Raw genomic sequence first — 265211 nt, forward strand, 5'->3', positions numbered from 1 at the left:
TGACCCCACACACACACACACACACACACACACACACATACCTACACATAGATAATTCTTGCACATGTTAAGTGCTGGTGAAGCACTGCCTTAGCTTTCTCTGAGCACAGCATCAAAACAAACAAAACAAATCGCAGTAACCTGGAAGAACAAGCCAAGTCCTCTTGTATTTCCTGTGCCACCCACATGCCTCTGCATCACCTCCTTAGCCTCCTCAAGCTGCTCCTGAAATTCAGGCAGCTATGGGAAGGGACATAATCTGGACTCCAGCAGGTCCCGAGCTTCCATATCTGCAAAATTACTAGTGTGTGTGTGCGTGTGCATCTGTGTCTGTGTCTGTGGACATACACTTAATCTGCTGCTCTACTGCCCGACCCCCCCCCTTTTTTTTTTTACCAGTACACAGCTCATTTCTGGTTTATGGTGGGGCTGCAGATTGAATCTGGCACTTTGAAGCCTCAGGCATGAAAGTCTTTTTGTATAACCATTATGCTATCTCCCCCACCTACTTTTTTTATATTTGATTCAGAACAGTGAAGCCCTAACAATGACAGAAGAAAACGCTTTTTATTCCACTTGAACTTACTCCTATCCACCTCTCTCTGTCTTCATAAGACCAACAATATTCTTTTCAAGTGGGGTCTAGTTTTCAACATAGGAAACAGTTACTTGCTCAAAGTCTCAGAAGCACCCCCACTTGAGGCCAGAGGCCAGGATGAATCAGAAGTCACACCTGGGGATTTTCAACATGACCGAGTCTAGAGAGAGCAAGACACGTCTAGATTCCAGGTTTAGACTACAAGAACACATGCTTTGTATGTGGCCATTATCTGCCCACACTGCTATTGGGAAAATGTTTGCTTTTTCCTCTCCAGAGTTGCAGACTTGCCCAGACTAACACATTCTGGCCACCTTACCTAGTGCCAACTCTGGTATGTTTCAGACCAAGCCTCCAGAAGAATGGATTTGTTTTCCATTTCAGTATTTTGGATGATGGGGTTGTGTTTTCTGGGTATGAGTTTTTTTAAGTGTTCCCATCCTCTGTTTGTTTGATTTGGTGTAGATGTACTAAAAGGGAATTTAGTAAAAAGGATCAGCTTCCTAGGCCCGCATTCAAATCCTAGGTGCAGGCTTTTTTTTTTTTTCCTGACTCCTCCATCTGCAGCCCAGACAAAACCAGATTTATTTATTTTTCAAACATTTTTTATGTTTATTTTGACAGCAAGAGAGAAAGGAAGAACCAGGAGAGACCAGAACACTGCTTAGCTCTGGCATAAGGTAATGCCAGGGATTGAACCTGTGTTCTTAGGTGTTTCAGGCATGCAAAATGATGCTCTAATAGACCAAGCTGTCTCCCTAGCCCCATTTTTCTTTTTTTAAAGTCTTTTTGTTATTTTTATTTATTTATTAGATAGAGATAGCCAGAAATCAAGAGGAAGGGGAAGATAGAGAGGGAGAGAGACAGAGACACCTGCAGCCCTGTTTCACCACTTGTGAAGCTTTCCTCCTGCAGGTGGGGACTGGGGCCTTGAACCAGGGTCCTTACACATTGTAATATGTACACACCACCACCCACCCCCCTCCATTTTTTAATTACATATGAGAGGGAGAATTTCACATGAGACAGAGTGGAAGAGAATGAGAGGGACAAGTCTGAGCACCAATCTGGTACTTATGGTGCCAGGGATATAACCAGGAACCTCAGGCAGGCAGGTCTGTGGCTCTACCAGTTGAACTCTTTTTCCAGCCACCAGACCAAATTTAAATGGACAAGAGGTGGAAACACTGGTGAAAGAGGAGAAACATATGTGGTGTGGGAGATGTTGGATAAGGTGCTTGGGTTTTCTTTTTGTTTAAATAATTAGCTTATCATTTTGATAGGACAGAGAGAAATTGAGAAGGAAGAGGAACTAGAGAGAGAAAGAGAGAGACTCCTGCAGACCTGCCTCACCACTTGTGAAACTTCTTCACTACATGTGGGGACTGGGAGCCTGAACTTGAGTCCTTGTACATAAGGTGTGGGACTGTCAAGCATGAGCTCTTGAGTTCAAACCCTAGCATCGTGTGTACCAGCGTGATATCTTGGTTTTCTCTCTACCATTCTTCCTGTCATAAACCCATCAATCAATCATTAACTTAAAAAACTTATTAACTTAAAGAAAATAAGAGAAACATCACTAGTGATAAGAGGCTGTATTCTGAAAGCAAAAATGATTTACTTCGAAGGGGCTGGAGTACCTCTAGCTAATAAAATGAGCCAGAACAAAAACCTAGTTATAGAGGCATAGAAAGGACCTAAAGGGGAGTCGGGCGGTAGCGCAGTGGGTTAAGCGCACGTGGCATTAAGCGCAAGGACCAGCGTAAGGATCCCGGTTTGAGCCTCCCGCTCCCCACCTGCAGGGGAGTCATTTCACAAGCAATGAAGCAGGTCTGCAGGTGTCTATCTTTCTCTCCCCCTCTCTGTCTTCCCCCCATCTCCATTTCTCTCTGTCCTATCCAACAATGACGACATCAATAACAACAACAACAACTACAACAACAATAAAAAAACAAGGGCAACAAAAGGGAAAATAAATAAATATAATTTTTTTTTTTTTTTAAAAAGAGAGGACTTAAAGAATTAGTCTCCCTGGGGGTTGCTGAGGTGGAGCATACCAGAGCTGGGTGCACCACTCCCAGGGAAAGAGCCAATGTAGAGTGAAGAATAAATGGATTTTGGCTGGAGGCTTGGTTGAGACTCTTTCACATCAAGCAGCCCCTAAGATGAGTGGCTACTGCTAAAGGAGGTGGGAGAGTCTCTGAACATGGCCCCTGCCTTTCTCTAGTCTTCTAGTCTAGTAGGCTCAGGGAGAAGTTGGGGAAGAGATCCAGAAAAGACCCAGTTCGGTGGCTGTAGAAGGTGGCTTGGGTCCTACTCTAGAGCCTTCCAGAACCTAAGTAGGAAATTGCGAAACAGGGCTGCATTTTGAAAGAGAAAGTATGTGAAATATGGTTCCTCCCTCGCCTTCTCACTCTCCCAGAGCTTGGTGCGGGAGGTGGGTGAAATGGATTCCTGGCTGGATTCAGCCTGGTGTGGGAAAGAGAGAAGAGCCAAGCCCCCAAGGGCCACTCAGGTCAGGCCACAGCAGCTGCCAACCTTTGCTTATTGATTATTGTTATTGGGATGCATTTTTTTTCCATCTGCTGAGCATCAGCTTGGCCCATGAAAAAGGCCAGTTCCTGCCTTTGGTGGAATTTTGTCTCCTGAAATGACTGGCTTCTAAGGGCTCCCTCAGCAACCCAATATGTACCACAAGCTGCTGATTAAATACTTGGAATGTCTTCAGGTCGATCCGAGCCTGCCCATAAAATGGGAGGCATTTTTGGCAGTTGCAAAACCCCTGGCACCCAGTCTTGGCACTGACCTGGCTGTCTTCTTCAAGGAGCTGGGGTGGGCCTGCCGCCAGCATGCTTCCCTGGGAAACATCGAAGTGAGTTAAAGTCAACAATGAGTTCATCTCAAGGGGGAATAAGCCGGCAGCCTTCAGGGAAGAGGAACAGGAGGAGGGGGAACAGGGACTTCAGGGGGCAGTGGAGGGGGAGTGTTGAGAGATGCTGAAACAGCTAGACCAGATCTAAGCCTGTCAGGCAGACTGGTAACTCTAGGAACAAAGACAAGTCATTTCCCAAGCAGTCCCTGAGACTCTCCCTTGGTAAAAGTGGTGATAGTGAGGGTGTCACACTCCCAGGGACCATAGGAAGTGTCCTCACCAGGTTCTGGAACTGTAAGAAGGCTGGACAGCTGGGTTGGTGGATCAGTAAACTCAGGTACTCCTGGCCCTAGAACTGCATTATGAGCATGAGAGAATGACCTCTCAACAACTGAACACCACAACCTCCTCTGGAGGATTAAGAGCAGAGGAACTCAGGTGTCAAAGTGAAGAACAGATTCATGATTGCGGAACCCAGCCGAGTGTCTCTGTCTGCCTGCCTGCCTTTCTGTCTGTCTTTTGCAAGGGCCTCACTCATGTGTAATTCTACCACTAAGGTCAGCCTTTTTCATTCAGATAAAAAGTGGTATACAGGAAGTGACACCCCAAGCACCAGAGGTCCCCCCAAGGCTTGAGTCTGGGTCATAAACACAGCAAAGCAGGCACCCTACCTGTTCAGCTATTTCTCTGGCCCTGAAACCAGCAATTAATTACTTAATTATTTAATTTATTTCATTTGAATAGGAGGGAGAGTTACAGAGAGGAAGGTACAGAGAGAAAAAGCAGAGCACTGCTTGACTCTGGGTTGAACCTGGGACCTCAGAGCATCAGGCATGAAAGTCTTTTGTAATAACGACAAGGGCAACAAAATAGCCTCCAGGAGCAGTGGATTCACAGTGCAGGCATTGAACCCCAGTGGTAATCCTAGAGGCAAAAAATAAAAATAAAGTATTTTTCATAAGCTTTATGCTATCTCCCCAGACCTTATATGTCTATTTTTAAGTATTTATTTATTTACTTATGATAGAAAGAAAAAGACAGAGAGAACCAGAACATCAGTCCAGGACATGTACTGCCAGGGATAGAACTTGTGATGTTGTGATTGAAAGTCTAAGGCTTTATCCATTTCGTCACCTCCTAGACCACTGAGTCCAGCATTTATTTTATTTTATTTTTGTATTATTTATTTTTTCTTTTTGTTTTTTCTTTTCTTACCAGAGCCCATCTCAGCTCTGGCTTATGATGGGATGGGGATTGAACCTGGGACTTTGGAATCTCAGGTATGAGAGTCTCTTTGCATAATCACTGTGCTATCTACCCCTACCCTGAGCCCAGCATTTTAATCTGAATTTTCCTCTACCACTAGATGGATCTCTGAGGACTCCATAGGTGGATAATGACTGATCTAAACCAGTGTCTCCCTTCTGTACTCTCCACTGCCTGGAGTATGAGGAAGCCACATCTTAAAGGAGTTCTAGCAGGTCTCTGTGGTGCAATCGGTTAGGCATTCGGCTGTTATCCGAAAGGAGTTCTACACTCCCTTTAGTCCACACACTAGGAGGGAGGTCAGTACTGGGGAGCTAGAGGCAGAGCAAGCCCACGGTGAGCCACTCTATGAAACCCTCCTGAAACTGAACCCACATCTTTGGGGGCATATAGTAGAATTCCAGCCCACCTGGCCACCTGAAAGTTTAGGTTCAGAGTGGAGGGAAGAGAGCAGTGCCTCCTCACCATGGACAGAAAAGTCAGGACAGCTCAGCAGCTGCCTGTGTCCAGCGAGATACACACAATCCATCTGGCTCAAACTTCAGCTATGCCCCAGGGCCTGGGAGACTGGCAACAACTGCCTTGAATATATACTTGGCCTTTTTCCCAAGGGCAAGACCATTGCTGATAGACTGTGCTTAATTTCTCCCATGCCCTCGCATTCATTCTTACAAGGTATTTTGTCGTACAAGGTATTTGTCTACCATGCATATTTACAATTCTTTTTCCACCACCAAACCAACAAAATGTCTACAAACATTGCATCTCAATTTCTTACAAACACAGACTCATCACATTCCCATGGTTTACCCTTCTCCTATTACCACTTTTCCCCCCATAACAAACCTGTTTTGCCCATCTGGTCCTCCTGATTCCTTTCCACGTTGACTGACTTTGGCAGCTCTCTTCTCCCCAGAAACTCTTTTTTTCTTTCTCTCTCTCGTTCTTTCTTTTTTTCTGACTACATTGAAAAAAATTTTATTCACCTATCCATTGGATAGAGACAATCAGAAATCAGTTGGGGAGGGGGACATAGAGAGGGGGAGAGACAGAAAGACACCTGCAGCACTGCTTCATCCCTCAGTAAGCTTCCCCCACCCCGCTTCAGAGGGGCTTTAACTTGGGTCCTTGCGCACTGTAATGTGTACATTCAACTAGGCACACAGCCACCCAGCTCTGCCCAAAACTTTTTAAAAATATTTTTTATTTATTTATTGGATAAAGGCAGAAGGGGGGAGATACAAAGGGAGAGAGAGTGTTCTGGGAGGTGGCGCAGTGGGTAAAGCATCAGGCTCTCAAACATGAGGTCCTGAGTTCAATCCCTGGCAGTCCATGTACCAGAGTGATGTCTGGCTCTATCTCTCTCCTCCTATGTTTCTCATTAATAAATAAATAAAATCTTTTTTAGAAAGAAAGAAAGAAAGAAAGAAAGAAAGAAAGAAAGAAAGAAAGAAAGGAAGTGCAGATGGTAGTGCACTTGGTAGAGCAGATGTTGTAATACACAAGGATCCAGGTTTGAGCCCCTGGTTCCCACCTGCAGGGGGCAAGCTTCACAAGTGGTGAAGCTGGTCTATAGGCATATCTCTCTCTCTCGATCTCTCTCTCCATCTCCCCTCCCCCTCTCAATATCTCTCTGTCTCTATACAATAAATAAATTTAAAAGGGGGAGGGGAGAGAGAGGCACCTGTAGTGCTTCTTCACTGTAGTGCTTCTGTAGGTGGGGACCGGAGACTTGAGCCCAGGTCCTTGCACATGGTAACTACCAAGAGAGCCATTGCTCAGTCCCCTTCCCCGACCCTAGAGCTGTTATGGTCCTTTCCCACCACCATCCTTTGTCTTCCTGTTTGATGTGTTGTCACAGGTCCTTCACAGCCATGGCTTGCCCAGTCCATATTTCCTCTGGCTACCTGACTGATTGCATTGGTCTTTTGTTTTTATATGCTGGATATATGTTGAATGAATGCAAAAAATAAATCAACGAAAGGGCCTATTTGAATAGGTTTGCTCTTATGTGATCCCTGGAGATCAGTTACTAATAGTGCCTATTTCTTTGACCAGTATTGGAACACATTAGGGCACCAAACCAAAGCAACCTGTCCTTGATTTCATTGTCATTTGGCCACAACTGGTTGTGAAACCTTAGGTTCCCAGAGTCATCTCCTGCCATTCCCACCCATCTAGTCTTCTCTTCAGAGATACTCAGTGGTGCCCACTAGAATGAATTTTTCCATATGGTTCCCTTCCTTAAAGTATGCTTCCTCTGGGACCAGGTAGTAATACACCTGGTTGAGCACACTCGTTACAATGCACAAGGATGTGGGTTCAAGCCCTTGGTTTCCACCTGCATCGGGGAAGCTCCACAAGTGGTGAAATAATGCTGCAGGTGTTTCTACTTCCCATCTCCCCCTTCCCTCTCATTTTCTTTCTCTCTCTATTGAAAATAAATACTTCTATTGAAAATAAATATTTCTCTACTGAAATAAAATTAAAATTTTTTTAATTAATTAATTATTTATTTATTTATTAATGACAAGGGTAGGAGGAGAGAGAGGGAGGAAGACTCAGACATCACTCTGGTACATGTGCTGCTGGGGATTGAACTCAGGACTTCATGCTTGAGAAGCAAACACTTTATCCACTGCACCACTCCCAGACCACAATAATAAATGATTTTTTAATATCCCCCTGTTTTCATCTGTGGATCTAATCATATATCATATGTAAATTGAATGATCATGGAAAGGAGCTCCCCTCACCAATCATGGTCCCTGATTACAGCTGGTGGTTGTGTTTCTACGAACAGTCTATACACCTTTCACATATCTATGTCAGGCCTCACTTCAGCTGAATGCAGGGACCGTGGGGCTTCTTTCTTCCTTCCTTTCTTTCTTTCTTTCTTTCTTTCTTTCTTTCTTTCTTTCTTTCCATCTTTCTTTCTTTCTTTTCCTTTTCTTTTCTTTCTTTCTTTTTTTTTTGCCTCCAGGGTTATTGCTGGGGCTCAATGCCTACACTACGAATCCACTGCTCCTGGAGGCCATTTTTCCCATTTTATTGCCCTTGTTATTGTTATTATTATTATGGTTGTCATTGCTGTTGTTGTTGTTGGATAGGACAGAGAGAAATGGAGAGAGGAGGGGAAGACAGAGAGGGGGAGAGAAAGATAGACACCTGCAGACCTGCTTCATCACTTGTGAAGCCACCTTTCTGCAGGTGGGGAGCCAGGGGCTTGAACCAGGATTCTTATTCCAGTCTTTGCGCTTTGCGCCATGTGCATTTAACCCACTGCACTACCACCCAACCCCGATGGGATTTCTTATGACAACCCTGTCTGTCCTTTTGTCCTTTCCCAAGTCACATGAAACCTTTGTTGCAGTTAGAAATGTACTCTTTTTTTTTTTTTTTTTTTGCCTCCAGGGTTATTGCTGGGACTCAGTGCCTGCACTATGAATCCACAGCTCCTGGCGGCCTTTTTTTCCCATTGTTGTTGCTGTTGCTGTTATTGTTGTTGTTGAACAGGACACAGAGAAATCGAGAGAGAAGGGGAAGACAGAGAGAGAGAGAGAAAGATAGATACTTGCAGACCTGCTGAGAAATCAAGAGAGAAGGGAAGACAGAGAGGGAGAGAGACAAATAGATACTTTGCAGACCTACTTCACTGCTTGTGAAGCAACCTCCTCTGCAGATGGGGTGACAGGGGCTCGAACCAGGATCCTTGAACTTCACACTATGTGTGCTACGACCTGGTCCCCTGGAGACATACTTCTAATAACAGCAAACATTTAAGTAACACAACTTATTTGTATTGCCTTGCTTAAGTCTCAATACAGCTCTCTAAATGGATTATTATAATTATTATCATTTTACAGATGAGGAAGCTCAGACACAAGGAGATAAAGTGATGTAACTAAAAACAAATGGGGCCAAGTGGTGGCTCACCTGGTTAAGTGCACACCTTACAATGTGCAAGGACTTGGGCTTAAGCCGCTGGTCCCCACCTGTAGAGGGGAAGCTTCACAAGCAGTGGAGCTTGCTCTCTCCCCCACCCTCTAATTTCTGTCTCTATCTAAAATAAATAATCTTAAAGAGAACAGATGATTAATAAATAGGGGAGCCAGGATTTGAACCCAAGCAGTTTGATTGTGCTGCCACCTAGGCATGTGATGTCTCAGGTTTGTCTGTCCTGTTCTTGCCTTCATATCATGCCACCCAGCCTACCCAGGTCTCACTTATTCATCATTCATCATAAAGAAGAGGGGGGAGGGGAGCAAGAGCAGAGAGATAGCTCACCACGTAAGTTACCTGCCTAGCCATGCACACAGCCCAGGTTGGAGCCCCAGCACCACATGCAAAGTTACATGATCCTAGGGGAGAATCTTCGGAGTTGCACTTGTACTGTCTCTCACTCTTTCTCTGAGAAGGACAGCCTGCAACGGTAAGACTGGGCATGTGCAAAGCTCCAGAAATGCAAAAAAAAAAAAAAAAAAAAGGGAGGGGGATAGTGGGGAGGAATCAAGGAATGAATAGCATGGGCTCATAAAAAAAATGTCACAGCTAATCTTTGACAAAGGGGCTCAGACTATTAAATGGGCAAAGCAGAGTCTCTTCCACAAATGGTGTTGGAAACAATGGGTTGAAACATGCAGAAGAATGAAACTGAACCACTGTATTTCACCATATACAAAAGTAAATTCCAAGTGGATCAAGAACTTGGATGTTAGACCACAAACTATCAGATACTTAGAAGGAAATATTGGCAGAACTCTTTTCCGCATAAATTGTAAAGACATCTTCAACGAAATGGATCCAATTACAAAGAAGACTAAGGCAAGTATAAACCTATGGGACTACATCAAATTAAAAAGCTTCTGCACAGCAAAAGAAACCACTACCCAAACCAAGAGACCCCTCACAGAATGGGAGAAGATCTTTACATGCCGTACATCAGATAAGAGTTTAATAACCAACATATATAAAGAGCTTGCCAAACTCAACAACAAGACAACAAATAACCCCATCCAAAAATGGGGGGAGGACATGGACAGAATATTCACCACAGAAGAGATCCAAAAGGCCGAGAAACACATGAAAAAATGCTCCAAGTCTCTGATTGTCAGAGAAATGCAAATAAAGACAACAACGAGATACCACTTCACTCCTGTGAGAATGTCATGCATCAGAAAAGGTAACAGCAGCAAATGCTGGAGAGTGTGTGGGGTCAAAGGAACCCTCCTGCACTGCTGGTGGGAATGTCAATTGGTCCAACCTCTGTGGAGAACAGTCTGGAGAACTCTCAGAAGGCTAGAAATGGACCTACCCTATGATCCTGCAATTCCTCTCCTGGGGATATATCCTAAGGAACCCAACATATCCATCCAAAAAGATCTGTGTACACATATGTTCTTGGCAGCACAATTTGTAATAGCCAAAACCTGGAAGCAACCCAGGTGTCCAACAACAGATGAGTGGCTAAGCAAGTTGTGGTATATATACACAATGGAATACTACTCAGCTGTAAAAAATGGTGACTTCACCGTTTTCAGCCGATCTTGGATGGACCTTGAAAAAATCATGTTGAGTGAAATAAGTCAGAAACAGAAGGATGAATATGGGATGATCTCACTCTCAGGCCGAAGTTGAAAAACAAGATCAGAAAAGAAAACATAAGTAGAACCTGAACTGGAATTGGTGTATCACACCAAAGTAAAAGACTCTGGGGCGGGTGGGTGGGGAGAATACAGGTCCAAGAAAGATTCAGAGGACCTAGTGGGGGTTGTATTGCTTTATGGGAAACTGGGGAATGTTATGCATGTACAAACAATTGTACTTATTATTGAATGTAAAACATTAATTCCCCAATAAAAAAAAAAGAGAAAATAAAATTTAAAAAAAATGTCACAGGGCCTTTAGGGGCAGCCACCAGGCTCCCATTAATGTCCTTTGCTCATGAAGCTGCTCAAGACAAGCAAGTGCCAGTGTCAGGGCTGCTGCCTCCGGATGGTCCAGAAGCTGCCATTCTGGATGCAGCTCCTGAAAACCTCAGCTCACCAGAACCACACAGGGCAGGAGAATCTCCACCTGGGTGGCAAGTGGAGTCTCAAGGTCACCCAATCCGATCTCACAAAGACTCTGGACAAAGGAATTTTTTAATTTCCACTTGAAGTCCCCTACATTTTAGTTCTCAGACACCACCACCCCACCCCACCTCTTTCTGCTAGGAGACCTAGAGACCAGTACTTCTCCTCCTAGACCTCTTTCTCCTCTGTCCCCACCTCAGGAATAACTAAACCTCTGCAGAGAGCCCCCCTGCTGGCACACGAAGGCCTCAGGTGTGCAGTGCAAAACAGTGCACTTGGGCAGTTCACTGCTTTGCAACCCAGGTTGGAACCTGGACCCCACTGCATGAAGGAGGAAGAGTAGTTATGTAAGTCAAGGCTTTCATTACTTTTAAGTTTTTTTGTTTGTTTGTTTTTGCCATACCAATAATAAAGACTTTTCGTCTTTTATTTTTTCCTTTTTTTAAAAAAAATATATTTTTACTGTTGGATAGAGACAGAGATAAATTAAGAGGGGAAGGAGAGATATAGAGAGGGAAAGAGACAGAGAGACACCTGCAGCCTTGTTTCACTACTTGTGAAGCTTTCACCCTGCAGGTGAGGACCAGGGGCTTGAACTCCAGTCCTTGTGCACTGTAATGTGTTTACTTAACCAGTTGCACCACTGCCTGGCCCCAGGCTTTCACTACTTTTTCCTCTGCTGCTTAAGGAAGTATTTCTAGGAAGTGGCTTCAGTGGATAAAGCACTGGATCGCATGCATGAGGTCCTGAGTTTGGTCCCCCCAGCAGCAGCATGTGCCAGAGTAATGCTCTGGCTTTCTCTCCTCTCCTCTCTCAGAAATGAATAAAGTATTTTAAAGAAAAATAAAAAGATGTTTGCTCATCCTAACTTTCTTCTGCAACTCAGCCTGAGTCTCAACTTTAGAAGCAAAATGTTGTTCCCAGTCTAGACTAGACCAGACAAGGTAGCAGGAGGCCAAGGAAAAACTCAGTGTCTTGCTGGGCAGAAGCAGCCTCCAGGGCAAGACTGACCTTCTGACACCCAGAGGTCCCCTAGGACACATTGGTCTCAGGAGTTGATTGTTCAGGTTCTTTAATGTGACATTATTCTTCTGGAAGCAATCCAAAAGACTTGGTTAACATTGTGTGTGTGTGCGTGTGCGTGTGCGAGTGTGCGTGTGCGTGTGCGAGTGTGCGTGTGCGAGTGTGCGTGTGCGAGTGCGTGTGCGTGTGTGTGTGTGTGTGTGTGTGTGTGTGTGTGTGTGTGTTTTCCTAAGAAAGGGGGGGAGATGGGCAGGAGATGAGGGAGTAAAGAATTACACAAAGATTTAGTCTAACAGCTTAAAAATCAGAAGGCTCATTGGACAGATAGATATCAAGTGTAATAGGAAACACACTGATTGTGGAGAGATGACTTAATATGGGCCCTCCAGCCTCCCTGGAGCTTAAACAATTATCCACGATTTGGAATTATACTTTAAATTCCCACATCAGTGTGTGTTCTGGATCCAGTTTTCAGGATGTAGCCAGCACTCGTGAGTTATCTAAACCAGGCTGAAAATCAGAGGTCATTAATAGCATCTCAGAAAAATGCTTCTCAGATTCTCTTAGCAAGACTAAGGACCACAGGGACTCGGCCAGAGAAAGGAGCACAGTGCTGCTAGTTATTTTTCCAAAGCTTAATCTAACGATCTTTTTGAAGAGCTCCTTACCCATCTATGAGATGGAGGCCAAGACCAATACAGATGATGTTTTCCCCACTTAGAAGCGTTGACCAGAAACATCATCCATGAAGAATAGTTTCTTGGGGACTCCTAGAGTTGAATCTCTCAGCCAGCCTTCAGAGCCGCCCAGCCTACCACCAGCTTGCTGTATCCTTTTTCAAACACTTCCCAGGCCTTGAAGACTCAAGACTAAGGGCAATTTGGCCCATGAAGCTCTAATTTAATATACCTTATTTTTCTTATAGTCACTTATAAACTGTTATGGTCATATGACCATGGACTCTCTTCTTTTGTTTTCTACAAGTCAAACAAAAAAAACAAACCCCTGAAAACATTTTCCGAGTGCTTCTCTGTTCTTCCAGGGTCCAGGAGCCTGGGGAGAGGATGGGGGGGGGAGCAGGGGCTAATAACTGTTTCACACTGAGATGCAGACACTGCAGGAGCCCAAGTCTTGGCCCCAGCAGGCAGGGGTCAATTCATCATGGACTTGCCAGAGGAGAGACACAGGAGACTGAATAGAGAAGCCGCTGCTTTCAGTACGACTGGGAAGGATAAGCTCACAAGCTGGCACTAATTAAGAGCTAATGGCCTTACAAAGGAGCATTGCCAAAGGATAACCACCCTCAGGCTGCCTCACAAATATCGAGGCATTTGGGGTAAGGCCAAAAGATATATTTTGAGAGTGCGTTAGACACTACTGCTGTCTTCTTCCCAGTTGGCTCTGCTGAGAAAAGCAAAAGGAGTTCAAACAGGTGGGAAAAGAGCTTGCTTGGTCTTATGAGTCAGCGACGCAGCTGGTAAGAGAGTCTTGGGTGATTTTTAGGTAAAACTTTGATTTTTTTCAATAAATAGTTTGGTAATTTCATTTATTAGTTTATTTGCTAGGACAGAGAGAAACTGAGAAGTGAAGGGGAGATACACACCCAGAAATACAGAGACATCTGTAGCACTGCTTCACTGCTAGTGAAGCTTCCCCCCTACTGGTGGGGACTGGGATGGGGGGATGGGTGGGCAAGCTTTGGTTTCCAAACCTCAAACTTCTTTTTTGTTTGTTTGGTTTTTTTTTATTTCTTTAAACCAGAACACTGGCTTATGGTGGCACTGGGGATTGAATTTGGGACTTCTGGTACCTCAGGCAGGAAAGCTGTTGTGTAGATTACTATGCTATCTTACTAGCCCCAGACCTCAAGTTTTTGTGTCTACAAGAATCACCAACCAATAAGAGAACCTAGATAGCAACCTGGGAGGTGGCATAATGGGTAAAGTCTCAGACTTGCAGCCAGGAGGTCATAACTAAATTCCATCCCTGGTCTCTCTCTCTCTCTCTCTCTCTCTCATAAATAAACTTCCTAAAAAAGAGTAAGAGGACCCGATTAAAATGTAGATTCTCTTGGGGTGGGGGAGATAACATAATGATTATGCAAAGAGACTCTCATCCCTGAGGCTCTGAAGTCTCAGGGTCAATTCCCCACATCACCATATGCCAGAGGTAAGCACTGCTCTGGTTTAAAAAATAAATAAATAAACATAAAAAATTAAAAATTGTAGATTCTCTGGGCCTCCTCTTTCAAAGAATCTGATTTTCTAGTAATCTACATTAAAAAAAATATTCTGGTGAAAGTAGATAGTATAATGGTATGCAGAGTCTCTCATGCCTGAAGCTCTAACGTCCCAGATTCAATTCCCAGCATCACATAATCCAGTACTGATCAATGTTCTGGTAAAAAAAAAAAAGTTGGGAGTTGGGCGGTAGCGTAGTGGGTTAAGCGCAGGTGGTGCAAAGCGCAAGGACCGTCAAGGATCCCAGTTCGAACCCCTGGCTCCCCACCTGCAGGGAAGTCGCTTCACAGGCAGTGAAGTAGGTCTGCAGGTGTCTTTCTTTCCCCCTCTCTGACTTCCCCTCCTCTCTCCATTTCTCTCTGTCCTATCCAACAACAATGACATTAATAACAACAATTCTTCTTCTTCTAGCGTTTGCCCTTCTTCCATAGCCAGTCAACAGCGTCAGGTTGAGCCTGATGTAAAGTTTCAAGACCTCCTTTGAATCTGGAGAGGTGGCAGTCGTTGACTATGTGGGTCATAGTCTGTCTGTAGCCGCAGGGGCAGTTCGGGTCGTCTCTGGCTCCCCAGCGATGGAACATAGCGGCGCACCGGCCATGGCCTGTTCGATAGCGATTGAGGAGGGCCCAATCATAACGTGCTAGGTCAAAGCCGGGTTGACACTTGCAGGGGTCTGTGATGAGGTGTTTGTTCTTTACCTCAGCTGACTGCCAGCTCTGTTTCCAAGAGTCTGGAACAGAGACGTTCAGTGTAGGCGTAGGGGACCAGATTGGGTGACAAGATGTCAAGCGTTGGACAGGGTGGGCGAAGATATCCGCGTATATTGGCAGGTCCGGTCGAGCGTAGACGTGGGAAATGAACTTAGATGATGCCGCATCCAGACGAATATCTGGCGGGGCGATGTTGCTAAGAACTGGCAGCCATGGAACCAGGGTGGAACGGATGGTTCCAGAAATGATCCTCATGGAGGAATATAATTTGGAATCGACCAAGTGGACATGGGGGCTACGGAACCATACTGGGGCACAGTATTCTGCAGTGGAATAGCATAATGCCAGAGATGATGATCGTAGTGTGGAAGTGCTCGCGCCCCATGAGGAGCTGGCCAGTCTTGCAATGATGTTATTCCTCGCGCCCACCTTTGCTGCAGTTTTTATAACAACAATAATAAACTACAACAGTAAAACAACAAGGGCATAAAAAAGGAATAAATAAATGTTTTTAAAAATAATTTATTTATTAATGAGAGAACCAGAACATCATTCTGACACATTAATGTCAGGGATTAAACTCAGGATCTCATACTTGAGTTTGATGCTTTATAACCATAGCCGCCTCCAGGCCTAGGAATCTGCTTGTTTGTTTAGTTTGTTTACCAGAGCACTGCTCAGCTCTGGCTTATAGTGGTGCCAAGAATTGAACCTGTAGCCTCAGAGTCTTGATCATTACAATATTGTGCTTTTTTTTTGGGTCATCACTGGGGCTTCACTATTCCACAATGACTTTTTCAGATGGCAAAACAGAGAGACAGAAAGAGACCATAGCACCTAAGCTTCCCCCAGTGCAGTGGAGGCTGGGCTCAAACCAACGACAGAGCTAATGCACTATCCAAATAAGCCTTTGCTGTATAATAGTTATTATGCTGCCTCCCCCACCTGAGTCTACATTTTTTAACCCCTCTCCCCCAAATAAACTTGATGCTAATGATCCTCAAAGGACAGTTTGAAAATGTTCTTTTAGGATCTGGTGCTGCTGCTACTTGCCTTTTACATCCTGATGAAAATGCTTCTTTGTTAAATAAATATATATATATAGTATTTTAAAAATATTTTATTTATTTATTGCCTCCAGGATTATCACTGGGGTTCAGTGCCTGCACTATAAATCCACTGCTCCTGGGGGCCATTTTTTCCATTTTTATTGGATAGGACAGAGAAAAATTGAGAGAGGAGGGGAAGCTAGAGAAGAGAAGAGAAAGACCCCTGCAGACCTGCTTCACTGCTTGTCAAGCAACCCCTCCCCCCCCCCCACAGATGGGGAACCAGAGGCTTGAACCAGGATCCTTGCACAAGTCCTTGCACTTTGCAGTATATGCACTTAACCCAATGCACTACTACCTGGTCCCCTGATTGATTCAGTTTAATAAGAGAAAAAGAGGAGAAAGGACACACGCACACACCCCAGAGCACTGTTCAGCTCTGGTTTATGGTGGTGCTGGGGATTAAACATAGGAGCTCAGAGCCTCAAGCATGAAAGTCTTTTACCAAACCATTATAGTACCTTCCCAGTCCTTTTAAAAAATATTTTATTTATTTATTGGATAGAGACCGAAAAGAATGGAGAAGAAAGAAGGAGAGGGAGAAGGAAAGGGTAGGTGGGAGAGAGAGAGACTGTAGCACTACTTCACCACTCATGAAGCTTCCCTCCTGTAGGTAGGATCAGGGGCTTAAGCCTGGGTCCTTACTATAACGTAGAAGGCCCCCAAAACATTCCTCTAGGAGGTCAAGTTTCTCTGCTTCCTGTGAAAACACCCATCTGTTCTTTCCCATCAGAAGCCAGAGCAAGGCAGTTTGAGAACAGCGATATTGCCAGTCACTTCCTGTTCAGGTCTTCCTAATCACACTACCTTATAACTAAGAACAAGATTCCAGGGAATGAGGAGCTAATGATGGCTCTGGAGGAAAAAGAGAAACCACCCCATCTGCATGTGTGTGTCATGTCTGCAATACTTGCCTAGACCATAAGTTAGTGTACATACTGTAATCTTCCAGGATAAATTCATATGCCTGTGTTAGAGTTGAAGCATTATAAACCTGAAGATGTGTCATTTCTCCTCGGTCACCACAACATCAGGAAAGAGAATAAAAAACAGTCGCTGTATTATCATCAGCAAAAGCAGGGAAGCCAACCAAACCAGTAAGTTTAACCTGACCAACCTTGAGGAGGTTTCTTATCAGCTGGTAGAACTAAGATGGGTTGTTGGGATCAGCAAATTATGTTGTAAAGGAATTGATGGTTCAGATTATAAAAATAGATGGAACATTCATATGATAAATGCAAGCTGAATATGAGAACAGGAGAGAAACAACCCACCATATCATCTGGGAAAATAAAACTCCTTGGCAAGACTTCACAACAGCCTGATTCAAAATTTCATAATGAAATTATGACTCTGATCAAAGCCTGAATGAGCTCATGGACTGATTTTTGCCATTCGTGTTTATTCTGGTTTGAACCAAACTGAAGCATCAGAAACATATTATCCTCATCTTCTCTCTGGGAGTGGGCTATTGCACCCTCATTTGGGGGAAACAAAGGGACAATGGAAGGCAGAAGGGGACATCTTTGGGTCCCCACTAGGCATGAAGCTGCTTCTGAACAGCTCCCAGAGGATCCCTTTGACAATGGTCCCAGGATCAGTTCTTTTCTAGCAAAGTCCTGTTTAATCATATGATACTTGCCTTTGGGGCAATGAAAGTGTGTCTCAAAGTGGAGAAGGTATTTCCCCTCTTGTCTAGGACTTGGCCTGCTTTTGTTCTAGAAAAAAAAAATGTATGTATGTGTTTGGGGAGGGGGGTGTTTGTTTCAGACTCAGAGAAATAAAGACTCTTATCATCTCTCCCACAATTAGACCACCTCATATTATATCAAGTCATTTGTTTTTATAGAATGAACATAGACCACAGGCCAGAATCTACCTTTATCTTGCCTCTTCTCTGAAAACACAGTAATGGGCGCTTCCTGACAACTTGAAATTAAAAACAAACAGGAATCTAGAGACTTTATTTTTGACTAGCAGAAATAAACTTTGGAGCTTACTACTGTCATTCTGCCTGGGGTAAGAAGTATTCCCATCTGCTAAACTGACTAAATACTCATGTCAATCCTCACCCATCCACCCCAAAAAAAGTTCACTTCTTGACACTTTAATCTGCAATCTGGAAATGAGGCCATTAGAAAGCAATTAGGTTTAGATGAGGTCATGAGGAGGTGGGGCCTCTGTGATGTGATTAGTGCCTTTATAAAAAGAGGGGACAATCAGAAGAGACACACACCCCCACCCTCAGAATGTGAGACCTGTCTGCAAGCCAAGAAAAGAGTTTTTACAGTTTTACAGTAGTGCATTGGGTTAAATGCACATGGCGCAAAGCACAAGGGCTGGCTTAAACCACTGGCTCCCCACCTGCATGGGAGTCGATTCACAGGCAGTGAAGCAGGTCTGCAGGTGTATTTCTCTTCCCCTTACTGTCTTTCCCTCCTCTCTCCATTTCTGTCTGCTAACAATGACAACAACAACAATAACTACAACAATAAAAAAACAAGGGCAGCTGGGGCCCTATTTGGGGAGTCCTGAGATTCCCAAACAGACCTGATGGGCCTAGACCTCAAATAAATCCCTCTTTCCATTGTTACTAGTCATCTTTATAAGCAACAACAAAATAGACCCCTTTGTGGGTCCCCCTATAAAACCTTGTCATCAGCTTGGATCAACAACGGTAGAGAACGTTCCATCCTCCAAAGGGAAGATGGACAACATACTCTATGCTACACCTGAGGAAAACGGGTCGATACTAGGGCAGTTTGAAATGTTCGTACTCATGACCGCAGAATGTGAGCTCAGATCTACAGGGGTGCAAAGGTCACATAGGCTCCTAAGATGAATATGGGCCCCAGATCACATCAAATCGATGGGGTTTACAGTCAACAATATTTTTACCCCTTTCCCATATTTGGGAGCTACTCTCTTCCCAGATCCAGCTTTCTGGTCCTTTTTCCAGCCATGATATCATCTCACCAGACAATAACTTGGATCCACCTGCATATCAGATTTCAGGCTCAGAGGAAGAAAAAAAAAAAAAACTAATATAGCCACAGGCCCTTTGGAATATAACTAAAATATGCCTACTAGCTATCTACAAAGTGGAGGACCCCCCCCCCCCCAACTCTTCATCTGCACTATTCCAACCTTTAGGTTCATGTTTGGTCAACAGTTTGTTTGGCTTTGTATGTTAATTCTCTTTTCAGCCACTAGGTTCCAGATGCTACCATGATGCCAACCAGACTTCCCTGGACAGACAACCCCACCAATGTGTCCTGGAGCTCCGTTTCCCCAGAGCCCCACCCCACTAGGGAAAGAGAGAGGCAGGCTGGGAGTATGGATTCACTTGTTAACGCCCATGTTCAGCGGGGAAGCAATTACAGAAGCCAGACCTTCCACCTTCTGCAACCCACAGTGACCTTGGGATAACCAAGAGGCTTAAAGAATAGGAAAACTATTGGGAGAGGGCATGGGATATGGAATTCTGGTGGTGGGAATTGTGTGGAGTTGTACCCATGTTATCCTATGGTTTTGTCAATGTTTCCTTTTTATAAATAAGAAGGGCAACAAAAGGGAAATAAATAAACAAATATATGTTAAAATAAAAGAGTTTTTTACCAGGAACCCAGCCATGTGGGTACCCTGACCTTTCCAGTATCCAGAGCTATGATAAACAATTATCTGCTGTTTAAGTCACATAACATTTTATTTCAGCAGATCAAGCTAAGACACTACCTTTTCATTCAATAAATACTTATTAAATCTTTACCATGTTTGAAGAGTTGTTCTTAAATTTGTATATTGTAGAGCTGGGGAGATAACATAATGGCTATGCAAATAGACTCTCATGCCTGAGGCTCTAAGGTCACAAGTTCAACCCCCCTCCCCGCAACACATACACAGACACTCACAGACACACACACACACCACCACCACCACCACCAACAACAACACCATAAGCCTAAACCAGAGCAGAGCGTCCTCTGATACAAGGAGGAGAGGGGAGTCGGGCAGTAGCGCAGCGGGTTAAGCGCAGGTGGCGTAAAGCCGCAAAGACCAGCATAAGGGTACCAGTTCGAGCCCCCGGCTCCCCAACTGCAGGGGAGTCACTTCACAGGTGGTGAAGCAGGTCTGCAGGTGTCTGTCTTTCTCTCCCCTCTCTGACTTCCCCTCCTCTCTCTATTTCTCTCTGTCCTATCCAACAGCAACAACATCAATCATAACTACAACAATAAAACAACAAGGGCAACAAAAAGGAATAAATAATACATTTTTTAAAAGGGGGGAGAGGAGGAGAAGGAGCAGTAGCAGCAGCTTCGCAGTCTGAGAGGTGGTTCAGTAGATATTGTTGGACCCTCAAATATGAAGTCCTGAGTTTGATCTCTAGAAGCACACTTGCTAAAGTTGTGCTCTGATTCTCTTTCTCTCTTTCTCATAAATAAATAAATCTCTGAGTCGGGAGATAGCACAGCAGGTTAAGTGCACATGGCTCAAGGCACAAGGACCAGTATAAGATTCTGGTTTGAGCCCCCACTCTCCACCCACTTGCTTCACAGGTGGTGAAGCAGATCTGTAGGTGTCTTTCTCTTCCCCTCTCTGTCTTCCCCTCCTCTCTCCATTTCTCTCTGTCCTATCCAACAACAACGACACCACCAACAAGAGTAATAATAACTACAACAATAAAACAAGGGCAACAAAAGGAAATATTTAAAAATAAATAAATAAATCTTTTAAAAAGAAATTTATATTCTAACTTTGATCAGTCCATAAACTTGTTTTTTTAATTTATTTTCTTTATTTATTGGATAAAGACAGAAATTAAGAGGGTAGGGGAGATAGGGAGAGAGACAGAGAGACACCTGCAACACTCCTTCACCACTTGCAAAGCAGGTGGGGACTGGGGGCTCAAACTTGGGTCTTTGCGCACTAAGTGTGCTCAACCAGGTGCGCCACCACATCACCCCCCAGTCCATAAACTTGATAAGATCACTTCAGCTAGTGACAAATACTCTAACAGAATAGCCATGAAAGAATGGAATATATTAAAAATTCCTCCTGGGAGGAAGGATCACTAAAATACAGGATGTCTAGTTGTATGGAAATTTCAGGTAAACAATGAAAAAGAATGTTTAATATAAGTATATCCTATTGAGAGATATATGACACAGGAACTGAGAAAGTAGCTCAGTGGTAGTACACAGAATGCACCACAGTGATGCTGTAGTTCTCTCTTTCTCTAGATAATAAAAAACTTTAAAAGGTGGCCCAGACCCGGGTTTGAGTCCCCGGTTCCCCGCCTGCTGGGGAGTCACTTCACAGGTGGTGAAGCAGGTTTGCAGGTGTCTATCTTTCTCTCCCCTTCTCTGTCTCCCCCTCCTCTCTCCATTTCTCTCTGTCCTATCCAACAACAACGACATCAACAACAATAATAACTACAACAGCAACAAAACAGCAAGGGCAACAAAAGGGACTAAATAATTTTATTTTATTTTTTTTTTAAAAAGTGGTCCAAGAGATGGCATGGTGGATAAAACATTGGACTCTCAAGCATGAGGTCCTAAATTCAGTCCCCAGCAGCACATGTGCCAGAATAATGTCTGGTTCTTTCTTTCTTCCTGTCTTCTCATTAATAAATAAATAAAATCTTTTAAAAAATAAAAATAGGGAGTCGGGCGGTAGCGCAGCGGGTTAAGCGCATGTGGCGCGAAGCACATGGATGGTTTAAGGATCCCAGTTTGAGCCCCCAGCTCCCTACCTGCAGGGGAGTCGCTTCACAAGCAGTGAAGCAGGTCTGCAGTTGTCTATCTTTCTCTCTCCCTCTCTGTCTTCCCCTCCTCTCTCCATTTCTCTCTGTCCTATCCAACAGCGATGACAACAAGACTAACTACAACAATAAAACAACAAGGGCAACTAAAGGGAATAAATTAAGAAATTAAAAATTAAAAAATAAATAAATAAAAACAAAAACTTTAAAAGGGGGAGGCGGACTGGATACCTGAGAGCTTGAGCTCTCAGTCACCACAGGGGAGAATCATGCAAATGGGAAGCATCCCGCATATTGTGTGTGTGTGTGTGTGTGTGTGTGTGTGTGTGTGTGTGTGTGTGTTGTGTGTACCAGTAGTGGTAGACTTACACAGGTTGTGAAGCCCTGGTGGGGAAAAGTAGACAGAGCAGTGAGATAGTTCACCAAATAGCGCACATGACAACTAGCCATCCACGAAGTTCACACATTCAGCTACCAGCACCAACTGGGAGTGCCATGGCTCTAAGGAGATATTCCAGTACTGTAGTGATTCTCCTTGTCTGTGTCTATGTCTGCTTCTCTCTCTTATTGAAAAATAGCCCAGGATCAGTGAAATCACACATACGTGAGGTTCTGACTCAGGGAAAAAATGAATTAAAAAAAATCTTTTGAGGGCCAGGCAGTGCTGCATCCAGCGAAGTGTACATGCTACCATAATCAAGGACCTAGGTTTGAGCTCCTACTCCCCACCGGTAGTAATGGTGAAGCAGGTCTGTAGGTGTCTATCTTTCTCTTTTCCTATTGCCCCCTCCCCTCTAAATTTCTCTGACCTACCTAATAAAATAGAAAGAAGAGGCAATATGGCCATGGGGATCGGTGGATTCATAATGCCTTCACCAAGTCTTTGGTGGCAATAAAAAATAATGAGATATGCTTATACTATAAATTATTGTATATCTAAAATTCAAATTTAACTAGGGGGCATCCCATATATCCATTTGCTAAGCCTTGTTGCTTTATCAGTATGTGATATTTGAGTTAGCTGAATGACCAGAACGAACTAGTTCTTTCTTTTTTTTTTTTATTTCTTTATTGGGGGATTAATTTGACATTTTGACAGTAAATACAATAGTTTGTACATGCATAACCGAACTAGTTATTTCTAACATAAGTATAATGTAAGCATGTCACATGAAATATTTTTTAATTCATTTAGGCTTGGGGAGAAAATCAGCTAGAGTGACCACCCAGTGTAAATGTCAGAAAATCCAGAGGGACAAATAAGGCCAGATAAAATCATGAAGATTTCTGCAAGGATGACTAGGAATTTGAGATGCTTTGCTCTCTTCTTTAACTCTACAAGTGATAATAAGCTGTAGGAATATTTTTTTTCTTTATTGGGGAATTAATGTTTTACATTCAACAGTAAATACAATAGTTTGTACATGCATAACATTCCACAGATTCCCATTTAACAATACAACCCCCACTATGTCATTCATCATCCTTCATGGACCTGTATTCTCCTCACCCACCCACCCACCCCAGAGTCTTTTACTTTGGTCTAATACTCCAATTCCATTTCAGGTTCGACTTGTGTTTTCTTTTCTAATCTTGTTTTTCAACTTCGGCCTGAGAGTGAGATCATCCCATATTCAAAAATTTTATGTGGTCTGGGAGGTGGCACAGCAGATAAAGCATTGGACTCTCAAGCATGAGGTCCTGAGTTCAATCCCCAGCAGCACATGTACCAGAGTGATGTCTGGTTCTTTCTATCTCTCATCCTATCTTTCTCATTAATAAATAAATGTTTTTAAAAAATTTATATTTACTTATTTTCTCTTTTGTTGCCCTTGTTGTTTTTTTATTGTTGTTGTAGTTATTACTGTTGTTATTATTGATGTCGTTGTTGGATAGGACAGAGAGAAATGGAGAGAGGAGGGGAAGACAGAGACGGGGAAAGACACCTGCAGACCTGCTTCACTGCCTGTTAAGTGACTACCCCTGAAGATGGGGAGCCGGGGCTTGAACCGGGATCCTTATGGCGGTCCTTGCGTTTCAGGCCACTTGCGCTTAACTTGCTGTGCTACTGCCCGACTCCCGAAATAAATATTTTTTAAATACCACATTTCGGCACATAGGAGCTGACACTAGGGGCTTATTTTATCATTTGATTTTTATGTATTTAATTTTTATTTTTTTATTTTTATTTTTATTTTGCCTCCAGGGTTATTGCTGGGGCTCAGTGCCTGCATGATGAATCCACTGCTCCTGGAGGCTTTTTTTTTTTAATTTATAAAAAGGAAACACTAAAAAAAAAAAAAAGAAACACTGAAAAGAACTATAGGATATAAGGGGTACTGCTCCACACAATTCTCACCACCAGAAATCCATATCTCATCCCCTCCCCTGATAGCAGAAAGTGCAGAAAGTGGAAAGTCAGGCTTCTGCAATTGCTTCCCTGCTGAACATAGGCGTTGACAGGTCGATCCATACTCCCAGCCTGTCTCTCTCTTTCTTTAGTGGGGCGGGGCTCTGGGGAATCAGAGCTCCAGGACACATTGGTGGGGTTGTCTGTCTAGGGAAGTCCGGTTGGCATCATGTTAGCCTCTGGAACCTGGTGGCTGAAAAAAAGTTAACATATAAAGCCAAACAAATTGTTGAGTAATCATGAACCTAAAGGCTGAAATAGTTCAGATGAAAAGTTGGGGGGGGTCTCTGTTTTGTAAATGGTTAGTAGTTCTATTTTAGTTATATTCCAAAGGGTCCATAACTATACTAGTTTTTTTTTTTCTGAGCCTAACATCTGATATGCAGATGGATCCAAGTTATTGTCTAGGAGGCTTCCCCCCGCTTTTGTGCCCTTGATGTTTTATTGTATTTGTTATTATTATTGTTATTGATGTCGTTGTTGTTGGATAGGACAGAGAGAAATGGAGAGAGGAGGGGAAAACAGAGAGGGGGAGAAAAAGACAGACATCTGCAAACCTGCAGACACCAATTGTGAAGCGAGCCCCCTCTGCAGTTGGGGAGCCGGGGCTGGGACCGGGTTTCAGACGTCGGTCCTTGCGTTTTGTACCATGTGCGCTTAACCTGCTGCTCTATCGCCCGACTCCCTATCATTTAATTTTTTAATAAACTATTTTTAAATTTATTTTTAATAACACAGAGAAAGATACACACAGAGAGCTACCAGAGCACACTGCTCAGCTCTGGCTTATGGTGGTGATGAGGACTGAATCTGGAACTTTGGAGCCTCAGGCATGAAAGATTTTTGCATAACAATTATGTTGTCTCCCCAGCTCACTTTTTTTTTTTTTTCAAAGATTTGTTAAAAAGAGGAGAAGGAACAAAGCATCATGGGAAAAGAGCCAAAGCATCACTCTACACATGGGAGTGCTGAGTTCAAGTTCCAGCACTCCCATGTGCCAGTGATGCTTTGGCTCTTTATTTATTTATTACTGGATAGAGACAGAGAAATTGAGGACAGGGGAGGTAGAGAGGGAAAGAGACATAAAGACACCTTCAGCCCTGCTTCACCACAAAGGAAGATTTTTCCACTGCAGGTGGGGACCAGCGGCTTGAACCCAGGTCCTTGCACACTGTAATGTGTGCACTTAACCAGGTGCGCCACCGCCTGGCCCCATAGAATTATTATTATTTTTTAAGAGGACAAGAGAGAGGAAAGACACCACAGTATCCATGGAGCTCCTCTGGTGGGGTACATTGTGCTCCCATATGGTCCCTTGACTTGAACCCAGGACCTCAAGATATGGTTATAATAAGAAGAATAAGAATAAAACAAAAATAAATAAAAATAAAAATTCCCTAAGGTGAGCTACTTCCTGCCCCTGCATTTAATTGTAAGGAAAAGGGTGACAATAGATGATTGATGTGTGGGGGTAGATAACATAATAGTTATATAAAGAGACTCTCATCCTGAGGCTCCAAGGTCCCAGGTTCAATCCCCCCCACCGCCACCCCAACAAGCCAGAGCTGAGCAGTGCTCTGGTGAAAAAATAAATAAATAAAAATAATAGATGACTGAATGTGTCCTAGAGGACACATTCCGAAAGTAATTCGATTTAAGCTTGTGCCACCGGCTTGGGAAGAGTTGAACCAAAGCGCGAACCCTGGGCTAGACGCTCCGGGTAACCAGGTGGTTGCTATGCAGGAGCGGCTAGGAGGTTGCTACGGCGCGAGAGGTGGGCGGGGACTCGAGACACGGAAACCTCTGAGTGGACCGCTGGGCGCGGAGCCAGGAGGGCGGCGGCAGTGGCGCGCGCGCCTTCCGTCGCAGGAAGTCCGACTGAGAAGTAAGGGGCGCGAGCGGAAGTGACGTAATCTTCCTTGCGCACGCGGTTTAGCGTGGTACTGGCGGGTCGCTTAGGTCGCATTTGGGAAGTTCCGAGCTCCTTTACTGGATACAGACGGGACCTAGCCCTCCGGTCTCCGACCCGTCGGCAAGATGGTGAAGCCCAAGTATAAAGGACGGAGCACCATCAACCCCTCCAGTGCCAGCACAAACCCCGGTACGGGCGGCGGGGCTCAGGGAGGGTGGAGCTTGCAGTGAACTCGGGGCGAGGGCGTCCGGGAGATGGAGGGAGGGGGGACACCGAGCGGCCTTACCTGGCGTTGACCTCGAGCCAAGTCACTCTGAGGATGAGGAGGGGGAAGATAGCTTCTTCATCCGGAAGCACTGAGGCGGGCTGACATTGTGCACTGACTGTCAGGCTAGTTGCCAGACACAGAGTCTCAACTCGGCAAAGTGAGCACCTTATGCCTGGGGTGTCACCGGTTGTGAAACTTGAGTTAGGAGAAGTTCTTCTATTCCTTTGTGTGTTAGGTGTTGAAGCCCCTTCCCTAACATGTTTCAGTCTTGTGTGACTACAGCTGTCCAGCTCAGGGAATTGCCAGGATAATACGACACACCGACCCAGTTGGCCTTTTGCACTTGCCTACCACTTAAAGGAGGAAAAGGGCTGTCGATTTAGCCGTTGGGATCATCCCTTTTAGTAAACCGGCTTTTTAACCTACTGATGGACAAATACCATCAGATTGGCACAAATGCTTTTGGTTTAATCTAAAGCTAAACAAGATAATCCTTTGGGAGTGTCCCTGTCGGGTTTACTTAATAAAACGTTTTTTTAAATGTGGCTTAATTCCCCCCCCCTTTTACGTTTAATTCACGTGGAATGTTTTTCCTGGGTTATTGATAAATGATTCAATTGTAAACTGGAAACTTTGGGCATTAAACCTGAAAAGTCCATAGAGATCGTGTTATAGGTGAAGAGACTGAGCTATAATAGGGGAGGTGACTTGTCCCAGCTGGCAGACTTAGTACTATGACTGCCATTCCTAGCATTTCAACCTGTTTCCTAATGTATCACTTCAAAAAGTGGGCGGGTGAGGGGGCTGGCGGTAGCGCAGCGGGTTAAGTGCACATGGCGCAAAGCGCAAGGAACCGCTCAAGGATCCTGGTTCGAGCCCCCAGTTCCCCACCTGCAGGGGAGTCGCTTCACAGGCGGTGAAGCAGGTCTGCAGGTGTCTTTCTCTCCCCCTCTCTGTCTTCCCCTCCTCTCTCCATTTCTTTCTGTCCTAGCCGACAGCAGTAACAACAACAACATCGATAAACAAGGGCAACAAAAGGGGAAAAAATAGCCTCCAGGAGCAGTGAATTCGCGCAGAGCCCCAGCAATGACCCTGGAGACAAAAAAAAAAGTAGGCAGGTTATTTGAAGGAGTGCCAAAACAAGAAGATGGGAAACTATTACTCTACTTAATTGTCCTCTATGTTAAATATAAAGCAAAAATTTCTACTGATACCAGTTTTACTATTAATTAAACTAAAAGCCAGCATTCAGAACATAAGAAATGGAACACTTATGTGTCAAATTGAAGTTTCTATGATGCTTTGCATGTAGCGGGCAATGAGTATTTGTTTTAAGGCTTGATTAATTGGGGATGGGGGTGGGAGATAATGAGAACCCTAGCATCACTCCGGCATATGTGATGCTAGGGAATTGCACTTGGGGCTTCTTGCGGGAAAGTCCAACACCTTATCCACTATGCCACTTCTCAGGCCTCCACAGTGAGTGTTTGTTAAATTGAGTCCCAGAGGTAGGTGTCTTAATGGAGAGCACAGATGGTTGAATTTTTTTCTTTAAACCTGGCACTGCCACTTATTAGGTATGTGACCTTGGATTGTAAATGTGAACACAGGGCCAGGCAGTGGCACTCTTGGTTAAGCGCACACATAAAAGTGCACAAGGACCCAGGTTCAAGCCTCTGGTGCCCACCTGCACGGGGAATGCTTCACGAGTAGTGTCTTATCTCTGTCCCCTCTTAACTTCCTCTCTCTCTTGTTAATATTTTTAATGAGAAAGATAGGAGGAGAGAAAGACCCAGATATCACTGTTACATGTGCTGTCGGAGATTGAACTCAGGACCCCATGCTTGAGATTCCAGTGCTTTATCCTTTGCGCCACCTCCCAGACCACATTTCTCTTTGTCTCTATCCAATAATAAATAAATAAGTTATGGGACTGGGTGGTGGCACACATGTTATAGTGCACAAGGACCTGAGTTCAAGCTCCTGGCCCCCACCTGTATGGGAAAAGCTTCATGAGTGGTGAAGCAGTGCTGCAGGTGTTTCTGTGTCTCTTTCCCATCCTCTCAATTTCTGGCTTTCTCTATCCAGTAAGCAAATAAAGTTAATAAAAATTAATTAATTAGTTAATTAAATAAAGATATGTGAACACTATTGATATCCTCAGTTTCTTAGCCTGTGAAATACAAGTAATATATATCCTTTATAGGATTATTGTATGGATTACTTGTAAAATGAAAGGCACTGTGTTATAATTGCTCTAACTGTTGTTATCATCAAGCACAGGCCTATAGAGGGTCAAAGATAGGCTCAGCTTTGTCATGTCTAGTAGGTTCCAGTGATGATTTGTTGGAGCAGAAGATGAAAGTAGAAATTATACAGTGATTCAGCTGCTTGCTTACTTTGAATGAACTAGTTGATGTGTTTGAAGCAGTGACCATCCGCAGTAGACTTGGTGCTTATCAGATAATGTGCTGCCTACCTCTGTATTAGATCGAGTACAGGGAGCTGGAGGCCAAAATATGAGGGACAGAGCCACAATTCGTCGCCTGAATATGTACAGGCAAAAGGAACGCAGGTGAGCATTATTTTCCTCTCCCCTTTCTCTTAGCTCCTTGACATGTATCTAAGTCTAGTGAAACCTCTTTTTTTTTTTTAAAGGGTAATTAGTGGGGCCTGGGTGGTGGCACACCCAGTTGAGCGTATAAGGGATGCTAAGGGATCTAGGTTCTAGCCCCCACTTCCCACCTGCAGTGGAGAAGTTTCACAAGTGGTAAAGCAAGTACTACAGGTGTCTCTGTCTTTCTCCTTCTCTGTCCCCCCTCCCCCTCTCAATTTCTCTGTCCTGTCAAATAAAGAAAATAAAGGAAGGAAGAAAGAAAAGATGGCCACCAGGAGTGGTGGATTCAGAGTGTTTGGCACTGAGCCCTAACCGTAACCCTGGTGGTAAATAAATAAATGTTTTTTATTATTAGTCATTAATGGGAGGGGGAACAGACAGAGGGAACCAGAGCATCCCTCTGGCACTTAATAATGCCAGAAATTAGATTTGGGACCCCATGTTTTTGAGTCCAGTGTTTTATCTGTTGTACTACATCCCAGACTGCTAATTAAGCCTTTAGTATCCCCACCCATTCCTCCCAAGATAGGAATAGTGTATCTTCAAATAGCATATTACCTAAGAAATTGTGAGCTCTTGGTTAAAGACATGAGTAGTGGGTTGTGACATAGTGACTGTGTCATGTAACGCTATAATTACAGTGTTTGTTTGTCATGGTTTCCACCTTTGGCATTAGATCTCAAGTTAACTATCCAACAGATAGAAATTTGATTTTCTAAAAAAAGAAATTTAATTTTCTGGGAGTCGGGCAGTAGCGCAGCGAGTTAAGCGCACGGACCGCATAAGAATCCTGGTTCGAGCCCCTGGCTCCCAACCTGCAGGGGAGTCGCTTCACAGGCGGGTGAAGCAGGTCTGCAGGTGTCTCTCTTTCTCTCCCCCTCTCTGTCTTCTCGTCCTCTCTCCATTTCTCTCTGTCCTATCGAACAATGACGACATCAATAACAACAACAATAACTATAACCACAATAAAACAACAAGGGCAACAAAAGGGAATAAATAAGTATTAAAACATTTTAAAAAAAAGAAATTTGATTTTATTTAAGAAAGCATACCAGACTAGTCATGAAAGTCTGAACATTATTCTTCAAAATGCCAAGTTTTAGATCATCACACTGTACCACCTGGAAGTTCATCATAACTCTTGGATTCTGCTGAGGCATCCTCTACCACAGAGACTTGCTGAGGGTGGCGTTTTGCTAGCTGGTCTCGATTTGTTTGGTGACTGTATTCTTCATGTCTTCTAAAAGATGTGTCTAAACCACAAACATCGATGAACTTAATCTGTCTTACTCACCTACTTTGCAGTTTGTTTTAGACTTTTGAATTCCAGCATAAATCATCCTCTGCTTAAAATTCATTTAAACCAGCCTTCAAATTATTACCCCCCAAAAAAAAAGCCATTATGTGATTTTTAAAAAAAAAGCAAACAAACAGTAAACAGGTTTTTAGACATCAGCATTATTTGTTATTCATCTAACAGAAATCATTATGTGCTCTGTTGCAAGAAGTTAAATGGCTTTTGGGCAATCTGTTTCACATGTGGAAGTGCTTTTTATTTACTGAAATCTGTATTTCATGATCATTTAAAACCAAGGGGGGAAAAAACGATCCTTTTGATGGAAAGGGTATTCTTCTGTAAACCAATCTGTGCCTTTCATCTGTTGTTAACCCAAATCTGTTATTTCCTCAATTTAGGAACAGTCGTGGTAAAGTGATTAAACCTCTGCAATATCAATCAACAGTGGCTTCTGGCACTGTGGCCAGAGTGGAACCAAATATTAAATGGTTTGGTAAGTATTGTCCTCTTCTATGTTTGCTCTATAAAATCTGCGATAGAGAAAGGACTAGAATGTTCGGGTGTCCAGAAAGACAGCTTTGAATGAGTGGAATGGCCAAGGATTATATGAGAAAAGAATGAGATAAAAGGTGCCTATAGTGCTAAGAAAACTAGTGAGGGTAAAGTGTGTAAATAGCTTATTGGGTGGACAGACACACTTGTATTGACTGTAAACCCTCCTTAAACAGATAAAACCTCCTTACTGACAAATATTTACAGATCTTAGGACTCATATCTCTTTAAGTTCTGTTTGCCTGAGATATTAAGACTTGTGTCTTTAGCTTGAAGCATAAATGCCATTGCTTGCAGCCCCATCTAGAACACTTTCTCTTCATGGGGTTGTATATGAACTGAATGACAACGAAAGGTTCGTGTTAGTTCTTCCCAGAAGTAAATAGAGAACCTTTAGAATCACGGGTGAGTAAGACTTCTTCCTTTGGAAATGCTGCCTTCATTTCCGGGTGGAATCTGGACTTTCAGGCTTTCCATAAGCCACTGCTTGGTGAGAGCTCTTCAGGTGGCCAGACCATTGTTTACCTGGTGTTTAATTCCTATACTTGAGGGAAGAAGGCAGCTACCTTTGACTGCATCATATCTTCTGACGGGATATCTTCTAGGAGATTTCAGTACAGACAGAAATGTCAAAGAAGAAAAAAGAAAAGAGAAAGAAAGAAAGAAATGTCAAAGAACACATTGCTTAACACAGTGATCAAATTCTGTGACTCAAGATCTAGACTATCCAGGTTTGAATCCTAGTTCTGTTGTTTTCATGATGGTGAACAAGCTTAAGTCTGCCTGTTCATCAATTTCCTTGTTTCTAAAATGAGGAAATAATAGCTCTCTCAGAGGACGGTTGTGGTAGTATATCTATGTAAAATGTATATCTATGTAAAATGCTTAGGAATGGTGCAGAGCAAATAGAGTACAGTACAGGAATTAACTTATCTTCACTATCACTGACACTGTCCTCAACTTGAGTTTTGTGTTTCTGCTACGACCTATTATTTGGTTAAGTATTTGTTTTGTTTGTTTTTTCCTACCAGAGCACTGCTCAGCTCTGGGTTATGGTATGCAGGGGATTGAACCTGGGACTTAAGAACTTCAGACATGAGAGTCTGTTTGTATAACCATTATACTATCTCCCCTACCCTGATTCAATATGTTCTTAAGGATCTCTTTCTTACAAGAAGTACTACATAGCTTCTAACTCCTAAGTTCTGTACTTCTGGATTCTCTCTATAACAGATCAGTTGTTAGAAATTATCTTTATCTTTGCCAGACTTGGCAGAAATAAAGTAGGATATATGTCACATCTCGGTTCCATTCAATGATGTTTCTTTTTCTTTCTTCCTTTCTTTTCTTTCTTTCTTTCTCTTTTTTTTTTTTTTTTTGTTCTGTCCAATTAGGAAATTGGACTTGGAAAACTATTGAAACCCTTTGTGTATCTGGGTTGGTGGGTTAGTATATAAATACAGGAAAAGCAGTTTTTTGTTTGTTCCACTTTTAAGTTTGGAAATGACTACATAGGATAAATGCATTAGGTGGGTAAGAGCAATTTAAATTCTTGCTTTTTCACTGTGTTGTTGGGAAAGTGGATGCAGAAGCCAAAAGGAGTTGTTTATTTAATGGCAATATTCTTTTGTAAAACAGGAAACACACGTGTGATTAAGCAGTCATCATTACAAAAATTTCAAGAGGAAATGGACACAGTTATGAAGGATCCTTATAAAGTTGTCATGAAGCAAAGCAAGTTGCCCATGTCTCTTCTCCATGATCGAATCCGGCCTCATGTAAGATTGAGGATAACCCTGGCTATGAAAATTCTTTGGCAAGCTCTACACATCCCTTTTGTTTTTCCATAGTGATAGTGGCTTTAGAACAGGATTGAGAAACTTTCTGAGACTTCTCCTTTCTCTCCCCCCCCCCCCCTTACCAGAGCACTGCTAAATTCCACATTAAAGTGGTGTTGGTAGAGATTGAACCTGGCAGTTTGGTGCCTCAGGCATGAAAGACTTTTTTTGCATAACTACTATGCACTTTCACAAAGCCTGTCTTTTCACCATTATTAGGAATCTCCTTTTCAGTATAAAATTGTATTCTGTCAGGGAGGTTTAGTAGCCAGGTGGATCAAAGTATAGGTTTGGAAGTGAGAGCTGAACTATAACCTTTACTGTACTCCTTCCCGTGGCCCTTGTTTGGATTGTTCATGAGCTTTCCCTTCCCTAGATATAAAGATAAACCCATCTCCTTGGGTGACTAGGTGCAGATGAAGTGTCTCTGAAGTACTTGGCATATAGCAGGCATGTAGCAATGCCACCTCATTAAAGCTAAATATTGGGTTGTCGGAAAATGCGTAACATTTTTGTATGCAAAAATGTGCCATGACTTCCAGCAACCCAGTAGATCACAGTTATTCAGTTATTACAGATTTCTTTTTTTTTAATATTTATTTATTCCCTTTTGTTGCCCTTGTTGTTTTATTGTTGTCATTATTGTTGTCATTATTGTTGTCATCGTTGTTGAATAGGACAGAGAGAAATGGAGAGAGGAGGGGGAAGACAGAGGGGGAAAGAGAAAGATAGATACCTGCAGACCTGCTTCACCGCCTGTGAATTGACTCCCCTGCAGGTGGGGAGTCAGGACTCTCGAACCAGGATTCTTATGCCGGTCCTTGTGCTTTGTGCCATCTGTGCTTAACCCACTGCACTACAGCCTGACTCCTTTTTTTTTTTTTTTTAATGTTTTATTGGGTGGGGAGATAGCATAGTGGTTATGCAAAAAATTCTGAGGTCCCATCTTCAATCCCCAGCACTACAATAAGCCAAGCTGAGCAGTGCCCTGGTCTTTCTGCTTCTCTCTATATGCTTCTCTCTCATTAAAATAAATAAAATACTTATAAATATTTTTAAAAATACATTATTTCAATGAAAGAGATAGAGAAACATCAGAGCACTGCTCATCTCAAGCTTATGGTGGTGCTGGGGATTAAACCATAAGAAGAAAAAAAGATTGGGAGCTGGGTGGTAGCGCAGCATGTTAAGCGCACATGGCACAAAGCGCAAGGACCAATGTAAGGTTCCCAGTTCGGGCCCCTGGCTCCCCACCTGCAGGGGAGTCGCTTCACAGGTGGTGAAGCAGGTCTGCAGGTGTCTGTCTTTCCCTTTCCCATCTCTGTCGATTTCTCTCTGTCCTATCCAATAGCAATAATATACAACAACAATAATAAAAACAAACAATGATAAACAACAAGGGCAACAAAAAGGGGGAAAATGACCTCCAGGGGCGGTGGATTTGTAGTGCAGGTACTGACCCCCAGTGATAACCCTGGAGGCAAATACATAAAGTGAAAAAATTACATTAAAAAAAAGATTTTTCTTTTAATTGATTTGTGTGTAAAAGAACTAGAGCATCACGCTGGTACATCAGTGCTAAGGATTCTTCATGCCTGCAAGTCCAATATTTTATCCCCTGCACCACCCAAAAGGTGCTTTTTTTTTTTTTCTTTAAATATTTGCTCATTATCAACATAAAAGGCAGTTAGAGTACCATTCTGGCACGTGTAATGCTGGACACCGAACTCTGAACCTCTTGTCTACAAGTCCCAACCTAACCACTGCACCACCTCTCGGGTTGCCACAGATACTATTTCTAACATTTTAGGTAGGCAAACCTGTGTTTAGTGGTAATTCTATTACACTTTGGAAAAATGTAGAATTCGTATCAGATTGTAAAAGGGAGACCTTTGGTGTCTTGTCCTTTAGTTTCTGTAAGGTCCTTGGAGATTTCATAGTTGAGGGAAAAGGGTGTTTGTTAGCTTAGTTGTTATTTGCCAAAGTTAGAAGTAGAGACTAAAGCTAACTTGAATGGAATGAGTTTCACATGGAACCAAAGAAGTGGCCAAATGTTTGCCTGCACATTTTTACTTGCATTAAATAATAATTCCCAGAAGTGTAGCCAGTACATAAGCTTCAGTTCCAGTATAAGGAGGGGAAGAAAGCATTGACATGCATCCATGGATTAAACAGTTCAAAGAAAAGTGTTTACTTGCAGAACAAAATAAAAACCAAGGCCTAGTCATTGCCTCAGGTTTTGTCAATTACGCTTTGTTTTATGACAGACTAGAAGAATGGCACCTATTAGTGGAATGACTGTTTTCTTTCAGGGAAACACATGAGTGTAATTCATGAACCACAGACAAGTTGCTCATTTCCCTTGTTCTCTTTGTCTGTTCTCCCTAAAGCCATCTTTTAACAAACTATTGAATCCTGTTTATGAGAAGAACAGAGAGGTTCTATTATAAATGTATTACTTTGCTGCCCATTTTATTGAATAGTTGTTTAGTGCTCCTAAAACCAATGCTTAAATATGATATATAGAATGAAGGGCCTTCAGCTTTTGCAGTCAACTTGTATTTTGATGCAGATAAGTACTGAGTAATCAATGAGTTTTCTGCTTTGGCCTTGAAAAACATTTCTTTCTTATTTTTCAAACTAGAGCACTGCTCAGCTCTGGTTTATGGTAGTGCTGGGGCTTGAACCTGGGACCTTTGGTACCTCAGGCATTAAAGTCTTTTTTTTTTTTTTTTTTGCATAGCCATCATGCTTTCTCCCCAGCCCTACCTATTTTTATTATGTCATATCTACTATTTGCTATAAAATCTAGTTGTAGGATTGCTTTACAGTGGGATCAAATCATATATTCTTTTCACTTTTATACATTCAGTCGTATATGCTCTGGCATATGTTGATGCTAGGCATTGAAACTGGGACCTCTGGGGCTTCAGGCAGGAGAGTCTAGTGTGCTACCACTAGGTTACTTACCTATCTTGCATATTGTTATTATTGTGTAATGTATTGTATTGGTCTTATAGGTTTGGGGGCTGGGTAGTGGCACTTCTGGCTGAGCGTGCATATTACAGTGCACAAGGACCTGGGTTCAAGCCCTAGATCCCTGACTGCAGGAGCAAAACTTCAGTGGTGAAGCAGTGTTACAGGTCTCTCTCTCTCTCTTTATCTCCCCCTCTCTCCCTCCTTTCTCCCCCATCTGTATTTTCATCCAAAATAAATAAAATATTAACCAAAAAGTTTGATTGTAGGCTTGTATACAGGAGACTGTGTATACTGCACATTACAGACTAAGAATTTCAAGGATAATTTAGATCATAATTTTCTGATTGACTATTTACTAGAGCATTACACAGCTATGATTTATGGTGGTGCTGGGGATTGACCCCAGGTTTTTTTGAGATGGAAGTCTATTGACATAATTTATGTTATCTCTCTAGCCCTTCCCAATGACTTTAGAACCTCCTTTCCATGCAAAACATGATCCTTCTGTTTGTTGGAGGCTAGTAGGTAAGACTAAAAGATGAGTTAGAGACTCTTGAGAAAACAACAGCTTCAAGGATCTTTAGAATTTGGAGTGGGAAAGTTGTTTCAGTTCAAAACTGGATTTGTTCCATCACTATGTTTAGTACCCGGTGCTTTCAGAGGACCTCATCCTGAGGGGGTATAGGGTGGTTTGTTTGCTTTCCTTCTCTTTTCTTTTGGATATTCACTGTCGGCTGTTAACATTCTATTACGTGATAGATCCTAACTCACACTATGACTTTTATCCTGCTTCAAAAATTCCTATGCCCCTTTATAGGCACATCAAGTTCTAGTTAGTATCAAGTTCCTTTTATCACATCTAAACTATGATTTTGGACTTTCGCTAGATGTTTTTCATCTGAAGCCTTTCCATGTGCATTTAATAAAAATGTTACCTAAATTAGGGAAAATGTTATCTGAAACTAAAATGCATCTTACAAAACAAGCAATTCCTTTTAGCCATGAAAGAAACTAACTTCCAAGAAAAAGTTGGCATTTACAGTTGGTTTAAAAAAAAACACAAATTTGAGTATGATCATCCTTGACAAAATCTGTGAATTTGGTGAATTTTATGCACTTATTTGAAAGCTTTTAAAAAATGGTCAGAAAAGATAAGTTAATTTTCATCACTGTAGCCTTAATTGCATTTGACTAAAGTTTATGATAAATGAAGTAAAGCAGAGTGTTTGGCAAGTCTTATTCAACTATTCATATTTACTTTGACTCTTTGTATTACTTTTGTGTTTTTCCAAGGAAACTTACAGAACACCAGAATGGGGAACAAGTGGTCTTACTGTTTACATAAGTTTTTCTGATTTGAACCCAGAATACTTCCACATTTTGTAGATTTTGGTATGGGTTGAACTTTGGCAAAAATAAAAAGAGAAACCTTTCCCAGGTAGATTTTTAATTCTTTGCTTTTACTAATCTTACCTGTAATTCTCCATTCTCCCTAGAATGCAAAGGTTCACATTCTTGATACTGAAAGTTTTGAAACTACATTTGGCCCTAAGTCACAGAGGAAGCGACCAAACTTATTTGCAAGTGATATGCAGTCGCTTATAGAAAATGCGGAAGTATCCACTGAGAGCTATGACCAGAGCAAGGACCGTGATTTGGTAACTGAAGACACTGGTGTGAGGTACAGTTGTGTAGTTCATGCATGTCTCCATTCAAAAATTTGAAACATTTTTTTTTTTATACTTAATGGAGCATTTCCTCTTGCCAAGGAACAGTTGTGAAATTGAGGCCAAACTGAAAAACGCGTTAAGGTGACTTTTCCTACTGCAGGTCTCTAATCCTCCAATACAAATAAGGATTTTCTTCATTACAATAGCTGTATATTCTGTTGCAAAGTAAGTAAAAAAGAGAAAAAAAATACAGTTAAAATTTGAAGTTCCAGGAGATGGCTTAGAGCACACTGTATCGTATTCAAGCACCTGGACTAGAGTCCCTAGCCACCACATGGAGCACCACACAGAGGATGAGGGTGGGGAAGTCACTGGGAGCAGTGGCATCATGCAGGCACTAAGCCTCAGTGAAGCCCTGGTGGCAAGAGGGAAAAAAGGGAAATGGAAGAAGAAGAAAACAAAAGCCTATAACCACACTATATTAAGCATGACTAATATTTTGCTTAATACCAAGATTTGTTTAACCAGAAGTCTCTGGACCACTGGGGGTTTCATAGAGGACCTTTAAGATTTCTGTAACTATGAAGATACTGTAGTTTTTCGTTTTTTGTTTTTTTTTTAAATTTGGTAAGACAGAAATATAGAGGAACAGGGAGAGACAGACATATGCAACACTGCTTCACCACTCATAAAACATCCCCCCTGTTGGTGGGGGCTGGGGATTTGAACCCAGGTCTGTGTGCATGGTGATGTTTGCACTCAACTAGGTGTGCCACTGCCTGGCCTCTTTTTTTTAGCCAGAGCACTGCTCAGCTCTTGATTATGGTGGTATGGGGTATTGAACCTGGGACTTCAAAGCCTCAGGCATGAGAATCTCTTTACATAATTATTATGCTATCTCCCCAACCCTGTTATGTATTGTTTAGTTGTTGGAAATGAAACCTCCATAACTTTGATCATTTCCTCACAAGAAATTAAAAGAAAAAAGTTAATTTACTAGTCTCTGGTATATATATATATATATATATATATATATATATATATATATATATATATATATATATATATATATACACATACATACACACACACACTTGGTTTTTTAAAGTATTCCCTTTTGTTGCCCTTGTTTTATTGTTATAGTTATTATTGTTATTGTTATAGATGTCATTGTTGTATAGGACAGAGAGAAATGTAGAGAGGGGGAAAGAAAGATAGACACCTGCAGACCTGCTTCACCACCTGTGAAGCGAACCCCCTGCAGGTGGGGAGCAAGGGGCTCAAACTGGGATCTTTACGCCAGTCCTTGCGCTTTGCGCCATGTGCATTTAACTTGCTGCGATACTGCCTGACTCCCACACTTGGTTTTTATTTACAAATCAGATGTCTTAAGACTATTGTGACTTTTAATTTTTATATACTTTCCTAAATTATTAAGAATGTATTTCAAGTGACCTGGGCATTGTAACAGTGCATGAAGGATTACACATGCCAGTGATGCTCCCTCTCATTAACTAATGAGTAAATAAGTTGTTTTTAATCTATTTCTGTGTCAGTGCTCAACCAGCAACAATTTAACATTAAATGTCAGAGCAGTATTCTGTTGTGTCCATTTTCATTGTTGAATATCCTAATTGTAGTTTTTCCCAATGGTAACCAGTGCTTGGGTAAAACATCAAACTAGATCTCTTTCATCTTTAATTATTCCCCAAAGATATTTTCTATGGGGGAAATTAGAGCATCAAAAGGTATTTATGCTTTTTGATAGATTGCTGCCAGTTCTTTCCAGAAAGGTTTTACTGATTTAGTTTCCCACAAATTAAACAAAGAAGCATTGTCCAGTGGTTTCAAGGATGCCATCTAAGTGCTATTGTCAGCCCTTGAGTCTCCTAGAGATTGTGTCAAGTCTTTTGAGGCCAAGCAAAAAAGAGATATTTTTCTTTTCTTTATAGAATTATCTTAATTTTATTTATTTATGTATTCCCTTTTGTTGCCCTTGTCTTTTATTGTTGTAGTTATTATTGTTGTCCTTGTTGGATAGGACAGAGAGAAATGGAGAGAGGAGGGGAAGATAGAGTGGGGGAGAGAAAGACAGACACCTGCAGACTTGCTTCTGAAGCAACTGCCCTGTAGGTGGGGAGTCGGTGGCTCGAACCAGGATCCTTACACCAGTCCTTGTGCTTTGCACCTGTGCACTTAACCCGCTGTGCTACCACCCAGCTCCCTTATTTTTTTTTATTGTTGTTGTTGTTGTTGGCTTTGTAGTCTGCCGGGGAATTTTTCTTCCTCTTCCCAACTGAGTAGGTAATGGTGTGTGTGTGGGTGGGTGGTTGGTGGTGGTGGTGGTGGTAGTGGTGCAAAACCAGTTTTCAGTGACATTGATTACATATATTTGAGGCTTGTAGATTCTCAACCATATCATAACTGTCTTTAAGGCCATCCATATTGTAACATGTATCTGTGCTTTATTCTTTATTTTTAAAAAGCTTTTTTCTTTCTATTTTTAAAATGAAGTTTTCTGCCTCCCACATAATGCCAGAGAGCACACACCTCATGAAACAAGAGCTCTAATGGCTATCACCTTCCCAGCCCCTACTTTTTTTCCGTTGCTGTGATTATCACTATATTATGTATACACACCACTTTTTGAAACTATTGATACATCTGTAATAGACGTTTGGATATTACAGTCACTTTTGGGGTATTTTTCCCCTTTTTTTATTTTTCAATTAAAAAAAAATATTTATAAAAAGGAAACAATAACAAAAACCATAGGATAAGAGGGGTACAACTCCACACAGTTCCCACCACCAGAACTCCGTATCCCATCCTCTCCCCTGATAGCTTTCCTATTCTTTATCCCTCTGGGAGTAAGGACCCAGAGTCAACTTTGTGTGTGTGTGTGTGTGTGTGTGTGTGTGTGTGTTTGACAAGATTGTGGGATAAGAGGTGCACAATTGTTGGATAAGAGGGATACAGTTCATACAGTTCCCACCACCAGAGTTGCATATCCCCTCCCCTCCACTGGGAGGTTCTCTATTCTTTATCCCTCTGAGAGTATGGACCAAAGATCTTTATGGGGAGCAGAAGGTAGGAGGTCTGGCTTCTATAGTTGCTTCTCTGCTGGACATGGGTGTTGATAGGCCCATCCGTACCCCCTGCCTGTCTCTATCTTTCCCTAGTGAGATAGAGCTCTGGGGAGGTTTCTTTTTTACCCATTTCTTACTAGTTTTAATCTCCTTTTCCTCTACTGTCCGGTTGGTTCCCCTCCCCCCTAACATCCCTAATCTTTTCAGTGCCTCAGTTACTCATTTTGGGTACTTTCTTTATTTAGAAATGAAGCCCAGGAAGAGATATATAAAAAGGGGCAGTCTAAAAGAATATGGGGTGAGCTCTACAAGGTAAGACTTGAAATTCTGCATGTTTTTCATGGCTTTATGTCCTCATGTGGGAAAACTGATCTCAGTACTTTGAGGTTATTTTAGACTAAGTATTAGCTGTGCTGCCCATTCTGTCCTCTTTTCCCCACCAAAAAAACCAACATTTCTATAACCACAGATAAATTTTTTTTTTACACATATTGAAATGGATTTAGGATCCTGTGTTGCAACCAGATTTAAGGTGTTAAAAATTCTTAGTACAGAAACTCCCATTTGGGGGGGCTTTCCTCATTCTGGGGAAGAGCTGGCAGTTGACTAAGGGTAGAAGATTGAGGATCAAGTATTATTTAGCTTAACTGCATTTTAAAAGTTGCTTTGTGTGGTCTGGGAGCTGGTGCAGTGGTTAAGGAACTAGACTCTCAAGCACGAGGTCCGGAGTTCAATCCCCAGCAGCACATGTACCAGAGTGATGTCTGACTCTTTCTCTCTCTCCTCCTGTCTTTCTCATTAATAAAATAAATAATTTTTTTTTTTAAGTTGCTTTGTAAAGGGCAGGGTTGTGACGAACTTGATTGAGTGCACACATATAGATGGACCTAGTGAGCCTCTGGTCCCCATCCTTCAAGCAAGGTTGCATAATTAAACAGTAGCATAATAGGAAACCAGTACCATAAAAGCAAACTAAACTTTTTAGTTTTCATCAACTGCACTAAGCTTGTAAAAGTAGAAACTTCTAGAAGTAAATAGTTCGAATCAGTAATGCTTGCTATCATGAAATAAGATAAGTTACATCTAAGCTAGTTTCCCTGTTTGAATCTCTACACATTGCAGATACCTACAGAATGAAGACTACAGCTTGGATTCTGATCACTGGCACTGAAATTAGCTAGTCTACTCTCCGCAGAAGACTTGTTAGAAGTTTTATCCGTTGTTATATTACTTTCCCCAAAGTCTCTATTTCATTTTGTGCTTGTACTGTACAAAGCCATTTTCTCTTTGATTATTGCAGGTGATAGATTCGTCAGATGTTGTAGTTCAAGTTCTTGATGCTAGAGACCCAATGGGTACTCGTTCCCCTCATATTGAGACTTACTTAAAAAAAGAAAAACCCTGGAAACACCTCATTTTTGTTCTTAACAAATGTGACCTTGTTCCAACCTGGGCAACAGTAAGTACAGCTGCAAATCCAAAATAGACCACTAAGATCACTCTGCATGTTGCAGGCTTTGACTTACCCACGAATAAATCAATTTCATGGCTTCTAGGACTTGGGATGTCCCTTGAAGTTTGCACTCTTGAAACTAATTATTGAATTATTCTCACTGATAGAAAAGCAATAATGTGTTTCAATGATGATGGGCAAAGTTACCTTTTATCCTCTAATGGTTGAGAGGGGACAGATGCATTACACTTAGATGAATGAATGATGTGTTCCCCTTCAGAAGGCAACTGTTGAACCACTGGCCTGTTTCATATTATGTTACATTAATTGCATTTAGTAGCAATAAAGTCATTTTTAGAATATTGCTTTGTGCTTATAATACAAAAGACAAAGCATTAACTGTCACACTTGAGAAAAAAAGAATTTCAAAGAGTCAGCTAACGTTTTCCTTGCACAATTGTCTTTTTGAAGCATAGTCCTGTGATTCAAACTCTTGATTCCTCCTCTTATTGTAAGTAAATATGTTATAATTTACCAGTGTCTTTTCTGCCTTTAGAAACGATGGGTTGCTGTCCTTTCCCAGGATTATCCGACACTTGCTTTCCATGCAAGCCTCACTAACCCTTTTGGCAAAGGAGCATTTATTCAGCTTCTGCGGCAGTTTGGAAAGGTATTGAAATCTGATCTGCTTCTCCTAGATGTGTAGCCTTGGATTTCTTTTTAAGAATTCCTCTGAGAAGTTACCAATCTTGAGAAAGATTGCTCACTGGGTGGGAAACTCTTGTTTTGTGTTGCACATGCACAGGTAGCCAGCTTCACACGCAAGCACACACAGCACACATGCGCATGCGTGCGTGCACTAGCTTTACCACATCTTGGTATTGAGAAATGTGTATTCTAGAGATGTAAAACCTCTTGAAGCATTAGGAATTAATGAATTCTCGAAACATTTTGATTTCTTCCTTTATTTCCTCTTTGACCCAGTAGTTGTTAAGGAGTGTACTGTTGAGCTTCCATATTTTGGGACTATTACTAATCTTTTGTTGATTGTTAAGTGTTAGTGTAATTCCACGGTGGTCTGAGAAGATGCTTGGGATGATTTCAATGCTCTTGAATTTGCTGATGCTGTCTTTTTTTTTTCTTTCCCTCCAGGGTTATTGCTGGGCTCGGTGCCTGCACCATGAATCCACCGCTCCTGGAGGCCATTTTTACCCCTTTTTGTTGCCCTAGTTGTTGCAGCCTCGTTGCGGTTATTATTGCCATTGTTGACGTTGCTTTTGTTGTTGGATAGGACAGAGAGAAATCGAGAGAGGAGGGGAAGACAGAGAGAGAGGGGGAGAGAAAGATAGACACCTGCGTACCTGCTTCACCACCCGTGAAGCGACTCCACTGAAGGTGGGGAGCCGGGGGCTTGAACCGGGATCCTTACGTCGGTTCCTGCACTTTGCGACACGTGCGCTTAACCCACTGCGCCACTGCCCGACCCCCGCTGATGCTGTCTTTGTGGCCTAACATATGGTCTATCCTTGATAATGACCCATGTGGACTTGAGTAAAATGTGTATTCCAGTTTCTTGGGGTGAATGACTGAAAATGTCCAATAGTTCTAGTTTATCTATCTTATTTAGCTCCCTCATGTCTTTATTGGTTTTCTGCCTGGATAATCTGTCAAGTTGAGAGAGTGGGGTGATGAAGTCCCCTACTATGACTGTGTTGCTGTTAGTATATTGCTGTAGCTCTTTCAGTAGATGTTTGATGTATTTAGATGGCTTCTCATTGGGTGCATAGATGTTAATAATTGTTAAGTCCTCTTGATTGACTGATCCTTTGAGCATTAAGTAATGTCCATCCCTATCTTTTTAAATTTTATTTACTTTAAAGTCTATTGTGTCAGATACAAGAATAGCTGTTCCTGCCCTTTTTTGTGAGCCATTGGTTTGTATGATAGTTTTCCATCCTTTCTCTTTGAGTCTGTGTTTGTCTTGTTGAGTTAGGTGGATTTCCTGTAGACAGCATATTGTTGGGTTGTGTTTTCTGATCCATCTTTCAGGCCATTGACATTTATTGATATCAAAGATTGAAGATATTTAGAGTGTTCTGATAGATGGCATATTTATGGTGGTCTGACTCTTTATAGGAGACCTTTCAGAACTTCTTTCAGGGCAGGCTTGGTAATAGTTGATTCTTTCAACTGTTGCTTGTCTGAGAAGGTTTTCATGCCTCCATCTCGTCTAAATGACAGTCTAGCAGGATACAGTAGTCTTGGTTGAAAGCCTTTCTCATTGAGTACTTGATAGATATCTTGCCATTCTCTTTTGGCCTGTAGTGTTTGTGTGGAGAAGTCTGCTGCTAATCTTACGGGTTTTCCTCTGTAGGTGACTCTTTTTTTTTTCTCTTGCAGCCTTCAGGATCCTTTCTTTATCCTTATTCCTTTGCATTCTAAATATGATGTGTCTTGGTGTCTTTAGGTCTGGGTTAATTCTGTTTGGGACCCTCTGGTTTCTTGAATCTTTATGTCTTTGATATTGTCTAGACTAGAGAAATTCTCAGCTATTATGTCCTGAAGAATGCTTTCTTCCTCTCCCTCTCTTTCTTCCTCTGGCAAGCCAATAATGTATATATTATTTCTTTTGAAGTCATCCCATAGGTCTCTGTTGTTATTTTAAGTATCTCTTAATCTCTTACTTCTTTTTTAGTTGTCTCTAATTTGTCCTCGATCTTGCTAATTCTGTCTTCAGCCTCATTTATTCTATTCTCTCTCCCCTCTACTGTTTTCTGAAGTTCCTCGATTTTGTTACCCTGTTCTTATACTGTTTTAGCTTGTTCAGCTAGTTGTGTTCTTGGATCAGCTATTTCAGCTAAGAGAACTGAAAGCTTATTAGAGAGCTGAAAGCTGAAATAGCTGAGCTAAGAACACAACTAGCTGAACAAGCTAAAACAGTATAAGAACAGGGTAACAAAATCGAGGAACTTCAGAATAACCTTGAGATAATTAGTGTTTTCTTCCAGAGTCTCATTTGTTGTTTCTGCATTTCTGATGACAATTCTTTCAAACTCTTTACTCACTCCTGTGATTATTTCCTTAACTAGTGTTTGGATGTTGATCTCATTATTTTGTGCTTTAGCCTTTGGGGGGCTTTTAGCTGGACTCTTGTCCTGGTTCATTTCTCAAATATTTCTTATTGTTGGTTTAACCATTCTATATAGTATGTTATGAGGTCCCTCTCTCAGTACTTTTCAAATTACTGATCACTCTTGCCTGGATTGACTTGTGTCTAAGTAAGGTAATTAAAGGGCTCACAGTTGTGGAAATTAACAGTTGTTTCAATATTATTTTAATCCCTGTGTTGGAGCACAGTGGATTTTAAAACCTCTTTTATTCTTTTTCTTCCCTGTAGGCTATGGGAGCCTGAGGGCTTTTAAACTATAGGCTTTTTAGCTTAATCCCTCACTCCTGACCAATAGATAAAGCAGGGTGGGGGAGAGATAATATAGTGGTTATGCAAAGAGACTCACACCCCAAGGATCCAAAGCTCCAGGCTCAATTCAGCTGCTCTGCGAAGCTGGGCAGCACTTCTGGGCCCTGTGAGTTTCTAAACAAGTCCCATTTATAGTCTGTAGGTTCTGAGGCTGCTGTTATGTCCTGAAGAATGCTTTCTTCCTCTCTCTCTCTCTCTCTCTCTTTCTTTTCTTTCTTTCTCTCTTTTCTATGTTCTCATCAGGAGAACAACATGGAAAGGCTCCCACTATATAGCCCCAGTGCTAGGCCCCCAAGGTGTCGATCTTCTCCTGAGTTTCCTGGTTAGTTCTCTGTCCCCTGGTGTCCCCTGGTGTCAGCACAGGGCCTCCCCCCCTGCTGCTCTAGCCTCTGACTCACAGTTGCATTTGGTAAGTCTTAGGGGAGTCCTCTCCTCCCTTCAGTCTTTTTGTTGGTAAAACAGACTGGAGGTGGTGCCTCAACTGGTAAACTGCTGGACTGTTACCAGCCACTTAATCTCTCCCTAGGCTCCTCTGTCCACAAATGACATGTATTTGCACTCACCGGTGGTTTGGTGGATTCCTGAAGTGGTTCTAGTCTTGCCTTGTTGCAGTCCCAGATGGTCTCCTTTGGTATTCCTAGTTGACCAGCGAGAGGAGAGAAACACAGCTGCTGCTGCTCCGTAGCCCCGCCTCTGGAAGAAAGCCAGGAATTAATGAATTCTAAGATGGTTTCTAGCCTAACTTTTTTTTTTTTTTTAATATTATTTACTTACTGGATAGACAGAAATCAAGGGAGGAGGAGGAGATAGAGACACCTGCAGCCCTGCTTCAACACTCGTGAAGCTTTATTCTTGCAGGTGGGGTCTGGAGGCTTGAACCTGGGACATTACATATTGAAACATGTGCTCTACTGGGTGCACTCTCACCCGACCCCCTCTAGCCTAACCTTTTACACATACACGCACACACACACACACACCTCCCCACTTTGGACTTCCAAGGCCAGCCATGCTTCCTCTGCCCTCTGGGCCTATGCAGTTTCTGTTCCCACTGCCCAGAAGGCACCATGCCAAGCTAGCTTCAGATCCCTGGTCAGATGTCAGTCCCTCGGGGAAGGCCTAAAACATGTGCTTAAAGCTTCGTATCTATACCTACAGCTTTGTGTTGTGTGCTTAATTAACTCTACCTGGTTTCTAACAAAAGACATATGTCTTCTCTCCCAACCACCCCCACTTCTCAGAAGCAAGCACTGGAACACTGGCTCTTCTATTATTTTTCTCCCCTGTTTTTAATGCTAGCTAGTGAATCAGTTTCTCAACTCTCCCAGCTTTAGATACTAAGTCCTTACTGTGAACTTGAGAACTAGGGTTCTTTTCTTTTATTTCTTTTTATTATTTATTTATTTATTGGATAGAGATAGTCAGAAATTGAGAGGGCAGGGGAGAGGAAGAGAGACACCTGCAGCTCAGCTTCACCACTCGTGAAGCTTTCCCTGTGCAGGTGGGGGCCAAGGCCTTGAACCTGGGTCCTTGTGCCTTGTAACATGCGCCCAACCAAGTGTGCCACCACCTGGCCCCAGGACTAGGTTTCTTAGCACCATCCTCCTCTACATATCTTCCTCTGTCCTCCTATAGTTACATATAACAGTGAAATATTAGTCCTCCTGCTAGACACAGTGAGTGCTAGGATAGAATTCCTTCCTAATAAGAGTTCTCTGGATTTCTCCAGTGTTAACTAACTCCTTTTTGTTTGTACATATAAGTAACGTATTACTGACTCTTGGGTAGCGTGGGAACTTTCAGAATGTTCAGATACACCAGGTAGTCTGTACGGTGGTGTACAGACCACTTCCTCGTGGCACTGGCTGCCCCCAGAATAACTGAGCACTCCTGAGCTGACCTTTCATCATCATGTGGAGAGTACTGTACTGTTTGCTGTGTTGGATGCCTTGTTTATAAGACTTCTCTTCTTATTCTTAGGTTTACTTTTTTTTGGGGGGCAGGGGTCATACTTTTCCAAAGAACTTATCCTTTCTTGAAGGACTAGGGAGTAGGGAGACTGCAAGATCTGTAGGCGTGTCTATCTTTCTCTCCCCCTCTGTCTTCCCCTCCTCTCTTGATTTCTCTCTGACCTATCCAACAACAACAGCAGCAATGGCAACAATAACGACAAGAACAAGGGCAACAAAAATGGGAAAAATGGGCTCCAGGAGCAGTGGATTCATAGTGCAGGCACCGAGCCCCAGCAATAACCCTAGAGACTAAATAAATAAAGTAAAATAAAACATTAAAAAAAGAGCTTCCTAAGAAAAGGTGCTTAGAAGGAACATTTTTTGACATCTTGTATTCTGGTCCTCCCCCCCCCCCTTTTATTTGGTAAGACAGAAATTGAGAGGGATGGGGAAGGTAGAGAGGCAAACACCGCTCGTGAAACTTCCCCCGTTGAGGTGGGGACCAAGGGTTTGAGCCTCAGTTCTTAACACATGGTAATATGTGTGCTTTACCAGGTGCAGCCTGCAGTCCCCTGGATTGCCTTTTTCTGCCCTCACAATGTTTCTTCTCAGAGTGTTGATATTACCTGAGTGTCTTCTGACTCCTGATATTGCAGTTGAAAACTTGAGGCTATTCTGTCTGACTCCTGATTCTTTGGGATATAGTTGTTTTAAATTCTTATTCTAGGGGCCGGGTGGTGGCGCACCTGGTTGAGCGCACAGGCTACAGTGCGCAAGGACCCAGGTTCGATCCCCTGGTTCCCACCTGCAGGGGGAAAGCTTCACAAGTGGTGAAGCAGGGCTGCAGGTGTCTCTCTGTCTCCCTCCCTCCCTGTTATGCCCTTCCCTCTCGGTTTCTACCTGTCTCTATCCAATAAATAAAGGTAATTAAAAAAAAAAAAATTCTTATTCTAAACTTTAACAGTAAAGTACTGTGTTTTTTGTTTATTTGCTTGTTTTGTTTTCTTTTGTTTATTGTTGAGGAGGGAGAGAGAAAACCAAAGCCCCACTCTGTTGTATGCCGGGATGGAACCAATTCCTCATGCGTGAGAGTCCAAAGCTTTATTCTCTGCATCACCTCCCAGGCTGAGTGATAAGTGCTGTAAGATCAGTTTTTTATTGTTCAGTGAGCTAACATTTGATGTAACTTACATTCTAATAAAGTCTTGTTATATTATTTCTTGGAACGTTCTCCCTCTCTACATCATCTGTTTTTGTTCAAGAATTTGGCTTCACCTCTTGGCTTAATTCTTGAAATACCTTTTTCTTTATTTTAGTACATATATGACATTTTGCTCTATTTTTCTGGGCAGATTTCTTCATTTGACTTCAGCTGTTCTGGTACACAATTTGTTTTGCTTTGCATTTTAGATGTTGGGGGGGGTTGTTCTTGAAGGCTCTTCTTAAAAAAAAAATTATTGTTTACTTTATATGAGACAAAAAGTCTCACATGAGAGAGAACCTAGAGCACCACTCAGGTACAAGGGGCCTGAAATTTTTCTCCTCCCCTTACATTGACACCATTTCCTCCTAGTTTCTTTGCTTTTTTCTTTTCTTTTTTTTTATATTTATTTATTTGCCCTTGTTGTTTTATTGTTGTAGGTATTATTGTTGTTATTGATGTCGTTATAGTTGGATAGGACAGAGAGAAATGGAGAGAGGAGGCGAAGACAGGGGGAAAGAAAGACAAACACCTGCAGACCTGCTTCACTGCTTGTGAAGCAACTCCCCTGCAGGTGGGGAGCTGGGGGCTCAAACCAGTCCTTGTACTTTGCGCCACGTGCGCTTAACCCGCTGTGCTACTGCCTGACTCCCCATGCTTTTTTATTTTCTAATTAAGTCACACTTTAAATATCTTGGCTCCCTATTCATATTAAATGGGCCACTAAAAAAATAAGAGTTTTGCAAAGGTAGACTTAGTTGAATGATAACAAGCTAAACTCTGCCTTCATGAAACTTTCACTCAGTGGTCTAACTTTTGAGGTTGATTTTTCTCTGTTTTGTAATTTATTGTTGACAATAAAAATGTAAAATGTATCTTTAAAAAAATTTTTTTATATTTATTTATTTTCCCTTTTGTTGCCCTTGTTGTTTTTGTAAAATATATCTTACAAAGAACAAGTGGCTGTTTCCTTGCCATCCCCAGCCAACTAAGCCAGGTCAGGTCACCTGGAGCTGGCCTCCTTCTAACTCAGTGCCAGAAGCCAGACAACTCCACACAGATCACCAGGACCTGTGCCAAGCTATCCCCTCCAATCTCCAGACTCAAGGGGGTCCTTATCTACTATGGATGGAGTTGGAGGGAACCTCTCTCCTAACTCTCATTCAGATCATTGCTGAATTAAAGTCTGTAAGCAGGGCTAGGGAGATAGTATAGCGATCTTATAAAAAGACTTTAGTGCCTAAGGCTCTGCCATCCAAGGTTGCTTTTTTTTTTTTTAATATTTTTTATTCTTTTTTAAAAAACTTTATTTATTATTGGATAGAGACAGAGAGAAATTGAGGGGAAGGGAAGATAGAGATGGAGAGAGACAGACATTTGCAGCCTTGCTTCACCACTCGTGAAGCTTTCCCCCTGCAGGTGGGGACCAGGGGCTTGAACCCAGGTCCTTGCACACTGTATTGTGTGCGTGCGCTTAACCAGGTGCACCACCGCCTAGCCCCCAAGGTTTTTAATCCCGAGCACTGCCATAAGCCAGAGCTGAACAGTGCTCTGGTAAAGTAAAGTTTATTGCGTAGTTCTTTTTTTATTGTCTCCAGGTTATTGCTGAGGCTCAGTGCCTGCACTGTGAATTCACTGTTCCTGGAGGCCATCTTTTTTCCATTATTGTTGTTGTTGGATAGGACAGAGAGAAATTGAGAGAGGAGAGGAAGATAGACACCTGCAGACCTGCTTCACCACTTGTGAAGCAACTCTCCTATACGTAGGGAGCTGGGGGCTTGAACCAGGGTCCTTCTGCTGGTCGTTGCGCTTCACACTATGTGCACTTAAACTAGTGAGCTACTGCCCAACCCCCATAAGTAAAGTTTACAAGTAAATGGCAGGTGGCTCATAGAATTGCCAGTGAGTACATGTTAAGTTTTTTCTTTTTCCTGAAGACTTTATCATTAGATGGTACTCTGTGCAATTTATGACTAACAGGTTCTTCCTCCTTTTTTTTAAAGACTTTTTTAAATATATATATGTGTGTGTGTGTGTGTATTCTTTTTATTTATTTAAAAAAGGAGACATTAACAAAACCATAGGATAAGAGGGGTACAACTTCACACACTTCCCACCACCAGAACTCCATATCCCATCCCCTCCTCTGTTAGCTTTCCTGTTCTTTATCCCTCTGGGAGTATGGACCCAAGGTCATTGTGTCTGGCTTCTGTAATTACTACCCTACTGAACATGGGCGTTGACAGGTCGATCCATACTCCCAGCCTGCCTCTCACTTTCCCTAGTAGGTTGGGACTCTGGGGAAGTGGAGCTTCAGTACACATTGGTGGGGTTGTCTGTCCAGGGAAGTCTGGTCGACATCATGCTAGAATCTGGAACCTGGGTGCTGAAAAGAGAGTTATTGTTGAACATTCATGGGCCTAAAGGCTGCAATAGTGCAGATGAAGTGTTGGAGAAGTCCTCCTTTTTTTACAAAATTTTTTTATATTTATTTATTTATTCCCTTTCATTGTCCTTGTTGTTTTATTGTTGTAGTTATTATTGATGTTGTTGTGGTTGGATAGGACAGAGAGAAATGGAGAGAGGAGAGGAAGACAGAGGGGGAGAGAAAGACAGACACCTGTAGACCTGCTTCACCACCTGTGAAGAGACTCCCCTGCAGGTGGTGAGCCGGGGATTCGAACCAGGGTCCTTGAACTTTGTGCCACCTGCGCTTAATCTGCTGCGCTACCGCCTGACTCCCTAAGGGGTCCTCTATTTTGTAGATAGCTAGTAGTCATATTTTAGTTATATTTCAAAGGGCCTGTAGCTATACTAGTTTTTTTTTTTTTTTTTTTTTTTCCTCTGAACCTGAAATCTGATATGCAGGTGAATCCTAATTATTTTCTGGGGAGATGATGTCATGGCTGGAAAAGGGACAGAAAGCTGGATCAGGGAAGAGAGTAGCTCCCTAACATGGGAAAGGAATATAAATATTGTTGACTGTAAACCCCATCAATTTGATGTGATCTGGGGCCCATATTCAGCTTAGGAGCCTATGACCTCTGCATCCCTGTAGATCTGAGCTCACATTTTGTGGTCTTGAGTAGGAAATTTCCAAGCTACCCCAGTATCAACCTATCTTGTAGCATAGAGTATGTTGTCCGTCCTCCCTTCAGAGGATGGAATATTCTCTACCGTTGTTGATCCAAGTTGAGGACAAGGTCCTATGTGGGGGTTCTTCCTCCTTCTTTCCTCAACCTACATACTGTAAAGTGAAGACATTCAAGGATAATATCACATGGTTGACTGGAGGGAATGACTCACCTCTGATTTATTAATAAACAATAAATTTATCCAGCCTGCTGGGACTATGTGGGTGGTAGGTTCTAAATCAGGTTGTTGGAACAGTTTTGTGCTGTGTTCTTTATATTAGCAAAACAAACAAAAAAAAACCATCCTGTTTGTGTACGGTGTATGCATAACAGCATATATGTGATGTATATTCTCTTTTGAACAGTTGCACACTGACAAGAAACAGATCAGTGTCGGATTTATTGGCTATCCAAACGTTGGCAAAAGCTCTGTGATAAACACATTGCGCTCTAAGAAGGTTTGCAACGTGGCCCCCATTGCAGGTGAAACAAAGGTGTGTCTGGCTCGAGGGGGTTTTATTTGTCTCTGTATATTTTATTTGCTTGGAGAGTGAATAGAGATGGAGAAATCAAGAGGGAAGAGAAAGGGGAAGAGATACAGAGAGATCTGTGTCTACAGCACTGCTTCACCACTTGCAAAGTTTTCTTCCTACAGGTGGGAACCAAAACTTGAACTGGGGTCTGTGCTCCCCACCTGCAGGGGAGACGCTTCACAGGCGGTGAAGCAGGTCTGCAGGTGTCTATCTTTCTCTCCCCCTCTGTCTTCCTTTCCTCTCTCCATTTCTCTCTGTCCTGTCCAACAACAATGGCATCAATAACAACAACAATAATAACTACAACAATAAAACAACAAGGGCAACAAAAAGGAATAAATAAATATTAAAAAAAAAAATTTTTTTTTAAAAAGAGATACCAAGAGAGACACACCAGAGCACAAGTTAGCTCCTGCTTATAGTGGTGCTAGGTATTGAACCTGGAACCTTTGGTGTCTTGGACATGAAAGGTATTTTATATAACCCATCCCATCCAATGATAACCACAATTTTAGTCTCCATGTGAAAGTTGGAATGTCCCAGAGTTGTATCTGCCCATTTTGATAAGCCTGATGTACACTGTATACCATGGTGTGACTCTAGATTCATTACTGCCATTCAAATTTAGACTCTCTGAATCTCTCTCAGTGTTTTCATTTAATAAAACTAACCCAAGAATGATGCCTAGGTTAAATGGGGTGGGTAGGGTGAGCAGAGAAATCCCTCAATGTTAAGGTAGTCTGACAATTGGCACATACCCCATAAGACAGTGTGTGTGGAGAGGTGGAGAGAGTGTAACTACTGAAAGGAAGAGAAACCATCTTGTTGGGCTAAGGTTTACTGGATATTATTAAACAGCACTAGATGGAGGTCCTGCCTTTGCGTTACTTTTCAACTCTTACCTCAACAATTATAGTTCAAAGTACCTCATGCATTGGGTAAGTGGGGAAGAGACTATGTAGCTTTAGTTACTCACAAGGTACATGTCTTTGACTCTCCCCATTTCATCTGTGGCGTGAACATCAGGCCTTAGTGAATTTAAACTCAGTATTTGATCTGAGGAAAATTGAGGCTCTTTTGTCATCAGGTCTGGCAGTACATTACCTTGATGCGTAGGATATTCCTCATCGACTGTCCAGGTGTGGTTTACCCATCTGAGGACTCCGAGACCGACATTGTGCTAAAAGGAGTGGTGAGTATTACATTTCTGGTTGTAGGCCCTTTGTTTGTCTTTGGAGAGAAATATTCTACAAGGAACACTGGATACCTTTGCTTTTTTACTTGTTCAGAAGGCAGTTTGGGGTCAGCCCGCCTGACCAAACTTTAAGAACATGATGCTAAACAGGGCAGTCTCTCCATTCCACTTAAGCCTGTTTGAGGAGTTAGCAGAATCATGGGCATATCTGGTTAATGTCATCCCACAAAAGAGTTTGTAGTTTACACATGGGATCCAAAGGAAAGCAGGGCCTGTTTATGTTTAGTGATAATTCATCTTCGTGGGTTGATGGGTTGAGTCATTTTGGAACTCAGTCATTTCCTCACTTTTTTCTGAATACAACTGAAAACTTTAAATGGTTCCACTTAACCTTAGCTAGTGCTTCTGGCTATACCTCCTGTGCTCTTTCTGCTGCTTTCTCAAAGTGTGTGTGTCTGTCTGTATGCATGTCTGTCTGTCTCCATCCTGGGATTGGCAGGCTTTTAACCATTTCTGCAAATAAAGTAGTGTGAAGCATTCCAAGTTTAAACAGTTTGTGGAAGCCACATAGTTAGTTTGTGGTGAACTGGGATTAAAGCTGAGTTCTGGGCTCTTGACTGTGGTTGGTTCTCTGGAGTGCTTCTTTCAGCCGACCATGTCTAGCCACCTTGGAGACAGGCTCCTGCCTGAACCTACTTGCTTTGCGGCATTAAATGTTTGTTTCAAGTGTTGTTACAAAGAACACTGGCCTCTTCACTGCTTTCATAAGATTTGAAGATAAGTAAGAGATTTCCTATGAATATCTAGGTTCAAGTTGAAAAGATTAAAAGTCCTGAAGACCACATTGGTGCTGTACTTGAACGAGCAAAGCCAGAATATATCAGCAAGACATACAAGATTGATGCTTGGGAGAATGCTGAGGACTTTCTTGAGAAGCTAGCTTTCCGGACTGGGAAATTACTAAAGGTGAGAGCCAGGGTTTGTGAGTTAGACTGGTACCTTTCACATGTATGTGCATGTGTGGTGTGGACACATGAGCAGTCTGAAGCTTGGCAAATAGACGATGGTGAACAAGTGGGGCAGCTGGGAGGCAGTTTTGTTCCTCGCATCTCATTTGGACACGTTCTGTGACATTTCAGGGTGGAGAGCCCGACTTGCAGACTGTGGGTAAGATGGTTCTCAATGACTGGCAGAGAGGTCGAATTCCGTTCTTTGTCAAGCCGCCCAATGCAGAGTCCCCCGATACCCCCCAGGTAAGAGCACAAGTTGATGCCCCTCTCAGGCTGTTTTTTAAATATTTTATGGAAAGTAGTTTACCTCTTGGGTAGGTATTTCAATTAGAGGGTTAATTCTAGAGTGCTGTTATCACCTCTAAGAGGGGAGTGGCTCTTAGATACCAGTCAACAGTTATGATAGAAGATCAGGCTATTTAGTCTTCGGAACTTTGGAAAAGGAGACACATAAAATTTAAGTGCTCTCCTGGCACCTATATTTTTTCTTAGGCTTAAGGAGCAGGGCATCCCCAGGCTTCATTTGCTTGATGTTTATTCTAGCCAGCCACCTGCCAGACACAGGGAATAAAGGAATGGCTAACAGTCTTACCCTCAAGGGGGTTCATAATTGCATGAAGAAAGGAAACTTAAATTTGGGGCTTCCGAGTTGGGTTGTAAAACTTCCACCTGTTGCATTTCTAAAAACGTAGCCACATACGTCTCTTGAAGAGGTAGCTTTAAGTTTTACGTCAGCCCTAATAACGTTTGGGTCTGCATAGCTCTGGCTTCCTCTTACCTGACATGCAGCCCTAGAGTTTTCATTTGTCAGCTAGATATTCCCAGATAAATGTCTTCGCTAGCAGTTCACAAGCAGCATGCTTGAAATGGATGGTAATCAACTTTCTCCCATCTCCCTGCCAAAACCACCAAATAGTCATCTTCCTTGTGTGTTGTCACTCATTTATGATTCATGAATTCAGCAAAAGTGTGTTGTGTGTCTGCTTGTGCCACACGCTTTGCTGTGCACTGTAGGTTCTGCAGTGAAAAGGTGAGTCCTTGCCCTCCTGCACTTCTTCTTCTTTTTGTTTTACATTTATTTATTTATTTTCCCTTTTGTTGCCCTTGTTTTTTATTGTTGTAGTTGTTGTTATTGATGTCATCATTGTTAGGACAGAGAAATGGAGAGAGGAGGGGAAGACAGAGAGGGGGAGAGAAAGATAGACACCTGCAGACCTGCTTCACCGCCTGTGAAGTGACTCCCCTGCAGGTGGGGAGCCCGGAGCTTGAACTGGGATCCTTACTCCGGTCCTTGCACTTTGCTTTGCACCACCTGCACTTAACCCGCTGCGCTACTACTGCCCGACTCCCTCCTACACTTCTCTGCCAATAAGGGAGTTGTGATTTCTTTCTTTCTTTCTGATTCCAAATTTGTTTTGCTTCTCCATAAAAACCCTACAATCCTCTGACACCAACTAGTATCCACTTCTCAAACTACCCTCTAAAGTTAGACCCCATGAATTACAGGCTCATTCGTATAAGACTGTGCCCTGAAACTTCAGATGCCATCTGCAGACAGTTTTCAGGCTGGGCAGGGGAGACAAAATGTAATGGTTCTGCCAAAGACTTTCATGCCTGAGGCTCTCATGTCCCAGGTTCAATTCCTCAGTACCACCATAAGTCAGAGCTGAGCAGTGCTCTGGAAAAACAAAAAACAAAACCAGTTTACAAAACTTAGAAAAGTGCTGTCTGTTTATGGTTGTTGGTTCCTTAGACAGGATGCAGCTTCCTTAGGAACCACCAGATTGAGGTGATGGATAGGTCTGGGTGAATGGGGTGGCATGTACTTTGCGTATCCTCACTGCCCCCTACCCCCAGTGCACTTACCCACACCCTACCCTGTAGGAGGTTTTATGGATAGTTCTTTGCATGGGCATGACTGAGTGAATCATTTGACCATTTTTGGTTGAACTCAGACTCTATCCCTTTGATGAAGTGCCTGGTCTTACTGCACGACCAAGCCCCCACTCTGAAGCTAGGCTCCACCATGAGGCATTAGTGTATATTCTGATGTGGTTGAAAGGGACTTGGTAAAATAACAAAAATTCCCTCTATCTTTTGCTTAGGAAATCCCAAGGGTTTTAGGAACTTTTTGCTAGATATTTGTTTTTTCTATTCTTTTATTTACTTTTTAGTGCCACCAGGATTATTGCTGGATCTCAGTACGCCACACAAGGAACCCATATTTTTCCTGTTTGTTTGTTTGTTTTGCTTTGTTTTTGTAAAGACAGAATTTGAAAGGGATGGGGAGATAAGGAAAGAGAGATAACCTACAGTACTGCTTCACTGCTCATGAAGCTTCCCCCACTTCCCCCAGTAGGTGGGGACCAGGAGCTTGAACTCGAGTCCTTATGTGTGGTAACATGTACACCCTCCTGTGGTGCCTCCACCTGGCCCCAGAGTGTTTCATTTTACTATAGGGACACAGGTAAATAAATAATGTTAGGATGTATTGATTGTTAGGAGGAAAACTAAAGAGGTTGGGGGGATTTGTGAGAGGCAAAGGAACACTTTTGTACGTATGACAGATTCTTGAGAAGTGGCATTTTAGCTGAGAGCTTAATGATAAAAAGAGGAATATTTTGGCAGGAAAGCATCCTAAGCAGAGGGAGCAATACAACCAGAGCAGTAGGTGGCAGTACGCTTGGTGTGTTCATTGTACTCGAAGGAAGTCACTATGGTTGCAGCATGATAGGTTAGGGGAGATGGTGTGGTGGGAACTCACTGGATGATTTTTGACTTGGCAGACACCAGGGAGCCAACAAAACAGCTCACCTGGGTAGTGCACCTGCTGTTGCCTTGTGTACAACCCAGGATCATGCCTGACCCTCACCACATGCAAGGCAGCTTTGGTTCTGTGCTTTCTTTCCCTCTCCCTCTGTCATCTGTATCTGAGAAAAATGGGCCCAGAATGGTGAGACCCTGGTGATAACAAGCAACTGCATTGCAGAATCTGGGGAAGTTCTTAAGACCTTGTATGGAAACAGTGGCACTGTCTTGGACCCCTTCATATCTAGCCTTTTAAGTTTAGATTATCTGTTTACCTGTGATTCTTTTTCCTATTTGTTTTGCCAGCAGATTGCTCAATTCCGGCTTGTGGTAATGCTGGGGATTGAGCCTGGGACCTCAGAGTCTTAAACATGAACGTCTTTTGCATAACCTCATGCCATCTCACTGACTTTACATAGTCTGTGATTCTTTTCTTTTTTGTATTTATTTGTTTTGCCAGAGCATAGCTCAGCTCTGGTTTATTATGGTGGTGCTGGGGGTTGAGCCTGAGACCTCAGTCTTGAACATAAAAGCCTTTTGCAAAACCTTATGCCATCTCCCTGACTATATTATCTGTGATTTTTGAATGTTCCTTTTCTTTTTTTGTGGTGGTAGAAATCCCCTTAAAAACTCCAAAGGTAGTGGGGCCGGATGGTAGCATAGCAGGTTAAGCGCACATGGCAAAAACTCAAAACAAAAGGTCAGGGGAGGAGGTGCCAGGTGATGGCACAACTAACTCGTTGAGGACACATGTTACAGTGTGCAAGAATCTGAGTTCAAGCCAGCCCCCGCCCCCTGCCTGGGGGGAAGCTTTACAAGTGGTGAAGCAGTGCTGTAGGTGTCTCTCTCCCTCTTCCCCTTCCCTCTCAATTTCTTGGTCTCTATCCAGAAATAAATTAAAATAAAATATTAAAAAATCATTATCATACCTTAATACCAAATTCTGATTTCAGTGCACATTGGCTTAGAACTGATTGATGGTATTTCTCAAACTTGGGTGTTTTTAGTGTTTCCCATTAGTCTTGTGCAGAAGACTACTTCATTTGAGAACAAATATAACTTCAGAAATTCAGTTTTATTTCTGACTTATTTCCCCTTACTTTTTTTTTTTAACCTAACTAGCTCCCATCCTCTTCATCTGTGGAAGTTGCCACAGAAATAGCCCAGAACAGCCCAGTAGAGGAAGTCACTAAAACTGCAAGTAAAGAGACAGAACCTGTCATTGAGAAGAAAGAAGAAAACAGTAGTAGTGACACCATCTCAGAAATGCAGCAGATCATTGCACGGGTTCGGCAGAACTTTGGTAAAATCAACGTCGTGCCTCAGTTTTCTGGAGATGACCTGGTTCCTGTGGAGATGTCGGATATCGATGAAGAGCTGGAGAGTTTATCTGCAGAGGAGGAGTTGGAGGAGTTCCCACATGATGACGAAGAAGAGTCTTTCCCAGAGTCCCAGGAAGAAACCACAGGAAATGACACCCAAGCAGTCATTAAAGCCCTGGATGAAAAGATTGCTAAATATCAGAAGTTCTTAAACAAAGCTAAAGCGAAAAAGTTCTCAGCAGTCAGGTAATATTCCCACAAATCGAAACTTATTCATTCTTTTCCTAGAAACTTGCCTTGAATATCAGAGCAGTATTTGGGGGAAGTGGACTGTTGTCTAGGTGGGCTTTTATTTGTTTGGGTTCTTTGTTTGCTTGTTTGGCTGTTTTTGTTTTGTTTTTCTTTAATAGGGAGAAATTGAGGGGTGGGAAGGTAGAGAGGAAAAGAGAGGGCCCAGGCAGTGGCACACCTGATAAGCACACATTGCAGTGTGCAAGGATCCAGGTTCAAGCCCCTGGTCCCCACCTGCAGGGGGTAAGCTTTACAAGTGGTGGAGCAGGGCTGCAGGTGTCTCTCCTTCTCTGTATCCCCCTTCCCTCTCAACTTATCTCTGTCTCTATCAAATAAGTAAACTTAAAATAAAATTTAAAAAAGAAAGGGAAAGACACACCTTCAGTACTGCTTCACTCATGAAGCTCCCTGCCTGCAGGTGGGAACCTGGGCCTTGACACTTGGTCCTCGCACATGGTAATATGTGTGCTATAATGAGCGCACCCTAACCTGGCTTCCATTGGCATTTTTAAAAAGTAATTTGGATGGCTGGGCGGTAGTTCAGAGGGTTAAGCGTACATGGCACAGAGCACAGGGACCAGCGTAAGGATCCTGGTTCAAGTGCTTGGCCCTCCACCTGCAGGGAAATCACTTCACGAGCAGTGAAGCAGGTCTGCAGGTGTCTTAGTTTTCTCCCCCCCCCCCCCCGCTGTCTTTCCCCTCCTCTTTCAATTTCTCCCTTTCCTATCCAACAAGAACAGCAATAACAATAATAACAACAAGGGCAACAAAAATGGAGAAAAAAGGGCCTCCAGGAGCAGTGGATTTGTAGTGCAGGCACCAAGCCCCAGTGATAACCCTAGAGGCAAAGAAAAAGTAATTTGTAAGGGGCTGGGCAGTGGCACGGACAGTAATGCTCATTTACCATGCACATGGGCATGGCTTCAAGCCCCTGGTCCCCACTTGCAGGGAGGATGCTTTAAGATTAGTGAAGCAGCACTGCAGGTCGAGGACTCTCTCTCTCTCTCTCTCTCTTTACCTTCAATTTCTTTGTCTTCCCTTGCCCCCCCCAAAAAAAAGGTTCACAAATTTTTTAACTTAAGCTACCTCAGTATGAGAAACAATTTTTGTTCAGCCTTTCAGAAATGCCCAAGTTGATGCCAAGCTATAGCAACTTGGGTGCTGTCACCAAAAGTAAAAACCATGCCAGGAGTATATAGTTTCTTTTTCCTGTGATGTTACTAGTCTCCAAATCAGCATGTGATTTGAAATATGTTGGACAACTTCATTACTTTGCTTTTCTGTTGTAGGATAGCCAAGGGACTGAGTGAAAAGGTTTTTGCAAAATCTGAAGAACCGAAAAGAACAACTAAAGAGGATGTCGAGGATATAGGTAAAGTCATTTATATATAATTTGCATCTTTAGAACTTTGAGAAATCAAAGTTTAATCATGAAAATGTTACGTGTTAGATAGCATAATGGTTTTGCAAAGAGATCCTCATGCCTGAGGCTCCAAAGTCCCAGGTTCAGTCCCCCACACCATAAGCCAGAGCTGAGCAATACTCTAGTTAAAAAAAAAAAAAAAGGTGAGGGAGTCGGGCGGTAGAGCACCGAGTTAAATGCACATGGCTTGAAGCACAAGGACCGGAGGAAGGATCCCAGTTTGAGCCCACGGCTCCCCACCTGCAGGGGGGTTGCTTCACAAGTGGTGAAGCAGGTCTACAAGTGTCTAACTTTCTCTCCCCCTCCTCTCTCAATTTCTGTCCTATCCAATAACAATAACAAAAACAAGGGCAACAAAAATGGGGAAAAATGGGCTCCAGGAGCAGTGGATTTAGAGTACAGGTACTAAGTCCCGGAAATAACCCTGGAGGCAGAAAAAAAAAGAAAATATGTTTGTTATCCACACACATATTTATGATACCTAGTAAATAATCCTGCTTCCATATATTATTTATCATACAAAGTAACTTTTCATTTTTCATATTTCTTGGGATTAAGTTGACACTTTAGGAAACATGCTCTTGATTTTTTTTTTAATTTTTTATATTTATTTATTTTCCCTTTTGTTGCCTTTGTTGTTTAACATTGTTGTGATTATTATTGTTGTTGTTGCTATTGATGTCATCATAGTTGGATAGGACAGAGAAATGGAGCGAGGAAGGGAAGACAGAGAGGGCGAGAGAAAGACACAGACACCTGCAGACCTGCTTCACCACTTGTGAAGCAACTCCCCTGCAGGTGGGAAGCTGGGGGCTCGAACCAGGATCCTTAAGGCAGTCCTTGTGTTTTGTGCCACATGCACTTAACCCGCTGCGCCACCACCCAACTCCCTTGATTTCTTCTTTTACAAGGGTTGGGTAGTTTCTTTTTTTTTTTAATTTTTTTTATATTTATTTATTTTCCTTATTGTTGCTCTTGTTGTTGTAGTTATTATTGTTGTTATTGATGTTGTCATTATTGGATAGGACAGAGAGAAATGGAGAGAGAAGGGGAAGAGAGGAGAAGCAATTACAGAAGCCAGACTTTCTACCTTCTGCAACCCTCAACTACCCTGGGTCCATGCGCCCAGAGGGCTAGAGAATGGGAAAGCTACCATGGGAGGGTGTGGGTTATGGGGATTGGGTGGTGGGAATTGTGTGGAGTTGTACCCCTCCTACCTTATGTTTTTGTTCATTAATCCTTTCTTAATAAACAATTTTTTAAAAATAAATAAATAAAAAAGAAAAAAAAGAAAGATAGACACCTGCAGACCTGCTTCACCGCCTGTGAAGCGACTCCCCTGCAGGTGGGGAGCCGGGGGCTTGAACCGGGATCGTAACAACAGTCCTTGCGCTTTACGCCACGTGCGCTTAACCCACTGCGCTACCGCCCAACTCCCATTTATTTCTTCTTTTAATCCATTGAAGAGATTTATTTTTATTTATTATTATTGTTGTTGGATAGGACAGAGAGAAATCAAGAGGGGGGAGAGAAAGTCAGACACCTTCAGACTTGATTCACCGCCTGTGAAGTGACCCCCCTGCAGGTGGGGAGCCAGGGGTTTTAACCGGGTTCCTTAAGCTGGTCCCTGAGCTTCGCGCCACATGCACTTAACTTGCTGCACTACCACCCAACCCCCCGAACTAACAGTTTCTAAATCAAAAATGTATTCCCTGGGCCAGCAGAATAGCTCAATTGGGAAATGTGCTGTTTAGGTTTTTTGTTTTTGTTTTAATTTTTTTTTTAATTTTTATTTATTTATTTACCCTTTTGTTGCCCTTGTTGTCTTTTTTTTTTATTGTTGTTATTGATGTGGTTGTTATTGGATAGGACAGAAAGAAATGGAGAGAGGAGGGGAAGACAGAGAGGGGGAGAGAAAGATAGACACCTGCAGACCTGCTTCACCGCCTGTGAAGCGACTCCCCTGCAGGTGGGGAGCCGGGGGCTGGAACCTGGATCCTTACGCCGGTCCTTGCGCTTTGCGACACCTGCACTTAACCCGCTGCGCTACTGCCCGACTCCCAGGTTTTTTTTATATATATTTATTTATCTTCCCTTTGTTGCCCTTATTGTTTTATTGTTGTAGTTATGTTCCTGATGCCATCATTGTTGGATAGGACAGAGGGAAATGGAGAGGAGGGGAAGTCAGAGAGGGGGAGAGAAAGACAGACATCTGCAGACTGGCTTCACCACTTGTGAAGAGATCTCCCCTACAGGTGGGGAGCCGGGGGCTCGAACCAGGGTCCTTACGCTGGTCCTTGTGCTTTGCACCACATGTGCTTAACCCACTGCGCTACTGCCTGACTCCCGTGTGCTGCTTTTTCATCTGCATAACCCAGGTTATGCAGCCCCACCTCACTGAAGGAAGCTTTGGTCTCTCTCTTTCATGCTGTCTGACTAAAGGGGTAAAAATGTGTTCCCTGGTCTATTTTTCACTTTGCTTGCTCCATACCATCCACACCAGCTTTCTTCTTTTCTCCAACACAGAAGTTTGTTTTCATCTTACAATTTATAGAAATTTATTAAAAAGTCTTCCTGGGAGTTGGGCGGTAGCGCAGCGGGTTAAGCGCAGGTGGCGCAAAGCACAAGGACCGGCATAAGGATCCCGGTTCGAACCCCACCTGCAGGGGAGTCGCTTCACAGGCGGTGAAGCAGGTCTGCAGGTGTCTGTCTTTCTCTCCTCCTCTCTGTCTTCCCCTCCTCTCTCCATTTCTCTCTGTCCTATCCAACAACGACAACAACAATAATAACTACAACAATAAAACAACAAGGGCAACAAAAGGAAATAAATAAATGTTTAAAAAAAAAAAGTCTTCCTTTTTTCCTGTATTGTTTCCAGTACCCACCAAAAAGGGAAGGAAGAGAAAGGCACAGAGGGAAGAGGAGGAAAATTCAAAGACGGCTTGCAAGACTCTTACATCTAAGGAAGTAAGTGCTTTTAGCCCTACTTACAGAAGAAGTGGCTGGAGAAATGTTGGGTTGTCAGAAAAGTCATGATGCATTTTTGCATAAAAAAACACAAAGTGTTTCATGACTTTTCTGACAGCCCAGTAGCTCAGCTAGTAGAGTGCAGAACTTGTATAGCTGAGACTTTGGCTCCATCCCCAATGTGCTCTCATGTGAATGGAATTCTGTCTCATACGAAACAAATATAGATCTTTAAAAAGTAGTAGAGAGGAGAAATTCAGTTCTTAAGACCCAGTCTTTTTTAAAAAAAAAAACAATGGCCTGAAGTTGAATCTAAGGAACCTTGATCCTATGCAACATCATTGGGGTCACTGAACTGGGTTCATATGTTGGCCCCATTGTATGAATGTTCTTGAGTTCCTGTGTCTAGGAATTCCTGACCGCTGCCTTCAAGTTCTATGAACTATCTTCAGAAGAGTCAGTTGGTTTCGCCACCACAGGGAAATGACACAATGTTAAGCAGAGAGATTTAGACAGACAGATCATTGCACTCCATGAAAGACAGCTTTGTAACTGGACTATTGAGATTTATAGTGAGCCCTCTTGGGGAGTGAAGGGTTTGTTGCTGGATGTGTTTGACTTTAGAACTGAGGACTTGTTGTGAGGCAGGGGTGGGTAGAAAGGATTCAGGCAGCATCTTGGGTGGTGGCTAGAGTATTGGACTCTCAAGCTTGAGGTCACAAGTTTAGTCCTTGGCATCAAATGTGCCAGAGTGATGCTCTGGTTTTCTTACTATTAATAAATTTTAAAAAAAGGATTTGAGCATTGGATGGAGGTTGAACTCAGTGACAACCTGTAGCTTGGAATCGTCACAAGATAGTGAAAAACAGTGAACGTTCGGTCACTGTGAGCTGCCAATTCCAGTATTTCTAGAAGCAGCATGGGAGATGAGAAACAGAGGAACCAGTTTTATGATTTTTGGTGTTGACTGTGTTTTGCTTTTTTTTTTTTTTAAACAGCGGAGGCGAGCAGCACGCCAACAACAATCCAGAAAAACTGGTGTACGTTACTATGAGACACATAATGTGAAAAATAGAAACAGGAACAAAAAGAAGACCAGTGACTCAGAGGGACAGAAACAGAAGAACAAAAAATTTAAACATAAGTAATGACATTTAAAAAATTGTTTATTAAATTATACAAAAATACCCAGTTAGAACTTGTGTTCATCTTCTTCACGCCCAGTTGGCATTTCTAAGGCCATAATAATAATTGTGCAAAAGATGGAAAGTCAAAACTTTTCACCAGTGCCTAGTGAAAATAGAGAGAAAGTCTCCACTGCAAAGATCTCAAGTGATGGAGTCCCTGGGCATTCTGCCTCTTGAGTTGACCCTACTATACTCTCCAGAGTGTCACTGTCATGTGTCTAGCAGACAGGAACGAGGTCTGTGAAATGGAAAGTGTTCCATTTCTGATACTGGTAATTAGTTATTTGGAACAGAACTGTCGAAAAATTTGAAGAATGGAGTGTACATGGCCTGGGTTTTTAAAAGATGAAGAAAAAGCTACATCCAACTTCTGGTGCCTGTTATCCTCACTGAGTCTGTCACGTGGTCCCAATTAAGACATAAGTGCTTAATGATTAAGGAGCCATGGAATTGAATTATTAATAGCACATCTCTAAACAGTTTTTGTTTTGTTTTATAAAAACTGCATGGGGAGTCGGGCTGTAGCGCAGCGGGTTAAGCACAGGTGGTGCAAAGCACAAGGACCGGCATAAGGATTCCGGTTCGAACCCCGGCTCCCCACCTGCAGGGGAGTTGCTTCACAGGCGGTGAAGCAGGTCTGCAGGTGTCTATCTTTCTCTCCTCCTCTCTGTCTTCCCCTCCTCTCTCCATTTCTCTCTGTCCTATCCAGCAACGACAACAACAATAATAACTATAACAATAAAACAAGGGCAACAAAAGGGAATAAATAAAATAAATATTTTAAAAAAAAAGACCTTTAAAAAAAAACCAACTGCATGGACAGATCATTTTAGTGGATCGCAGAATTCTTCAGGACACCTGGATGAGGGTGATGGCTACGGCTTCACATCTGAGATCAGAATATATAGGGAGGGCAAGCTAGACAGCAGAATACAGCAGCTCTTGAGGGACTGCAGTTCTTCCAGCAGGTCTTGAACCCTCACCAGGATGGGTATCAGGTCAAAACTCAACTTCTTCAGGGGGAAGAGTATGAGCTTAAGACATTCCAATCAATACTAATACTCTCTTCAGTGTAGTTTGTGAAATTTGAATGAAAGAAGTCACTTAGTTTACCACTTCAGTCCACCTGTTTGGTCTGGAATTAAAAGGTTTATGGTCCCTAATTCAACCTCTGGGACTGCAAAACTAGAAAGAATCCAGAGCTTCAAACTTTGGGTCTAACTTGGGAGAACTAGCATAATGCAGCTGCCTATAGGCCATGACCCAATCATTAATTCAAACTGCATGTGAGGTTTGGGCACACCTTCAATTGTTAATTAAATACAGCTAGTTAAGAGTGGTACGGGGTCAGGGTTGGAGTTTTCTGGAGAATTAGGTGAACAAAGCAAATTGTTGGTGGAGGAGGAGATGTAAGCAGTTCATAACAAATGTTTTGTATTCCTTTCCAGCAAACATTTACTTCTCAAAACCAACAATTTTATTCCCGGCCATTGCCACCTCACTAGGCAGTCTAAAAGGCTGAGGTCAGGAAAGCCCAAGTTAAGGTACAAAATATCGAGGACAGAAGGCAGGGGGAGCAGAAAAGTCTCTTCATTTAGCCAGAAATCAATCATAGTATGAAATGATGATGAAAAAACAGTTGCTTCTCCTGAGAGGAATACAGCACAAAGGAGTGAATTCTGAGCCTTAATATCTAAGTCAGCAGGTCCCCAGCTGGGCTAATAAGCCACAGAAGCGACTACTACCTACTGTTGCCCAGCTAGGAGCCTCGCTGCAGGTCTTTCATGACACTGAAGCAATGGAGTGACTTCTGACAGATAGGTGGTGAACAGGAGAGGGTTATGGCATGTTCACTCAAGAAACTAGCTTATTTTTATTCCAAAGGGATTAGGATGGGATAGTAATGATTGCTTGAGACCCATATGGAAATTATCACTTCTTTGGTGCAATAATGCCTTCCAGTTGGGCCTGAAAAACAAAAACAAACTCCATTAATATTTTGAAATTCGCAGCCTAACACAAATAGCTGAGAGGTGATTAAGTCTCTGGGAAGAATAGTCCAAATGCTGCCACTCCAAGTGCTTTTTTTTTTTTTCTTCCCCTCTCCCTCCCCCTTCAGAATTCCCAACTCCACATTTTCTAAATTAGCTGGTTTCTGGCTTGGCATACAGTCTTGCTACATTAGGAGAAACCAGAGCTGTCCTGGTTCCCATACAATAACGGCTCAGTATATAATACAAGGCATTGAAAAGGAAATTGAATAAAAGCTGTTGAAATCGTGGTTTTTTTCATGGCTCATATTTCAGGCCTGAATATGTCTGCTAAGTTAAACATTTGGCTCTCTGGTTCAAGATCCTGGGAGCTCTGTAGGGACAAGAGTTTTTGGGAAACAGCAAATTTTCAGCCACTGAGACAACTTGACACCCAATTAGAGGAAATTGCTACCAGTGAGTAGGGAGCTGTCCATCTTGAATGTAAACCTTGATGCACTTGGGACTCATTTACTCTGTTCTGGCATCCAGCCGAATAATTTACTATCATGTTATATGAACAAAATCTTTAAATAGGTCCACCCTGGGGTCTGCAAACACTGCTATATTGGTAGTGCAGCTGTGAGCCAATAAAAATAACACTTCTAAAGAATTCTTCACCCTTGGGGTTACAAGGTTGCTTGAAAAAGAAAGCTGCCAAGGTATTTCTGCCTGGCTCATGCTGCTAATACTATAGGAGGAGCTGAGGAACTTGGGCTTATGGCAGAGGAATCACATAGATAAGGGAAGCAGTTCAGAAACTGCTGAAGAGATTCACATCTGGCTGTTTCCACCTCTTCTCTGTTGACTTTTCAGAAACAGGAAAATAATGTTATCCACTAGTAGTTAATACAAATCCTTTATCTGGCCTTGATTTGTAGTGCTAACAAGCCTGCCAGTCACAAGAACGTGAACTTCCTACTTGGGGAGGGAGATATGTCCAAGAGTCCCTTTTGGCCAGAGTTATGGAGATAACACTAGCAACAATAAGCCATATGTCTATCCATAATCGTGGACTTTAACAAGCTTCAGAATCACCTGTAGACTGTGAAAATAGATTGCTGGACTCTCAAGCATGAGGTCTCGAGTTTGGTTCTTAGCATTGCATGTGCTGGGATAATATTCTCGTTCTCTCATTTAATAAATCTTAAAAATAAGGGTGAGGGAGTTGGGTGGTAGCGCAGCGGGTTAAGCGCATGAGGTGCAAAGCCATTTCTGTCCTATCCAACAACGACACAATAACAACAACAATAATAACTACAACAATAAAACAAGAGCAACAAAAGGGAGGGATCCTGGTTCGAGCTCCCGGCTCCCCACCTGCAGGGGAGTCGCTTCACAAGCGGTGAAGCAGGTCTGCAGGTGTCTATCTTTCCTCCGCCTCTGTCTTCCCCTCCTCTCTCCATTTCTCTCTGTCCTATCTAACAATGATGACATTAATAACAACAACAATAACTACAACAAGGGCAACAAAAGGGAAAAAATATAAAAAAGAATTTTAAATAAGGGCGAGAAGAGGGCCTGGCAGTAGAACACATGGCTCAAAGTCAAGGACTGGCATAAGGATCCTGGTTCGAGCCCCCCAGCTCCCCACCTTTGGGGGAGAGGTCACTTCACAAGCAGTGAAGCAGGTCTGCAGGTGTTTATCTTTCTCTCCTCTGTCTTCCCTTCCTCTCTCGATTTCTCTGTCCTATCCAACAACGAGGGCAAAAAAAAAAAAAAAAAGAAAAGAAAAAATGGCGCCAGGTGCAGTGGATTTGTGGTACAGGCACGTAGCCCCAAAGATAACCCTGGAGGATAAAGGTGAGAGGGGCCAGGCAATGGTGCACCTAGTTAAGCACATTAGCATTCAATGACCCAGGTTCAAGCCCCTGGTCCCCACCTGCAGGGGGAAAGCTTCACAGGTGGTGAAGTAAGGCTGCATGTGTCTCTGTCTCTAGCTCCTCCTCTCCTTAATTTCTGTCTCTATCCAATAAATAAAAATTTTAAAAGAATTTTAGAAAATAAGGGTGAGAGAGATAGCATTAATGCTTATGCAAAGAGACTTATGTCTGAAGCTTCAAAGTCCCAGATTCAATTCCCTGCACCACCATAAGCCAGAGCTGAGCAGTGCTCTGCTAAATAAAATTTATTTTAAAAATAATAAGGCTGGGAAGATAACATAATGGTTATACAAAAGGCTTTCATGCCTGAGGCTCTGTGATCCCAGGTTCAACTCCTGGGACCAGCATAAACAAGCTGAGCATTACTCTGGTCTAGTGCACACACTTGCTCTCATTAAAATAAATATTTGAATAAGATCAATTGTTGAATCCCAACCCCAAAATTCCTGATTCAACTGCTCTGGGATGGGTCCAACAGGCTATCATAAAAATTGCCAGGAGTCAGGAGGTAGTGCAGCGAGTTAAGTACACATGGCACAAAACCCAAGGACCAGCGCAAAGATCCCAGTTCAAGCCCCCGGCTTCCCACCTGCAGGGGAGTCACTTCACAAGCGGTGAAGCAGGTCTGCAGGTGTCTTATCTTTCTCTCCCCCGTCTTCCCCTCCTCTCCATTTCTCTCTGTCCTATCCAACAACAATGACATCAGTAACAACAATAATAACTACAACAATAAAACAATGGCAACAAAAGGGAATAAGTAAATAAATATTAAAAAGAACTGGCTAGGAAGGTTTAAATAATAATAATAATAATAATAATAATAATAATAATAATAAAATGGCAGCTGAGGAGAATGATGGTGGTCTATCGGCCGACTTCTGAGAAGCCATTGGACCAGATCCTGGAGTTTCAGAGGCCTGTCACCGGCCGGGCCCTCTACCCAGTCCTTTCCATATATCTTCCCTTCTCCCATGAGGGCAGCTAGATGAAAGTGTGCCACTCACACAAGTGGGCTTTGATGCAAGACACGTACAGCTGAGTTCCTCTGAACACACATCTGGAGAAGTCTGCTGATTTGAAAGCATTCTTCCTTCAAAGGGTCTTCCCTGCCTGCCCCCCAGTATGTTTCAAACCACTATCCTGAAATCCTGCTGAGAAATAAAGCCCACTCTGGAGGCTATAAATAACAGCTTCCATGGAAAGAAAAAAAAAGTTTCCTTTTTGTTCTCTCCACCTCTCCCTGAGGATAGGGAACTATTTTTCTTATTTCCTCCCAAGTAAGAAAAAAAAAAAAAAACTTCCACTGCAGATCTGGGCTGAGGTGTGGAGATTTCAGAAGCGGCAAGAGTCCCCTCCAGAGCCAGAGGAGTCTGGGTAATGAGCCTTCAACCTTTGCCATCCCTCAAACAACTTTCTTCACTCTCTGGCAGTGTAGGACCAAGAGAGAACACTCCCTCCAGGCAGAGCACACACTAGCCTCTCATGCCAGGACACATGGACACACTACGGGGAAACACCACAGACTAGAGTGGTGCTGCGATGTCTCTCCCTCCCTCCTCCCACCACATACACACACACTTCCCATCCTCTGCACTAGGAGATCAAGAATGAAAAAAATTAGGGGCCACGTGGTGACACACCTGGTTGAGCGCATATGTTACAATGCACAAGGACCCAGGTTTGAGCCCCCGGTCCCCACCTGCAGGAAGAAAGCTTCACGAGTGGTGAAGCAGTGCTGCAGGTGTCTCTCTGTCTCTCCCTCTCTATCCCCCCTTTCCCTCTTGATTTCTCACTGTTTCTATCCAATGAGTAAATAAAGATAATAAAAAATTAAAATATAAAGAGTATACAAAGAAAAAAAGGAATGAGAAAAATTGGGCCAAGGTGGTTATTCAGTGGTGGTACCACACATATACAGCCCTGGGTCCATTCCAGTTCATTCCAGACAAATACGTCAGTAGAAGGAACAGATACATCCTAAGAGTAGATTACCTTCAGCTGGGCCAAGGAGATTGTGCAGTAGTCATGCAAAAAACTCTGAGGTCCCAGGTTCAGTCCCCCCACACCACCATAAGCCAGAGCTGAGCAATGCTGGGGGGCACGGGGGGGGGGTACCTTAAGCTGCTGATTTGTCCGTTTCAGGAACTGAATCTCTTCATTGTGCTTCTTCTCCTCCACCTGTCTCCTCTCATTCTCCCGCTTCTCAGTGGCCTCACATTTTGCTTTCTGCTCATTCACTTGCCTCTCCAAATCTCTCTTTTCTGTTTCCAAGTCTCCGATCTGAGGACAGAACCCCCAGCTGTTGCCAAGTGGACAGGCTGGTGTGAGTTCCCGGGTGGAGGGAACTTTGGAAACAGCTGTCCAACCCACGATATTGCTGGGGACTGTGCTGCCACCCAGTGGGGAATCAGTGACTGACAGCATGCCCACAGAGGAGGCCAATGCCAAACACCAGTGCCACTGTGCGCTGAACCCAGGAGTCCTACACTGGATCTGGGATGGGAGAGTTTCCTAGGGGGCCAGAATTTAGTGCTGAAATGTCAGCTAAGAGGCTCTGAGATTGAAAGGTGTCACAGAGGGTCCATGGCTCGCAGCACTCCGCACTCACTTTCCTCTCCATGTCTGACTTTCCCTGCTCGGCCTGCAGTGCCTTCCTCATGCCAAAGGCCACGCTGCTCTCGTACAAGGTCTGGTAGGCGGCGATGGTCATGCGGATCTCGTCCCGGACTCGCAGCAGCAGCAGCCCCCTCTCCGCACAGTTGATGGTGACCTGACGGATCAGCTCGTCTTCGGATACACACAGAGCAAGGTCAGAGAATGCAGGTGGGAGGGGCCGCACCATGTCTACCTCGGGCACCCTTCCTTCTGGGGGGGCTACGGGCAGGAAGGGCATGAGGGGGGTGTCCTCCATTCTTGGGGACAATACTCAAAAAGGTCCTCCTGGAGGGTCTTCAGTGGCCCTAGGAGCCTTGCCATGCAGCCACTTCTCTGAACTTGGCACTTAGGCGTGCAGGCAGCTAACAACTCGGATTTGAGCATAGCAGAGGATACTGCAGCCCAGGGCCCTCTCGTTCTCAGTACTACTATGGCCTGGGAGGTGGCACAGTGGATGGAGCACTGGACTCTCAAGCTTGAGGTCCTGAGTTCAACCTCAGCATCACACATGCCAAAAGTGATGTTCTGCTTCACTCTCCTTTATCTCTATTTCTCCCTTATCCCTATCTCTTCTTTTTCTCTTCTTTTATTTTCTCTTCTTTCCAGAGCACTATTCATCTCTGATTTATGGTGGTATGGGGACTCTAACCTGGGACCATGGTGCCTCAGGCATTGAGTTTCTTTGCAATAAACATTATGCTATCTTCCCCCACCCAATCTCTCTTCTATTTCATAAATAAATACATCTTTTAAAAATGAGGGGAACGGGAGTCGGGCGGTAGTGCAACGGGTTAAGTGCAGGTGACGCAAAGCGCAAGGACCGGTGTAAGGATCCCGGTTCAAGGCTCCAGCTCCCCACCTGCAGGGGAGTCGCTTCACAGGCGGTGAAGCAGGTCTGCAGGTGTCTGTCTTTCTCTCCTCCTCTCTGTTTTCCCTTCCTCTCTCCATTTCTCTCTGTCCTAACAACGACAACATCAATAACTATAACAACAATAAAAGGAAGAAAAAAAGGGAAAATCAATAAATATAAAAAAAAAAATTTTAAAAGAGGAGGAAAAAACTGGGTGGAGATGGTGGCTATTTCAAAATAGCTATGGCCCTTTGGCTAGATTGGCTTGGGGCTGGAAATGGCAAGGCCTAGAGTTTGCCATCTCCTCCATACATGCTGACCTGGACATCAGACTGAAGGGAGGCTGCCAGACTCTTCAGACACCTTGGGATGTTGAGGTGGGCTGCACATCACAGTCCACATAGGCCAGCAAGATTGAACTGGGGGGGATTCAGCCGGAGGGTAGTACAGTGGATAAGGCATTGGACTCGTAAGCATATCATCCAATATCAACCCCCAGTATCCCATATGCCAGAGGGATGCACTGGTTAGTCAATCTTTTTTTTTTTTAAACTACATTTATTTTGGGAGTTGGGCGGTAGTGCAGCAGGTTAAGCGTGGGTGGCGCAAAGTGCAAGGACCAGCCTAAGGATCCCGGTTCGAGCCCCTGGCTTCCCACCTGCAGGGGAGTCGCTTCACAGGTGGTGAAGCAGGTCTGCAGGTGTCTGTCTTTCTCTCCTCCTCTCTGTCTTCCCCTCCTCTCTCCATTTCTCTCTATCCTATCCAACAACAACAACATCAATAATAACTACAACAATAAAACAACAAGGGCAACAAAAGGGAATAAATAAATATTTTTTTAAATTACCTTTATTTTATTTATTGAATAGAGACAGACAGACAAACAGAAGTCTAGAGGGAAGAGGGTGATAGGGAGAGAGAGAGAGACACCTGCAGCCCGGCTTAACCACTTGGAAAGCTTTCCCCCTGCCAGGTGGGGGCTGGGGGCTCAAGCTCAGGTCCTTGCACACTGTCACATGTGCACTCAACCGGGTGCATCACCACCCGGTCCCTAGCCAGTCTTTCAAAAAAGAAAAAAAACAGAAAGAATGAAAGGAAGGGTAAGAAAGAGATTGAAATTGGACTGGGGAACAGTTATCTGATACCCAGCACTTGAGGGAGATCTTACACTCCTTCGATCTGTTGGGTAACACAAAATAACCCCGAAAAAATTTTCTGGATCGAGGATCAAGTGTTGGATGGATATAAATACAAAACATTAACTTTCTTTTTTTTTTTTTTAAAGATACAGGCAGTAGGGGGAGAGAGAGAAAGAGTGAAAGAGATCATAGCACTGAATCATCCTTCAGTGTGGTGTAGGCCAGGTTCAAGCCTAGGTCTCACATCTGGCAGAGCAGCACACCATCCAAGTGAGCTATTCCACCAACCCATTTCTTTTTAAACAATTTTTTAATATTTATTTATTTTCCCTTTTGTTGCCCTTGTTTTTTTATTGTTATATTTATTCTTGTTGTTATTGATGCCATCGTTGTTAGATAGGACAGACAGAAATGGAAAGAGGAAGGGAAGACAGAGGGGGAGAGAAAGATAGACACCTGCAGACCTGCTTCACCGCCTGTGAAGCGACTCCCCTGCAGGTGGCGAGCCGGGGGCTCGAACCCGGGATCCTTCTGCAGATCCTTGGGCTTTGCGTCACGTGCACTTAACCTGCTGTGCTACCGCCCGACTCCCCCCATTTTTTTTTTCAAACTTATTATTTGTTTTTACCTGACCAACACTTGGCTCTGGCATATGACGGTGCTGGGGACTGAACCCAGGGCCCAAACCTGGGGCCCATGCATGAAAGTTATCTGCATAAGCACTATGCTATCCCCATAGCCCTGTAAGGTTTAGATTTCAAGTTATCTTCCTCCATCAGCTAAGAGGTGAGGACCCAGGTTGTTGGAAATATTGCAGTCATCAACTGGAGGACTGGCCAGAGCAAGGGGACATAAGTGGTAGTGCGTGGGTGGGTTAGGTAGGAGAGAACAAACAGTTGCAGGGACAGTCAGGGTCCAGGCTAAAGGGGAGGGAGCAGAGGGAGCAGTACAGGTATGGCGAACAGCCCACTCCCTGCCACTCACCAAAACACTGTGAATAGAGCTCCCTACGCACAGGGCAGATGCCGGTCTCCCTTGCCTGCCGCTGCTGCAGCTTCAGATCCAACTGCTCCTGCAGGTGCACCACATCCATCCTGGTGCTGGGGGTGCTGGACACCTGCTGGATCCATAGCTGCGTGTCTTCCACCCATTCCCTGTGGCACAGACACAGCCGTGTGGATCCTCAGGATGTGAATGGAGAGGGACCTTTCCACTCTCTCTGCCTGAGCAGGAGTGAGGGGAAGCACTGCTGCTGACCCACTGAACTCTCCCTCCCTCACGTTTCCTTGGAGAGTGCTAGTCCCAGTCTCCACAGAGTCCCCACCTTGGGTCAGGCAACCTCCACTCTTCCTTGCCCCTCATAGACTCAGCACCTATGTTCCAGTTGTTGTACTTGTAGTTGTTATTGATGTCATTGTTGTTGGATAGGACAGAGAGAAATGGAGAGAGGAGGGGAAGACAGAGGGAGGGAGAGAAAGATAGACACCTGCAGACCTGCTTCACCGCCTGTGAAGCGACTCCTCTGCAGGTGGGGAATCAGGGGCTGGAACCGGGATCCTTACGCCAGTGCTTGCACTTCACGCCACATGTGCTTAACCTGCTGTGTTACCGCCCAACTCCCTGTGTTCCAGTTTTTATACTCTTCTTTTTTTAGGGGACTGGGTGGTGGCGCACCTGGTTGAGCACACATGTCACAGTGCATAAAGACTCAGGTTCGAGCCCCCCGGTTCCCACCTGCAGGGGGAAAACTTCACGAGTGGTAAAGCAGGGCTGCAAGTGTCTGTCTCTTTCCCTCTCTATTACCCCCTTCCCTATCAATTTCTGGCTATTTCTATCCAATAAATAAAGATAATAAAAAAAATTTTAAAAAAAGGTCACTCTTCTTTTTTTTTTATAAATATTTATTTTATTTATTTATTCCCTTTTGTTGCCCTTGTTGTTTTATTGTTGTAGTTACTATTGTTGTTGTCGTTGTTGGATAGGACAGAGAGAAATGGAGAGAGGAGGGGAAGACAGAGAGGAGGAGAGAAAGACAGACACCTGCAGACCTGCTTCACCGCCTGTGAAGCGACTCCCCTGCAGGTGGGGAGCCGGGGGATCGAACCGGGATCCTTACGCCGGTCCTTGTGCTTTGCGCCCCCTGCGCTTAACCCACTGCGCTACAGCCCGACTCCCACTCTTCTTTTTTTTATTTGATAAGCCAGAAATTGAGAGGGGAGGGAAAAGTAGGGAGAGAGACACACACACCTGCAGCACTGCTTAACCACTCGTGAAACGTCCCCCTTGTAGTTAGGGACCAGGGGCTAGAACTTTGGTCCTTGTGCATGATAACACGTGTGTGCCACCACCCAGACCTCCATGTTTCAGATACTGTCATCCGAGCATGCGGAGGACAGATTTCTGGTCTTTGTTGCTTAAGAAAATAAAAGGTGGGAGTCGGGCTGTAGCGCAGCGGGTTAAGCGCAGGTGGCGCAAAGCACAAGGACCGGCATAAGGATCCCGGTTCGAGCCCCGGCTCCCCACCTTGCAGGGGAGTCACTTCACAGGCGGTGAAGCAGGTCTGCAGGTGTCTGTCTTTCTCTCCTCCTCTCTGTCTTCCCCTCCTCTCTCCATTTCTCTCTGTCCTATCCAACAACGACGACAACAACAACAATAATAACTACAACAATAAAACAACAAGGGCAACAAAAGGGAATAAATAAAATTAAAAAAATAAATAAATAAATAAATAAAAAAAAGAAAATAAAAGGCCCAGATAGTCGAAGGCATATCGACAGTATGTGATAAATACGGTTGCAGAAGAAAGAAGCAGGCTAAGGGGGTGATGACAGAGGGAGAAGTGCTAATCTATTTTATTTTTTATTTATTTTTTACCAGAGCACTGAGCATCTCTGGCTGTTTGGTGGTGCAGGGGATTGAACCTGGGACTTTGGAGCCTCGGGCATGAGAGTCTCTTTGCATAACCGTTACGCTATATACCCCCCCACAAAGTGCTACTTTATATGGATTCTTTTATTTATTTCTTTTTGCTGCCAGGGATTCACCTGGACTTTGAACCTGCCCAATTCTACTTTTCCTGACACACTTTGTTTATTCTTTTTTTCCAGATAGTGAAAGACAGAAAGAGAAGAAAAGAGTGGAAGGCAGGAGCAGATAGCATCATGGTTATGCAAACAGACTCTCATGCTTGAGGCTCTATAGTCCCAAATTCACTCCCCCCACACCACCATAAACCAGAGCTAAGGAGAGCTCTCATTAAAAAAATAATAGGGAGTCAGGCGGTGGCGCAGTGAGTTAAGCACACATGGCACAAAGCGCAAGGACCAGCATAAGGATCCCAGTTCGAGCCCCCGGCTCCCCACCTGCAGGGGAGTCACTTCATAGGCAGAGAAGCAGGTCTGCAGGTGTCTATCTTTCTCTCCCCCTCTGTCTTCCCCTCCTCTCTCCATTTCTCTCTGTCCTATCTAACAATGATGACATCAATAACAACAATAACTACAACAATAAAAGGGCAACAAAAGGGAAAATAAATTATTAAAATAATAATAACAATAATTTAAAAATAAATAAAAAAACAGAGAGGAGAGATACCATAGCACTGCATCACTGTTGGCAAAAGTTCCCTTTTGTATAATGGTCCCATGTAACGGCTGGGGGCTTGAGCCCAGGTCCTTACTCATGGTAAATATAAGCTCTGCTGGGTGTGGCACCACCCAGCCCTCTTGTATGGATATTTATTTATTTATTTATTTATTTATTGAATAGAGACAAAGAGAAATTGAGAGGAGAGACAGAGACTTGCAACTGCTTCACTACTCATAGTTTCCCCCTGCAGACAAGGACTGGAGGCTTGAAGCTGATTCCTTGCATACTAACATGAGTGATTTTTTTCAGGCACAAGAAACAGAGGGTCTTGTGGTATTACTACAATAACTTAGGAGGAGAAACACAGGAAATAAGATCATGGGTGTAGCCAGAGGTCTGATCACGTCAGATCTTCCAGGGCATTGTAAGGGCTTTAAAGGATTCAAGTCTAATGAAGACATTGCTAATGCATTTCAGGCATGAACCAGCAGGTGGCACACTCAGTCAACTGCACACATTACCATGTACAAGGACTAGGGTCTAAGCCCCTGGCCATCACATGGGAGAACTCGTGGTGGGGAAGCTTCACTAGTGGTAGAGTAGTGCTGCAGTGTCTCTCCTCTTCTTCTCTTTCTTTCTCTTTCTCTCTCCTCTCTCTCTCTGTCTTTGTGTCACTCACCCTCTATGTGGAGGAAAGGGGAAAAAAATGGCTGCCAAGAGCAGTTGAGTCGTGCAGGCACGTAGCCTCAGTGGCAACCCTGATGGCAAAATAAAATCAAATCTGACTTATGACTTTGGACTGTATGGAGAATAAATATTAGGGAGAAGTTGTAGAATAGAAGTTAGGTTTGAAGATAGGAGGCCAGTCGTCCAGAAGGTGGCATAGTAGATAAAGTACTGGACTCACAAGCAGGAGATCCTGAGTTCATTCCCTGGCAGCACATGTACCAGAGTGATGTCTGGTTCTTTCTCTCCTTTTTCATTAAAAAATAAAATCTGGGAGTTGGGCTGTAGCACAGCGGGTTAAGCGCAGGTGGCGCAAAGCACAAGGACTGGCATAAGGATCCTGGTTCGAGCCCCTGGCTCCCCACCTGCAGGGGAGTCGATTCACAAGCAGTGAGGCAGGTCTGCAGGTGTCTATCTTTCTCTCCCCCTCTCTGTCTTCCCCTCCTTCCTCTCTCCATTTCTCCCTGTCCTATCCAACAACGATGACAACAGTAATAACTAAAACAATAAAGCAACAAGGGCAACAAAAGGGAATAAATAAATAAATAAATAAAATCTTTAAAAAAAATAGGAGGCCATTGTAATATACAGGTGACAAACCATAATTTGAGTAATAAGACGGTAGAAGCAAAGTAGTTTTTTTTTTTTGTAAAAAAAAAAGGCAGGGATAGATAGCATAATGGTTATATAAGGAGATTCTCATGCCTCTAAGGTCCCTGGTTCAATCCCCCACATCACCATAAACCAGAGCTGAATAGTGCGCTGGTGAAAGAAAAAATGGTCAAGGGCTAGGGAGCAAAAGACATTCATGCTTGAGACTCCATAGTCCCAAGTTCAATTCACAGCACCACCATAAGCCAGAGCTGAGCAGTGTTCTGGTCTTCCTATGCTACTCCTGCTCCTCTCTCTCTCTCTCTCTAAATTCCTCATTAAAATAAAATAAATATGGGAGTCGGGCGGTAGCACAGTGGGTTAAGCGCATGTGGCTCGAAGCACAAGGACAGTCCTAAGGATCCTGGTTCGAGTACCTGGGCTCCCCAGCTGCTGGGGAGTCGCTTCACAGGCGGTGAAGCCGGTCTGCAGGTGTCTTTCTCTCCCCCCTCTGTCTTCCTCTCTTCTCTCCATTTCTCTCTGTCCTATCCAACAACGACAACATCAATAACAACAATAGTATCTACAACAACAATATAAAAACCAATAAAGGCAACAAAAGGGAAAACAAATAAATATAAAAAATTAAAATAAAATAAATATTTACAAAAAAGTGGTTAGATTTGGAATATAGTTTGCATGTAGAGCCAAAAGAACACATAGCATGAGAGCCCAAAAGGAATAAAATATGGCCTTGCGGTGAATCGGGCGCTAGCACAGCGGGTTAAGTGCACGTGGTGCAAAGCTCAAGGACCAGCGTATGGATCCCGGTTCGAGCCCCCAGCTCCCCACCTGCAGGGGAGTCACTTCTAAGATGGTGAAACAGGTCTGCAGGTGTCTGTCTTTCCCTCCCCCTCTCTGTCTTCCCCTCCTCTCTTCATTTCTCTCTGTCCTATCCCACAACAATGACATCAATAACAACAAGGGCAACAAAATGGAATAAATAAATAAATAAATAAAGCCTTGGGGCAAGACAGAAGTGGCTTTGAACTTCTCCCTTAGAACTGTCCATACCATCCTTTCCCTTCTTGGTCAAGATAAAGAAGTCTCTGGTCACTCATTTCCCCCTCAAGCCAAGTTCAGGACTCCTGCCCATAGGGATTCAATACATAGACACTATCAGGGAGCAGTAAATGAACCCCCATCACAAAAAGCAGGTCACAAGCAGGCTGGCAATTGCCTACTTGCCTTTGCCAGATAAACAACCATTCCTAATTGGTAGGTTTAATCAGCTCACTGCTATCGCCATTCCTGAGTAGTGGACTTAACCTAACCACTTACCCCTGACTGGATGGTTCCGTCTGTCCATGTACCACCTCACCACCAAATGGAAGCTCAGCTTGGCCCGCCTCTCTCTCCCCCCAGCTGTCTACACGCCCTTAATGCCCTGGCATGGGCTCTTCCAGCTGCACAAACACAAGCTCCGATTAAGCTTTGTCTGGGAATTGTTTAGCTTCCTGTCAATTTCCACTGCATGAGAACCTTAGAACAGCCCAAGCCCCTAGTAGAAAGGAGAAGCTAGGAGATGAAGAGTTTGGGAGAGGGAAAAGTCATTTAGTTTGAAGATGTCAAATTTGAGTCTGAGTCTGCTAGACATTTTCATGAAGAAAAGGAGGAAGGGGGCCCAGGTGGTAGTGCACCTGGTTAAGTATACAAGCACCAGGACCTGGGTTCAAGCCCTCGCTCTCCACTTGCAGGGGGTCAGCTTCATGAGTGGTGAAGTGGGTTTTCAGGTGTCTATCTTTCTCTCCCTCTATCTCCCCATCCTCTTTCAATTTCTCTCTGTCCCACCTAATAAAAATAAGAAAGAAAGAAAGAAAGAAAGAAAGAAAGAAAGAAAGAAAGAAAGAAAGAAAGAAAGAACGGCTGCTGGGAGCAATGGAATCAAAGTGAGAGAACAAGTCCCAGCAATAATCCTGGTGGCAATTAAGAAAAAAGAAAAGAGGGAGTCGGGTGGTAGTGCAGCGGGTTAAGCGCACATGGCATAAAGCACAAGGAACAGCACAAGGATCTCGGTTCGAGCCCCCGGCTCCCCACCTGCAGGGGAGTCGCTTCACAGGCGGTGAAGCAGGTCTGCAAGTGTCTTTCTCTCCTCCTCTCTGTCTTCCCCTCCTCTCTCCATTTCTCTCTGTCCTATCCAATAATGATGACATCAATAACTACAACTACTACAACAACAATAAAACAACAAAGGCAACAAAAGGGAAAATAAATAAATAAATGTAAAAAAAATTTCCAAAAAAAAAAAAAGTGCTAAAAGAAAAAAGGAAAGAGAGGACAGGTGGTGGTACACCTCGTTGAGTGCATGTTATAATGTGCAAGGGCCCGGGTTCAAGCCCCGGGCCCCTATCTGCAGGGGAAACCTTCATGAGTGGTGAAGCAGGGCTATAAGTGTCTCTCTGTCTCTCTTTCTCTATCTCCCCCTTCCCTCTAGAATTCTGGCTGTCTCTATCAAATAAATAAAGATTATTACAGGGGGTTGGACGGTGGTGCAGTGGGTTAAGCGCACATGGCGCAAAGCGCAAGGACCGGTGAAAGGATCCCGGTTTGAGCCCCTGGCTCCCCACCTGCAGGGGAGTCACTTTACAGGCGGTGAGGCAGGTCTGCAGGTATCTATCTTTCTCTCCCCCTCTCTGTCTTCCCCTCCTCTCTCCATTTCTCTCTGTCCTATCCAATAATGAACAACATCAACAATGGTATAATAATAATAACCACAACGAGGCTATAACAACAAGGGCAACAAAAGGGGGAAAAATGGCCTCTAGGAGTGGTGGATTCATGGTGCAGGCACCGAGCCCAGCAATAACCCTGGAGGAAAAAAAAAAAGATAATTACAAAGAAAGAAAGGAAGGAAGGAAGGAAAAAAGGAAGAAAGAAAATGAGGAAGTAGCAGAATATATGGTTCTAGAGTTTAGGAGAGAGAAGTAGGCTGACAAGACATGTGAGAGGGCTAAGGTGATAGCACCAGCGACAGCATTGAATTTTCATGGCTGAGGCTCTGAGATTTCAGGTTCAATTCCCAGCACCACGATATACCAGAGTCAAGCAATGTCCTGGTCCACTGTGTGTTTCATTAAAGTTAATAAATGATTTTTGTTTCTTACTAGAGAACTGTTCAGTTCTGGCTTATGGTGGTGCTGGGCAGAACTTGGGAACTTGGAGCCTTAGGCAAGAAAGTGTTTTGCATAACCATTATGTTGTCTCCCTAGTCCTAAATGATTTTTTTATTAAATTTATTTATTTTCCCTTTTTTTGCCCTTGTTGTTTTATTGTTGCTGTTGTCATTGTTAGATAGGGCATAAAGAAATGGAAAGAGAAGGGGAAGACAGAGGGGGGGAGAAAGACAGACACCTGCAGACCCGTTTCACCGCCTGTGAAACAACTCCCCTGCAGGTGGGGAGCTGGGGGCTCAAACCGGGATCTTTACACTGGTCCTTGTGCTTTGCGCCACCTGCGCTTAAATTGCTGCGCTACCTCCCGACTCCCGTCCTAAATGATTTTAACTCTGGTTATTTGTATTTTATTCTTTATTTTAACCAGAGGACTACTCTGGCTTATGGTAGTGCTGGGATTGAACCTGAGACCTTTGGTACCTCAGGCATGAATGGCTTTTTGCATAATCATTATGCTGTCTTCCCCCCATTTTTATTATCTTTATTTACTTATTGGATAGAGACAGCTAGAAATCGAGAGGGAAGGATGAGATGGAGAGGGAGAGAGACAGAGACACCTGCAGCCCTGCTTCACCACTCATGTAGTTTTCCCCTTGCAGGTGGGGACTGGAGGCTTGAACCAGGGTCCTTGAGCACTGCAACATGTGCACTCAACCAGGTGTGCGCCCAGTCCTCTAAATGATTAATGTCTTAAAAAGCTTTTATTTATTGCTTAATAAGAAAGATAGGAAGAGGGGGTAGGGCGGTAGCGCAGCGGGTTAAGCGCACGTGGCACAAGGTGCAGGGACCGGCTTCCCACCTGCAGGGGAGTCACTTCACAGGCGGTGAAGCAGGTCTGCAGGTGTCTGTCTTTCTCTCCCCCTCTGTCTTCCCCTCCTCTCTCCATTTCTCTCTGTCCTATCCAACAGTGAACGGCATCAACAATGATAATAATAACCACAACAAGGCTACAACAACAAGGGCAACAAAGAAAAGGGGGGAAATGGCCTCCAGGAGAAATGGATTCATGGTGCAGGCACTGAACCCCAGCAATAACCCTGGAGGCAAAAAAAAAAAAAAAAAAAAAAAAGGAGGAGAGAGAAAGAACCAGACATCACTCTGGTACATGTGCTGCTGGGGATCAAACTCAGGACCTCATGCTTGAGAGTCCAATGCTTTATCCACTACACCACCTTCCAGACCACTAAATGATTAATTTTTAATCAAAGTACTGCTCAGCTCTGGCTTTGGTGGTGGGGGTGGGGGGCTGAACCTGGGACTTAATATTCTCAAGCAGTAGTTAAATATTAAATCTTTAAAAATTATATATATTCATGGTCTGGGAGGTGGCACAGTGGATAGATATAGCCTTGGATTTGAAAGTGTGAGGTCTGGGGCCAGGCAGTGGTGTACCCAGCTGAACATAGACATCAAAGTATACAAGAACCTAAGCTCAAACCCCCAGTCTCACCTGCAGGGGGGAAGCTTCACAGTGGTAAAGCCAAGTGCTGCAGATATCTTTCTCTCTTTCTTAATCTCCCCCTACCTACTCTCTGTCTCTATCATATAAAGGGAGAAAATGGCTGCTAGTAGTGGTAGATTCGTTGTGCAGTCACTAAACCTCAGTGATAACACTGGTTATGGAGAGAGAGAGATACATACATTGAAAGAAATCCAGCCCCAAGTTTCATTTCCAAAATATAGTATGTGCCCAATTAATGCTAGGGTGTTCCTTGTGTTCTCTCTCTCTCTTTTCACTGATACATAAAAAAAGCATATTGGATGGCCAAGGCAGTAGCACAATAGAAGCCTGAGGTTCTGAGTTTGAGATCCCTGGCATTACATGTGTAAGAATGATGCTCTGTCCTGGCTCCCCACCTATAGGTGGGTCACTTCACAAGTGGTGAAGCAGCTCTGCAGGTGTCTATCTTTCTCTCCGCCTTCTGTCTTCCCCTCCTCTCTCAATTTCTCTCTGTCCTACCCAACAACAATAACAGCTGCAACAACAATAATAATGGAAAAAAAAAAAAAAGATGGCTGCCAGGAGCAGTGGATTCATAGTGTAGGCACTGAGTGAGCCCCAGTGATAACCCTGGAGGCAAAAAAAAAAATGCTCTGGTTCATTCTCTCTCTCATTAACAAGTACATAAAAATCTTTTTAAAAACCCAGTTTGAGGTGAGGGAGATAGCATAATGGTTATGCAAAAAAAAAAAAAAATCCAGGTTTCTAGTCCTTTTTCCAACTATGATACCATCTCCCCAGATAATACCTTGGGTCCACCTGCATGTTAGCTGTCAGGCTCAGGCAAAAACTAATAAAGTCATGGGCTCCTTAGAATTTACCTAAAATAGACCTACTAGCTTTTTCCAAATTGGAGACTCCAAATCTTCATCTGCAATATTCTTGCCTTTAGGTTCATGATTAGTCAACAATTTGTTCTGTTTTATATCTTAACTCTTTTTCAGCCACCAGGTTCCAGATGCTACCATGATGCCAACCTGACTTCCCTGGGCAGACAACCCCACCAATGTGTCCTGGAGCCCCGCCTCCCTAGAGCCCTGCCCCACTAGGGAGAGAGAGAGACAGGCTGGGAGTATGTATCAACCTGCCAACATCCATGTTCAGTGGGGAAGCAGGTAGAGAAGACAGACCTTCCACTTTCTTCTTTTTTTTAAAATTATTTATTTATTTTCCCTTTTGTTGCCCTTATTTTTATTGTTGTTGTAGTTATTGTTGCTGATATCATCAACAATAGGATAGAGAGAAATGGAGAGAGGAGGGGAAAACAGAGATGGGGAGAGAAAGATAGACATCTGCAGACCTGCTTTACCACCTGTGAAGCAATTCCCCTGCAGGTGGGGAGCTGGGGCCTCAAACCAGGATCCTTACACTGGTCTTTGCGCTTGGTGACACATGCGCTTAACCCGCTGCTCTACCTCCCAACTCCCCAGACCTTCCAGCTTCTACACCCCATAATGATCCTGGGTTCATACTCCTAGAGGAATAAAGAATAGGAAGTCTTTCAAGGGAGGGAATGGGATGTGGAAGACTCTCATGCCTGAGGCTCTGATGTCCTAGGTTTAATACCCACACCACCATACACCAAAGCTGAGCAGTGCTCTGGTAAGTAAATAAATAAATTGTTGAAAGAAAAAAAAAAGTAGGGAGTCGGGAGGTAGCACAGCGGATTAAGTGCAGGTGGCACAAAGCACAAGGACCTGTGTAAGGATCCCGGTTCGAGCCCCTGTCTCTCCACCTGTAGGGGGTTGCTTCATAGGTGGTGAAGCAGGTCTGCAGCTGTTTGTCTTTCTCTCTCCCTCTCTGTTTTCTCCTCTCTCAATTTCTCTCTGTCCTATCTAACAACAATGACATCAATAACAACAATAATAACTACAACAACAATGACAAACAACAAGACCAACAAAAGGGAAAATAAATAAATAAATATTAAAAAAATTTTTTAAAGGAACAACATGTGGTTAAAAAAGGTTTTGGGCTAGGTGATGCTCTGTTCTCGAACCCAACCACTGTATATTCAACACCTTCGTTCCCACAGCCCTCTTCCTGGTTCCCTGTCCGAAGGGAATGCTGCAGTTGACCGCCTTGCCTCCACAGGAACTTTCCCAGTCTCTGTCTCTGATCCTGCTAATTTTCACTCTCTAACCCATGTTAATCTTAAAGGCCTTCAAGCTCGATTCCCTGATGTTCCTGTACCACAGTTAAAACATATCCTTGCTACATGCTCTTCTTGTGCAAATCTCATAAAGACACCTGCTATCCAGACCCTTGGGGTTAACCCCCGAGGTTTAAAAGCTAATGCTATTTGGCAAATTGATGTCACCCACATACCAAACTTTGGCAAACAAAAATATGTGTTTGTCTCAATTGATACCTTTTCTAAATTTATGTGGGCTACAGCTCAGACAGGAGAAAGTGCTAAAAAGCTTGTAAGCCATATGCTCTCTTGTTTTGCCGTTATGGGGGTCCCATTACTTTTGAAAACAGACAATGCACCTATGTTTTCAAGCAAACAATTTAAAGATTTTTGTTCCCTCTGGAATATTACTCATACCACGGGCATTCCCTACAATCCACAGGGACAAGGCATTGTCGAAAGGGCCCATCAAACACTGAAGGCTCAACTAAATAAAGATAAAGGAGGAACATATCCCCCCAATATCCAGCTAGCAAAAGCCTTAACTACGTTAAATCTCTTTAATATTTACAATAACTCAGCCTTACCCCCCTATTATTCTTCACTGGCAAACACCATCTACCCTCCCATCTATTAAGGTGAAATGGAGAGACCCACTCGATAAAGTTTGGAAAGGGCCTGACCCATTATTGACCATGGGAAGGGGTTTCGCATGCATTTTCCCTCAAAATTTCTCTAAACCTGTCTGGGTTCCTGCCCGCCATGTCCGACAATACCCGCAGGATGGCGCTGTTATTCCTGAAGAACAAGAAATACTACAAGAGGACCAGATGCAGGATACATCCCAGGACCCGTAATACGACATGGCAGAACCTGCAAATCTGGCTCACAGAGACCTCTCTCCTACCCTTTCCCTGTATGTCTTATGTTATAACTGGCCAGTTGTTTTTGTGAATGAGTGTGTTAAATGACAAAATTTTTTTTCTTTTTTTTTGCATGACCCATCTGCTTGGAGTACTCTAAAAGGTTATTGGCCTTATATAAAAATGCTGGACGCAGCCAAAGTTTCTGGAGACGTCCAGAAACATTCCAAAAAATTTTTTTTCTTTCTCCCTCTTTTGAATTTTATATATAGTATTGGTATATATGTAAGTGTTTAGTCTTAAACTGTGTGACTAATGACAGATTTAAAATTGTTTTTAAATAATGTGTTTTTATAACAAAAGTTCTTTTTCCTCCAGTTTGTTATAACTAAATGTTTATGGGTATGTCTCAAGTTTGGTAACACTAACTTAACGGTCAGAAGTGTAACCCTACAGCTACACTTTTACCAGACAAGGTAAATATTAATTGTTAAGGTAACTTACTATTTAGGTAAAAGTCTAAATGTTCAACGTGACTATTCATTCCCAAAACTAAACTATATAAATTTTATATACAGGACACCTTTGAAGGGCCCCCAAAGGTGCCCTGTAAACTATCTTGTGGAAATTAATCCACAACAGATCTGGCATCAATCTGGCACTGTAAATGTTAAAATCATTGTCACGAATATGCGTTAACTCTCTAAGCAATTTGAGTCTGTTTAAAATACATATTTTAGCTAAAATTGGTCTCAAGATCCTGCGGTAGAGGCTGCTACAGGAGGTCACATTAGATGACCTTTTAATAAATCATAAAGAGATTCTAAACCAATTATAATCATCGAGGTATCAACTATAACAAACCTATAACTTGTTACCAGTTCAAATTAACCACGAGAAGCAGATTGTTTGTGTTTCTTTCACAGGAATCCCGGAAAAACCATCTGAACCCCTGCACACCCTGACGTCACTCACAAGATGGCACGACTACCGTGGCACACCCCCCGAAACCCTAGATGTCACTCAACGTGATCTGAAGAACCTGATACACGAATTCCAAGGACAGAACTTTCTTCATGCCTGGTTACCGTTCCTGCTTCTGACCTGCTTGTTACGTGTTGGCAGTTCCAGCTAGCTATCTACAAAAGAGCAACATTCCAGCGGCTGACCTCCCTCATGCAGCGTTGCATCCCCTGCCAATTCCTCCCCTAGCCATCTACTTCGGACTGAGACTTGTATCGGACTTTCTGACATACCCTATATACATTTTACACAATTTTGAAGCAGCTTATTTCCCTTCACGCTGCTGGTTTTTCATAGACTAATCCTGAGTAATTCATAGACTTTACAGACTGTTGCCTTGAGGACTATACAATGCCAAATAGCCCCTCTGTTTGGTGGGTCATGCCTCCTGCCGCCCCCTCATTATGTACCCTTGCCCTTTTCCCCACTCAAGCAGGGAATGTTCCTTTACACACCAATCCTTCCCTTCACACCCCACTGACTTTTACTTCTCCCCTTCGTGTCCCTTCCTATTTTGTTATGTCATTTAGGCTTATGTCCAAAAGGTTTCTGCCCCATGATAGTCTTTTATAGACTTTGTACATCTTATGCAATTACTAGATAGAAAGATAGAAAAGATGTAGAGATACTGTGAAGAGATGGTTGAGCAGGCTGCGCTTAAACCTATGAGATGAGTCTCTCCAGGTAAGTCTCTCTCTCTGAAGAGGGGTTGAGCACAGGAGGACATTTAAATCTCACAAGGTTGGCAGCCATTTAAGCCTTCCCTCCTTCACAGAAAGTCCTACATCTTCCCACCTGAGCATGGCATTCCTCTAAAACATTTAAGCATGCTCCATTTTTCTTTACTGTGTCCATTTAGATATAAAGGGATAGGAGGAGATGTTGCTGAGGACTTATTCTGATGCAGTCTCCGCCCCCAGGTTTTTCTATGCCCCGCTAAATCCTAGAGTGCCCCCTTTCAACCAATCCTGGCTCCGCCCCCAGGTTTTTCTATGCCCCGCTAAATCCTAGAGTGCCCCCTTTCAACCAATCCTGGCCCTACACGGCACCCCTGGTTGTCGCCCAATAAAAAGCCCCCTCACCCCTCCCCTCGCTCTCTCTGGGCTCTCGGCTCTCCCTCTCTGAGGTCTCGCTCCCTGCTCTCCCCCGTGGTCGGCCATTGCTGGCTGGCTCCACGTGGTCTGAACCAAACCTCCCCCCCCATCCTATAATAAACAGAACAACATGTGGTTAAAAAAGGTTTTGGGCTAGGTGATGGCACCTGGCCGAGTGCACATTACAATGCGCAAGCCCCTGAGTCCCACTTGCAGGGGGAAAGCTTTGCGAGTGATGAAGCAGGACTGCAGGTGTCTGTGTTCTCCCTCTCTACCTCCCCTTCCTCTTGACTTCTTTTTTTTATTATTATTATCTTTATTTATTAGAGACATCCAGAAATCAAGAGGAAAGGGGTTGATAGGGAGAGAGACAGAGAGACACCTGCAGCCCTGCTTCACCCCTCATGAAGCTTTCCCTCTGCAGGTGGGGACTAGGGGCTCGAACCCGGGTCCTTGCGCATTGTAATACATGCACTCAACCAGGTGTGCCACCACCCGGCCCCTCCTCTTGATTTCTATCCAACAAATAGATGAAGGTAATTTAAACAAAAATTTAATAAGGCTGCGTGGCAGTGAACACATGGTGCAAAGCACAGGGATCAGCTCAAGCATCCCGGTTTGAGCCCCACCTCCCCACCTGCAAGAGGGCTGCTTCACAGGTGGCAAAGCAGAGCTGCAGGTGTCTATCTTTCTCTTCCCCTGTCTTCCCCATCTCTCTCAGTTTCTCTCTGTCCTACCCAACAGTGACAGCAATGACAACAATGGTAAACAACAAGGGCAACAAAAGGGAAAAAATAGCTTCCAGGAACAGTGGATTCATAGTGCAAGCACTGAGCCCCAGAGATAACCCTGAAGGCAAAAATAAAATAAAATCAGAAACAGGTTTCAAAGCACCATTCCTAAAAAAAAAAAAAAACAACTATCTTGAAGCCATGGGCAAGTAAGTGTTATCTAAAGCCAAGATCTCTCAGGAAACAAGAGTAGGTAGAAAAAGAGGTTTCTCCACATCCTCCAAGGATCCAGCCACCTGCAAACTCAAGGTGCTCTAGGATGCAGTCTCAGCTCGGCTTCTCCCAACATTCTCAAGTCCTGTGGAGGAAAAGCCTGGGCCTCTCCCAGCCACTAATATATATGTTTTTTATTACCTAGGGGGCAGGATGGCATTCAAGATTTCTTCTGCCTGCTTTGTAGTATCTGGGACACCTGAAGTTGAAGGGATCTTGGTCTTTGGTGGCTGTGGAACTGGACCTCCAGAGGGTCCAGGCTGCTGGGGACTGACTTTCAGTGGCCGAGCCTGAGAAGAAGGAGATGGTTAGGGCAGCAGCTGACTTATTCAACTCTACACATCCTGGCCCTCCGGGTTTTTTAGGAGGTTTTTTAGATTGTGCCTTCCCAATCCCCAATTCAACTTCCCTGTCTTCTCAGCAGGAGTTGTGCCTCAGAACTGTAGGAGTTTTTAGCCACACTCAACCCAATGCTTGTACCTCCTTGAGCTGACGTTTCTAGCCTAGGAGTTCAGACCTCAGTTTTCACACCTCTAGTGAATGGAGTAACCACTACCAGATGTATTCTAGGGCTCGGCTTCCATGAAACAGTGTAAATCCCTGCCATCTCCCTGTGGCATCCTTCCCCATCCTAATTCTGTCCTCTGGGGGTCTCCCAACATCTGGTTTTCTTGTGGCACTCTCATACCCCCGCCCCCACTAGCCCGACCCCATTCCTTCTACTCTCAGTCTACTTACTGCAGCCTCTGGCCCTAGAGATTCTCAACCTCAATGACAGCATGGATGTGTCTTTCCGCTTAGGAGTTTCGGGGCTTCCTCCACCCCATGACTTACTTTGGGACTCCGTTTCTCCGTGTTCCGGCTCACCAACACCGGAGTGTCATACTTGAGCAGAGAGTCTGCAGGGGGGATCATGGCGACGGTAGGGGTAGTAGCCCAGCAGCCGGCCCTGAGGTCCCAGCCTTGTTTGCCGTCACCATGGAAACCTCCTCTTCCCGCCCCCGAGCCTGGGCGGGGCTCCGGAGTGGGGCGGGGCCAGCAGCGCGCGAGTTACTTTCGGCACCACTTTAGGATAAAAAAAAAAGTTTGTTAGTCCGGGCACTCCAGAAAGCAGGGGGAAGCCCGGGTTCGAGCCCTGGTATTGTGTCTTCCTTGCAATTTCAAGGATCACCGTTACTGAGTCCCAGTTTCATCACCTGTGAAATGGAAGCCACTGACTCCTCAGTGAGGGACTGGGGAAGACTCCCAAAAGGCAACAGGAGTTTTGAATTTCAATGCAGGATCACCACTTAACAGAAAAGTTCAGGAACAGAGGGAGTAAGGCTGTGCCCGTGGGTTACCATCTACGATGGTATTTCCTTTTCTTCTTTTGCTTCATTTTGCCAGATGTAAACGGACTAACAGCGTGCGCATAGTGTGGCATCCTGCAAATCAGATATTTTTTGCATTTGCCATGTAAAGTTTGTTGTGAATGGCGACAAAGCACCCATTCATCAGGAACTAAACAACTCTTCGCGTTCGGCTGCGGCAACAACCACCAGAGGAACTTCTTCTAGACTGTTACTTTTGCAGCTTCAAAGATGCCGCCACCTGCGCCCATAGACGACAACCCCGCCCACTCGGAGTCGCGGCTCGTGGGCAGCGTCTTAGCCGAAGGGGGTTCTGGGGAAGCCTCTAACCCGGAAGCGGAAGTCTAGGGGGTTGGACCCGTCATTTCCTTCAGCCAGAGGGACTCAACGGACCTGTCTTTGCTCGGCTCCGGGGGATCGCAGCATGAAGGAGGTCAAAAGCGAGCGGGGGCGGGAACGGGGGAGTCGGCGAAGGCACCGGGACGGGGACTTGGCGGCGGCAGCGGCGGCCACAGTGGTGGTGAAGCAAGAGCGCCTCAGCCCGGAAGCCGCGCCTCCGCTCCAGCGCCGGCCTGACTCCTCCGGGGGCAGCGTGTCCCCGCCGGGCCCCCGCGGTAGCCGAGCCCAAGGAGGGAGCCGGTAAGTGGGAGGCAGCCCGGGATGGACCGTGGGCCGGACTGACTGAGAAGGGAGGACGCTCCCTGCATCCCGGGCGCTGAGGCTTGGATTCAGCCCTCGGGCGGTGAACGTGCCGCGATCCCGCTGGTGTTAAAAGGAGGGTTTGCTCACACAAACCCCGGCGAGACAGCTGAGCCTCTAATGAACCGGATCCCCTCTGCCATTCCTTCCTTTAAAAAAATATATATATATGTATGTATATGTATTTGGATAGAGACAGAGAAGTTGAGAAGGGAGGGAGAGAGACACCTGCAGCCCTATTTCGCCACTCGTGAAGCTTCTCCCGCTGCAGGTGGGGACCAGGGGCTTGAACCTGAGTCCTTGCGCACTGTAATGAGTGCACCTAGTCAGGTGCACCACTGCCTGGCCCCCCACCCGTTCATTTCGTTAAGTGCCCAGCGCTTCGCCGAGATGGCCAGCTGGTTGCCCTGATCATTTACGTTGGAATGAATAATCCCCCCCCACACTTGCCGGCAAATGAAGTGCAGGCGTTCGTGGTCTCTGCAGTTACCCTAAAAGGATTCAATATCCAAGGCCCATACTATCAACCTCCTTCTTCTTCTAGCGTTTGCCCTTCTTCCGTAGCCAGTCAACAGCGTCAGGTTGAAAGCTGTCAGGAGCTGCTTGTTGCCGGCTTTGAAAGTGACTGGGATCCATGTGGATTCAGTCGGCTAGGAAGGATCGTCAGTTTCCCCAATGAATGGGTACTCACGGGATGCACCACGGGAAGGTCGATCCAATGCAACCCACTATCAACCTGATAATAAATAAATAAATAAATATCCCTGGGGAGATGTCCCTCTTCCTTCACTAGTTCGTTTTTTCATACATTCGGCATAGTGTTATTGAGTGCCTAAAAAGTGCTAAAGACTGCCTTAGGTACTGAAGCCACAAGAGTGATTAAGATAGTCTTGGCTCAGGAAGTTAACACGCTCTAGCCCCGAAACAAAATAACAAATAGAGAAAGGAAATAGTTTCAGTTAGTAACAAGTGATAGGCAATGCAGTGTAGTGATGGGAGAGGAGTGGGAGAAAAGCTTTCTGCAGAGGAGCCATTTGAGCTGAGACCGGAATGACAATAATAATGGGAGATCCAGGCAAGGAAATAACTCATTCAAAGAGCCTAGGGTGGAATTGACTGTGATTGTGGTGGGAAGGAAGTGGAAGGAGGACTTGCTGGAGGGTTGAATGTGAGTGTAGGGGCAAGCAGTGGAGAGAGGGAGGTTGCTTGTGGCAAGGGAAAAAGAATTTAAGGGTGACATCTGCATTTTTGGCTTGAGGAAGGTGGTGACAGTTAAATCAAGATGGCCAAAAATGACAACAGGAAAGTGTTTTTGTTTCTTTTGTTTTCTGCTCATCTCTGGTTTATATGGAGGTGCAGGGGATTGAGCCATGGGGGTGTGGAGTCTCAGGATTGAAAGTCTTTTTGCATGGTCATTATGCAGCTCCTCTGCCTTTAACTTTAATTTATTATTTTTATATGATAGGACAGAGAGAAATTGCAAGGGGAAGGAAAGATAGGGACACGTGTAGCACTACTACACTGTGCCTGAAGCTTCCCCACTACAGATGGGGACTGGGGGCTTGAACCTGGGTCCTTATAAGTGGTAATGTGTGTTCTCAGCTGGGAGCACCACCATTCAGCCCCTTATTTATTATTTTTTTTAAAGATTCTTTTAATTTTTATTTATTTTCCCTTTTGTTGCCCTTGTTGCTTGCTTATTTATTTTTTTTTACCAGAATATTGGTCAGCTCTTGGTTATGGTTGTGCCAGCAATTGAACCTACTCCGGAGCCTCAGGCATGAAAGCTTTGCATAGCCACCATCCTAATCACCCAAACTGGAGAAAGTTTTTGCGGGTTCAGAAATGAGCTGTTATGTCATGTAAGTGAGAAAGACCACTAGGCAGTTGTGTGTGTGACTTTAGGACTTGAGATGTCAGCTGTACGTGGAGCTCCTGCCTCCTTGTGATCATCAGAGACCTTCAGAAGTGTGTTTCTGTTAGTAAACCTTGAAGCTAATTTATATTTATATATATATATATGGGGGAACTGAGATACATTCTTTGTGTACCATGCTCTGAAAAGGTCCCCAACCAAAAAGAAAAACAAGTCATCAGGGAGAAGAAGCAAGTCTCCTCGAAATAAGAGAAGCCGGAGTCCTCACTACTCAACCATCAAAGTGAAGCAAGTAAGTGAATTGAGATGTTTTAATACTAGGTTCATATCTAGAGCCTCTTGTCATCATGGAGTATTCTAAATATGTGCACTTGGACCTGCAGTGGGGTTGCTCAAAACTGAGTGGTTGTTTTGATATTTGCTTATCTTGTTAAGCTTTATTTTGAGGTAATCTTTCATTTATGTACAGTTGTAAATAGTACTACAGATGTATACTCTTGGCCTTTTCTCCCAGTGCTAACTAACATTGTAGAGATTTGTAGTACAATAGCACAACCAGAACACTGATATCAGTATAGTCAAGGTGCAAAACTTCCAGTCACTACAAAGATCCCTCATGTTACCCTTTCATAGTCACGCCCACTTCCTTCCCTCACTTAACTTTGAAGAATGTCTCATCTGTTCTCCATGTCTATAATTTTGTCAGTCCACACATCTTTAGGGACTGATTCCTTCATTCAATAAAATTCTTTTTTTTATTTTTGATTTATTTAATTTTATATGATAGAGCAGAAAAATTGAGAGGGAGGGAGGGGAAGAGTCGGGGGCAGAGACACCTGCAGAAGAATTGCTTTACCACTTGTGAAACTTTCCTTCTGCAGGTGGGGACCTGGGACTTGAACCTGGGTCCTTTTGCATGGTAATACATGCATCGCCACCTGGTCCCTATTCAGTAAAATTCTCATAAAAGTAAAATGAAGGGGCCGGGTGGTGGCGCATCTGGCTGAGCGCACACATTACAGTGCTCAAGGACCCGGGTTTCAGCCCCCGTCCCCACCTGCAGGGGGAAAGCTCTGTGAGTGGTGAAGCAGTGCTGCAGGTGTCTCTCTGTCTCTCTCCCTCTCTATCACCCCCTTCCCTCTCAATTTCTGGCTGTCTCTATCCAATAAATAAATAAAGATAATAAAAAAATTGAAAAAGTAAAATGAATTTTTTAAGATGTATATATTTATTTTAGATAGACTTAAAAAAAATTTTTAAAGATTTTATTTATTTATTAATGAGACAGATAAGAGAGAGAGAAAGAACCAGACATCACTCTGGTATATGTGCTGCCAGGGAATGAACTCAGGATCTCATGCTTTTGAGAGTCTAGTGCCTTAGCCACTGTGCCACCTCCCGGACCACTATATATTTATTTTTTTAAAAAAGATTTTCTTTATTAATGAGAAAGATAGAAGGGGCTAGGGAAATAGCATAATGATTATGCAAAAAAGCCTTTTAAGCCTGAGACTCTGAAGTGCCAGGTCAATTCCCAGCACCACCATAAGCCAGAACTGAGCAGTGTTCTTATCTCTTTCTCTCTCTTGGTGTCTTTCCTTCTGTATCTGCTCTTTCTCACTAAAATAAATTAAAATTTTTTTTAAAAAAAGAAAAGAGAAAGAACCAGACATCACTCTGCTGCATGTGCTGCCCAGGATTGAATCTAGGACTTTATGCTTAAGAATCCAATGCTTTACCCACTCCGCCACCTCCTGGACCATGTGATTTATATCTTTCTTAGCGAGAAGCAGAGCATCACTCTAGCATATGCATTGCTAAGGATCAAACTCAGGACCTCATACTTGAGGTTTCAACATTTCATACACTGTACCACTCTGCAGATACAAATGAATCTTATAAAAAAATATATTTACAGTGCCCAGGAAGGTGACTCTCTTAAAACTAAAATCTCCATTTTAGGAGATTCATTCAGACTGGTGCCTCTGCAGCTTTCTGGCTACCTGAAAGTAAAGTCTTTGGTATGGTTTGAAGATTTATTTATGTATTAACTGATGGGGGAAAGAGAACCAGAATATCACTCTGGCTATGCAGTGCTTGAGACCTCATACTTTGAGACTCCAAGGCTTCCCACTGTCACACCCTACCAGGCTTTTTTTGTTTGTTTACATGTATATATGGAGGAGGTGGGGTAAAGAGAGCGTAAAAGAGACCACAGTGCTGAAGCTTCCTTCAGTATGATGGGAGCTAGGCTTGACCCTGGCGCTCTGTACATGGCAAAGCAACACACTGTCCAAGTGAGCTGTTTCACCATCTGATTTGATAAGTTGCTTTTTGGATATGGGAATCTTGACCATTATTTATGTGGAAAGCTTATTGCACATTCCCAGACCCCAAATAACCAGCCAGATAAGAACATTCTTCTTGGGAGCCGGGTGGTGACATACCTAGTTAAGCCCACATATTACCATGCACAAGCCTCCTGGTCCCTGCCAGCTTTACAAGGGGGACAGTTTACAAGTGGTGAAGCAGGTCAGCAAGTATCTCTCTCCCTCTCCTCAATTTCTCTCTATTCTATCTAATAAAAATAAAAAGGAAAAAATGGCCACCAGGAATGAATAGTGCTGGCACCTAGCCCCAGCCATAATCCTTGTGCCAAAAAAAGGGGAGGGGGGGTCGGGTGGTCACACAGTGGGATAAGCGCACATGGCGCAAAGCACAAGGACCAGCATGAGGATCCCAGTTCGTGAGGAATCCCACCTGCATGGGGGTCGCTTCACAGGCGGTGAAGCAGGTCTGCAGGTGTCTTTCTCTCCCCCTCTGTCTTCCTCTCCTCTCTCCATTTCTCTCTGTCTTATCTAACAACGGTGACATCAATAACAACACTAATAATAATCACAACAATGATAAAACAACAAGAGCAACAAAAAGGGAAAAAAATAGCCTCTAGGAGCAGTGGATTTGTGGTGCAAGCATTGAGCCCCAGCAATAACCCTGGAGGCAAATAAAATAAAAAATTCTTCTTTCTGATTGAGGGGGCTATATCAGAGTGGATTACTTTGTACTGCTAAATGGTTTTCAATGGTATAGATTTAGCTATTTGCCTATTTTTTTTTTTTTTTTAAACATTAATATGGGAGTCGGGTGGTAGCGCAGTGGGTTAAGCTCACATGGTGCCAAGCGCAAGGACAGGTGTAAAGACTTGGGCTTAAGCCCCAGAGGAAGCTTCACAAGCTGTGAAGTAGGTCTGCAGGTGTCTTTCCCTCTAGCTCCCACTCCTCACTCAATTTCTCTCTGTGCTATCAAATAAAATGGGGGGGGGAGAAAGGGGGAAAAAATGCCTACTGTCAGTAGTGGATTTGTAGTATTGGCACTGAGCTCTAGTGATAACTCTGGGGTGGCAATATGAAATAAATTATTACTATTATTATTTTAAAGAAGCATGCTGGGATTAGACCTAGTGAACTCATAGCATATTGTGGCGGCAGGCTTCGAAATGCCTTGGGGTAAGGGGTTTAGGTGTGTTTGTGATACTTTTCTTTGGAGGCTAGGATTTCTAGAAAACAGAGTCTTTCCATAAGCAAACAGGCCACCACTTTACCTCAGTGTATGGGGGAGAAGTCCTGGCAGTAAGGACAACATGGCATCTGTTTCAGTACTCATGATTTCATCTTTTTTTTTTTTTTTTTTGCCTCCAGGGTTATCACTGGTGCTCAGTGCCCGCACTACGAATCCACTGCTCCTGGAGGCCATTATCTCCTTTTTTCTAATAGGATAAGACAGAGAGACGATAAGACACCTGCAGACTTGCTTCACCCCCATGAAGTGATCCCCTACAAGTGGGGAGCTGGAGGCTCTAGCCGGGATCCTTGCATGCATCCTTTTGTGCTTCATACTATGTGCACTTAATCTGGTGTGCTACTGCCGAGGCCCCCATGATTTCATCTTTACCCCTTTCCAGAAAGGCAGCCTTGCTCACTGTTCATTAAATATTTTCTCTTCCTTTCTCTCTTTTATTCAGTTTTTTTTTTTTTTTTTTTGTCTCCAGGGTTATTGCTAAGGTTCCGTGCCTGCACTATGAATCTAATGCTCCTGAGGCTATTTTTTCCCTTTTGTTGCCGTTGTTGTTTATCGTTATTGTAGTTATTGTTATTGCTGCTATTGTTGGCTAGGACAGAGAGAAATCGAGAGAGATGGGGAAGACAAAGGGGGAGAGAAAGATAAACGCAAGGGAGTCAGGCGGTAGCGCAGCAGGTTAAGTGCAGGAGGTACAAAGCGCAAGGACCAGCATAAGGATCCCAGTTTGAGCCCCCAGCTCCCCACCTGCAGGGGAGTCACTTCACAGGCGGTGAAGCAGGCCTGCAGGTGTCTGGCTTTCTCTCCCCCTCTCTGTCTTCCCCTCCTCTCTCCATTTCTCTCTGTCCTATCCAACAATAATGACATCAGTAATAACAGTAATAACTATAACAAACAAGGGCAACAAAAGGGAATAAATAAATATTAAAAAAAAAGAAAGAAAGTCACCTGCAGAAATGCTTCACCACTTATGAAGCGACCACCCTGCAGGTGGGGACCCGGGGGCTTGACCTGGGGGCTTGAACCGGCGTCCTTCCGCTGGTCCTTGTGCTTCGTGCCATGCGCGCTTAACCCGCTGCGCTACTGCCTGGCTCCCTATTCAGATTTATTTATATGAGTGAGAAAACATGAACCAGAGCATTATTCTGGCATATGTAATACCAGGAATAGGATGCTGAACCTTGCACTTAAGAATCTAACACTTTATCCATTGTATATCCATTGTACCACCTCTTGGACCATACTTGGAGGTAGGGGTGGGATAGTAAGTTTTATTTCATGAGAGAAAAAGAATGAAACTAGAGTACCACTGGCATAATGCAGTGGTGGGAATTGAACCCTGGCACTCATACTTGAAAATCTTGCATTCTGGGAGTCAGGCGGTAGTGCAGCAGGTTAAGCGCAAGGACTGGCACGAGGATCCCGGTTCCAGCTCACGGCTTCCCACCTGCAGGGAAGTCCCTTCACAGGCGGTGAAGCAGGTCTGCAGGTGTCTGCCTTTCTCTCCTCCTCTCTGTCTTCCCTATTAAAAGAAAAAGAGGGAGTTGAGTGGTAACGCAGTGGGTTAAGCGCACGTGCCGCCAAGCACAAGGACCTGCGTAAGGATCCCGATTCGAGCCCCCGGCTTCCCACCTGCAGGGGAGTCACTTCACAGGCGGTGAAGCAGGCCTGCAGGTGTCTGTCTTTCTCTCCCCCTCTCTGTCTTCCCCTCCTCTCTCCATTTCTCTCTGTCCTATCCAACAACAACATCAGTAACCACAACAATGTTAAACAACAAGGGCAACAAAAGAGGGAAAATAAATATTAAAAAAGAAAGAAAGAAAGAAAAAGAAAATCTTGCATTCTACTGCCCTAACTACGTCTCCCACAGCTTTAGATATTTATTTGGTCTTATTTGAAATTTATTCTAGGACCAGGAGACAGCATAATGGTTATACAGAAGACTTTCATACCTAAGGCTCTAAGATGACAGGTTCACTCCTGAGACACAACCAAAACCAGAACTGAGTGGGTGTCTCAATAAAAAAATAAGTAAATTATTTTTTTAAGTAGAAATTCAAGGCCCTGGCATTGACGCGCCTGATTGAATACACATGTTAAAATGTGCATGTGAATGCGGGTTTAAGCCCCCAGTTGCTACCTACAGGGGTAAAGCTTTGCAAGTTGAGGAGCAAGGCTGTAGGTCTTTATCTCCTCCTTCTCTCTTAGTCCCCCCCCTTCACCAGAGTACTGCTCAGCTCTGCCTGGTGGAAGTGCAGGGGGTTGAACCCAGGACTTTGAAGCCTCGGGCATGAGAGTATCTTTGTCCTTATACACTGTAATGTGTGTGCTCAACCAGGTGCACCAACAGCCTGGCCCCATAAACAATTTTTTGATTGAAGCTGATCAAAGATTATGGACTTGTAAATTTTTATTAAGGGGGTTAATGCTTTACAATGCAGTCATTGGCATATATGTACAATTTCATTATGTGCCAGGCTCCCAAAGTTTTCTTCCTCTCCTCCCTTCCCCCCCCCATTTGTTAATATGAGAGAAAACTCTGGAACATGGAATGCCAGGGAACAAACTCATTCTTACAAGTCTGTACTTCATGTTTACAGGTCTGTTGCTCTAATTACTGTGCTGCTTCCAGGACTTACTTGTAAATGTGTGTGCATGTGACAACATCACCATTGTGGAATGCTTTTAATTTCCTCAATCTGTTTGGATTTCAGGAACGTGAGGATCATCCCCGGAGAGGAAGGGAAGACAGGCAGCACCGGGAACCATCAGCACAGGAACATAGGCGAACCAGAACCGGTGACCGAGATAGGCACCGAGGCCATTCTCACCAGAGGAGACCCTCCAATGAGAGGCCTGGAAGCGGGCAGACTCAGGGACGGGACAGAGACAGTCAGAACCTGCAAGCTCAGGAAGCTGAGCGGGAACTCTATAACGCCAGGCGAAGGGAGCATCGCCAAAAAAATGACGTTGGTGCTGGGGGTCATGAGTCTCAGGAGTTGGCTCCTAGGCCTGGGGGCAACAGTAAAGACAAAGAAGTGCCTGTTAAAGAAAAGCCAAGCTTTGAACTTTCTGGAGCACTTCTGGAGGACACCAACACCTTCCGGGGTGTAGTCATTAAATACAGCGAGCCTCCAGAAGCACGGATCCCCAAAAAACGGTGGCGTCTTTACCCTTTTAAAAACGATGAGGTGCTTCCAGTCATGTACATCCATCGACAAAGTGCTTACCTCCTGGGCCGACACCGCCGCATCGCAGACATTCCAATTGATCATCCTTCTTGTTCAAAGCAGCATGCAGTCTTTCAGTATCGGTAAGTACACATCTGCAGAAAGAAACGGGTGGGGGTGATGGCATAGTGGTTATGAAAACAGACTCTTGTACTCTAAGCTGTAAGGTCTCAGGTTCAATCCCCCACACCACAAGCCAGAGTTGAGCAGAGTTCTGGTTAAAAAACGGGGGGAGGGGACTGGTGGTGGCGCAGCAGGTTAAGCGCATATGGTGCAAAGCACAAGGACTGGCATAAGAATCCTGATTTGAGTGGTCCGGGAGGTGGTGTAGTGGATAAAGCACTGGATTCTCAACCATGAGGTCCTGAGTTCAATCCCTGGCAGCACATGTACCAGAGTGATGTCTGGTTCTTTCTCTCTCTGCCTATCTTTCTCATAAATAAATAAATTCTTAAGAAATAAAAAGAAAGTCTTTTAAAAAATTTATAAAAAAAGAATCCTCTGGGGTTGGGGGTGGACAACAGTACAGACCTTTGGTGGTAGGAATCGTGTTAATATATACTCCTATTAACTTAGTCTCACAAAGTACTATTAATATGAGAGGGGAGAAAATGGATCGAATGTCTAAAACTTTTTTAAATTTTTTTTTTTATTTATAAAAAGGAAACATTGACTAAACCATAGGATAAGAGGGTACAACTCCACACAATTCCCTCCACCAGAACTATATCCCACCCCCTCCTCCCCTGGTAGCTTTCTTATTTTTTAACCCCCGAGTCATATGGACCCAAGGTCATTGTGGGATGCAGAAGGTTGAAGGTCTGGCTTCTGTAACTGCTTCCCCGCTAAACATGGGCGTTGACAGGTCGATTCATACTTCCAACCTGCCTCTCTCTTTCCCTATTGGGGAAGACATCATCTCCCCAGACAATAACTTGGATCCACCTGCATATCAGATTTCAGGCTCAGGGGAAAAAGAAAGAAGAAGAAGAAGAAAAAAAAAGAATCCTGATTCGAGCCCCCGGCTCCCCACCTGCAGGGGAGTCGCTTCACAAGCAGTGAAACAGGTCTATAGGTGTCTGTCTTTCTCTCCCCCTCTCTGTCTTCCTGTCCTCTTAACGATTTCTGTCTGTCCTATACAATGGCAATAACAACAATAATAATAGCAACAACAAAAGTAACAAAAGGGAAAAATAGCCTCCAGGAGCAGTGGATAAGTAGTGTAGGCACCAAGCCCCAGCGATAGCAATAACCCTGGAGGCCAAAAAAAGAAAGAAAGGAAGGAAGAAAAGAAACAGACACTGAAGACCTGCTAGGATTATTAAGATTTGTGTCATGTGTATGCAAAAGAATCCATGCCCTTCATATCTAATTATTAGTCCGAACTTCCTTTGTGTTGATAAAATCACTTACATTTATATAAGAGCACTTGGTATCAGACATCCACATTTTGAATCCTGTCGCCACCACTTTCTAGATATTTGATATGGGGCAAGCCGCTCTCGGGGCTTGCACCTACTATTCCTCACAGGACGAGCATGAAAGTTAAATGGAAAAGTTACTGTAAATACCTGGCATATATGTTAGCTGATCCTGTGTCTTGAGAGTTTGCACAGAGTATCTGTTGTTGTTTGATTGTCATGACAATCCTATGAGGAAGGTAAGACAGCTATTAATGTCCCTATTTGGCAGACAAGAAGGAAGCCAAACATTGTGACAGTAAATGATTACAATAGAACTCTGACTCAAGTCTAGCTCTCTTGACACATTTTGTTTTGAAGATTGTATTTATTTAACTATAAATTGATTAACTGATTGGATAGAGACAGAGAAATCAAGAAGGGAGGGAGAGTTAGAGAGTAAGAAAGAGATACACTTGCAGCCCTGCTCAGGAACCTTCCTCCCTGCTCAGGAACCTTCCTCCCAGGGCAGGGTTAGATAGCATAATGGTTATGTAAAGAGATTATTTCATGCCAGAGGATCCAGGGTCACAGGTTCAATCCCCTGTGCCACTAGAAGCCGGAGCTGAGCAGTGAACTGGTTTAAAAAAAAAAAAAAAAGTTTCCTCCCTGCAAGTGTGGGGGGGGTGGTTTCAACCCAGGTCCTTGTGCATTGTAGCATATGCACTCAACCAGGTGTGCCACCATCCAGCACAGTTCATTTTAACAGGAGGGAGGGAGGGGCAGAGGGGACCAGAGAGCTTCACTCGGATACATAGAATACTAGGGTTCAAACTCATGCTTCCAAGCTCAGCGCTGTACTCACTGCACCACCTTCTGGTCCCTTCCTTTCACACTCCCCACCCCCACCCCCCACACACACATACACACCCACAAGCACACTGGTTTTTCACCATTCTAGGTCAGCTTTTTTTTCCCCCTCTCAGAGAGAGAGAAAAAAAGAGAAATGCACCACAGAGACAAAGCTTCCTTTAGTGTGATGGGAACTGGGCTCAAACATGAGATGTGCCCATGACAAAGCAGGTGCACTATCCAGATGAGCTGTCTTGCTAGCCCTCCCTTGATTGTTGAAATACAAATTCGCTTCTTCTTTTTTTGCCTGGGGCTGGGTGCCTGCACTATGAATCCACTGCTCCTAGAGGCTATTTTTCCCCCCTTTTGTTGCCCCTGTCTTTTTTTTTTTTAATTGTTGTTGTGGTTATTATAGTTGTTATTGATGTCCTTGTTGGATAGGACAGAGAGAAATGGTGAGAGGAGGGGAAGACAGAAGGGGAGAGAAAGATAGACACCTGCAGACCTGCTTCACCGCCTGTGAAGCTACTACCCCCCTGCAAGTGGGGAGCTGAGGGCTCTATCCGGGATCCTTATGCCAGTCCTTGTGCTTCGCACCATGTGCACTTAACCTGCTGCGCTGCCGCCCGACCCCCCAAATTTGCTTCTTTATTCCCATTGGGGCAGGTGCTAAAATGTTGAATTTTAAGTAAAAGAAACATGAATAAACAATATCAAAAAAAGAAAATTCCTGACCATGACAAGAGGCCTCAGATTTGCATTTTAAGCCATGAATTTCTCTTCTCCACCCTTCATCCCACCCCAGTTACCAGTGCTCACCTTTTCTACTACACATATTTAAACTGTTACCAATTTGCACATGCTATTGATTTCTTAAGAGTCTGAACTCCAGCTATATTCAAGTCTGCTTATTTACAGCATCTTGTTTCTGTTACCAAAGAACTGAAAGATCTGAGGTAAGATTTTGCTCACAGGTTTCTCTCTTACCTCTGCCAGGCTTGTGGAATATACTCGTGCCGATGGAACAGTTGGCCGCAGGGTGAGGCCGTACATCATTGACCTTGGCTCAGGCAATGGCACGTTTTTGAACAACAAACGCATTGAACCACAGAGATACTATGAACTGAAGGAAAAGGATGTCCTTAAATTTGGGTTCAGCAGCAGAGAATACGTTCTGCTTCACGAGTCCTCTGACACCTCCGAAGTAGACAGGAAGGATGATGAGGAGGAAGAGGAGGAAGAAGTATCTGACAGCTAGCTAGCTGCCAATCTACAAAACAGCCCAAGTTCTTGAGAGACCTTTTTCTAAGAAGGCATTGGGATTGACTCAAAGAGCACCATGGTACTGTCTGTAATGCCTCTTACTGCCTTAAGTCCCTCCTCTGTTGCTGATGAGCTTCTGTTACAGTGTGGAAAAGCTGGTTTCTGTTTCTTTGGACTTTTTTCTGTGGCACATCAACTCCATGCCTGTGGACATTTGTTTTTAAGAACAGTCTCAATACATTGTTTTAGTAGGAGCTTTGTGGTGTTAGTTGGTGCTGCCTAGAAAATTTTAAACCCTTGGCTAGAGGGCAACTGTGACTTGTTCTCTTTGTACAGTTATTTTATTTATATAGTTGGTAAGCTTTGTGGGCCTGGTTTTCCATTTGTTTTGGGAGCAGACCCCTGAACAGAGAATCTTATAGAGCTTTGGTTATCACCAAAACAACCTCCAATATATACCAAAGCTTTGACCTGGTTGAGCTCTTGAGTCATAGAAGTTGATTTTGCACTTCATTTGAGGGGAGGGGAGCGTGTGGGAATTTACAACATGACCTCATTTTTGACTGTTGGATTTAAACTGACACTTTGTGAAGCCTACTTAAGCATATGGAAGATCATGGCTATTTCCAATGGGTGCTGAGTTAATGTCACAAAAGTTCAAAATGGGTCATGGATCTGTTCCTGTGTGAGTGCTGATTCTCCATGGAACATGTACATAACAATTTTGATCATCTTAACTGTTCAACTTTACATTTTTATTCCCATGTTCTCTTTCTTTCTTTGAGAAACAGCCATTTCTGTGGCAGGATCCTTGCTTTACGTCAACATGTGTATGCTTATAAAGAAGGTTATGTAGTTTACATGTTTCATCTTTTTAAACAATGTTCAAGAGCAGTTGTATTTACCTTCTCATGGCTGGTAAGCATGGGGATTGCCCGCTTTTCTAATGTTCCGCCAGAGAAATGTGTAAGTAGAAAGGTCATAACTACTTACATATCTACACAATTATGGGCGAAAGAACTATGTGCTGTTTTCACATGAGAATGTTTTGTGATGCAAATGTAATACAACATTAAGGCAAAGGCCTCCCTGCATTTGAAGAGCAGGTTTTCATTTATATGGATTTTTTGGGATAAAAAAAATAAAATTTGTAAATACAGTCCCATTTCAAACACTAATGCTTTCCCAGCATAGAAGGCCTCCTGTTAACTGGCCTGTTTTAACTGGCCTCTAAAGGGATCCTTACTCTAATGTTTTTGAGATGAAATCAAAATGGTGACAGACCAAGAAATTGAACTGACACCCGCACTGGAATTTGGATCTTCAAAGCTCAGCAAGTGAGTGTTGGTCCTGTTGAAGTAGTAGTCTTTTGAATTCACAGTGAAGGACTTTTTCTTCTCATAATAGTCCAAGATGGGGCAGGTTATCCATAGTGATCCTCACACTGTTTTATCCCTGTCTGTTCTTCTATCCGCAAGTGGTGATGGGGGAAAAGGAGAGATGGTGTTAACTCAATCAGTGCTGCTGCTGATTGTCTCTTGAGTTGAACTGATGGCAGATACTTAGATTGCCTTCTTTTCTGTGTCCCCATTCAGCTTTCAATCTACATGTTTCAAAAACATGTCTACTCAGGGGTAAATGTTGCCTAGTGTAGGAAGGAATAAGCTGACTGATGTTTATTCAAAGGAAATGAAAAATCTCCTTTGAAGAGCAAAGACAGTAAAGTCCATCAGTGGCTGGAGAAGTGGGACCCAGTAGTAGAGCACAGGACTTATACATGAGGTCCCAAGTTCGATCCCTGGCACTGGATATGCCAAGGTGATACTCTGATCCTCCTCTCTTTATTTCAATTTTTTTATTCAAAACTACTTATGTGGGCCAGTGAGATAACTCAGCCTGTTAGAGCACTTACATGCCTGAGGCCACAGGTTCAGTCCCTGTACCACTTTACATGCCAGAGTTGAGCTGTGCTGGGCCTCTCATTTCTCCTCCTCTTGCTCCTCCTCCTTTCTTCCCCTTCTCCCACCCCTCCCCTCCTTCTTTCTCACACACTTATCTTTCTTTTTTTTTTTTTTTTTTAGAGCTCAGGCTTTTTTTTTTTTTTAATCAGTTATTTTTATAGGACAGAGAAATGGAGAGGAAGGGGAGAGAAGAAAGAGACCTGCAGCACTGTTTCACTGGTGATGCTCCTACCATCACCACCACTGGTAGGAACTGGGAGCTTAAACCTTGGTCCTTGTACATTGTAATTTGTGGGCTTAACCAACCATGCCATGCCCAGCCTCCTTTCCTGCCTCTCTTAAATCTCTTTCTCATCTTAAGTCTATAAAACACAAAAGTCAGATGAAAGATTATGAAGGGTAGTTACAGTAGTTAGCAGCCCCTATAATCTCTAGTAGATTCTGTTATATGCCACAAATCACATATTACATGTGAGTGTTCCTGAAAGGTTTTCTTTTTCCTTTTAAGAATTGTTCTCATCCAGATTTCCAGTTTTCCCTTTGTAGGTAATCTGGCACCTTATTCCAGGGACTACTGTTTTGCTGCTACTACTGCATCCTAGTACCTGTAGACTTAGTGGAGTAGCTTCCTGGATTAAGACATTCTTCATGTCCCACACCTAGAACAGTGTCCCTAACATCCCTTTTTAAAAATGTGGGTCAGGGACTCGGGCGGTAGTACAGCGGGTTAAGTGCAGATGGCGCGAAGCGTGAGGACGGGCAGTAAGGATCCCAGTTTGAACCCCCGGCACCCCACCTGTAGGGGAGTTGCTTCACAGGTGGTGAAGCAGGTCTGCAGGTGTCTATCTTTCTCTCCCCCTCTGTCTTCCCCTCCTCTCTCCATTTCTCTGTCCTATCCAACAACAACATCAATAACTACAACAATAAAAAGGACAACAAAAGGGAAAATAAATATATAAAAATAATAAAATAAAATAAAAACGTGGATCACTGAGCCAGGAGGTAGTATAGTGGATAAAAGTGTTGGACTTGGGGGCTAGGTGGTAGCGCAGTGGGTTAAGCGTACATGGCACAAAGTGCAAGGGTCCCCGTTCGAGCCCCTGGCTCCCCACCTGCAGGGGGGGTTGCTTCACATTTCTCTCTGTCCTATCTGGCAACAATGACATCAATAACAATAACCACAACAATGATAAAAACAAGGGCAACAAAAAGGAAAATAAATTTAAAAAATCTTTAAGTACATATTGAAAGTGTTGGACTTGTAGGAGTTATTGAAATGATGCTCTGTTTTGACCAGAGCACTGCTCAGCTCTAGCTTATGGGGGTGCTGGGGGTTGAACCTGGGACCTTTGGTACATCAGACATGAAAATCTTTTTGCATAACCACTACGCTATCTTTCCAGCCCCATAAATAAATAAATAATAAAGTGGGTGGGTCAGAGAAGATGCCCACCAAAGCCTAGTGTCACTAGTAGATTTTTTAAAATTTTATTTGTTTTCCCTTTTGTTGCCCTTGTCCTTTTTTTTTTATTATTGTTGCTGTAGTTGTTGTTGTTATTGATGTTATTGTTGTTGGATAGGACAGAGAGAAATGGAGAGAGGAGGGGAAGACAGAGAGGGAGAGAGAAAGACATCTGCAGACCTGCTTCACCGCCTGTGAAGCAACTCCCCTGCAGGTGGGGAGCCAGGGGCTCGAACCGGGATCCTTATGCTGGTCCTCGCACTTCGCGCCACGTGCGCTTAACCTGCTGTGCTACCACCCGACTCCCATTAGTAGATTTAATTTGAAGTTAATGATCCACCAGCATTCTTGAGTTAATTCATGGCCTAGAATTCATGTTCAACATATTTCCGTTCATCTTCATCATGGCTGTTTGCGACTTCTTCACATCGGCACTGATTTATCTGAAAATGAAGCTATCTACAAAACAGCTTTTGCTTCTGAGCCGTTCTCCCATCTCCTTTGTGTTAAGTCTACAATTCTGCTGGAATAGAATCTTCAGATTTTCCTCAGGTCTCTTCACAGTCATCTGGCTCCTTCATTTTAGTCTTGACAAAGTACAGATCTTTTTAAGTGCAGCTGGTGATGCAATTTTCAAATACTTTTGCTGTTGTTTCCTGGTGAGAGATGAAAGCAGAGTATTCAATTCAGATGACTGAAAGAAGAAAATTGACTACTGTATTGAGTAGTCAAAGTATTTTATCCAGGTATTAAAATAGCTTGGTTTCAAAAGATCTAGAAGTACATATTTCATTTGGTATGGTATACAGATGGTTATGTATTGCTTTTAACATTTTTCATTGTAGAATTTAGTTATGTCTGTGAGGAATGAAATGATACCATATTGATCAGAAAGCTTCAGCGTGGGGACTGACAAAACAGCACACTTGGGTAGTGCACTGCTTTGCCATGCATGTGGCCCGGGTTCAAGCCTGGCCCCCCGCCACACTGTAGGAAGCTTTAGTGCTGTGGTCTCTTTCCCTCTCTTTGCCTCTCTGTGTCTCTGTATATATTTAAAAAAAAAAAATTAAAGGAGAAAAAAGAAAGTCTCATACAGCAAACCAGCAATGCTTTCCTGTGAGAAAATGCCCTGAGCCTCTGATATTCCTGGGGATATAAGTCAATATCCAGTTAAAAGGCTAAATTAAAGCTGTGGATTTTAAAGCTTGCTTTGGTCTTGGGAGTGGGGGGTAAGATTTCCAGTATATTTATTAAATGGGAAGATCAACAAAAATTCACAAAGAAATAAGATGAAACGAGAAGGAATGTCAAATCAGCAGTCTTCTGGAGCAGCAAGCAGTTCCAGTAGGCAAGACGCTCACATGCATCACTTCAAGCTGAGGCCAGTGTGGCAGACGGCTGTGTGCTCAGGGCAAGGAGTTGGAGTTCTGAGGAAAGCCATGGTCTGGGGACGCAAACAAACCCTCCTTTCTTCTTTCTTAGCTTATGTAATGAAGGTTTTGTTTTTGTTTGCTTTTTATTGCAACCAGGGTTATTGCTGGAACTTGGTGCTGGCACTGCAAATCTACTGCTCCTGGTGGCCATTTTGCCCCATCCCCATCCATCTATTTTATTTGATAGAACAGAGACAAATTGAGAGGGGAGGGAAAAAGAAGGATGGGGAGACAGCATGATGGTGATGCAAATGACTTTCATGTCTGAGGCTCCTTGGTCCCAGGTTCAATCCCCAGGACCACCATAAGCCAGAGCTGAGCAGTGCTCTGCTATCTATCTTTCTCATTAAAAATACATTAAAAACCGTCGTAAGGATCCCAGTTCTAAAAACCGTCGTAAGGATCCCGGTTCGAGCCCCGACTCCCCACCTGCAGGGGAATCGCTTCATAGGTGGTGAAGCAGGTCTGCAGGTGTCTATCTTTCTCTCCCCCTGTCTTTCCCTCCTCTCTCCATTTCTCTCTATCCTATCCAACAACGATGACATCAATAATAATAACAGTAATAACTACAACAGTAAAACAACAAGGGCAACAAAAGGGAATAAATAAATATTTTTAAAAATTTTTTAGAAAGACTTAAAAAATTCATTTAAGAAAAGGAGTTGGGCGGTAGCTCAGTGGGTTAAGTGCAGGTGGCGCAAAGCAAAGCATAAAGGATGGGTGTGAGGATCCAGTTCGAGCCTCCAGCTCCCCACCTGCAGGCGAGTCACTTCACAAGCGGTGAAGCAGGTCTGCAGGTGTCTTTCTCTCCCCTCTCTATCCTCCCCTCCTCCCTCCGTTTCTTTCTGTCCTATCCAACAATGACATCAATAACAATAACTACAACAATATAAAATAACAAGAGCAGCAAAAGGGAATAAACAATAGCAAAAAAAATACATTTAAAAAAAGAGAGGAAGACACCTGCAGACGTGCTTCATAGCCTGTGAAGCCTAACCCCTGCAGGTGGGGGAGCGGAGGCTGGAACCCATGTCCTTGCCCATGGTAATCTGTGTGCTAAGCTAAGTGTCTGGCCCGCTGTTTTGGGTTTTTTTTTTTAATATTTATTTTCCCTTTTGTTGCCCTTGTGTTTTTTTTTTTTTTTTTTTAAAGATTTATCTATTAATAAGAGAGAGAGGACAAAAGAGTCATCACTCTGGTACATGTGCTGTTGGGGATCAAACTCAAGATCCCATGCTTGAAAGTCCAACACTTCATCGTCTGTGCCACCTGCTAGGCCAATAATAAAGGTTTTTAGCTCATGTATTAGAGGTCTTTATTGATGTGTGCAATAAAATTGTCTATTACTGTCACTGAGAAAGACACCACAGCACAGAAGCTCCCTTTAAACATTGTTAAATATATATGTGTGTGAGGGGAAAGAAAGGTGTTAAACCATAATATCATTCTGGCATATGTGATGCCAGGGATTGAACTAGGGACCTCATGTTTGAGAATTCAATGCTGGAACTCAGTGCCTGCATGATGAAATCACCCCTCCTGGCAGCTTCCCCCTGCCTACCTTTATGATTTTTGAAGCTTCCCCCTGCAGGTGGGAAGTGGGGGCTTGAACTCAGGTTCCTGGGCATAATGGTGTGTGCTCTCTACTGAATTTCCTACTCCCCAACCCCTGAGAGCCCAACACTTTATCCACTATGCCACACAAACAGGCAAAAAAAACCTTGAAGATAACATAGCAGCTTGGGAAGTGTTGCAGTGGATCAAGCATTGAACTCTCCTATATGAGGTCACAAGTTCAATTTCCAGCATCACATGCGCCAGTCTGGTTCTCTTTCTCTACTCTTATAAACAAATAAATCTTAAAAAAAAAAAAAGATAGTGAATTTATCCATATTTACTATAGGATTAGTCAGCAAGTTAGCTCCTGAGAGGGGCCTGTTTCTCCACACAACCCAGGTTTGAGCCAGGCCCCCATTACGCTCGGGAGCAGTTTCAGTTCTGTGGTCTCTCTCTGTCTACCAAGGCACTGCTTAGCTCTGGATTATGTGGTACTGGAGAATGAACCTGGGGACTGAAAGTCTTACATAGACTCCTTAGGCTTGCCTTTCTATCTAAAGTCTTTCCTTACATGTACTCTAAAGCTAATGTGAATAAGCCCAGTCAATTGACAGCTGCATATACTTCCCATGCTAGTAATGTTTATTTGTCCTGCCCCTCCCCACCCACCCCCCACTAGTTTATACCTGTGATTTAAAAAAGGAGAAGTGGGGCAAGGGAGATGGCATAATGGTTATGCAAAAAGACTTTTCATGTCTGAAAATCCAAAGTCTCAGGTTCAGTGCGCTGGAGTGTGGTGTGTGTGTGTGTGTGTGTGTGTGTGTGTCTCATTAAAACAAAATACATAGTTTAAAAAGGATGGCTAACCTAGAGGGAGAACCAACATATTTCTTGAAAGGCAGAAAGAGGGGTGGAGAGCAGGCAAGGATCCAGGTTCAAACCCCTCTTCCCCGCCCCCACCTGCAGGACGGGGAGCTTCACAAGTGGTAATGCAGTGCTGCAGTTCTCCCTCCCTCCCTCTCCTTTCCTCTCAATTTCTGTCTATATATATTTCCAAAATTATAAATTAAATAGAGGGCCAGGTACTGGCACACCTGGTTAAGTGCTCAATTAAAATATGCAAGGACCGGCACCTGGAAGCAGCTTCTCCACTCCTCCTTCTCCAGCCTCAGCCTGCTCGCCTGCACTCCAGCCTCCATCAGGGTGACCCAGAAGTCCTACAAGATGTACAGCTCTGGCCCCCGGGCCTTCAGCAGCCGCTCGGCGTACTTGAGTGGGCCCAGCTCCTGCATCAGCTCCTCTGCCTTCTTCCGGGCGGGCAGCAGCAGCAGCTTCCAAGCTGGCCTGGGCCCCACCATGAGCGTGACAGGGCCTACGGGGGAGCTGGGGGCATGGGGGCCATCACAGCTGTCATGGTCAACCAGAGCCTGCTGAACCCTTTGAAGCTGGAGGTGGACCCCAACATCCAGGCTGTGCGCACCCAGGAGAAGGAGCAGATCAAGACCCTCAACAACAAGTTTGCCTCCTTCATCAACAAGGTGCGAACCCTGGAACAGCAGAACAAGATTCTGGAGACCAAATGGAGCCTCCTACAGCAGCGGAAGACAGCTCGGAGCAACATGGACAACGTGTTCGAGAGTTATATCAACAACCTCCAGTGGCAGCTGGAGACACTGGGCCAGGAGAAGATGAAGCTGGAGGTGGAGCTCGGCAACATGCAGGGGCTGGTGGAGGACTTCAAGAACAAGTATGGGGAGTTGGGCGGTGGTGCACGGGTTAAGCGCACGTGGTGCAAATCGCCAGGACCTGCGTAAGGAGCCCAGTTCGAGCCCCCAGCTCCCCACCTGCAGCGGAGTCGCTTCACAAGCGGTGAAGCAGGTCTGCAGGTGTCTGTCTTTCTCTCCTCCTCTGTCTTCCCCTCTTCTCTCCATTTCTCTCTGTCCTATCCAACAATAATGACATTAATAACCACAACAATGTTAAACAACAAGGGCAACAAAAAGGAAAATAAATAAATAAAAAATTATATATAAAAAAAGAACAAGTATGAAGATGAGATTAACAGGCGCACAGAGATGGAGAATGAATTTGTCCTCATCAAGAAGGATGTGGATGAAGCATACATGAACAAGGTGGAGCTGGAGTCTCGCCTGAAAGGACTGACAGATGAGATCAACTTTTTCAGGCAGCTGTATGAAGTGGAGATCCAAGAGCTGCAGTCCCAGATCTCGGACACGTCCATGGACAACAACCGCTCCCTGGACCTGGACGGCATCATCGCTGATGTCAAGGCCCAGTACAAGGAGATGACAACCGCAACCGGGCTGAGGCCAAGTCCATGTGCCAGATCAAGTATGAGGAGCTGCAGACTTTGGCTGGGAAGCATGGGGATGACCTCCATCGCAGGAAGACGGAGATTTCTAACACGAACCGGAACATCAGCCAGCTCCAGGCAGAGATCGAGAACCTCAAAGGCCAGTGGGCTTCCCTGGAGGCCGCCATTGCTGATGCTGAGCAGCACGGGGAGCTGGCCATCAAGGACGCCAACTCCAAGCTGGCGGAACTGGAGGCCGCCCTGCAGCGGGCCAAGCAGCACATGGCGCGGCAGCTGCGCGAGTACCAGGAGCTCATGAACGTGAAGCTGGCCCTGGACATCGAGATCGCCACCTACAGGAAGCTGCTGAAGGGCGAGGAGAGCAGGTTGGAATCTGGGATGCAGAATATGAGCATCCACACCAAGACCACCAGCGGCTACTCCAGTGGGCTGAGCTCGGCCTACTGGGGCCTCCCCAGTCCCGGCCTCACCTACGGCCTGAATGCCAGTTTCGGCTCTGGCGGGGGCTCCGGTTCCTTCAACCGCACCAGCTACACCAAAGCTGTGGTCGTGAAGAAGATTGAGACCCGAGATGGGAAGCTTGTGTCTGACTCTTCCGACGTCCTGTCCAAGTGAATGGCCGCCGCTGTCCCTCTCAGCCTCCCTGTTCTGGCGGCCACCTGAGAGCCGGCAGTGGAGATAGAAGCTTTGCAGGGGCCTCAGCTGAGTCCCCACGGGGAGAGTGTCCTGCTGGGGCAGCTCCCCTTCCTGTGTCCACCACCCAAAGCCCATTCAGGTGCCTTGTCCACAATAAAGTCTCAGCTGGTTCTATCCAGTCAAAAAAATATATATGCAAGGACCTAGGTCCACACCTGCAGGAGGAAAGCTTCACAACTAGTGAAGCAGGACTGCAGATGACTCTCAGTCTCTGTTCCTGTCTCCCCCTCCTCTCTCAATTTCTGTATCTATCCAATAATAAATTAAAAAAAACGAAAGCTTGGCAGGTTAAGCACAGGTGGCGCAAAGGACCGGTATAACAATCCCAGTCCGAGCCCCCAGCTTCCCACCTGCAGGGGAGTCGCTTCACAAGCGGTGAAGCAGGTCTGCAGGTGTCTGTCTTTCTCTCCTCCTCTCTCCATTTCTCTCTGTCCTATCCAACAGCAACAACATTAATAACAATAACAACAATGATAAAACAACAAGGGCAACAAAAGGGAATAAATGAATATTTTTAAAAAAAAATTTTTTTTTGGCCTCCGATTGCTGGGGCTCAGTGACTGCACTATGAATCCACCACTCCTGGTGGCCATTTTTTTTCTTTTTATTTGATAGGACAGAGAGAAATTGGGAGAGGAGGGGGAGTTTGAGAGGCAGAGAGAAAGACACCTGCAGACCTGCTTCACTGTGAAGCAACCCCCCTGCAGGTGGGGAGTATGGGTTCAAATCCAAATCCTTGAGCTTTGTACTATGTGTGGTTAACCGGGTGCACTACTGCCTGGACCCCTAAAAATAAATTAATTACATATTAAAAAGAAAAAGGGGCGATCTTGGATGGACCTTGAAAAAATCATGTTGAGTGAAATAAGTCAGAAACAGAAGGATGAATATGGGATGATCTCACTCTCAGGCCGAAGTTGAAAAACAAGATTAGAAAAGAAAACACAAGTCGAACCTGAAATGGAATTGGAGTATTACACCAAAGTAAAAGACTCTGGGGTGGGTGGGCGGGTGGAGAGAATACAGGTCCATGAAAAATGATGAATGAAATAGTCGGGGTTGTATTGTTAAATGGGAATCTGGGGAATGTTATGCATGTACAAACTATTGTATTTACTGTTGAATGTAAAGCATTAATTCCCCAATAAAGAAATAAATTATTAAAAAAAAAAAAGAAAAGAAAAAGGGGGTCGGGCGGTGGCGCAGTGGGTTAAGCACATGTGGCACAAAGCACAAGGACCAGTGTAAGGATCCTGGTTCGAGCCCCCGGCTCTCCACCTGCAGGGGAGTCGCTTCACAGGCAGTGAAGCAGGTCTGCAGGTGTCTGTCTTTCTCTCCCCCTCTCTGTCTTCCCCTCCTCTCAGTTTCTCTCTGTCCTATCCAACAACGAACGACATCAACAATAACAATAATAACCACAAGAAGGCTACAACAACAAGGGCAACAAAAGGGGGGGAAATGGCCTCCGGGAGCAGTGGATTCATGGTGCAGGCACTGAGCCCCAGCAATAAACCTGGAGGCAAAAAAAAGAAAAAAAAGGAATATTAGTGGGCTGGGGAACTAGTACTGTGAGTATACAAAAGATTTTCATGCCTGAGGCTCAGAGATGCAAAGCTCAGTCCCCAGCATCACCATAAAACAGAGCTGACCAATGCTCCCGTAAAACAAACCATAGGGGTGGACAATACTGTGTGCCAGACATGACATGAAATGTGCCTTAGGTCCACTTTGAGTTAATAGTAAAGGAGGATGTTTGTGTCAGACTGAACAGTCCAGGGGGCAGCATGACTAGAGTGCAAAAGACCTTATAAAGTTAACTTGCTGGGTCCAGGTGGTGGCACACCTGGTTGAGGGCACATGTTCCAATGCCCAAGGACCCCAGTTTGAGGCCCCCAGCCCTCACCTGCAGGAGGAAAGCTTTGCAAGTGATGAAGTAGGGATGTAGGTGTCTCTCTCCATATATATATATATATATATATATATACTTTTTTTTTTTTTTTTTTTTTTACTACCAGTGTTATTGCTAGGGCTTGGTGCTTGCACTATTGAGGCCAGGGTTCAAGCCCCTGTCCTCACCTGCAAAGGAAACATTTTTATTTTCATGAGCAGTGAAGCAGTGCTGCAGATGTCTCTATCTCTTCCTCCCCATCTCAATTTCTGTTTCATAAAAGTAACAGAAGAAAAAAAAAAAAGCCACTGAGAGTGGTGGTTTCATTATATAGGCACCAGGCCCCAGCGATAGCCCTGGTGGCAGTAACTATTAATAATAATAATAATACTTTTAAATTAATAATAATAATAATACTTTTTAAAAAAATAATACTTGCCAAGTGATGGCAAACCTGGTTAAATGCACACACTAGAGCGTACACAAGTGGTGAAGTAGAGCTGCAGGTATTTCTCTGTCTCTCCCTCTCTCCCTCCCCCTCCCTACTCATTTCTCTGGGTCTCTATCCAATAATAAATAAAAATTTTTTTTAAATAATAATACTTTTTAAAAAGTGGTTTGGTGTGTGACCCGAGAGGTGGCACAGTGGATAAAGCACTGGACTCTCAAGCATGAGGTCTGGAGTTTGATCCCCGGCAGCACATGTACCAGAGTGATGTCTGGTTCTTTCTCTCCATCCTCCTATCTTTCTCATCAATCAATAAATAAACTATTTTTTTAAAAAGTGGTTTGGTAAAAAGATTAGTGGAGAGATTTAACAAAGGAAGGCATTTAATTAGGCTTCTCAATTCATGAGGGGTTCAAACCAATCGTAATTAGACGGGAGATGATGAGGTAGAAAAGCCTTATATATGGAGTATTACACCAAAGTAAAAGACTCTGGGGTGGGTGGGTGGGTGGGGAGAATACAGGTCCATGAAAAATGATGAATGAAATAGTGGGGGTTGTATTGCTAAATGGGAATCTGGGGAATGTTATGCATGTAAAAAAAAAAAAAAAGAAGTAGAAACGCAAAGCAGAAATTGACTGAGTTTGGAATATGGCACCAAAGTAAGAAAGCAGAAGTATACTAGAGTTTGCAGTGAGTATCTCCCTAATACTTCCTCTCCACTTTTCCAAGCTTTGGGTCCATGATTGCTCAACAATTTGTTTGGCTTTATATGTTAACTCTCTTTTCAGTCACCAGGTTCCAGGTGTCATCAGGATGCCGGCCAGACTTCCCTGGATTGAAGACACCACCAATGTGTCCTGGAGCTCAGCTTCCCCAGAGACCCATCCTACTAGGGAAAGAGAGAGGCAGACTGGGAGTATGGACCGACCAGTCAACGCCCATGTTCAGCGAGGAAGCAATTACAGAAGCCAGACCTTCTACCTTCTGCAACCCTCAATGACCCTGGGTCCATGCTCCCAGAGGGATAGAGAATGGGAAAGCTATCGGGGGAGGGGGTGGGATATGGAGATTGGGCAGTGGGAATTGTGTGGAGTTGTACCCCTCCTACCCTATGGTTTTGTTAATTAATCCTTTCTTAAATAAAAAAATAAAAAATAAATAAATAAATAAATAAAAAGAAAAGCCTTATCTAACCAAGTCAGCCAGAGGTACTTGCACATCATGTTGCCTTATAAAGAGACAGATTTTCAGTAGTTGGGTGCCTAAGAAATGTCACTGGGGTGGTCCGGGAGGTGGCGCAGTGGATAAAGCATTGGACTCTCAAGCATGAGGTCCCAGGTTCAATCCCTGGCATCACATGTACCAGAGTGATGTCTAGTTCTTTCCCTCTAACTTTCTCATTATTTAATAAAATCTTTTTAAAAAAATGTCACTGGGTTGGGGAAATAGCACAGGGGTTATGCAACAGACTTTCACGCTTGAGGCACCAAGGGGTCCCTAATCCAATCCCCAACATCACTATAACCCAGAGCTGAACAGTGCTCTGGTAAAAAAAAGAAAGGGGAGGCAGGTGATGGCATACCTGGTTGAGCACATGTTACAGTGCACAAGGACCTGGGTTCAAGCCCCCAGTCCCCACCTGCAGGAGGAAATCTTCACGAGTGGTGAAGCAGGGCTGCAGGTGTCGCTCTGTCTTTCTATCACCCCTCCTCTCAATTTTTGGCTGTCTCTATCCAATAAATAAAGGTAATAAAATAAATAAAAAAGAATATATGTCATGAACTTCCATAATAAAATTGGGCAATACTTAGGAGTGCTGTCTCTAAAAAAGTACAATTGTGAACCTTTTATATATATGCTAACACAGGAAGCAGGTTTTGATTCCATTTCGCATTTTTTTCAAATCATTTTTATTTTTTGCATAGCCTCAAACATGAAAGCCATTTTATTTAATATGTATGTATTTATTCCCTATTGTTGCCCTTGTTGTTTTATTGTTGTAGTTATTGATGTTGTTGTTGGATAAGACAAGCAGAAATGGGGAGAGGAGGGGAAGACAGAGAGGGGGGAGAAAGACAGATGCCTGCAGACCTGCTTCACCGCCTGTGAATCGACTCCCCTGCAGGTGGGACGCCGGGGACTCGAACTGGGATCCTTAAGCCGGTCTTTGTGCTTTGCGCCACATGCACTTAACCCACTGCGCTCCCGCCTGACTCCCCGAAAGTCATTTTCATAACCACTATAAGCTATCTCCCCAGCCCATTTTGCAGACTTCAAAAATTGAGGCACCTAGAGGTCACACAGTGACTGAGTTCAAACTGAGTTACTTTGGTTCCAGTGAAGCAGAACAAGAGCCTGCAGCTACAGAATGCCAGACTTCATTACACTGGCTTTTTTCTTCCCCCAAGCCATCAAATCTACCTGGTTCTCCCAACTCTTCCTCTTTGAATAAAGTCCATCATGCAGACAAGGCCAGCAGGAACAGGGTGTTGTGATAAGTTGATGAAGTGTCCCTTTGTTCTGTAAGCAACTGAAATCACCTCACCCCCTTGAACCAGGGCCGTAACAGCTGCCCCTATGCCCCAGGGACATATCTATAGTCAATCCAAGTTCAGTCATCAGGGCCCCAGTTCACCAAATGCCACATGCTTTTGTTGTTGTTGTTGTTGTTAGTGTCCCGGGGTTATTGCCACTCTGTCCTCAACTTTTTCAGATAGAGTGACACAGAGGGAGACGTACCACAGCACTGAAGCTTCCCCCAGTGTGGTGGGAGTCAGGCCCAAACTGGGGTTGCACTGAAGACAAAGCAGAGGGGCCAGGTGGTGGCACACCTGGTTAAGTGCACACATTACAGTGTACAAGGTCCCGAGTTCAAGCCCCGGGTCCCCACCTTCAGGGGGAAAACTTCACAAGTGGTGAAGCAGGGCTGCAGGCGTCTATCTCATCCTCCCCTCTCAATTTCTCTCTGTCTCTATCCAATAATAAATAAATAAATAAATTTTTTAAAAAGACAAAGCAGGCACCCTTCTAGATGAGCTGTCTTACTATCCCCAGATGCCATCACCCCCCTTTGAGAAGGAAAAGGGCAGGATCTGCTTGGTGGCACACCTGGTTGAGGTGCACAGGGGCCAGTGTGCAAGGACCCAGACTCAAGCCTCAGTCCCCACCTGCACAGGGAAGTCTCACTAGTGATGAAGCAGTGCTGTAGGTGTCTTTCTCCCTTCCTATCTTCCCTTCTCCTCTCAAGTTCTCACTCTTATCAAATATTTCTTTAAAATAATGTGCTTGCTGAATGCATGAAATTATATAATAACTTCAGGCGGGGGGGGGGGGTAGATACCATAATGGTTATGCAAAGAGACTCTCCTGCCTGAGGCTCCAAAGTCCGTTCAATCCCAGAGCTGAGTAGTGCTCTGTTTAAAAACAAAAAATAAACAACAACAACAACAACAACAAAAATTATATAATAAATTTCAAATGCTTTGTTAAAAATAAAATCTTTAAAAAGGGGGGCGGGCGGGTGGTGGTGCACCAGGTTGAGCACACACATTACAATGCACAAGGACTCAGGTTCGAGTCCCCAGTCCCCACCTACAGGGGAAGTTTCACAAATGGTGAAGCAGTGCTGCAGATGTCTCTCTTCCTCTTTATCCCCCCTTCCCTCTCAATGTCTGACTGTCTCTATCCAATGAATCAATAAAGATAATAAAAATTAAAAAAAGAGGAAAGGGGAAGATAAAGGGTGTACAGAAAGACACCTCCAGCACTGCTTCACTGCTTGTGGAGCTTTTCCCCTACAGGTGGGGACTAGGAGCTTGAACCTTTGCCCTTGAGCAAACTGATATGTGCATTCTATATGGTGTGCCAGCCCTTGGGCCTCTTCTTTTTGTTATGAATGCTAGGAGAGAGAGACAGACAGAGATCCCAAGATCAGAGCATCACTCGAGCACAGGCAACACTGGCGATCTCATGTGGTAGGACTAAACCTCATGTCTAAGAATCCTAGGCCTTGTTCATTGTGTCACCTCCCAAGCTGTCACTGAAATATTCCAACTTGGGAGTGATTTATAGCTTGCTTTACAAAATCAGATGTATGGCACCACTGTTGATAATGGATCAAACGGAGTTGAAGTTGGAAACAGGCAAAGACTGAAATATATAGCCCCAAGCAAGGGGACGGGGAGGCAGGTGGCAGACAAAAGCAAGTGGATGGATGTGCAGGTTCTGCCAGAGTCAAGTCTACAGGACTTTGTTTTGGAACAGACTGAGAATAGAGGAGCACTGGCAAATTGCTCTCTTGGATAGAAGACCTGCTTAGTCTTGCCCACAGTCCAGGTTTGAGCCTGACTCTCATATACTGGACAAAACTTCCACTGTAGTCTCTCTGTCTCTCTCTAGCAGAAAAAGTTGGTGAGGAGGATGTAGGAGGCGGCATAATGAGTATGCAAATAACTTCATGACTGATGCTTGAAAGGCCTAGGTTTAATCACCAGCATTACCATATGCCAGAACTAAGCCATGTTTTGGTTAAAAAAAAAAAAAAAAACAGAAAAGAAAACACAAGTAGAACCTGAAATGGAATTGGTGTATTGCACCCAAGTAAAAGACTCTGGGGTGGGTGGGTGGGGAGAATACAGGTCCATGAAGGATGATAAATGACATAGTGGGGGTTGTATTGTTAAATGGGAAACTGGGGAATGTTATGCATGTACAAACTATTGTATTTACTGTTGAATGTAAAACATTTAATTCCCCAATAAAGAAATAAATTAAAAAAAAAAAAAGTTGGTTAAGGAACCCAACACATCGATCCAAAAAGATCTGTGTACACATATGTTCTTGGCAGCACAATTTGTAATAGCCAAAACCTGGAAGCAACCCAGGTGTCCAACAACAGATGAGTGGCTGAGCAAGTTGTGGTATATATACACAATGGAATACTACTCAGCTGTAAAAAATGGTGACTTCACCGTTTTCAGCCGATCTTGGATGGACCTTGAAAAAATCATGTTGAGTGAAATAAGTCAGAAACAGAAGGATGAATACGGGATGATCTCACTCTCAGGCCGAAGTTGAAAAACAAGATTAGAAAAGAAAACACAAGTCGAACCTGAAATGGAATTGGAGTATTACACTAAAGTAAAAGACTCTGGGGTGGGTAGGTGGGTGGGGAGAATACAGGTCCATGAAAAATGATGAATGACATAGTGGGGGTTGTATTGTTAAATGGGAATCTGGGGAATGTTATGCATGTAAAAAAAAAAAAAAAGAAGTAGAAACGCAAAGCAGAAATTGACTGAGTTTGGAGTATGGCACCAAAGTAAGAAAGCAGAAGTACACTAGAGTTTGCAGTGAGTACCCTCCCTAACACTTCCTCTCCACTATTCCAAGCTTTGGGTCCATGATTGCTCAACAATTTGTTTGGCTTTGTATGTTAACTCTCTTTTCAGCCACCAGGTTCCAGGTGTTATCAGGATGCTGGCCAGGCTTCCCTGGATTGAAGACCCCACCAATGTGTCCTGGAGCTCAGCTTCCCCAGAGACACACCTTACTAGGGAAAGAGAGAGGCAGACTGGGAGTATGGACCGACCAGTCAACGCCCATGTTCAGCGGGGAAGCAATTACAGAAGCCAGACCTTCTACCTTCTGCAACCCACAATGACCCTGGGTCCATGCTCCCAGAGGGATAGAGAATGGGAAAGCTACTGGGGAGGGGGTGGGATATGGGGATTGGGTGGTGGGAATTGTGTGGAATTGTACCCCTCCTACCCTATGGTTTTGTTAATTAATCCTTTCTTAAATAAAAAAAGAAAAAAAAAGTTGGGTGGGTGGGGTGGGGAGTGATGGTGCCCCTAGAACACACATGTTACAATGAACAAGGACCCGGGCGGGTTCAAGTCTGCTGGTCCCTACCTACAGAAAGAAAGCTTCATGAGTGGTGATGCAGTGTTGCAGGTGTCTCTCCTCCATCTCCCTTTTCCTCTCGACTTCTGTCTCTAAGAGAAAGCTTCAGGAGTGGTGAAGCAGTGCTGCAGATGTCTGTCTGTCTCTCCACCACCCCCCTTTCTTTCTTTCTTTTTTTTTTTTTTTACCAGAGCACTAATCAGCTCTCGTTTACAGTGGTGCAGGGCACTGAACCTGGGACTTCGGAGCCTCAGGCACGCGTCTCTTTGCATAGCTATTATGCTATTACACCTGCCCTCTCTCGCTCTCCCTTCCCCTCCCCTCTCAATTCCTGGCTGTTTCCACCCAATAAAGATTTAAAAAAATTTAAAAAGAAAATTCGATGTTATTATTTAAAAATAAAGGCCTGCACCGGACCACGACAAAAAGAGAAGGCGAGTAAGGATGATACTGAGACTTGGGTGTCACTCAGGAATGGTGGGCATGTGTATGGACAGCTGAGTCCTTCACTGGGCTTAGTCACACAGGAGGGCGCTGAGGAGGAGTTAGGTGTCGGACAGGAATCAGCGGCGTTGGTGAAGCCCAGCCCGCCACTAGGGAGAGAAAAGCAAAGCACAGGTCGCCGGTGCGGCGCTCCGGCCACCGCGCGAGCTCACCGCCCAGAGCGCGACGCGACTCGGCGCGGCTCCGGAAGCCGCGCGCGCAGGCGCAGTGCGGTGGCGGGCGCCCCCTGGCGGGCGGCGCCGCGTAGAGCCCGCCCCCAGCTTGGCGCCGCCGCCGGCCTCAGCCCAACATGGCGATGCACAACAAGGCGGCACCGCCGCAGATCCCGGACACCCGGCGGGAGCTGGCGGAGCTCGTGAAGCGCAAGCAGGAGCTGGCGGTGAGGGGCTGGCTCGGGTGGGGACTCTGCGTCTGCCGCGCACTCCAGGCCCCAGTCCGGCCTGGTGCGGCCGTTACCCGGCGGGCGCGGGCGCGGGCTCGGCGCGGCGCCCCGGAGCCGGGCGGCCTGAGGCCGGGAGGAGCCTTCCCCCGCCCGCCACAGCGCGGCTTCCTCCGCGGCGCCGAGCCGCAGCCGCCGCGGGAGCCGGAGCCGGGAGTCGGGGCTGAGGGCGGGGCGCGGCGCCGCGAGCGGGCTTGAGGGCGGGAGTCTCGGAGGGAGGATGGCGCCGGGGGCGGGGGCTTAGGTGCGGGGACTCCCGCCCGGCGGCGGCGGCGGTGCCCGGGCTGCGCGAGGGCGGGCGCGCCCTGCTCTGGGGGTGGGCGTGTCGGGGCTGGGGGCCGGGGCGCGCGGCCGTGGGCTGTGCGGGGCTCCGGGCGGGGCTGGGCGAGCGCCTCGTCCTGCAGCCCGCCGGTCCTTTGCGGGGTGGCGGGGCCCGTGCCCTGGCGGGACTCGCAGGGGATCCTTTGGGTGGGGGTTTTGCTGGGCAGGTGCGATGTGTTCGGAAATAGCTGGGTGACAGACCAAGAGAGGGGACTGGGTCTAGGGGATGTGGAGGGGGATATGCGCCCAGGCTGCCAAGCCTCGAGATAGATGGCTAAGGCCTCCTCCTGCCTTCTGCCCCAGGCACCATTCCGGCCCATTTTACCCCTGATGCTGCCCTTCCCGGTTTCCATAGCAACTGGAGCCTGCAGGGATGGGGGGCAGGTTGGCTCTGAGAAGCTGCTCTTCCTTCTCTCTTCTTCCTCCTCCTCCTTCCCCCCCCCCAAATATTTTCTTTCCTTTTTTGCATTTTCTTTATTTATTGGATAGAGACAGCTATAAATCCAGAAGGAAGGGGGTGATAAGAGAGACACCTGCAACACCGCTTCAACACTCACGAGGCTTTCCCCCTACAGGTGGCGACTGGGGGCTCGAACCCTGGATTCTTGAGCACTGTAACATGTGCACTCAGCCAGGTGTGCCACCTGGCCCCACAGGGTACCTTCTATCCCTGCAGTGGAGACTGCTGATTCTGCCTCCCATGAGGTTCTGGACTACTAGGTTTCCAAGAACCCTCGGAAATACGTGTGAAACACAGCTCGTTTCTGAGGTGCTATAGGGTTGCATGGTATTCTCAGAGGGATCCAACAAGATCGCAGATGTCCAGACTGCCTTAGTCTGAAACAGCCTGCCCCACTCCATTATCATCCATCTCTTTGCCCCGGCTAGTTTAGCTTGAGCTTATAGGCTTAAGATCAACATTTCACCTTGGTCTTGATAGTTCACATTTAAAAGGCACTGTCCATTTCCTTGTTTTGCATCTCTCAGGAAACACTGGCCAACTTGGAGAGACAGATCTATGCTTTTGAAGGAAGCTATCTGGAAGACACTCAGATGTATGGCAATATTATTCGAGGCTGGGACCGGTATCTGACCAACCAAAAGTGAGTGACAGATGAGGACTATGTGTACATTCTTGATGTCAGCTTTGAAAGGAGACAGTCATGAGGTCATGGTGTGAAAAGAGTCTTGAGTTTGAATATGAATCTGGCTTGGCCACTCCCTCAACTGAGCAATTGTGGACAAAACCTACAGTAATACTGAGGAAGTCAGGACTGTGGCACAGAGTTGTATACGGCTGAAATGGATTGCTGTGCATTTCTTACACAACAACAACACTGCCAGTGTTTCCCACACTTAATCAGTTAGGAGTTCCACCCTAACAGTATTTGCTATGCCTGTGTTCTTATTTATTAATGTTATTCTGGGAAACTTTCTAGAGATTTTTGGAAACTTTTAAGTCTGTAGACAAATGGAAAATATAGTACATGGATACTTGGTACTTTTAACTTCATTTTTACCATCTGTTAACATGTCACATTTTTATGGTCTAGTACATATAAGCACATACTTATATACACGTAATTAAAAAAAAATTATTTCTTTATTGGGGAATTAATGTTTTACATTCAACAGTAAATACAATAGTTTGTACATGCATAACATTCCCTAGTTTCCCATTTAACAATACAACCCCCACTATGTCATTTATCATCCTTCATGGACCTGTATTCTCCCCACCCATCCACCCCAGAGTCTTTTACTTTGGTGCAATATGCCAATTCCATTTCAGGTTCTACTTGTGTTTTCTTTTCTGATCTTGTTTTTCAACTTCTGCCTGAAACACATACATTTTTTTAAAGTTTATATACATATATATATTTATTTTCCTTTTTGTTGCCCTTGTTTTTTTATTGTTGTTACTATTGATGTCGTCATTGTTAGATAGGACAGAGAGAAATGGAGGGAGGAGGGGAAGACAGAGAGGGGAGAGAGAAAGAGAGACACCTGCAGACCTGCTTCACCGCTTATGAAACGACTCCCCTGCAGATGGAGAGCCAGGGGCTCGAACCGGGATCCTTAAGCTGGTCCTTATATATGCACATACATTTTAAGACATTTTGAAATAATTGTGGATATATAGGAAGTTACTGACTAGTACAAAGAATTCATTTGTACCCTTCAAGTAATTTTCCCCAATAATATGTTCTTATTTTAGTTTAAAAAATGATTATTGTATTTGTTAGGTCAGAGAGAAATTGAAAGGGGAAGGGAAGGTAAAAAGGAAGAGAGAAGAGACATCTGGGGGTCAGGTGGTGGCGTACCTGGTTAAGTGCATGTACTACTATACACAAGGAATCAGATTCACGCTCCTGGTCCCCCGTCTGTGGGGAAAGCTTCACAATGGTGAAGCAGGGCTACAGGTATCTCTCTGTCTCCTTCCTCTCTCTCTCTGTCTCTCTTTTGAAAAATTATTTTTATTTATTTATACAGAGAAATTGAGAGGGGAGGGAGATAGAGAGGGGAGAGACGGACGGACACCTGCAACCCTGCTTCACCACTTGTAAAGCTTTCCCCCTTTAGGTGGGGACCAGGGGCTTGAACCTGGGACCTTGTGCACTGTAATGTGTGTGCTTAACCAGGTGTGCCACCACCTGGCCCTACTCCCTCCCTATTTCTCCTCTCCCTCTCAATTTCGCTCTGTTCTATCAAATAAAGTAATTGGGGCTGGGTGGTGACGCACCTGGTTGAGTGCACATATTACATTGTTCAAGGACCAGGGTTCAAGCTCCTGGGCCCCACCTGCAGGGGAAAAGCTTCATGAGTGGTGAAGCAGGGTTGCAGGTATCTCTCTGTCTCTCTCCCTTTCTCCTGCTTCTTAACTTCTCGCTGTCTCTATCCAATAAATAAATAATCTGGCACATACAATGTTAGGGATTGAACTTGAGAGTACAGTGCTTTATCTACGGCACCACCTCCTAGGTTGCAAAATAGGCTTTATATACTTTTAGTATAATGTTAAGACTAGGACATCGACATTGGTACAATGAATAGATGTAGTTCTAGCATTTTTATCATGTGTAGATTCCTTTAACCACGACTTCATTTGAGAGACAGAACTAGTCTATTATCACAAAGGTCTCCTCCTCCCTTCATAGTTAGAGCTTCCTTTTCACCCATTCTCACTTTTTTTTTTTTTTTGGTGGTGCAGGGGATTTTGGAGCCTCAGGCATGAGAGTCTCTTTGCATAACCATTATGCTGTCTATGTCCGCCCTATCAGTTGCCTCTTAAGAATAGAGTACTTTTTTGGGTGTCCAGCAGTAGCACAGCTGGTAAAGCGCATATGGCGCAAAGCGCAAGGACTGGCATAAGGATACTGGTTTGAGCTCTTGGCTCCCCACCTGTAGGGGGATTGCTTCACAAGTGGTGAAGCAGGTCTGTAGGTATCTGTCTTTCTCTTCTCCGCTTTCTTCCCCTCCTCTCTATTTCTCTCTGTCCTACCCAACAACAGTGACATCAATAACAATAATAATAACCACAACAACCTTAAGCAACAAGGGCAACAAAAGGGGGGAAAAAGCTTCTAGGAGCAGTGGATTTGTGCTGCAGGCACCAAGCCCCAGCAATAACCCTGGAGGTAAAAAAAAAAAAAAAAGAATAGAGCATTTTCTGAATCCATCCAGAACTCCCTGGGCAGACGACCTCCAATGTGCCCTGGGACCTACCCCACAAGGGAAAGATAGAAACAGGCTGGGGTGGTCCGGGAGGTGGCACAGTGATAAGGCTTTGGACTCTCAAGCATGAGGTCCTGAGTTCTAACCCCGGCAGCACATGTGCCAGAATGATGTCTGGTTCTTTCTCTCTCCTCCTATCTTTCTCATTAATAAATAAATAAAATCTTTAAAATAAAAGAAAAAAAGAAGAAGAAAAGAAACAGTCTGGGGATAAATATTGACCTGCCAGTGTCCATATCCAGAGGAGAAGCAATTACAGAAGCCAGAATTCCCACTGTGCACCCCCAAAAAATTTTGGTCTGTACTCCCAGAGGGGGAGAAATATTAGGGGAATATAACTAAGGGGCTCTGCACCCCAATTCCATCAAGATATCCTGAGAGAGAAGAGGTAAAGAAAGAGGACACTCAGTAATAAGTGTAGGTGTGACTTAGAAAGGAAGAGAATTTAGGACCATAGAAAAAAACGGGTTTACAAAAATACACACACACACACACACACACACACACACACACACACGGAATAATAGTCTACCCATACCTGTGACCTTGGGAGAATCACTGCAGTTTCCAGTGGGGAAATGGGGGGCAGAACTCTGGTGGTAGAAATGGTGTGGAACTATGCCCCTATTATCTTATTAAATTATTAATGTCATCAATATTAATATTAATTAATCAATACTAACATTATATTAAATCACTAATAAAAAATGAAAAATATTTTCAGAGCTTGGCAGTAGTCTGGTAAAAAGCACTATAAGGCCAGGTGGTGGTGCACCTGGCTGAAGGCACATTATGGTGTACAAGGATCTGGGTTCAAACTTCCTGTCTCCAGTTGCACAGTGAAAGCTTCAGGAGTGGTAAAGTGGTGCAGCAGATGTCTTTCTTTCTTTCTTTCTTTTTTTCTTTCTTTCTTTCTTTCTCTTTATCTCCCCTTTCCCACTCAATTTCTTTCTGGCTCTATCCAATAAATAAAAAATATATATATAATTAAAAAAAATTTATTCCCTTTTGTTGCCCTTGTTTTATTGTTGTAGTTATTGTTGTTGTTGTTGGACAGGACAGAGAGAAACAGAGAGGAGGGAAGACAGAGGGGGAGAGAAAGACAGACACCTGCAGACCTGCTTCACTGCCTGTGAAGCGACTCCCCTGCAGGTGGGGAGCCTGGGGCTCGAACCAGGATCCTTATGCCGGTCCTTGCGCTTTGCGCCACCTGCGCTTAACCCGCTGAGCTACAGCCCAACTCCCAGTAAAATATTTTTTAAAATTAAGAAAGAACGCAGCATTTCTTTTGGTGCTAACCAGTGAGATAGCTCACTGTGTGGTGCAACTTGCTTACCATATATGCAGTTCATGTAATAATTTGGCATCATATGGGAAGTGACATAGCGGGGTGGGGGGGGTTGGTTTTTCTCTGGCTGTCTCTACCTGCATATTTGAATGAAAAAGTTGGCCTGGGAGCGATGAAATCTTAGATGGACAAGGCACTGACCTGACCAAAAAAAAGGTGTGTGGGGGCGGGTAGGTGGTGGTGCACCAGGTTGAGCACACATGTTACAATTCGAAAGGACCCAGGTTCAAGCCCCCATCCCCACCTGTTGGGGGAAAGCTTTGTGAGTGGTGAAACAGGGCTGCAGGTGTCCCTCTGTCTCTCTCCTTCTCTGTTTTCCACCTTCCCTCTTGATTTTCGGCTGTTTCAATAAATAAATAAGAATAATAAAAATAAAAGGGCCAGTCCTGTCTAAGCACAGTTATGCAATAATAGTTTTACCTGATGTAGTCATTTGCTTGTTTGTTCGTTTATTTATTCATTCATTCTTTTTAAAATTTTTTAAAAATTTATTTTCCCTTTTGTTTCCCTTGTTTTTTCTCATTGTTGTTGTAGTTATTATTATTGTTGTTATTGATGTTGTCATTGTTGGATAGGACAGAAAAATGGAGAGAGGAGGGGGAGGATGATAGACACCTGCAGACCTGCTTCACCACTTGTGAAGCAACTACCTGCAGGTGGGGAGCTGGGGGCTCGAACTAGGATCCTTACACCAGTCCTTGCGCTTTGTGCCACATGCAGTTAACCTGCTGCGCTACAGCCGGACTCCCTCATTCATTCATTCATGATCAGAGAACTGATCCTCTCTGGATTATGGTGAGGTGCAGGATTGAACCTGGGATGTCTTTCTGCATAGACATGATGCTCTGCCCCCCCCACCTGATGCGGTCTTTATTCAGTATTCAAGTTGACCTAGTCTTCCCCCAAATGCTTGGTTACTTCATTTTTTTTTTAGATTTTATTTATTTATGAGAAAGATAGGAGAAGAGAGAAAGAACCAGATATCACTCCGGCACATGTGCTGTCGGGGACTGAACTTGGGACCCTACGCTTGAGAGTCCAATACTTTATCATTACACCATCTCCCTGGCCACGGTTATTTCATTTTGATGCAGTCAGTGTTTATGCATTACATTAGGCTATTAATGTTTTTCAGTGTCTTTAATTTAGGAGAGCTCCCTACTCTTTGGTGGAGAAGTTTATAATACTATCTTAGATGGTTCTTACTGTGATCTCATAAGCGACCTTTTAAAGGTTTTTGGCAAAAGATGCTGTTCAAGTGATTTGTTTACTTAATTAGGGATGCACAATGTGAGATTGCCCTGTTAGTGCTATTAAGGTTCACCATATGCATTCTCTCTTGGAGAAGCTTGGGCTTATGATGGGGCAGGGGACTGAACCTGGGACTTCGAAGCCTCAGACATGAAGGTCTTTCTTTTTTTTCTTCCTTTTTTTCTTTTTACCAGAGCACTGCTCGGCTTTGGTTTATGGTGGTGCAGGGGATTGAACCTGGGACATGTGGAGCCTCAGGCTTTGCATAACCATTATGCTGTCTACCCCTGCCCAGACATGAGAGACTCTTCTGCATAATCATTCCCCTGGCCCAAAGCTAATTTTTTCCCCTAAGTAATAGTTTTGGAGGTGTACCTTTGTAGACAATGTGATTATCTTTTTTTAAAAAATTTTATTATTTATTTATTGGATAGAAACAGCCAGAAATAAAAAGGGAGGGTGGTGATAGATAGGGAGAGAGACAGAGAGACACCTGCAGCCCTGCTTCACCACTTGTCCCAGATCTAGTATTAGGCGTTTCTGTAAAGCTTTTCCCCTGCAGGTGGGGACCGGGGGCTCGAACCTGGGTCCTTGGGCATTGTAATACATGCGCTCAACTAGGTGCGCCACCACCCGGCCCCATGACAATGTGATTATCTTACCTGTACACTCCTTAAATTTGCTTTAAGTAGTTTTGGTACCCATTGTTTGTTTTAGATAGGGAGAGAGGCAGAGAGAGAGGAAAGAGATGACAACACTCAAGCTTCCTTCATTGTAGTGGGGGGCAGGTTTGAACCTGAGCCACATACATGGCAAGGCAGCACACTATCCAAATGAGCTATTTTGACAGTCTCCCGCCCTCCCTCCCCCCTTTTTAAAGATTTATTTGTGGGGGGCCAAGTGGTGGTGCACCTGTTTGAGCACCTGTGTTACAATGCACAAGGACCCGGGTTTGAGCGCCTGGTCCCCACTTACAGAGGGAAAGCTTTGCAAGTGGTGAAGCAGTGTTACAGGTATCTCTGTCTCAACCTCCCTATCTTCCCCTTCCCTCTCAAATTCTGGCTGTCTCTATCCAATAAATAAAGATAAAAGAAAAATTTAAAAAGGTCTGTTTGTTGGGCTGGGTATATAGCATAAAGACTTTCATGCCTGAGGCACCAAAGGTCCCAGGTTCAGTCTCTGACACTACCATAAACCAGAGCTGAGCAGTTAAAAGAAGAAAAAAAAAAAGAAGACAAGGAAAAAAGAAAAAAGATTTGTTAATGAAAGAGAAGGGGGAGATAAAGGAGAGTCAAAGATAACTGCAGCACTGTTTCACCATTTATGAAGCTTCTGCAATGGGTGCTGGGGGTTGAACCTGTGTCCATGCACATTGTAGCATGTGTATTCAACCAGGTATGTCACTGCCTAGCCCCTCCTGTGTCTTTTTTTTAACCAGAGCAATGATCAGCACTGGATTATGGTAGTCTGGGGGATTGAATTTGGGGCTTTGGAGCCTCAGGCATGAAAGTCTTTGTATAACCATTATGCTCTCTCTCTCTCTCTTTCTCTCTAATTCTTTTATTTACTGGATAGTGGCAGAAAAATTGAGAGGGGAGGGGGAGATAGAGAGGGGAGAGACAGAGAGACACCTGCAACCCTGCTTCACCACTTGTGAAGCTTTCCCCCTGCAGGTGGGAATCAGGGGCTTGAACCTGGGTCCTTTTGCACTGTAATCTGTGCACTCAACTAGGTGCACCACTACCTGGCCCCACCATTATGCTCTCAACCCCTGCCCCTCTTTTGTCTTTCTGACTTGTCAGTATTCGTCTTTGTATTTGTCTTTTTGTTGTCCCAGATCTAGTATTAGCTGTTTCTGTAAGAAAACTCTGGTTCTTTCTTGAAACTGTTTTATTTTTATTTTCACTTTTTCAGATAGAGACAGAGCAGCAGAAAGGGAGACAGGGAATGAAGGAAGCTTCAGAGCAGTGGAGACCAGGCTCAGACCTGGCTTGTATTTGTGACAAAGCAGCACACCAAGTGAGCTATTTTGTCAGCTCTCTCTCTCTCTCTCTTTAAATATTATTTATTTATTTATTTATTTATTTATTTATTTATTTATTTATAGGCGAGAGACAGCCAGAAATAGAGAGGAAAGGGGGTGATAGAGACAGAGACACCTGCAACACTGCTTCACCACTTGCAAAGATTTCCCCCTGTGAATGGGGACTGGGGGTTTGAACCCAGGTCCTTGTGCATTATATCATGCATGCTCAACCAGGTGCACCACTACCCAGCCCCTCATCAACTCTCTTTCGATGTTTGAAGTTAATTTAACAGAGGCACTTCATGCCACTAGTCTTTGCTAACTGCTATTTTAATAATAAACATTAAAATACACACTTTAGTGAAAATGTTGGCAAGACTGGGAGATAGCTCGCCTGGTACAGTATATACCTTGCTTTGTGTTAGGCCCAGGATTTGAGCCCTGGCATCACATGGGAGCAGCAGGGGAACATGGATGACATGGATGAGCAGCTCCATGGATAATGAAGTGGTGCTGTGATGTCTCTCCTCTCCTAAAAACAAAACAAAAACAAATGGCCATGCATCTGCTCTGGTATCATTACTGTTTAAGGCGGGACTTGAGTTCATTCTCCAGTGCTGCATCAAAAGAACAGAATAGGGAGTCAGGCAGTAGCGCAGCGGGTTAAGCGCACATGGCGCAAAGTGCAAGGACCTGGGTAAGGATCCCAGTTCGAGCCCCTGGCTCCCCACCTGAAGGGGAGTCACTTCACAGGCAGTGAAGCAGGTCCTCAGGTGTGTCTGTCTTTCTCTCCCCCTGTCTTCCCTTCTCTCCATTTCTCTCTGTCTTATCCAACAACAACAACATCAGTAACAACTATAACTACAACAGTAAAACAATAAGGGCAACAAAAGGGAATAAATTAAAAAAAAAAAGAACAGAATAAGAAAAAGAAAGAAAAGAAAATATGGGACTGAGGAGACAGTATAATGGTGATGCTGATGACTTTCATGCCTGAGGCTTTGAGCCCCCCAGTTTCAGTCTCTAACACCACTGTAAACCAGAGCTGAACAGCACTCTGATAAGTAAATAAAATAATATTCATAACAACAACAATAAGAGAAAAAAGATGTTCTGAATCAGCTAAAATGATCTCAAATACCACTGTAGGGTACATGCCACAGCTTGAAGAACATTAATACACAGGCACAGAGATTCAGTATAAAAATTGTTTTGACCCGTGCAAGGATCCCGGTTCAGGCTTTTGGCTCCCCACTTGTTGGGGATGGGTTTTGCTTCGCAAGTGGTGAAGCAGCTATTCAGATGTCTATTTTTCTTTTTTTTTTTTTTTAATATTTGATTTTTTAAATTATTATTAATTTTTATTTAAGAAAGGATTAATTAACAAAACCATAGGGTAGGAGGGGTACAACTCCACACAATTCCCACCACCCAATCTCCATATCCCACCCCCTCCCCCGATAGCTTTCCCACTCTCTATCCCTCTGGGAGCATGGACCCAGGGTCATTGTGGGTTGCAGAAGGTAGAAGGTCTGGCTTCTGTAATTGCTTCCCCGCTGAACATGGGCGTTGACTGGTCGGTCCATACTCCCAGCCTGTCTCTCTCTCTCCCTAGTAGGGTGGGTCTCTGGGGAAGCTGAGTTCCAGGACACATTGGTGGGGTCTTCAATCCAGGGAAGTCTGGCCGACATCCTGATGACACCTGGAACCTGGTGACTGAAAAGAGAGTTAACATACAAAGCCAAACAAATTGTTGAGCAATCATGGACCCAAAGCTTGGAAAAGTGGAGAGGAAGTATTAGGGAGGTACTCACTGCAAACTCTAGTGTACTTCTGCTTTCTTACTTTGGTGCCATACTCCAAACTCAGTCAATTTCTGCTTTGCGTTTCTACTTCTTCTTTTTTTTTTTTTTTTACATGCATAACATTCCCCAGATTCCCATTTAACAATACAACCCCCACTATTTCATTCATCATTTTTCATGGATCTGTATTCTCCCCACCCACCCACCCACCCCAGAGTCTTTTACTTTGGTGTAATACTCCAATTCCATTTCAGGTTCGACTTGTGTTTTCTTTTCTAATCTTGTTTTTCAACTTCGGCCTGAGAGTGAGATCATCCCGTATTCATCTTTCTGTTTCTGACTTATTTCACTCAACATGATTTTTTCAAGGTCCATCCAAGATTGGCTGAAAACGGTGAAGTCACCATTTTTTACAGCTGAGTAGTATTCCATTGTGTATATATACCACAACTTGCTCAGCCACTCATCTGTTGTTGGACACCTGGGTTGCTTCCAGGTTTTGGCTATTACAAATTGTGCTGCCAAGAACATATGTGTACACAGATCTTTTTGGATGGATGTGTTGGGTTCCTTAGGATATATCCCCAGGAGGGGAATTGCAGGGTCATAGGGTAGGTCCATTTCTAGCCTTCGGAGAGTTCTCCAGACTGTTCTCCACAGAGGTTGGACCAATTGACATTCCCACCAGCAGTGCAGGAGAGTTCCTTTGACCCCACACCCTCTCCAGCATTTGCTGCTGTTACCTTTTCTGATGTGTGACATTCTCACAGGAGTGAAGTGATATCTCATTGTTGTCTTGATTTGCATTTCTCTGACAATCAGAGACTTGGAGCATTTTTTCATGTGTTTCTCGGCCTTTTGGATCTCTTCTGTGGTGAATATTCTGTCCAAGTCCTCCCCCCATTTTTGGATCGGGTTATTTGTTGTCTTGTTGAGTCTGGCAAGCTCTTTATATATGTTGGTTATTAAACTCTTATCTGATGTATGGCATGTAAAGATCTTCTCCCATTCTGTGAGGGGTCTCTTGATTTGGGTAGTGGTTTCTTTTGCTGTGAAGAAGCTTTTTAATTTGATGTAGTCCCATAGGTTTATACTTGCCTTAGTCTTCCTTGTAATTGGATTCGTTTCATTGAAAATGTCTTTAAAATTTATGCGGAAAAAAGTTCTGCCAATATTTTCCTCTAAGTATCTGATAGTTTCTGGTCTAACATCCAAGTCCTTGATCCACTTGGAATTTACTTTTGTATTTGGTGAAATACAGTGATTCAGTTTCATTTTTCTGCATGTTTCAACCCATTGTTTCCAACACCATTTGTTGAAGAGACTCTGCTTCCCCCATATAATAGTCTGGGCCCCTTTGTCAAAGATTAGATGTCCATACGTGTGGGGCCTCATTTCTGGGCTCTCAATTCTATTCCACTGGTCAGTGTGTCTGTTCATGTTCCAGTACCAAGCAGTTTTGATGACAATGGCCCTATAATACAGTTTGAGATCTGGCAGTGTGATGCCTCCGGTTCTGTTCTTTTTTCTCAAGATTGTTTTGGCAATTCTAGGTCTTTTCTGGTTCCAGATAAACATTTGTAGCATTTGTTCTATTTTCCTAAAAAATGTGCTTGGGATCTTGATGGGGATAGCATTAAATTTGTAGATGGCTCTGGGTAATATATTCATTTTGATGATGTTAATTCTTCCAACCCATGAACATGGAATATCTTTCCATTTCTTTGTGTCTTTTTCAATTTCTTTGAGTAGTGACTCATAATTTTCAGTATACAAGTCTTTCACTTCTTTGGTTAGGTTTATTCCTAGATATTTTATTGTTTTTGTTGCTATAGAAAAAGGAACTGATTTCTGGATTTCAATTTCTTCTAACTTAGTGTTTGCATAGAGGAATGCCACTGACTTTTGAATGTTAATTTTATAGCCTGACACCTTACTGTATTGCCTGATGATTTCCAAAAGCTTCTTGCTGGATTCCTTAGGTTTTTCCATGTATACTATCATGTCATCTGCAAATAAGGAGAGTTTGACTTCTCTTCCAATCTGTATGCCTTTAATTCCTTGCTCCTGCCTGATTGCTATGGCAAGAACTTCCAACACTATGTTGAATAGTAATGGTGATAGTGGGCAGCCCTGTCTAGTACCTGATCTGAGGGGAAATGCTTCCAGTTTTTCACCATTGAGTATGATGTTGGCTGTAGGTTTGCTATATATAGACTCCATTATCTTCAGGAATTTTCCATCTATTCCCATTTTTTGTAGTGTTTTGATCATAAAGGGGTGTTGTATTTTGTCAAAGGCTTTCTCTGCATCTACTGATATGACCATGTGTTTTTGGTCTTGCTTTTGTTGATGTGGTGGATCACATTGATTGATTTATGTATATTAAACCAACCTTGCATGCCTGGGATAAACCCCACTTGGTCATGATGAACAATTTTTTTGATATACTGCTGTATCCGGTTGGCTAGAATTTTGTTCAATATTTTCGCATCTATGTTCATCAGAGATATTGGTCTGTAGTTTTCTTTTTTGGTTGTGTCCCTGTCTGCTTTTGGTATCAGGGTGATGTTGGCTTCATAGAAGCTGACAGGGAGTATTCCAGTGTCTTCAATCTTTTGGAAGACTTTTAAAAGTAGAGGTATTAGTTCTTCTTTGAAAGTTTTGTAGAATTCATTTGTAAAACCATCTGGTCCAGGACTTTTATTTTTGGGAAGATTTTTGATAACTGTTTCAATTTCATTAGCTGTGATGGGCCTGTTCATGTTATCCACTTCCTCTTTACTTAGTTTTGGAAGTTGGTAGGTATCTAGGAAATCATTCATTTCTTCCAGGTTCTCTAGCTTGGTGGCATATAGTTGTTCATAGTAGCCTCGCATGATATGTTGAATTTCTGCAGTGTCTGTTGTGATTTCTCCTTTTTCATTTACTATCCGATTTATTTGGGTCTTCTCCCTTTTTTGTTTTGTGAGTCTGGCTAAAGGTTTGTCGATTTTGTTTACTCTTTCGAAGAACCAACATTTACTTTCATTGATCTTTTGTATGGTTTCCCTATTCTCAATGTTATTTATTTCTGCCCTAACTTTAGTAATTTCTGTCCTTCTGGTTGCTTTAGCATTCCTTTGTTGTTCTTCTTCTAGGTCTTTAAGATGTGCAGTCAGGCTGTTTATTTGTGCCTTTTCTTATTTCCTAATGTGTGCTTGTATAGCTATGAACTTCCCTCTTAGGACTGCTTTAGCTGTGTCCCAAATATTTTGATAGCTTGTGTCTTCATTTTCATTGAACTCTTGAAACATTTTGATTTCTTCCTTGATTTCCTCTTTGACCCAGAAGTTGTTAAGAAGTGTACTGTTGAGCTTCCACATTTTGGCACTGTTACTAATCTTTTGTTGATTGTTAAGTGTTAGTTTAATTCCACTGTGGTCTGAGAAGATGCTTGGGATGATTTCAATGCTCTTGAATAGGCTGATGCTGTCTTTGTGGCCTAACATATGGTCTATCCTTGAGAATGATCCATGTGGATTTGAGTAAAATGTGTATTCCAGTTACTTGGGATGAATGACTCTGAAAATGTCCAATAGTTCTAGTTTATCTATCTCTTCATTTAGCTCCCTTATGTCTTTACTGATTTTCTGCCTGGATGATCTGTCAAGTTGAGAGAGTGGGGTGTTGAAGTCCCCTACTATGATTGTGTTACTGTTAATATATTGCTGTAGCTCTTTCAATAGAAGTTTGATGTATTTAGATGGCTTCTCATTGGGTGCATAGATATTAATAATTGTTAAGTCCTCTTGATTGACTGATCCTCTGAGCATTAAGTATTGTCCATTCCTATCTTTTTTAATCTTATCTATTTTAAAGTCTATCATGTCAGATATGAGAATAGCTGTTCCTGCCCTTTTTTGTGGGCCATTGGCTTGAATGATAGTTTTCCATCCTTTCACTTTAAGTCTGTGTTTGTCTTGTTGCGTTAGGTGAGTTTCCTGTAGACAACATACTGTTGGGTTGTGTTTTCTGACCCATCTTCCTACTCTGTGTCTTTTAATAGGTGAATTCAGGCCATTGACATTTATTGATATCAAAGATTGAAGATATTTTAACGCCATTCTTGTAGAGTTTTAGAGTGTTTTGATATATGTCCTATTTGTGGTGGTCTGGTTGTTCATAGGAGACCTTTCAGAACTTCTTTCAGGGCAGGCTTGGTGATGGTTGCTTCCTTCAACTGTTGCTTGTCTGAGAAGGTTTTGATGCTTCCATCTAGTCTGAATGACAATCTAGCAGGATATAGTATTCTTGGCTGAAAGCCTTTCTCATTGAGCACTCGATAGATATCTTGCCATTCTCTTCTGGCCTGTAGTGTTTGTATGGAGAAGTCTGCTGCTAATCTTATGGGTTGTCCTTTGTAGGTGACTCTTTGTTTTTCTCTTGCAGCCTTGAGGATCCTTTCTTTATCCTTATTCCTTTCCAATCTAAGTATGACATGTCTTGGTGTCTTTAGGTCTGGGTTAATTCTTTTTGGGACCCTCTGGGCTTCTTGAATCTTTATGTCTTTGGTGTTGTCTAGACTAGAGAAATTTTCAGCTATTATGGCCTGGAGAATGCTTTCTTCCTCCCCTTCTCTTTCTTCCTCTGGTAAGCCAATAATGCGTATATTGTTTCTTTTGAAGTCATCCCATAGGACTCTGTTGTTGTTTTCAGCATCTCTTAATCTCTTTTTGAGATCTCTTACTTCTTTTTTAGTTGTCTCTAATTCATCCTCAATCTTGCTAATTCTGTCTTCAGCCTCATTGATTCTATTCTCTCTGCCCTCTACTGCTTTCTGGAGTTCATCTATTTTGTTGCCCTGCTCTGATACTGTTTTAGCTTGTTCAGCTAGTTGCCTTCTTAGCTCAGTGATTTCAGCTTTCAGCTCTCTAATAACCATGAGATTATTAGAATTTTCTTCCATATTCTCATTTGTTGTTCCTGCATTTCTGATTACAATTTTTTCAAATTCTTTACTCACTCCTGTTATTATTTCCTTAGCTAATGTTTGGATGTTGAACTCATTATTTTGTGCTTCACCCTCTGGAGGACTTTTAGCTGGACTCTTGTCCTGGTTCGAGTCTCCAATATTTTTTCTTGTTGTTTTAACCATTTTATATAAGTTAACAGTTTTTTCAATCCCTGAGTTGGAGTTCAGTGGTGTAAAAGCCTTTTTTTTTTCCCCCTGTAGACTATGGGAGCCTGAGGGCTTTTAAACTATCAATAGGCTTCTTAGCTTAATCACTGACTCCTGACCAAGAGATAAAGCAGGGTGTGGCAGAGATAATCCAGTGGTTATGCAAAGAGACTTTCACAGCCCCTCAGCTATGCCACCGAGGTATAGGTCTTCTGAGTTTCCCAGTTAGATCTCTGTACCCTGGTGTCCCTCCCTGTTGCTGCTCCAGATTCTGAGGGTAGTAGCAATGGAGACTCAGAGTTGCACTTGGTGAGTCTCTGGGGAGTCCTTTCCTCCCTTCAGCTGTCCCCTTGTTGGTGGAGCAGACTGGAGGTGGTGTCTCCACTGACAAACTGTCGAACTGTTAGCAGTCACTTAATCTCTCCCTAGGCCCCTCTCTCCTCTCTGTCACCAGCCACGCGTGTTTGTACTCACGGGTGGTTTACTGGGTTTCCGTGGTCATTCCAGTCCTGTCTTGTTTCGGTCCGGGTGGTCTCCTTTAGTATTCCTAGTTGATCGGGAGAGGAGAGGAGAGGAGAGAAAGCGATCTGCTGCTCGTAGCTCCGCCTCCGGAAGTCGAATCTGTCTATTTTTCTCTCCTCTCTGTTTTCCCCTCCTTTCTCAGTTTCTCTGTCCTATCCAGCAGCAACAACAACACCAGTAACAATAATGGAAAAAGGATGGCCATAGGAGCAGTGGATTTGTAGTGCAGGGCCAAGCCCCAGCGATAACCCTAGAGGCAAAAAAAAAAAAATTGTTTTGGTCAATCAAAGTAGTATGGAGTTATTTTTGAGGAAATAGCCCATCTGGTAGAGCATTGGACTTTTTTTTTTTATATATTTATTTATTGGATAGAGACAGCCATAAATCAAGAGAGAAGGAGTGTGGCGCAGTGGATAAAACATTGGATTCTCAAGCATGAGGTCCCCAGTTCAATCCCCAGCAGCACATGTACCAGAGTGACGTCTGATTCTTTCTCTCTCCTCCTATCTTTCTCATTAATAAATAAATAAATTCTTAAAGAGAGAGAGAGAGAGAGAAGGAGTGAGAGAGAGGGAAAGAGACAGACACCTACAACACTGCACCACCACCTGGCCCCGAGTTATTTCTATATATATGAAACTGGGTAAAGAAAGAGTTCCTTTTATTTGCCCTGGATGTCCTTAGCTTGAACTGTGGACATAGATAGATGCTTAGAATGAAGTTCTTTGTGTTTTAGAAACTCCAATAGCAAAAACGATCGAAGGAACCGGAAATTTAAGGAAGCTGAGCGGCTCTTCAGTAAATCCTCAGTTACTTCAGCAGCTGTAAGTGAAGTTGGAGGGAGGGGAGACTTTTTGTGACCCATCGTTAAGGAGACCCTCACTTAAATGTTGTGAATTTTCTCTTTCTCTCCTGTCCGTGAACGAATTTTCTTTTCTTTCGGTGTGTGAGTACTTTCTTGGGGTCTATATTCATTTTTCTAGTAACTGTTTTTGTTTGTTTGACTGATTGTTTTCCTTCTAGGCAGTAAGTGCATTGGCGGGAGTTCAGGACCAGCTCATTGAAAAAAGTAAGTTTTTTTCTTAAAAAGCTCTCTCATCATAAACTACCATAGTTCATATGTTTTAAGTCCTAGTCAGCTATGTATCTAAAAACTTTACATTTCTTATGTATTTGTTCTTTCTAGAAGCTAGGAATCTTTTGGATAACTTTAATCATGTCTGTTTTTAAGGAAAAACATACCATGTCCTTCCCCTCTTATGTCACATGAAGGTTGACTTAGCTGCGCAAAGAAAGAGATCATGGCTGAAGAGGTGTCTCAGCAGGTAGAGAACAGGACTTGTATGCGTGAGGTCTATCCCCAGCACTGAATATGCTATAATAGTGCTGTCTCTTTCTCTCTCTCTTACACACACACACACACACCCTTTATTCCTGGTAAGCCGGTAAGCCTTAGGGATTTTTTAAGTTATAGCCTTTTATTTTGAAAAATTTCAGACATTCCTTATAAATTGCCATGTATCTAGCTTGATTATTCTAGGAAATTCTGGTCCTATGAGCAAACTTTGCATGCGGCTTTTAAAATGGAGAGTATGGGGCTGGAGAGCTAGTTCACCGGGTAAAGTGCCTGTATTGCCATGTATGTAACCCAGGTTTGAGCCCTGGTATCACACAAGAAGTGCTATAGTAATGGGGACGCTTCAGTATTGTGATATCTTTCCCTTTCTTTCTCTCTCTCTGAATGAATGAAAAAAGGTGACCAGATTCTTGGTTCCACACCAAAAAAAAGGAGGGGGGGTCGGTAGTAAAAGAGTAGGTTGTATTTTTTTAAAATTTATTTAGTTATTTTCCGTTTTGTTGCCCTTGTTTTTTATTGTTGTTTTAGTTATTATTGTTGTTGTTATTGATGTCGTCGTTGTTGGATAGGACAGAGAGAAACGGAGAGAGGAGGGGAAGACAGAGGGGGAGAGAAAGACAGACACCTGCAGACCTGCTTCACCGCCTGTGAACCAGCTTCCCTGCATGTGGGGAGTCAGGGGCTCAAACCGGGATCTTTATGCCGGTCCTTGCGCTTTGTGCCACGTGCGCTTAACCTGCTGCGCTACCGCCCGACTCTGGAGAGTAGGTAGTATTTACACTGTGAGGAAATCATAACATTCTTGGTATTGAAGTCATACAGTTTAATTCTATTCTAATTTCTAGTGAGGGGATATAGTTCTGTACACTTAGCTGTCTTAGTCAAACTCTGTTTTTTTGTTTTGTTTTGTTTTGTTTTCCCAGTTCTGTTTTGAAGGTTCTTGTTGTGCCTTGGGTAACTTTGAAATGCAACCTGATTTGAATTGTGGTAGCATGCTTCCTCCTTCTTCTCTTTCTCCTCCTCCTCCTTTGTTTTTTTTTATGTGATAATGCACTTCTTTCAGATGGTATACTACCTCACTTTGAGATTCCATTCTTTTGTTAGCATTGGGAAAGTGTTGTTTAAGGAAAAGATACTTTGGTAGATTGAATTAGAACTATTAAGTAATTTCAATTATTTTTATAAACGCATCTCTAAAATTTTAGCTCTGACCCCTTTCCTGAACTTTAGTCAAGTGTTTCTAGAAAATTTTTTCTAAAAATGTCTATTGAGATATTGAAACTCACACATTTTGTCTAGAACAGAACTTTTCTATTTCCTTGAAAATGTGTCTGAGCCTGGGAGGTGGTTGAGTGGATAAAGTGTTGGGTTCTCAAGAATAAGTTTCTGTTTTTTTTTAAATATTTATTTATTTTCCCTTTTGTTGCTCTTGTTTTTTTATTGTTATTGTAGTTGTTATTGGTGTTGTCATTGTTAGATAGGACAGAGAGAAATGGAGAGAGGAGGGGAAGACAGCGGGGGAAAGAAAGATAGACACCTGCAGACCTGCTTCACCACCTTGAAGCAACCCCCCTGGAGGTTGGGAGCCTGGGGCTCGAACCAGGATCCTTGAGCTGGTCCTTGTGCTTTGCACCACATGCGCTTAACCTGCTGCACTACCGCTTGACCCCCCCAGAATGAGTTTCTGAGCTCATTCTCTGGCATTGCATCTGCCAGAGCAGTGCTCTGGTTCTTCTCTCATATTCGTGTGTGTGTGTGTGTGTGTGTGTGTGTGTTTGCAAGATCACAGGTACAATAAAACCAATTTTTGCTCTTCACACATTTAAATATATATTTTATTATTTTTATTATTTTCTATATATTTATTTTCCCTTTTGTTGTCCTCGTTTTATTGTAGTCATTGTTGCTCTTGATGGCATCGTTGTTGGATAGGACAGAGAGAAATAGAGTGAGGAGAGGAAGACAAAGGGGGAGAGAAAGATAGACACCTGCAGACCTGCTTCACCGCCTGTGAAGTGACTCCCCTGCAGGTGGGGAGCCGGGGGCTGGAACTGGGATCCTATGCCGCTGGTCCTTGTACTTGGTGCCACCTGCGCTTAGCCCACCGCGCTACCGCCCAACTCCCCATATATTTTGTTTTAATGAGACAGAGACCTAAGCACTAGTCAGCTCTGGCTAATAGTGGTGTGGGAGATTAAACCTCCAACTTTGGAGACTCAGGCAGGAAAGTCTTTTTGCGTAACCTTTATGCTATCTCCCTTACCTGTAACTAGTAGCCCCCGCTCCAGAGTTATTGCTGTGGCTCAGTACCTTCCTGTGACTCCACAGCTTCTGGCAGCCTGTCTTTTCTTTGTTTTGCCTTGTTTGTTTTTTCTTTTTTTTCTTTTTTAAAAATACTTATTTATTCCCTTTTGTTGCCATTGTTATTTTATTGTTGTCGTTTTTATTTTTTATTTTTGTTATTTGATAGGACAGAGAGCAGTTGAGAGGAGAGGGGTGAGATAGAGCGGGAGAGAGAAGCCTGCAGCCCTGTTTTACTGTTTGTGAATCTTTTCCCTTGCAGGGATTATGTGCTTGAATCTGGGTCCTTGCACATGGTAACATGTTTGTGCAACAGAGTGTGCTGTCCTATAAGTAAATCTTTATAAAAGGAAAAAAATGAACTTACCTGTTTGATATTTCCATTATAGTTATGTCTATTTTCCCTCATTAAAAACTGGGTGGGAGTTGGGCGGTGGTGCAGCAGGTTAAGCGCAGGTGGCGCAAAGCACAAGGACCAGCGTAAGGATCCCGGTTCAAGACCCTGGCTCCCCACCTGCAGGGGAATCGCTTCACAGGCGGTGAAGCAGGTTTGCAGGTGTCTTATTTTTCTCCCTCTCTGTCTTCACCTCCCCCTTTTCCCCCCGTTGGAGCCACTCCACGTGAGCCCCAGCAGTGGGGAGCTGGGGGCTCGAACCAGGATCCTTACGCTTGTCGTTGAGCTTCATGCCATGTGTGCTTGACCTGCTGCGTTACCACCTGGCCCCTGTTTTTTTTTTTTTTTATTTTTTATTATATAGAAAGAGAAATTGAGAGGGGAGAGGGAAATAGAGGCAAAGAGACAGACACCTGCAGCACTGCTTCACCACTTGTGAAGCTTTCCCCCTGCAGGGGGGGATCAGGGGAATGAACCAGATCCTTGTGTGTGCGCTTAACCTGTTGCACCCCCCCCCCCACACACACACACACATTTTCTGCTTTCTAGACTAACAAGATTGCTTAAAGCATATCCTGCTTAAAGGACCTCACTTCCGAGTTGAGGTGGAATGATGTCTGGTTTCTCAGGTTTTACAAGAGCCTTTAGTGGTGCTCTGTATCTGACTATACACACAGAACAGTGGCACTTACATACTTGTCGGAGGAAAGCTCTCAAACCCACTGCTTTCAGAAGCTTGACTGTGTACGTATTGTAATTTTTCAGAAGTTCTGGAGAGATAAGATAATGGTTATGCCAATGTACTTCATTCATGCTTGAGGCTTTTGGGTCCTAGCTTCAATCCTGAGCACCACATGTCAGAATTGAGCAGTGTTCTGCTTAGAAAACAGAACAAGGACGGTGGTGGATAGCATAATGGTTATGTAAACAGACTCTCATGCCTGAGGCTCTGAAGTCCCAGGTTCAGTCCCCTGAGCTGAGCAGTGTACTGGTTAAGAAAAAAAAAGAAAACCCCCAAACTCTGAAGCAAGCCATTTTGCCCCATAAGCTCTTCCTTCTAGACTGAGCCACACCTCTGAAATAACATCAGACAGGTTTGCTATTCCTTGGTTTTCCCTACACGGTTACATTTGATGATTTATACTTTGGCCCTACAAAAGCTGTCTTTTGGGACTGGAAATATCTCACCTGGTAGAACACATATCTTGCTGTGTGTATGAGATCTTGGGTCCGTGCTCTGGCACTGTATGAGAACCCTGGATGGCACCAGGGATACTAGAGTGGTGCTGTGGTATTTTTCTCTCTGTTCTTCCCCCCCCAAAAAAAAAAATCACCATATTATGGAAAGTTGTAGTACTGTTTATTGGAATGCTGGTGGCGCAGTCCATTAGCACTGATGCTTACATGGTAAATATTGTTTATTTTTTATTTTATTTTTTTTTATTTAAGAAAGTATTAATTAACAAAACCATAGGGTAGGAGGGGTACAATTCCACACAATTCCCACCACCCAATCTCCATATCCCACCCCCTCCCCTGATAGCTTTCCCATTCTCTATCCCTCTGGGAGTATGGACCCAGGGTCATTGTGGGTTGCAGAAGGTAGAAGGTCTGGCTTCTGTAATTGCTTCCCCGCTGAACATGGGCGTTGACTGGTCAGTCCATACTCCCAGTCTGCCTCTCTCTTTCCCTAGTAGGGTGGGTCTCTGGGGAAGCGGAGCTCCAGGACACATTGGTGGGGTCTTCAGTCTAGGGAAGCCTGGCCAGCATCCTGATGACATCTGGAACCTGGTGACTGAAAAGAGAGTTAACATACAAAGCCAAACAAATTGTTGAGCACTCATGGACCCAAAGCTTGGAATAGTGGAGAGGAAGTGTTAGGGAGGTACTCACTGCAAACTCTAGTGGACTTCTGCTTTCAGGTATATATTTTGCAGTAGTTTACGGATACGTGTGAACATATGCTCTCTCTCACAGAAACTGGTGTATATCTAGGTTTTGGGACTTTGTTAGAAAGTGAACCACCTGAGATGGAATTAGAGTACACTATGAAAGGAAAGGTCTCACCCAAGTAATGAAGCTGAAGGGTTGTCATTCCACACGTGAAGTCTCTGGACACAGTCTGAAGTGAAGCATGTTGAGGTGGCAATCGTTGTGTTGTTTAGGTTGTGATCGGCAGATGCAATATTATTTGATATGGATTGGGAGAGGCATACGGGAAAGTGGGCCCTATCCAGTGGTTCCAGGACTGGGGGAAGTAGAGGCTCTATAGTGGAGATGTGAGGTTCCTGCTGTCTTAGGGTTCAAAAAGACAATCGATAGTTAATGTTATCATCACATTATTTGATAATTGGGTTAACTTTGAAAAGTCCTTTTGTTAGGGTTTGCTGTACAGTACTCAGTATCTTGTATATAGCTGTGCTATTGGTTGCTTCTGATCTACGTGGTCTAGGCTTTTGAGAGAGTCTGCATATCAATTACACAGCCTATATATTGAAAAGATTCAGTTTGTGTTTTGAAAAACTTCGAGACATACAATTAATTTTCCCCCTCTCGTATTAATTAACTAGTGATTGATATGACTACATTTTACTAGGAGTGTACATAAACACCATTCCCACCACCAAAAGACTGTGACCCATCCCTCCCACCCACTCCCACCCCCCACTGGCCCAGGAAGCTGCATGTCTACCTCTCTCCACAGGGTTTTTACTTTGGTGCCCTACTTACAATTTGGTCAGGTCCTGCTTTTAGTTTCCCTTTCAGATCTTCTTAGTCAACTTCTGTTGATGAGTGGGATCATCCCATACTCATCTTTATCTTTCTGACTTAGCTCACTTAACATAATTCCTTCTATCTCTGTCCAAGATGGGTCAGAGAAGGTGGGTTCATTGTTCTTGATAGCTTCATAGTATTCCATTGTGTATATATACCACAGCTTTTTCAGCCACTCATCTGTTGTTGGACACCTGGGTTGCTTCCAGGTTTTAGCTATTATGAATTGTGCTGCTATGAACATAGGAGTACACACCTCTTTTTGGTTGGGTGTTATGGAGTCCTTGGGGTATAACCCCAGGAGAGGAATTACTGGATCATATGGAAGGTCCATGTCTAGCCTTCTGAGAGTTTTGCTGTACCAATTTACATTCCCACCAGCAATGTAAAAGGGTTCCTCTGTCCCCACAACCTCTCCAGCATTTGTTGCTGCTGTCCTTTTTGATGTATGCCATTCTTACAGGAGTGAGGTGGTATCTTAGTATTGTCTTAATTTGCATTTCTCTGACAATCAGTGACCTAGAGCAGTTTTTCATATGTTTGTTAGCCTTTTGGATCTCCTCTGTAGTGAATGCTTTGTTCATATCCTCTGCCCATTTTTGGATGGGGTCATTTGCTTTTTTGGTGCTAAGTTTGCTGAGCTCTCTGTATATTTTGGTGATTAGTCTCTTGTCTGATGTATGGCATGTGAAGATCTTCTCCCATTCTGTGAGGGTTCTCTTTGTTTGTTTAATAGTTTCTTTGGATGTGCAGAAGCTTTTCAATTTGATGTAGTCCCATTGGTTTGTTTCTGCTTTAGTCTTCCTTGCAATTGGGTTTGATTCATCAAAGATGTCCTTGAGGTGTAGGTGGGAAAGTGTTTTACCAGTGTTTTCCTCTAAGTATTTGATTGTTTCTGGTCTGACATCTAGGTCTTTGATCCATTTGGAGTTGATTTTTGTTTCTGGTGAGAATATTGTTTATTTTTATCATTTTAATTTTTATTTATAAAAAGGAAACATTGATAAAAACCATAGGATAAGAATGGTACAGCTCCACACAATTCCCACCACCAGAACTCCGTATCTCATCCCCTCCCCTGATAGCTTTCTTATTCTTTTTTTTTCTTTTCTTTTTTAAAATATTTATTTATTTCCTTTTGTTGCCCTTGTTGTTTTATTGTTGTTGTTACTGATGTCGTCATTGTTGGATAGGACAGAGAGAAATGGAGACAGGAGGGGAAGACAGAGGGGGAGAGAAAGACACCTACAGACCTGCTTCACCACCTGTGAAGCAACTCCCCAACAGGTGGAGAGCTGGGGCCTCGAACTGGGATCCTTATGCCGGTCCTGCGCTTTGTGCCATGTGCGCTTAACCCGCTGCGCTACTGAGCTTTCCTATTCTTTTTTTTAAAATTTTTAAAAAATTTATTTAAAAACGAAGACATTAACAAAACCATAGGGTAAGAGGGGTACAGCTTCACACAGTTCCCACCACCAGAACTCCATATCCCATCCCCTCCCCTGATAGCTTTCCTATTGTTTATCCCTCTGGGAGTATGGACCCAGGGTCATTGTGGGATGCAGAAGGTGGAAGGTCTGGCTTCTGTAATTGCTTCCCCCCTGAACATGGGCGTTGACAGGCCGGTCCATACTCCCAGCCTATCTCTCTCTTTCCCTAGTGGGGAAGGGCTCTGGGGAAGTGGAGCTCCAGGACACATTGGTGGGGTTGTCTGTCCAGGGAAGTCTGGCAGGCATCCTTCTGGCATCTGGAACCTAGTGGCTGAAAAGAGAGTTAACATTCAAAGCCAGACAAATTGTTGAACAATTATGGACCTAAAGGTTGGTATAGTGCAGATGAAGTGTTGGGGGGTTACTCACTGCAGACTATTGTGTACTTTTGCTTTCAGGTATATATTTTGCCCTAGTTTATGGATACGTAAATGTTCTATCTCACGGGACTGGAATATATCTAGGTTTTGGGGACTTTGTTAGGAAGTGAACTGCCTGGAATGGAATTAGAGAATACTATGAAAGGAAAGGTCTCACCCGAGTAATGAAGCTGAAGGTTTGTCATTCCACACCTGAAGTCTCTGGACACAGTCTAAGGTGAAGCATGCTGAGGTGGCACTCCTTGCATTGATTAGGTTGGGATTGGCGGATACAATATTTTTGGTATGACTTAAGAGAAGCATGCAGGAAAGTGGGCCCCACCCTAAGGTTCCAGGACTGGGGGAAATACAGGCTCTATAATGAAAATGTGAGGTTTTTCCTGCTGTCTTAGGGTTCAGGAAGATAATAGGTAGTTATTGTTATAATCACATTGTTTGGTAATTGGGTTAACTCTGAAAAGTCCCTTTGTTAGGATTTGCTGTATAATACCCAATATCACCATAATTTATGTCCTTTGACATTATTTGTATATAGCTGTGCCACTGATTGCTTCTGTTCTTCCTGGTCTAGGCTTGAGAGTCAACATATCAAAGACTCAGCCTATGTATTAAAAAGATTCAGTCTGTGCTTTAAAAAGTTTGAGATGTACAATCAATTTTTCCCCTCTCATATTAATTAGAGATTTATATGACTATAAATTAATAGGCATATACATAAATACCATTCCCACCACCACCACCCCCCCCCCCGCCCTGGGAAGCAGAATATCCACCCTCACTCTAGGGTTTTTAATTTGGTGCCCTACTCCAGATTTAGTCAAATCCTGCTTTTAGTTTCCCTTTCTGTTCTTCTTTCTCAATTTCTGTTGATGAGTGGGATCATCCCATACTCATCTTATCTTTTTGACTTAGCTGACTTAACATAATTCCTTCTAGCTCTGTCCAAGGTGGGTCAGAGAAGGTGGGTTCATTGTTCTTAATAGCTGCATAGTATTCCATTGTGTATATATACTACAGCTTTCTTAGCCACTCATCTATTGTTGGGCACCTGGGTTGCTTCCAGGTTTTAGCTATTACGAATTGTGCTGCTATGAACATAGGTGTACAAATATCTTTTTGGTTGGGTGTTATGAGCTTTCCTATTCTTTATCCCTCTGGGAGCATGGACCCAAGGTCATTGTGGGGTGCAGAAGGTGGAAGGGCTGGCTTCTGTAATTGCTTCCCTGCTGAACATGGGCGTTGGCAGGTTGAACCATACTCCCAGCCTGTCTCTCTTTCCTTAGTGGGATGGGGCTCTGGGGAAGCGGAGCTCCAGGACACATTGGTGGGGTCATCTACCCAGGGAAGTCCGGTTGGCATCATGTTAGCATCTGAAACCTGGTGGTGAAGTGCAAGGATCCTGGTTTGAGCCCCCAGCTCACCACCTGCAGAGGGGTTGCTTCACAAGCGGTGAAGTAGGTCTGCAGGTGTCTATCTTTCCCCCTCTGTCTTGGGGAACAAATTCTCTAGATTTCTCTTGGTCCTATCCAACAACAACAGCAGTGGCAACAATAACAACAAGGGCAACAAAATGGGGAAAAAGATGGCCTCCAGGAGCAGTGGATTTGTGGTGCAGGCACCAAGCCCCAGCAAAAAACCTGGAGGCAAAAAAAAAGAAGTAAAGAGAAGACAAACAAATAGGCAGATTTTGTCCAGATTACTTTCAAGAATCGACACAGTATACTGTTAGTTTTTTTAAAAATATTTATTTATGTATTTATTCCCTTTTGTTGCCCTTATTGTTGTAGTTATTGTTGTTGGATAGGACAGAGAGAAATGGAGAGGGGAGGGGAAGACAGAGGGGGAGAGAAAGATAGACACCTGCAGAACTGCTTCACCGCCTATGCAGCGACTCTCCTGCAGGTGGGGAGCCGGGGCCTGGAACTGGGATCCTTATGCTGGTCCTTGTGCTTTGCACCACATGCGCTTAACCCGCTGTGCTACTGCCCGACTCCCTACTGTTAGTTTTACTGGACTTCAGTGAAGCTTTCATTGAATCTGATCTTTCCTTATCATCATAAGTCAACACTGTATGAAGTATTTTAAACATCTACCTTTCCTCTTTTAAACTGTTTGTAGTGATCAGAAATTAATGCTTTGGCACTGTTTTAATAACTGTTCATTTCTTTTATTAAGTCAAGTGTCTTACTCATAGATTTATTAAATGTAATCAAAGACGTATGTTCTTTGCTCTAAAACTGCATTACCCACTTTCATGTCAGTGAGAAAGAAGTTTATATGTCTTTTCTCAGTGGCAGCAGCATATGCTTAACTTGCTGCTACACTTGGAGTTGTGGTAACTGCTCCTTTTATTACTACTTCTCTTCATCCTTCAGCCAAAAGAAAAAATTGTTATAGACTTTGTGATCTCACTTTGGATCTCTATAGTGCTTAGTCTAGTTTCTCCCCTAGCTCCAGTCCCTCTTGTAAACTGCTTCTAAACTAATAATCCTAAAATGACTTTATGTAGAGAACTTAGTAAATATTCATTGTTTGATATCACTCCTCTGTTCAGAATTTCCTAATGACTTTACTTTGGTATGCCCTGCTAGTAACTGTTCTACAGCAAATACTCTTTACTGTTTGTTTAGAATTTTATTTGCGTGTTTGTAGATCTCAAGGACATTGATAGTTTGAACACTTACAGTGTGGTGGACACTAAACACTTTAGTTGTATTATATCAGTTAATCTTTCAGCTGCTGTTTGATAGATTATAAATAGATAGACTGTGAAACTCCTCAAAAGAAGAGAATACTGTTTTAGCCACAATGTCCAGTCTGATACCTCATCTCTAGATTCAACACAGGACAGGAAGAGTTACTGTTTCACAGAAGAAGAATCAGACTCAGAAAAGTTAAGCAACAAAAGAAGTTCTCCACCATCCCTGGAGTCCCATTTGTCTTGTTTTTGTCGCTCTTGTGTGGACTAAACTAACACAGGGCCTTATGCATGCACGGCATGTGCTCTACTGCTGATCCACCTCCTTCGCCCATGTCTCATTCTTCTTCTTTTTTTTAATCTTTATTTATTGGATAGATACAGCCAGAAATTGAGAAGGAAGGGGCTGATAGACATCTGCAACACTGCTTCACCTCTTATAAAGCTTTCCCCCTGCAAGTGCAGACCGGGGGCTTGAACCCAGCTCCTTGAGAATTATAACATATGCACTCAAACAGGTGCGCCACCACCTGGCCCCTAAACATTCTTATAACCATATACTTTACTTAAAGAAAAAAAAGGATTTTTAATTTTAGTTTTTTATTATTATCATTTATGTATTGGATAGACAGCCAGAAATCAAGAGGGAAGGGAGTGATAGAGAGGGACAGAGACAGAGACAGAGACAGAGACAGAGACAGCGAGACACCTGCAGCCCTGCCTCACCACTGCAAAGCTTTCCCCCTGCAGGTGGTACCAGGGGCTCAAACCCAGGTCCTTGTGCATTGTAACATGTGCGCTCAACCAGTTGCACCATCACCTGCCCCCCCATGCCCCCCAAAAAGATTTATTTATTTATTTATTTATAATTTAGGAGAGGGAGAGAACTAGAGAATCACTCCGGCATGTGTAATGCTAGAGATTAAACTTAGGGCACCATGCTTAACCTACTGCACTGCCACATGGGCCACAATATATGCTTTAAAAAAAAAATCTACTTATTTTATAAATGAAACAAGGAAGAAGGAGAGGGAACCAGAGTATCACTCTGGCACATGTGAGACTGTCACCTGATGCTTGAAAGTCCAGTGCCCTGCTCATTGTGCTTGACTTGTGAAGTGACTCCCCTGCAGGTGGGGAGCTGGGGGCTTGAACCTGGATCCTTGTGCAGGTCCTTACGCTCCATACTATGTGCACTTAACCCAGTGCACCACAGCCTGGCTCCAGATTTTCCCTTTCCCTCCCCTCCTCTCCCCTTCCATCCTCTCACCTCCTCTCTTCCCTCTTCTCTCCTACTCTCCCCTCCCTTTTCCCCTCTTCTCTCCCATTCCCTCCCATCTCCTTTTTGCTCATCTCTTCCCTGCCCTCCCATCTCTTGCTCCTCTCTAAAAATTTAATAATATATTCCTTTATATATATCTACCATATTTTCTTTTTTTTTTTCCTACCATATTTTCTTTATCCATTCATCCATTGATGGGCATTGATGGGCATGCCAGTCCCGTGCGCTTAACCCGCTGCCCCACCACCCGACTCCACTGCGTTTTTTTTTTCTTAAGATTTATTAATGTATGTATTAGCATGTGAGAAAGAGAACCATAGTACTGCTCTGACATATGCAGTACTGAGGATCTAATTCAGGACCACACACTTGTAGTCCAGTGGCTCCTTTACCATATCCCTGTGCTAATTTGAAGCTCCTTCCCAGCAGTTTATAACATAAAGACATAAGAATAAACCTGCTCGCTGGTCCTGGAAGCAGACTGAATGTGTATCTTTAGGGCCTTTCACCATTTCAATAAAGTGAAGGGAAGGGTACACATTTATGAAAATAGGTTAATATACTTAAGAATCTACAAAGTATTGCTCTTTTTAGAAAAAAAAAAATTTAATCTAGTGGCACAGTAGACAAAGCATTATACTCTCAAACATGACTTCCAGAGTTTGACCCCCTGCATCATATGTGTCAGAATGGTACTCTGGGGAGCCGGGAGGTAGCGCAGTGGGTTAAGAGCACATGGCGCGAAGCGCAGGGTCCGGTGTAATGATCCCGGTTCGAGCTCCAGGCTCCCACCTGCAAGGGAGTCGCTTCACAGGCAGTGAAGCAGGTCTGCAGGTGTCTATCTTTCTCTCCCCCTCTCTGTCTTCCCCATCTCTCTCTATTTCTCTCTGACCTATCCAACAACAGTGACATCAATAACAACAACAATGGCAACAAAAGGGAATAAAAAAAAATGGTACTGGGGGTCAGGCGGCAGTGCAACGGGTTAATCACAGTTGGCACTAAGTGCAAGGACTGACGTAAAGATCCCGGTTCAGGGCCCCCCGGCTCCCCCACCTGCAGGGGAGTCACTTCACAGGCGGTGAAGCAGGTCTGCAGGTGTCTATCTTTCTCTCCCCCTCTGTGTCTTCCCCTCTTCTCTCCATTTCTCTCTGTCCTATCCAATGACAGCAACAACAATAATAACTACAACAATGATAAAACAACAATGGCAACAAAAGGGGAAAAAATGGTCTCCAGGAGCAGTGGATTTGTGGTGCAGGCACCAAGCCCCAGCAATAACCCTGGAGACAAAAAAAAAAAAAAAAATTGGTACTTTTGGTTCTTTTTCCCTATTTTCTCTTTCTCATAAATTATTTATTTATATATTTTTAAATTTTTTAAATATTTATTTTCCCTTTTGTTGCCCTTGTTTTTTTATTGTTGTTGTAGTTATTGTTGTTACTGATGTCATTGTTGTTAGATAGGACAGAGAGAAATGGAGAGAGGAGGGGAAGACAGGGAGAGAAAGACACCTGCAGACCTGCTTCACCACTAGTGAAGCGACTCCCCTGCATGTGGGGAGCTGGGGGCTCAAACTGGGATCCTTACGCTGGTCCTTGCACTTCTCACCACGTGCACTACCGCCGGACTCCCATTTATTTATTTACCAGAGCACTGCTCAGCTCTGGCTTATGGTGGTGCGGGGGATCGATCCTGGGACCTCAGAGTCTCAGTCATGAAAATCTTTGCATAACCATTATGCTATCTAACCCTGCCCTTCATAAATAATTTTTTAAAAAAATTAATGAGAGGAGGAGAGAACAACCAAAGCACTGCTCAGCTCTAGCGTATAGTGGTACCAGGCTTTGAACCTGAGCTTCAGATATGAAAGTCTGGTGCACTACTGCTGGCACATCTCCCCAGGCCCAAATGATTGTTTGTTTGTTTTTACCTACTTCCAGGGTTATTGCTGGGCCGGGTGCTGGCACTATGAATCCATTGCTCCTGACAGACATTTTTATTGGATAGAGACAGAGAAATTGAGAGGGGGCATAGAGAGGGAGAGAGACAGATACCTACAGCCCTACTTCACCAGTGAAACTTTTCCCCTGCAGGTGGAGACCAGGGACTTGAACCCGGGTCCTTAGGCACTATAATGTGTGCACTCGACCAAGTACGCCACTGCCTAACCTCTAAGTTGCTTATTTAATATACCTAAGGGAGCACTGACGAAATAGCTCAGTGGGTTAGTGTGCTGCTTTGTCATGTGTGTGCCCCAGGCTAAAGCCTAGCTCGATGAATTCCTCATTAAAGGAAAACCTACTTCTGTGGTCTCTTTCATCCTCTTTCTCTCTTTGTCTCTCTGTCTGTATTTAAAAAAAAACACATACATATCACTGAAGGTCAGCAAGATAGTTCACCTGGGGAAGTACTTACTTTAAAAAAAAAATTTATTTACCGTTGTTGCCCTTGTTGTAGTTATTATTGTTGTTGTTATTGATATCGTTGTTGTTGGATAGGACAGAGAGAAATGGAGAGAGGAGGGGAAGACAGAGAGGGGGAGAGAAAGACAGACACCTGTAGACCTGCTTCACCGCCTGTGAAGCGACTCCCCTGCAGATGGGGAGCCAGGGGCTGGAACCGGGATCCTTACGTTGGTCCTTACGCTTTGTGCCATGTGCGCTTAACCCGCTGCGCTACCGCCTGACTGTACTTACTTTTTCATGTGCACAACCCAGATTTGATCCTGGCTCCCATTGACCTGGGGAAAGCTTCCCTGCTCTGGTGTCTTTTCCTTTTTCCTTCTGTCTTTCTCTATCTGGTTTGTGTACATGGCAAGGCACACACCCTACCTGGTGAGCTCTCTCTTTGGTTCTTGGACTCTTTTATATATATATTTATTTCCTAGACTCGGGAGCCCCAGGTGTGAGAATCTTTTTTACACACCCATTATGCTATCTCCCTTACCTGATAGCCATTTCATGTATAATCATTAGTACTTTTTTTTTTTTTCTGCCAGAGGTATTGTTGGGGCTCAGTGTCTCCTAGTGGCCATTTAAAAAGATTTTTTAAAAAATACTTGTTTATTTTTGATACAGAACTGAGAGAGATGGGAGAAAGGAAATAGAAAGAGACACTTACAGCACTGCTCCACTACCCGTGAAGCTTCCTCCTGCAGGTGCAGAGTAATGTGTATGTTCTCCTAGGCCCTATATATTGTTATTATTATTATTATTATTTATTTGAATAGGACAAAGAAGAATTTAAAGGGAAAGAGGAGAGAGAGACAGAGACACATACAGCACTGTTTCATTGCTTGCTAAACTCTCCTACTTGAGCCTGGGTCCTTGCCCATGGTAATGAGTGTGCTTAACCAGGTGTGCCCTCACCCAGCCTCACCCCTGTCCAGCGTTTAATCTTTGAGCATTGAGATTATACTGGTTGTGTTTCTTATTTCTCAGCTGTCCCTAGGTCTGTTGTCTTTGTTTATAATTTTTCAAATGACATGTTCGCAGGGACTGTGGTAACTTTGATGTTTCGACAGATGTACTCTCTGTCCGTGTTATCACTTGTCAATTACAATGTGTAGTCTGTGAGGGTAGGGAATTCTTTTTGTGTATACTAGTGCTCAAAAATATTTCTTGACTAATGGACAGATTGCGTCAGAGGTACTGATGGATGCATCTGGGGATTTACATTTCTTCCTTCCAGGAGAGCCAGGAAGTGGGACAGAAAGTGATACTTCTCCAGACTTCCACAATCAGGAAAATGAGCCCAGCCAAGAGGACCCTGAGGATCTGGATGGATCTGTGCAAGGAGTGAAACCTCAGAAGGCTGCTTCTTCTACTTCCTCAGGGAGTCATCACAGCAGCCATAAAAAACGAAAGAATAAAAACCGACACAGGTTAGTTGCGGGGACTCCTCTCCCCTGACTCTCACCTCCACCCCTACCCCCACCTGCCCAGAACTTCCATGACTACTGCTGGGAAGGGACTTTACTAGAATAAAATTCTTCAAGATTGAGCTAGGCTTTAACCTGGGGCACACACAGTCTGTTTTGTTGCTGATGGGAAGAAACCCCTCTCATCCAAATAAAGCAGACTGACTTTCCTTTCTGGAAGGGAGAATTTGGCGAGCATTGTTTCTGATGAAGAAAAAATATTCATAAAAGCTTTGCTTACTACAGTGAATTTAGAATCCTTCTAGAAGAGGAAAAGGGAAAATCAAAATGAAAACTGTACATTCGTATTTGGAAGATGCTGCCAGTATATATTGGAAAACTGCAAAGTGGGATAAAACCTTTTACTCATAATCTTGATCCTTGCTTACTCATTTCCCTGTGAATAGAAAAAAAAAACTGATCTGATAATACTTTTTTAAAATATATTTTTTCATTGTGATTTCTGTTTTCATATCTGTCTTCAGTATCCTGACTAAAGATAACAGAAGAACTGTATAAAGTCTGTTGTAAGTTATGAGAATGTCTTCCTGGATAATGCTTGTCCAGTTTGTTCTTTTGCAGGGCCTGTTGGGGTAGGGGTGGAGAGAGAGGTCAGATGTCACCCAGAGAGGATTTTAGCTTTCATTCTGCTTGGGGTTTGTACGATGGTGCTAAGACCTGCTACCTTGGAGAATAGGAAATGAGCCAGCCACACTCAGAGTAGCGCTTGGTTCGTACAGTGAGGGTTCTTTTTATTTTTTTAATTTTTTTAATTTTTTAATTTTTTATTTATTTTTTATTTTTTTTTTATTTAAGAAAGGATTAATTAACAAAACCATAGGGTAGGAGGGGTACAACTCCACACAATTCCCACCGCCCAATCTCCATATCCCGCCCCCCTCCCCCGATAGCTTTCCCATTCTCTATCCCTCTGGGAGCATGGACCCAGGGTCATTGAGGGTTGCAGAAGGTAGAAGGTCTGGCTTCTATTATTGCTTCCTCGCTGAACATGGGCGTTGACTGGTCGGTCCATGCTCCCAGTCTGCCTCTCTCTTTCCCTAGTAGGATGGGTCTCTGGGGAAGCTGAGGGTTCTTGCTGAAACCTGGGAGGCATGAAAACTGAGGACCCACAGGCCGACTTTGTCCTGCTCCTCTTGGGAGCCTGCACGTTGGGGTGATGAGAGGCGCCTACCGGGAATGGCGGCTTTTCCTATCTCAGTTTGCTTACAGACTGGTGTGCTTTACAAACCTGTAGAACATTGTTTCACATACCATGGTATTAAAATTGTTAGTTTTGGACCGGCAAAAACAGCTCATCCAGGTAATATGGTGTCCGTTCCCAGCCCCCACAGTGTTGGATGAAGCTTTGGTGCTGTGATGCTTCCCCTCTGTCTTTGTCTCTTTCTATCTGAAAAAAGACAACCTAGGGAGGCGAAGCCCCCATGGTGACAAAAGACAAATAAGTGAGTTTGTTAGTTTTGGGTGAAAGTGGACAGGTAGCATAATGGTTATGCAAAAGATTTTTATGCCTGAGTTCCCAGGTTCAATCCCCAACACCTCCATAAGCCAGAGCTGAGCTGTGTTCCTTTAAAATAGCCAGTTGCACTTGGTTATGTGCACATGCTACAAAGCGCAAAGACCCAAGATCAAGCCCCCGGCCCCCACCTGAAGGGGGAGAGTTTCATGAATGGTAAAGTAGTACTGGAGATGTCTCTCTTGACCTTGTGACCTTCCCCTTCCCTCTTGATTTGTCTCTGTAAATAAAAATAAAGTATTAAAAATGAAATAATATAAAATTGCTAGTTTTGCAGGCCTGGTACACAAGGCTGACTGGTTTAAGCCTTCATATCAATCAAATTCCCCTTTGTATTTAAATTAAAAGATTTATTACATTTAATTTTGTAGTTCTTTTAAAAAAATATATTTACTAGAGGTGGGGAGAGGAACCAGAGCATTACTCTGGCTCTGATGCTGTGGATATGCTGAGGTTAGAACTCATGACCTCATGCGAGCCTAGGTTCCCCAAGCCCCTGATCCTTGACTTCTCTTGGCTGTGTCTTGTTGAGGGTAGGAGATAATTTATTTGCCTTACCAGGCACAAAACACCAAATGGGAGTACCATGAACAGAATTGGGTGAGGAGAACTCTGGGTGATGAAATGGTGTTGCAGCTGTCTCCTCTCTTTCTGTCTTTCCCTCTGTCTGAAATAAAAATGAAAAAACGGGGAGTCGGGCTGTAGCGCAGCGGGTTAAGTGCAGGTGGCGCAAAGCACAAGGACCGACATAAGGATCCCGGTTCGAACCCCGGCTCCCCACCTTCAGGGGAGTCGCTTCACACAGGCGGTGAAGCAGGTCTGCAGGTGTCTATCTTTCTCTCCTCCTCTCTGTCTTCCCCTCCTCTCTCCATTTCTCTCTGTCCTATCCAACAACGACAACAACAATAATAACTACAACAATAAAAAAAAAGAAAGGGCAACAAAAGGGAATAAATAAATAAAATAAATATTTAAAAAAAAATGAAAAAACAGGACTGGCAATGCCGCTAGTTAGTGGTATTGTAAATGTACAAAACTCTTGTTTTATTCTCCTGTTCCTTAAATAGTTACTAAGGACTGCTGCTTAAAATTTTCCTACAAGCCAAAAACCACTATGTCAGTGTCATAATCTTTTTTTTATTTTGGTAAAGTTATTTGATGCATAGACCTATTAGAAATATTTTAAATGAGGGTGGGGGTGGACAGCATAATGGCTATGCAAACAGACTCTCATGCCTGAGGCTCTGTCAAGTCCCAGGTTCAATCCCTCGCAATGTTATAAGCCAGAGCTGAACAGTGCTCTGATATGAAAAAAAAAAAAAAAAAAATATATATATATATATATATATATATATATATATATATTTTAAATGATTATCAAGGTGATTAAATTTGATACTCTGTTGCTTTTACTAAATTTCCTTCTATGCTATCTTAAAGCAAACAATTTTTGCCCCTATTTGAGAGTGTCAAGAGTAGGGGAGAAATTCCTTAAAAGTTTTTGGGATATTTTTCCATTACTGATAAAAGTTAAAACTATTTATTTTAAGCAATAACCTTGTTTTCCTTAATGACATCATCACTGATACAAAGGAGTTAGGCATTGATTGACTGTTCTTTTAAAATTTTATTTATTTTAATTTTTTTATTATTGGCTAGAGACAGAGAAATTGAGAAGGGTGGGGGAGACAGAGAGGGAGAGAGGCAGAGAGACATCTGCAGCCCCGTTTCACTACTTGCGAAGCTTTCCCTCTGTAGGTGGGGATGAGGGACTTGAACCTGGGTCCTTGCACACTGTAATGTGTGCACTTAACCAGGTGCACCACTGCCTGGCCCCTCAACTATTCTTACAGGTATTGTAGTACATTTCCATAGGAACTACATTTTCTCCTGTCCTTTCTTTTCTTTTCCAGCCAGCCTTAGGCATACACTCCTTCCAGAGAAATATTGAGATTTATAAAGATCTTTGATAGTAGTTATAGCTTTTTTAAAAAAATATTTTACAAATTTGTTATTGGATAGAGACAGAGAAATTGAGAGGGGAGAGGAGGCGAGATAGATACAGAGACACCCGCAACTCTGCTTCACCAGTTGTTTCACCACTTGTGAAGCTTTCCTCCTGCAGGTGGGGACCAGGAGCTTGAACCTGGGTCCTTGTGCACTGTAACACCTGTGCTTAATCAGGTGCGCCACCACAGCCCCCGTAGTTACAGCTTTCACAGGGGGCATTTTCTACATGGGAAGCAAAATCTTTTCAGCATTGCTGGTTTATGGTGGTCTGAGGGGTTGAACCTGGGACTTTGGAGCCGCAAGCATGAAAGTCTTTTTGCATCACCATTATGCTTTTTACTGTAGCCCCCTCCTTTTTAAAAAAATTTTTTTTTAAATTTATTTCCCTTTTGTTGCCCTTTTTTTGTTTTTTGTCTTTTAATTGTTGTTGTAGTTGTTGTTACTGATGTTGATGTTGTTGTTGTTAGATATACTTAAAAAGTAAAGTTCTCGGAGTTGGGTGGTAGTGCCGCAGGTTAAGCACAAGTGGCGTAAAGCACAAGGACTGGCATAAGGATCCCGGTTTGAGCCCCTGCCTCCCCACCTGTAGGGTAGTCGCTTCATGAGCGGTGAAGCAGGTCTTCAGGTGTCTTTCTCTCCCCCTGTTTTCTCCTCCTCTCTCCATTTCTCTCTGTCCTATCCAACAATGATAACATCAGTAACAACAATAACTACCAAAAAAAAAACCAAAAGAAAAACCAAGGGCAACAAAAGGGAAAATAAATAATTAAAAAAAAAAAAAGTTCGTGGGTTGGGTGGTAGTGTAGCAGGTTAAGTGCAGGTGGCATGAAGCCAAGGACCGGAGTAAGGATCCCAGTTCCAGCCCCCAGCTCCCCACCTGCAGGGGAGTCGTTTCACAGGCGGTGAAGCAGGTCTGCAGGTGTCTATCTTTCTCTCCCCCTCTCTGTCTTCCCATCCTCTCTCCATTTCTCTCTGTCCCAACAATGACGACATCAATAACAACAACAATAAAAACAAAACAAGGGCAACAAAAGGGAAAAATAAATATAATTTTTTTTAAAAGGCAACTAGAAGGATATGTGCTTGAAACAAAATTTGAATTTTGTTCAGAGTTGAACAAAATCAAATTTGTCCTCTTCAGGATTATGAAAATTTGTCAAATAATTTTAGCACTCATGAATAGTCACGGTGTTGTGAATTCTTACATTTTACATAGTATCTGAACAGTAAGTCCTAGTATCTTTAAAGAAAAAGAATTCAGTAATAACTTAGACTGCCTTTACAGATTTTTGTTTTAACTGTACTGTACTCTAGAATTTCACTTAGGTAGTTTATGGTGTTTTTATCAATCAAGTACAGTCTGGTTTATGAAGAATTCAAGTCAGCAGGAAGTTAAATTACTGTTAACTCCCTGTTTGTACACTAGTATATTCTTTCCCAAATGTCTTAAGTGAAGCTATTGTTCAAGGATATTGATGTTAAGCTTTCATCTAGCTTTCCTCTTGGAAACATTGCCTAGGAGAACATGTAACCATTTCATATTATTAGCACCTATCTGCAGCCTGCAAGGTGTTAGAAGTAGGTAAGGAGCTGTTGCCAGCTCTAGGTTAATGTTTGCTTTGGAGGTCTGCCTAGATGACAGTACTGAATAGCCTCCCTCCTCTCTACTGGTTCCATTCAGACCCCAGAGCTTGGGTGGCTTGTGGATTCATTTTCCTTTTGTTTAACAAGGACACTGAAGATGTCCCATAATTGTAACTCTGACGTAGTTAATTTCCATTACCAATTCAGAGGGTAGGACTATATGGCTCTTAATTCCTGAAATAATACTCTCACTGAAGTTTATTCAACCCTTGTCTTCTAGGATGAAAGTTGTAGAAAAAGAGTTCCATGGGTACTTATGGGGTTGTTAATACTGTCTTCTAAGCATCTTTCATTATGTGACTAAACCCTTTATCTCTTCTAATGCCCTAATTATTTTTTCCATTACAATGAAATATTTTTAAAGTTCTAACTATAAATCTGGTAGCTAATAGAAGACCCGAAGGTATCTAGTTTTCTAATGAAATAACCTTTCCTTTCACATTCTGTTTCTTCTGGTATGGAGTCTGTGAGGGAAGGGACTCTTGCCTTTGTAAAATCCTTGGCGCTTTGATGATTGAAACTTTATGGCTTCAGGATCTGAAAGTTGATTTCATGTCTGTGACTCTTGCTAGGATGGCTAATCAACTAATTTGTTCAATTAGTGTATTAATTTCTACTGCTTTCTTCCTTTCAAATGCTGCCCCTCAGCCCGTCTGGCATGTTTGATTATGACTTTGAGTAAGTTTGATTTGAATTAGTACTTGTGCTGTGTTGTTCAGTGTTTAGAGACCAATATGCCTTTTTGAGACCTTTCTAACCCATAGTTTATCTGTTTAATTGTAGGTATGTATATTAGGTTAGGCTGGGAAGTTTTTTTTAAAAACAGAAAAACGTGATGGAGGTAACATTTTATTTAATAACTTAAGCAAAATTAAGTAAACTTCACTTCTATGCATTTTACTTTCTTTAAAAATAGATAACCTTTAATTTAATTCATATTTAAATTTATTTTCTGGCTTTGCTTCATAAGGAGATTAATAATTTAAGATCTTGATATTTTGCTTTGGAAAGATTTAAAAATTGAAATTTGTTTTATGCCCAGAAATACAAACTCCTAGTCTCTTTCCTGTTCTTAAATCACTACGTGTTATGGTGATTTTCAGTGATTTAGTTACAGAGCTAACACATTAACATAGAGCATGCCCTCTTAACCCAATCTTTTTAACATATATTTTGGAATGACTTTTTAAAAGTAATAATGACTTTTGTACCTGCTATATATTTCTTTTAAGTCATCTTAAGTTTGCCTTGTGGCAAGAGTATCTGTTTATATTTTTAAATACTTGCTTAATAATATCTAGGAAAACAACTAAATATGGCATAGTCTAATGAAGAATGCGGATTTTACTTAACCAAATAGTCTTTGTTATAGCTTGTGCCCTATGCAGTAGCTGATTCTTGGGTCCTTTTTTCTGTATATTAAAACACAAATATCTTTTTTTATCTTTCTTATCACAGGATCGATCTGAAGTTAAACAAAAAACCAAGAGCTGTAAGTATCAACTGGAACATTTTAGAGTGACTGGTAATTTTGTAGATGATTTAAAAAATGTATTTGTCTTCAGATTTTGTGTGTTTCTAAATTGGAGTCATAACTAGTTTTTTTTAATTTTTAATATTTATCCGTTTTCCCTTTTGTTGCCCCTTTTTATTGTTGTTGTAGTTATTATTATTGTTGTTATTTATGTCGTTGTTAGATAAGACAGAGAGAAATGTAGAGAGGAGAGGAAGACAGAGGAGGAGAGAAAGACACCTGCAGACCTGCTTCACTGCCTGCAAAGTGACTCCCCTGCAGGTGGCGAGCATGGGGGCTTGAACTGGGATCCTTACACTGGTCCTTGCGCTTTGCGCCACGTGCGCTTAACCTGCTGTGCTACTACCTGACTCCCATAACTCTAGTTTTAAAGCTGGGGATGTCCATCTTTATTCACTTCTAGAGTGGGGGAAGTATTATAATGGCTATGCAAAAAAAACTTTCATGCCTGAGATTCCAGAGTCCCAGGCTTAATCCCCCACACCACTATAAACCGGTGCTCAGAGGCAGGAAGGAAGGGAGGAAGAAAGGAAAAAAAAGAGGAAAGGAACGAGAAGAGAGTAAGAAGGGCCAGGCAGTGGTGCACCCAGTTGAGCACACACATTCCCATATACAAGGACCAGGGTTCAAGCCCCTGGCCCGCCTGTAGAGGGGAAGCTTCACAAGCGGTGAAGCAAGTGCTGCAGGTGTCGCTCTCCCTCCGTATGAAAAGGCCGCCATGAGCAGAGATTCATTGTCCAGGCACTGAGCCCCGGCAGTAACCCTCACGACAGCGAAAGCAGGTGGGGAAGAAGTTTCACTTTAATTCAACTCTTTGGTCTTAATTACTTTTTTTACTTTAGAAAAAGAAAGGCAACACGTTTTTTTTTTTTAGAAGTTGTACATTTTTATTGAAGAGAAATTCCCTTTGACTAAATACTAGTTATTTTTTCCTTCCCCCCCTTTTTAAATATTTATTTATTCCCTTTTGTTGCCTTTGTTTTATTGTTGTAGTTATTGTTGTTGTTGGATAGGACAGAGAGAAATGGAGAGAGGAGGGGAGACAGAGGGGGAGAGAGAAAGACAGACACCTGCAGACCTGCTTCACTGCGTGTGAAGCGACCCCCCCCCCCCTTAAGTGAGGAGACGGGGGCTCGAACCGTAATTCTTATGCCGATCCTTGTACTTTGCTCTACCTGTGCTTAACCCACTGCGCTACTGCCCAACTCCCCTTTTCCCTTTTTAAAATGATTTTATTCACTTCTTAACATAAGATAGGGTGAAAGAGAAGAGAACTAGTGCATCATGCTGGCACATGGGATGCCAAGAATCCAACTTAGGACTTAATGCTGCCTAGGCTAGCACCTTATCCCCTGCACCACCTCCCAGATCTCAGTTTTTTTTAAAAAAAATATTAGTGATTTATTACTGATTTAAAAATAAGACAGGACTGATGTTTTGTTCCCTCAGGACTCAGAAAACATTTTCAGATGTGAAGCGTTGTACATTATATTTGAAGTAAAGTCCGTGGCTGTAGAAGAACTCCAAGCAGAGTTGTCTTGCCGTTCTTTTTCTTAGGTTTGAACCAATGGTCTGCTGAGACTAAGTTGGGACTTGTTTTTCTCTCTTTAGGATTATTAGAAGACTCCATAGTGCAGAAGCTTCCAGACTATAGAGCTCTGCTTCCCTCCTCTGACCTCACACCACAAAGATAAAACATCCCTCACCTGAATGCGTGGCCATCCACTTCTGCTTTCCCAGACCCAGTGCCTGTGACTGAGTAGTTTGTTTTGAAATGTGGTGACAAACAAGTTATTTCCATAGGACAACATCAGATCATTTACTTTGTGTCATTTTTAGTAACAGAACTGCAGGAAGACCAGGACATGGTTGTAATCCGGCAAGTTGCTAACTGTGCATTTCTCCCTTCTTGAAATGAATGTCTCTCTCCTCACTAATTGGCGGGCACCACCTCCATTTGTGATACCCATTGAGAAATGTTCTCTGGTTTTGTTTTAAGCTGAAAGTAGAGCACAGGTCACATTTCAGAGGGAGGCTGTAAATATTTGACATTTTCTTATTTTGTTTGTGTTTCATTATTTTTCTATTGTTGTTTTTACCACCTGTCTTCTTCTGAGATTTTTTTGTAATGCTGTTGTACAACTCAGACCTTCCTGCTGCATATCTGATAATCCATTTTGTGCAGTTGCCAATATTCTTAACTGAAAATAATCTGGTTTATCATAAATAAAATGGGGAATTTGACTTTTTTTGCAGGGGGAAGGTAAAACATGTTTATTTAATAATTACCTATCTTAAATCTTTCTGAGTTGGAAGCAGTTTCATGTTCAAGAAACAGGAAAAGCTGAAAAACAAATTTAAATCAGTACTTTAAAAATAGATATTTTTATTTTTTTGTATAAATAAAGTTTCATAGGCTTTGATGTTTCATGATTTAAAAACTGAGATTGTTTTTTCACTTATTTATTTGTATCATGCCTTGTGGAAATTTATTTTTTCGTATTTTCTTTACTGGTATTTGCTTGATTAAGAATTGCTCCGAAAATCACCAAGACATATGAAAAGGCTCAAAATTGCACCCAAAGCTGATGACGCGTATAGAGTTGCGTGGGCCAGCAGAGCCCCTCGCCGTATAGCAGGTTGACTGGCTAAGGAACTTGCTGAGCAGAGCGAACCAGCCTCTAGAGCAGAAGTGATCTATCCTGGCTCCATAATGGAATCACCTTGGAAGCTTAAAAAATGCTGATGCCTGGCCTCAAGCCTCAGAGATTGCTAGGAGTCTAGTCTAGTTACTGGGATTTGCTTTCAAAGACTTCTTGGGATTCTGAAAAGTAGTCAGAGTGGAGCCACTGGCATTAGAAGACTAGGTAGTTTGATTTAAATCCTGTGTTGTGAATCAGTCTAAGGGATAAGATTTGGGGCCTCACCTTTCCTTTGACTTCATTTAATCATTGCCCTTTACTTATATAAGCCGGTATCTTTATTAGTGAAATTATGTTCCACGTGTGATAATATTGGTAGAAATGAATATGGATAATGTCTGTTATCAAAACAAGTCTGCCTTGTCAGATGTGTGAAAGTTTTCACTCTTGTTCTGTAATAAACATCCCCCCCAGTTCCGTGCCTACTTAGATCTCCTTGGCTATGTCTTTGGCAGAAGAACGTCACTGTCAGGCTTTTTAATGGAATATTTTCTTAAGAGTAGAACTTGGGAGTCGGGCTGTAGCGCAGCGGGTTAAGCGCAGGTGGCGCAAAGCACAAGGACCGACATAAGGATCCCGGTTCGAACCCCGGCTCCCCACCTGCAGGGGAGTCGCTTCACAGGTGGTGAAGCAGGTCTGCAGGTGTCTGTCTTTCTCTCCTCTCTGTCTTCCCCTCCTCTCTCCATTTCTCTCTGTCCTATCCAACAACGACAACAATAATAACTACAACAATAAAACAACAAGGGCAACAAAAGGGAATAAATAAATAAAATAAATATTTAAAAAAAAAGAGTAGAACTTTAAAAAAAGTGATATGGTGGTCCAGGAGATGGTGCAGTGGAGAAGGTATTGGACTCTCAAGCATGAGGTCCTGAATTCAGTCCCCAGTAGCACATGTATCAGAATGATGTCTGGCTCTTTCTCTCTCTCCTCCTGGCTTTCTCATTAATAAATAAATAAAATCTTTTTTTTTTTTTAAAGTGAGGGGCTGGGTGGTGGTGCACCTGGTTGAGTGCACATGTTAAAATGCGCAAGGAACCTGGTTCAAGCCCCTGGTCCCCACCCGCAGGGGGAAAGCTTTGCAAGTGGTAAAGCAGGGTTGTAGGTGTCTCTCTGTCTCTCTCTCTCCTGATCTATCTCCCCCATTCCTCTCGATTTCTGACTATCTCTACCCAATAAATAAATAAATAAATATATTTTTAAAAGTGATTTGGGGTAGGGAGTATGGGAGACGGAGATGGCATAGAAGTAGGTGGTAGGGGCTGGGCGGTAGCACAGCAGGCTAAGCACACGTGGCGCAAAGCGCAAGGACTGGTGTAGGGGTCCTGGTTCGAGCCCCCGCCTCCCCATTTGCAGGGGGGTCACTTCACAGGCGGTGAAGCAGGTGTGCAGGCATCTATCTTTCTCTCCCCCTCTCTTGTCTTCCCCTCCTCTCACAACTTCTCTCTGTCCAACAACAAGAATGATAGACAACAAGGGCAACAAAAAGGGAAAAATGGCCTCTAGGAGCAGTGGATTCGTAGTGCAGGGGCTGAGCCCCACCAACCCCATCAATAAATAACCTTGGAGGCAAAAAAAAAAAAAAGGTAGTATGTCAGACTTTGATGGCTGAGGGCCCAGAAGTCACAGATTCAATCCCCAGCACTATAATGTGTGAGAACTCAGCAGTGCTCTGGTCTCGCAGGGTGGGGGTGGGTGGGTTGGGATATATATATGTATATATAAAAGCACAACAATCTTAAATCACCAAGGAGGCAGTTGAGTGTGCAAAATAATATGAGACTAATACGCAGGAGGTCCTAGGTTTGCTCTCCAACTCTTTGTATGGTGCTCTTATTTCTTTTTCTTTTAATATATATATATATATATATATATATATATATATATATATATATTTTTTTTTTTTCCATTGGTCTTTTGTTTCTAGGACTTAGCATCAGCACTATTCTACCACTCCTGTGGGCTCTCTTTTTATTTCCCAGATGGGGTGGGGAGACCACGGCACTGCCCTACATGATACCCCCACTTAGAGGCCAAGGGTTCGAATCTAAGTCCTTGAACATGGTAATCTAGGTGAGCTCTCTCTCTCCCCCCTTAAAAATCCTATAAAGTTGGGTGCCAGGTGGTAGCGTAGCGGGTTAAGTGCACATGGTGCAAAGCACAAGGACCAGCTCAAGGATCCTGGTTTGAGCCCCTGGCTTCCCAAATGCAGGGGAGTCGCTTCACAAGCGGTGAAGCAGGTCTGCAGGTGTCTTATCTTTATCTCCCCCTCTCTGTCTTTCCCTCCTCTCTCCATTTCTTTCTGTCCTATCCAACAACGACAGCAATAACAAGAATGATAAACAACAAGGGCAAACAAAAGGGGGAAAAAATCCTATAAAGTTAGGGGCCAGGGGGTGGCACACTTGGTTAAGCGCACACATTACAATGTGCAAGGACTCAGGTTCAAGCCTCTGGTCCCCACCTGCAAAGGGAAAACTTCATGAGTGGTGAAGCAGGGCTGCAGGTGACTCTGTCTCTTTCCCTCTCTATCCCTCCATCTCTCAATTTCTGTTTCTATCCAATTCTTCTTCTATCCAATAATAAATAAAATTAGCAAAAAAAATAATCCTCAAGGCAGTGGAAATTAAAAGCACGCTTCATCCTTCTTTACCAGTTTGTCTCTTCTGGGGCAGAGCAGAGTACCCGCTGTTTCCTTAACTGAGGAACGCCCAAAGCAACTCTTAAATTATTTCTCTCACAGTTTGACTTTGGTTAGAGATACAGTAGGCCTACACTAGACAGTATGAAAACACATCTGTATATATAACTGTATCCATCCATGATCTGTGTAATTACAGAAACAGTCTTTGTTTTCTCCATGAAGTGTAATGGACATGGGGAACTTGTAGTTTATCTGCAAGTCGACGAGGTAGACTTGGAGATACTCAAGTCCCAAAGATACTGTTTCCTTTCTCTTATTGGGATAGATTAGAAAAAGGCACCAAACGGAGTCAGGTGGTGGCGCACCTGGTTAAGTGCCCTCACTGCAGTGCGCATGGACTCAGGTTCAAGCCCCTGGTCCCCAGCTGCAGGGGCAAAGCTTCATAAATGGTAAAGTAGAGCTGCAGGTGTCTCTCTCCCGCTCCCTTCCCTCTCAGTCTCTTTCTGTCTCTACTCAATAATAAATAAAATAAAAAAATTTTAAAAAGACACGGAGACAGTATAATGGTTATGTAAAAGACTTTCATGACTGAGGCTCTGTGCCCCAGGTTCAATTCCCAGCAGCTGAAATGAGCAGTGCTCTGGTGTCTCTGTGTGTATATCTTTTTCTGTGTCTCTCAAAATAAATAAATATATTTAAAAGGGGCCAGTGGTGGTGCACCTGGTTGAACGCACATATTTCCATGTACAAGGGCCCAGGTAGAACCCCGCCCCCACACACATGCAGGGAAGACATCTTTTTTTAAAATTATTTTTATTGGGGGATTAATGATTTATAGTCAATAGCAAAATGCAATAGTTTGTACGTGTGTAACATTTATGAATTTTCCACATTTCCATTCAACCCAGGGGAGACATTTCACGAGGGGTAAAGCAGATCTGCAAGTGTTTATCTCTGTCTCCCTTCTCAATTTCCCTCTGTCCTACCTTAAAAAATTTAAAAAAGGGGGGGGGGGGTCGGCCGGTAGCACAGTAGGTTAAGTGCACGTGGCACAAAGCGCAAGGACCGATAAGGATCCCAGTTCAAGCCCCCGGCTCCCCACCTGCAGGGGAGTCGCTTCACAGGCGGTGAAGCAGGTCTTTCTCTCTCCCTCTCTGTCTTCCCCTCCTCTCTCCATTTCTCTCTGTCCTATCCAACAACAGATGACAGCAACAATAACAGTAATAACCACAAAAAGGCTACAACAACAAGGGCAACAAAAGGGGGAATAAATGACCTCCAGGAGCAGTGGATTCATGGTGCAGGCACTGAGCCCCAGCAATAACCCTGGAGGCAAAAATAAATAAATAAATAAGGATAAAAGAAAAGATGGCCCCCAGAAGTGGTGGATTTGTCACCAGCCCCAGCAATAAACCTGGTGGTGGTAGGGAATGCATATATGTGTGTGTGTGTGTGTATACATATATATATTCATATTCGAAAAAGGCATCGAGGTGTCAGCTTATGGTGGTTAAATTATTGATTAAAAGAACAAGTGAGCTAGTGTGGACACATTCATTTGGGTGGCAGTTGCCCTTGGCGTTGTTGTTAGAAATAAATTTTACCCAGTCACCCCACAAATGGACTTAGGAGACTTGAGAAAGGCAAGATGTGAGATAGTTTATTGGATTCTGCAGAATCAGCTGCCAGCCCAGCCTGGGTCCACCATTGTTGATGCAGGCTGGCAAAAGACCATGATGAAGTATTTATTCCCTAATGCAGGTTTGAAACTTCGCAGCCCTCCATGGATTGGATACACAGATTCACAGTCTTATCACGACTGGCTAAGGGGGAGAGGGTGGAGCATAGTGGGGGGATTATTTTTTTAAATTTACATATTTTTTTATTTATTCCCTTTTGTTGCCCTTGTTGTTTTTCATTGTTGTAGTTATTGTTGTTGTCATCGTTGTTGGATAGGACAGAGAGAAATGGAGAGAGGAGGGGAAGACAGAGAGGGGGAGAGAAAGAGAGACACCTTCAGACCTGCTTCACCGCCTGTGAAGCGACTCCCCTGCAGGTGGGGAGTTGGGGGCTCGAACCGGGATCCCCACGCCGGTCCTTGCACTTTTCATTTATTTTTGTTGCCTTTACTTATTTGATATAGACAGCCAGATATTGAGAGGGAAGGGAAAAAGAGAGAGGAAGAGAGATTGGCTGAGCGTGCAAGTTACAATGTGCAAGGCCCCAGATTTGAGCCCCTGGTTCCCACCTGCAGGAGGAAAGCTTTGCAAGTGATGAAACAGTGTTGCAGGTGTCTTTGTCTTCCTCATTTATCACCCCTTTTCCTCTCAATTTCTGCCTGTCTCAAAGATTTAAAAAACAAAAACTTAAAAAGAGGAAGAAAGACACCTATAGACCTGCTTCACTATTCATGAAGCTTTCCCCCTGCAGGAGGGGACTAGGGACTTGAGCCCAGTCCTTGTGCATTGTAACATGTGCTCTTAACCAGGTGCACCACCACCCACACCACAACTATGTGAGGAGGGTCATATGGGCCAAACCAGGCCCCTCACCTATAAAAGAAAGAATTCTGGGGCTGTGGGTGTTTGAGTACAAGAACCTAGGTTCAAGTCCCTGGCCCCCATCTAAAGAGGAGCAACTTCATGAGTGGTCAGCAGGGTAGTAAGTCTCTCTCTCTCTCTCCCACTCTCTCTCTCCTCAATGTTTCTTTGTTCTATCACATAAAAAGAAAAAGAAGGGGCGCACCTGGTCAAACACACACGTTACAATGCGCAAGGACCCAGGTTTAAGTTCCCGGTCCCCACCTGCATGGGGAAAGCTTCACAAGGGGTGAAGCAGGGCTGCAGGTGTCTCTCCCTCTCTATCCCCCCATTCCCTCTTGACTTCTGGCTGTCTCTATCCAATAAATAAAGATAATTAAAATTTTTTTTAAAAAGAAAGAAAAAGGAAGAGAGAAAGAGGAAAAAATGGTCATCAGAACAGTGGATTCTATAGGCACCAAGTCCTAGTGATAATCCTGATGGCAAAAAGTAGATAAATAGAGGAAAATTGTAAAATGAGTCCTTTTATTACTAAAAGACATTAAATTTTAGGGCTGGCAAATAGCTCATGTGGACAAGTGCTGTCTGTGCACTGAGTCAGTTTGCATAACCATTATGCCATCTACCCCTCTGACCCCAGATTAATTTTTCAATATAAATTCTTGCGTTCTTCTTATTTCCCTTTTCTTCTAATTCCTCCTCTGGAAACTTAAGTATTTTGCTACAGAGAACAGTTGACATTTTCTTTTTCTTTTTAGAAAATATATTTATTCCCTTTTGTTGCCCTTGTTTTACTATTGTAGTTATTGTTAGTGTTGTTGGCTAGGACAGAGAGAAATGGAGAGAGGAGGGGAAACAGAGAGGAGGAGAGAAAGATAGACACCTGCAGACCTGCTTCACCGCCTGTGAAGCGACTCCCACCCCTGCAGGTGGGAAACCGGGGGCTTGAACCAGGATCCTTTTGCCCCTCCCTGTGCTTTATGCCACCTGTGCTTAACCCTCTGCGCTACTGCCCAACTCCCTACAGTTTATTTTTTTAATCATTTGTCTTTCTTTTTTAAATAAATATTTATTATTGGATAGAGACAGAAACTGAGAGGGGAGGGGAAGATAGAACGGGGGAGAGGCAGAGGGACATCTGCAGCTTCACCACTCTGAAACTTTTTCCCCTGCAGGTGGGGACCAGGGACTTGAGCCTGAGTAGTTGGGCGTTGTATGGTGTGCGCTCAACCATGTGCGTCACCACCTGCCCCCCACATGTGACATTTTCTAGAGCTTTAAGCTGTGAAAGGCACAACTGTGATCTCAGATGTTGCTTTCCAGGATGGAAATGCAAATGCCTTTTAAAAAAAGTCCTTGTGGGGGTCGGGTGGTAGCACAGCAGGTTAAGCACACACACATGGCGCAAAGCACAAGGACCGGAGTAGGGATCCCGGTTCGAACCCCGAGCTCCCCACCTGCAGGGGGTCGCTTTACAAGCGGTGAAGCAGGTCTGCAGGTGTCTTTCTTCCCCCCTCTCTGTCTTCCCTTCCTCCATTTCTCTCTGAACTATCCAACAATAACGACAATAATAATAACCACAACGGTGATAAAACAACAAGAGCAACAAAAGGGAAAAAATGGCCTCCAGGAGCAGTGGATTCGTGGCACCAAGTCCCAGCAACAATCCTGGAGGCAAAAAAAGTCCTTGTTTCTCCAAGTTCACTTTCTGGTACCACCATAAGCCAAAGCTGAGCAGTGATCTGCTAAAAACAAACCAAAACATAAGAGGAAAGGAAGGAAGGAAGACAGACCTGTCACTGGGACCTCACTACTCTGAGCCAATTTTTTTTTTTAAAAAATTATATTTATTTTCCTTTTTGTTGCCTTATTTTTTATTGTTGTTGTAGTTATTATTGTTGTTGATGTCGTCATTGTTGTTGGACAGAGAGAAATGGGGAGAGGAAGAGAAGACAGAGGGGGAGAGAAAAACACCTGCAGACCTGCTTCAACCTCTGTGCAGCGACTCCCCTGCAGGTGGGAATCTGGGGGCTCGAACTGGGATCCTTAAGCCGGTCCTTATGCTTGGTGCCACGTATGCTTAACCTGCTGCACTACCACCAGACTCCCTCTAATTTTTTTTAGATACAAAGAGAGAGACAACAACCGGGAAAAGACACAGTAGATTAAGTGTTGGAATCTCAAGTCTGAGGTCCTGAGTTTGATCCCCAACATTGCATAAGCCAATGTTCTCTGGTTCTCCCTCCCTCCCTCTCTATTCTCGTCTATAAATAATTAAATACATAAATAAATCTTTAAAAGAGACAGTGGTAGAGAAGGAAAAACACCACAGCACTGAAGAGACAGCATAATGTTTATGCAAAATAAAACAAAACAAAAAACTCCCCAGTGTGGAGGGGATTGGATTCAAACCTGGATTACACAGATGGCCAAGCAGGCACCTTTTAAGCTATCTTTCTGGCCCCCAAATTTCTTGTTTTTACCTAAGCACTTATTTTCCATGTTATTTCATATTGAGTCTTGTGTCTGGATCCTGCTGAAAGTCCGCGTCCTTCAGGGCCTCCAGCTCCACAGACAGCAGTACCAGTACCAGGAGTCGCCAGCAGGTGGCAGGCAGAGCACCAGAATGCCTTTGGACTGCTTGGAGAGGAGCCAAAAATTAAGCCTCTGGCCTCTTTCCAGGGTTCTGTCTACCTACCAATGTTTCCAGTGTCAGTTTGGGGTGGGTACTTGATCCTTTCTCTCACCTAATTTCGCAGATATGTCTTAAATGGGAGAGCAGTTTCAGATCACCAGTGGCTGCCTTGAGATGGGCTTCAAGAGGCCACACCCTAGGGTGACAACCTGTGGTGTCCTCCTCCTCCAGGAACTAGCTGGAAGAATTTACATATCATGGCCTGGGATATCTTGAGTTTCCTTAATTGTAGGTCCTTACTTCCTGTCTCTTTCAGCCAAATCTCCCACACCCTTTCCATGAACTAGGAGGTCCCCAGAACAGGCTCTCTTACTCACCAGCCTCTACTCCACCCACTTGGCTACTGTCTGGGCTGGGGAAAAAAAAAAGGCCAGAATTTTGAGAAGCTAGGTCTGATATTTTTATTTTTAATTATTATTATTATTATTTTTTTGCCTCCAGGGTTATCACTGGGGCTTGGTGCTGGCACTACAAATTCACTGTTCCTGGCAACCACTTTTTCCCATTCTATTGGGCAGAGAGAACTTGAGAGAGAAGGGGGAGACAGAGAGGGAGACACCTGCTTGTGAAATGTACCCCTTATAGGTGGGGAGCCAGGGGCTCGAACCCAGATCTTTGTGCTTAGTACTGTGTGCACTCCACTACCTGGCCTCCTTCATTATCTGTTTTTACCAGAGCACTGCTTGGCTCTGACTTATGGTGGTTCAATGGATTGAACCTGGGACCTTGGTGCTGAGGGCCTGAGAGTCTCACTGCATATCCATTATGCTATCTCCCCTGCCACCCAGTTAGGTCTTAACTCTGCAGCAGAATGTATGGTTTATACAGGTGAGGCTTTGGGTCCTATCTCTACACCAATGAAAACAGCAGAGTTAGGGTCATTGAACTGCCTTCTGTGAGTGCAGAGGCCCCTGGGGACTGCTAGTCCCAGGGCTCAAACTTATGACACCACCCCTCTCCGGCCCACCTAGATTTGTGTCCATCTGAATTTCAGTTACTCTGCTGTTACTGCCTCTGAGTTGTTTTGTGTAGGGGACACAAACCTGGCTTTTTCAGGAGATGTGGGCGTGGAGAGGGGACAGAAGTTGCTGATGGGAAGAGAAAGTGGCAGCAGTGGTGGTGAATGGTGGCAGCCTCTTCCATCCAGTTTCACCCAGCGGGAGACTAGTGAAGTGTGGGATTATTAGCAGGACTGGCAGAGCTGCTCCTTACTCCCTCCCACCTAACCATCCACCTCCACTCCCCCCCCCCCAAGAAAAGAAAAAAACAAAACTCTGCTGCTATTTCATGTCCCCAGGTCTTTAGGGGACTGCTGGGTTTTCCTCAGGACAGGTAGGATGGTGAATTTCATCCCCACAATGAGTCAATTCCCTCTGCCTGGGAGGCTAGGTTTCTGTAGCTTCCTGTACCCCTACTGGGGTTAACCTGTGTGCAAGACATAACTTGCAGGGAAACTCAGGGTCAGGTCCCTGCTGGTGTGAGCTCCAAGGTAGGGTGGGGGCTTTGGGGGGTTTGGGGAAGGGCTGGCAGGAGGCCATCCTGTGAGCAAGCTCCTGGATCATTTCCCAACAAGGCAGGGATTTGCATACTCACTGGTTTTCCCTTCAGCTTCTCCACTCCTAGAACCTGGAAAACCAGAGGAGGGAAGAGGTGGCTGGGCCACCTCCTGGAGTTTACTCCCCTCCTGCCCCTCAGTTGGTCACATTGTAGGGCCCCTGCCACCCACCTGTTCACGAGAGCCCTGGTAAACCTCACGGCTGTGCTGAGAGGCAGAGGGAAGTGAGTTGCTCAGGGCCACACGTCTACTCAAGCCCAGACCTCCTTCCTCTCATACAGCCACCACGGGAATTGAAACAATCTCTTGTCACATTTTCAGAGAGGCAAGCAGCACTGTGTTCCTTTGACAGATGGGGAAACTGATGCCCTGTGGGTAGAGGTACTTTAGTGGGTGGGGAAGTGGTCAGTGGGAACTCTGCAGTTAAAACCTAAGTAATGAAAAAACCCAAGTGATGGGAAAGAAGTGACCTGGCTGTTGGTCTGGTAGTGAGTGGCTCTGTGCGCAAGTCAGATTGGGAAAGAGGCTGGGGGTGAGGGGGTGGGTTCAGGGCCTTGATGACCAGTCCAGCCAAGCCATGCCTGCTGGGAAAGCACAGGATGCAAGCTCAGGGCTGACAGGGCCCTGACCTGATTCAATCCTCCCCAGTGCCCAACCCCAGCTGGCACCTGCCATGTGGGCTCTGCTGCCCCCATGGGTATCTGTCAATGAGCCAGCAGGGCAGACAAGGGCTTCAGACATAAGCCACAGCCAGTCTGGATCTGCTGCCCACTGCCCATGACCTTCTGTGGTATTTCTCCTCCTCTGCCCACGTAGAAGTAGCAAGTGACGCATGTAGGCCTGCAGGTCTATGGAATGCTGACTGGTAGCACAAAAAAATCTCCTTTAAGATCCCTCCCCTGCCTCCTCCCCCACCCCACCCCATCCCCCAGGCTTCAAGCCCTTTGTGCTCCACTGCAATGTGTAGAGAGGGGGCTTAGTGAGAGGCGTTGCTGGGGCACCCACTGGGCAGGCAGATAGGCTGGGCATTCTAGCTGCCAAGCTGGAGGCCTTCCTGTGTGCAAGGTGCAGACCTAAGAGGGAGTGGAGGTGAGGTGAGGTGAGGGTACTTCTGCAGTCATCACCACACACCAGTGTCCAGGACCCTCCCTCTTCAGGCTGGGAAGCCAGGGTCCTCAGATCCAGGCTCCGCCCCAGTCTACCCTAGCTACCTGTGGGACCTTGGGCAAGTCTCTCAGCATTGCTAGTGACTGATAATGAACTGGATGATCTGGAATTTGAGCTTCCTGTCTCATAAAAACAAAGGCCCATAAATAGCCTTCCTATCCAGAGTACAGTTAGTTCTTCATTGGAAGAAAAACTATTACAAATAAGGTAGTGGCAATTTTTTGTTTGTATTTTTTTGTTATTACAGGGGCTTCACCACTCCAAGCAGATTTTCCCCAGAGAAACAGAAGTCGAGGGAGAGGGGAAGACAACAGCTCTGAGATCTCCTCCAGTGGAGCGGGGGGTGGGGGTGGGGTGGGGTGGGCAGACTTGAACTTGGTTACTCATGACAAAGCAGGTGCACTGCCCAGGTGAGCTGTCTTGCCAGCTCACGGCAGTGATATTCTTTGGGTGGACAAAAATCACTGGGGAGCCTTGAAGAGCAGGTTGTAGGGGCTTCAAGGCAACGTTTGCCGCCTGGACTCCTGCCCACAGCTCAGGCTTCTAGAGGCTGCTCAGGATAGAGAATGAGGTGGGACCTGACATGCAGGGACACTTGTCAGCGTGGCATTTTCTTCAACATGCTGCAGCTGCTGTGGGGTAAAGCCACTTCTAAAACAAGATTTCCATACTAGAAAAGCTTCACAAACAGTAAGTGCGACTTAGGGGAGACATTCAAAGAGATAAACATTAAAGAGTGTATTTTATCCTCATCCCCTTGCTGATGGTGTGTATTTAGGGATCACCTGACAGCTCAGCTTTTTACTCAAAAATATTAAAATTTCAATTCTTTTTTTTTTTTATATTTGTTTTCCCTTTTGTTGCCCTTGTTTTTGGTTGTTGTAGTTATTGTTGATGTCATCATTGTTAGGACAGAGAGAAATGGAGAGAAGAGGGGAAGACAGAGAGGGGGAGAGAAAGATAGACATCTGCAGACCTGCTTCACCGCTTGTGGAATGACTCCCCTGCAGGTGGGGAGCTGAGGGCTCGAACTGGGATCCTTATGCCGATCCTTGTGCTGTGTGCCGCCTCCACTTAACCTGCTGCACTACCGCCCAACTCTCCTCAATTTCTTTATATGCAACGAATGACTTGAAGTTTCCTGCGGTTTGGTCTATGTCTTCTCTCCATATTTTCAGCTACAGTTATGGTTTTATCCAGAACCACTTATATATAAATAACTCAAGCCCAGATCTTTATGCCGGTCCTTGCGCTTCGCACCATGTGCGCTGTTTCTGACCTTGCACCCGACTCCATTCCGCAGTGCTAGGTCTAGAGCTCAGTGACAGTCAGGAGGAGCACCCAAGGGATTCCCCCGCACCTTCTCCACCAAGTTCACCAGGAAGCCACCACCTCAGCCAGGTGGTTTCCCATCTTTGGCTCTGAACTACTCCACTGACCGCCCCCTCCCCCAACTCCCGGGAGCCCCCTCTCTGTGCCTCCCTTTCACACTGTGTCTCCTGCCACTCCCCCAGCCAGTCCCTGTGCCCATGGTTGCCTCCTCTCTTGGCCTGGCCCAAGACCTCTGCCCCACTCGGGTGGTGTGTATGGAGTATGGAACTCTCCCCCCATATAAACACGATGGGGACCTGGGGACAGGTTCATGGGGGATAAACACGGGCCTTCATCACCCACAGGTCGTTCGACCTCCACACATAACACAGACAGTCACCTCTTAGGAGTCACACTGCACTTTATTTATGTATTAAGGGGGGGGGGGTGAGGCTTTTCCACTGAAAAATAATTAACATTTACATCTGTACACACACACCTGGGGAAGAGATGACAGATTTGGAGGAAGAGAGGGTGGAGACCACCCCTGGAAGGGGTAGTGGGGTGGGCACAGTAGGAAGGGTGTGGGTTAATAAGAAGCATCTTGCTTACTAACATGAAGCCTCGTGCCCAGCAGGGAGCACCAAGACCTCATTGGCTTAGAGGAGGGCAGGCACATGGTGCCCAACTTGCCAGCCACAGCCGGCATCCCGGGGATGGGGCGGAGGTGGGGGGTCATGCACAGGGCCCCCAGCCCAGGCCTCTGCTCCCCCTTGCCTCCCTCCCCGTCCTCCGAGAGAAAGGAGGGTTTGGGCTTCAGCCACGGACTGACGGCCGTTACCGGCGGCGTCTCCTTAAACTACAGAGATACAATGTGCATCAACAGGGTGATCGCTTCTAACCCGCTCGGCAGGCAGCCAGGGACGCCGTGTGGGCCAGAACCAATCCTACAGTATCTTTGGTTTGTGGGTTCCCTTCCCTACTTTAATTCTCTCTCCATCTGGCCCTCCGGGTGAGCCTTGGGGCGAGGTTGCCCAGCTGGGAAGACCTGGCAGGCTGGAGGGGCTGCCGGCGTGGGCTACCGTGCCTGGCTTACTCCTTGGGGTGCTGGGACTTGTAGGAGATGATCTCGGCAGCCAGCTGCTCAGGGTCCAGGAGCTGTGGGAAGCGCCCCATCACTACCTCCACCAGATGTGGGGGGAAGACGCCGCACAGCTTGGTGTACACACTGGCCCGCTCCTTGGCCAGGCTGCCTGCCCCGCCCCATGGGCCCCTGTCAGGCCCTGGCCCAGGCCTCTGGGGCTCCTGCAGCACTGGAGTGGGTGGTGGCAGCGGGTACGGCTCTGACCAGTACTCTCGGGGCGCGAAGGCAGTTGGAGGGGGGGCATAATCTGCAGGAACACTGAAGTGGCCGGCACCTACGGCTCGTCCAAAGGCAGAGAAAGTTGGAGGAACTGTGCGCTCGGCCCTATAGGGAGCGTATCCTGTGAAGGTGCCCCGAGGTGGGCCTGGCTCCCCAGGGGCTCCCCCTCGAACGCCCCACAGTTCCGACATCTGACTCTCTAGGGAGCCGATACCAGAGTCCTGGGACATGCATGGGAGAGAATCCAGGGTCTGTGGGAACCAGTCTGTGGGCCCAAACGTGCCGCCAGTGCCCCCACTAGGTGGGAGGGACACTTGGGCCGCCACCCTCTTCCCATCGAGGCTGCACTGCTCACGCTCTGCTGGCAGAAAGCCAGGCTGAGGTGAAGGTGAAGGGCGCCGCCCACTCCTGTCCTTGCCCGGCGCCTGGGGGGGTGAGTGGTGGGCATTGGCTCGGAGCTCATCAGCCACGGAGCGCTGGGGGCGGCTAGGCCGCTCGGGGTGGTAGAAGCGGCACTTGATCCCGTAGGTGCATTTTCTTCCTGGAAAAGAATTAAAGGGCGCCCAGAGCCAGCGGTGAGCGTGGAAGCACCCCCCAACCCCCGGCAAGAAATATGGGGTCGGGGGAGTCGGGCTGTAGCGCAGCGGGTTAAGCGCAGGTGGCGCAAAGCACAAGGACCGGCATAAGGATCCCGGTTCGAACCCCGGCTCCCCACCTGCAGGGGAGTCGCTTCACAGGCGGTGAAGCAGGTCTGCAGGTGTCTATCTTTCTCTCCTCCTCTCTGTCTTCCCCTCCTCTCTCCATTTCTCTCTGTCCTATCCAACAACGACAACAACAATAATAACTACAACAATAAAACAACAAGGGCAACAAAAGGGAATAAAGAAAATAAATATTAAAAAAAAAAAAAAAGAAATATGGGGTCGGGTGGTCCCCCCAAGTTGAAGGTCTCAGGGTGCAGAGCTGACTTAGGTGAGAAGGAGGGGAGGAGGAGAGGGAGGGCCCTGGAAGGAGGAGCTGGCTCTCACCATAGGGACAAGGCTGTTTCTTGTGCTCAGCTGTGAGTGGCTTCTTCCGCAGAAAGTTATCCAGACTTGGCCCATGGCGGCCCAAGGGGTCATCAGGGGGCATGAACCTGCAAGAGAAGTGAGAGATATGAACAGGACTTGCTTCTCTACCAAGGAGGGGGTGGCCAGCGGACCTCGCTAGAAAGTGCAGGAGGCATCTCCTGGCTGTAGGCGGGGTGGCCCAAGGGAGGGGAAAATAGCACAGTTTAAAGGGCTTCAGCCAGGCCAGGGAGACAACATAATGGTTGTACAAAAAGATGTTCAAGCCTGAGGCTCCAAGGTCCCAGGTTCAGTCCCCAGCACCTCTGTAAGCCGGAACTGAGCAGTGCTCTGGTCCATCATTAAAGTTAATCAATAAAATATTTCATGGGAGTTGGGCGGTAGCGCAGTGGGTTAAGCGCATGTGGTGCAAAGCGCAAGGACCTGTGTAAGGGTCCCGGTTCGAGCCCTGGCTCCCCACCTGCAGGGGAGTCACTTCACAGGTGGTGAAGCAGGTCTGCAGGTGTCTCTCTTTCTCTCCCCCTCTTCCCCTCCTCTCTCCATTTTTCTCTGTCCTATCCAACAACAACATCAGTAATAAGTACAACAATAAAAACAACAAAAGCAACAAGAGGGAATAAATAAATATTAAAAAAATATTTCATAAAATGTATGACCTCAGCCCAGGGTACCTAGAGGGTGACTCTGGTGCCGGGAGCTCTGAGGCTGTAAGGAGGCAGGTGACCTGAATGTATTAAGTCTTTTTTTTTTTTTTTTTTTTTTTTTTTACCACAGCACTACTCAGCTCTGGCTTATGGTGGTACGGGGGACTGAGCCTGGGAACTTCAGTCTCAGGTATGAGAATGTGTTTGCATAACCATTATGCTATCTACCCCTGCCCTGAATATATAAATCTGTGGCTGCATCCACAGCCTCTGGCTAAGAGACTAAGTGCTGGGAGCCACAGGGCGGCTCTTGGAACCGCAGAGCACATTCTGCTTACCTCCGCTGCTTTGTCCCCTGCACCGAGTCCTACCCTGGCCTGCTCCCAGCTGAATCTGTATGTGGAGTCCCTCCCTGCAGCCCAGCCCCACCCCTGCTGAGGGCCCATCTCCCCGGGGTGCCGCCCCTTCCCCCCAGGAAGGGGCATACTTGTCATTGACAAAGGAGTACATGAGCAGCCTCTCCTCAATGAAGCGTTTCCACTCCTGCCGCTCGCCTTGCAGGTCGCGGTAGGTGTCATTGGAGACAACCACTCCATCTGACTCGAAGGCCAGCTTGACGATGAAGCGGTCGTCATAGCACACCACCCGCTTGCCGCCCACACGCCTCGACGGTGTGAACACCAGGATCTTCTTCTTCTCCAGTTCCCGCAGGATATGTTGGTCTGGGGGGTAGCGGGGGGGTGGGGGGGAGGTCAATGCTGGGCCCGCTGGGAGCACCTAGCTCTCTAGCTCTGCCAAGACCACTGCCCTCCTCTTAGCCCCAGCCTGGGCCTGGCCATTAGCTGCCAGGAAACCCAAGGACACTTGGACTGTGAGTGGGCCTGCAGCTCCCACTCAGCACAAGCTCCTGAGTACAGAAGCAGATCTTCTCCTTGACACCAGGTCTGTTTACCCCAGGAGTGGCTGTGGCGCTCCCCTAGCCTGTCCCCAAGGGTTTGGGAAAAAGACTCCCACTTAGATGAGACATGTCCTGGCTCTGTTCCTTGCAGAGCCAGGACAAAGCTACTGGAGCCATGACTTCTAGAGATGTAGGCTCAGACTGTACCCCCAAAAGTTAGATGCTATTGTTAAAGAACAGGCACAGCTGGTATTTACTGAGCATTTACTATGTGCCTGGCAGTCTCCTAAGTACTTTTGGTGAGGTAAGATATGTGACTCTCACAATAAGTCCTCGAGGTGATGAAAACCCCACTCTGTGCCAGACAAGGAACATGAGGCTCGGAATAAGGCAAACCAGAAGGGACCGAAAGATCCGGGCCTCAGAGCCCATGGGCTGAGCCACTATCCCAGGTGCCACCACTGGAGACGAACCGAGTGCTCCCACTGTTAGGATGAGAAAAGTCACTGGTAACGGGATACAGAGGTTGGGCTAGCTGACCTCCAGTGGCTAAGGCTCAAAAGAGTGGGATTGTTCAAGCCAGGAAAAGGAATGCCAGTCCCTGCTTGAGGCCTTTGCAGCCTTCGTCACATCCGGAGGGTCATTTCCCTGGGAAAACCAGTCTCTCCAGACACTGCTCACCTGCGATGGGCACGTCAGGCCTCGGCTGCTCCTTCCTCCAAGATGGTACAAATACCGTGATGTCTGTGTGACCCCGCTCCAGAAACCAGTTCACTGCCAGCAGGATGCCCCGGCAGGAGAAGACCTCTTTGTTCCCATGGCTGGGAGGGAAGAGGGGAATCGGGTTGGACAGAGAGACTGGACCACCTGCCAGCCCCCAGGCCTGAACAGGAGGGAGGGAAGTGGCACTCTGGCCCTTGCCAGGCCGGTGTTGGTGGAGTGGCTAGGCTCAGCCCCCACCTCTGGCTGGGGGCCCACTGGCCATGTCCCCACTGTTTCCCACAGTGCCTGGTAGCCAGTCCGGGGACTTTCCCTGAGGTTCCATCTCCTCATCAGTGAGGAAACGCCCTAGAATCTGGCAGCAGCTCCTAGGCCCGTGGGGGAGGGGGAGAGGTCAGACTGCTTGCAACACACCTGGGGGTGGGGGAAAGGCCAACCGGGACTTCTGGCTCCTGCCCCACCCAGAGGGTGGGAGTTGCTGGGACCACAGGGACCATCTCCCCCTTGCCTGTTTGGGCAGCACTGTGGGGGGGGGGGGGGCGCAGGGGAGGCAGTAGCTTGGGCTAGCAGCAGGTAGGGTTGCTCCTGAGTGAAGGAGGATTAAAGGTCCATTTGCCACAAAGCACTGGGGCTAGGGCCCGAGGAGGAGGGCAGGGAAGGCCCAGGACTCCAGTCTGCAATGCAAGGCAGCCGGGTGGGTGGGGTGTCTGTGCCAGAGCCTCTCAGTGTGAAAGTGAAAGGACACTGTTTTTCCTCTCAAGGTTGCCAATTCCCCAAAACATCAGGTCCGCCCCAGTCCTCAGCCCTTTTCAGAGCATGACCCCAGGCAGACAGACAACATTCTGGAAGATACCTGGGTCTATTAGCAGCAGAGATGGGCAATGGGACCTCATCCCACTCAAACTTGGCTAGATCCCCCAACCAAGTTCTGACACGCTGCTAGACTGCTCTGCTGCAGTCTCTCTTGCCTTTTTAAGATATAGAGAGACAGAGTGAAAGAGACCACAGCAATGAGGCTTCCTTCAAGGGCAGGGCTCGAACCCACAATGTCTACATGGCACAATCTGTCCTTTGGCTCAGATTTTCTTTTTTTTTTTCTTTCATTTTTTAAAAAGATTTTATTTTTTATAAATGAAAAAGATAGGAGGCTAGAGAAAGAACCAGACGTCACTCTGGTATATGTGCTGCTGGGGATTGAACGCAGGACCTCATGCTTGAGAGTCCAATGCTTTATACACTACGCCACCTCCCGGACCACTTTGGTTCAATTTTCCTATCGAAAAAAAATGGGGTTCACTAGCCTACAACCTCCTGAGAAGTCCCCATGTCAGTGAGGTGACTTCTATTTGCTGGATGTCAAAGACAGTCCTATATGCCCTGGGTGGAGGCTGTTCCTTTTCTCCTGGAAGGCAGGAAGGGGAGCTCTCAGGTAATGCCAGGTGTCACAAAAGGGCCCAGGCTGTGAGGCAGGCACCCCCCCAACATTCCCTGCTTTCCCAGTGAAAATTTCAGACTCACTTGGCAAATAAAATAAACGTTACGCAAAAGAGGCAAGTCCATGGCCGACCACATCCTGTGGGTGACTGGGGTGGGTGGGTTCACAGCTGGAGCCCCAATAGAAGATACAAAGGGGGAGTCGGGCGGTAGCGCAGCGGGTTAAGCGCAGGTAGCGCTAAGCACAAGGACCAGCGGAAGGATCCCGGTTCGAGCCCCTGGCTCCCCACCTGCAGGGGAGTCGCTTCGCAGGCGGTGAAGCAGGTCTGCAGGTGTCTGTCTTTCTCTCCCCCTCTCTGTCTTCCCCTCCTCTCTCCATTTCTCTCTGTTCTATCCAACAACAATGACATCAATAGTAACTACAACAATAAAAAAAAAAAAAAAAAAGAAGATACAAAGGGAGGTGGGGCAGTAGGGGGGTCTAGTGGCTTCCTTTTTTTTTTTTTTTAACCTCTAGTGGCTTCCTGGGGCTCCAGGGTCTGAAGGTCTCTGGTAAATTGGTAGGGCAGGCAAAGTCCAGCCTGAAGGGGCCTTTCCTCTGTCTGCCAACCATCAGTTATGCTACAGTTGAAGTTAACATTTACTGAGTGCCGTGAGCCAGACGCTGCTCTTGGTGCTAGTGCTAAGCTGAGTCATCAGATGGTGCCATCTACTTGTAGAGGCCTTATGAAAACTCTGGTCTGGTCACACAGCTGCCATGGTGAAACAGAGATGCAAAGCCAGGACTTACTTGCACACCTAACCCTTATGCTGTGGATGCCCAAACAGGTCTAGAGATTGGTGCCAGCCCTGAGGCAGGGACATTGCTTCATTTTTACAAAGTCTGTACCTAGAAAGAAACCAGAGCTCTCTGACCTGTGTGTGTCAGAACTTGAACCAATGTCTGGGGCCACTGAACTGCCTTCCTATCCCCAACATTCAGAACTGAAGGGGAGCATTAAACTCCCAAACTCAAATCTGATCGGAGTCATTGTGTATTAGGAGGAAGAGACAGGCAGAATGGGAGAAACCATCCATCTGGCAGGTTCCTGTTTTTCCTAGAAGACCCAGGAGAGGTATCACTGCCTCCAAGTAGTCACCCCTGACCTGCCAAGAGAGCCAGGTCTAGCTTCACTCATGTTATCTAGTGCTCCCCTATCCTGGGCCCTCTGACCTGGCTCCTGGAGACCAAGGGATGCCACTGTCTCTGGCTTGGCACCTGCCAGCTCCCTTCTGTACACTCCTGTGTGCTTGCACACGCCCTGCCCTCGGCCAGCACCAGGACCTAATAGCACCCCAGGCTCCCAGAGCCATGTGGAGGCTAGGGCACTCTGGTTAATGACACATTGCATGTATGACCATGGTGCCATTAGATGCCATAGTCCAGGCTGTTGTGTTTACACTCTGTGATGTTTGGGCAATGGTGGAACCACCTACTGAAGCATTTCTCAGAATGCATACCCCACCCCTCCATGCCTGCTGGTAAACACAGGATGGTATGTTCCCCCTGGCATCAAGAACCTTGGCTGGGGACAAGTCAGCTCTCAGCTACCTCAGCTCCCAGAATATCCCCCTAGGCAGGTAGTCAGAGCCTCACTCTGGCAAGAGAACCTCAAATAGAGCCTAGATAGTCCCAGACTGGGAGCACCTCCCTACAATTGCCTTAGTTTCTCTCACTGCAATGGAGGAAGTTCTGGGTGTGCAGAGAAGACAGGCATCTTCACACCCAGCCTGGCCAGCTAGGCAGTGGTGAGCGATGAGAGTATGTCACAGGAGACTCAGACTGTTGTCCCTGCCGAGCAAGGGCAGAGGGCAAGGCTGGTCGGGCTTCCCAGGTGAAAAGATCTACTTGGGTTGGGTCTGGTTAGTGGAGAAAAATTCCCTTAGAAGGAAACAGAGGTGAATTTCCCCACGATTTGCATATGCTGGGGGCTGGCCCGCCTGCCCTGGGTGGGGGGGAGGGGCGGCAGGCCAGGAACCTTGTAGCAGCACAGACAGGAAGTCTAAGGCTGGAATTCCCCTCCTGCTACAGCCCCAGTTCAGAAACCCCCCTGGCAGCTCACAGCACCCAGCTCCCTCGGTCAGCCTTCTCTCACCTGCTGCTCCTCCCTCCCAGGCCCCTCCTCCCCCAGGTACACAAACACACAGTACATGGCTGCCCCTGGGGTCTCCCTGCTCTGCTCATCTCAACCCCCAGATACAGATACATCCTAGCTTCTAATCCAGACACACAGTATTAGGGTTCAAAGGTGAACCGCAAACTCTAACAGCTTGTTAAGACCAGCTACCACTGGCAGACTTCCTCAAGCTGCCACCCAGCCTTGGGCCATTTCAGAGGTGGAAAGACTGGCCAAAAGGAGGCTGGAAGCTCATGAATGCGCTTGCTTAGCTGGATGGGAACCAGTTGACTTGGCCCAGCTGGGCTAGGGCTGTGAGGGGCCATGGTAGTCAGTGAAGGGGCTCTGCTAGACCCATGCCTAGGGTTCCCCCATCCACACCCTCAGCAACTTTTCCCTGTGATCCATCCTGACTCACCAGCTGGCTTGGACGGGATGGAAGAAAGCTGAGCCAGAGGGTGGGGTTCCTTGGGGTCAACCAGAACCTTGGCCCCACCCCACCCTCACTCTTGTGGGAGTCTGCGTTTGTGTGTGTGTGTGTGTGTGGGGGGGGGGTTATGGCTGCTGAGCCCTGACACTGACCTGTGGAGTCTACAAAGACCAGCCAGCGCAGCCCAAGTGACTCCAGCTGAATCAGAGAGGAGCCAAGTCACAGCTCACCTTAGTCAAAGTATCAGGTCACCTGTACTGCGCCCCCCCCCCCCCCCCATCTCAAAGTAAAGCCAGATCCTGGAGGTCACTCTTGGTCAGTTATACAGATCTCAGTAGTAGCTGGGCCTGTTTCCATGCCCCCCCCACCCCAGAGCCTTAATAATAAAGAACATGTACCCCCACTATTCACTGACTACTGACTTCCCTCCAGGTAGGTCCTGGGTACTCTCCTCACCACCACCTGTGGAGTGGGTGGGCTGGTCCAGTCTGACCTGGGGGCAGAGAAGGCTGAGAGGCTAAGTGACTGGCTCTGTTGTGAGCCACAGCCCACGGTCTGACCCCTCACACTGTCTCCACCTCATGTCCCAGGAGAGGAGCACACTTCATGCTAGCTGATGAACCCCTTAAGGAAGACTCTAGAGACAGGACCAAGGTCTAACCCCCCTTCCTTGCCACCTGCCAGTCATATGGCCCTGAGCAAGCCCTCACTCCCTGTTGTGAAACAGCAAGCCCACTTCAAACAAGGCATGACCATCATGGGAGCTTCCTGGCACACAGCCAGGTCTCAATACAAGACTTTCCCTTCCCCTAGAATGCTGTGTGAGAAGCAGTGTTCCCGGACACCGGTCACAAGTCCTTGGCTACAAAAGTGACACATACCTCATGGCCACGTTGCTCCCATCGATGACCACGGGTCTCAGGTCACTGCCTTCCTTGTCCTCCTCTGCGGGTGATGGCTCCAGGGTGGGAGCTTTAGGGGTGCCCCCACCCCGGGGGATCAGGGGGAGTTGCGGGCAGGGGTCCGGTGAGGCCTGGCGTTCCCGCTCAGCCGCTGAGCCATGTTTCACCAGTTCTCCCAGCACCGTGTTGGTGTCCGCCTGGACGCCCAGCTTCTGCAGGACGCTGTGGATCTCGGCGGAGGAGTAGCCCAGCTTCCGGAAGAAGTCCACCTTCATCTGCATCTCAGCAGCCAAAGCCTCCTCCGGGGTGGGCAGCTGGGTTGGTCTTGGGGTCCCTTGGTGGCTGTCTTCAAGGTCCCACAGGTTCATGGCTGGGCTGGCTTCCGAGGTGGGCTCTCTATGCCCGCCGCTCACAGCTGGCACCAGTGGAAGGCACCTGATAGGCTCCTGGCAGGCGAACACGAGGGTAAGGGCGGGGGCGTGGGCATGGCTGTCTCCCCCAAAGTGGTCCACCTGGCAGGCCTGGCCGACAACTGACAGGAGGCAGGCACACAGCTAAGCCACCGTGAGTTCCCCGCAGGGCCCACAGCTAAGGGCTTGTCACCCGCATTATAGGAAAGATGACACCGAGCCACAGACACTACGAAGAACTTGCTCAAGACCATCCAGCTGTTCGGCGGTGGCGCAAGGGTTTGAACTCGGGCGGACTCCACCGCCCACCCCGCCCCCGGGCCCACGCCAACCCCCGAGACCCAGCCGATCCGGGCTGCCGGGCACGTCTCCGCCCCCACGGCAGCGGGGCGGGGCGGGGCCCTCGGCTGGGAACCCGGGTCGCGCGCGAGCTCCCGGGGCTGGGGGCCGGGACTTCCCCGCCGAGGCCGCCGTCCGGGTGGGAGCCCTGGGCGGGCGCCGGGATGCAGACCCGGAGGCGCAGGGCCCGGGACGGGACTCGCGGATGCGGGAGGGGAAGTTTCCGGGGCGACCCAGCGACGAGAAAAGTTGCTGGAAACTCTGATCGGCCGGCGGGGCTGTGCGGGCCGCGCTCCCCGTTCGCGCCTGGCTTCCCGGCCCCCCGACCCCGGGCTCCCCAACTTGGGCGAAGTTGGAAGGAGGGGGATGGGGAGAGGGAGGGAGCGCCGGTCCCCCCTCCCCTCCCCGCGCTGAGGGGCCGCCCGCCCGCTCCCCGGCCCGGGCTCTGACCCCTGCTCACCCCGCCTCCAGCGGGCCGCGACCGGCGGCGTCTCCATGGGGCCGAGTCCCCCGGGCAAGGCCGGCGGCGCCTTTATATCCCGGGGGTGGGGGGTGGGGGGGGAAGGGCCCGTGAAGCGGAAGCGGGGAGGGGCCAAGCGGCCACCGCCCCTTCCTGCCTCGTGCCCGCCCCGGCCTCTGCCTCCGCCCCCTCTCCGCCGCGCCAGTCCGGGAGGGCCGCGACCCCTTCCTCCTGCTCCGCGGCTCCCAGGCCAGGGCTCCCCGGGGCCGCCGTGCGCACCTTGCGCGCGTGAGATCAGCACCGGCTCGGCCAGGTACGCGCACCGGCTCCGGCGGGCTGCTGCAGGTACAGCCTGGTACCCACGAGCTGAGAACGTTTGCCGAGTGCGCCCTGACCGAGCCCGGCACACAGAGGCCGCCCTCACCGTTGAAGGCAGGTCCCTAGTTAGAAGGATAGGTACAGACGCTTTTCAGATTGAGACAGGAACAGTCAACAGGTACACCGGGATGGCAGGGGCAGGTAGGTATCCAGAGGTGGAGTTCACATCCAGGGCCAGGTAGAGGTTTTGTTTTTTTTTAATATATATTTATTCCCCACCTGCAGGGGGAAAGCATGAGCGGTGAAGCAGGTCTACAGGTGTCTCTCTGTCTTGCCCCTTCTCTATCTCCCCTCCCCTCTCCATTTCTCTCTGTCTCTGTCCAATAATAAATAAAAAATATATTTAGAATATATATATATATGTATATATATTTTTAATTTGATAGGAGAGAAATTGAGAGGGAAGGGGGATAGAGAGGGAGACAGACACCTGTAGCATTGCTTTACCACTTGTGAAGCTTCTCCCTTGCAGTGGGGACCAGAGTCTTGAACTCAGATTCTTGCGTCTGGTAATGTGTGCTCAACCAGATGTGCCACCGCATGATCCTCCAGGTAGGGTGTTTTGAAATAAGGGCTTTGCTGTGATAGAAAGGCAAAGGCAACCAACAAAGACAGAGGCAGCAGGAACTTTTAGTAGCATCACACAGCTAGGAAACTTGGTACCTCTGCTGGGAGCCTTGTTACTTTTGGGTGTCCAAAGGGAATGCTTTTAGGTTTCCAGGTTATGATCTGGCATTAAACACAGCACTCTACAGCATTTACCCATGGGTCAAAGTGAGGAAGATGGAAGCTATCATGCCCATGTTACCCTTGAGAAATTCAGAAAAAGCTTATTTTCCCCAATTGGGAAGGCATGGAACTTGGATCAGAAGGCCCATTCTACTGCTCCAGATGCCACCTTTGCCACTTCAGAAACTACCAGTGATGTAGCGCAAGAGGGAAAACTCTTGGGGATAGTTCCGATATCTGCGTGTGTGTGTGTGTGTGTGTGTGTGTGTGTGTACAATGGGAACATAAAACCCACAAGATTAAGGTTAAAATTTCAACAGTGCCACAAGCTGACTTGGCAGATGGAAAAACAGGTCCAGAGAGCCCCACAAATTCAAAACTGTCTCCTGTGTGCCAACACTTAATTTTCTCTGCCTTATAGTTGGTGTGTATCTTTTAAGTATTAGTGTTATAGTAAATATAAATAGTGTTACACTGTTAGTGGTAGGAGCCACCATATAGAGAGCACATGATTGCATAAAGGATACCATTAATCCTAATTTTAAAAGACCCACATATCGCCTAAATTTTAAAAAAGCAGACCTGTGCTAGTAACTTTGGAGCCTTCAGCACACCTACAGTTCATTCCTATGCCCCTTATCCTGAAGAACTACTGGTCTGAATTTTGTTCTAGTTGTACTGATCATTCTATTGGTTTTCTCTCCATGCTACCACTTTTGTATGAAGTCACACAAAAATGCACTGTCTCAGTTTACATTAGAAATTATGCACATGGGGCCTGCTGGTGGCACAGCTGTTTGAGTGCACATGTTACAAGGACCCAAGTTCAAGTCCCTCGTCTCCACTTGCAGGGAGAAAGCTTTGCGAATGGTGAAGCAGTGCTGCAAGTGTCTCTCTGTCTCTGTCTCTCTCTATTTCCCCCTACCCTCTCAATTCCTGGCTATCTCTATCCAATAAATAAAGATAATAATAATAAAGAAATTGTGCCCATGGAATCATTCTATATGCCTACGTGACTTCCCTTTTCACATAATGTTGTTTTGTTGTTATTTTTCTTAAGATTTATTTGCTTAATGGGTTGGGGAGGTAACATTATGTAAATGAACTTTCATGCTTGAGCATTAAAGGACTTAGGTTCAACCCCCAGCACCACCATAAGCCAGTTTAGCAGTGCTATGGTTAAAAAATTTTTTATGGGGGGTCGGGCGGTAGCGCAGTGGGTTAAGCGCACATGGCATAAAGCGCAAGCACCGGATCCCAGTTCGAGCCCCCGGCTCTCCACCTGCAGGGGAGTCGCTTCACAGGTGGTGAAGTAGGTCTGCAGGTGTCTATCTTTCTCTCCTCTCTGTCTTCCCATCCTCTCTCCATTTCTCTCTGTCCTATCCAACAACAATGGCATCAATAATAACAACGATAAAAAAATAATAACAACGATGGTAATAATCACAACAATGGTAAAACAACCAGGGTAACAAAAGGGAAAAAATGGCCTCCAAGAGCAGTGGATTCGTGGTGCAGGCACTGAGCCCTGGCAATAACACTGGAGACCAAAAAAAAAATTATGAAAAAATAAATGTACTTATTAATGAGAGAGACAGGAGAGGAGAGAGCAAACCAGAGCAGTCACTCTGGCACATGTCTTGCCAAGGATTGAACTCAGGACCTCATGTTTGAGAGCCCAATGCTTTCTTCACTATACTGCCTCCCCGGCTACTGTTGTGCAAGTACTGAGCCCCAACAATAACCCTGGTGGCAATAAAAATAAATAATTAAATTCATTTCTATTGTTTGCGTACCCATACTTTACTTACTTTGCTATTGGCTTGTGGAATATATCACTAGTTATCCTTTCTCCTGTTGTTAGATGTTGCTTCTTGGATGTTCTCGTCTGTTACATAGTGGGCTTTGCATAGTCTTGCACATATAACACATGGTAAAGCTGAGGAAACAGATACTTGGAAGAGTGAAGTCACTTGCCTTGTGCCCCTCCTCTCAGCTGGTGGGGTTGGACTCCATGAGGCTTCTCCCCGCCCACCCCCCCCCCCAAGGTGACTTCACATTGACATCTGCTCATTCTGGGATGATGCAGCAGACTCCAGAGAAGAGAAAACATACATTTCTAGTTGGCTTCTGAAAGACGGAAAGACAGGAACCAGCAAAGCAACAAGGGACACTGAAGCAGGGACACTGAGTACTGTTACACAACAAGGGAACTCAGGGACAATCCTGCTGGAAACCACACTGCACGGGTCCTCTTGTTGAGCCTGACCCCTCCTTGATAAGTTCTGATTTTGTTGCCTGGTCATCCTTGAAGACCCCTAAAGTGTCCCTTCCTCTGTGCTCCCCAGCAACCCCTAGGGGCTGGTTAGCCAAGGAAATAGCCACCCCCCCCCTCCTGGGCCAACTCTCACCCAGTGCTAGTTCCCCACATGCCACTCTGGCTGAGGGGTGTGGCTGCTGTACCCCTTCTCATCACAACCACTTCCTTTAGTGGGGGAGAACAGCTCACCAACTCTTGGCGTTTATTCACTGCAGTCACTACCTTAAAGGTAGGAACAATATTAAGTAACAAGCCCAAGTTAATAATCATCATGATGTTAATTCGACCACAGTGATAATGCCTGGCATTTATGGAGTGCTCACTCAGCGGGCACTGTGCCAGCACTCTCTGCACACACTTCCTTGCCTTTGCATCTATTAATAATTCACTGTCAGTCCAGGGGGGCCCTCCCCTTTCTGGCTCCCGACTGCTGCCAGGCCAACTCCATTCCTCTTCTAGATGATGTCACCTCCTCTGGGAGACCTCCCTGGCACCTTCGGTTGTTGAGTTGCTTCCTCCTTCATGCTCCTACAGCGCCCTGTCTCTACTTGCCGGATGGGAGTTGCTTGCCTGGGACCTTTTCTGGGGTCAGGACTGGACTGGGACTCCGCCTGTGCTCCCAGGCCTGGTGCTGCCCATCTCTGCTGATGAGTCACAGCTCCCTGCCCTCCCAGAGTGAACCACAGTCTTGTGGTCTTCCGGCCCAAGAAAGTGCCTCTTTCCCCAGAAGCTGATTCTCCTCTGCAGAGCTCAGGGCTGCTTTGGGGAATGCCTGCTCCACTTACAACTGGGTTTTGCAAACCTTGACTCCAATCCTTGGGAGCCCTCTGGATCTAATGGTGCCCGGCCCACACATGCACCCCTCCCCAACCCCCCCCCCCCCCACCTCTGGCATACCCATCTGGCAAGTGAGCTGGCCAACTTCCTTCCTGGATCCTGCCTAATTTTCCTGTCACCTGCCTGGGTGAGGTTTGCAGAGCTCTAGGAGTGGCTACTCCCTGGGTGGGGACTGGTGGGAGAAAGGCTAGAGAGAGCAAGGTCCTGGGATTTACCTTGGCTTAGGGTTGCTCCATTCAGCCTCTGGGACTGGGGAGGAACTGGGTCAACCCTGTGACCCTTCTGGGCTTGGACTTGCCCCCAAATCTTTGCAGAGTGACTTCAGAGGTTAAACTCAACATGGTCTCTACGAAGTGGAGAAAGGGCCAGGCTTCTCTTATGTTTTGAGATTGCAGGAGAAAAAAAAAAAAAAACTTGTCAGGGAGTAGGGAAACAATATAGTGGTTTACACAACAGGCTCATGCTTGAGGCTCAGAGGTCCTAGGTTCAGTTCTTGGCATCACCATAAACCAGAGCTGAGCAGTGCTTTGGTCAAAATAATAAAAAAGATTTGTCAGAATAAGCACTACAAAATTTGAAGTCTGTGGTAAACACTAACTGAACAAATGAACTCCATCACGGTTTCAAATGCAGTGCAATATAGTTGGACTATTGACAAGATAATTAGAGGATTCGTTTTAACCATATAGCATTTCTTTGGAAGAATGCCCAATTCCAGGGCTGCAACAGGGAAAAAAGGAGCCTGGAGTATCTTGGGTTGTTGGTTGGGAATCATTCAACCCACCAAAGGACAGGGATGTGTCAGAGGGACCAGGAGCCAAAGACCCTCTATAGAATAACCGAAGGAGCAACAGTGAGAACAATAAAATAAATAGCAAACTATTAGATTGTATTAGACCCTACCGGTAGAAATAAATTACTGAATAACTGGGGGAGGGAATACAAAGATTTCCAAGTAATGTAGGGAGCGTCTCCCTCCCCCTTTGCTTCAGGTAGAGTTGAATTGTCCTCTCTTCTCCCCTCCCTTGAATGCACTCTGAACTTAGTGACTGGCTTAAAATTTTTTATTCATATTTTAATAGTGATTTACAAAGTTATGATGATAGAAGTATAATTCCACACCATTCTCACCACCAGAGTTCTGTATTCCCATCCCCCTCCAGCGGAAACTGTACTAGTTCTCCGAATTGACTTTCTATCTACATATCTATACCTATTTATCCATCTATGCATATTTGCCCTTTTATCCCCCGCTATGGTCCTGCCTTTACTAATGTCCTGAGTCACACCTACACCTATTACTACTTGTGACTGGCTTAAAAAAAAAAAAAGATGTATCTGTTTATGAGAAAGAGGGAAAGTAGCCCGGGAGGTAGTGCAGTGAATGAAGCATTGGATTCTCAAGCATGAGGTCCTGAGTTCAATCCCCGGCAGCACATGTATCAGAGTGATGTCTGGTTCTCTCTCTCTCTCTCTCTCTCTCTCTCCCCAGCTTCAAGAATAAGTAAATAAGATCTTAAAAAAAAAAAAAAGAAAGAAAGAGGGGAAGACAATCAGAGGCATCATTCTGACGTGTGTTTCCAGGGATAGAACTCAGGATCTCATATTTGAAGGTTCAACAGTTTGTCTGCTATGCTACCTCCCAGGTCAAATAGTGACTAGCTTCTAAGTCAGATCAGGGAAGGGAGAGTAGTGACATTACAGTGGAAACACCTGGTCAGCATCAGCTTGATCAAGTTATCAAGGTTAACATTCCCAGGAGTGAGTCAAGTGACTGCATGATAGTATGTGGTGAGGATACTTCAACTCCACCACAGTCTTCCCCAAAACCCAGAAGTCCAGAGAAAAGTATCAGACAAACGTAAATGTGTAGGGCATTCTACAAAATACCTAGCCAGGGCTCCTCACAACAGAAAATGGTCATGAAAGTCAGAAACCACCACAGACTGGGGACTCTAGGAAACACATCAACTGACGGCAGTCTGGTATTCTGTGTTGTGTGCTGAAATACAAAGCTCATTCCGGGGCTGGGAGGTGGCACACCTGGTTAAGTGCACATAGTACAATGCACAAGGATCCACAGTAGGAACCAGGTTTGAGCCCCTGCTCCCCACCTGCAGGAGGGATGCTTCACAAGGGGTGAATCAGGTCTGCAGGTATCTCTCTCTCTCTCTCTCTCTCTCCTTCCTACTCTCCCCCTCTCCCCTCAATTTCTGTCTGTCCTATCCAATAAAATGGAAAGAAAAAAAAATAGAAAACTCATTCCTGGAAAAGCTAGGGAAATGGCCCAGGAGGTGGTGCAGTGGTTAGGGCATTGGCTTTAAAAGCATGAGGCCCTGGCTTGATCCCCAGCATTTTATGTACCAGAATGATGCTTTGATTTCCTTGTTCTCTCCTTACCTCTCGTGTTAATAAATAAATCTTTAAAAAGAGAGAGAGATTAGCAGCCTGAGAGTGTGGCACAGAGGATAAAGCGTTGGACTCTCAAGCAATACTGAGTTTAATCCTTGGCATTGCATGTGCCAGAGTGATGCTCTGGCTCTCTCTCTCTCTCTCTCTCTCTCTCTTTCTCTCTCCTCTTTACCTCTCTCTTCTTCCCTTCATTTCTCTTTTTCATATATAAGTGAACATTTTTTAAAAATTAAGTTAAGACGTCTTGCAGTGGTGCATAGAGTGGAGCACACACATTACCATGCTTGATCTGGGTTCTTGCCCCTGGTCCCCACCTGAAGGGGAGAAGCTTCACAAGGGGTGGAACAATTCTGCAGTTGTCTCTCTCCCTATACAAAATTAAAAGCATTACTTTTTTTTTTTTTGCCTCCAGGATTATTGCTGGGGCTTGGTGCCTGCACTATGAATCCACTGCTCCTGGAGGCCATTTTCCCCCATTTTTGCTGCCCTTGCTGTCATTGTTCCCCCTGGCCTCTCTTTGCTGAACCTTGAACGCCACATTCTAGACAGTTGGAGCTGGAAAACCCCACAGAGAATGATTAGTCTGAAACCTTGGCTTCACAGATGGGGAGACAGAAAGGGAAAGAGATTTTTCTCTGGTCACATGACAAGTGAGTTCAGGCAGAGCTGAGAGTGGGACTAGCCAGGCTTTCCACACAGCAGACACCCCTACCCCCACTTGCCAGGAGTGCTGAACAGACCCACATGGGGGCTCAGAAAGTTCTGGTTGACTTGCTTGGAGACTTGATGAGGGCAGAATGGAGGGGAAGGTAGGGTCTCAGGTGTTTCTGTTGGAGAGAGTAGTTACAGTGGAAGTTTCCCTTTGTCTCCACAGTACCCTACTTTTTAAAAAAGTTATATTTATATATGTATGTATGTATTTTTTAAAATTAATTAATTTTTTACCAAAGCACTGCTCAGCTCTGAGTTATGGTGGTATGGGGGATTGAACCTGGGACCTAGGGTCTTCAGGCAAGAGAGTCTTTTGCATAGTCATTATGATATCTCCCTTGCTCATATTTATTTATTTCTAAAGAATTTATTTATTTACTCATGAGAGATAAAGGAGAGAGAGAAAGAAGCAGACATCACTCTGGTACATGTGCTGCCAGGGATTGAACTTGGGACTTCATGATTGAGAATCCAATGCATTATCCAGTGTACCATCTCCTAAACCACCATATTTATTTATTATCATTATTATTATCATTATTATTTTTGCCTTCAGGGTTATCTCTGGGGCTTGGTGCCTGCACTGTGAATCCACTGCTCCTGGAGGCCATTTCCCCCATTTTTGTTGTGTTTGCTGTCATAGTTGTTAGATAAGACAGAGAAATGCAGAGAGGAGGGAAGACAGAGAGGGGGAGAGAAAGCTAGACACCTGTAGACCTGCTTCACTGCTTGTGAAGCGACCCCCCTGCAGGTGAAGAGCTGGGGGCTGGAACCTGGATCCTTATGCCAGTTATTGAGCTTCAGGTCATGTGCGCTTAACCTGTTGCACTACTGCCCGGCCCCCACCACATTTATTTTTTTTTATTTTTTTTTTTTTTTTTTTTATTGTTTTATTTATTTATTTATTTAAGAAACGATTAATTAACAAAACCATAGGGTAGGAGGGGTACAACTCCACACAATTCCCACCGCCCAATCTCCATATTCCACCCCCTCCCCCAATAGCTTTCCCATTCTCTATCCCTCTGGGAGCATGGACCCAGGGTCATTGAGGGTTGCAGAAGGTAGAAGGTCTGGCTTCTGTAATTGCTTCCTCGCTGAACATGGGCGTTGACTGGTCGGTCCATACTCCCAGTCTGCCTCTCTCTTTCCCTAGTAGGATGGGTCTCTGGGGAAGCTGAGCTCCAGGACACATTGGTGGTGTCTTCAATCCAGGGAAGTCTGGCCGGCATCCTGATGATACCTGGAACCTGGTGACTGAAAAGAGAGTTAACATACAAAGCCAAACAAATTGTTGAGCAATCATGGACCCAAAGCTTGGAAAAGTGGAGAGGAAGTATTAGGGGAGGTACTCACTGCAAACTCTAGTATACTTCTGCTTTCTTACTTTGGTGCCATACTCCAAACTCAGTCAATTTCTGCTTTGTGTTTCTACTTCTTTTTTTTTTTTTTACATGCATAACATTCCCCAGATTCCCATTTAGCAATAAAACCCCCACTATTTCATTCATCATTTTTCATGGACCTGTATTCTCCCCACCCACCCACCCACCCACCCCAGAGTCTTTTACTTTGGTGTAATACTCCAATTCCATTTCAGGTTCGACTTGTGTTTTCTTTTCTAATCTTGTTTTTCAACTTCGGCCTGAGAGTGAGATCATCCCATATTCATCCTTCTGTTTCTGACTTATTTCACTCAACATGATTTTTTCAAGGTCCATCCAAGATCGGCTGAAAACGGTGAAGTCACCATTTTTTACAGCTGAGTAGTATTCCATTGTGTATATATACCACAACTTGCTCTGAATGACTCTGAAAATGTCCAATAGTTCTAGGTTATCTATCTCTTCATTTAGCTCCCTTATGTCTTTACTGATTTTCTTCCTGGATGATCTGTCAAGTTGAGATAGTGGGGTGTTGAAGTCCCCTACTATGATTGTGTTACTGTTAATATATTGCTGTAGCTCTTTCAGTAGAAGTTTGATGTATTTAGATGGCTTCTCATTGGGTGCATAGATATTAATAATTGTTAAGTCCTCTTGATTGACTGATCCTCTGAGCATTAAGTAGTGTCCATTCCTATCTTTTTTAATCTTATGTATTTTAAAGTCTATCATGTCAGATATGAGAATAGCTGTTCCTGCCCTTTTTTGTGGGCCATTGGCTTGAATGATAGTTTTCCATCCTTTCACTTTAAGTCTGTGTTTGTCTTGTTGCGTTAGGTGAGTTTCCTGTAGACAACATATTGTTGGGTTGTGTTTTCTGATCCATCTTCCTACTCTGTGTCTTTTAATAGGTGAATTCAGGCCATTCACATTTATTGATATCAAAGATTGAAGATATTTTAACGCCATTCTTGTAGAGTTTTAGAGTGTTTTGATATATGTTCTATTTGTGGTGGTCTGGTTGTTTATAGGAAACCTTTCAGAACTTCTTTCAAGGCAGGCTTGGTGATGGTTGCTTCCTTCAACTGTTGCTTGTCTGAGAAGGTTTTGATGCTTCCATCTAGTCTGAATGACAGTCTAGCAGGATATAGTATTCTTGGCTGAAAGCCTTTCTCATTGAGCACTCGATAGATATCTTGCCATTCTCTTCTGGCCTGTAGTGTTTGTATGGAGAAGTCTGCTGCTAATCTTATGGGTTTTCCTTTGTAGGTGACTCTTTGTTTTTCTCTTGCAGCCTTGAGGATCCTTTCTTTATCCTTATTCCTTTCCAATCTAAGTATGACATGTCTTGGTGTCTTTAGGTCTGGGTTAATTCTGTTTGGGACCCTCTGGGCTTCTTGAATCTTTATGTCTTTGGTGTTGTCTAGACTAGAGAAATTTTCAGCTATTATGGCCTGGAGAACGCTTTCTTCCTCCCCTTCTCTTTCTTCCTCTGGTAAGCCAATAATGCGTATATTGTTTCTTTTGAAGTCATCCCATAGGACTCTGTTGTTGTTTTCAGCATCTCTTAATCTCTTTTTGAGATCTCTTACTTCTTCTTTAGTTGTCTCTAATTCATCCTCAGTCTTGCTAATTCTGTCTTCAGCCTCATTGATTCTGTTCTCTCTGCCCTCTACTGCTTTCTGGAGTTCATCTATTTTGTTGCCCTGCTCTGATACTGTTTTAGCTTGTTCAGCTAGTTGCCTTCTTAGCTCAGCAATTTCAGCTTTCAGCTCTCTAATAACCATGAGATAATTAGAATTTTCTTCCATATTCTCATTTGTTGTTCCTGCAGTTCTGATTACAATTTTTTCAAATTCTTTACTCACTCCTGTTATTATTTCCTTAGCTAATGTTTGGATGTTGAACTCGTTGTTTTGTGCTTCGCCCTCTGGAGGACTTTTAGCTGGACTCTTGTCCTGGTTCGAGTCTCCATTATTTTTTCTTGTTGTTTTAACCATTTTATATAAGTTAAGAGGTTTTTCAATCCCTGAGTTGGAGTTCAGTGGTGTAAAAGCCTTTTTTTTTTCCCCTGTAGGCTATGGTAGTCTGAGGGCTTTTAAACTATCAATAGGCTTCTTGGCTTAATCAATGACTCCTGACCAAGAGATAAAGCAGGGTGTGGCAGAGATAATCCAGTGGTTATGCAAAGAGACTTTCACAGCCCTTCAGCTATGCCACCGAGGTATAGGTCTTCTCCTGAGTTTCCCGGTTAGATCTCTGTGCCCTGGTGTCCCTCCCTGTTGCTGCTCCAGATTCTGAGGGTAGTAGCAATGGAGACTCAGAGTTGTACTTGGTGAGTCTCTGGGGAGTCCTTTCCTCCCTTCAGCTGTCCCCTTGTTGGTGGAGCAGACTGGAGGTGGTGTCTCCACTGACAAACTGTGGAACTGTTAGCAGTCACTTAATCTCTCCTTAGGCCCCTCTCTCCTCTCTGTCACCTGCCATGCGTGTTTGTACTCACGGGTGATTTACTGGGTTTCTGTGGTCATTCTAGTCCTGTCTTGTTTCGGTCCGGGTGGTCTCCTTTGGTATTCCTAGTTGATCCGGGAGAGGAGAGGAGAGGAGAGAAAGCGATCTGCTGCTTGTAGCTCCGCCTCCGGAAGTCCTATTGTTGTTGTTGACATTTATTTTTTTTAAATGATTTTATTTATTTATTATTGAGAATGATAGAAGGAGAAAGAGAAAGAGGACCAGAGGATCACTCTGGTACATGTGCTGTTCAAGACTGGACTCAGGTCTTTTTGCTTGAAAGTTCAATGTTTCATGCACTATGCCACCTCCCAGACATTTATTTATTTATTTATTTATTTATTTATTTATAGAGACCAAAACTTCCTTCAGTGTGGCGGGGCTGGTGCTCAAATGTGGGTCGTGTGCATGGCAATGCAACACTGTCCACTTTGGCCCGATTTGCTTATTTATTTTTAATATTTATTTTCCCTTTTGTTGCCCTTGTTTTTATTTTATTTTATTATTGTTGTTGTAGTTATTATTGTTGTTGTTATTAGATAGGACAGAGAGAAGTGGAGAGAGGAGGGGAAGACAGAGAGGGGGAGAGAAAGATAGACACCTGCAGACCTGCTTCACCGCCTGTAAAGTGATTCCTCTGCAGGTGGGGAGCCGGGGGCTCAAACCGAAATCTTTATGCCGGTCCTCGCACTTTGCACCACATGCGCTTAACCCGCTGCGCTACCAGCCCTATGTATTTTTAAGCAAATATTTAATAATGAGAAAGAGAGGGAAAGGGAACCAGAACATCACTCTGGCACATGTGGTGCCAGGGATCTAACTTGGAACTTCTTGCTTGAGGGTCCAATGCCTTATCCACTACACCTCCCAGGCCACCTACCGTATCTGCCTTTAATGAGTGAATCCCCTTGGTTTTGTAGAGTCAAGAAAAGGTGGGGCCTGAGAGCAGGCAAAAGGTTGAGTCAGCCTGCCCTTACTCCTTACCTCAAAGTTATTGCAGAGAAGGAGCTGGAGAAAATTCTGCAAAGGCCAGAAGGTGTGCAGAGGGGCTGGATCCTCACTCTGAGGCTTGCATGTTCATTAATACTTTCTGGAGCATATAGTTTGGATATTCTTGAAGCTGCCAGAGTGAACACATTACAGTGTTCAAGCATCCAGGTTTAAGCCCCCAGTTCCCATCTGCAGGGGAAGCTTCATGAGCATTGAAACACTACTGAGGGTGTGTGTCTCTCTCCCTGTCTCCCTTGTCCCTTTGTATCCAAAATAAATAAAATCTTAAAAAAACAAACAAACGTGAACCTGGGACCTTTGAGACTCAGGTAAGAAAGTTTTACCTTGCCTCCCCATCCCTAGGCATGCTTTGCTCTGGACATTTCTGTTGTGTCCTCTTTGCCAAGTTCAGATGACAATTGTCCCTTTTCTGTATCTGAAAAGGGCAGTGAGAAGCCTGGGAATTTGGGACCTTGAGAATTACCTGCAGACTCTAGCCAAGTCTGTGAAGACCCAGGTGGGAGTAGAGAAGTGCAAGCTGGATACGGATGAACTTGCATCTAGGCCAAATCTAACCACAGAGTCAAGAGCCTGCTGCGGCTGGGCTGACGTCAGCTCACATGGCCAGTGTGGCTACCCACAGATGGAACTGTCATCACAGCCATCTCACAAGATCCTGGAGGTCACAAATGTGCAACTCACATGCTGGTCAGTGCTTGGAGGTGCTTTTGGCAATGCCACTGACTGATACACACCACAGAACACTTACTACTTGTCTCTCTCTCCAGCATCCTTTGCCAAACCCCTTTCTGAACAGTATCAACAATTTACCAGTCCTGTGATCTGCTCAGAACCATCCCCATCCCAGGGGATGGGGCCCAAATGACTTAAGAAAATCAGAATATTCCATCTTTCAGGCGCTAGGAATTGGTCAAATAAAGGCACATAAGTCAGGCCAACTAGAAGTTAATCAGTCTCAGTTTGGGGTCTTTTCTTTGAGTTAACGGTGAAGCAAGTGAAGTTTCTTGCCAATCACAAATGAGTGAAGGAAATACTGCCAGGAAACTTGCTGCCAGTCACCTAGTGACACATATTGAGGCAGAGCCAATAGATGAAAAGATCATAGGTCTTTGGTGACAGCTGCTAGATCAAACGTTGCCCGAAGCGGTTGTTAGTTCCAGCCTTTTGGCTGTTTAAGTCCATAAAATCTGCCACCCACAACCCAAAGATATCTTTCATAATAGTAACAGTAACTACTTAATACTTGCCTAGATACAGCTCAGGAGACAACTTTTGCATACTATAGAGTCTGTGGGGTTGGTTTGGAAATAATAAAACAGACTTTTAGTGGTGAAAGGTCAGAACAAACTGCTGATCTAATTCAAACTTTGCCGTCTGACATAGGGTAAAAATCTGATACAGAGGGAGTCAGGCGGTGGCACAGCTGGTTAAGTGCACGTGGTGCAAAGCGCAAGGACCAGCGGAAGGATCCCGGTTCGAGCCCCTGGCTCCCCACCTGCAGGGGAGTCGCTTCACAGGTGATGAAGCAGGTCTGCAGGTGTCTGTCTTTCTCTCCCCCTCTCTGTCTTCCCCTCCTCTCTCCATTTCTCTCTGTCCTATCCAACAACAATGACATCAATAACTACAACAATGTTAAACAACAAGGGCAACAGAAGGGAAAATAAATACAAAATAAAAATAAATAAATAAATAAAGTCTGATACAGAGCAGTCATAAGATTTGCCCAAGATGGGCCCCAGACCAAATCAAATTGATGGGGTTTACAGTCAACAATATTTATATCCCTTTCCCATATTAGGAAGTTATTCTCTTCTCTGATCCAGCTTTCTGTTCCTTTTCCAGCCATGACATCATCTCCCCAGACATTAACTTGGATTCACCTGCATATCAGATTTCAGGCTCAGGGGAAAAAAAAAACAACAACAACTAGTATAGCCACAGGCCCTTTGGAATATAACTAAAATAGGCCTACTAGCTATCTACAAAATGAAGTACCCCCCAACTCTTCATCTGCACTATTCCAGCCTTTAGGTTCATGATTATTCAACAATTTGTTTGGCTTTGTATGTTAACTGTCTTTTCAGCCACCAGGTTCCAGATGCTAAGATGATGCCAACCAGACTTCCCTGGACAGACAACCCCACCAATGTGTCCTGGAGCTCTGCTTCCCCAGAGCACTTCCCCACTAGGGAAAGAGAGAGGCAGGCTGGGAGTATGGATCGACCTGTCAACGCCCATGTTCAGCAGGGAAGCAATTACAGAAGTCAGACCTTCCACCATCTGCATCCCACAATGACCTGGGGACCATATTCCCACAGGGTTAAAGAACAGGAAAGCTATCAGGGGAGGGGATGTGATATGGAGTTCTGGTGGTGGGAACTGTGTGGAGTTGTACCCTTCTTGTTCTATGGTTTTGTCAATGCTTCCCTTTTATAAATTAAAAAAAAAAAAAGATTTGTCCAAGTTTTTGTAGCTGCTTTGTAGGCTCTCCTGATTCCATTCTCTCTCTCTCTCTTTCCCTTTCTTTCTTTCTTTCTGATTTATATATTTAACACATGAGCTCAACCAGATGTGCCACCACCTGACCCCTAGATTTATATATTTAATGAGAGGTAAGGTAGCTAAAGAAAGAAACAGAGGCTAGAACACAACACTTGCACATGTGTTGCGGAGATCAAAGGCTTCAAGTCTGTAAGTCTTGCGTTCTTCTTGCTGACTTGCGTTCTTCTTGCTGAGTCACCAGCGGCTCAGTCCACTAATTCTTCTCCTTCACCTTCTTTAAAAAGAAAATAAAAAAGCATCTTATTTATTAATATGAGAAAGAAAGAGAAACCAGATCACTCTAGCACCTTCCATGCTGGGGATTGAACTCAGGATCTTATACTTTTAAGTCTAGTTCTCCAGCCACTGCACCACCTCTTGGACCACCAGTTCACTATCTCTTAATCTTTAGTCAGTGGAATGCTTGGATTTCTGTGCAGTCCTTGTGAAATTATCCCTATGTGTTCTTCTCTCTTGTCTGTTATTCCAGCAGGTAGGGAAAGAGTGGTGATGATCCTCTTCATTTTGCCAAGAGGATGACAGCAACTCAGAGATTTGCCAAGAACACACAGAAAGGCTGTGGCAATCTTGAATGCCATTTGAGGTCCAGCCCCTGTACCCTTACTTGCTTGAGCTGCCAACATAGGAACAGAGATTAACATAGGAAGAGATTAACATAGGAATAGAGATTAGAGAACTGATGGGCTCCCTTCTCTGACCTTCCTTCTCAGCTATCAAGTGAACTGACTCTGGACCCTGGTGCATAGGTCCTTTGCCTAACCCTTAGGAAAACCAAGGTTCTGAGGCTCAGAGAAAACAATACCTAGGACATTTCCGCTGCCAGAACTTCCAAAAGAAAGGGCCACCTAGAGAGATAAGAGTCTATGCATAAGATTCTGGCCCTACAGTCCTTGTCGCCTAGCTCTGATAGCACTCCACACCTTCCCCAAAGACTTACTTCTACAGCTCCCTAGCATTCTCAGTACCGGAGGATTGACTTGCATAGGTGGTACACTGCAGTCTGCTGGGTTATGACCTGAATGGTGCCTTCTGGAGTTGTGCAGTTCGTAGCTTGCACAACTGCATATGGTGAGCCTATAGGTTGCTTTTCTCCATGTCTGACACTCAAATTGTTTTCACACTAGTGACTTTGCAACTTTTATTAAAGATAAATGATTTTGCAAGATAAAGCAAAATTTATCTTTAGATCAAACGATCCCAGATTAGTTAGTAAGTTTATAGTTAATAAGATTGGGGCGGGGTGTGATCCAGGAGGTGGTGCAGTGGATAAAGCACTGGATTCTCAAGCATGAGGTCCAAGTTCGATCCCCCAGCAGTACATGTGCCAGAGTTATATCTGGTTCTTTCTCTCTCTCTCTCCTTCCACCTTTCTCATTAATAAATAAATAAACTCTTAAAAAATTTTGTCAAGATAGTGGAGTCTATATATAGCAAACCTACAGCCAACATCATACTCAATGGTGAAAAACTGGAAGCATTTCCACTCATATCAGGTACTAGACAGGGCTGCCCACTATCACCATTACTATTCAACATAGTGTTGGAAATTCTTGCCATAGCAATCAGGCAGGAGCAAGGAATTAAAGGCATACAGATTGGAAGAGAAGTCAAACTCCCTATTTGCAGATGACATGATAGTATACATGGAAAATCCTAAGGAATCCAGCAAGAAGCTTTTGGAAATCATCAGGCAATACAATAAGGTGCCAGGCTACAAAATTAACATTCAAAAGTCAGTGGCATTCCTCTATGCAAACACTAAGTTAGAAGAAATTGAAATCCAGAAATCAGTTCCTTTTACTATAGTGACAAAAACAATAAAATATCTAGGAGTAAACCTAACTAAAGAAGTGAAAGACTTGTATACTGAAAATTATGAGTCACTACTCAAGGAAATTGAAAAAGACACAAAGAAGTGGAAAGATATTCCATGTTCATGGTTTGGAAGAATTAACGTCATTAAAATGAATATACTACCCAGAGCCATATACAAATTTAATGCTATCCCCATCAAGATCCCAACCACAGTTTTTAGGAGAATAGAACAAATGCTACAAATGTTTATCTGGAACCAGAAAAGACCTAGAATTGACAAAACAATCTTGAGAAGAAAGAACAGAACCAGAGGCATCACACTCCCAGATCTCAGATTGTATTATAGGGCCATTGTCATCAAAACTGCTTGGTACTGGAACATGAATAGACATACTGACCAGTGGAATAGAATTGAGAGCCCAGAAGTGAGCCCCCACACCTATGGACATTTAATCTTTGACAAAAGTGCCCAGACTATTAAATGGGAAAGCAGTCTCTTCAACAAATGGTGTTGGAAAAAATGGGTTGAAATATGCAGAAGAATGAAACTGAACCACTATATTTCACCAGATACAAAAGTAAATTTCAAGTGGATCAAGGACTTGGATGTTAGGCCACAAACTATCAGATACTTAGAGGAAAATATTGGCAGAACTCTTTTCCGCATAAATTTTAAAGACATCTTCAATGAAACGTATCCAGTTACAAAGAAGACTAAGAACATATGTGTACAAAGATCTTTTTTGGATGGATATGTTGGGTTCCTTAGGATACATCTCCAGGAGAGGAATTGCAGGATCATAGGGTAGGTCCATTTCTAGCCTTCGGAGAGTTCTCCAGACTGTTCTCCACAGAGGTTGGACCAATTTACATTCCCTCCAGCAGTGTAGGAGGGTTCCTTTGACCCCACAACCTCTCCAGAATTCTTGGCAGCACAATTTGTAATAGCCAAAACCTGGAAGCAACCCAGGTGTCCAACAACACATGAGTGGCTGAGCAAGTTGTGGTATATATACACAATGGAATACTACTCAACTGTAAAAAAATGGTGACTTCACCGTTTTCAGCCGATCTTGGATGGACCTTGAAAAAATCATGTTGAATGAAATAAGTCAGAAACAGAAGGATGAATATGGGATGATCTCACTCTCAGGCCAAAGTTGAAAAACAAGATCAGAAAAGAAAACAGAAGTAGAACCTGAAATGGAATTGGCGTATCGCACCAAAGTAAAAGACTCTGGGGTAGGTGGGTGGGGAAAATACAGGTCCAAGAAGGATTCAGAGGACCTAGTGGGGGTTGTATTGTTATATGGGAAACTGGGGAATGTTATTCATGTACAAACCATTGTATTTACTGTTGAATGTAAAACATTAATTCCTCAATAAAAAAAAAAAAAGAAAAAAAAAAGAAGACTAAGACAAGCATAAAACTATGGGACTACATCAAATGAAAAAGCTTCTGCTCAGCTAAAGAAACTACTACCCAAACCAAGAGACTCCTCACAGAACGGGAGAAGATCTTTACTGCCATACATCAGACAAGAGGCTAATAACCAGAATATATAAAGAACTTGCAAATCTCAACAACAAGACAACAAATAACCCCATCCAAAAATGGGAGGAGGACATGGACAGAATATTCACCACAGAAGAGATCCAAAAGGCTGAGAAACACATGAAAAAATGCTCCAAGTCTCTGACTGTCAGAGAAATGCAAATAAAGACAACAATGAGATACCACTTCACTCCTGTGAGAATGTTATACATCAGGAAAGGTAACAGCAGCAAATGCTGGAGAGGGTGTGGGGTCAAAGGAACCCTCCTACACTGCTGGTGGGAATGTCAATTGGTCCAACCTCTGTGGAGAACAGTCTGGAGAACTCTCCGAAGGCTAGAAATGGACCTACCCTATGATCCTGCAATTCCTCTCCTGGGGATATATCCTAAGGAACACAACACACCCATCCAAAAAGATCTGTGTACACATATGTTCTTGGCAGCACAATTTGTAATAACCAAAACCTGGAAGCAACCCAGGTGTCCAACAACAGATGAGTGGCTGAGCAAGCTGTGGTATATATACACAATAGAATACTACTCAGCTGTAAAAAATGATGACTTCACCATTTTCAACTGATCTTGGATGGACTTTGAAAAATTCATGTTAAGTGAAATAAGTCAGAAATAGAAGGATGAGTATGGGATGATCTCACTCTCAGGCAGAAGTTGAAAAACAAGATCAGAAAAGAAAACACAAGTAGAGCCTGAACTGGAATTGGCGTATTGCACCAAAGTAAAAGACTCTGGGATGGGGGGGCGGATACAGATCCAAGAAGGATGACAGAAGACCTAGTGGGGGTTGTATTGTTATATGGAAAACTGGGAAATGTTATTCATGTACAAACTATTGTATTTACTGTCGAATGTCAAACATTAATTCCCCAATAAAGAAACTAAAAAAAAAAAAAAGGATTTGGGGCCAGGTGGTGGGTGGTGCACCTGGTTAAGTGCACACATTACAGTGCACAAGGACCTGAGTTCAAGCCCCTGGACCCCACCTACAGGGGAGGAGCTTCACGAATGGTGAAACAGGGCTGCAGGTGTCTCTCTAGCTCCCTCCCTCTCTATCTCTTCTCTCCTTTCAATTTTTGTCTCTGTTTATAAGATTCATTATATTTATTATTCTTGTCTATGAGATTCATTATATTTATTTTTTAAAGTTACTATCATATTTATTGGGTAGGGACAGAGAGAAATCAAGAGGGAAGGGGAAAATAGAGAGAGAAGGAGAGATACCTCCAGTACTGCTTCACCACTTGTGAAGCTTTTCCCCTGCAGGAGGGGACTGGAGGCTTGCACCCAGGTCCTTGCACTCTGTGACAGGAACACTCAGCCAAGTGTGTCATCACTTGACCCACCCCTATTTAGTTTTATATTCATTGTTTTGCTTATTCTTTATCATTTTATTTTTTAGATGGAAACAAGCCAAGAAAGAGTGTCAACGAGACCATAGCATTGAAGCTTCCTTCATTGTAGTTGGGCCAGGCTCGAACCTGGGTTATCCACTTGGCAAAGCATCACACTACCCAGGTGAGCTATTCTTTAGATCCTAGATTCATTATTATAAATAAATTAGTAATAATTTACTTATTTTACCAGAGCACAGGTCAGCTCTGGTTTGTAGTGGTGTGGGGGACTGACTTGGGACTTTGGAGCCTCAGGCATGAGAATCTCTTTGCATAAGCATTATGCTATCTACCCTCAGCTAGATTCACTATTTTTTTAGAAATATTTAAAAAAATATTTATTTCCTTTTTGTTGTCCTTGTTGTTTTTATTGTTGTAGTTATTACTGTTGATGTTGTTGTTGGATAGGACAGAGAGAAATGGAGAGAGGAAGGGAAGACAGAGGGCGGAGAGAAAGATAAACACCTGCAGACCTGCTTCACCGCTTGTGAAATGACACTTCTACAGGTGGGGAGCTGGGGTCTCAAACCGGGATCCTTATGCCGGTCCTTGCGCTTTGTGCCACGAGCGCTTAATCTGATGCACTACCACCCGACTCCTTAGATTCACTATTTTTAAAGGCTACTTTTCACCTTTACCTATAATAAGTGATGCCAACTGTTTAATAGAATGTATATTAAGAGCATGTGGTGCGAAGTGCAACAACCGGTGTAAGGATCCCGGTTCGAGCCCCCAACTCCCCGCCTGCCGGGGGATCACTTCATAGGTGGTGAAGCAGGTCTGCAGGTGTCTTTCTCTCTCTCCCCCTCTCTGTCCTCCCCTCCTCTCTCCATTTCTCTCTGTCCTGTCTAACAATGATGACATCGATAACAACAACAATAACTGCAACAACAATAAAAAACAAGAGCAACAAAAGGGAAAATAAATACAAAAAAATTTTTAAAAATGTATATCAATTTTATGAAGATAAGCATAATTTATATAGACAAATGAATTAAAATATTTTGTTAGGCTTGTTTTGGAGACAGAATATATGCTAAAATTACCATTACAGATTAAAATTTAACTATGCACTCTGCATCAAGAAATTTTCTTTCAATATACAGCAGTTTAGAATTCATGCATCTTTTACTTCATTTTTTCTTTTTTGTGTGATTTACTTAGTCATTTTTAAAAAAGCAAATTTTGGGCTTTGTTTCTAAATGAAGAGATGAGAGAAGATAATACCTTCTCAAATAACCCATTTCAGGTATGAATAGCTGTTATTTCCAAGAGATGAAAAGCTAAAATGGCTGGCTGTGTTTTCTCTTTTTAGTGTTAGCTTTTGAAGTAGTAGAGACATCTTGATGTCTTACATTAGATTTTTTTTTTGAACAGGTGATACATAAACAATGTAAAAGGTTCAAAAGGTGCAGGTGTGTTTACAGTTGAGCCAAAAATCTTCCTTCCATGATTTTTAAAAGCAATTCTGCTTTTCAGGAACCACTAAACACAGGAGCTTCTAGTGGATTTTTCCAGAGACTCTATGCATCTACAAGTAAATATTTGCTTTTTTAAAAAACTTTAAAAAATATTTATTTATTTATTCCCTTTTGTTGCCCTTGTTGTTTTATTGTAGTTATTATTGTTGTTATTGATGTCAGCGTTCTTAGATAGGACAGAGAGAAACAGAGAAAGGAGGGGAAGAGAAAGATAGACACCTACAGACTTGCTTCACTGCCTGTGAAGCAACCCACTCTGCAGGTGGGGAACTGGGGGCTCGAATCGGGATCCTTACTGGTCCTTGCACTTGGGCCACGTGCGCTTAACCCACTGCGCTACCGCCTAACTCCCAATATTTGCTTTTTTATTACTGTCTTTATTATTTATTGGCTAGAGATAGCCAGAAATTGAGAGGGAGGAGGGTACAGAGAGGAAGAGTGACACTTCACGACTTGTGAAGCTTTCCCCCTGCAGGTGGGGCCTGGGAGGCTTGAACCTGGGTCCTTGTCCATTGTAACATGTGCGCTCAACCAGGTGCACCACCACCCGGCCCCAGTACTTGCATCTCTGTATTCTGCTTTGTTTATTTGTTATGCAAGTGAGGTCCTGTATACCACCAACTGCACTTTGCTTTTCTTACTTCATAGTAAACTGTTGTGATGTTTCCAGTTAGTATATGTGCTGCATATCATGAAAAATATTAAGTGAAACATATTCTTATAGAATGACATACCAAAATGTATTAGGCAGTTTTTTCTTCTTTTTTTCTGGTAGACATTTAGGTTGTTTCTCACCTTGAACTTTCATAAATAATACTGCAATGTGAAGAGGCCCTGGTCTACTTACCATTTTGCAACTGTGCAAATATGTGGTAGGATACATTAATTCTGCTGGTTCAAAGGATCTGTTTCTAGGGTCACCATAATAAAGGACGATATTCTAGGTGGTTAAGCAAGAGAATTTTATTATTTTACACTTCTGGAGGCTGGAAATCTGTGATCAGTGAGGACAAGGTGGATTCTGCTTTTGCTGCACTTTTTGGCATCCCCTTGGCTTGTAGATGCAGCAACCCATAGCTGCCTGCTCCACATGGTGTTTGCCTTGTGTGTGTCCATGTTTAAAGGTCCCCCCAAAGACATATTTTATTTATTACATATGAGAGTGAGCTGTACATCACACATACACACACACACACACACACACACACACACATACACACACACACACACACACACACAAAGTGGAGGGAGGAAGGGAGAGAGAGAGAAAGAGGAGAGAGAGAGATAGAGATAAATAGAGAGAGAAAGAGATATCACTACTTTGGTATGTGAGATGTTGGGGATTGAACCTGAAACCTTAGACATGCAAATCCAAAGTTCTACAAGTTGATCCATTTTCCAGCTGCCAATGTCCCCCTTTTATACGGAGACCAGAAATACTGGATCCTAATTCCAACCTCCAGTATAACCTTTTTTTTTTCATATAGAGACAGACAGAAGGAGAGAGGGAAAGACACCATAGAATAGGAACCTGCCCCCAGTGTGGTGTGAGCTGGGCTTGAAACTGGGTCTAGTGCAGGGCAAGGTAGGTACACTCCCAAGTGTGCCATCTTGCTGGTCTTAACCTCCTTTTATTTTTAATTAAAAAATTTTTTTCAACTCAAACAGTCTTTTAGGATTTAACTCCATCTAGTTTACCATGCTTTTGAGATCTTGTTTATTTTCTTATTTATTTATTTATTTACCAGAACACTGTTCATTTCTGGTTTGTGGTGGTGCAGGGGACTGAACCTGGGACTTTGGAGCCTCAGGTATAACAGTCTCTTTGCATAACCATTATGCTATCTACACATCTGCCTGAGATCTTGTTTCCTATTAGGTTTTTTTTTTTTTTTTTTTTTTTTTGCCAACAGGGTTATTGCTGGCTGGGGCTTGGTGCCAGCACTACAAATCTACCTTTTCTAGCAGCCATTTTTTTTTCTTATTTTTATTGGATAGGACAAAGAGAAATGAGAGGGGAGAGGGAGATAGAGAGGCAGACCTGCTTAGCCTGCTTGTGAAGTGTCCCCCCTGCAGGTGGTTGTGGGTCTTGAAACCAGGTCCTTGTGCTTAATACTAAGTACACTTAACCAGGTATGCCATCACCCGGCCCCTTAAGACATTTTTTTTTTTTTTAAAAATATAACTTATGAGAGGAAGAGCACTTCTCTAGTGCATGTGACCTTGGGGAACAAATCCAGAACCTTACACATGTAAGTCCTGTGTCAGCATCTGGTCATGAAGTTGCTGATCTTTGCTTAAGACATGAAACACAGTATTTCTTGGGAGTCGGGTGGTAGCGCTGGAGGTAAGTGCATGTGTCACAAAGCACAAGGACCGGCATAAGGATCCCGGTTCAAGCCCCTGGCTCCCCACCTGCAGAAAGGTGGCTTCACAAGTGGTGAAGCAGGTCTGCAGGTGTCTATCTCTCTCTCCCCCTCTCTGTCTTCCCCTCCTCTCTCCACTTCTCTCTGTCCTATCCAATAATGACGACATCAATAACTACAACAATAAAACAACAAGGGCAACAAAAGGGAATAAATAAATATAAAAAAACTTACACAAAAAAAGAAAAACAGTATTACTTATTCCGGCTTCTATATCACACTCTGCAGTGAAGGTAAGAATTTTCACTCACTCTTTCCCTCTGTTTAAGTAAATATATTTATTTATTAACTTGAGAGACAGAGAGAAAACCAGAGCATAACTCTGGCACATGCACTACTGTAGTTTAAACTTGGGAACTCAAGCTCCGAAGTCTAATACTCTACTCATTGTACCACTTCGTGGGCTTATTCATTCATTTTTGGTTATCACTGGGACTTCACTGCTCTAGGATGACTTTTTCAGATAGAAAGACAAAAGAAGAAAAAAGAGGGAAAGAAACCACAGCCCAGAAGCATCCTGTGGTGGGGTGGAAGCCAGGCAAACTTTATTTTAACAAAAATAATTTAACATTGTTTCATAGTCAAAACTCCCTGAGGGATTATCAGTGTGCAGCCAAGTGGTAAGAGGGAATTTCCTTTGACAAACTCGTAGACTCTCAAATGGCTCCCTTTAAAAATGAATAAGCAAGTATTTATGAAGTGATTAAAACAGACACTGCTCTCAGAAGGAGCCACCTTGCCCACACCTGGATTTCAGGCTTCTAGCCTCCAGAACTGTGAAATAATACGTTCCTGTTGCTTAATCACCCAGCTAATTGATTAAAATGGGAGCAGATGCCAGTACTGCATTTGGAGACATGAAAACCCCTCAAGCTCTTGGGGTTCATTGAAGGGGTGAGTTTCAATCCTGACGTCATCCCTTCCCAGTATGTTCCTTGGGGTAACAAGTTTACATTTTTCTTCATCTATAAAATAAGGATTGTACTAAGGGTAGGTCTTATAAGTCCTGAAGCATTTCAAAATTGGGGGTGGGCCTCTTAAAAAACATAAGCAAAGCAGAGAGAAATGGAGAGGGGAAGGGAAGACAGAGAGGGGGAGAGAAAGACAGACATCTGCAGAGCTGCCTCACCGCCTGTGAAGCGACTCCCCTGCAGGTGGGGAGCCAGGGGGCTTGAACCAGGATTCTTATGCCAGGCGCTTTGCGCCACGTGCGCATAACCTGCTGCGCTACCGCCCGACCCCCTGCATTATTATTTTTTAAGACAAATCAGCAGCAGCAGGTTCTTGGCTGGGGGAAAAAAATTCCATTTATTAAGATATAGGTCTTCCTCCCAAGGATGCTAATGTATTTCACAAGGAGAATTTGGGGACAGCTTTTTATTCTGTGGGAACTACATCTGGATTTGAATTTAACCCTCCTCAAAGGGAGATTTTCCATAATGGATGAAACTCAAAACACTCAGAGCCCAAGGACTGGTTAGTTTTCCAAAGGAGCCACTTGGCCCTGCTGTCCCAGCCAGTGGGCTCTGGAGGTCTCTGGACTCCAGCATTGCATCCTCCCTCCTTCACAGGGAGCTTTCCTATTGAAAGAATTTGAGGGATTTGGCACCTCAGTTCATTTAACCACACGTGTGCTTCTAGGTGGCTTCCTCCCCTTCATCTTTCTTTTTTAATTTTTTAACTTTTATTAGTGATTTAATATTGATTTACAAAATCACATGTCAACAGAGGTATAAATCCACTTCATTCCCACCACCAGGGTTCTGGATCTTAAGTTGCCCCACTGCAAGCCACACATGGGCAGCCATTATCTCTACAACTATCTGTCTACATTTATACATAATTGCCCCATTTTTCTTCCTTGATCCCTTCCTCTCTTCCCCTCTGAGCCACTCATGAACATTACTACCTCCATATGTCCCTCTCCTTTTCTTCCTCTCTCTGGGTGCTGATGCAGTTGGGAGTTCAAAGCCCTCTCATCCTCTTCCTCAGGTGGCTTCTCCTCCGCTGGGAGTATGGATCAAGGTTGTTTGGGGGGACATTCTCCTTCTCCTTTTCCTCCTTACGTTATAAAGCTGCCAAGGAGCTCTTAACCATGAAAGGCCGTTTGAGAGAGAAAGAAGGTAGTGAGGTCAGGGCCGGCTTGGCCTTGTAACGCAATGTGAGAAGCCTGGCCGCCTGGTGGGCCCTGGGACACACAGGACCGGATCCTGTGGACAGGGTTCGAATCCCTGCCAAGCCAGCTGGCCCGCCGCGACCTTGGGGCAAGTTGTGGAACTTCTGCCCCGCGACGGCCTTGCCTGGAGCTCGGAGCTGGAACGAAGCCCCTTGAAGCCCTGACATGAGAGGTGATGCGAGGCAATGACTAGGCAGAAAGCGGCGCCACTCCCTTTCCCGTGCCCGGGCTGGCTTGGGGTGTGTCGCCTCACACCAGGTGACCCTGGCTGGTCCGACAACTCTCCCAACTGCCCCGCACCCCGACTCGCCCGGAGACCGAGAGACCCCCGGCCCCTGAGCCCCTGCGCAGGGTCCTTGCGTAACACGGCCCTTGGGCTGACCTGTGGCGCCCCCTGCTGGTGACCGCAGGGAGACAGGGGGCTCGGGGGCACCGTTGTCACATCTCTTAAACAGAAGTCCTTTCTGGGGTCTAGTCCTGACCTCTCCTGGGACGCTCAGAAAGCAGGAGAGGCAGTTGAGGTGGCCTGGTCCCCCCTTTTACCTTAGAAAGCAGGGTCACACCAAATGTGAGCTGAGACCTACAGGGATGCAGAGGTTACATAGGCTCCTGTGCTGAATATGGGCCCCAGATCAAATCAATGGGGTTTACAATTAACAATATTTACATACTTTCCCCATATTTGGGAGTTACTCTCTTCCCTAATCCAGCTTTCTAGTCCTTTTTCCAACTATGACACTATCTCCCCAGGCAATAACTTGAGTCCAACTGCACGCTAGTTCTCAGACTCAAGCAAAAACAGTAAAATCATGGGCCCCTTGGAATATACCTAAAATAGACCTACTAGCGTTTTCCAAAATAGAGACCCCCCCAAATCTTCATCTGCAATATTCTTGCCATTAGGTTCATGATTAGTCAACAATTTGTTCTGCTTTTTCAGCTACCAGGTTCCAGATGCACCAAAGTAAAAGACTCTGGGGTGAGTGGGTGGGGCGAATACAGGTCCATGAAGGATGATAAATGACATAGTGGGGGTTGTATTGTTAAATGGGAAACGGGGGATTGTTATGCATGTACAAACTATTGTATTTACTGTTGAATGTAAAACATTAATTCCCCAATAAAGAAGTAAATAAAAAAAAATAGAAATACTGACATGACCATAGGATAAGAGGGATACAATTCCACAGTTTCCACCACCAGAATTCTGTATCCCATCCCCTCCCTTGAAAGATTTCCTTTTTTTTTCCTCCAGGGTTATCGCTGGGGCTTGGTGTCTGCACCACAAATCCACTACTCCTGGAGGCCATTTTTTCCCATTTTTTTTGCCCTGTTCTCATTATTGTTATTGTTGCCACTGATGTTGTTGTTGTTGGATAGGACAGAGAGAAACTGAGAGAGGAGGGAAGACAGAGAGGGAGAGACAAAGATAGACACCTGCAGATCTGCTTCACCGCTTGTGAGGCAACCCGCTGCAGGTGGGGAGCCAGTGGCTCCATCTGGCATCCTTACGCGGATCCTTGCACTTCGCACCATGTGCACTCGCTCAACCCCCCCAAGCTTTCCTATTCTTTATCCCTCTGGGAGTATGGACCCAGGATCATTATGGGATGTAGAAGATAGAAAGTCTGGCTTCTATAATTGCTTCCCCACTGAACATTTTATTTATAAAATGGAAATATTGAATATATATATATATTCATGACCAGGGTGTAATGAGGGGGGACCACTCCTCTCTGCACCATGCCCTTCCTCAGGCTCTGGTGCCCAAGAAGACCCCTCTCACTCTGCCTTAGGTCCTCACCCCTTACTCCCTGGCCAGCCCATACATCCATTTGATCTTTGCTTCTACCCAGTCACTTACCCCACTGGACTCTGATACACTCACTGGGATTTCCCCTTTTGTGGCTACCCCTCCACCCCACCCCATTTTCACTTCAACACTTCAGGCCAGGCTGCTGGGTTGTGATGCATCTCTCTCTCTCTCTCTTAAAAAAAATTTATATATATTTATTTATTTTCCCTTTTGTTGCCCTTGTTGGTTTTCATTGTTGTTGTAGTTATTATTATTATTATTATTGTTATTGCTATTGTTGTTGTTGGATATGACAGAGAAATGAAGAGAGGAGGGGACGACAGAGAGGGGGAGAGATAGACACCTGCAGACTTGCTTCAACGCCTGTGAAATGCCCCCCCCCCCCGCAGGTGGGGAACCGGGGGCTTGAACTGGGATCCTTAAGCTGGTCCTTACGCTTCACTGCACCATTGTCCAACTCCCTGTGATGCATCTCTTAAACCTGTGGCCAACTACCACCCCATCCCCCAACAGCCCACTCTGATCCTCCCTGGCTCCCTGCACACATACACACAGCTCTCTCACTTTGCCACACCTTTTCTTTTAGGACTGAATTGTTCAGGAAGGGAAGAAAGAGGGTGCAGAACAGTGCCTTGGGGGAAAAAATTACTAGTGGAAATTTTTGTGCAAGCCAAATCTTGGGGCAGAATATATAAAACAGTGATGCTGTGGTTGGAGAGGGGGAGAGAAATGGATCATATTGGGGAAATTGTGTGTGAGTGGGCCTCTGGAACCCCACTCTCTTGGTCCCACTCTCTTACTAAGTATGTGGGGCTCCTTAGCATACACTTTAAGAACCCCTGGAAAAGAGTCCCACCTAACTAAGATGAGTGAAGCTTTGTAGTCACTGACTACAAAATTTGAACTGCCCTGAGGTGGCTCTGGCAGGTGGTGCTGGGGGCTCAGGGATAGTCCCTGTTCCTGCCTAGTGTTGGGATTTGGGAGAGGTGGGAGAGGGCTCCAGGCAGGCACAGGGCCCTTAGGAAGTGGGCCAGTGTCTGCAGGCTGTGAATTGTAGGACCCTCAAGTGCACAGACATGGGTGGGTCACCCCTTCCCCTCTGTGCCTGGGGAGCAGGTGTCAGAACCTCCTGCAGGTGCAAGTCAGACTGAGTGGCACGGTCTCCAAGAACACTTGACATCGAGGTAAGTAAGATACCACTGTAGCCAGTCTCCCCACCCCCGCTCTGAGAAAGAGGAAGTCCAGGCCAGGGGTTGCATCAGTCTCCTCAGTGACAGAGGTGAGGCCCCATGGAACCCTGACAGACTCTAATCCCTGCTCTTCCTGGAACCCAGCCCTTTCCCCGGCCCTCTCCCTGCCCACTCGCCTGCATGGGTTCTTTATCATGCCAGTAGATTAATGAACTTTGCCAGCCTGAGTGACCCAGTGAACAGAGACTAGGGCTCAGTACAGACCCTTTCCCTACATCCGAGGGAGAGGCCTCCTCACTAGGGTGGGAGGATTTGGAGCAGAATCACTATATGTTTAGTCATCCAGATTAGGACAGTGTGTGTGTGTGTGTGTGTGTGTGTGTGTTAGTAAGAGGGAGAGAGAGAGAGAGAGGGAGGGAGTGTTATGCAGATCAGAGCATTGCTTCTCCATTTATTTGTTTTTGTCTTGTTTTTATGCAGTGCTGGAGATTGAACCCAGGTTCTCACTTACACAAGGCATGCAGTCACCTGCTGAGTCATCTCTGGCTATCTGAGGACACTTCTGTGGCTGGGGAGATAGCTCAGCTGGTTGAGCATTGGACTTCCAGGCCTGAGGTTCTTGGTTCAATCTCTAATACTACACGTATAAGGAGCAGTGCTCTGACTTCTCTCTCTCTCTCTCTTATGTGAAACTCCTTCATGTGTAACAAATAAAATAAATCTTTAAAAAAATATTTTATTTATTAATGAGAAAGGATGAAAGAGTGAAAGAACCAGACATCACTCTGGTACATGTGCTGCTGGGGACCGAACTCAGGACGTTATGCTTGAGGGTCCAATGCTTTATCCACTGTGCCACCTTCAGGACCACAATAAAATAAATATTTTTTTTCTCATTTTTTAAAATTATCTTTATTTATTGGATAGAAACAGTCAGAAATCGAGAGGGAAGGAGGAGATAGAGAGACACCTGCAGCCCTGCTTCACCACTCGCAAAGCTTTCCCCCTGCAGGTGGGGGCCAGGGACTAGTCCCTTTAGCACTGTAAAATGTCGCTCAACCAGGTGTGCCACCATCTGGCCCCCACAATAAAATAAATCTTAAAATTAAAATAAATAGGGGCCCAGGCGGTAGCACAGCAGGTTAAGCGCACGTGGTGTCAAGCTCAAGGACCGGCGTAAGGATCCTGGCTCGAACCCCTGGCTCTCCACCTGCAGGGGAGTTACTTCACGAGTGGTGAAGCAGGTCTGCAGGTGTCTATCTTTCTTTCCCCCATCTGTCTTCCCCTCCTCTCTCCCTTTATCTCTGTCTTATCCAACAATAATGACAGCAATAACAATAACAGTAACAACAGCAATGATAAACAACAAGGGCAACAAAAAGGGGAAAAATTGAGAGTCAGGCAGTAGCACAGCGGGTTAAGCGCATGTGGCGCAAAGCGCAAGACCCAGCATAAGGATCCCGGTTCCAGCCCCCTGCTCCCCACCTGCAGGGGAGTCACTTCACAGGCGGTGAAGCAGGTCTGCAGGTGTCTATCTTTCTCTCCCCCTCTCTGTCTTCCCCTCCTCTCTCCATTTCTCTCTGTCCTATCCAACAATGACGACATCAATAACAACAATAACTACAGTAGTAAAAAAAAAAGGGCAACAAAAGAGAATAAATAAATAATAAAAAAATAAAAGGAGGGAAAAATGGCCTTCAGGAGCAGTGGATTCATAGTGTAGGCACCGAGCCCCAGCAAAAAAAAAAAAAAAAAGAGAAGAAATTAAAATAAATATATTATTTTTATTTTAACTTATTAGATAGAGACAGAAAGAAGTTTAGATGAGAGAGGGAGATAGGGAAAGAGAGAGAGACCCCTGTAGCCCTGCTTCATCACTAGTGAAGCTTTCCTCCTGCAGGTAGGCACCAGGGACTTGATCCCTGGTCCTTGCATACTGTAATGTCTGTGCTTAACTAGGTGCGCTACTGCCTGGCTCCTCAAAATAAATCTTTAAAAAATTGATCAGGACACTTTTGAGAATGAAAGGAGCACCATTAATATTTATCCAAAGCAATAGCTATGAGGTTACTGTATCATGGTTACTCATCTGCCCACCCCCCCCTCCCTGCACTACTCAGACCTCCCAGACTTTATACAGATTGATAGCCATTCACTGGGCATTTGGCTGTGCCAAGAACTCCACAGAGCTTGTGACAATGTGGGAAAGATCCAATTATTGTTCCTATTTTATTGATGGAGAGACTGACTGAGGTTCAGAAACCCCTGCCTGAGAACACATAGGTGAACTGGTAGTTGTGGGGCTGAGATTTGAATCCATGAAGACTGAATTGTCTTGGAAGGCTTGTAATAACTCTTTAAAATTTATTATTATTGTTATTTTATAGAAAGAGCTGGGTGGGGGGTAGATAGCACAATGGTTATGCATTGACTCTCATGCCTGAGGCTCTGTCAAGTCCCAGGTTCAATCCCCCACACCACCATAAGCCAGAGCTGAGCAGTGCTCTGGTTAAAAAAAAAAAAAAAAAAAGCCTAAAACAAAGAGATAGACATAGAAGGAAAGACACCCTAGCATCAAAGCTTTCCCTAGTGTGGTGGGTGGCTCAAACTTAGGTCTCATGCATGACAAAACGGGTACAATATTGAGGTGAGTGACCCTCCAGGCCCTAAATAAAATCCTCATTCCCATTTTACAGATAAGAAAACTGAGGCCCCACGTCTTGCATTACCTAGTTGGCATAGAGTGGAGCCATGTGGCTTAACTATCATGTGGTTTGCTCCTAAGGAAGAGGATGCTCCTGGCCTGGTCCAGGGGTGGGTTTCCCTCTAGACAGAGCAGAGTTTTCAGGCAGGAGAGAGCTCCTGGCCCAGCCTTCTGGGGGTGTTAGCCACAAGAGTCCCCGATTCTCCTCTCTGCTCTGGTGGGAGGTGTGGGTGGGCAGAAGTGGAGCAGTGGCTCATTTCCATTCATTTCCTTTAAATGCTCCTCGCTCCTGTTTTAAAATCTAATTTTTCAGCTTCTTCTTTTTCTTCTTGTTCTTCTTTTTCTTTTAGTTTTCATTCAAGTTGCTTTAATGAAACGAAAATGTGTCTGTTTCCCTTTGCTGGAGCTGCCCAGGGAATTTCAATATAAAACAAACAAGCTGGCTTTTAAAATTAAAATTTTATGGGTGGCATTTCCTCATTTAATGGGAGGCACAAAAGGCTGGAGTAAAACCAATTAACACGGGGCTGGGACTCCATGTTCAGCAAAATTAAACAACAGGAGCACGGTGTGTGTTGGGCGCTGTGGGCGCTGGGGCTGGGGGAGGGAGGTAGGCAGCCCAGGAGGCTGCAGGGGGGCAGAGGAGGGCAGAAGAGGGCAGAGGAGGGTAGAGGAGGGCAGCGGCCACTTAGCACCTCTGTGAGCCCCAGATATGTGAGTGCTCAGCCCCCCTCCCCAGTGCATTGCCGGTGCCCGGTGCACCTGCTCTGCACAGTGCTCTGGCCGGTGACTGTGTGCGACCAGCAAACAGAGGAATGGCTGCTTGCATTCCTGAGATCCTGGGCCGCTGCACATGGAAGGGTGGCTATGAAAGTACTTAAGGTCTGACAAGTGTCAGAGGTCACGTGGTTGCTTTCTTCTTGGGACAGTGAGCGTCTGTCTCATTCACCAAGGTGGAGGGAGGCTGCATCTTGACTGTGCCCTGGGGTGTGTGTGTGTGTGTGTGTGTATGTGTGTGTGTGTGTGTGTGTGTGTGTGTGTTGGTGTATGGTGATAGATGTTCCACAAATACTCAGGACTAGTGAATGATTTCATTTGGGCAAACACTACTAATGGATGTGTACAGTGAATGAACGAACTCTTCAGCCAAGCACTTTGCTGCTTATTCAGCCGCAGACCTGGTAGAAATAGTGATAATGTACTCAAGAACCCTGGAAGCCTGGCTGCTGTGATGCTGGTGAAAACTCTGGTGCCGCTGTGTCTCTGTGCTTGTCTTTTTATCAGAATGAAAAAGTGACCTGGAAGCAGTGAAACTGCCCATCCATGAGGTTGGACTTTGCAAAAACACCACCACCACCACCACCACCACCACCACCACCAACCCAAGGAGCATTGGGGAAATAACTCACTAGTGTTCTGCTCGGCCATGCAAGACCAAGGTTTGAGCCTCATCCTATCACAGTGAAGAAAGTTTTGGCGCTGTGGTCTCTTTCATGTTCTATCTGTGCCTCTTTGCATTTCTGTCTCAAAAAGGAAAGACAGAAAAAGAGAGAAATGAAGGAAGGAAGGAAGAGAGAGAAAACGGCAAGAAAAAGAATTTGGGGGCTGGGTGGGCAGTGTCATACCCAGTGGGGCGCACACATTATAGTGTGTAAGGATCCCGGTTCAAGTCCCCAATCCCCACCTGCATGGAAGAAACTTCATGAGTGGTAGAACAGTGCAGCAAGCGTCTCTTCTTTTCTCCCTCTCTGTTTCTCTCGGCTTTCCTCTGTCTCTGACCCGCTATCAAAAAGAAAAATGAATAAACTAAAAAAAAAAAGATCTGAGGAGGGAGCATTCCCCCCCCCCCCAATAGCTTTATGATGCTCCCGTGAGGACAGCATTAGCAGTGTGGAGGAAAAGGCTGGGTGAGCGTGGCAGAGGCAGGTGAGGGCTGGCTGGAGCCGAGGGTGGTGTGAGACGGAGATGCAGCTGAGTCTGTTTAGAAGGCATGGTGCACCTGCAAGAGGGGGAATCTGGAGCAGGCAGCGGGAGTCAGACTGTGAAGCCAGAAAGAGGGCTTTGACTTCAACTCCCAGGCAGTGGGGATCCATCAGACATTCCAGAGCAGGCTAATATAAGTGGAAGCCTTTGCTGGGAGACTGATTCTGGAGGCTGGTGGGAGGGAAAGGGAGAGAACAGTTCAGGCAGGTATGGTGGCATGTGACCAGGCTGAGCTGAGGACCTTTGTCCATCTGTCCAGGCAGTCGAGAGGACCTGGGGCTGCTGGGAGAGGGGTAGGAGGGTTTGGGTGATTTGGGGGGTGTGAGGTTCTTTGAACCGGGAGATCTGAGGAGGAGCAGGCAGAGGAATTCAATGGGGTCCCACCAATGGAACCCCTAGTCTGAATATGACTGTGCTGTAGAAACAGGAAGGTGTCACACTGGCCATTACAATCTAGCTTCAGGGGAAGGACCTGGCCGACTTTTCCTGTTCCCTTGCTTCCCTCCTCCACTGGTTCTATCCCCAGTGGGAGTAACTTTCTCCCCACCCTGACTTCCCTGTGATTCCCAGAGCAGTGATGAGATGGGGGAGGCCCAGCGTTTCCTCTGCTCTGAGCCAGGAAATCTGCCACCAGGTCACTAGCAGCAGCGGCCATAGTCCTACCTGTGTAGGCTTCTGGGCCCACAGACATGTTCCTGGGCTGGGTGGGCGTGGGGGTGGTGAGGTTAGAGACTTCCTACTGCAGGTCTTTGTGCCCACCCACACCCTTCAGAGGGACTCTTGGGGGTGCTGTCTGAGGACTCAGCGGAGGGCCTCTTTGAGACCAATTTGAATAGCCTTCCTGAAGTTTTAAGTCTCTTTGAGGCTAATTTGAAGGCCCAGAGACTGGGCTGGCCTGAGGGCCAGTAGCATAAAGCCAATAAAAATGGCCTGAGGCCCAAGCTGACACTGACTCTTCTTTCCTTACAGCAGTCAGTAAATCTGGCCAACATGGAAGTAGGTTATATCCAAGGGGCTGGTGGAGCAGCCGGTGTCCTGCCTTTGGCAATAGTGGAGTTTACCCCAAACCACAAGTCAGTTTCCACACTCCATCCCAACGACCAACTGGCAGATTCTGACAACTCTGACAAAGGCAGCACCTTTCTTGAGGACTGTAGCACCTGCCTACCTCCTTGGGGAAAAAAGAGACATGATATGCCCTATCTGAAATAGGTTTTTAAGTATGACTAGGAGTTCAGCTGTCTAACATGATATTGACTGATGACAGAACTGTGAAAGAGAGGGGGCGGGGGGGGGGGGTAGCAGAATGATTATGCAAAGGAACTCTCTTGCCTGAGGCTTCAAAGCCACTAGCACCACCATAAACCAGAGCTGAGCAGTGCTATGGTTAAAAAACAAACAACAGAAAAACAAACAAACAAACAAAAAATGGCAGTGGGGGCACACCTGATAGAGAGCAGTGTACAAGGACCAGGTTCAAGACCCTGGCTACGACCTGCAGAGGGAAGTTTCATGAGAGGTGAAACAGTGCTACAGGTCTCTCTCTTTCTGATTTTTTTCTCTTTTTTCCAGAGAACTTCTCAGCTCTGGTTGACGGTGATGCTGGGGACTGAACCTGGGACCTCGGAGCCTTAGCCCTAACAGTTTCTTTGCATTAGCCACTGTGCTATCTCCCAGGCCCCAGATGAGTCTCTCTATCCCTCTCCACTTCCTCCTTCCCATTTCAATTTCTCTGTATTTATCATCTGTCTGTCTGTCTGTCTATCTATCACTCTATCTAGAGAACTACAAACCCAGCAGCTTTACCAGCAAGACAGGCATCCAAGTGCCACATGAAATGGTGGTTGAGAGGGGCGGGGGTAGATAACATAGTGGTTATGCAAAGAGACTCTCATGCCTGAGGCTCCAGGGTCCCATGTTCCATCCCCCGCACCACCATAAGCCAGAGCTGAGTAGTGCTCTGGCTAAAGAAAAAAAAGAAAATGTAGAATGAAATGGTGGTTGAGGAAGAGCCTTGCAAACTGCAGAGTGCTACAGGAGGCAAGGCATAGCTGTCACCTGCCATCTTGCTTGTTTGTTGTGGGAACCCACTGAGCTGAGATGTGTGGAACGGCATTGTACACGGGGAGAATGTTTATCAAAACCTTAGTGTATTTACAGTGTCGGTAGATCAAGTGTGAGAATGTGGAGATTGAGTAGACAATTAAAAGATCTGCTAATTTCTCTCTTGAATTCACATGTTAGGAAATGTTTATAAACTGAGAATTCTAATTGCCTTTCTTCCTCACACCTCTTTTCAGATGAATACACTTTAAGAGAGTTATATTAGCTATTAAAAAATATTGTCAATTTCCTGGCATGTCACTTGGGACTCCTTCCATTCTCTTCCAAGTATCAGAAGACCTACTACAAATTGGCTTAGCCAGGGAGAGGAATGTCCAGTCTGTGTGCCATGAGGATACAGAGATAGCATGAGCCTCAAGACAGGTCTATCCGGAGTGGAATACTTTTGATGTCTGGGTCAGCCTCTCCATTTCGTGTGTCATCGATGCCTCCTCCAAATTCTGGTAGAGAGGGGCTTCCCTTGGACCAACTACTGGACACCATCAAAGTTCTCCATACCCTTCTTCCCTCCCAGTCCTGTCTTGTTGCAGTCCTAGGTGGTCTCCCTCTTCCTTCTTTTCTTCCTTTCTTTCTTTCTTTCTTTCTTTCTTTCTTTCTTTCTTTCTTTCTTTCTTTCTTTCCTTCTTTCTTTCTTTCTTTCTTTCTTTCTTTCCTTCTTTTCACCAGAGTATTGCTCAGCCCTAGCTTATGGTGGTGAGATAGCTTGTTGCCTGGGAGTGTGCCTGCTTTGGTATGTATGTGACTCAGGCACTAGCCTGGCCTACACCACACTGGCACACAGGGGGAAGTTCCAGTGCTGTAGTCTCTCTCTCTCTCTCTCTCTCTCTCTCTCTCTCTCTCTCTCTCTCATCTTTTAACCAGAACACTGCTCAGCTCTGGTTCATGGCAGTGTAGGGGATTGAACCTAGGACTTTGAAGCCTCAGGCATGAAAGTCTCTTTGCATAGCCATTATGTTATATACCCTCCTCCCTAGCTATGGTGGTGCAAGGAATTGAATCTGGTATCTTGAAACCTCAAGTATAAGAATCTTTTTGCATAGCTATTATGCAGTCTCTCCCCAGTCACTGTTGATTGGACTAGCCTGTGGATGAGGAGTGTCAGCGCCCATCTGGAGTAGTTCTGAATTGCCTGCCCATCTCTTATTTTATTTTATTTATTCATGAAGAAGGAAGGGAGAGAGAGAGAGAGGGAGAGAACCACATATCACTCTGGTACATGTGCTGCAGGGGATTGAACTCAGGACCTCACACTTTAGAGTCCAGTGCTTTATCCACTGTGCCACCTCCTGGACCACTACTACCTACCTTTATCTCTAAAGCAATCACTGTGGTACAGGGGGTGACAGAGGTGCCCACCTTACCTAGTCACTCAGTGGGACCACTGGGCTTCGGGTATGAAGACCTGGAGTTGTGTTTAGTTCCTGCCTTCATTGCTGATTTCCTATCTAATCTCCCTCTGTCCCTGTATTTTCCATGGAGATGTGAGATTGGTCTTAATCCTACCACCCTCACACTCAACAAAGGACTATAATTTTGTTGTTGTTGCTTACTCAAGTTTTTTGCTCACCAATAATTTTTTTTCCCTATAGGTGCTCAGGAGCTCAACATATTTAATCATAGTGAAGAATACATATTATAGCCAATGTGATAAGACAGAAAACATGATTACAAAATGTAACAGTGGGAAAATTGTTATCTTTTGCCAAAACTGCAATTTAATCACTAGAAAATCCAATAGAATGAATTTGAAACAGTTAATTACGGTAAATGAAAGAACTTAGTATGATGTCAGACACAAAATAATAAAAATAAAGGGAAAGACTTTTTTTCCCCTTTCTTCCTCAATAACAGCAACGATCAGTTGTAGGAGGTTATTTAGAAAAGAAGGCTTTTACTCCACCTCCCTCTTTTTCTCATAACAATCAAACTCATTCAAGGATCACTGGCTTCTAGAGGTGTAGTCAAACATGACCTTGACTTACACCCCTCCCCCACCTATTAAAAGAACATCACCAGGATGGATGCTTTAGATAAGTACGGTAAGTACCGTCAGCTTTTCTAGAAAGAGAGCTGGGAGATAAAATCCAAGTGCGGGGAAAGCAAACTGAGATGGTAAATAATGCTAGCATTGTAATGACTGCATCTCAAAAAGAGTTTGCTATCAATGCGACCTGCTTTTATTGCCTGGAGTAGAGGGGAGAACAGGGATATTTCAGGTGAGATGTTGAATAGCAGGAGCTGGAGCCAGAGGATTAGAGCGAGGGACATAGAAAAGGGAGGAGAGTAGGAGAGGACAGGGGAAGGGAAGAGGTGAATGGGGGGGGGGAATGAGACAGTGAGGTGACAAGGGGTCCCCTAGGACTGTGAGTGAATCCCAGGAGTTCCCATCTAGGTCCCCAGATGCCAAAGGGTAATTCCCCAAATGTTAAAGACACCATTCTCATGTGATACACTGGAATCAGTCAGAGAAGGTCTTTGAAAGAAGCATGTTCAAAGGCGTACATAGGAAACACTTATGCGGGGAAGGCAGCGGCACATTTGATAAGAGTGTCCGCCTTATCCTATGTAGGGACTTGGGCTGAAGACCCTGGTTCCCACATGCAGGGGAGTAGCTTCACAAGTGGTGTAGCAGTACTACAAGTGTCTTTTTTAATCCTCTCTGTCTCTTTTTCCACCTGTCTCTATCAAAAAGAAGGAAAAATGGCCATTGGGGTTGGTGGAGTCATGCAGGCACTGTTGGGTTGAGGTATAACGAAAAAGAAACAGTTTTTTTTCCACCTTCAGGATTATCATTAAGGCTTGTTGCCTGCACTGAGTCCACCACTCAGTGGTGCAGTGGTAAAGCTTTGAACTTTCAAGCAACTTGGAGTTTGAGTCTCCACAGCACATGTGCCACAGTGATGTCTGTTTTTTTCTCTCTCCTCCTATCTTTCTCATAAATAAACAAAATATTTTATTTTTTACATTTTTTTAAATTGTTTTTTTATTTTTTAACCAGAGCACTGTTCAGCTCTGGCTTATGGTGGTGTAGGGGATTGAACCTGAGACTTTGGAGCCTTAGGCTTGAGAGTCTGTTTGCATAACTATTATGCTATCTATCCTCTGCTCATAAAATCTTTTAAAAAAAGAATCCACCACTCCTGGTGGCCATTTTGTTTTTTTCCTTCAGGTTTATTGCTGGGGCTTGGTGTCTGCACTATGAATCCACTGCTCCTGCAGACCATTTCCCCCATTTTGTTGCCCTTGTTGTCATTATTATTATTGTTGTCATTGCTGTTGTTGTTGGATAGGACAGAGAGAAATCAAGAGGGGAGACAGAGCGGGGGAGAGAAAGATAGACACCTGCGGCCTGTGAAGCGCTGCTGCCCCCTCTCCCCCCCACCCCCACAGATGCGGAGCAGGGGGCTCTAACTGGGATCTTTTATGTCGGTCCTTACTCTTTGTACCATGTGCGCTTAATACACTGTGCTACCTACTGCCCGACCCCCCCTTTTTAAAAAAAATATTTTTTATTGAATAGGACAAAGAGAAATCGAGAGGGGAAGGGGAAATATAGAGGGAGACAGAGACACCTACAGACCTGCTTTACCAGCAGGGACGGGGGAGCGGGCACGGGTTCGAACCCAGATCCTTCTGCTTCGTACTATGTGCGCTTAATTGGGTGCACTTACCTGGGTGTGCCACTGCCTGGCCCCCTAAAAGATTAAAGAAAAAAAAAAAGATGGCCCGGGGCTAGAAAAATAGTGCAATGGTAGCATTCCAGATTTTTATGCCTGAAGTTCAGGAGGTCCCAAGTTCGATTCCTGTCACCGCAATAAGCCAAAGCTGAACAGTGCTCTAGTCTCTCCCTCTGCCTCCTCCGCCTCCTCCTCCTCCTTCTCCTCTCTCTCTCTCAATAGAATAAATATAATTCTTTTTTTAAAAAAATATTTATTTATTCCCTTTTGTTGCCCTTGTTTTTTATTGTTGTAGTTATTATTGTTGTTGTTATTGATGTCATTGTTGGATAGGACAGAGAGAAATGGAGAGAGGAGGGGAAGACAGAGAGAGGGAGAGAAAGACAGACACCTGCATATCTGCTTCACCGCCTGTGAAGTGACACCCCTGCAGGTGGGGAGTCGGAGGCTCGAACCAGGATCCTCACACCGGTCCTTGCACTTTGCACCACGTGCGATTAACCCACTGTGCCCAACTCCCAGAATAAATACATTCTTAAAACAAAAACAAAAATAATGACGGGAACCTGGTAGAGCACACACTTTGCCATGTGTGAGGGCTTGGGTTTGAGTCCCTGGCCACCACATGGTTTTACTGTATAAAGGGGAAGCTTCATAAGCACCACTGTGTTACCTCTCCTTCTCTTGTACCCTCTGTCTAGAAAAAAAAAAGAGTTCCTGAGAGTGGATGAATAGCATAGGCAGGAAACCTGGTGGCAAAAACAAGCAAGCCAACATGCAACCAAAGCCATGACGGACTAAGATGACTAAATTAGATACCAAATTGGTTATATCCTATTGAGCAATGAAATCATAGCTCTTTTTTTTTTTTTTTTTTCCTTTTTCCCAGACCACTGCTCAGCTCTGGCTTATGGTGGTGCAGAGGACTGAACCTGGAACTTTGGTGCCTCAGGCATCAGAGTCTGTTTGTATAACCATTATGTTATCTCCCTAACTCTGGGATTGTTTTCTTTACTGGATGGGAACTATTTAGTTTATCAAATTTCTTCAAGTGAACACCAACTTTACAGAGTGTGGTCTGAAATCAGTAACAATCAGAACTTCGAAGTCCCTGCCTCAGAGACTCAGCTCTGGACTGGCTGCTGGCCTGTGACTGGGCCGTGCTGAGCACTGACAGTTAACCTTTATTTCTCTATTTTCAAATTGTGGCTACGGCTATGGGAAGGAACTTCATGGGGGAGGTGGAAGTTTTTTTTTAATTTTAATTTTTTACCAGAGCACTTTTCAGCTCTTGTTCCAAGTTGCACCAATTTCAGGACCTATCTTCTTCAGGTGGTAGATAAAATATGTTATCCAACCTCCCTTCAGAGGATGGAACATTCCCTACCATTGTTGATCCACATTGAGAGCAATGTCCTATGGGGGTCCACAAAGGGATCCATTATTTTGTTCCTGATGGAGATGAACAGTGACAATGCAGAGAGTGATCTATTCGAGGTCTAGGCCCATCATGTCTGTGTGGGAATTCCAGGACTCCCCAACCAGGGCCCCAGATGATGGGGTGGCCTGATATACCTAAAATAGACCTACTAGCTATTTCCAAACGGAGACCCCAAATCTTCATCTGATTAGTCAACAATTTTTTTTGGCTCTATATGTTAATTCTTTTTCCAGCCACAAGGTTCCAGACACTACCATGATGCCAACCAGACTGCCCTGGACAGACGACCCCACCAATATGTCCTGGAGCCCTGCTTCCTCAGAGCTCTGCCCCACTAGGGAAAGAGAGAGATAGACTGGGAGTATGGATCGACCTGCCAATGTCCATGTTCAGCGGAGAACCAATTACAGAAGTCAGACCTTCCATCTTCTGCATCCCATAATGACCCTGGGTCCATACTCCCAAGGGGTTAAAAAATAGGAAAGCTATCAAGGGAGGGGATGGAATATGGAGGTCTGGTGGTGGGAATTGTGTGAAGTTGTATTCCTCTTATCCTATGGTCTTTTCAGTGTTTCCATTTTATAAATACAAATTAAACAAACAAACAAACAAAAGAATAAGGCAAAAAAAAAAAAAAGGAGGAGGAAGTAGAGGGGGAAGAGAAGGAGGAAGAAGAGGAAGAAAGAGGAAGAGGAGGGTCACATAGGTTCCTAAGCTGAATATGGGCCCCAGACCACATCAAATCAATGGGGTTTACAGTCAACAGTATTTATACCTCTTCCCCATATTAGGGAGCTACTCCCTTCCCTTATCCAGCTTTCTGTTCCTTTTCTAGACATGACATCATCTCCCCAGACAATAACTTGGATCCACCTGCATATCAGATTTCAGGCTCAGGAAAAAACAAACAAACAAACAAAAAAACCTAGTATAGCCACAGGCCTTTTGGGATATAACTAAAACATGCCTACAAGCTATCTACTCTTCATCTGCAGTATTCCAGCCTTTAGGTTCATGAGTGGTCAACAATTTGGCTTTGTATGTTAACTATCTTTTCAGCCACCGGGTTCCAGATGCTAAGATGATGCCAATCAGACTTCCCTGGACAGACAACCCCACCAATGTGTCCTGGAGCTCCACTTCCCCAGATTCCCACCCCACTAGGGAAAGTATGGAGGTATGGATCAGCCTGTCAACGCCCATGTTCAGTGGGTAAGCAATTACAGAAGCCAGACCTTGCACCTTCTGCAACCCACAATGACCTTGGGTCCATACTCCCAGAGGGTTAAAGAATAGGAAAGCTATCAAGGGAGCAGATGGAATACGGAGTTCTGGTGGTGGGAATTGTGTGGAGTTGTACCCCTCTTATCCTATAGTTTTGTCAGTGTTTCCTTTTATAAATAAAAAAAAAAAAAAGGAAGAGGAGGAGGAAAAAAGGAGGCAGAGTAAGAGGAGGGGGAGGAGGAGAAAAGTCATTTAGTTAGAACCTTTTCTTTATATTTATTTATTCCCTTTTGTTGCCCTTGTTGTTTTTATTGATGTTGTCATCGTGGGATTGGACAGAGAGAAATGGAGAGAGGAGGAGAAGACAGAGAGGGGGAGAGAAAGACAGACACCTGCAGACCTGCTTCACTGCCTGTGAATCGATTCCCCTGCAGGTGGGGAGCCGGGGGCTCGAACCAGGATCCTTAGGCCAGTCATAAGGCTTTGCACCACATGTGCTTAACCCACTGCAGCCTGACTCCTGAGAACCTTTTCTGTCTCACTTGACCAGGAATCCGTTCCTGTGGCCCCTGCAGTTCACACAGTCAGTCCTGCTTCCAGCACCACACCTAGAAGCCCCCGGCTGCTGTTTCTCCTCCTTGGCACATGGTGTTACTGTTGAAATCAAGTTCAGCACAGTCTGATGGACATCACTTGTCCATTGTTATGCTCAAGTTTGTTGGTTCAGGTTCCTTTCTCTGGGCCCCACTAAATCTCCCACAGGAAACAATATCCCCTTAGTAACATGGTAGTTCCCCAAGAATTAGACACATATTTACTGAGGGTCTACTACGTGCCTGCACCAGCAGTGATCTCAGTTCTGGGGCAATAGCAGGACACAATAGACAATGATCCCCTTTTGCTGGCAGCTTGATGACACACAGCGACCACAATAAGTCAGCATATTCCAAAGCTTGCTAAAAAGCATCAAGCTCACTGGGAGACTGAAAGAGGAATGCAGGGGGAGGATGACAGGAAGTGTGTGGTGGGCCGTTGAGTGAAGATTGCATCACTGGAAAGACTGAATAAAATCATAGGTAGAGTTGTAGCTGGAAGGAGGAAGAGTTCCAGATGAATGGTCAGTCCTGAGGCAGCAAGCACTACAGCAGATGTGTCTGAGGTTAGAGCCAGTGAGGGTGATGGGATGTCAGAGAGGAATGTGAATTTTTTTCCCCCTGAGTGAGACAGGAATCTGTTGCGAGATTTTGAGCAGTGACATGACTTTTTTCTTTTCTTTCTTTTTTTTTCTTACAAGAGCACTGCTTAGCTGTTTAGGGATTGAACTTGAGACTTCAGATACTTAGGCATGAAAGTCTTTTGCATGAACTACTGTGTTAACTGGCAGCCCTAAGAAATAACATTTATTTGTTTTATTAAGATATTTTATTTACTTATTTTAATAAGAGACATGCAGAAAGACACACACACACACACACACACACACACACACACACACACACACACACACACACCATAGCATAGCTCAGCTCTGGCATTTATGGTGCCAGGGATTGAATCTGGAGCCTCACACATGCAGGTGTCGGACCTGGTGCATAAGTAATTCCACTGTTCCCAGTGGGATTTCCCCCACTTTTCACCTCAGTTAGAGAGAGAGGAAGGATGGCACAGCCCCTTTCCATCATTCATGGAGCTTCTCTTGGTGGGACACATACACTTTCATACAGTTTTAGAGGCCCCAGGCAAGGTGTGTGCTCTACCAGGTGAGCTATCTCCCAGTCCCCCCACACCCATTTCTTCCTCAGATTGAAGTATTTGCTACTTTAGCTTCTCAGCAAAGCTGAGAGGATGGTGCAGCCATCTCCCATATACCTCCTGCTCCCCTCCATACACAGCCTTTGTCACTGTCAACATGCCCCACTGGAGGGCTGCTCTTATTATAACTGATGACCCTACATTAACATGATATGGTCTCCAGAGACTTTGGATTACATCAGGGTTCACTCTTGGTGCTGCACATTCTGTGGGTCTCTATATATGTACCTGCCATCACCACACTGTAGAGCCATGCAGAGAATGACAGAACATTTCCCACTGCCCTAAACACCCACGGTGCTCTAGCTAGACTTCTGTTGAAGAGACTCACTTTGGCTTACATGTTGAGAATAAGTTGGAGGGTAGGAGGCAGAGAGACCTGCTAGTCTGTTAACTGTGACAATCTTGTCTCACTGACTGGGGCCTGGCCCCCTCCATGGCCTCCTAGACAGATTCTCCTCCTGTTCCCCCTGTCGTTCCCTGCTCTGGGTGGGGGGAGAGGGGAAGCAGTGAAGAGAACCACTGTTTTTTGAGAGTCTACTATGCAGTGGGGACTATTTTAGGTGACTGCTGTGAATTATCTAATTTAATTTTCAGAGATACTTGCCAAGAGCGAAGTTTCACAGTTACTCTTTTTTTTAAAGATTTGTTTATGGACTAGCAAAGTAGCTCACTTGCATAGTGTGCAACTTTGCCGTAACCCAGCTTCCAGTCTAGGCCCTGTTTTATTGAAGGAAGCTTCACTTGCTCTGGTGTCTCTCTCTCTTTCTCTCTCCAGAGCACTGCTCAGCTCTGGCTGATGGTGGTGTGGGGGATTGAACCTGTGAGTCTGGAGCCTCGGGCATGAGAGTCTCTTTCCATAACCATTACACTATCTATCCCTGCCCCCCTAAAAATAAAAAAAGATTTGTTTACTTATTTGTGAGAGAGGGAGAGAAGGAGAGAGAGAGACAGACAGACAGACAGACAGGGAAACAGAGACTAGAGCGTCACTCAGCTTCACTGTAAGTGCTGGGAATTGAACTTAGAGTCTCGTGCATGCTCTTTACGTGCTGAGACATCCCCAGATACTGGCAAGATATTTCAAAGCTCCTGCTATGGACTGATTGTGTCTCTCCTCTCCTGCCCTATCAACATGTTGGAACCCTGACTCTCATTCTGGTGGGATTTGCAGATGGAGCCTTGGAAAGTAATCAGGGCTGGGGGAGGACATGAGGGCAGGGCCCCAGGATGGAATTAGCACCCCTATAAGAAAGGATACCAGAGAGCTTCTTTTTCTTTCTTTTTTTTAAAAGGAGATATCCAGCATCTTTATTCACCACACTGAGATAGCAATACAAATCCAGTTCAATGATTAGAATTTTCTTTTTTTTTTAAATTTTTAAAAAATTTTTTTATTTAAGAAAGGATTAATGAACAAAACCATAAGGTAGGAGGGGTACAACTCCACACAGTTCCCACCACCCAATCTCCATATCCCACCCCCTCCCCTGATAGCTTTCCCATTCTTTATCCCTCTGGGAGCATGGACCCAGGGTCATTGTGGGTTGCAGAAGGTGGAAGGTCTGGCTTCTGTAATTGCTTCCCCGCTGAACATGGGCGTTGACTGGTCAGTCCATACTCCCAGTCTGCCTCTCTCTTTCCCTAGTAGGGTGTGTCTCTGGGGAAGCTGAGCTCCAGGACACATTGGTGGGGTCTTCAGTCCAGGGAAGCCTGGCCAGCATCCTGGTGGCAACCAGAGAGCTTCTTACTTTCTCTTTCCCTTTCCCTCCTTCCTCCTGACAATGTGTGCAAGAACCAAAGAAAGGCATATGACTGACTACACAGTGAGAGGACAATCCGGGAATCCAGAGTCCAGACATCCAGGAAGAAGTTGTTTCACCAGGAACTGGATCTTCCAGCACCTTGACCTTAGGCTGCTCAGTCTCCAGAACTGTGGAAAGTAAGTGTCTGTTGTTGAAGCCAGGCAGTCTAGGGGATTGGGTTACAGCAGCTTGAGCTGAGAGGGCGCCACAGACAAGGGAACCGGGATACTGAGGTGTAGGTGAGAGACTGGGGAGCTATAGAGAACAGCATTTTTTTTTTTTTTTTGAGTTTTAGTCTGTTCTTTGAATTCTTTTTTTTTTTTAATTTAAGAAAGAATTAATTAACAAAACCATAGGGTAGGAGGGGTACAACTCCACACAATTCCCACCACCCAATCTCCATATCCCACCCCCTCCCCTGATAGCTTTCCTATTCTCTATCCCTCTGGGAGCATGAGAGAACAGCATTTTTTTTGGGGGGGGGAGGGTGGAGAAATTCCTGTCTGTGGGACTGGCTTAAAGGAGGCCTGGTACTGAGGAGTTACAGGCCAAGACTAAGCTTGGGGTGACAGGGCCTGATGGGTACCCTCTATGCAGATTCCCAGGGGCCTGCCTGGAGTCCCCCAACTTTGGAGGTGCTCCCATAGGGGCCAGTGATGGAGGTGGTAGTACTGGTGGGGTTGCAAAATGTGTGTGTCTCTGTGTGTGTGGTGGGGGAGTGGAAGGCACTCAGGGCCCAGTCACACAGCCTGTGGAGTCTGTTCACGGCTCACTCTCAGAGAAGGCGGTGTAAAGGGCAGAGCATTAATGACAGTAATTGCTTTAATTATTTTATTTCTTTGGTTTGGAGCATCATAAAATGCAGCAGCTAATCATGGTAATTAGGAGGGGCTGGGGGGCTGGGCTGGGCTGGCAATTGTTAACTAGAGGAAGAAACAGCCTGCAGAGACAAAGCCAGAAGCACAAGCTGCTGTGTCCTCGGCAGCTTCCCTCCTTCTGTTTCCTCCCTTCCTGCTATGGCCCTTAGTCCCCCTCCCTTTTATCTTCCCTTTGCCCCTGTCTCCTTTCTGCCCCATCCCAGGTAGTGATGTGGGGATGGGGGACTAGGGGGGCCCTGCTGGCCTCTGGAATTGGTGTTTGATCTGTGAAAACATCAGTTCGGTGGTGGGTGGAAGGAAGCGGAGGTCAGTGCCTGCAGAGTTCCTGAGGTCCGGGCACCTGCAGGCAGTCTGCTTTGGGCCAGGCACCTAGACTCTTACAGATGAGCCAGGAAAGCGGGCAGAGCTGCCTGCTGAGCCAAGCTGGGGAAGCCCCAGGAAAGGGAAACTGTGCCACCCTCTGCATTCCTTTGCCTGGAGCTAGCCCAACAAAATGGTCTTGTGCCAGGTTGAAGATTCAGTGAGGAAACAGGACCCAACTTGTTCTCAAAGAGCTCCAGGCAGGTGGGGAGCTAGATGTGTAAAAAGTTATGACCACCCAGGAGGGCGTCAGAGAAATAGCACTCAGGCTAAAGGTCCCAAACTCTTTGGAAATTTAGGGAAGACTTCCTGGAGAAGGTGGTGGGGCCATCGGGGAGGACTTCTTAGAAGAAGCAATGCTTTCTGGGTCTGACAGTGATTTCTGGACAAGAGGGGGCAGGGATTTACTGAACTGAAGGGACAGCATGAGCAAGGGGGCCTGGGGGAGGGTTCAGGAGTAAAGAGGGGGAAGAACACAGCAGGAGAAGTTGACTTTGTGTTCAGTTGCAAGGAACTCAACACCACATCACAGACTCTGGACTTGACCTTGCCTCTGAGACCCTGTATGTGTGACACTTGGGGAGGGTTAGAGTCAGGAAGGGTTTTTTTTTTTTTCCTCCAGGGTTATCGCTGGGGCTCAGTGCTCCTGTGGCCAATTTTTTCCCCCTTGGATAGAACAGAGAGAAATTCAAAGGGGGAGGGGAAGACAGAGAGGGCGAGGGAAAGACAGACACCTGCAGACCTGCTTCACCACTTGTGAAGTGACTCCTCTGCATGTGGGGAGCCCTGGGCTCGAACCGGGATCCTTATGTGGGTCCTTGTGCTTCATACTATGTGCACTTAACCTTGTGTGCCTCCACCCAACCTCCCCCTGGTTAAAAAACATTTTTAAAAAAAAAAAACAAACAGAAAGAGTGAGAAAGGAGAGGGGAAAAGGAAGGGGAAGGAGAGAGAGAGAGAGAGAGAGAGAGAGAGAGACCACAACATTGTTGAAGTTTCCTTCAATGAAGTGAGGGCTGGGCGTGAACTTGGGTCATACACATGGCAAAGTTACACACTATCCAAGTGAGCTCTTTCACTGGTCTTCAGGAAGTATCTTTTTTATATTTATTTATTTATTGGATAGACACAGCCAGAAATCAAGAGGGAAGGAGGTGCTAGAGAAGGGAGAGAGATGGAGAGACACCTGCAGCCCTGCTTCACCACTCGCAAAGCTTTGCCCTGGTAGGTGGGCACTGGGGGCTTGAACCTGGGTCCTTGTGCATTCATTGCAACATGTGTGCTCAATCAGGTGTGCTACTACCTGGCCCCTCAGGAAGCATTTTTTTATGGAGAATAAATGGACACATGTGGGTCCTGGTGATACTCAGTGCTGAGCCAGGCACCAAGTCCCTGTTTCACATGGACACGGACAGAGATGTGTGAATCACAGCTGCATGAAGCATGGAGACACACAGTCAGGCACACTCAGAAAGACTGACAGAAGCAAACAAACCATTTCTCTCAGACTTTTTTTTAAAAAAAATTATTTATTCCCTTTTGTTGCCCTGGTTGTTTTATTGTTGTAGTTATTATTGTTGTTATTGATGTCGTCATTGTTGGATAGGCCAGAGAGAAATGGAGAGAGGAGGGGAAGACAGAGAGGGGAGAGAAAGACAGACACCTGCTTCACCGCTTGCAAAGCGACTCCCCTGCAGGTGGGGACCCGGGGGCTCGAACCGGGATCTTTACACCGGTCCTTGCGCTTTGCGCCGGCAAACAAACCATTTCTAAGACTTAGTGAGCTCTATGGTGTTTATCTTTAGAGACACAGAACTTTGGTGGTGGGTGCAGTGCAAAACTATTTCCTGTGGGGAGTCGGGCGGTGGCGCAGTGGGTTAAGCGCACACAGCGTGAAGCACACGGACCGGCATAAGGATCCCGGTTTGAGCCTCGGCTCCCCGCCTGCAGGGGTTCACTTCACAAGTGGTGAAGCAGGTTTGCAGGTGTCTATCTTTCTCTCTCCCTCTCCGTCTTCCCCCTCCTCTCTCCATTTCTCTCTGTCCTATTCAACAACGATAGCAATAGTAACAACAACAATAACAACAATGATAAACAAGGACAACAAAAGGGAAAAAATAAGAAATAAAGTTTCTAAATAAATAAATAAAACTTAAAAAAACAACTATTTCCTATGATCTTACAGTCTTGTAACCTACTATTAATTACAAACGAAAAATGAAAAAAAAAAGAAGAAAAAGGAAAGAAAGAGAAAAAGATAGATACACTCTGACAAAGGGCACTTGGACACACTCAACCTCAGATCTGCAAATGATTCACCTTGGAAGGACTTGCTAAGGCCAGAGGCTGCCCTTAACCTTGTCACTTTGCTCCCTGGCCTGGTGGGCAGCAGAGCCGGGCTATCATGTTACCACCTCAGGCCTGATCTAGATGGAACAGACATTCCTGGTTTGGGGGAGGGAGCCATCTCACCCCAAGCAGAACTCTTTTTTTTTTTTTTTTAATTAAAGAAAGTCTCTCTTTTTATTATTATTATCTTTATTTATTTATTGGATAGAGACAGCCAGAAATCGAGAGGGAAGGGAATGATAGAGAGACAGAGAGACACCTGTAGCACTGCTTTATCACTTGCTAAGCCTTCCCCCTGCAGGTGGAGACCGGGGCTTGAACCTGGGTTCTTGTGGACTGTAACATGTGCGCTCAACCAGGTGCGCCGCCACCCAGCCTCCTCCAGAACTCTTTATTATTTTCCCCTCCTCTCTCCATTTCTCTCTGTCCTATCCAACAATAACAACAGAGAAGGGGAGAGAAAGATAGATACCTGCAGACCTGCTTCACCACCTGTGAAGCGACTCTCTTGCAGGTGGGGAGCTGGGGGCTTGAACTGGGATTCTTTACTTTTTTTCTTAAAGAATAAACAAAGGGGCCAGGCAGTGGTGCATCTTGTTAAGCGCTCACGTTACAGTGCCTAAGGTCCTGGGTTCAAGCCCCTGATCCCCACCTGCAGGAGAAAAGCTTCATGAGTGGTGAAGCAAGGCTGTAGGTGTCTCTTTGTCTCTCCCCTCTCTATCTCCCTCCCCTCTCAATTTCTCTGTATCAAATGAATAAATAAAAATAAATAAAAAAAGAGTAAAAAATTTATTTATTTGTTAGTGAGAGAGGGAGGAAGGGAGGGAGGGAGGGAGAGTGGGAACCAGATCATCACTCCAGCAGATAGGAGAGGTTGGGGTTAAAGTTGGGAACTTATGTTTGAGAGCTTGGGTGGTGGTGAACCTGCACATATTACCATGCATAAGGACCTGGGTTCAAGTCCCTGGTCCCCACCCTGTGGGGATACATGTACATATGCTTTATCTCATATCTAGGTTTTGAGGTTTGTTAAGAAGTGCATCACCCAAAATGGAATTAAGGAGTCCTATGAGCTAGGAAAGGTCTCACCAGAGTAATGAGGCTGAATGGTTGACATTCCACGCCTGGCGTCTCTGGACATAGTCCGAAATGAAACATGCTAAGTGGTACTGGTTGCATTGATTAGGTTGTTATCAGCAGATGCAGTATCAGTGGTTATGAATTGGGAGAAGCATGCTGTTAAGTGAGCTCCACCCTAGAGGTTCCAGGACTGGGAGAAATATGGGCTTTATAGAGAAAGGGGAAGGTTCCTGCTGTCTTAGGGTTTAGGAAAGCAATAGATAGTTATTGCTGTAGCCAAATTATTTGGAAATTGGGTTAACTTTGAACATCCCATTGTTAGAATTTGCTGTATCATACAAGACCTCACCATAATTTCTGTCCTTTTATGCTATTTACATATGATTGTATCTTATAAAGTGACACCACCAGTTGCTTCTGTTCTTCCTGGTCTAAGCTTTTAGGAGATTTAATATTTCAAAGAACAAATCATTATTAGAAATGTGTTAATAATTTGAGCCCACTATTAACATTCAATCTGATTACCAATTTGAAGTTTTAAGTGTTTATATTGAAGGAACATAAGCTCAGAATTAATGGTCTATGTGTCAAAAAAGTTTGAGACAGGGGAGTCGGGCGGTAGTGCAGCGGGTTAAGTGCATGTGGCGCAAAGCGTTAGTGGACCAGCGTAAGGATCCCGGTTTGAGTCCTAGGCTCCCCACCTGCAGGGGAGTTGCTTCACAGGCAGTGAAGCAGGTCTGCAGGTGTCTATCTTTCTCTCCTCCTCTCAGTCTTCCCCTCCTCTCTCCATTTCTCTCTGTCCTATCCAACAACAACATCAATAACAACAATAACTACAACAATAAAACAAGGGCAACAAAAGGGAATAAAGTAAATATTAAAAAAGAAAAGTTTAATAAAAAAGTTTGAGACATTTGATCCATTTTTCCCTCTCATATTAATTAAATAACGATTTGTGAGACTATAAGTTAATAGGAGTGTATATTAACACCATTCCCACCATCAAAGGTCTGTGTCCACCCCCTCGCCCCCACCCCAGTGAAGATGAACATCTACTCTCACCCTCCACCTAGAGATTTTTACTTTGGTGTCATACTCCAAACTCAGTCAGATTCTGCTTTGAGTTTCCATTTCTGTTCTTCTTTCTCAACTTCTGTTGATGAGTGGGATCATTTCATACTGCCTTTGTCTTTCTGACTTCTATCACTTAACATAATTCCTTCTAGCTCCATTCAAGATGGGCCAGAGAAGGTGGGTTCATTCCTCTTAATAGCTGCGTAGTACTCCACTGTGTAAATTTACCACAGATTTCTCAGCCATTCACCTGTCTTTGGGCACCGGTTTTGCTTCCAGGTTTTAGATATTACTCTTTTTTTATTTTTACAGAACACTGCTCAACTCTGGCTTATGGTAGTGGTGGGGACTGAACCTGAGATCTTTAGTGCCTCAGGTATGAAAATCTCTTGAAAAATTATCTTTATTTATTTATTGGCTAGAGACAGCCAAAAATCAAGAGGGAAAGGGGATATAGATAGGGGGCAAGACAGAGAGACACCTGCAACTCTGCTTCATCACTTGTGAAGCTTTCCCCCTACAGATGGTGACCGCGGGCTTGAACCTGGGCCTTTGTGCAATGAAAGTGTTTTTGTATACCCATTATGCTATCTTATTAACCCATCTTTCCTTTTCTTTTTATCATTTTATTGGGGGGTTAATTGTTCACAGTATAGTTATTGACAAATGGATAGAATTTTTCATCGCCGCATGACAGGTGTCTGTCTGTAGGACACTCTAATCCCTGACTTAAGTCTTTTCCCACCATCAATGCACCAGGACCCCACTGTCCTCTCTGTGCCCTTCCCACCTCTTCTTTCCCCACAGTCCTTTGCTTTGGTGCAATACTCTCCTTAGGCCCTTTCTTAAAGATATGATTGACACAAGAGGGGGTGGGGAGGGAAGAATGAAAGAGAAGAGGGAGAGAGAAAGGGGACCAGAACATCACTTCAACACAAGTGTTGCCAGGGATCAAACTCAGGGCTCTATGTTTCCAATCCCAACACTGTAGTCATTACACAATCTCCCAGGACATGTAAATACTTGCTATGGATTGAGTCTTGCAATAGGAGGGGTGACAGTCAGACCTGGGCGGGGAGCACTTCTAGGTTATGAGTACCATCAGAAGGGAAGGGGAACAAGTAGGAGAAAAGGGAGTCCAAGGAACCCAACACACCCATCCCAAAAGATCTGAGTACACCTATGTTCATAGCAGCACAATTTGTAATAGCCAAAACCTGGAAGCATCCCAGGTGTCCAACAACAGATGAGTGGCTGAGCAAGTTGTGGTCTATATACACAATGGAATACTACTCAGCTATCAAAAAAAGGTGACTTCACAGTTTTCAGCCCATCTTGAATGAAGCTTGAAGAAATCATGTTAAGTGAAATAAGTCAGAAACAGAAGGAAGACTATGGGATGATCTCACTCTCAGGCAGAAGCTGAAAACAAGATCAGAAGAGAAAACACAAGTAGAACATGAACTGGAGTTGGTGTAATGCGCCAAAGTAAAAGACTCTGGGGAGGGTGAGGGAAAGAGTACAGGTCCAAAAAGTACGACAGAAGACCTATTGGGGATTGTGTTGTTGTGTTGATAACTGAGAAATGATATGCATATACAAACTATTGTATTTACTGTCAAATGTAAAACATTAATTCCCCCAGTAAAGAAATAAAAAAAAAAAGGAGGTCCTAGGACTTGCTGAGGGACTACTACTCTGGAGTGTTGGTGAGGTGGACTACTTGGGTGCCAGACACTGTTCCAAAGTGTGTGCCGAGGGTGAACTCACTCAATCCCCTGGTGCCCAGTGAAGCGGAGCCATCAGCATCCCACTAATGACAGATACAGACCTTAAGAACCTGTATCGAGCAGCTCATGAGGCTCACAGTGGGGGAGGCTGACAGGCAGGCAGCCAGTGGGCTGTGGAGCCCTGCTCTAACCAGCACTTGCTGGGCTGATCCTGCTGTCCCCCAGACTGCCTTCCTTGAGGACGAGGACAGTGATGACTTCATCTGTTGTTCCAAGCAGCCATCCTAGGTCCAGCACAAGGCAGTGTTTCACAAGGTCTGGATGGAAGAAAAGAAGGAGTGAATGAATGATTGATGAGAACCAGGGGCTAGGGGTGTGTATGTGTGTGTGGGGATTGGTCTGCAGGCATCCAGGACTTTGCTGGCTCTGCACCCCTTCCCTGCTTGCTGGGAGCCCTCCCACTCTTCCTACCCTCAGAATCTGTCCTCCCTGGCCCCTCCCTCCAGCTGCCATGTCTCCCATAGCTCAGCTGCCTCCCTGTCCAATTCCATTTTCTTACCAGATAAATGAGGAGCTGGACCCGCCTTCTCATTCACACCAACAGGCAGGTTGTCAGCTGCCGTGGCATCTGTTCTTGTCAGAAAAATTAAGAAGGAAGTGAACAGAGCCACAGCCCTAGAACTGCTGGCTGGGGAGAAAATCTCGGTCTTGCTTTCCAGGGAAGGCCCTCACAGCATCCCTTGGAAGGAGCCTCAGGGAAGTCCGGGCCACAGTGGACACTGGTTTACCACTAATGTTCTCTGGCTTAGAGTTGGAGTGTAGGACTTGCATGCAGAGGCCCTGGATTGAAGTCCAGCAATGCATATGCCAGAATAGGTCTCTTCCTCTCTCTACAAAGACACAAAGAAATCTTAAAAAAAAAAAGGGGGGGGATGAGCAGTGGTCACTTCCATCAGGAATGTCATCATAAGCCCTTTTCAAGGCCTCTCCAGGACCTTAGCCTCACTACAAACTAGTAATGGTAAAGACTACTCCATTCTCCAAGGAGAGGCTGGGTCATCCTACTCTGCCACTTGAGGAAGACTGGTCCTGAAGTGAGTGAAGCTTAGAATATTCCCAGATGTGACCATGGACTGCTAAGCTCAGACTGACAGGGATTCAGAGGTTACACAGGCTCCTGTGCTAAATGTGAATATATCTGGGCCCTGGGTCAGATAGATGGGGTTGATAGTTAATGGTATTTATATACTTTCCTCATATTTAGGAGCTACCCTCTGCCCTAATCCAGCTTTCTAACCCTATTCTCAACTCTGACACCATCTTCCCAGACAATATTTCTAGTCCACCTTCATGTTAGCTATCATGCACAAGCAAAGATTACTAAGGTCATGAGTCCCTAAGAACATACCTAAAACAGACCTCCTAGCTTCTTCCCACCCCAAGGTCTCTATTTTCATCTGCTCTATTCCTACTTTTTGGCTCCTGATCATCAGACATTTTGTCCTGCTTTGTATCTTAATGCCCTTTAGCCACCAAGTTGCAGATACTACTATGATTCCATCCTGACCTCCCTGGGCAGATTACCTCACCAATGTGTCCTGGAACCTCACTTCTCCACAGCCATACCTCACTAGGGAAAGACTGAAACAGGCTAGGGGTATGGATTGACCTGCTAATGCCCATTTCCATGGAGAAGAAATTATATGAGTCGAAACTCCCACCTTCTGTACCCCATAAAGAATTTTGCACCATACTCCCAGAGGGGGTAAATGATATGGAAAGTAAACCAGAAGGCTCCATAACCCCATTCCACCAAGAACTAAAATGTTTGTCACCAGGGATCTTGTTTTTACCTTTTTTTTTTTTTTTTTTTTTACCAGAACGTTGATGAGCTCTGGTTTATGGTGGTGTGGGGGATTGAACCTGAGACTTTGGAGCCTCAGGCATGAGAGTCTGCATAACCATTATGCTATCTACCCCCGCTGGAGTCTTGTTTTTAATACCAGCAGTGAAAAGGAAGTTGAGTCTGGAAAACACTTTCTGGCACTGTTTCTCTTATCTGAGAGAGAAGAGGGGAAAAAAAAAAGGAAGGACACTCACAGAGGGAGTAATAAGTGTAGGGGTGACTTAGAAAGGAAATGAAGGCAGGACCATAAGAAAAATGGGCAAAATAATAAATACAGATATAGGTACAGATACAGATATAGATACAGATACAGAGAGTGATTGATATAAAGTCACCCATATCTGTGACCTTGAGAGAACTAATGCATTTTCCAATGGAGGGGGTGGGGACACAGAACTCTGGTGGTGGGGACCATGTGGAATTATACTCCTGTTATCTTATAATTCTGTAGAGTGTATACTCAACCAGGAGTACCACTACCTGGATCCCTTACCTTCTACTTTTGTAAATCAGTATTAAATCACTAATAATAAAAAAAGAGGTAGCTCTGCCTGTCAGGGCAGCAACTCGCATGCTTGAGGCCCCCATGGCCTCAGGTTTAATGCCTGGCATCACTTAAGGCTAGAGCTGAGCAGTGCTCTACTCTCTCTCTCCCCCACCTCTCGTTCGCACCACAAACATATAAACAGACAGACAAATAAATAAATCTTTAAATAAAAAGAGGGAAGTGTGATGAGCGGTGTGAACTCTAGAGTTAGCTACTGGACTGGACTCTTTCTGGACTGGCCGGTGGTGCATTTGGGGAAGGGATGAACCTTTCTGTGCCTTCATTTTCCTATCCATAAAGTGGGGCAACAATGTCAGGGGTCAGTAAGTTAATATATGGAAAACACTGAGTGGTGCTTATAAAATATATGGGTCTGGGTGGTGGCGCACCTGGTTAAGTACCCATAGTACGAAGCGCAAGGACCTGTGCAAGGGTCTAGGTTTAAGCCCCCACTCCCCACTTGCAAGGGGTCTGCTTCATGAGTGATGCCTGCAAGTGTCTTTCTCTCTCCCTCTTTAACTACCCCTCCTCTCTCAGTTTCTCTCTGCCTTATTCAATAAAATGGAAAAAATGGCTGCCAGGAGCAGGAAATTCTTAGTGTAGGCAATGAGCCCCAGCAATAACCTTGGAGGCAAAAAAAAAAATAAGTGGAGCAAAATATGTACCTTGTGCTTAGTGAATGCTCTGTTAGTGCTAGGATGGTTTCTTGATTCCTTGCCTTTGGGACTGCTCCTCTGAACTACGACTAGTCCATGGGGCAGTGGAGCCAGAGCAGGGACAGTCATCTAAAGACTAGGATGGCTGGATAAAGCTTCATTCTTTTTATTTTATTTTAATTTTTTTAAACCACAGCAATGCTCAACTCTGGCTGATGGTAGTTTGAGGGAGTAAACCTGGGACTTCAGAGCCTCAAGCATGAGAATCTCTTTGCATAACCATTATGCTATCTCCCTCCCCCCCCCACGATAAAGCTTCATTCATTCTACATAACTTTGTAGATCCCTAGGCCTCTGTTGCCTGCTTTTGGAAACCCCCCAGTATGGCGGGAGGGAGGATATAGGGTGGTAAACAGAGGAGTTTTATAATCAGGATATGTAACAGCCAGGAAAAGAAGGAAGCAGCTAATGCCTGTGGTGAATGGTGGGCCAAGCACATCAGGGAAGACTTCCTGGAGGACTTGGCATGAGCAGACTGTAGAAGAATAAGAGTTTTCTGGGCAGCTCCAGGGAAGAAAGCCTCCTGGGAAGACTGGGCAGTAGGGAGCAAGCAGACAGGGTTTTGGGCAGTTCAAGAGCCTGGGCTCTATCCTGAGGGCACCATGGTATGCAATAGACAAGGTCACTGTGGGTTTGAAGGAGGTGCTGTTGGAGGGTGGGTGGGCATAAGGGGAGCACTGGGGAGGCTTCCTCTATGGTCTCCTTCCTCCTTCATGTCTGTAGCCCCAGCTGCCATGGCCAGCCTAGCCCATGACGGACAAAGGAGAAGACCTTCCTGAATACTCAGGCTCCCGGTGGCCAGGATCGGCTGGGCTTTAGCAGGAGGGCACAGAACTGAGGGTGTGAGGCCTCTTGGAGAAGATCTGGGGACATCTCTGCAGGGCCGTGTGCTCCTGACTCCCCCCAGTACCTCACTCACACTGGGGTACGCAGGAGTTGGGAGAAAGCAGGTCGCTGAGGCAGCGGGGCTCCACCAGCTGTGTCCAGCAGGGGGCAGCCGCGGTACGCGGATAGTCGCGCCCCACGGCCAGGGCTCCGCTCAGCGCCAGCAGCTCTTGGAAAAAGGTGTTTGGAAGTGGGTGAGACGTAGGGTTCCTGGGTGAGCGCAGGGCAGGGGAGCGACACCTTCTTCTCACTCTTGGGAGCCGGTCTGTAGGAGCGGGACTTGCGGGAGGTCTCAGAGGTCTGCAGGACTAGAGGCAGATCGGATGCACCGGTGATTTTTTGTCCTGGAAGCACAGGGAAATCGTCAGGGGGAGTTTAGCAAGGCGGTCGCTGGAATCTGAGTCTTTGCGGGTGGGGCCCAGGCATCATCCATTACAGAACACTCCCGTGGTGCTTGCTCTGACTGACCATGAAATCACCTGACTGCAGGGACCTGTCAAATGCCAGAGCTCCTTTGCCTTCCTGGAAGGGAGGGTTACATCGTGTGGCTCTGACAGTCCCAGGCCTGGGTCTGAGTGCCCTCTTCCCCTGCCATCTTAAGGCTCAGAGAAGGCAGGGCGCACCCCAGGATAAGGCGTAGAAAGGGTGCTGCAGGTGTGCGTCCAGGGACCTGGCCGAGCAGGGCTGTGTGTGCACAGGAGCCTGGGCTCTGTTATTTATTTATTTTTTCTTTTTCTTTTTTTCCTTTTTTCCTTTACAGAGGGATTAATGATTTACAGTAAAGCATAGTAGTTGGTACGTGTGTGTAACATATCTGAATTTTCCACATAACACTCTAACTCCTTACCTAGGTCCTTCCCACCCCATAGTCCTTTACTTTGGAGAAATACACTAAGCCTGGGCTCTATTCTTCTTCTTTTTTTAAAAATTATTTAAATATCTAATTAATTTATTTTCCCTTTTGTTGCCCTTGTTTTTTATTGTTGTAGTTATTATTGTTGTTGTTATTGATGTTGTCATTGTTAGACAGGACAGAGATATGGAGAGAGGAGGGGAAGACAGAGAAGGGGAGAGAAAGCTAGACACCTGCAGACCTGCTTCACCACCTGTGAAGTGACCCCCCTGCAGGTGGGGAGCCTGGGGCTAGAACCGGGATTCTTCCGCCTGTCCTTGTGCTGCCTGGGCTCTATTCTAAGGGCGGCGGGGTAGTCTTGTAGGACAGTGCTGCTGCCTGCGTGTCTGGAATGTGTCTCTGGGCATGCGCAGATCTAGCATGTTCTGCCTGCCTGGACATGTGTGCTTGTGCCTCTGGGCTACTTGTCTGTGTGGTTATATGTGACACCTCTCTGCCTGAAGCTGTGAACCACCTTTGTCTCTGTAGTGTGTCTCTGCAATCAGGGTGTCTATAAATTTTTCTTCTTTTTTTTGTCCTCAGGGTTTTTGTTGGGGTTTCTTTTGCCTGCACAATTCCACTGTTACTGGTGACAATCATTTTTTTTTTTTAATGGAGCGGGCGGGGGGGGGGGAGAGAAAATATACCACTGATTCACCACTTATGAAGTTTCCCCTTTGCATGGTGTTCCTATGTGGTAGCCGGGGACCTGAACCCAGGTTCTTGTGGTTAAGTGTGAACTCTATAAGCGGAGCTATCTCCTGGCACTCCACCCAGTGTCTTAGCACACACTTGTCTTTCTCTGCACCCCGTGTCTCCTGTGTGACTTGCTCTCATGGCTGACCTGTACAGCCACTGTTCTGGGGTCTGGAGGAGCCAGTGACAGTTTTGAAGTGCTGCTGTTTGAAGGTCTTTATCCTCCCTCCTTCACTCCGGGCAGTCTGATCGATATTCTGCTCCCGTGCAGCCTCCCCGAAGACCACACACAGATGATTTCTGTGTGGACAGAGTCAAGTGCAGGCTTAGAAAAACCCACTGTGGCTTCACCAGGCATGGAGTCTTCAGCAGGCCTCCCGACAGACAGCCCATCTTTCTGAGAGAAGCTCCTTGAAGCCAGTGCTGTGGGCATCAGGCCTTATGTGGCTGTGAATATGCCAGGACCACCATGCTCCCTACCCAGAAGGGCATCAAGGCTGTGGAGGGACCCATGCTTAGAAGGGTCAGAGGGACGTAAGCCCCTTCCAGGTAGGCTCAGTATTCAGTACCACTTAAATAAAGAATTATTTCATGACCAAGAGAGGGAAAGGGAGAAGGAGAATGGGAGGGGTGGAGAAGGGCAGGGACAGGGGGAGGGTAGGAAGGGAGAGGGGGAGGGGGAGGGAGAGAGAGAGATGGAGAGAGGGAGAAGAGTGAGAGAAGCCAGAGCAATACTCTGACATGTGCAGTGCCAGGGATCAAAGTCAGGACTACATGTTTGTAATCCACCAGGTGCACCATCTCATGGACCTCAATACCAGTTTATGACAACATTCCTTTCCTCATTTGTTTTTCTTTTCTTCTCTTCCTCTTCCTCTTTCTCTTTTTCTTTCTCTTTCTCTTTCTCTTTCTCTTTCTCTTTCTCTCTCTCTCTCTCTTTCTCTCTTCTCTTCTCTCTCTCTCTTCTCTTCTCTTCTCTTCTCTTCTCTTTTCCTCCCTCTCCTTCTTCATAGAGAAGTAGAGATAGACACTTGTAAACCTGCTTCACCCCTGTGAAGCGCCTGCCCTGCAGATGGAGAGCTGGAGCTTGAACCTGGATCCTTAACCATGGTAATATGTGAGCTCAATTGGGAGTGCCACAGCCTGACCTATAGCAACATTCTTTATGCTTTTTTTTTTAAAGCAACATTTATTTAATGGAGTGGTGACAATCACCTCGTGGAAGGGAGGGTTACATCGTGTGGTATTCTGTCTTCCAGCTGTCCCAAGCATACTGCCCTTGGAGTCATGTGACAGGGACTTGATTGTGTGTGTGAAGGAAAGGGCCCTTGAGGTCAGAGGGACAATTGGAGTGTGTTTGCATAGAAACTTTTGGACCTGGTCCAAAAGTCTGCCCATTCCCCATATCCCGCCATCATCTGAACTTGTGGGGAAAGGGCCCACTGTCTGGGAAGTCCAAGTCATTATTTCCATGAGAATCTGAGCGGGCTGCCCCCCGAGTCCCCTCCCTTCCTAAGGGGGTGTGGTATGCAGCTCCTCCTGACCTCATGAGCTTATTATGACGTATGGGCTTTTCCAGATGAGGCACCTTCCTGTACATGCTCCCCATTCCCTTTGAACTAGGCCATAAATTACTGTGTATGGCCAGCCTGTAACCCACCGCAAATATCCTGGCTTTGTTTAACTCTCCCCTTCTCCCCATGCCCAGAGATGCTTGTAATCCGCCCTCAGAGAAAAAGGCCTACCTAGGCATTGTGAGCTCATGATCAGATCCTGTATGGTAACTTTCCAGCTAAGATCAAACCCCTGACAGATCAAGATTTAACTCTGCACTGTGTGTATACTTAATGATTACCTCAACCTTCTCTCTGAACCTTGGGTATATTTATCTGCTTGTGTCCCCCAGTAAATGAGTCATCCATGAGGCTTCTTCCAGAGCTGTTGTGCGCTTCCTTCCTCTCTGTGCACTCTACCCTTGTCGTCAGGACCCCCCTAGGACCCCTAGGGCTGCTCCGGTCTCTGCCATAAGTGGCCAGGGAGGTGGAGAGCCCTAGGATGACCCGCACGAACTATTGTAATGGTTAAAAAAAAACCAATTTTATTAGTGATTTAATAGAGATTTAAAAGGTTATTCGAGGACTATAGGGTATAGTCCCACACTGCACCCACCACCAAAGTTCTCCAAAGTTCTGTGTCATCTTCCTGTAACTAATATAGTTCTCATAAAGTCACAGAGTCTTAGAAACAGTTTGGTTCCTTTTTTTTTTTGCAAGTTTATATGTTTCAATTCTCTATTTTCCACAAATGAATGAAAACCATCCAGTACTTGTCTTTCACTTCCTTCATTCCTTCACTTCCACTTTTATTCACTTTGTCCTGAAAGATACAATATCATCTTTTCAAATTGCAGAGTAGTATTCCATTGAATATATGTCCCTCAACTTTAAAAACATTACTTATTTATTTTGGATAGAGACAGAGAAATAATTTCACCACACATGAAACTTCCCTCCTAAAAATTATGCCGACGAGGACTAGGGGTTTGAACTAGGGTGTTTTCAGACTGTAACATGTGCACTCTACTGGGTGCACCACCACCTGGCCCCTTGTATCAAGACTTAAGCCAATAACTTCTCTTTCTTAAAGTTTTCATTAGTGATTTAACATTTATTTACAAAATTACAAGATACTAGGTGTATGTTTCTACATCATTCCCTCCATAATTTCTTTTAAAATTTTATTTATTTATTTGCCACCAGGGTTATCACTGGGGCTTGGTGCCAGCTCTATGAATCTACCACTCCTGGTGGCCATTTTTTCCTTTTCTTTCTTTCTGTTTTATTTGACAAGACAGAGAGAACTTGAGAGGGTAGGGGAGATAGGGAAAGAGAAAGAGAGACACCTGTAGACCTGCTTCACTGCTGGTAAAGTGTCCCTCTGCAGGTGGAGAATAAATGCTTAAACCTGGGGCCTGGCACATGATAGTATGTGCATTTAGCCAGGTGTGCCACTGCCCACCCCCAACTTTTTATTTTATTTTTAAAATACTTATTTATTTTCCATTTTGTTGCCCTTGTTGTTTAATATTGTTGTGGTTATTGATGTCGTTGTTGTTGGATAGGACAGAGAGAAATGGAGAGAGGAGGGAAAGACAGAGAAGGGGAGAGAAAGATAGACACTTGCAGACCTGTTTCACCACCTGTGAAGCAACTTCCCTGCAGGTGGGTTGCTGGGGGCTCGAACTAGGATCCTTATGCTGGTCTTTGTGCTTGGCGCCATGTGCACTTAACCTGCTGTGCTGCTGCCCGACCCTCCACCCCCCAACTTCTTTATGCATCCATCCATCCATTGATAAGTATCTAGGTTTGTGACAGGTTTTATTTTTACATAAGCAGATCCTCTTTTAAAAATATTTTATTTGTTGGATAGAGACAGAGGGAAATTGAGAGGGAAGGGGGAGATAGAAGGAGAGACACCTGCAGTACTGTCTCACTGCTTGTGAAGATTTTCCCCTGTGGGTGAGGACTGGGGGCTTGAACCTGGGTACTCACACATTTTAACATGTGCAATTCACCAGGTACACCATCACTGGATGCCTTTTAGGAATAAATTTTTATTTTATTTATATTCATTTATTGTACCAGAGCACTGCTCAGCTCTGGCTTATGGTGCTAAGGGGGGTTGAACTTGGGACTTTAGAGCCTCAGGCATGAGAGTCTCTTTGTAAAATCATTATGCTTTCTACTCCTGCAAAACAAAACAAAAATATATATATATTTTTGCCAATTTCTGTGGTGTAAATACTCCCATGACTGATCTCAAGTCACTGATATGATATCATTGCTTGTGAAGTTGGGCTGAGATGCAAAGAGTCTAAACTCCTGAGCCATTTCCAGTGGTCATAGTGGGGATGGGGGTGGGTCAGAGACCTTATTTTTTTCTTCCTACAGTCAACAAACAAGCAAGTTCCTCTCTCATCTCTTGCTCTTTCCTAGTGTGGACCCCAGGCCCTGCACAGAATTGGCACAAAGAACCAGAAATGTTCTGCAAGGACTAACGAGGCAGAAGAACCCCCAGCAGCATCCTACCCCATTTCCTAAAGGGATCCCTTTGAGGTGGGGGTGAGGGCAGTCAGAGGCATGAAAGGGTGCCCCATGTGATCGAATTTCAGGGCCAAGGATGAGAGGAGAGCACGCTGGGATGGGAGGCTGATGAACTGATGATAATAATTATGACAATTATGCAAAATACACAAATAATAATTATAGAAAATCATGATTATTATTTGTGGGTGTGAGATGTCTCCAGCTTTTTGAAACAGCACAGAAGCATCAGACACCCCCTTTCCCGTGGGTGTGTGAGTGTCACAGCCAAGTTCAGGAGCCGGCGCATCTCTCTCCAGACAGTTGTCACTGCCCTGGGGGCTTGATGGAACCCAGCTTGCTTCACCCAGCCAGAGTAGGCCAGACAACTAGGTGGGGAAAGACAGCCTTCCTGCCCCCTGTCTTGTTCCTTTCTCAGTCTTGCCCAGACAATGCAGTCAGGGGGGAAGTTGAACGGAGAAAGGGCAATGATGAAACTAGAGGAAGAATTCAAAGGCCTAAGGGGTTTGTGTTTCTCCCATGATCTGGCTTCTGGCTGATCTAAACGGACTCAATCAGATTCTGTGTTCTGGACATTCTGAATTGAGTCTGGGAGGAGGCAGGGTAAGGATCTCTAACTGGCAAGATGGGCTGGCAGTGCACAGGCTTTCTTCAGGGACCCAATGAACTGCAGAGGGTAAGAACTGAACGATTCCTGGTGGTCTGCTATACTCCAGTTCCAGCCCTTACCTAGGAAAATGTCTGGTCTTCGTAACAAGAGCCCTAGCTATGCTGCCTTGGTGGGGTTTCCTGTTACTTGCAGTCAAGACTTAAGCTGGGCTATACTGCAAGAAGGCTTGAATGTTCTGATAGTATGGATAAGAGGTCTAATCAAGCACCAAGCTCACCCAAGATTCTCATCGCATAAAAGGAGCTCTCTAGTGGACATTCAGCAGAGGAGCTGTATTGGGGCTGAGACACTGAGACAGACTAGACTTAAGAGGGCGGGACTTCTTCTGCAGTTTGGGGGAGTTTACTTTTATCATAATTTAAAAATACATTTTATTTATTTTAATATGAGAGAGAACATACAGAAAGAGACAGAGAGAGACGAGAGCACTGCTCAGCTTTGGCTTACGGTGGAGCTGAGGATTGAACTTGGGACTTAGGGAGCTCAGATGTGAAAATCTTTTTGCGTAACCATTATGCTATCTCTCCTGGTCACTGGAGTTTATTAACTCTCCTAGTATGCCTGGGGTTCAGTTCCTTGGGTCTCCTTTTTCTATCCTGCTTTCTACTCACACTTTCTCCTACCCTAGTTCAAATTCCTGAACACGGATCTGATTGGCTCAGCTGATGGCCATCTGTAGTTCCCTTTGTGACAGGATGTGTGAGAGGCTTCTGGATGGGCCGCTCTTGTGTCATGTGGTCATTAATGGTCCATTCAGATGCCAGCTCTGATTGAGTCTTTCAGAAGGGTGGATTCAATTGGCTTGTCCTATGTGAATGCAAGACTGAGAGCTTTGAAGGAAAAGAAACAGAAATGGAGGCATCACACTCCCAGATCTCAAACTATATTATAAGACCATTATCTTCAAAACAGCCTGGTACTGGAACAAAAATTGCACACAGACCAGTGGAACAGAATTGAAAGCCCAGAGCTAAACCCTCACACCTATGGACATCTAATTTTTGATAACGGGGTCCAAAGTATTAAATGGAGGAAGGAGGCTTTCTTCAATAAATGGTGCTGGGAAAACTGGGTTGAAACATTCAGAAGAATGAAACTGAACCACCTTATTTCATCAGAAACAAAAATCAACTCCAAATGGATCAAGGACATGGATGTTAGACCAGAAACTATCAAATATTTAGAGGAAAACATTGGTGGAACACTTTCCCACCTAAACCGCAAGGGTATTTTTGATGAAACAAACCCAATTGCAGGGAAGACTAAAGCAGAAATAAATCAATGGGTCTACATCAAATTGAAAAGCTTCTGCACAGCCAAAGAAACTATCACACAAACAAGGAGACCTGTCACAGGATGGGAGAAGATCTTCACATGACAGAATTCAGACAAGAGACTAATAACCAAAATATACAAAGAGCTCAGCAAACTTAGCACAAAAAAGCAAATGACCCCATCCAAAAATGGGCAGAGAATATGAACAGAATATTCACTACAGAAGAGATCCAAAAGGCTAACAAACACATGAAAAATTGCTCCAGGTCACTGATTGTCAGAGAAACGCAAACAAAGACAACTTTGAGATACCACCTCACTCCTCTGGGAGTAGCATACATCAAAAAGGACAGCAGCAACAAATACTAGAGAGGCTGTGGGGACAGAGGAACCCTTCTGCACTGCTGGTGGGAATGTAAATTGGTCCAGTCTCTATGGAGAGCAGTCTGGAGAACTATCATAAGGCTAGACATGGACCTTCCATATGACCCAGTAATTCCTCTCCTAGGGATAAAATAAAATAAAAACCCTGGGTTGAGGGTGAGGGTGGATGTTCAGCCTCATGTGGTAGGGGGTGGGGTGGGATGGGGTGGGGGGACTGGAGGGGGGGGATGGGACACAGTCTTTTGGTGGTGGGAATGGTGTTTGTGTACACTCCTATTAATATGTAGTCATATAAATCACTATTTAAGTAATATGAGAGGGGGAAAACTGATTGAATGTCTCAAACTTTTTAAAGCACTGACTGAGTCTTTTTAATACATAGGCTGAGTCTTTGATATGTTGACGCTCTCAAAAGCTTAGTCCAGGGAGAACAGAAGCAACCGGTGGTACAGCTATATACAAATAATGTCAAAGACATAAAATATGATGATGGTGTGTATGATACAGCAAATCCTAACAAAGGGATTTTTCAAAGTTAACCCAATTGCCAAGCAATGCGATTATAACAATAACTAGCTATTGTCTTCTTAAACCCTAAGACATTAGGAACCTCCCGATTCCACTATAGAGCCTATATTTCCCCCAGTCCTGGGACCTCTGGGGTGGGGCTCACTTTACTGCATGCTTTTCTCAAGTCATACCAAATGATATTGCATCCGCTGATCCCAACCTAATCAATGCAATGAGTACCACCTCAGCATGCTTCACTTCAGACTATGTCCAGAGAAGTCAGGCATGGAATGCCAACCCTTCATTCTCAAGGTGAGACCTTTCCTTTCATGGTATTCTCTAGTTCCATTCCAGGAGGTTCACTTCCTAACAAAGTCCCAAAACCTAGATATAGACCAGGTCCTGTGAGATGGAGCATAGCTTCACATGTATCCATAAATTAGGGCAAAATATATACCTGAAAGTAAAAATATACAATAGTCTGTAGTGAGTCAGTATCAAGTTCATAATGAAATAGTGTCTACTTAGACTTAGATAACCTACTCACCTACTTCCTATTATAGTTCTCTCATTCACTCCGAAGCTAACCTCATCAAACCAAGGACTGCAAAAGCTGAATAAAGGCAAGAGACTGGCATACTTTAAGGATTACTCTTTAGTAATTATCAGGCCACCTCATCAGCTGGGGACTTAGTTGGGGAGTCCTGATATTCCAAAACAGACATGATGGGCCTAGACCTCGAATAAATCCCTCTTTCCATTGTTACCGGCCATTTCTATCAGAAACAACAAAATAGACCCCTTTGTGGGCCCCCATAAGACCTTGCCCTCAACTTGAGTCAACAATGGTAGAGAATGTTCCATCCTCCGAAGGGAGGATGGACAACATACTCTATGCTACACCTGAAGAAGATGGGTCCAGATATTGGGGCAGCGTGGAATGTTCCTACTCATGACCACAGAATGTGAGCTCAGATCTACAGGGATGCAGAGGTCACATAGGCTCCTAAGCTGAATATGGGCCACAGATCAGATCACATCGATGGGGTTCACAGTCAACAATATTCATACCCCTTTCCCATATTTGGGAGCTACTCTCTTCCCTGATCCAGCTTTCTCGTCCTTTTGCCAGCCATGACATCACCTCCCCAGACAATAACTTGGATTCACCTGCATATCAGATTTCAGACTCAGGGAAAAAAAAAACAAATTAGTATAGCCATAGGCCCTTTGGAATATAACTAAAATAGGCCTTCTAGCTATCTACAAAACAGAAACCCCCCCCCCAACTCTTCATCTGCACTACTGCAGTTCTTAGGTCCATGACTGGTCAACAGTTTGTTTGGCTTTGTATGTTAACTCTCGTGTCTACCACCAGGTTCCAGATGCTAGTGTGATGCCGACCAGATTTCCCTGGACAGACAACCCCACCAATGTGTCCTGGAGCTCCGCTTCCCCAGAGCCCTTTCTTAGCAGAGAAAGAGAAAGAAGGCTGGGAATATGGATTGACCTGTCAATGCCCATGTTCAGCAGGGAAGCAATTACAGAAGCCAGACCTTCCACCTTCTGCATCCCACAATGACCTTGGGTCCATACTCCCAGAGGGTTAAAGAATAGGAAAGCTATCAGGGGATGGGATGGGATTCAGAGTTCTGGTGGTGGGAATTGTGCGAAGCTGTACTATTCTTATCCTGTGGTTTTTGTCAATGTTTCCTTTTTATAAATAAAAAATTCAAAAAATTTATTTATTTATTTACTTATTTGTTTATTGGCACTGGAGGTTTCAAGTATAGTCTCTACTGCTGAGACATCTCCCTAGCCCAATTTTTAATTTTATTTTAAAAATATATATATTAAATATTTATTTATTTATTTATTACTTTTGTTGCCCTTGTTGTTTTATTGTTGCAGTTATTACTGTTGTAGTTATTATTGTTGTTGTTGTTGTTGGATAGGACAGAGAGAAATGGAGAGAGGAGGAGAAGACAGAGAGAGGGAGAGAAAGACACCTGCAGACCTGCTTCACCGCTTGTGAAGTGACCCCCCTGAAGGTGGGGAGCCAGGGGCTAGAACCGGGATCCTTACTCTGGTCCTTGTGCTTTGTGCCACCTGCACTTAACCCACTGTGCTACCGGCTGACTCCCTTTAAAAATATTTTTAATGATAGAGAAAAGGGAGATCCAGAGCATCATGCTGGAACACTTGATGCTGGGGACCAAACTTAAGACCTCATGCTTCTCGAGCATTTGTTGTTGTTATTTCTGAGGTATGACATTCTACCAGGGATGAGGTGTTATCTCATTGTTGTCTTTATTAGTATTTCTCTGACAGTCAGTGAATTGGAGCATTTTTTTTTTATGTCTGTTGGCTTTTTGGATCTCTTCTTTGGTGAATATTCTGTTCATATCTTCTCCCCATTTTTTGGATGGGGTCTTCTTTTTGTTGTTGTTGTGGCTGAGGGTGGTGAGTTCTTTATATCTTTTGGTTATTAGTCTCCTGTCTGATGTATGGCAGATCTTCTCCCATTCTGTAAGGAGTCTCATTGTTTGGTGGTGGTTTCTTTCGTTGTGCAGAGGATCTAGAAGAGGAGTTAGAGTGTTATGTGGAAAACTGAGAAATATTACACATGTACCAACTACTGTATTTTATTGTCCACTGTAAACCATTAATCCCCCTAATAAAGAAAAAACTAGCATCTTCTGGGTATTGCACTAAAGTAAAGAACTCTGGGGTTGAGGGGGCTTTCAGTTCCTGGTGCATGGTGGAGGAAGACCTAGGTTGGGGCTGAGAGTGTTTTTTTTCTTCAAAAAACTGAGACATTTTACACATATACCATCAACTCAATTTACTGTAAATCATTAATTCCCCCAAGAAGAATTAAAAAAAAAAGTTAACCTGCCACTATGTCTTAAAAAAAAGCATATTCTATACACAGTGAATTCTAAGTTTTCCTTTGATAAGTGGCAAGAGCACATCTAAATCTCACAACAATTCTGAGATAGGTACAGTCATTCATTTGCTGGAAAGGATGGATCCTGCCCATTTCTTTCTTTTTTCTTACTCTCTGTTTTTTTTTTTTTGCCTCCAGAGTTACTGCTGGGACTCGGTGCCTGCGCTATGAATCCACTGCTCCTGGAGGCTATCTTACATTCCCACCAGCAGTGTAGGAGGGTTCCTTTGACCCCACACCCTCTCCAGCATTTGCTGCTGTTACCTTTCCTGATGTATGACATTCTCACAGGAGTGAAGTGGTATCTCATTGTTGTCTTTATTTGCATTTCTCTGACAATCAGAGACTTGGAGCATTTTTTTCATGTGTTTCTCGGCCTTTTGGATCTCTTCTGTGGTGAATATTCTGTCCATGTCCTCCTCCCATTTTTGGATGGGGTTATTTGTTGTCTTGTTGAGATTTGCAAGTTCTTTATATATTCTGGTTATTAACCTCTTGCCTGATGTATGGCATGTAAAGATCTTCTCCCATTCTGTGAGGGGTCTCTTGCTTTGAGTAGTAGTTTCTTTAGCCCTTGTTGTTTTATTATTGTAGTTATTATTGATGTCATCATCGTTGGACAGGACAGAGAGAAATGGAGAGAGGAGGGGAAGACAGAAAGAGGGAGAGAAAGACAGACACCTGTAGACCCGCTTCACTGCCACCTGTGAAGCGACTCCCCTACAGGTGGAGAGCCAGGGTCTCGAACTGTGATCCTTGTGCTGGTCCTTGTGCTTTGCGCCATTCGTGCTTAACCCACTGCGCTACCGCCCAACTCCCTGTGCAGATATTCCTTACAACACTGCTTGAGGTGATAAAAACGAAGTAATGAAACCATCAAGAGGGAAATAGTTAAGTAACTCACCTGAGAGGTGTTTTCCAGAATCTCTCCCCTCTTAGTGATGGTGCAAAAACAAAGGTTTCAGGTCACAAAAGTTCTGGGTCCCAGTGGAACTAGGGTTCAGAGACCTCTGGTCATCTTCCCCTAACATTTCCCCTTTGGGTGTATGGTCCAAAATTCTTTCTGAGCTGAAGAGGGAAAGAGTTCTGGCTTCTGTAATTACTTCACTGCTGGACATGTACATTGGCTGGTCAGTCCATACCCCCAGCTTGTCTCTGTCTTTCCCTTATAGAGTAGGGCTCAGAGAGGGGAGGTCCACCCAAGTACTATTTTAACAGACATGGGCACAAACTACAGGGAAGGGGAGATACTTGAGCTCAGGATTGAGCCTGGAGCAGACAGACAGCCAGGAACAGGCAGACCTGATGCAAATCTCTGTTCTGTCTTCAGGACTGTGTGACTTGGCATTGCCACACTGCCTCTCTGAGCCTCAGTTATCTATAAACTGGAGACTATGTCCATCCTTTTAATCCTGTGGCCATGGGGAAAGCACACCTGGAGTAGGCAAGGTCTCTTTGGTATTTCATCATCACCTCCAGGTGCTTGCTGCTCTGAACAATGCCACCCAGGAACTCCTGCTGCAGGCTCGTTGCCCTGAATGTCCAATCTGACTGGCATGCTCTGCTCCCAGGCATCACACGCTGCCAGCACCTCCTGGCTGGTCTCTGCTCAAGCGTCATCTGCATATGGAGTGGTTTGTTACTTCACTACCTGTCTCTCTTTCTAGGTTGTGATATGACTACAGGGTCTATTTTGCTCACCATGGAGTCTCCCGTGCAAGGAATAGCATCTAGCTCATGGGAGACACTCAGGAAAAATTAGTGCACCTATGAAAGCATAGCCTGTGACAGGACTGGGACAGGCACTGAATAAATGATTAGCTTAAAACTGTGAGTAAATCAACAGGCCTCAGTGCAACGAAGGAAACTTAGGTAGCTTCTCTCCTAGGTTTTCTTCTTCAAAGAAAAAGCCAGAGTATTTGGTTCCTGACTTCCTCTCCTTACTTATTCTCCCCCTCCACAACGAGAGAGAGAGAGAGAGAGAGAGAGAGAGAGAGAGAGAGAGAGAGAGAGAGAAGGAGAAAGGGAGAGAGAGAAAAAGAGGGAGAGGGAGAGAGGGATTACACCACTTGGGAGTAGATTACACCACTGGGAGTAGATGCACCCAGTTTGAGAGATGGCTTAACTGGTAAAGTAGATGCCAGGCCCTGGGTTTGAGACCTGGCACTATGTGGCATTCCGTGGTTGGCAGAGTGGTGCTGTAGTGTCACCCTTCTTTCTCTGAGTTTCTAAATAAGAGTAGAGGGGTTGAGTGGTGACACACTCAGTAGAGTGCACACATTACCATGCTTGAGGACACAGATTCAAGTCTCGGGTCTCCACCTGCAGGGGGGAAACTTCATGAGTGGTGAAGCAGTGGAGCTTGTATTGCTCCCCTCTTGAGTACCCCTCTTTGTCTCACCGTCCATCAAAAAAAAAAAAAAAGAAGGAAGAAGAATAAGAGGAAGAAAGATGGCCACAGGAAGTGCTAGTGCTGTCTTTCAGGCACTGAGGCCCAGTGATAACTTTGGTGGCAAAAATAAAATAAAATAAAATAAAATGGGAGTCGGGCGGTAGTACAGTGGGTTAAGCACACGTGGCATGAAGCACAAGGACTGGCCAAAGGATCCTAGTGACTCCCCCGGCTCCCCACCTGCAGGGGAGTCACTTCACAGGTGGTGAAGCAGGTCTGCAAGTGTCTATCTTTCTCTCCCCCTCTCTGTCTTCCCCTCCTCTCTCCATTTCTCTCTGTCCTATCCAACATAATGATATCAATAACAACAACAACAATAACTACAATAATAAAAAACAAGGACAACAAAAGGGAATAAATAAATAAATATTAAAAATAAAATACAATAAAATAAAAATCAAGTAGAAATATCAGACCCAGGCTGGTGTCTGTATCAGTGTGGATAAATGGACAAAGAATCAAGTTTCTGAGCCTAAGCAGTTCTGAGAAGGGGCAGAGGAGTCTTACTTGACCCCTGGGTTCTTTCTAGAATGTTCCTAAGAGGGATGTGTACACATGAGTATGTAGCGAGATATGTGCTTATATAACTGTAGTAAATCATCGTAAGAATGTTGGGGTGTGTGAGTTTGCTGGCTTGTTTGTATGCGATCAAATGAGCTGGGTATATATAGATCTGTTTGGGAAGTACGTATAAGTACAAGTGTGTGTGTATTTTTAAAAATAATTATTTATTTGCAAAATGGAAACACTGACAAGACCATAGGATAAGAGGGGTACAATTCCCAACACCAGACCTCTATATCTCATCCCCTCCCCTGATAGCTTTCCTATTCTTTAACCCCATGGGAGTATGGACCCAGGGTCATTGTGGGTATAGAAGGTGGAAGGTCTGGCTTCTGTAATTGCTTCCCAGCTGAACATGGGCTTTGGCAGGTCGATCCATACTCCCAGCATGCTTCTCTCTTTTCCTAGTAGCACAGAGCTCTGGGGAAGCGGGGTTCCAGGACACATTGGTGGGGTCATATGTCTAGGGAAGTCTGGTTGGCATCATGGTAGCATCTGGAACCTGGTGGCTGAAAAAGAGTTAACAAATAAAGCTATACAAATTGTTGATTAGTCATGAACCTAAAGGATGAAATATTGCAGACAAAGATTTGGGGTCTCTATTTGGGAAATAGCTAGTAGGTCTATTTTAAGTATATTCCAAAGGGCCCATGACTTTATTAATTTTTGCCTGAGCCTGACATCTGATATGCAGGTGGACCCAAGTTATTGTCTGGGGAGATGATGTCATGGCTGGAAAAAGGGCTAGAAAGCTGCATCAGGGAAGAGAGTATCTCTCAAAACATGGAAAAAGTGTATAAATATTGTTGAATGTAAACCCCGTAGATTTGATCTGGGGCCCATATTCAGCATAGGAGCCTATGTGACCTCTACATCTCTGTATGTCTGAACTTACATTCTGTGGTCATCAATAGGAACATTCTGAGTTGCAACAATTTCAGGACCCATCTGTTTTTTTTATTTATAAAAAGGAAACATTGACAAAAACATAGGATAAGAGGGGTACAACTCCACACAGTTCCCACCACCAGAACTCTGTATCCTATCCCCTCCCCCGATAGCTTTCCTATTCTTTATCCCTCTGGGAGTATGGACCCAAGGTCATTGTGGGATGCAGAAGGTGGAAGGTCTGGCTTCTGTAATTGCTTCCCGATGAACATGGCGTTGACAGGTCAATCCATACTCCCAGCCTGCCTCTCTTTTCCCTTGTGGGGCGGAGTTCTGCAGAAGTGGAGCTCCAGGACACATTGGTGGGGTTGTCTGTCTAGGGAAGTCTGGTTGGCATCATGCTAGCATCTGGAATCTGGTGGCTGAAAAGATAGTTAACATACAAAGCCAAACAAATTGTTGACCAATCATGAACCTAAAGGCTGGAATAGTGCAGATGAAGAGTTGGGGGGGGGGGTCCTCCATTTTGTAGATAGCTAGTAGGCCTGTTGTAGTTATATTCCAAAGGGCCTATGGCTATACTAGTTTCTTTTTCTTTTTCTTTCCTTTTTTCCCCCCTGAGCCTGAAATCTGATATGCAGGTGGACCCAAGTTATTGTCTGGGGAGATAATGTCATGACTGGAAAAAGAACAGAAAGCTGGATCACAGAAGAGAGTAGCTCCCTAATATGGGAAAGGTGTATAAATATTGTTGACTGTAAACCCTATCAATTTGATTTGGTCTGGGGACCAGGACCCATCTTCTTCAGGTGGTAGACAGAGTATATTATCCAACCACCCTTTGGAGGACGGAACATTCTCTACCATTGTTGATCCACATTGAGGGTAAAGGTCCTATGGCGGTCCTCTAAGGGGTCCATTATATTGTTCCTGATGGAGTTGATCAGTGATAATGGAGAGAAGGATCTATTTGAGGTCTAGGCTCATCGTGTTTGTCTGGGAATCCCAGGACTCCTTGACTAGGGTCCCAAATGATGAGGTGCCTTATAGTGACTGAAGAGTCGTCATTAAAGTATGCCAGTCTCTTGCCCTTATTCAGCTTTTGTAGTCCTTACTTTGATAAGGTTAGCTTTGGAGTCACTGAGGGAAGTGTAATGGGAAGTAGATGAGGAGGGTATCCAGGTCTAGATAGAAACTGGAACTAGAGCACTGCTCAGCTCTGGCTTATGGTAGTAGGAGGATTGAACCTGAGACCTCAGAGTTTCAGGCATGAGAATCTGTTCGCATAACCGTTATGCTATCAATTCACGATTTATGTGTCTTTGTGTGAGGGTGATGGGTGTGTGTGTGGGGAGGAGGGGCTGTGTTCATGAAGTTCAAGGAGATCTGGATTTACTTGTATGTGAATGGGTTTGAATGTGTTTTAAGCGCTTATTCTCACTGTGAGAGCGTGGTGTGCTAGAGTGTACATATGTGGATTGACTTCTGCGACCAGATGCAGTTTGTCCTAAAGCAGCCTTTCCCTATAGACCTGTGATCCAAAGAGAGCAGTTGTCCCATTATGCTTGTGTGACAAGATATCCTGACAAGCATCTGTGGAGAGAGGGGTGGGTCTCTTGGGAAGAGATCTGCTGATTGCTGCTATTTCAATGGAAACACAATTATTTCATAAAGCTGGACCGAGCGAATTGGAAATAGCCACACTCAGAGCTGGTGTGATGGGGACCACATCCCATTTGATACTAATTGGTTTGATGATGATAATTGTTGCATTGCAGACGGTGTGACTGTCTCCTAATTTAATATAATCAATAAGGTAACAACGGCTCAATGCAAATGAGATGTAGGGAACCATGGGGCCGTTTGTAACTCATGTTCTTAATGCATTTTACTAATTAACTGTAGCAGGGCTCCCCCACCCAGGAGTGTAGGAGAGATGATCAGCTGAGATGCTGCTCTTTCTCCACATTTTCATTTTCAGAGAGGCTTGGGAAAGGCCTGTTCAAGGGACCCCAGGAGTTCCCAAGACTTTCCTAGGGTCTGGCAGCCAACAGTTCAACCAGACACTTCCTCCAGATTCGTGATGCCCTCGGCTCCAGTTCCTCTAACGCCAGAGTCTCTCCCATCAGACTGGGAGATGCTCCAGGGCGGGGGCTGTGCTCCTCCCTTCATCCTACCAGTCATCCCATTGCTTAGTTGGGGTTCCAGATGTTACTGTGTCTCTTTTGCTGAGTTGGGGTTCCAGATGTTGCTGCTAGCGTTTCAGTCAATAGAGGAGGGTCTTGTCAAGGTGATGAGGATCCTCTTCCATCAAACTAGGGTCCCTTTTCAGAGCAGAGCTACGATTCTGTCCTCAGCCTGAGATTCACTCAGTTTCTTTTTCAACTTCACCTCTGTGCATGCAGGATCTATGGGGGTGTTCTGTAGTATGCCCCAGAGAATGAGTCAGGAATGTGGCATGCCAGCAGCAAAGTGACAGAGTGAAGTGCTTTGGAAGAGAATCTGGATTCAGACTGCCTGAATTCAGATCACCTGAATTCACCTCTTAGACCAACTAGAAGCTGTGTGACCTTGGGTAAGTTACTTGACCTTTCTGTGCCTCAGCTTCCTCATTCTATACATGAAAATGACAAAGCATATTCATAGGTCTCTCGTGAAACTTAAATACATTAATATCACTTTAATATTGTATCATTTTTATATATTCTTGTACTATATAAACGAATGCATATATGTATTTAAATATTTAGGAGCTGGGAGATAGCTCATCCAGTAGAATGCACACTTTACCATGTGTGTAGACCTTGGTTCAAACCCCTGGTCATCCCATGGGAGCAAGAGAGAATAAAAGAGAACCAGAACATTATCTTGGCATATGCAATGCAGAGACTGAGCTTGCGTCCTCATGACGGCAGTTCCAGTGGTTTATTGTAATAATAAGCCACCGTGGACCTCCTGGGCCACACATATCATTTCATTTAAACATTAAAAAAACCTTTTTTTTTGCTTTACATAATAAAACAGAGAGAAATTGAGAGGGAAGGGGGATAGAGAAGGAGAGACACATAGAGAGACACCTGCAGCATTACTTCACCACGTGTGAAGCTTTCCCCCTGCAGGTGAAGACCCTGGGGGCTTGAACCTGGAGCATTCAGCATGGTGTGCCACTGCCCAGCCCACACATCTATCACTGCTATAACACATCCATAAACACAGAAAGTATTGTTGAACAGCACAACTATACTCTTTTCCTCCCCTCCTCTACTATCCCCTCCCATTTCCTCCCTTCCCCTCTTCTCCCCTTCTCTCCCCTCTCCTTTTTTTTTTTTTTTTTGCCTCCATTGTTACCACTGAGGCTCAGTGCCTGCACCATGAATCCACTGCTCCTGGTGACCACTTTTTTTTTTCATTTTATTGGACAGGACAGAAAGAAATTGAGAGAAGAGGAGGAGATAGAGAGGGAGAGAGAAAGATAGACACCTGCAGGCCTGCTTCACTATTTGCAAAGTGACCCCTCTGCAGGTACAGAGCTGGGGGCCCAAACCTGGATCCTTGCTTGGGTCCTTGCACTTTGTACTATGTGCACTTAATGGAGTGCACCACCAATCGACCCCAGACTCCTTTTTTCTAAATATTTATTTGTCTACTTTGGATAGAGACAGGGAGGATTTGAGAGGAGAGGGGAAGATAGAGGAAGAGACCCACCTACAGTGCTGCTTCACGGATTGTGAAACTTCCTCCCTACAGGTGGGGCTTGAACCTGGGTCTTGGCGTACTGTAACTTGCACACTCTACTAGGTGTGCCAACACCTGGCTCCATGGCTATAGACTTTTGATGCTGAATGAGCTGAGCTCCAGGTAGGGTCCCATCTCTAGAGTTTATTATGGGTGACTGTGTTCTCCACATTCTAAGACTGTACACGGTTCAGTCTTCTGCCAGTGAGAGTCCAGTCCTGTGCTCTGCTGGTCATGCTCCCTGCAACTGACTCCCAGACCTAGCAGGGCATGTGGCTGTTGTACCAGATGGCTTGGGAGTTATTGATGTGTGTGTGTGTGTGTGTGTGTGTGTGTGTGTGTGTGTGTGCTGTGATCATCATTTTAGAGCCTGCTTTGGGGGAAATAACATGGCAGTGCAACTCAGCACTCCACTGGTGGTGGCAGGGTGTACCTCATAAATCGGTGTGAAAGGCTCCCAGTCCCGGTCTGTCCATGAATCTTTCACTAAGAGACTCAAAGGCCAAGGAGCTTCCATGACTTCACCTCCCACCACCCCTGCTTTGGCTCTCTGGCCACTTGGACAGTGTGCTGACTTGGCCGTCAGTGGTACCAGACCTCACACTGTCTTCTCCAGTAATCAGTAGCCTGATCCTAAAGGACTCATCTTTCTCTCCAGGCTTCAGGTTTTTTTTTTTTTTTTTTTTTCATCTTTAAAGTTGGGGGAAGAGAGGGAGCATCTCAGATCATCAGTTTGAACCTAACTTCTGGAGTCCCTTTTGAAAAGCAATCTTTGGGATTTACAATCAATTTCTTTTTCTGGTCCAGGGAAGTGAGCTGAGAACTGTGACATTTCCAGTCCAGGGCAGTGAGGGCTTTGACATCACCATGTTTATTATTCAGTTTCTGTCACCTGCCTTTTCTTGATCTGCTGCTTCAGGAGCTCTGTGGATGATGGCTTTGCATTTTCCCAGTAATTCTGTAGCTTCATAAAGTCTGAGTGCCTTTGGCCCAAGGGGGCAGGCTCTATATCCAGCTCTCTTGCTTGTGGGGAAGAAGAAGCTGGAGTGGGGGTGGTGGGGAGAGGGTGTGAGGAGAGTGGGTGAAGTAGGGGAAGAATGGTTGTATCTTCTAGGGACCAAACTTCCCCCGTCCCCAGTCCAAAGCCACGTTCCAACCCACTTGGTAAACTGGGAGTGAGGTTTGGTTCAGAACAGAAACACAATCTGAGATCTGACCTGAGGGTCAGGTGGGATCAGAGACCTCCCTTTGAGGAGGAGTTCCTTCTCTACACTTCCAGAAACAAGGTCTGGCCCTGTTAGGGGGTACTGAGGTGAACAGGCAAGCAGGATCTTGTTAGAGGTAAGGTTAAAATACACGGGTTTTGGAGCCACACAGAACTGGCTTCAAGTTCTGACTTGGAGACACCCGAGCCACAAGTTTTTGGGCAAGTGATTTCACCTCATCTGTAGAATGGGGGCAGTGTGATCCATCTCAGTATGTGTGAAAACCCCTTGCACACAGAAATACTTGTCTGCTCTCCTTTGTCAACTGGCTTCCAGAATCCTCCTTGACCAGGCTCAGGGTTGCAAGGAGTCTGGATAGAACTTAGGTGGCAGTCATGACTTCCCCTTGCACCATGTCCTGTAACTTATGAAGCAATTTCACGTCCATAATCTCATGGTGACCTTATGACAACCTTGATGGGAAAAGAGAAAGTAAATGACTTTTTCAAGGTTATTTGCTGGAATATAGAGAAGAGGAGGGGTGCATATCTGTCGAATTGAGATTCACCATTCCCCAGCTGTCCCCTGGATGACTGTGGGTGACAAAACTTTCCTGAACTCCTTAAAGAGAGTGACTGATGGCCTAGAAGCTGTATGTCCTCGGACAAATTATTTGACCTCTCTGTCTTAGCTTTTTGTGGAGCAAAGTTGGGGGTAGGGTGGAGCCCTATTCAGATTCCTGGAGAATTTCCATCTGGGATGAGCTCATTTTTTTTTTCTGCCATCATGTGGGAATGGGTCTCTGCTGATGGGGGAGCTTTACTCTGCCATTTTGAGGGCACACTGGGGCACACTGGGGCAGTAGGGTGGGTGGTGCTGGGTCTGTTCTCTTGTTTCTGATCTTGCAGCCTTCTGGGTGCCAGGCCAAGTCCCAGTGCCTCTTTCTGTGACTTGTCACCACCTACAACTGACTTTCAGGAACTGACGGGGGGAAGCAGGCTGCCAGGTTGTAAATAGATTGCATGCGTAGGCTGTAGCTCATGTAAGTGGCTGCTTGGTTCTAGGCAGGCATCTGACAGAGGAGTCAGCCTGTGGAACCCAGGTATGAGTTGGGGCAAGCTGGAGGGGGTCTTGATCAGGTAGACACAGAGCTGGGCAGGATCTGGCTCTAGAGATGGCTGAGAGTAAACTGGACACATGGTGGGTTGACAGCTATAGATAGAGATCACCAGGACCATGGTCAGCTCTGAAGACTTGCACTGTATCCAACCCCTGCCTCTCTCTTGTTAATTGGATTTTGCAAACCCCTTCTGAGCTTGGTCCCTGAGAAGCCCCTTCAACACTCTTGAGTTCCTTTTCTGGAGGGATGCTTTTGACATTGATTTGCCTGGGAAGTGGGGGTGTTCTCTGAAGGGTGTTTACATGATTTAAGGATCCAATTTGTTGGTGGGTGGCCCTTTGCATCCTCTGAGGTCCTTATATTTTTAGCCCAGGGCCCAGACCCAGACAGAAAC

At 44.7% G+C, this 265211-nt stretch overlaps 5 protein-coding genes and 1 pseudogene across 9 annotated transcripts; 4 read left to right on the top strand and 2 right to left on the bottom strand.

The window, feature by feature from the left end:
• Positions 1–25974: 25974 nt before the first annotated feature.
• GNL2 (G protein nucleolar 2) lies at positions 25975–64242 on the top strand. Its single transcript, XM_007535309.2, has 16 exons — positions 25975–26167; positions 28737–28821; positions 30559–30653; positions 32351–32490; positions 37026–37210; positions 40534–40600; positions 41589–41747; positions 42298–42411; positions 51872–52000; positions 53127–53231; positions 54042–54200; positions 54374–54487; positions 58175–58620; positions 59955–60037; positions 62967–63055; positions 64054–64242. The coding sequence occupies exons 1-16, from the start codon at positions 26104–26106 to the stop codon at positions 64201–64203; spliced, it is 2184 nt and encodes a 727-aa protein (XP_007535371.1). The 5' UTR covers positions 25975–26103; the 3' UTR covers positions 64204–64242.
• DNALI1 (dynein axonemal light intermediate chain 1) lies at positions 64204–89613 on the bottom strand. The gene is made up of 7 exons (XM_007535311.3): positions 89388–89613; positions 88695–88843; positions 73784–73953; positions 70764–70942; positions 70271–70435; positions 65051–66210; positions 64204–64744 (listed from the first exon to the last, which is right to left on the bottom strand). The coding sequence occupies exons 1-6, from the start codon at positions 89466–89468 to the stop codon at positions 66175–66177; spliced, it is 780 nt and encodes a 259-aa protein (XP_007535373.2). The 5' UTR covers positions 89469–89613; the 3' UTR covers positions 64204–64744; positions 65051–66174.
• A 643-nt stretch (positions 89614–90256) lies between these two features.
• SNIP1 (Smad nuclear interacting protein 1) lies at positions 90257–104986 on the top strand. Its single transcript, XM_007535312.3, has 4 exons — positions 90257–90541; positions 92667–92769; positions 98768–99366; positions 102532–104986. Exons 1-4 carry the CDS (start codon positions 90327–90329, stop codon positions 102791–102793), a joined length of 1179 nt encoding a protein of 392 aa, XP_007535374.1. The 5' UTR covers positions 90257–90326; the 3' UTR covers positions 102794–104986.
• A 5581-nt stretch (positions 104987–110567) lies between these two features.
• Positions 110568–112295, top strand: LOC103124581 (keratin, type II cytoskeletal 8-like; annotated as a pseudogene).
• An 8938-nt stretch (positions 112296–121233) lies between these two features.
• MEAF6 (MYST/Esa1 associated factor 6) lies at positions 121234–163469 on the top strand. Of its 4 annotated transcripts, XR_009553875.1 has the most exons (9): positions 121234–121368; positions 122737–122852; positions 138334–138421; positions 138621–138666; positions 153968–154160; positions 160033–160062; positions 160168–160225; positions 160843–160876; positions 162530–163469. XR_009553875.1 is itself a non-coding variant. In XM_060206189.1 (8 exons), the coding sequence occupies exons 1-8, from the start codon at positions 121279–121281 to the stop codon at positions 162536–162538; spliced, it is 606 nt and encodes a 201-aa protein (XP_060062172.1). In that variant the 5' UTR covers positions 121234–121278; the 3' UTR covers positions 162539–163469. The 4 variants fall into 4 exon arrangements, 2 of the variants coding, with proteins under 2 accessions (XP_060062172.1, XP_060062173.1); XR_009553876.1 differs by lacking the exon at positions 160033–160062; XM_060206189.1 differs by lacking the exon at positions 160168–160225.
• A 12466-nt stretch (positions 163470–175935) lies between these two features.
• On the bottom strand, positions 175936–186440 carry ZC3H12A (zinc finger CCCH-type containing 12A). Of its 2 annotated transcripts, XM_060206188.1 has the most exons (6): positions 186356–186440; positions 185126–185592; positions 180186–180325; positions 179094–179328; positions 177924–178030; positions 175936–177436 (listed from the first exon to the last, which is right to left on the bottom strand). In XM_060206188.1, exons 2-6 carry the CDS (start codon positions 185512–185514, stop codon positions 176625–176627), a joined length of 1683 nt encoding a protein of 560 aa, XP_060062171.1. In that variant the 5' UTR covers positions 185515–185592; positions 186356–186440; the 3' UTR covers positions 175936–176624. The 2 variants fall into 2 exon arrangements, with proteins under 2 accessions (XP_060062171.1, XP_007535378.2); XM_007535316.3 differs by lacking the exon at positions 186356–186440 and having other exon boundaries at positions 185126–186333.
• Positions 186441–265211: the final 78771 nt, after the last annotated feature.

Source organism: Erinaceus europaeus, chromosome 13, assembly GCF_950295315.1.
Source record: "Erinaceus europaeus chromosome 13, mEriEur2.1, whole genome shotgun sequence".
Lineage (NCBI taxonomy): Eukaryota > Metazoa > Chordata > Mammalia > Eulipotyphla > Erinaceidae > Erinaceus > Erinaceus europaeus.

Excerpts from the sequence above, each read along its gene's own strand:
- GNL2 (XM_007535309.2), top strand. The coding sequence starts at position 26,104 with ATGGTGAAGCCCAAGTATAAAGGACGGAGCACCATCAACCCCTCCAGT. Across the intron at positions 60,038-62,966 it reads AGAGGATGTCGAGGATATAG|TACCCACCAAAAAGGGAAGG; the intron begins GTAAAGTCATTT and ends TATTGTTTCCAG. Across the intron at positions 63,056-64,053 it reads AGACTCTTACATCTAAGGAA|CGGAGGCGAGCAGCACGCCA; the intron begins GTAAGTGCTTTT and ends TTTTTTAAACAG.
- DNALI1 (XM_007535311.3), bottom strand. The coding sequence starts at position 89,468 with ATGATCCCCCCTGCAGACTCTCTGCTCAAGTATGACACTCCGGTGTTG. Across the intron at positions 88,844-89,387 it reads CGGAGAAACGGAGTCCCAAA|GCTCGGCCACTGAAAGTCAG; the intron begins GTAAGTCATGGG and ends CCTTCTTCTCAG. Across the intron at positions 73,954-88,694 it reads AATGCCATCCTGCCCCCTAG|GGAATGGGTGGAAGACACGC; the intron begins GTAATAAAAAAC and ends TCTGTGCCACAG.
- SNIP1 (XM_007535312.3), top strand. The coding sequence starts at position 90,327 with ATGAAGGAGGTCAAAAGCGAGCGGGGGCGGGAACGGGGGAGTCGGCGA. Across the intron at positions 90,542-92,666 it reads CGAGCCCAAGGAGGGAGCCG|GTCCCCAACCAAAAAGAAAA; the intron begins GTAAGTGGGAGG and ends TGCTCTGAAAAG. Across the intron at positions 92,770-98,767 it reads CAACCATCAAAGTGAAGCAA|GAACGTGAGGATCATCCCCG; the intron begins GTAAGTGAATTG and ends TTTGGATTTCAG.
- MEAF6 (XM_060206189.1), top strand. The coding sequence starts at position 121,279 with ATGGCGATGCACAACAAGGCGGCACCGCCGCAGATCCCGGACACCCGG. Across the intron at positions 122,853-138,333 it reads CGGTATCTGACCAACCAAAA|AAACTCCAATAGCAAAAACG; the intron begins GTGAGTGACAGA and ends TTTGTGTTTTAG. Across the intron at positions 138,667-153,967 it reads GGACCAGCTCATTGAAAAAA|GAGAGCCAGGAAGTGGGACA; the intron begins GTAAGTTTTTTT and ends TCTTCCTTCCAG.
- ZC3H12A (XM_060206188.1), bottom strand. The coding sequence starts at position 185,514 with ATGAACCTGTGGGACCTTGAAGACAGCCACCAAGGGACCCCAAGACCA. Across the intron at positions 178,031-179,093 it reads TACTCCTTTGTCAATGACAA|GTTCATGCCCCCTGATGACC; the intron begins GTATGCCCCTTC and ends CTTCTCTTGCAG. Across the intron at positions 177,437-177,923 it reads GAAACAGCCTTGTCCCTATG|GAAGAAAATGCACCTACGGG; the intron begins GTGAGAGCCAGC and ends ATTCTTTTCCAG.